General features: G+C 57.0%; 11 protein-coding genes across 19 annotated transcripts in view; 4 read left to right on the top strand and 7 right to left on the bottom strand.

Moving 5' to 3' along the window:
- Nucleotides 1-29,098, bottom strand: part of NRF1 (nuclear respiratory factor 1) — a 53,226-nt gene extending 24,128 nt beyond the window's left edge. For both annotated transcript variants that reach the window (XM_069882304.1, XM_069882305.1), the window contains exons 1-10: nt 29,009-29,098; nt 19,649-19,880; nt 18,564-18,678; nt 14,678-14,804; nt 13,816-13,956; nt 8,778-8,936; nt 7,909-8,106; nt 5,619-5,720; nt 2,871-3,028; nt 1,080-1,204 (exon numbers count right to left, since the gene is read on the bottom strand). In XM_069882304.1, coding sequence (XP_069738405.1) covers nt 1,080-1,204; nt 2,871-3,028; nt 5,619-5,720; nt 7,909-8,106; nt 8,778-8,936; nt 13,816-13,956; nt 14,678-14,804; nt 18,564-18,678; nt 19,649-19,871 — 1,348 coding nt within the window. In that variant the 5' untranslated portion in view covers nt 19,872-19,880; nt 29,009-29,098. The remainder of the gene's footprint in view (nt 1-1,079; nt 1,205-2,870; nt 3,029-5,618; nt 5,721-7,908; nt 8,107-8,777; nt 8,937-13,815; nt 13,957-14,677; nt 14,805-18,563; nt 18,679-19,648; nt 19,881-29,008) is intronic.
- Nucleotides 29,099-36,610: 7,512 nt separating this feature from the next.
- On the bottom strand, nt 36,611-63,626 carry STRIP2 (striatin interacting protein 2). The gene is made up of 21 exons (XM_069882303.1): nt 63,488-63,626; nt 61,508-61,577; nt 60,527-60,601; nt 60,308-60,442; nt 59,991-60,111; nt 58,861-58,929; nt 58,648-58,754; nt 58,403-58,530; nt 57,613-57,798; nt 53,930-54,153; nt 51,496-51,561; nt 50,782-50,845; nt 49,989-50,060; nt 49,474-49,548; nt 48,303-48,400; nt 47,109-47,235; nt 45,067-45,167; nt 42,658-42,724; nt 40,277-40,381; nt 39,148-39,352; nt 36,611-37,765 (listed from the first exon to the last, which is right to left on the bottom strand). The coding sequence occupies exons 1-21, from the start codon at nt 63,617-63,619 to the stop codon at nt 37,515-37,517; spliced, it is 2,478 nt and encodes an 825-aa protein (XP_069738404.1). The 5' UTR covers nt 63,620-63,626; the 3' UTR covers nt 36,611-37,514.
- Nucleotides 63,627-64,610: 984 nt separating this feature from the next.
- Nucleotides 64,611-127,412, bottom strand: AHCYL2 (adenosylhomocysteinase like 2). Of its 2 annotated transcripts, XM_069882312.1 has the most exons (17): nt 127,056-127,412; nt 87,889-87,997; nt 85,657-85,800; nt 84,868-84,968; nt 84,222-84,324; nt 83,265-83,359; nt 78,301-78,407; nt 76,822-76,938; nt 75,558-75,621; nt 73,466-73,554; nt 72,314-72,384; nt 72,090-72,184; nt 71,205-71,303; nt 70,745-70,813; nt 70,581-70,659; nt 69,147-69,267; nt 64,611-67,263 (listed from the first exon to the last, which is right to left on the bottom strand). In XM_069882312.1, the coding sequence occupies exons 1-17, from the start codon at nt 127,368-127,370 to the stop codon at nt 67,257-67,259; spliced, it is 1,785 nt and encodes a 594-aa protein (XP_069738413.1). In that variant the 5' UTR covers nt 127,371-127,412; the 3' UTR covers nt 64,611-67,256. The 2 variants fall into 2 exon arrangements, with proteins under 2 accessions (XP_069738413.1, XP_069738411.1); XM_069882310.1 differs by lacking the exons at nt 64,611-67,263; nt 127,056-127,412 and adding an exon at nt 89,663-89,820 and having other exon boundaries at nt 70,581-70,813.
- A 7,163-nt stretch (nt 127,413-134,575) lies between these two features.
- Nucleotides 134,576-141,405, bottom strand: SMO (smoothened, frizzled class receptor). The gene is made up of 12 exons (XM_069882318.1): nt 141,150-141,405; nt 139,162-139,367; nt 138,828-139,037; nt 138,578-138,750; nt 138,184-138,403; nt 137,956-138,079; nt 137,782-137,874; nt 137,531-137,639; nt 137,163-137,348; nt 136,708-136,856; nt 136,485-136,619; nt 134,576-136,362 (listed from the first exon to the last, which is right to left on the bottom strand). The coding sequence occupies exons 1-12, from the start codon at nt 141,385-141,387 to the stop codon at nt 135,821-135,823; spliced, it is 2,385 nt and encodes a 794-aa protein (XP_069738419.1). The 5' UTR covers nt 141,388-141,405; the 3' UTR covers nt 134,576-135,820.
- Nucleotides 141,406-145,129: 3,724 nt separating this feature from the next.
- TSPAN33 (tetraspanin 33) lies at nt 145,130-149,807 on the bottom strand. Its single transcript, XM_069882315.1, has 9 exons — nt 149,804-149,807; nt 149,627-149,744; nt 148,677-148,734; nt 148,448-148,575; nt 148,269-148,343; nt 148,092-148,187; nt 147,331-147,459; nt 146,789-146,950; nt 145,130-146,053 (listed from the first exon to the last, which is right to left on the bottom strand). Exons 2-9 carry the CDS (start codon nt 149,729-149,731, stop codon nt 145,952-145,954), a joined length of 855 nt encoding a protein of 284 aa, XP_069738416.1. The 5' UTR covers nt 149,732-149,744; nt 149,804-149,807; the 3' UTR covers nt 145,130-145,951.
- A 5,911-nt stretch (nt 149,808-155,718) lies between these two features.
- On the top strand, nt 155,719-191,046 carry TNPO3 (transportin 3). Its single transcript, XM_069882301.1, has 23 exons — nt 155,719-155,937; nt 164,296-164,496; nt 165,313-165,386; nt 168,156-168,312; nt 170,769-170,912; nt 171,671-171,846; nt 175,933-176,071; nt 178,117-178,263; nt 178,756-178,863; nt 179,236-179,327; nt 181,783-181,922; nt 182,024-182,215; nt 183,432-183,523; nt 184,405-184,481; nt 184,780-184,840; nt 185,277-185,417; nt 186,596-186,712; nt 187,595-187,689; nt 187,850-188,006; nt 188,616-188,783; nt 188,944-189,056; nt 189,930-190,021; nt 190,324-191,046. The coding sequence occupies exons 1-22, from the start codon at nt 155,815-155,817 to the stop codon at nt 189,988-189,990; spliced, it is 2,775 nt and encodes a 924-aa protein (XP_069738402.1). The 5' UTR covers nt 155,719-155,814; the 3' UTR covers nt 189,991-190,021; nt 190,324-191,046.
- Nucleotides 190,865-195,497, bottom strand: IRF5 (interferon regulatory factor 5). 4 transcript variants are annotated; one of them, XM_069882306.1, is made up of 8 exons: nt 195,273-195,497; nt 193,599-193,779; nt 193,384-193,436; nt 193,256-193,286; nt 192,871-193,137; nt 192,139-192,528; nt 191,778-191,896; nt 190,865-191,203 (listed from the first exon to the last, which is right to left on the bottom strand). In XM_069882306.1, exons 1-8 carry the CDS (start codon nt 195,444-195,446, stop codon nt 190,880-190,882), a joined length of 1,539 nt encoding a protein of 512 aa, XP_069738407.1. In that variant the 5' UTR covers nt 195,447-195,497; the 3' UTR covers nt 190,865-190,879. The 4 variants fall into 4 exon arrangements, with proteins under 4 accessions (XP_069738407.1, XP_069738409.1, XP_069738408.1 ...); XM_069882307.1 differs by having other exon boundaries at nt 191,061-191,700; XM_069882308.1 differs by lacking the exon at nt 192,871-193,137.
- Nucleotides 195,498-211,792: 16,295 nt separating this feature from the next.
- CALU (calumenin) lies at nt 211,793-230,363 on the top strand. The gene is made up of 7 exons (XM_069882325.1): nt 211,793-211,845; nt 218,734-218,970; nt 223,020-223,213; nt 226,820-226,986; nt 227,097-227,157; nt 228,322-228,521; nt 229,856-230,363. The coding sequence occupies exons 2-7, from the start codon at nt 218,750-218,752 to the stop codon at nt 229,958-229,960; spliced, it is 948 nt and encodes a 315-aa protein (XP_069738426.1). The 5' UTR covers nt 211,793-211,845; nt 218,734-218,749; the 3' UTR covers nt 229,961-230,363.
- Nucleotides 230,364-231,888: 1,525 nt separating this feature from the next.
- Nucleotides 231,889-234,853, bottom strand: OPN1SW (opsin 1, short wave sensitive). Its single transcript, XM_069882298.1, has 5 exons — nt 234,497-234,853; nt 233,802-233,970; nt 233,366-233,531; nt 232,515-232,754; nt 231,889-232,109 (listed from the first exon to the last, which is right to left on the bottom strand). The coding sequence occupies exons 1-5, from the start codon at nt 234,840-234,842 to the stop codon at nt 231,987-231,989; spliced, it is 1,044 nt and encodes a 347-aa protein (XP_069738399.1). The 5' UTR covers nt 234,843-234,853; the 3' UTR covers nt 231,889-231,986.
- Nucleotides 234,854-241,591: 6,738 nt separating this feature from the next.
- Nucleotides 241,592-273,209, top strand: FLNC (filamin C). Of its 4 annotated transcripts, XM_069882320.1 has the most exons (47): nt 241,593-242,520; nt 244,505-244,753; nt 245,211-245,308; nt 245,772-245,922; nt 246,379-246,497; nt 246,589-246,666; nt 246,865-247,027; nt 247,432-247,632; nt 248,185-248,322; nt 249,376-249,502; nt 250,196-250,332; nt 250,845-251,038; nt 251,121-251,234; nt 251,779-251,922; nt 252,270-252,393; nt 252,570-252,730; nt 253,363-253,453; nt 253,550-253,719; nt 254,266-254,383; nt 254,658-254,920; nt 255,601-256,198; nt 256,768-256,941; nt 257,447-257,609; nt 258,278-258,438; nt 258,689-258,856; nt 259,349-259,472; nt 259,561-259,717; nt 260,141-260,330; nt 261,070-261,093; nt 261,173-261,420; nt 261,887-261,974; nt 262,070-262,210; nt 262,374-262,502; nt 262,635-262,808; nt 263,259-263,420; nt 263,712-263,915; nt 264,535-264,687; nt 264,802-264,924; nt 265,572-265,814; nt 267,886-268,155; nt 268,479-268,616; nt 269,078-269,193; nt 270,031-270,160; nt 270,803-270,979; nt 271,736-271,954; nt 272,320-272,547; nt 272,945-273,209. In XM_069882320.1, exons 1-47 carry the CDS (start codon nt 242,184-242,186, stop codon nt 273,130-273,132), a joined length of 8,067 nt encoding a protein of 2,688 aa, XP_069738421.1. In that variant the 5' UTR covers nt 241,593-242,183; the 3' UTR covers nt 273,133-273,209. The 4 variants fall into 4 exon arrangements, with proteins under 4 accessions (XP_069738422.1, XP_069738421.1, XP_069738423.1 ...); XM_069882321.1 differs by lacking the exon at nt 261,070-261,093 and having other exon boundaries at nt 241,592-242,520; XM_069882322.1 differs by lacking the exon at nt 248,185-248,322.
- A 1,105-nt stretch (nt 273,210-274,314) lies between these two features.
- On the top strand, nt 274,315-275,511 carry ATP6V1F (ATPase H+ transporting V1 subunit F). Its single transcript, XM_069882300.1, has 2 exons — nt 274,315-274,568; nt 275,002-275,511. Exons 1-2 carry the CDS (start codon nt 274,411-274,413, stop codon nt 275,201-275,203), a joined length of 360 nt encoding a protein of 119 aa, XP_069738401.1. The 5' UTR covers nt 274,315-274,410; the 3' UTR covers nt 275,204-275,511.
- Nucleotides 275,512-275,522: the final 11 nt, after the last annotated feature.

Below are 275,522 nucleotides of genomic sequence, written 5' to 3'. Positions count from 1 at the left end.
TGCCCGTTTTCACTGCAAACTAAATGCTGAAGCTTTAAAGTGAGATGTTTAAAACAAGAATGTTTTCCCTAAGAGATAAGGATTTTGTTGGGAGGCCAACTCGAGGTCTCATCTGGCCACGTTTCTGTTTCAGGCGCAGAGTAACAAGGCAAGAAGTCCCCGTTCCGCCACCTGCCTGCACGTTCCTGTTGTTCCCCAGTGACAAGAAATGTCCAAACAGCCCCATACCCAAGGCGTCTCTTCCTTACAGTTTCACACTCTGCACCCACTTCGAGGTTCTTTCGACACCTCCTTCCATTTCATAAATGGAACCAGTGAGTTTGATCTCCGAATGGGGAGAGCATGGTAAAGGCACTGGGCAAACGCAGCAGGTGAGCACCAACTCAACACATTCACACGTTCCAGTGTTGCCTCTTGAACTAGTTTCTATGAACTCCCTGCTTAGTTTGAGTAACTGCTGAGGTCACCAGCCTTGGCAGAAGAGACACCCAGATAGGTGAGGAACACTAGAGAATCCCCAGAACCAAGAGATTGGCTACGGTGGAGAGATGGAAAATAAAGCAGGAGGCCAAGAATCCAAGGCTGATGGCCAAGGGAGGACTGGAAGGTGGCACCCAAGCAGCAGTCACTCCAGAGCTGTCACCAAGCATGACAAAACAGTCTAGAGAAGGGAAGGTAACGAGTGGGTAACGAAGCATTGGTTGGACTTCCTGCCACGTCCCAGGGATGCATTTTGGAGATGAGTTCGTTACAGCACTGACAAGTCATGTCAGCTGCCCCAGCCTAGTCCTGCTGGCACGAGGCACTGTACAGATAGAGTGTGGGGAGCTGTTTTCCCCGCAAAACCTAAGGCTAAAGAGTGGGCGGGCAGGAGGAGGAAAAGAGCGGAGCCACCAGCTCTCTGGAAATAAACAGGTTGGTGCTACCACTTTGTTCTGAGATTTGAAGTCACAACATGGCTCACAACCACCAGCAGTCAGTGAAAACTTGATATTTTACCAGTGAAAACTTGATATTTCAAGTAAAAGAGAGGTAAAATCCCCTAGGTGAAAGCAAAGAAATAAAACAGGCAGTCTTACCGTTGGCATCTTGGACTCCGGTAAGCGCTCCTACTGCCGCTGCAGTTTCACCGGACAGGACGATTTGTCCTCCACCTTGAAGAGTGGCTTCGGCAAGCGTGGCGACTGCGTGGGCAGCTGCTTCACTGCGGGCACAGGACAGAAGAAGGATTAGGGAGATGACTGAAAAACCAAACAACTCCCCACTGGTGGCATTCATTTCAACCAGGTATTGCACATCAAGGGAACAAATCCAGACAGGAGGGGTCCTTGCTGGGCCCAGATGAAGTCATCCAGAGCAGAAAACCTACCATGGACAAAAAAAAACATAGGGAGAAGCTGCTTCCGCTTGGCTCTTTCCAGCTTGTGGATCTCCTGGAACATCCCTGCCCTCTTACCTCCACAACTTTCTGCCTGGGACTTCACTAAAAGCTTTCAGACAATCCGAGTAAGTTTCTGGTTCAAAACTCTTACTTTTGGCACTGCCACATTCTTGATCTCTATGGATTTGAGAGCTCCACCCCACCTCACCGACCCAGATGGTTCACTTTGCACTGAACCAGGCCCAGAGGTCACCACGACCAGGATCTCAGCCAGTCAGTACCTCACAAATACATGTTCTTCCTTAGCAAAGAGAGCTTCTCCCCAGACAAGTGGTTTAATAATTCCTTTTAACGAGTGATCAGTAGCTGAGCACCATATTCTTCCCTTTGCTCACACAAATGTGGTCAGACCAAAGGTCCTTCTTGTGCAGCCGCCCCGCTGTGAGAACAGCCAGGAGCTGATATTTAGGAAGGAGTGAGTATGACTCTTCCCTTTCTATACCCTCTTTGGAGCACCTCCCATAGGACAGGCTGGGAGAGTTGGGGTTGTCGAGCCTGGAGAAGAGAAGGCTGCAGGGAGACCTTAGAGAACCTTCCAGAATGGAAAGGGGCTCCAGGAAAGCTGAGGAGGGACTTTTTCCAAGAGCCTAGAGTGACAGGATGAGGGGGAATGGCTTTAAATTGGAAGAGAGAAGATTTAGATTGGATATTAGGAAGAAATTCTTCACGATGAGGATGGGGAGGCCCTGGCCCAGGTTGCCCAGAGAAGCCGTGGCTGCCCCATCCCTGGAGGTGTTCAAGGCCAGGCTGGATGGGGCTTGGAGCCCCTGATCCAGTGGGAGGTGTCCCTGCCCATGGCAGGAGTGGGACTGGATGGGCTCGGAGGTCCCTTCCCACCCAAACCATTCAACAATTCTATGAGCTGCGCAAAGACACTGCCTCCTGCTGCACAAACCTGCAGAGAACTACGCTGCACATCTTGGTAACGTGAGCACAACCAAAAATCTAACCAACAGGGGAAGTTTAGGTTGGATATCAGGAGGAATTTCTTTACTGAAAGGGTTCTCAGGCACTGGCAGAGGCTGCCCAGGGAGGTGGTTAAGTCCTCATCCCTGGAGGGGTTTACAAGGCTAGTAGATTTCATACTTGGGGACACGGTCTGGTGGCGGACTTAGCAGGCCTGGATCAATAGTTGGACTCGATGATCTTAAAGGTCTTTTCAAACCAGACCATTCTGTGATTCTGCCTTTGCTGCCCAAACAGGACCGTTAGGGTACAGTTACCACCCATATCTTCCTCTTTCAGGAAGCTTCCGTGTCAGTGCTCTTACAGCAGAGACCAGGAACTGTCCTGCAGACACCTGGACACAGGCTGAAGTAGGAATTTGCTAAGGAAAAGCCTGTACACAGCAGGTTTTGCACCGTCAGGGTGATAACACAGAGGGAAATGTCATAGACGCGTGCTTCGAGCCTCCTCCTCTCACCCCTACCTGTTGAGTGCCATGGTAACAGTTGCTCCTTGTTGCATCTCCTGAGATGCAGCCACCGCTGCTTCTGCTAACGATGCCACCGCCTGCGTGGCCTCTGATGCCTGCGTCGTCTGGATGGTCATCTCACCCCCCTGTAGCGTGGCCCAGTTCTGCTCCACCTGTGGAGAAAACCAAAATGAAAGGCCATAGGATGAATGTTGTGCCACAAGCGCGCAATTGCTTCCTAAAATTAAAGATCTAGACAGTTTCAAGAGGTCTTTGCAGAATCTTGCACACATCTTGACTCTGAGATACAGGGGAAAAAAAGGGACAAAGCCTGGGATCCACCTGAGAACACTGCCAGACCCTACAACCCTCTGTCAGCCACGAGTCTCTGTCCAGCCCACGATTTCAGTTGCTGTCCCTGTATGTTCAGTCTTGAAGCCAGAACTTCAATTCCCTCAGCGCACATGGAAAGCGCACCCCACAAACATCTGCAAAGCCCCTCAACCTCCCACAACCCCTCATGTCCAGCCACATCCACAACAAAACAAGTCAGATGAGATCTTATGAAGGAATCTTTCCCTGTGAGGGTGGGGAGGCTCTGGCCCAGGTTGCTCAGAGAGGCCATGGCTGCCCCATCCCTGGAGGGGTTCAAGGCCAGGTTGGATGGAGCTTAGAGCCCCTGATCCAGTGGGAGGTGTCCCTGCCCATGGCAGGGGTGGAACTGGATGGGCTTGGAGGTCCCTTCCAGCTCAAACTGTTCTACGATTTGATGATTGTCCAATCGCATTGATTTACTCAGAGCTCACTCAGATCTTCACACAGTGAGAGACAGGGCAGAAGCATCCCTGGAGAGGCTGCCAGCGTGCTGGGAATTTGTCTGTGCAGAAAATTAGCACCCACTCCCAGAACAGGGTCACTTCTGTATCCTTATTTTGTCCAAGATATCACTCAGACGTTCTGGTCATGTTAGGAATTGGATGCCTGTGCTCCCCTACTTCTCTTGGTGCCTTTGAGAAATGGCTTTCCAACCTCACGAGCTACAACTGCTCCTTGAAAACCCTCAAAGCAGCTGCCAAGAACCTCGAGGTGAGGCCCCAGCGCCGGGAGCTGCAGCGGGTCAGGGATGGACACAGTGCAGAGCTGATCTGTGCTGCCATCTGTCGCTGCGCAGCGTGTCCGGCCAGCAGTCCTGGCACGTAAAGGGGCACGGAGCACCTGGAGCCTTGCTTAAAGGTGAGTTTGGGGTAGAAAAGAGAGTAAAAAAAAATATCTTTGTAGTCTTAAAGGAACGTTTCCTAAACAGACAGAAAAGGAGTTTGTTACTTGGTTTAAAAGAAGGTGAAAAATACACATATGCAAATTGTGTGCAGATTTAAGGGCTGAAATGGCCCAACCAGATCCTCAAGAGGAAAAGCCAAACCAACCAGCCAAAGTGTGGAGCAGCTGAAGAAACTTTCACAGATTCAGAATTGCTTGGTTGGAAAAGACCTTGGAGATCATCGACTCCAACCATCCCTGTCCACTACTGAACCATCCCTGAGCACCTCATCTGCCCAGCTTTTAAACCCCTCCAGGGATGGGGACTCCACCACCGCCCTGGGCAGCCTCTGCCAGGGCCTGAGAACCTTTTCCGTGGAGAGATTCTTCCTGATGTCCAATCTGAACCGCCCCTAGCAGAACTTGAGGCTGTTTCCTCTCATCCCATCCCCTGTCACTTGGGAGAAGAGCCAAGCACCCACCTCTCCACAACCTCCTGTCAGGCAGTTGCAGACAGCGATGCAGGCTCAGCTATCCCAGGCATTGCTCCCAACCCTGAGCTGGCAAACAGGAACCCAGGAGCCACAGCTCACAACAAACAGCTTTTCAGTACAAACCCACAAACAGGCACTTCTGCGAGTCATGTGGCTACGGGAGGGGATCCTGCCCCTCTGCTCTGCTCTGCTCTGCTCTGCTCTGGTGAGACCCCACCTGGACTCTGTGTCCAGTTCTGGAATCCCCAACACAAGAAGGAGATGGAACTGCTGGAATGGGTCCAGAGGAGGCCACGGAGATGATGAGAGGGCTGGAGCCCCTCTGCTCTGAGGACAGGCTGGGAGAGTTGGGGTTGTTCAGTCTGGAGAAGAGAAGGCTGTGGGGAGACCTCAGAGCAGCTTCCAGTACGGAAAGGGGCTCCAGGAAAGCTGGGGAGAGGTTTTTCCCAAGGGCCTGGAGTGACAGGATGAGGGGAAATGGCTTTAAATTGGAAGAGGGAAGATTTAGATGAAATATTGTGAAGAAATTCTTCAGGATGAGGGTGAAGAGGCCCTGGCCCAGGTTGCCCAGAGAAGCTGTGGCTGCCCCATCACTGGAGGGGTTCAAGGCCAGGTTGGATGGGGCTCGGAGCCCCTGATCCAGTGGGAGGTGTCCCTGCCCAGGGCCGGGGTGGGACTGGGTAAGATTTGAGGTCTCTTCCAACACAAACCATTTCAGGATCTATGATTAAGTCCCTATGTGCTACATCAATAAAGTGTATGAAATTCAGAACTGAGGCTTCCCCCACAACTGCATCTGTGCTGTCGTGAGGCAGTGACAGCAGTTCAAGGCTTTCTGTACCAAATCATACAGAATTGCACTCACATGTACATTAAGGTCTAAGGCTGCGGGGTGGTGAAGCCAAGCCTGGTATTTTCTTTGAGTACTAAGTTCTACAGAACTTTTAGCTTCATTCAAGCTCAGACTGGATAATTCTGGCATGGGCATCACAAACACGGCCCAGACCCTCACCTCTCCATCGGTCACTGCAGAATAATTGACTTGTGCGACGGTCACAGTGGTGGGCAGCTCCGAGGCATCGGCCAGCGTGGCAACTGTGGCACCGGTGCCAACCTACAGAAGACACCAAAACACAGGTGAAGGGCTTTGTTATTGCAAGGCAACATCCGTGCAGTTTAGGCAAAGGGAAACTCAAATGCTCTCACGTTACAAAGCGTCACAAGCACAGAGAAAATCAGTAAGTGCAGCACTCGAAGAGAACACAGAGCTGACTCGGAGGGATGGGGGAGGAAACTGCATGCTACGGCCACATTGAAAAACCCCATGAGGTTCAACCAGGCCACGTGTAAGGTCCTGCACCTGGGTTGGGACAATCCACGATTTCACTACTGGATGGGGGACAACGCCCTTTCAGGCAGTTGCAGACAGCAATGAGATCCCTCAGCCTCCTCTTCTCCAGGATAAACAGCCCCAGGGCCCTCAGACGCCTCTCAGAACCCTTGTTCTCCAGCCCCTTCCCCAGCTCCGTTCCCTTCTCCAGACACACTCCAGCCCCTCAAGGTCCTTCTTGGAGCGAGGGGCCCAGAACTGAGCCCAGCAGTCGAGGGGCGGCCTCCCCAGCACCGAGTCCAGGGGCACAATCCCTGCCCTGCTCCTGCTGGCCACGCTGGTTCTGGAACAGTTCAGGATGCCACTGGCCTTCTTGGCCACCAGAAGGGCAGCCCCACGAGCTCTGCCCCCATCACTCCACCCCATTGCAACCACAAGCCTTGGTAGCCATGTGTAGCCACATCATAGAATCATAGAATCATAGAATCACCAGGTTGGAAAAGACCCACCGGATCATCGAGTCCAACCATTCCCATCAAACACTAACCCATGCCCCTTAGCACCTCGTCCACCCGTGCCTTAAACCCCTCCAGGGAAGGGGACTCAACCCCCTCCCTGGGCAGCCTCTGCCAGTGCCCAATGACCCTTTCCGTGAAAAATTTTTTCCTAATGTCCAGCCTAAATCTCCCCTGGTGGAGCTTGAGGCCATTCCCTCTTGTCCTGTCCCTCGTCACTTGGGAGAAGAGCCCAGCTCCCTCCTCTCCACAACCTCCTCTCAGGGAGTTGGAGAGAGCAATGAGGTCTCCCCTCAGCCTCCTCTTCTCCAGCCTAAACACCCCCAGGGCCCTCAGGCCTGTTCTCCAGCCCCTTCCCCAGCTCCGTTGCTCTTCTCTGGACTCGCTCCAGAGCCTCAACATCCTTCTTGTGGGGAGGGACCCAGAACTGAACACAGGATTTGAGGAGCGGTCTCCCCAGGGCCGAGTCCAGAGGGAGAAGAACCTCCCTGGCCCTGCTGGTCACGCCGTTCCTGATCCAAGCCAAGATGCCATTGGCCTTCTTGGCCACCTGGGCCACTGCTGGATCACGTTCAGTCGCTGTCAACCAACACCCCCAGGTCCCTCTCCTCCAGGCAGCTTTCCAGCCAGACTTCTCCTAGTCTGGAGCTGCTCAGGGTTGTTGTGCCCCAAGTGCAGGACCCGGCATTTGGCCTTGTTAACCTCACGCCGTTGGTCTCAGCCCATGGATCCAGCCTGTTCAGATCCCTTTGGAGCCTCCCTGCCCTCCAGCAGATCGACACTTCCACCCAGCTTAGTGTCATCCACAAACTTGCTAAGGGTGTGCTCAATGCCTTCATCCAGGTCATTGATAAAGACATTGAACAGGGCTGGACCCAGCATGGAGCCCTGGGGACACCACTTGTCACTGGCCTCCAACTGGAGTTAACTCCATTTCCCACCACTCTCTGGGCCCTCCAGCCAACCAGTTTTCCACCCAGGAGAGTGTGCGCCTGTCCAGGCCAGAGGTGACAGCTTTTGAAGCAGAATGCTGGGAGAAACTGTGTCAAAGGCTTTACTGAAGTCCAGGAAGATCCATCCACAGCCTTTCCCTCATCCAGCAGCCGAGTCACTTTGTCATAGAAGGCGATCAGGTTAGTTTGACTAAATACATGAACTGTATTTGCTCGTAAACAGGTTCTTTAAACTCGGGTCAGAGCCCTGGATCCCTTGACCAAAGAGCTGTGGAAACCTATGTGCGGCCAGAACAGGAGAACAAGGGATGGGAGCAGGGAAGAGGGTTGACAAGGCTGCTTCTCTGGTGGAAGTGTTCGGTTAACGAGCCCGCAGGCTACGATACCAATAAAGACACAGTCAAGTTACTAAAAGGAGTTTGTTCTAAAGCACCTCCCTGACGCAGGCAACTCAATCCTGAGTCTGCTGTGCTGGAAGCAGCAAAGCCAGCAGGTTCCACTCACCTGGATGAGGGAGACGGTGCCGTCGGGGTTGCTGAAGGTCTGTACCACCGTCTGCGAGGGCACCAGGTGCGCTATACTGTGTGTGGTCGTGGTCTGCTGCTGTGTCTGCTGATCCTCGAAGGCATAGAGCAGGTCTTCGCGCCCGTGCTGCTTGTAGCAGTTCTTCACGATGGTTCGCAGCGCTTGGGTCCACGACACCTGCCAGCGGAACAAAAGAGTGGAGAGTTGGCAAACAGAAACCTTCTGGACCACTGCGGGGCTGCTGCTGCTGGGATGTGCAGGGCTGTCTTTGCTGGTTGTTTTTCAACGCACTGCCAAACAAACAAAGGCCCCCAACAGAACGACGGAACGGTTTGGGTCAGAAGGGACCTCAAAGCCCAGTCCCACCCCCTGCCATTTCTTCCTTATGTTCAATCTAAATCTTCCCCGTTCCAATTTAAAGCCATTCCTCCTCGTCCTGTCACTCCAGACCCTTGGAAAAAGCTTTCCTGGAGCCCCGTTCCATATCGGAAGCTGCTCTAAGGTCTCCCCGCAGTCTTCTCCAGACTGAACAACCCCAACTCCCAGCCTGTCCTCAGAGCAGGGGGGCTCCAGCCCTTGTATCATCCCTGTGGCCTCCTCTGGACCCGTTCCAACAGTTACAGGTTTTCCTTATGTTGGTGTCTCGCAAGAAAGGAATAGAGGGGGAGAACCCCTCCCTTGCTCTGCTGGCCACGCTGTTTGGATGCAGCCCAGGATATTCTTGGCAAACATTTGACATGAATTCAAGGAGAGGCCCATGTCGTGGTTACTTCTGCCTCTCGAGGGGAAATCTATTCCCACGAAAACCATTTGCAAGCCCTGTGCTCAGACAGACACGAAATACGCACCCGCTGCTTCTGCTCTTCCGTGCGGACGTCACTGCGAACGTTGGCCCACGGGATGTCCTCGGGCCACCAGACCGGCTTGCAGCTCTCTTTGCCCCAGCCTGGTTTCCCACGACCTGTGGAATACTTCAGCATCTCGGGGATGAAAGCTCGCAGCTGGGCCTGGAACAAAAAGGGTTGAGAGCTTTTCAGGAACTCACATCTCTGGTAGCTTTGGGGTGCAGTGTACAGAGTTATTGCTTTTAATTTCTAGCCTGTTGCAACCATCAGCTGGAAGAGGCCTCAGTGTCTCAGGAAGGTGGACAAACACTTCGTCGTCCTCTCCCAGGACTCGGCTGAGAACAGCTCAGTCACATGTGGAAAAGCAGAAACAAAATCAAGTCAGTGATGACACCAACAAGGCCCAAACGCTGTATGAACACAGCCCATGGTTCAAACACCACCACGAAGAGAGCTGCGAACCCAAAAGGGAAAGGAATAAAGAATAACACAGAGAAAGCCCCCAGCCAAAGCTCCCCCAGCAACAGCGACGCAGACGAGAGCTGATGAACTCTGTGCAAAGAGGATGGAGCTCCAGCGAGCGGCTCGAGTGCAGAACACAGTCGCACCCACACACACCCCAGCCCCGCAGAACACAATGCACACCGGACTGATTTTCTCAATCTATTTTTTCACTCTTCACCCTGATTTTACTTCTTGGCATCCACAAGAACTGCTCAGCCAGTGATCGCCTTTCCAGCAGGAGATGATACCCTGGAAAGGGGCTGGGAAAGCAAATCGAGCAGGTACGTATCTGAGAGCAAGTCACATCCTTAGAGTTACCAAAGTGAACATCAAACTCACCCAGGGACTTACGACCCCTTTGTTTTTTGTACCAGGAACTGCCTGGAGTCTCGGGAAAAGGCTGGATCAGCTGCAGGGACAGAGTGGGATGAGCAGAGCTCACGGCCGCCAGTGTCAGAGAAGACCACGTTAACCGAAAGCTAAATGGCTGCATCTAAGAACATCTCCCTGCATCCCTTCACAGCTTTAACAGCAAGTTGAGCTTGTGATGGTAGAGTCATGGAATTGAATGGGTTGGGTTGGAAGGGGCCTTCAAGATCATCCAGTTCCAACCCCTGCTGTGGGCAGTGACACCTCCCATAGGATCAAGCCACTTGTTCTCCAGCCCCTTCCCCAGCTCCGTTCCCTTCTCCAGACGCACTCAAGCCCCTCAAGGTCCTTCTTGGAGTGAGGGGCCCTGAACTGAGCCCAGGAGTCGAGGGGCGGCCTCCCCAGCACCGAGTCCAGGGGCACAATCCCTGCCCTGCTCCTGCTGGCCACGCTCTTTCTGATACAAGTCAAGATGCCATTGGCTCCCTTGACAACCTGGGCCACTGCTGGCTTGCATTCAGCTGCTGTCGACCAACACCCCCAGGTCCTTCTCTGACAGGCATCTTTCCAGGAACTTCTTCATACAGGTGATTTACTACTTTGCTCAGGACTTCAAAGGCAATAAAAACCTGATCTGCTCGTGGGTCCATGAAGAGTGCATGTGCTGCACACCCTAAACCCATCACCCCCCTCAGAGAAGCTGTGGCAGTTCAGGTCCTCCACTCTATAGACACCTGAACCGCAGCAGACCCTGAATCATACAGAGGCACAAACCCTGGTGGTGCCCTTTGCCCAAGCCTGTCCGTGACGTGGTCACCCTGACAAGGTCCCCCTGTCAAGGCCCCGTGTGCTCGAATAAACCAGGCGATGGCATCGCCTGGTGCAAAACCAGTTAAAAGCTGCTTCCCAGAGCTGCTCCCTGCAACCAGGGCCCTTGTTACCAGATGGATTAATTACTGGTCCTAGGGAGTTCGGTGTCTCAAGCTACTCCAGGCACTTGTTAAGGAGGGTTTGCTTTAATCCGCCAGGGAGACAATCAGCAGCGGCACAACCTTCTCTAATTAGTGCCATAATGAGAGCTCAGCCGGGCAGCTCACAGGGCTCTGACGGAGGCACCGAGACAAAGACCCCAAGTCCCTTGGGATGCGGTTGGGAGGAACCTGTGCAGCCGCTTCCTCCATGGGAGCCACGGCTCTGCTGACACTGTCGATGAAAACAGAGTCAGCTCTGTAAACAGAGCAGCCAAAACCCACCCCAAAACCAACCCCCTCTGAAAACAGAGTAGCACACATGGGTCTGCACGGTTCTTGGCTCTGGGAAGGGCTCAGATGATCTCTGGTACAAAGGGCTCACCTGTTGGGATCACCACATCCCTCTTGGGGTCACCACATCCCTCTCAAGATCACCACGTCCCTCTCAACACATCCCTCTCAAGATCACCACATCCCTCTCGGGATCACAACCTCCTAGCAGGGTACAGAGATCCAAGTGCTGGATGTGACGGCGTGTTCCTGCTGGAAGGCAGGCAGGATGCGGGCTGTATGACCAGGCAGCTGCAAATCCCTGGAGGTGTCCAAGGCCAGGTTGGATGGAGCTTGGAGCCCCTGATTCCGTGGGAGGTGTCCCTGCCCTTGGCAGGGGGTGGAACTGGATGTTCTTTGAGGTCCCTTCTACCTCAAACCATTCCAGGATTCCATGATCCCATGATATTAAGTTTAAAAGAAGGCAGATTAGAGGCCAAATCACCTGCTCAGAAAAGCGTAAGGTGAATTTCACAACCTCAGTGAGAGGCGACTGAGGCACCGACCTCGGCATTGCCCAACCCTACTCCTCGACCACATCAACTGAGAACAAGTTTCAGGGCAAACTGGGCTCTGACAGCACCACTGCAGCCACCACCCCAAGAGCAGTGGGATTTCTCATGTGACAGAGGCAGGGTCAGAGCCCACCACAACGCAGGGCATCCTGGCGATGCTCTCCATTCCAAGATCATGGAAGCATTTCTGCTCTGGGCAGAAGAGGCTTCATTTCCCTCAGGGCCCCCAGGGAAGCAGAGCAATTAAAAGGCAAGTTATTGTCATCTCCTGGTTGAGAAGCTGCCGCCTCGCCCACCTCTGCTGATGCCCAGAGCTCCTGGATGAAGAGGTTTTTCCACTCCCTGTGACGCAGCTCTTGTGCTGCCCAATTTGGACCCACAAAGACTTGGGTTTTCCATGGGGCTTTGTGCCACGTGGCTGAGAAAGCTCATTTATTGTTACCAAATATCAAGAACCACATTGGCACCTCCAGGAACCAGGTTTCCTATACAAAAACAATGGCAATTGAATAGAACCATGGAATGCTTTGAGTTGGAAGGGACCTCAAAGCCCATCCAGTCCCACCCCCTGCCCTGACACAGGTGTAGGACCTTGTCTTGGGCCTGGTTGAACCTCGTGAGGTTCTCACAGCCCCATTTCTCCAGCCTGTCCGAGTCCCTCTTGATGCCATCCCATCCTTCCGGTGTGACACCTGCACCACTCATCTGGTGTCATCTGCAAACTCATAGAATCACCAGGTTGGAAAAGACCTCCTGGATCACCAAGTCCAACCATTCCTATCTGCCACTAAACCGTGTCCCTGAGCACCTCCTCTCTACACATCTTTTAAACAACTCCAGGGATGGTGACTCAACCCCCTCCCTGGGCAGCCTGTTCCACTGCCCGATGACCCTTTCTGTGAAAAATTTTTTCCTGGTATCCAGTCTGAACCTCCCCTGGTGCGGCTTGAGGCCATTCCCCCTTGTCCTGTCCCCTGTCACTTTGGAGAAGAGAAGAGGGTGCTGAGGGTGGCCTCGATCTCGCTGTCGATGCCATTGATGGAGACATTCTACAGCACTGGTCCCAGTACGAACCCCCGAGAACACCACTCAACACTGATCTCCACCTGGACACTGATCCATTGACCGCTGCCTTCTGGATGCAACCATCTCTTATCCACCGAACAGTCCACTCCACCCACCAAATCTGTATCTCTCCAGTTTAGAGAGAAGGACGTTGTGGGGGCCACGTCAAAGGTTTTACAGGCTTTACAGGTCACAGTGATGTGGGAGGCAGATTTCTCAGCCGCGCTCTCAAACCCAAGTGTTTCAAGCTGCGATTCCAGCAAAAGAATTCAGCACGGTGTTCTCATCATGTTCAGCTTCTCTGTGTTTTGTTCCTGTTTAAAGTTCGTCCCCAAGTCCAGCAAAGGCTGGATGCTCTCAGCCACCAACTCACCTTTGAAGCACCACGCACCCCACTCAAATCCCTGGGAATTCTCCAGGACCTGCAGGGGTGGGGAAACCCCCCCCAGGAGCCCAAAGTCCTGTCCATTAAATCCAGGGCTCCATCCTCCAGAGGCCCACAACTGGACAAGGATCTCAAAACAACAGTCAGGACTCTCAGAGAACCATCCCTGTATGCAATGTGGGGAAACCGAGGCAGCGCAGCACTGGGTCCCCAACCTGCACGCACCACAGCAGCACCAGTTAGCAGCTGGGCTCACTGGGACAGTGATGGTTGGCCAAGCAGGGCTCAAAGAGTGGGGACTCTGCCCACAGCTCAGAAGAAACCTTCACAAAGCTGTTTTGAGTTACCACGGCCCAAGAGACCAATGAGATCCTGTTCCTAATGAGATCCTGGTTTTACCATCATGCAGTGCGAGAGGACATGAAATAAGAGGCTTGTAACAGGATGAGGTTCAACAAGGCCAAGTGCCGGGTCCTGCACTGGGGACAAAACAGCTCCATGCAGCTCCAGGATTGGGGAAGAGCAGCTGGGAAGCTGCCCAGCAGGACATTCTGTGATTCTACGATTCTGAGAGTTCTGCACAAGTGACGTTCCTGAAATCAAAGCTTAAAACCCACTGCAAAGAGCAGAACAAACATCCTCCCTGTTCACAGTTTACGGGAGGTGACAAAAAAAGCCTAAAGGAGGACACTGCCTGCAGTCTGAGCTCCGATCCTCACCAGCATCTCTGCTGTTCCCTACACCAAAACCAAGGCAGCACTTTCAACCACCTGAGCTGCTGCAGTCCCACGGGGAAGAAAAGATCCAACCCCAGAGATTGGCTACAGTGCAGAATAACAGGATGTGACTGCAAGATGCCAGATTCCTCTCTCTTTCTGGTTCTGCCACGGCTGGTTGCTTACCTGGGTCATCTTGTCCACAGAGACAGGGATGCCATCGATGGTGAGGGGTGGCAACTCTGAGTTAACCTCCTGAGGTGCAGGAGCGTGCTCTGCTAGCGCGGACTCCAGGTCTTCCAGAATCATGCTCTTGTATTTGCGTACCTGTGGGGAATTGTTAGGCTCAGGTAAACAAGGGTAAGGAGCACCAGAAGAGGCGAGGACAAGGGCACAGGGCCAGCTGCCTTCCCCAGGGCACAGCAGAGCAGAAGGAACAAACAATGCCACAGCTGGCGAGAAGAAATAACCGCTGGCCCCAGGGACGTGGCTGTATCGAAGAGCTGCTGATGAAACATCAAGCAACACCGGCAAGCGGAAGTGTTTATGGAGTTAAGAGTAAAGTTGTGAAACAAGATATGATAACACAGTCAGGATCTGCTCCATCCACTGTCTGGTCTGCAACAGGGGGCTGGCAGAGGCTGCCCAGGGCAGTGGTGGAGTCCCCATCCCTGGAGGGGTTTAAAAGCCAGGCAGACGAGGTGCTCAGGGATGGTTCAGTAGTGGACTGGGATGGTTAGACTCCATCTCAAATGTCTTTTCCAACCAAACGACTCCATGATTCTAAGGTGCACACACTGACAGCAGAGCTGAGCTCAAACACCTCATCACTCCCTGCTCACTCTGATTTCTAAGCTGGAACATCCAGCCCTGGTGAGATGCACCAGGCACTCACCCATGCAGGGAAGACAGGACTTCAAGTCCACACAAGCTGAGCTCCTGTCTCCAGGGTTTTAAACCCAACCGGGCCTGTGAGGCTGCCTGGAGCAGGAGGAAACCCACCGAGATGGCGAGCGGTCATGTCACAGCTCTTCCTACAGGTACCTACCACGTTCTCCAAGGGTGCTGCGCCGAAAACTTTGAAGACGGGGTTGGGTTTGGAGGGCGAGATGCAGAGGACGATGGCCTGCTGCCCCACGCGGGTCGTGTACTCATCCAGGGTGGCTCGGAGCTTCCTGCAACAGAGGCAGGAAACAGTGAACAAGTGCCAGCTGAAAGCCCTGCGGAAACACAACCCTTCGCATTGTAAACTCCTTTCTTAGTGCAACCCATTCACAAACCAGGTGAGGAACGGACCCAGCTGGCCGGGTAGGCCAATCCATGGCTGCTTCCTCCACTCCCGCAGACCGGCTGTGCTCCCTCGGCCACCCAGCAGCTCAAATATCCATTATTCTCCCTTCTTTCCATTTTGCATTAATGTAAAAGGAGAAACCACCGGAGTAGCAACACTGAGACAGCAAGAGCCTGCCTGGCTGCTCCCTAACTGCCTGAGTGAGAGCGAGACAGAACTCACAGGGCAGAGAACTCGAATGTTTCAACAAGAGAGGGCTGCAAACAGAGGTTATTTTACACTCAGCTTCATAAGAGCACATGGTGATTCTCTAGAACCAAAGTCCTGCTCCAACCAGAGCATTCGACCGACAGTGACACAGCAGCAAGAACCAGAAACACTGCAGCAGCTCGGCACAGCACGCGCAGGGACAAAGACACCTGCACACCAGCAGGTCCCTTCGGAGCGCTCCCTCTGCCGGAGGAGAATGTTCCATAAACACTTTCCCCCTTTTCTTCACTTCTAAGCAATGCAGGAGAACTTGGCAGAAACGTTGGCAGTGCCGGGTCCTGTCCTTGGGACACAACAACCCCGAGCAGCTCCAGGCCTGGGGAGGAGCCGCTGGAAAGCTGCCTGGAGGAGAAGGACCTGGGGTGTTGGTCGAAAGCAGCTGAAAACAAGCTAGCAGCGGCCCAGGTGGCCAAGAAGGCCAGTGGCATCCTGGCCTGTTCCAGAAACAGCGTGGCCAGCAGAAGCAGGGCAGGGATTGTGCCCCTGGACTCGGTGCTGGGGAGGCCGCCCCTCGACTCCTGGGCTCAGTTCTGGGCCCCTCGCTCCAAGAAGGACCTTGAGGGGCTGGAGCGCGTCTGGAGAAGGGAACGGAGCTGGGGAAGGGGCTGGAGAACAAGGGTTCTGAGAGGCGTCTGAGGGCCCTGGGGGTGTTTATCCTGGAGAAGAGGAGGCTGAGGGGAGACCTCATCACTGTCTGCAACTGCCTGGAAGGAGGTTGGAGCCAGGCGGGGGTCAGGCTCTTCTCCCAAGAACAAGGCATGGGACAGAGAAAACAGCCTCAAGTTGTGCCAGGGGAAGTTTAGATTGGACATCAAGATTCTCAGGTCCTGACAGAGGCTGCCCAGGGTGGTGGTGGAGTCCCCATCCCTGGAGGAGTTTAAAAAACATGTGGCCATGGCACTTCAGGACAGGGTTTGTCCAGTACAGTGAGGTTGGGTTGAGGTTGGACTGGGTGAGCTTGAAGGGCTTTTCCAACCTCAACGATTCCATGATTCTCTAAAGCAAGAGAAGCAGTGGTTGTCCCAGACAGCCTGAGCACTCCATAAGGTGGCAGTTTGGCAGCCCTGGTCATTTCGGAACCTGCTGTCAGCAGCGGACACGTTGTCATCACCAGCAGCGGAGAGTCCAGAATCAGAAACCGCAGCTTCCCACCCAGTTCACAGTGGTGTAAAAACCAAGCACAAACATCTCAAAATGATCAGAGTGCAAAAAGCCCAAGCATTCTGCCAGAGCCTTGGAAAACAAAGTAGTCGTGTGAAGGGAAAAGAAAGAATTCCTTTAAATGGGAATTTCTTTCAAAATCCATCATTCACAGTTCAATAGAGAAAAGAACTTGCTCTTTAGGGACATCACAATAAACAGGGCTGGGGCAGCAGAGTTGGGAGAGGAGGGAAAACCAGAACAAAGCTATAGAAGAAGGGAGTTCATGCCCAGGGATCAGTATTTAACACCAACCCTGGTCCATGTTGTTCCAGTATGACCACATGTAAAGGGTGTCATGGAACTCAGAAGTGAGCAGAATACAAGGAAATCAACTTAATTTCTCACCAGCTTTATAGGAGAAGGAGAAGAGAAGGAGAGGGGAAGGAGAAGGGAAGGAGAAAAGACAGAACTTCATCCCTATTTCCATGCATTAATGTGCACACAGGAGGAAGCCATCAGGTAATGGGGTGATAAATACTGCAGCCCCTGTGAGAGAATCCAATTAAACCCAAAACAGTTTAAAAAAGCAGGAATTGCCTTGTTCCAAAGCCTAGGAAACTGTGCCAGCCACTGTTTATGAAGGCTTCCTGCACACAGGCGTGGGCAGCAGCTCTGTCAGCGCGCTTCAAGGTGGCCACCAGGTGGGCAGGCAGGCTCAGAGCACCTGGAAGGCAACACCTGAAAGGCTGCGCAAGTTTCCTGCCTGCAGAGCAAGTTCCTATAAACAAAGGAAGCGTTTGGGCTCCCGTAGTCATTCACCCCAGCACCAGGCGCTACAGGTTGGGTCGGTCTCCAGCGTGGAGCTTGCACGGGCTCTGCTGGCAGAGGATGCTCAACCACGCACACACTGGGTTTGTTCACATTTCACACTGCAGAAAAGACTTTTTTTGTTGGCTAGAGAAGTCCTTGGAGCTGCTGCAGAGCTGGGATACGGCTGCAGCCCCAGACACTCAGGCCAGCAGCTGCTAAGATGACACTAAGCGGGGTGGAAGGGTCGATCTGCTGGAGGGTGGGGAGGCTTTGAAGAAGGACCCGGCCAGGCTGGATCCATGGCTGGAGGGCAGGAGGATCTGCAGAGGGACCTGGCCAGGCTGGATCCATGGGCTGAGACCAACAGGATAAGGTTCATCAAGGCCAAGTGCCAGTTCCTGCACTTGGACACAACAACCCGGAGCAGCTCTAGACATGGGGAAGAGCAGCTGGAAAGCTGCCTGGAGGAGAAGGACCTGGGGGTGTTGTCGACAGTGGCTGAACATGATCCAGCAGTGGCCCAGGTGGCCAAGAATGCCAGTGACACCCTGAACTGTTCCAGAAACAGCGTGGCCAGCAGGAGCAGGGCAGGGATTGTGACCCTGGACTCGGTGCTGGGGAGGCCGCCCCTCGACTCCTGGGCTCAGTTCTGGGCCCCTCGCTCCAAGAAGGACCTTGAGGGGCTGGAGCGTGTCTGGAGAAGGGAACGAAGCTGGGGAAGGGGCTGGAGAACAAGGGTTCTGAGAGGCGTCCGAGGGCCCTGGGGCTGTTTATCCTGGAGAAGAGGAGGCTGAGGGGAGACCTCATTGCTGTCTGCAACTGCCTGACAGGAGGTTGTGGAGAGGTGGGTGCTGGTCTCTTCTCCCAAGGGACAGGGGATGGGATGAGAGAAAATAGCCTCAAGTTCTGCCAAGGGAGGTTCAGATTGGACATCAGGAAGAATCTCTCCACGGAAAGGATCCTTAGGCCCTGGCCGAGGCTGCCCAGGCCGGTGGTGAAGTCCCCATCCCAGGAGGGGTTTAGAAGCCGGGCAGATGAGGTGCTCAGGAGTGGACAGGACGGTTGGATTCAATCTCAAAGATCTTTTCTAATCAAGCATTTCTATTATTCTGAAGCCCCTGTGAACACCTTGCAGGACAGTGTCAACCTGACAGCTTTCACTTTTGACCCAGGTGGGGGCCGAGCAGGACAGCAGATCCCACTGGAAGGGTAATGCCAGTCCCAGCGATCCCAGTATCACATCAAGGATGCAACTTAACCCATTTCTGCGAACCAAAGCACAGCTCTCGGGTTCCAGACAAGATGCCCCAAACACCCTCGAGCCAAGCAGCTTCAGGGCAGCGTGCGGGCTCACCACGCAAGGCTCTGGGACCGGATTGCGGCTGCAGATCGAGGTGCGAGGGCAGGCAGGAGTCCTTACCGTAGCAAACGTGTCTGCTGCCTCTTGCGGATGGACGGGTTGGATTCAAAGACATGTGGTCGTTTCCGTTTTTTACCCGTTGCCACGGCAGCAGCTGCTGCCATCCCCACAGGGCCTAGAAATCAAACCACAAAGGGTGAATCAGCACGGGTGTCTCCTAAGGGCTCGGCTCCAGGGCTTCCCCACCAGACTGGGGGAACCCGAACTCCATGCTGAGCTCCCTGCAGCCAAGTTCCTTCCTCTCTGGCATCGGAGAACTTCTGGACAGCACATGGTCTCACTCCGAATGGCACTGGGAACACCATGGAGAGGTGAATCAAAATGCTCCATTCTCCAGACTAGTAAATCCCAGCACAGGCCCAGGTGGAAGTCACATATTTGAGGTTCAACTAGGCCATTCCACTTGTCCTGTCACTCCAGTTCCCTTTAAAAAGCCCCTCCCCACCTTCCTGGAGCCCCTTTCTGTACTGGAAGCTCTAAGTTCTCCCCACAGCCTTCTCTTCTCCAGGCTGGACAACCCCATCTCCCCCAGCCTGTCCTCAGAGCAGAGGTTCTCCAGCCCTCATGTCATCTCCGTGGCCTCCTCTGGACCTGTCCCAACAGCTCCATCTCCTTCTTATGTTAGGGATTCCAGAGCTGGACGCAGAATCCAGGCTGGGTCTCACCAGAGTGGAGCAGAGCAGCAGAATTCCCTCTCTCCCTGCTGGCTTTGGATGCAGCCCAGGACACGGTTGGTTTCTGGGCTGTGAGTGCACGTTGCCAGCTCACGGGGAGTTTCTCCTCCTCCAGCCCCCCAAATCCTTCTCCCCAGGGCTGCTCCCATTCCCGTTGTTCCCCAGCCTAGAGTGAAACCATGGATTGCCCCGACCCAGGTGTAGGACCTGGTCCTTGGCCTGTTGAACCTCAGGAGGTTCACAGAGGTCCCAGCACCCCTATGTTACACAGACATGAAGTGACGCAGGGTTGGAGCAGCCAGCAGACCTTGCGAAGCAGCGTGCTCAAAGCCAGGCAGTGAGGAAGCATCCAGAGCATCCCACGGGGCGACCGGACTCCCCAGCACCTCGAGCGCTGCCCACGGGCTTTACCTGCCGCAGCCAGGTGGGCTGTGACCTCGTCAGTAGCTGTGGAGTTGAGGATGTCGGAGTCATCATAGGAGGTGTCCTCCGGTGAAGATGGTGAATCCTCATCCGCGCTTAACATGCTGTGCTCTGTGTAGGTGGCCACATGGACCTGCTGCACCTGCTGGGCCACCGCATGGGCCTCGATGGTAGCCATGTGCTCCGTTTGGGTCACTTCGTGTTCTTCCATCAATAGCTACTGTTGGGGGAAGACAAAAACCACAGGCAGAGGTTACTGACACCACTGTGGGTCAACGCAGGGCAGCCAAAGGCTTCTGAGCCGGCGGTGACCAAGAGGAACCAAGGATTACCTCCCCTGGTAGCACGAGCCTCCCACAAGAGGGAAAGGACCTTGCCAGGAGCCAGAGGAGGAAGCTCAAGTTTAAGAGTTCTGAAAGATCCCTACTTCACACAACACGGCACCCCGAGGTGGTCAGCTTTGCTGGAGAAAGGGTCTCCAAGTATCCTGTAGCCCCAAGGCAACATACCCTGCACACACAGCACCTCCAGAGCTCCAACCAAAGCTGGATCCTACATTGGCCACTGCAGCACCCAGCTCTCAGGGAGGACGCTCCAGGGCGATACACAATCTCCCTCCTCTGACCTCAACAGCTCAGGACACAAGTGAGGACGCCAGGACAGAAGTCTTCTGGCAGCAGGCTGTGTTCTACCAACCCCTTCTGAGGCATTCACAGACTCATAAAACATACCATGTTGGAAGGGACATACAAGAACCATCAAGTCCAGCTCCTGTCCCTGCACAGCACAACCCAGCGTCCACACTGTGGGGCTGAGGGCCTTGGCCAAACACTTCTGGAACATTGTCAGGCTCAGTGCTGTGATGGCTTCCCTGGGAGCTGTTCCAGGGCTCCACCACTCTCAAGGGGAAGAACCTTCTCCTGATGTCCAACCTAACCCTCCCCTGGGATCCTCCTGCCACTCCCTCGGGTCAGAGAGAAGAGCTCAGCGCCTGCTCCTCCTCCTCCCCGTGTGAGGAAGCTGCAGAGCACCATAAGGTCTCCCTCAGCCTCCTCTTCTCCAGGCTGAACAGACCCGGGGACTTCAGACACTCCTCACACGCTTCCCCTCTAAACACTTTCCCAGCTCCATGCCCTCCTCTGGATGCTCTCCAGGAGCTTTGGGGCATCCAAACCGCCCCCAATGCTCAAGGTGGGGCCGCCCCAGTGCGGAGCAGAGCAGGACAATCCCCTCCCTCGCCCGGCTGGTGATGCCGTGCTGGATGCACCCAGGACATGGTTGCTCTCTTGGCTACCAGGGCTCATAGTCAACTCACCATCAACCAGGACCCCCAGATCTCCTTCCTTCAGGGCCTGGCCACTGGTAAAATCATGGCACCCCAAGCACAAACATCACATAAGTGCATTTATCTGATGTGCCTCATGGTGAAGCCCTGAGCAAAGCAGCCGCCGGCGCAGTCAGCAGGGACTGGACCACATGCCAGGGACACAAATCCATGTAGAAGGAACAAGACGGGAGGGATGCGGGTTGTTCCAGTCCGTGCCGACCGTCCAGCAGTGGAGAAGGAACTGCTCATACTTAAGGGATTTTCCAGCTGCATTAGAAGAACCAGGAAATCAAAAATAGATTCCCCAGGCCACTCAGGGCAAAGAGCAGGAGGAGAGAGATGAGTAGCTGTGGGGGACAACAAAATACACCCAGCAAGTTCTGAGCCCATAAGCAGAGACATGGAGTTCAGAGTTCTGGATGGACACCTTCTTCATGGAAACCTGTTCAGCTCCTCAGGAGGAGAGAGCCAGGAGCACAGAGACAGACAAAAGGGTAGGACATGGCTCCAAGAGCTCAGACAAGCAGAGTCATCACGCACGGCTTTCACAGAACTGCACAATCATGGAATGGTTTGGGTTGGAAGGGACTTTAAAGTCCAACCAGTCCCACCCCTGCCCTGGGCAGGGACACCTCCCACTGGATCAGGGGCTCCAAGCCCCGTCCAACCTGGCCTTGAACCCCTCCAGGGATGGGGCAGCCACCGCTTCTCGGGGCAACCTGGACCAGGGCCTCCCCACCCTCACAGCAAAACTTTTCTCTCTAAGATCTCATCTCAATCTCCCCTCTTGCAGATAAAAAACATTCCCCTCGTCCTGCCCCTGCACGCCCTGACCAAGAGCCCCTCCCCAGCTTTCCTGGAGCCCTTTTCAGCACTGGAAGCTGCTCTGAGGTCTCCCCACAGCCTTCTCTTCTCCAGGTTGAACAACCCCAACTCTCCCAGCCTGTCCTCAGAGCAGAGGGGCTCCAGCCCTCGCACCATCTCTGTGGCCTCCTCTGGACCCGTCCCAACAGTTCCAGGTCCTTCTTACATTGGGGATTCCAGAGCTGGACACGGGGTCCAGGTGGGGTCTCACCAGAGCGAAGCAGAGGAGCAGAATCCCCTCCCTCCCTGCTGGTCCCACGGTTCTGGATGCAGCCCAGGACACGGGTGGTTTCTGGGCTGCGAGATTATACTGCCGGCTCACATCGAGCTTCTCATCCACCAAAGATCCCACATGGATTAAAAGGAAGGCCTCATCTGCTCAGCGTGCTCTGCAGTGCGAATACAGAGACGTAACCCAATCGGTACAGAACCACACAGGTTGTCCTGTTGGGGAAGCTGCCCTCTGCCACCACCTCCTGGTTTAACACTTCTTCATGGCTGCTTTGAGCTGAGCCAAAAATAAATCGTTCAAACCATAAGAGAAACGACTGGAAAAACACTTGCACAGCCCGGGCTTATTTTTATCACTCCAGCCTCCGAAGCGGTTCCACCTCGGCTGCTGTGGAAGCGCAGGAACCGCCCTCTGGGACAGCCTGGACTTGGAGATGAGCACGGTGGGGTTGGGATGGATGCTCAGGGAGGTCTTTTCCAACCTTAATGATTCCATGATTCCACGATCTCTCTGCTGGCATTTTAAATTCCGTGGCCAGCCTGGAATAATTCTGACATGAAAACTGACTCGGCGAGAAATAATCATTTGCATTCACCAGTAAAATCAAATCCTATTTGGGATAATTAACACTTTGGACCTGACTGGTACCACTTGCCACTCTGCTGGCACAAAGGCCCCTACGCACTCTTTGAAAAGATGCAGAATCATGGAATTGTTTGGGTTGGAAAAGACCTTTCAGATCATCGAGTCCAACCATAAACCTGGCCCTGCCAGCTCCTGCTGGAGCTGGTTCCTCAGCAGGGATTATGATGGTTCCACTAACCACAAAGTGCTGACCTTGTTGAGAAACAACGGCAACATGAACCCAGAAATCACAGGATCATGGAATTGTTCAGCTTGGAAAAGACCATCAAGTTCAACCATAAACCTGACACTGCTAACCCCACCACTAACTCCTGACCTTCAGCACCACATCCACACAGGTTTTGAACCCTTCTAGTGATGGAGACTCCACTGCTGCCCTGGGAAGCCTCTGCTAGGGGCTGAAAACCCTTTCCATGAAGGGATATTTCCCAATACCCAGTCTAACCCTTCCCTGGCACAACTTGAGGCCATTTCCTCTCATCCCACCCCTCGTTCCTCAGGAGCAGAGCCCAACACTCCCCTGGCTCCAACCTCCTTTCCAGGAGCTGTGGAGAGCGATGAGGTCTCCCCTCAGCCTCCTCTTCTCCAGACTAAACAGCCTCAGGTTCCTCAGCCATTCCCAGAACCCCTGGGCTCCAGACCCTTCCCCAGCTCCGTTCCCTTCTCCAGACGCACTCTAGACCCCATGATTTTCATGACTGGGATCACCAGTGCTGAAACCTCATCAGTCCCGTGAGAGCAGTCTCCGAGAACTGCTCTGGCTTTGATCTCCTGAGACGGTCTGGATTAGAGGAACTGCAGCCTCCAGCCCAGAGGAGGAGAGACCTGGAGGGACAGAGGGAGGGCAACCCCTAACGAAGGACAGCGAGCAACCTCCAGCAGGGGAAGGGAAGGCCAGTCCCAGCTTGGTTCTGTCCCAGCTCCGTTTCTTCATCCAGGAACAACCCTGTCCAGTATCTGGAAGCCACATCTCGTGCAGAGCTGTCCACTTCCCAGCCAGTTTGGACCCGCACGGGCGCAGGGCTCGCTCGCAGCGTTTCCTGACTGGTTGAGAAACCACTTCCAGGTCAAATCCGAGATGGCAGGAAGTCTGCACCAGCCCATTATAACCGCACGGGCTTCTGCACGTGCCACTTGCGACCAAACGCAGAGGAGAAAGCCCTCACCTCCCATTGCTACACACCAAAGAGCCAGACTTCAACCTTCTCCTGGTCTCTCTTCCATGGAAAGCAAGGAAAGGCTGCTCACATCTGCCTCAGCTGGTGGTTTTGGATCCCAAGAGCAGAGATTCAGCTCTTTCCATGATGTCCACCCATCACACTGCTCTGGTGTATCTCACTCATTAAACATTATTTGTTAATTCATAAAACTGACACTGTTCTTGTATAAAATGGTGCCCAGAGGGAATTGGTGCTGCAGGTTTGACATGGAAACAATCACAGAATGGGTTTGGTTGGAAAAGACCTTTAAGATCATCGAGTCCAACCATCGACCCAGTCTTGCTAAGCCCACCACCAGACCCTGCCCCCAGTGCTCCTCACCGGGGACAAACCTGATTAATGCCTTAATTATCACCACAACTCATGTAAAATCCACATTTAAATCCCCAAATCCTATTTTCCCCTGACTGTGAAAAATGCCTTCCCTTGTTCACGGGGAGCGTTTGCTGGCCTGCACGTCAAAAATTCATCTTTATCCCAGTGAAGCGCCTGTCACTCTGGAAGCGGCGCGTGGTTTCGGGTGGGACGGCTGCGCTAGAATTTAGGATGCCGCCTCCCGTCAGCAGCGACACCGGATCCTCTGCACAGGGGCGAGATAAGACGTGCTCATCTACATCAAGTCCGAAGCAAACACCTCACGTCATGCTGGCTCCCAGCGGCACGCGGACGCGCGGAGCAGAGACACGGAGACTCCAGCACTAAGAGGAACAAGAGAGACCAGCCCTCGTTCCACAGCGTCCTCCCGTGGTGCAGTATCAGCTTAATGATCCTTTAATTAGGATGAAGACAAATTCCCTACGCTACCCAGCTCAGCATGAAAAGACCTAAAATAACCTCAAACTCTTTTTATTAACGTGCTCTTCCTACCAGCACCTCGCGGCAAGGAGCAAACCCCTCACACTGCAGGAAAAACATCACGGAGTCTGCAAAAGCAACAAATGGGATTTTACACATTTATCGGGCACAGCCCCTCCTCTTCACTGCCAAGGGTCCTGCTGGAAGCAGCCGTTTGGCACCACGACAGGACATTTATCCCACGATGGGCAACGCGATTTGCAATGAGCCCTTTTCACAGCCAACATCACGTGTTTAGCGCCAGCAGGAGGCGATGAGCAGAACGCGGAGATGAGGTGGTTTCCACCCAAAGACTCGGAATGTGGGGATGAGATGGTTTCCACCTGAAGACTTGGAAGGCAAGGATGAGGTGGTTTCCATCCAAAGACGTGGAACACGAGTATTAAGTCCCATCCAACCTGGCCATGAACCCCTCCAGGGATGGGGCAGCCACCCCTGCTCTGGGCAACCTGGGCCAGGGCCTCCCCACCCTCACTGTGAAGAATTTCTTCCCCATGTCTAATATAAATCATCCCCGCTTGATTACTTCAATTAGATGGTTATGTAATGAACAGTGGGAGGGACTAGGTTCCTATCAGACTGCGTTTCTTATTGATGAGCAAGAAGCACGCGTCTTGGCCTGTTCCAGAAACAGCGTGGCCAGCAGGAGCAGGGCAGGGATTGTGCCCCTGGACTCGGTGCTGGGGAGGCCGCCCCTCGACTCCTGGGCTCAGCTCTGGGCCCCTCGCTCCAAGAAGGACCTTGAGGGGCTGGAGCGTGTCTGGAGAAGGGAACGGAGCTGGGAAAGGGGCTGGAGAACAAGGGTTCTGAGAGGCGGCTGAGGGCCCTGGGGCTGTTTATCCCGGAGAAGAGGAGGCTGAGCGGAGACCTCATCGCTGTCTGCAATTGCCTGACAGGAGGTTGTGGAGAGGTGGGTGCTGGGCTCTTCTCCCAAGTGACACAGAATGGCCTCAAGTTGTGCCAGGGCAGGTTTAGGTTGGACACCAGGAAGAATCTCTCCACGGAAAGGGTTCTCAGGCCCTGGCAGAGGCTGCCCAGGGGAGGTGGTGGAGTCCCTATCCCTGGAGGGGTTTAAAAGTCAAACAGATGAGGTGCTCAAGGATGGTTCAGTAGTGGACAGGGATGGTTGGACTCGATGATCTCAGAGGTTTGTTCCAATCCAACGATTCTATAATTCTATGCTCGTATGATGCTCTGTCCATGAGAACAGCCCTTCATGTTCTCCTGCTCCTGTGATGTCAGATCAGTTCTGTCGCTGCTGAAGGAGCAGTTACCCTGTGTATCACTATCAGCCTGCAGCGCCCAAGCAATCCATCCATTATTGATAGGAACCACGGGGAACAGATCCAATGCATACAATAATGCTCTGGTGAGACCCCACCTGGACCCTGTGTCCAGTTCTGGGGTCCCCAACATAAGAAGCCGTGGCTGCCCCATCCCTGGAGGGGTTCAAGGCCAGGTTGGATGGGGCTTGGAGCCCCTGATCCCATGGGAGGTGTCCCTGCCCGTGGCAGGGGTGGGACTGGGTGGGCTTGGAGGTCCCTTCCAGCTCAAACCATTCCAGGATTCTACTCGGGCTCCCAGCACTGGGGACAAACAACAGCCACGCTCCACTTCTCGGACACAACATGAGCACACGCTGGGTCTCACCCTGCGGAGGTGACGCTATCACAGAACATTGTAATAGGGGTCCCAGCTCTACTTATGGCCTGGGTGTAAGAGCCCGCAGGTCGCTCACAGAATCATAGAATCACCAGGTTGGAAAAGACCCACCAGATCATCGAGTCCAAATCATCATAGAGCCCGTACAAAAATCATGTGAGATTGCTGAGAAACAGCCAAGATGTGGCAAAAAACACCCAGGAAGCAAGATAAAAAACAGCAAATGCTGGCAGAAAACCAGACGAGCACATGACGTTAATTAATTACTCTTCATTTTAACACTCACCCATGATGGAGAAGAGTAAAACCCTGATGAAAGGGTTAAAACACAGATAGATTTCCTCTTTTGCTGCAAAAGCGCGGGTGAACGCCACAGGCAGGCACCACAACAGTGACAACGCTCCTGGGGTGTGGGAAGAGCCCAAAACGTGTCTGGGGTCAAGAAAGAGCACAGACCACGTATCAGACACGGCGTGGCCAGCAGGGCCAGGGAGGTTCTTCTCCCTCTGGCCTTGGCCCTGGGGAGACCGCTCCTCGAATCCTGGGGTCAGTGCTGGGCCCCTCCCCACCAGAAGGATGTTGAGGCTCTGGAGCGAGTCCAGAGAAGAGCAACGGAGCTGGGGAAGGGGCTGGAGAAGAAGCCTGAGGGCCCTGGGGGTGTTTAGCCTGGAGAAGAGGAGGCTGAGGGGAGACCTCATTGCTCTCTGCAACTCCCTGAGAGGAGGTTGTGGAGAGGAGGGAGCTGGGCTCTTCTCCCAAGGGACAGGGGACAGGACGAGAGGGAATGGCCTCAAGCTCCACCAGGGGAGGGTCAGGCTGGACATCAGGATGAAATCTTTCCCAGAAAGGGTGATTGGTCCCTGTCCGAGGCTGCCCAGGGAGGGGGTTGAGTCCCCTTCCCTGGAGGGGTTTAAGGGCCGGGTGGACGAGGTGCTGAGGGACATGGGTTAGTGATTGATGGGGATGGTTGGACTCGATGGTCCAGTGGGTCTTTTCCAACCTGGTGATTCTATGATTCTATGACCATGCCTAGAAAGAGCCCAAACCATGCTTGGGATCAAGGAAGAGCCCCAACCGTGCTCAGAACTTAAGATCTCAAATCGTGACTGGGATCCAGGAAGACCCCAAGGCTTGTCTGGGGCCCAGGAAGAGCCCAAAGCGTTCCCGGATCACAGCAGGGACAAAACCCAAAGCAGCAAAGCCCTTCCAAAGCTACAAAGTCCTGAACTCTGGAAAAGAGAAGGACGGCGCCATCATAGAGGAAACACACACAGCAGAGACTCAAATCCTGAAGGGTCAGACATCATCTCCCCACGCCATGGGAAGCGTCTGTGCTGCAAGGGCCACAGCTCCGTAACCCCCGCGTCCGAAGGCCCCGGAGCCCTGAATTCACCCCACAGGTCCCAGCCCCTCGGACACAAGCCCCGTCCTGCGCCGGGGCTGGGACACAGAGACGGATCCTGAGAGGGGGCGAGGGTGGCGCGTGCGATGAGAGGTCCCCACGCTCCCTGCCCACCCACAGCCCCCCCGGCCCAGGGAGAGGAATAAATACAGGGAGGAAAACAGAAGGGAAGGGGAAAAGGAAACTGAGAGGTAAGGATGAAGGCAAGGGGGAAAGAGGAAACCAGAAGGGAAGAGGAAAATGGAAAGGAAAGGAAGGAGGGAAGAAAAAGAGGGGGGAAAGGAGGAAAGAAAATAGAAGGGGAGGAAGGAAATAAAAACAAGGGAAGGACAGGAAAATAGAGAAGGGAAGAAAACAGAACGGAAGGGTAAAATGGGAGAGAAAAAAACAGAGGGGAAGGGAAGAAAAAGAGGGAAAGGAAAAAGAAGGTAAGAAAACAGGAAAGAAGGAATAAAACACGAGGGAAAGGAAGGAGAAAGCGGGAGGGAGGAAAAGGGGAAAATGGAAGGGGTGAAAATGGGAGGGAAAAAAACAGAAGTGGAAGGAAGGGGAGAATAGGAGGGAAAGGAAGGGGGAAATGGGAGGAGAAAAAAACAGGAGGGAAAAGAACAGGAAGGAAGGAGTAATGAGAAGGGAAACAGAAAGGAAAAAGGGAAGGGAAACAGGGAAGGGAAACAGGGAAGGGAAGGAAAGGGAAGGGAAGGGAAGGGAAGGGAAACAGGGAAGGGGAAAACAGAAGGAGGGAAGGGAAGAAAGAAGGAGGGGGAAGGGAAGAAGAAAACAGAGGGAGGGAAGGGGAGAAAGAAGGAGAGGGAAGGAAGAAGAAAACAGAGGGAGGGAAGGGGAGAAAGAAGGAGAGGGAAGGAAGAAGAAAACAGGAGGAGGGCAGGGAAGAAAGCAGCAGGGCCGGAGGGAAGAAAGGGCCGCGGAGCAGGAGGGGGAAGGCGGCGGGCAGGGACACGGAGGGCAGCGGCGGGGCCCGGGCAGGGCCCGCAGGCCGGAGGGGCCCCGTCCCCCGCCCCGAGGCCGTTCCCGCAGGCTCGGGCCGGCGCGGCGGGTCCGGGGCGGCCGGCGGGGCCCCGCGTTGCTGCGGCTGCGCCGGGGCCGGCGGGGCTGGGAGATTGCGCGGTAGGGCGCTCACCTCAGAGCGGCTGCGCTGCGGCGCCGGGCGGCGGCGGGGCCGGGCGGGGCCGCGGGCGGGCGGGGGGGGGAGCGGGCGCGGGGCCGCGCGCGGCGGCGGCGGGAGAGGCGGCGGCGGCGGCGGCGGCGGCGGCGGAGGAGGCCGGGGCGGGGGAGCGGGGGGGGGAGGGGGGAGCGACGCACGGCGTCACAGCCCGGCGCCGCCGCCATCTTGGGGAGGGCGAGGGGCGCGGCGCCATCTTGGGGAGGTCGGGGGGGGCGCTTGCGGGGCAGGGGGGCTCTTCTCCGCTGGGGCGCGATATGGAGTGAGGAGGAGCGGGGTGGGGGGAGCAGAGGGGCGCAGGCACCATCTTGGGAAGGTCGGAGGGGATCTGCCCTGCGTGGGCGCCATGGGGGCGGGGGAGGGGAGGGACGCCGCGGGCGCCATCTTGGGGAGGGCGAGGGCCGCGCGGTCTGGCGCCATCTTAGAGAGGTCGCGGCGGGCGCGATGTAAGGGGGCGACATCTTGGAGGGGGTGAAGGCCGCGCGCGGTCGCGCGAAGGGTGCAGGGGGACTCTCCCTGTCGGGGCGCAATAGGGTGGTAGGAGGGGACGCAGGTACCATCTCGGGAGGGTCGGATCTGTCCTGTGTGGGCGCAATGGGGATGGGGGCGGGAAAACCCACGGTCGCCATCTTGGTGAGGGCCGTGCTGCCGGGCGCCATCTTGGAGAGGTCGTGGCGACTCAGCCCTCTGGGAGCGCCTGAAGGCGCAGGCGCCGGGTCGGGAGGGTGAGGGCCGCGGTGCTGGGCGCCATCTTGGGGAGGTCGCGGCGCCTTTGCCCTGCGGGGCGCGGAGGGGGCGCCATCTTGGGGAGGTCGCGCCTGTTGTACCCCACCTCAGCTCGGGGGGCTCGGGGCTGGGAGCCAAAACACGGGATTCTAGACAAAAAAAACCACCCAAAAACCAGTTTAAACCATCCCAGCCTGCTGTGGGGTGACGGCTTCCCCACCCTGGTGGCTTTGTGGTGGGAGAAACAGGATGGCTGAGCTGATCATCACAGAAACACGGGATGGTTTGGGCTGGAAGGGACCTCCAAGCCCACCCAGTTCCACACCCCTGCCATGGGCAGGGACACCTCCCGCTAGATCCAGTTGTTCCAAGCCCCATCCAACCAGGCCTTGAACCCCTCCAGGGATGGGGCAGCCACCACTGCTCTGGGCAGCCTGGGCCAGGGCCTCCCCACCCTCACAGGAGAACATTTCTCCCAAGATCTCATCTCAATCTCCCCTCTTTTGGCTCAAACTGGTTCCCCTCGTCCTCTCCCTGCCCTCCCTGACCAAAAGCCCCTCTCCAGCTTTCCTGGAGCCCCTTTCCATACTGGAAGCTGCTCTAAGGTCTCCCTGCAGCCTTCTCTTCTCCAGGCTGAACAACCCCAACTCTTAGAGCCTGTCCTCAGAGCAGAGGTGCTCCAGCCCTCGCATCATCTCCATGGCCTCCTCTGGACTTGCTCCAACTGATCCAGGTCCATCCTAGCCCTAAGGCTGGATGTGCCCTGCAGGTACAGGCAGGGGCGCCCAGAGGAGCCCCTCGGCCCCCGTTGTCTCTGCCGCGGTGCCCCTGCACTCCTCCAGGCTCTTTGCTACGAGGTGAACACTCTCACAGTGTGTTGTGAGGGACGTAACACCTCTGCTTTCCGTGAGCATCGTCTTAGCCCATAGAATCAGTCGGTCCAAGGTTTGGATGCTCAGGATTTCTGTTGTTGGCCTGACATGGGTTATGGAACGAGGTTCCCTGTTGGGATGGGTCCTGAGGAGGCCACGGAGATGATGTGAGGGCTGGAGCCCCTCTGCTGTCAGGACAGGCTGGGAGAGTTGGGGTTGTTCATCCTGGAGAAGAGAAGGCTGTGGGGAGACCTTAGAGCAGCTTCCAGTGCTGAAAGGGGCTCCAGGAAAGCTGGAGAGGGGCTCTTGGTCAGGGAGTGCAGGGACAGGATGAGGTGGAAGGGCTTTAAATCGGAAGGGGGAAGATTTAGATTAGATCTGAGGGAGAAATTCTTCACAGTGAGGGTGGGGAGGCCCTGGCCCAGGTTGCCCAGAGCAGGGGTGGCTGCCCTGTCCCTGGAGGGGTTCAAGGCCAGGCTGGATGGGGCTTGGAGCCCCTGATCCAGTGGGAGGTGTCCCTGCCCATGGCAGGGGTGGGACTGGATGGGTTTTGAGGTCCCTTTCAAGCCAAACCATTCTGTGATTCCACGCTCTGAGCCGAGGGATGGTTTAGGGCAGTGGTGGAGATGAATGTAGGTTCTGTGGTAGAGCCATGAAGGTGTTTTTCCTCTGGGTCTCGCTGCTCCGTGAAGACAAGGGAGCACCTTGCCCACACTGGCAGGCGTGGCGGCAGCTGATGCGGCTGTAGCCGCAGTGGGGACCCCGTGTGCTAATCGACAGCTTTGGATCCAGGCCTCGAGCACCGGGAGCTGCGTCTGTGCCACCCAACAGGCCTGGTTCAACCCACAGACTCTGCAGGTGGAAGGTCACCTCTTGCTTTGTCACAGATTTAGAAGAGCCTCCAAGAATATTCCATTACAGAAGATGTGATAATGCTGGAAGACCTTTGTGACGCTCTAGAGTCTCCACGGTCAGAGGCTTTAAGAACAGGTTAGACAAAACACCGCTCAGGAATGCTGCAGCTGGAGTTGCTCCTGCCCCAGGGGGAGGGATGGATGACAGGAGCATGAACATTCCTTTAGGATGTACCAGAAAGATCCACCAGAGAAACCACATTTCCCAGTATGAACGAACTCACTCCTTGTTGGAAACACCAGCACACGTCTCCCCAGGTTCTCGTGGAGATCCAGACTGTGCTGACTCGTAATCCTATGTGAGAAAGGTTGGGAAAAGACTAATTGTGAGCAGGAATGTGCATTTGGCCAGCCAAAGGGTGGGGAGCCTGGCTCACACGTGAAAATGCCAGGGGCGGGTTAGGAGATGCCATATCCAGCGTCTGAGAAAGATGCACAGTGGGGAGAGGGAGCTCTGGAAAACCAGAAAGGTTTTCCTGTCCCCATCCTGAGAGTGGGAAGAGAAAATGCCAGAGGGATAATGTGAGGACAAAGTTATTGAGCTACCAGCTGGAGGTGTGGGCTCACGCGCTGTGAGGCTGCGTGAGAAAGGGCAGGAGACGATGTACAGGCTGGTTTAGCCGGTCACCTCATCCTTGGTTGGTGTCTTCTGGGACAGAGCAGGAAAACAGATGAGTAATGCGGAAGGATTGCCTAGGAAAAGAGGCACAGGGAAGCAGAAGGGGAATGCGAGCGCCTGGGTCAATCAGCTGGCGCCACTCTGTAACGCGGGTGCCTTATTACCAGCAGCGCAAGCGGCTTCTGGGCTTTGGCCAACAGCCTCGGACAGGTCTGGCCTGAAAGTACCACCAGCCTCAGGCATGGATTTTTGGTGTTTTCAGGTGCTATGGAAGGGTCCATGCACAAGTAAGAGGCCTGGATGAAGACCCCAAGCTCCCATGATGACTTGTCTTCTGTGGGAGCATGGTTACACCTCAACCAGAGGGTCTGCATGTGTGAAAAGGTGCTGTGGACTTCTAGGGACCGCAAAGAGCAGTCACACCTTTGTGAAGAGAGGAGACACGTGCCCTTGGTAGCTCATCTTGCAGACCAGGTGAGCCCAGCATGTTGTTCCTGTCCACTGAGCAAACATGGGCAGGAGGGAGATGTCTCCAAAAAGGGTTTCAGAGACATCAGCTTAGCTTTAGAACTTCCCGAATGCACCGGCTCGTGCTTGTTTTATGACAACAGGCACTGCAACAGACAAGAATCTGTTACCTTCCCAGGATTATATGGGAAGGTGGATCTCTCGCATGCTGGAGGTAAAGGATGTGGTTGTGCAGCAGAGGACAGGTTCTTGGCAGGATTCTTCTCAGGATCTGCTTGCCACAAAATGTCTGAACTGTCTCAGAGTTAGAGTGTCTGCTACCTGGGGCACATCCAGCACAGCATCACCAGCAGGGCGAGGGAGGGGGCGGCTTGGGCGCTGCAGGATAAACAGGATCCAAAGCTCCTGGAGAGCATCCAGAGGAGGGCACAGAGCTGGGGAAAGGTTTAGAGGGGAAGCGTGTGAGGATCAGCTGAAGTCCCCGGGTCTGTTCAGCCTGGAGAAGAGAAGGCTGAGGGGAGACCTCATCATGCTCTGCAGCTTTCTTGCACGGGGAGGAGGAGGAGCAGGTGCTGAGCTCTTCTCTCTGACCTGAGGGAATGGCAGGAAGATGCTGGGAGAGGGTTAGGTTGGACATCAGGAGAAGGTTCTCCCCCGCGAAGGTGATGGAGCACTGGAACAGCTCCCAGGGAAGCCGTCACGGCACGGAGCCTGACAATGTTCCAGAAGCGTTTGGCCAAGGCCCTCAGCCCCACAGCATGGACACTGGGTTGTGCTGTGCAGGGACAGGAGCTGGACTCGATGGTCTTTGTGAGTCCATTCAACCGGAGGACATTCTATGAGTCTATGATTCAAACAAGGTGCTGCCTCAATGCCTTTTGTACCAGACTGTGCATCCACTCGTCACGAGATGCTTCTCCAGGTCCAATCTGCTTTTCTTAGGGAAACAAACTCCCCAAGCTGTCTCTGCAGACTGGTTTCACTGAAGTGGATATTTTCATTTCACTGATCTGCGGGGCAGGCAGGGCGACGTTCCCCTGCCTGGGCTGTCTGAGCGCAGCCACGCCTGGTTATTATTAGGGGGAGCGAGCAGGGCCGAGTTCACAGCTGCGCGCGACTGATAAGCTCAAAGCAACTGAGCTTCCCCTCCACGGCGCTGTCTGGCTCTGCTCCACTCCCCCGCGCCGAGGCTTCGCCGCGCTGCAGCCAGGAGGATTTTCTCTTCTCTGAGCAGGGATGCCCAAGCACACGGGCTGGCTGTTTTCCTTTTAACGGGAGGTTAGACGGATGGGATGTCCCACACAAGTTTACCTTCTTCAACCTGGCCTTGAACCCCTCCAGGGATGGGGCAGTCACGGCTTCTCTGGGCAACCTCGGCCAGGGCCTCCCCACCCTCACAGCAAAACATTTCTTCCTGAGGTCTCATCTCAGTCTCCTCTCTTCCAGCCTTACACTTGGCCTTTATGAACTTCATGAGGTTTGTGCAGACGCAGCCTGTCCAGGTCCCTCCGGATGGCATCTACACGTCAAGCAGAACACGGTGGGTACCCTGCTCCCTCGCCAGTTTGCCTGCGGTCGGTGCATTCTGCTGAATCAGAGGTGTGGTTCGCAGGACCAGTTTGTTCTGGGTTTGCATCGCTCTGTCTTCCTCAGCACTTACTGATGTTCTTGCTTCCCCATCACCCACCAGGAAGTCTCTGGTCACAGCACGGACCTGCAGCTTTTTCCTCCATTCACAAGAGACCTCTTGTGATCTCTGTATTTAGCATCTCAAGCCAATTGCTTAAAAATCATTTTTGTGTGATACCTTTGCTACATGGAGCTTTAAGGGACACATGTTTCCAAGCACTGAGGCAAGAGCCACTTGGCGTCATGGGGCAGCTCCCACTGTCACTGTCAGTTTGGGTCCCAGGGTCTGTTTGCAGGAGAAGATGAAGAGCCAAGATGAAGAACCCAGTGATTCTTCATGGGCTGCACCTGAAGCCGTGGGACCAGCAGGGAGGGAGGGGATTCTGCCCCTCTGCTCCCCTCCAGTGAGACCCAACCTGGGGCCCTGTGTCCAGTTCTGGAGTCCTCAGCACAGGAAGGATGTGGATCTGTTGGAGCGAGTCCAGAGGAGGCCACGGAGATGATCTGAGGTCCCTTCCAGCCCAAACCACTCCATAATGATTCAATGGAAGAGAGGCAGAGCAGCATCTCAAAACCCTGATCTTACCTGGTCAACATCTCTTCTCAGAAGGAACATTTTAAGCTGCAGAAACAGCACAAGGATTTACAGGACTTGATTGGTTTGAGACGATCACATCATTGACTGTTCTGTCATCAGAACGGAGCTGCAGCCCCTCCTGCAGTTGAGCAGCCAGAAGTGGCTCTGAGAGCCAGGCTTGTGCTCCGCAAGGTTGGCACGGCAGATGTTCAGCCCCAAAAAACCAACTGAAACTCCAACGTGTTATTTCCTGCGCACGCTGGTGCCACTCCAAGTAGAGAGCAGCCTTGCACGCTCACAGCTGCTCAGGTGTCATAGAATGGATCACAGGATGGTTTCGGTTGGAAGGGACCTCAAAGCCCATCTTGTTCCATCCCCTGCCATCGTCAGGGACACCTCCCATGGATCAGGGGCTCCAAGCTCCATCCAGCCTGGCCTTGAGCCCCTCCAGGGATGGGGCAGCCACCACTGCTCTGGGCAACCTGGGCCAGGGCCTCCCCTCCCTCCCAGGAGAACATTTCTCCCCAAGATCTCATCTCAGTCTCCTCCCATCCCGGCCTCCAAGGACACAGGTGGGTCCCCATCCCCTCCTCCCTCCCCATCCCAGGTGCCGTCGCTCCTCCCGCGCTTCCCTTCCGCGTCCCGTTGCCATGGCAGCCGCGTCTGTCAATCACCCCGGGGCGTGGGGCGGGGCTTGTGGTTGAGGCCACGCCCCCAGCCAATCAGCGCGAGGCGGGGAGGAGCCCGCGCCTGCAACGGTCGCGGCGGGAAAAGCCTGTGCGGGGCTGAGGGAAATGGCGGGAAAAGCCCGTGCGGGGCTGAGGGAAATGGCGGGAAAAGCCCGTGCGGGGCTGAGGGAAATGGCGGGAAAAGCCCGTGCGGGGCTGAGGGAAATGGCGGGAAAAGCCCGTGCGGGGCTGAGGCGGCCTCCACCTCGGGGCACAACAACCCCGAGCGGTGAGGAGACCGGGAGGAGTCTGGCTGGAAACTGCCTGGAGGAGAAGGACCTGGGGGGGTTGGTGGAACAGGAGCCAGCAGGGGCCCAGGGGGCCAAGAAGGCCAAGGGCATCTTGGCTTGGAGCAGACCCGGCGTGGCCAGCAGGGCCAGGGAGGTTCTTCTCCCTCTGGACTCGGCCCTGGGGAGACCGCTCCTCGAATCCTGGGGTCAGTTCTGGGCCCCTCCCCACCAGAAAGATGTTGAGGCTCTGGAGCGAGTGTAGAGAAGAGCAACGGAGCTGGGGAAGGGGCTGGAGAAGAAGCCTGAGGGCCCTGGGGGTGTTTAGCCTGGAGAAGAGGAGGCTGAGGGGAGACCTCATTGCTCTCTCCAACTCCCTGAGAGGAGGTTGTGGAGAGGAGGGAGCTGGGCTCTTCTCCCAAGGGCCAGGGGACAGGACGAGAGGGAATGGCCTCAAGCTCCACCAGGGGAGGGTCAGGATGGACATCAGGATGAAATATTTCATGGAAAGGGTGATTGGTCCCTGTCCAAGGCTGCCCAGGGAGGGGGTTGAGTCCCCTTCCCTGGAGGGGTTTAAGGGCCGGGTGGCCGAGGTGCTGAGGGACACGGGTTAGTGATCGATGGGGACGGTTGGACTCGATGGTCCTGGAGGTCCCCTTTCCTCAGCACAGGGAGAGAGGAGGTGGCAGGGGTCTGAGCTGAGTTCATGGGTTTATTTGTGGAGGGCGATTTTGTCCCTTTAAACAGCAGAAGAAGTATTGAAATTAACATGCAGGAAGGAAACAGCTTAGGTAAATGCATGCAGTTTAAAAGTTGCTCTGGTTTATTTCGAACAAAAGGAGATTTAAAACTGTGAGTGGGTTCGCTAATGCTATTTCTCTGAAAAATGCCTTTTACAAACCACAATAAGGAAACATTCTCAGTTTAATTCCACAGCAATGAGCACAAATCCTGTCATGACAAATACTTGTGGGTTTATCACTCAATAAATCAATAACAGTACAACCTAAGTAAGTTGTCACCTGGAGCACCTCCTCTCCCTGCTTTAATGCTTGGCATAAATATTCCTCCAGATAAGGAAACATCCGTGTAAATATTAAGTTATTTAAAGTGCTGCTTTCTGTCTCCTCCAGGCTTAGAAGGGCTAAGGAGCAGGGAAGGGAGCTATCTGGACATCAACCATTGCAGTAATTATCCTTCAAAAGCAATTAGGTGGAGAGAAACGTAGCACTCGCCTCCTCCACAGCTCCGAACACCACAGAGCGATTCAACCATCCTACTCTCATGCCAGGGGTAAGTGAAGGGAGCGGTAGAGGAAAGCGGCGCGGCGGAAAGGAAAAGGATTATGATCCTTGTCAGTTGTGAACCCAGCCGGGAGACAGCTCTGAGCTCTCTGACGCTGGTGTCGATCTGCAGGATGGACCAGACAAGCTCACTCCTCATGCTGCCGCTGGTGACGCTGGAGCCTGCTCGGTGGTCTCCGTGCGGGTCTGTTGGCACCGCGTGGGCTCCAAGGAGTTATGGGGAAGGGGTGACCACCAGAAAAACACACTCGGGGGTGTCTGGGGAGACATAATGAGGTCTGGTCTCTTTGGGAAGACTCTGATGCTTTTCCAGCTGTGCTTACGAACCCCCAGGTCCAAGATAATCCTTTCCTCATTCCACAGCACCCAGAGTGGGACAGAGGCAGAGGAGGCATCGCTCTCACTGGCACTGCAGCAGCTCCTCCCAGCGAATGGGCTGGGAAAACACCTCCCGCTCCAGCCAGAGCTCGTAGGAGCAGTGGAAATCCTCGGGGAGCTCCAGCCGCTGCCCCAGCACGCTCTGCAGGCAGTTGTCCACCGGCGCAAACTCCGAGTCCTGAGGTTTGTCGTAGCGCCGGCTGTTGAAGGCTTCGATGTTGGCTCTCAGGGTGCATTCTTCAGCCTGGAAATCCCACGGTCTCGCATCGATATCTGCATCAGGAAACAAAACCAAAGCATTGGGGAAAAACAGCTCTGGTGAGGTCTGGGCAGCAGGAAGGATGAAGGTTTTACAGCAACCGCATGTCCAAATTGAAGAGATATTAGCCAGTCAGTTATTCCTAATAATCATTCCTAATCAATTCCCATTCTGTGTGCATTGTAATTTAAGTTATTTGAGTGAAATGCATTAAAATCACTTGTAAATAGAAATGCTTACAAAAGAAATGCCATCATTTCTGCTTCGCTGTGTGCTTTAAGGACACTGCAATTCCTGAGCTCCTGTTTTACTGATGTCTGAAGAGGAGATCAAGGTGAAATGCATGTTGCTAAAACCTGGAATGCTATTATGGGCTGCTGAAAGCAAAGTTCTCTAAAACATGGACAAATTTAACTATGAATGATGCTGAAATGCTAACGACTGGCTGTGACAACCATGGGATTTCCATCTCATAGAGTCCCGGAATGGTTTGTGTTGGAAGGGACCTCTCTCCCTGATGGCCACAATGAAGTATAATACATATATTATGTAAACATATAATGTGTTAAAAAAATGCAGTGCTTGGGTTTTTACAGGCTTTAACTGTCTGAAATACTTATTTACTCCATAAAGGTTTGGTAAATTCATCGGCAAAGCTCAGCTGTGCTTAAGGGAGAGAAAGACCTGAGCTGATATCAATCCAGATACACAAAGATAAAAATAAGTGCTCCAGGAAAAAACATTTAGATTATACTGGGAAAGATTCCTCCAGGGAAAGGGTTGTCAGGCACAGGCAGAGCCTGCTTAGAGCAGCAGTGGAGTCCTCATCCCTGGAGGCGTTCAAAAGCCTTGTGGATGCGGAGCTTAGGGACAGGGTTCCATGGTGGGGTTGGCAGTGCTGGGCTTATGGTTAGACTCCATGATTTTAAAGGTCTTTTTCAGCCCAAATAATTCTGTGATTCATTTACTCCGTGATTTGTTTCCTCCTGATGGTGCTGAAAGGAGCCTTAAGGCTTCTGAAAATATCCCCATACTGACCCAAACGAGTTTACGGGATCCTAAGTGACAGGGGACAGGACGAGAGGGAATGGCCTCAAGCTCCGCCAGGGGAGGTTTAGGCTGGACATTAGGAGAAAATTCTTCACAGAAAGGGTCCTTGGGCACTGGCAGAGGCTGCCCAGGGAGGGGGTTGAGTCCCCTTCCCTGGAGGGGTTTAAGGCATGGGTGGACGAGGTGCTAAGGGACGTGGTTTAGTGTTTGATAGGAAAGGTTGGACTCGATCCGGTGGGTCTCTTCCAACCTGGTTATTCTATGATTCTATGATTCTATGATAATGGATCACATCCAACCTCCTGCGTGCTGACTTGAACTCAGAAGCACCCCTGGCAGCACTCACCGTTGCCGTAAGCCCAGTCGTCGTTCATGCGGTGCCGCACCTTCTGGTAGATGGCAGACATGGTTTTCATGTTGCTCTTCCTCCACTGGCGCCCCAGGTACTTGGTCTGGATTTTCAGCAGCTTGAGGACGTACAGCTGCATCATGGCCTGCTTCACCTTCAGGGCTCGCTTCAGGATCGGGGCCGACTTGAAGACCACCAGCATCTGCCAAGGAATCAGCACAAACCAATGAACTCTTGAATCAGAAACAGCGTGGCCAGCAGGAGCAGGGCAGGGATTGTGCCCCTGGACTCGGTGCTGGGGAGGCCGCCCCTCGACTCCTGGGCTCAGTTCTGGGCCCCTCGCTCCAAGAAGGACCTTGAGGGGCTGGAGCGCATCCGGAGAAGGGACCGGAGCTGGGGAAGGGGCTGGAGAACAAGGGTTCTGAGAGGCAGCTGAGGGCCGTAGGGCTGTTTATCCTGAAGAAGAGGAGGCTGAGGGGAGAGCTCATCGCTGTCTGCAACTGCCTGACAGGAGGTTGTGGAGAGGTGGGTGCTGGGCTCTTCTCCCAAGGGACAGGGGATGGGATGAGAGGAAATGGCTTCAAGTTGCACCTGAGGAGGCTTAGATTGGATATTGGGAAAAACTTCCTTACAGAAAGACTGGTGAAGCCCTGGCTGAGGCTGCCCAAGGGCAGTGCTGGAGCCCCCGTCCCTGGAGGGATTCAAACACCGTGTGGCTGTGGCACTTGGGGACAGGGTTCAGTCAGCACAGTGGGTTGGGCTGATGTTGTCCTGGATGAGCTGAGAGGGCTTTTCCAACCTTAACAATTCTGTGATGATTCCTTTCTCTGATTCCAGCACAAGTGCTCTCTGTGCAGCTTTGGGCTGTAACACCCGGGGCACGTGCGATACCGACCCCAAGCAGGCAGAGCAGGAGTGTTCAGCACAGCCAGCAGTGGCCACAGGGAGCCGGGGGTCACAGAAATAAGTATTTTTCATAGAAGAAAAGGTATTTTTGCATTTAAGGCTCAATCTGTGACAGAAAATTGGGCGACTTATGAAGGAGCAGAGGCCTAGCACTGCCAGAAGCAGCTCCCAGCAGGAAGGTTGAGCTGAAGCCAGGCAGGGAGGTGGGACATCACCTTACCATGGTCCTTGAGTGCTTCCACTTGGTCAGCTTGTTGAGGATCCTCAGCAGGTTGATGCAGGAGAATAGATTCCTCCAGCAGAACTGGTTGTTGTCTCCCGCTTCCTGGAAAACAAAGAAACAACTTCTGCTTGATCCATAAATCCCTCAAAGCCAGCTGGAGGGTGGAACAACTCACAGAATCAATTGGTTGGAAAAGACCTTGGAGATCATCGAGTCCAACCATCTGTGTCCACTACTGAACCGTCCCTGAGCACCTCATCTGCCTGGCTTTTAAACCCCTCTCAGCCTCTGCCACGGCCTGAGAACACTTCCCATGAAGAGGTTCTTCCTGATGTCCAGTCTGAACCTGCCCTGGCACAACTCAAGGCTGTTGCCTCTCGTTCCGTCACCTGTCACTTGGGAGAAGAGCCCAGCACCCACCTCGCTCCAACCTCCTTTCAGGTAGTTGCAGACAGCGATGAGCTCTCCCCTCAGCCTCCTCTTCTCCAGGATAAACAGCCCCAGGGCCCTCAGCCGCCTCTCAGAACCCTTGTTCTCCAGCCCCTTTCCCAGCTTTATTCACCTCTGGATGCTCTCCAGCACTTTATCCTGTTGGTCTCAGCCCATGGATCCAGCCTGGCCAAGTCCCTCTGCACATCCTCCTACCCTCCATCCATGGATCCAGATCCCTCTGCAGAACCTTCCTCCCCTCCATCCATGGATCCAGCCTGGCCAGGTCTCTCTGCAGATCCTCCTGCCCTCCAGCCATGGATCCAGATCCCTCTGCAGATCCTCCTGCCCTCCAGCCATGGATCCAGGTCCCTCTGCAGATCCTCCTGCCCTCCAGCCATGGATCCAGATCCCTCTGCAGATCCTCCTGCCCTCCAGCCATGGATCCAGATCCCTCTGCGGATCCTCCTGCCCTCCAGCCATGGATCCAGGTCCCTCTGCAGAGCCTCCTGCCCTCCAGCCATGGATCCAGATCCCTCTGCAGATCCTCCTGCCCTCCATCCATGGATCCAGAGCCCTCTGCAGATCCTCCTGCCCTCCAGCCATGGATCCAGATCCCTCTGCAGAGCCTTCCTCCCCTCCATCCATGGATCCAGCCTGGCCAGGTCCCTGTGCAGATCCTCCTGCCATCCAGCAGATCGACCCTTCTGCCCAGCTCCGTGTCACCCATGAACTCACTAAGGGAGCACTCAATCCCTCCCTGCAGATCATGGATATGGAACAGAACTGGAGCCAGCGCTCCTGGCCAGCCCTGCAGCTCGCTGCATGATCCAGGCTTAGGGCATCAGCAGGAGGACACCGGGGACACCCTCGGAGCCTCTTTGTCGGGCGTCCAATCCAGCTTTGAAACCAGACTTACTCAAAAAAATCTCACTAGCATTGCCTTCACTCCTAAAACCCAGCACCAAACCTGTCATTCCTTTAAGCTGACAGAACTACTGGTGTATCTGTAACTTCTAGAGGCCAAAACGGAGATGCAGCTGACTGATTTCTTCTGGGATCTGGTAAAAGCCCCACTGAACAAATGTATTTTTCTGCCAGGAGAGGTGATGTCTGTGCTGGAGGCTCCTGCGCACGCGGCAGCTGCTTTCCTGCCAGGACCGCAGCCGCTCCTGATTTACACCCGCAGCCAACAGGTCCCTCCTCTGCAGGCAGCACTGCTGAACCCATCCACGTTTTCCACAGGGGTAACTCGAGGGCTCTCCTGCGTTCAGGCCCATGGAAAGCGTAATTGTCTGTTATATCCACTAAGAAATGTGTTACGGCTGGGATGCTAAAATCTACAGCAACACATAAGATGCTGGCTGAAGAAACACAAATGTGTGCACAAAGTGCACCTCCGAAGCACCCAGGCGTGCTCGATTCCTACAAAATCCTTTCAATCACAGGAATTGCCCCTAGTATGAACACACGTGGTGGAATTCAAGTTGGTTTCTGTGTATTTTCTAGCTAAACTGGTCACCTGCGAGGCTGACGTCGTGTCCGCTGGAGGGAGGCGACAAGGCACGTCTTCAACACAACAACCCCCAAACTGGGGAGCAGATCCCGCTGGGAAAGTGTAACTGGGAATATTGGCCCTAAACAAGTTCTGCCTGCTCCTACAGACATAAAGCTCAGTGTGAGCGTGAGGATAAGCAGGAGCCATCGGAGCACTCAGCAACGTGAGGGGCCCTGAGGTGCCTGATGCCAGCAGTGCCTCCTCCTCACCTCCCCACAGCTGACAGGGAGTCCCAACAGCGGTGCGAGGAATTTTCAAGTCTGGAGTGGGAAATAAATCTAATTTTGGAAAGGCTGAGTGTACAGAAAAAGAAACAGGAGAAAGATAACACAAATTTTTCTTTTGCACAAAGCAAAAAAGTGGTTACAGGGACCCTTTCGGTGTGTCTTACCAGGCTTTCTGCGGTGAGCTCGGGCAAATCACAGACTGTGCAGTGTGGGTAATCCAGGACGGAGATGCTGCAGAGGACAGGGAACAGGGGACTCGTAAGAACCAGGTAAACCAGAAAGAAAGTTTTTAAGCCAAGCTCTGTGATTACACCCAGTGATCTGCAATGTCTTCCCTGTGCTGGGGAGGAGTTGAGAAGCAGCAGCAGCAGCAGTGCTGCCTTCTGCAGCATGGAGTTTGAATCACAAAATGGTTTGGGTTGGAAGGGACCTCAAAGGTTCCGGTCCCTCCCACGGGATCAGGTGCTCGAAGCCCCATCCAACCTGGCCTTGAGTGGCGCCAGGAATGAGGCAGCCACGGCTTTTCTGGGCAACCTGGGCCAGGGCCTCCCCATCCTCATTCTGAAGAATTTCTTCCCAATGTTCAATCTGAACCTTCCCCCTCCCAATTTAAATCTAATCTTAATTTCCCCCCTTGTCCTGTCCCTGCACTCCCTGATCAAGAAACTGTCCCAGCTTTCCTGGAGCCCCTTTCCATACTGGAAGCTGCTCTAATGTTTCCCCACAGCCTTCTCTTCTCCAGGCTGAACAGCCCCAGCTCTCCCAGCCTGTCCCCAGAGCAGAGGGGCTCCAGTCCTCACATCATCTCCGTGGCCTTCTCTGGACTTGGTCCATCCTAACCCTAAAGCTGGATCTGCCCTGTGGATACAGGCAGGATCGCTCAGAGGGAGCCCAGCTCGGGACCAGGAGCCCCTCAGCTCATTTCCCACTGATCCTCCCTGGGCACCACTTGATATTTCCCATTTTGTCATCACTGGACTCGGGACCATAAATTGGAACACGACCAAATCCCTCAATCCTTTCTGCAGGGCACTCCCTGGATCAGAGCTCCCTGCTGCAACCCCACCTTCTGCAGAGCATCCTGCCCGTGGAACCTCCAGCAGATGGCAGAGGGAGCCCAGTGCTCCTGGGCTGTTTCCTCATCCCTTATGTGCCTCTCAAGGACAGGATCCGAAGTGGAAATGTTTATCAATAAGAGAATTAATACGTTGCTTTCTATTGGGAGCAGCCCAGGGGAGAAGGACTTTGGATGCAGGAGAAGGAGAAGCTCGACAGGAGCCGGCAACGTGCGCTCCCAGCCCAGAAACCTCCCGTGTCCTGGGCTGCATCCAAAGCTGTGGGACCAGCAGGGAGGGAGGGGATTCTGCCCCTCTGCTCCACTTCTGGAATCCCAAATGTAAGAAGGAGATGGAAGCGTTGGAGCAGGTCCAGAGGAGGCCACAGAGATGATGTGAGGGCTGGAGCCCCTCTGCTCTGAGGACAGGCTGGGAGAGTTGGGATTGTCCAGCCTGGAGAAGAGAAGGCTGCAGGGAGACCTTAGAGCAGCTTCCAGTATGGAAAGGGGCTCCAGGAAAGCTGGGGAGCGGCTTTCTCCAAGGACCTGGAGTGACAGGACAAGGGGGAATGGCTTTAAATTGGAAAGGAGAAGAGTTAGATTGGACATTGGGAAGAAATTCTTCACAGTGAGGGTTGGAAGGCCCTGGCCCAGGTTGCCCAGAGCAGGGGTGGCTGCCCCATCCCTGGAGGGGTTCCAAGGCAGGTTGGATGGGGCTTGGAGCCCCTGATCCAGAGGGAGGTGTCCCTGCCCATGGCAGGGGTGGGACTGGATGGGTTTCGAGTTCCCTTACAGCCCAAACCATTCCACGATGTCTCCACGTGTTCCTTCTCACACGCGCACACCCGCAGGGGCAGGAAAAGGACCAGCCTGCACCCACGGCTCATGAGCAGCAGAATGAGCAACAAACATCAACAGAAAGGATCTTTCCATCATTCCAACAGCAACATCCCCTGCGGAGCTCTCTGCTGAACGGGGAACTCCTTCCCCATCCTGCTGAGCTGTGAAGCTGTTGTGCTTTTCTAGTTTCGACGCTGAGTCGCGGCAGCCCAGCCTGCCCCTCTGCGGACTCAGAATGGGGCCCGTGCCCTCAAATCAGAAGTGAAGGGCAGTGGCAGCTACGCAGAAAAGTCAAGACAGCTGCATTACAGCAATAAAAAGTGGAAAAGCCCTAAAAAGACCCTCCCCCACCTAACGTGTTTGAAGCATGGCCCACAGATGCCTGGTGGCACCAGATCACCTTCCAAGAGTTCATGGAAAGATGAAAAGAATTCCACTGCCAACCAAGGGGACAGGTCTACGCGTGCTTGAGTGGCCTAGTGAGATTGGAACCCCCCACTCCAGTCTTCCTCGTAAACAGAAGGGATCTGCTCCCCTCCAGGGTGTTCCTGCAGGGAGAGCCCCAAAGCCGTGCTAGGACCAGGAGTCACTTAGTTCCACCACATATTCAAGCGTTGGGTTCCTCACGCACAAAACCTCTCTGCCCCAACATCTCTCTCCTCCCCAGAGGCAGCTGTACCTGTTTTTGGCCGTGATGTAAGACAAGATGTTTTGATTGAAGAACTTGAGGATCAGCGGGATGCAGTTGGCAAACACCAAATGCTGGGACACGTACTCGAACTGAGGAAGAGAAGGGAAACGGGTCAACGTCAGCTGGAATGACTGGGAGTGGAGGCTCATCTTCAGCCAGGAGCAAAGCAGCCTTGACGGTTTGCTCTGAGCATCTTCCCATCGTGTGTCAGGCTGGCATCACCTACAGCAACTCCCGCCCGCTGGGAAACTGCTAGAGAGCAGGGACACAACCTTCGAGGTGGCAGTTTAGGAACAGCTGCACTTAAGGAACGCAGCGTAGCTTTGGAGGATAAAAACCTGTGGCAAAGAGTTTTTGGGGAAGAGGGAAGGAGGAGACGTTGCTCTTACAAGAGAACCTACCCTAATTTCAGGATGAGAGGGAATGGCCTCAAGCTCCATCAGGGGAGGTTTAGGCTGAACATTAGGAAAAAATTTTGCATGGAAGGGGTCACTGGGCACTGGCAGAGGCTGCCCAGGGAGGGGGTTGAGTCCCCTTCCCTGGAGGGGTTTGAGGGACGGGTGGACGAGGTGCTGAGAGACATGGGTTAGTGATTGATGGGAATGGTTGGACTCAATGATCCTGTGGGTCTTTTCCAATCTGGTGATTCTATGATTCTATGATTCTAATTCCCACAGCTGCCACACACTGATCCTAGTCCCTGTTAGGAATCTGAGAAAAGGACTCCTATCTCCACACCTGCTTTTAAATCATCTTCTTTCTAAGTGTTAAATAGTCTGGGTATGTGCGGCTGCGTAACCCAATGAAACTCTTCTGGGCTCCAAAGGGACAAACAAACAGCAGCGATATCCTAGCCCATCCTCTCCTCTCCTTCCCTATCCCAGCCTATCCCATCCCACCCCACCCCACTCCCAAGCTTCCCCCTAACCTGCAGTCATAGAGTCCTGGAATGGTTTGGGCTGGAAGGGACCTCCAAGCCCATCCAGTCCCACCCCTGCCATGGGTTTTCGCACTAGTGGCTTTTTCCTAGTGACCAGCACTAGAAAAAATGATGATGGGTCACCCAAACTCAGACACAAAAGCAGAATCAGGAGAGGAAACCCTGCAGCTTTCTCCACGTGTGGCACCAGGCTGCGAGGGTCCTGCTGTCACGGAGGAAGAAGTGAGGGGAGGTGTTTCAGGGATGAAGCAAGAAAAATCAGTGAAGGGATGTGGAGCAAAACCAGGGTTGTGAAAATATGAGGGGGGCATGGGGTTGGGTTTTTATTCATTTTATCCAATCCAGTATATGGGTTTGTAGAATCACAGCATCAATCACGTTGGAAAAGACCTCTAAGGTCACGTCCAACCGTCAACACAACACAAAAATATTTATATCTATCTTCAGATAAATACCGGGGGCTTCACAACAAATGGATTTGTACCATGCTGAAGCCTTTAAATGAAGAAAACAATCACAGAATGCTAATTGATTGCAGAATGGGTGGAGAATGGGGCCCAGGCCACAGCCCACACCAGTCCCCACAGGTTTTTGAAGCAAGGAGAGCCCTCCTGCGAGTCCAGAAACCAGACTGCACCTACGACCCAGGCCTCCAGGCTCTGCTGAAGCTGGAGCCCCAAGAACCCGATCACACCACAGGGACACGGGCTGAATTAGCTGACCTCAAGAGGTCCTACCCTGCACTATTTCTGGCCACTGGAGAAGAGACAGAGCAAAGAGAGTCTTGTCTGACCATCCTTGCCTTGCTCGTGATGTCTCCTGGACTTTAACCTGATCAACCACAGTGTTCATTGCTCCAGAAGACTGAAAACTTCTGTGTGAGCGGGAACATCCATCAAACCATGGTCAGAGGTACAGGCTGTCCCTGCCTGAGGGCCCCTGTGCAGATCCTGCCCTGGACCTGGGCTTCACTGCTGCGGAAAAGTGACCTGCATGGAGCCCCTTCCTGAGGCCTCTTAGGGGAGGGTCTGTCAGGACAGACCAGCCTCAGGACCAGTGTGGTGGCAGCCAACCCCTTCTCTGCGCTCACCTGGTAGATGTGGTTCAGCTTGAAGTGCTTGAGGAGCAGCAGCAGCGAAGCTGAGATGCTCTTCACGATGATCTCCTTGTGCCTGTTCACGTCGATCCCCAGCTTCATGCTCTGGAGAACGGTGATGCTGGTGGGAGGAAGGCAACAGCACCGTGGGACGGGAGCAAGGAGGACATAGGGACTGTTGAGTTCATGTCCATCTGGACAGGCTCTACAGACAGAGGGATCCTTGCTCCTTCCTGGGCCCCCCATTTCCATCTACTCCTGCCTGATGGCAACAAAATGCATTAAAAAAGGGGAAAGAAAAGCTGATTGTGCTCTGCCAGCAATCCTGGGGGGAGCGGTATGAAGGAGACCTGCCACATGTTGTGGAATCATGGAGTCCTGGAATGGTTTGGGTTGGAAGAGACCTCCAAGCCCATCCAGTCCCACCCCTGCCATGGGCAGGGACACCTCCCACTGGATCAGGGGCTCCAAGCCCCATCCAACCTGGCCTTGAACCCCTCCAGGGATGGGGCAGCCACCGCTTCTCCGGGCAACCAGGGCCAGGGCCTCCCCACCCTCACAGCAAAACATTTCTCCCTAAGATCTCATCTCAATTTCCCCTCTTGCAGATCAAAACCATTCCTCTCATCCTGTCCCTGCCCCCCCTGATCAAGAGCCCCTCCCCAGCTTTCCTGGAGCCCCTTTCTGCACTGGAAGCCGTTCTAAGGTCTCCCCGCAGCCTTCTCTTCTCCAGGCTCAACAACCCCACCTCTCCCAGCCTGAATTCGTACGGACGTGTCTTTATGATCTGTGTGAGTCCGCTGGGTTTCATGACACGTGTCACCATGCCAGCAGAGCACAGCAGCTGCCGATAGCCCTGAAAAACCAGCACCACTTCCTTGGCTTTCACCCCTCTGCCCTGGTGGCAACAGCAGCTCACACCTATCCAAAGAGACGAAGCCAAATCTGGAGCCCCTCAAACCCATCAGGCACTGGAAGAAGCTGCCCAGAGAAGTGGTGGAGTCCCCATCCCTGGAGGGGTTTAAAAACCAAGCAGGTGAGGTTCTCGGGGATGGTTCAGTAGGGGACTCGATGATCTCAAAAGTCTTTTCCAGCCAGGTGATTCTATGATTCTGCTGGCAAAGCCCGGCTCCCGCTCGGGCCGTGGCAAGGCTGGGATGGCCGGTTGCCACCTTGGCAGGGACTTACGGCATCTCTTCAGGCAACACGTCTGCCAGGATGTTGATGGAGTCTGTCTTGGCTTTGGAGGTGGGGGCTGCAGCCAGGAGGATCTTCAGCAAAGCAATCTGCGGGGAGAACAGGCATGGAGCGATGCTCCTGGGAACAGAAATTCCTTCCTTCTCCTTCACCTGCTGGAACTAGACAACTCCAAGCCAAGCAACCAGGGTTTCACCAGCCACCCATCGTGTTGGAGTGCGTGTGCCAAGGCTTGGCCTCTCCTTTCTCACCCTGGACAGAGAGGAGCGTGGCAGCTCTGCTGTGGCCTTCGCTTAAGGCATCGTGAGCACGGGAGCTCCAGGAGCACGGATAAACCCATGCAAGGTCCCCCAGGAGCTCAATGCAGCTAAATCTGTGTTTGTGTCTCCCTGTGGACGCAGCGCATGTGACCCAGTGAGCGCCTTAATGCAGCTGAGTTCTAGGACACTCATTGCATTCCTCTGCAAAACTCCTGAGGCCACGGGAAGGCTGCAAAGAAGGTCTTGATGTACATACAGGCTCTCCACGGTTTGGAAGCTGTTGAGAGCACAGCCAGGGTGACAGAGACCTGGGGGTGTTCCCTCCTCCCCTGCTGAGCTATATAGTGTCCCCGTGGCTTCACTTGCTTCCTGTCCCAGCAAGCCACCTCGCTTGGACATCAATGAGAAATCGTAATGGAAGGTTCATCCCAGCAAGAAGGATAAACGTTCAGGGGAACCATGAAGCCCACAGGTTCCTTCCTGATGGCAGAAGTGAAGGTGCCCGCATCAGTGTGTGACTGGTTGCTAATTACTACAGATTAAGAGACAACATGGGGCTGCCCCAACTGGCTCCTCTCAATGTCTGGAGGGCAGGAGCCAGTTTTGAGCTCCCACCGATGCGGAGGACGTTGTTCCTTGTTCCCAGTCCTCCACACACTTCAGTCTTCCAACCACTGACTCGTCTCCGTTTGGTGCCCCTGGGTATCCGCACCCCTTGATCCTCTGAATCCCTCCTCTTGGACTGTACTTTCTCCTCAACTCTGCTCCAGATTCCCACCAAAATCTCACCATTCAAGCCACGAACCATTCACCATTCAAGCCCCATGTCGAGCTCTGCAGCTCACAGGTCGGTGCCAGCCCCCCTCAAAGGCTCTTCTTCAAATTGAGGAATGCGGACTTACCATGTACTGGGGAAGATTGTACAACATTGCTCGGTACAAGACCTCACATGGTGTTTCTTGGACTTCCTCTTCCCCCTGACACAGAGAAACATTAGAAACAAGACAAAATTAAGCATTTCCAGTCCACACACTTGCCCAGAGAAGTCCTGGCTGCCCCATTCCTGGTTGGATGGGGCTTGGAGCCCCTGATCCAGCGGGAGGTGTCCCTGCCCATAGCAGGGACTGGAATTGGATGGGCTTTGAGGTCCCTTCCAACCCAAACCATGCCAGGGGTCTGCGATATGTCCATCATCTCCATATAACCCAGCCTGAGGACCCAGTGACGGGCACAGCTGTCTGCTGACTGCAGGATGCTCCAGGCCTTTCCCCACTGTCTCATTTCATTAAGACATGGTGGTGTAGAAAGAAGAGCATCCAAGGTGTGTCCTAAGGGTCACGGAGAATGTATGAATTTCTATGACACCCTGGAAACCCTCCCCACATCTCCCTAGTGATGGGGAGTGTCCACTTCTTACCAGAGACATGGGGCACTTCTCCAGCTCTTCCTCGTTCTTGATCTGGACATCTGAGATGGAAACGTACTTGTGCTGGCAAAACACAGAGAGACAGAGCAACCAGAGCTGGAGGATGAAACACAGTCAGCAACAACAACGCTTGCTGATTCCAGTAATATCTGAGTTAGGTGTCTGGGCCACCGCAGATACGTGGGGAACTCATCCTTGTGTGGGACACTCCTCCGTCCCTGAAGTGCCCCACGCATCATGCAATCCTTATCACTGATCTGGATGAGATCCCTCAGTAAGTTTGCAGATGACACCAAAATGAGAGGGAGTGTTGATCTGCTGGAGGGCAGGAATGCTCTGCAGAGGGACCTGGCCAGGCTGGATCTGTGGATGGAGGGCAGGAAGGCTCTGCAGAGGGATCTGGATCCATGGATGGACGGCAGGAAGGCTCTGCAGAGGGATCTGGATCATGGATGGAGGGCAGGAGGATCTGCAGAGGGACCTGGCCAGGCTGGATCCATGGATGGAGCCAGGAAGGCTCTGCAGAGGGACTGGGATGGGCTGGATTGATGGAATGAGGCCAACAGGACGGGATTCCACAAGGTCAAGCACTGGGTCTTGCAGGCCAGGTCAGGGGGGGCTGTTTAGCCCCCTGAATCAGCAGGAGGTGGAACTGGATGGGCTTTGAAGTCCCTTCCAACCCAAACCATTCCATGATTCTATGAGGTCAGACAAGCTGACTGCTACTCAGCAAACCTTCCTGAGGTGTTTCACACAAGCACAGTGCATGAAGCCACCACCTTACCTGCTTCAGCGTCTTCACGCTTTCATGGATCGGCCGTGGCAGCCCTATGAGGGTCTCGGTGTCTCTGTCAGGGAGGAAAGCAGGTGACCATGGGGCTGGGAGGGAGATCTCTGCTCGGATACTTCCACATCATACAAGGTAAAAGTGAGAGCCTGTCACCTACTGAGTGTACGGAATGCATCCCAGGTGGGTCAGGAACCAAGAGAGATGTTGGTTCGAGCTGCCCGCCCTCCCACCTCCTCCCTAGCAAAGCCTGAACGAGAGAGGAGCGACACGGGGGCAAATTGGGGTGAAATCAGGTCTTTGCATGGAGCCAGCAAGAGCCCAGCACAAACACCCTGCTGGGTCCCTGCCAGGAGGACCCTGCACCTGCAGCCTGGTTTATTATCAAAGTGAGCAATTTTCTGTGGACACTCTGCTCCCCACTCCCTCCAGTGTCCAGACGATCTCTGGCTTGGGCCAGGAGTCGCTTATTCTGGGCTAGGTTGGATCTTTAATTGAAAGAGGTCCTAGGAGACCACCACCTCCAAGAAAATGTTTTTATAAGAACAAGCAGCCCTGGCAAAATCCCGCACTGCACCACATCATCCCGAGCACCTCTCAGACCAGCAGAGCTCAGAGAACCTCAGCTCCACAGACACCTCTGACCAGTTCGGGTGCGCTAATGGGAGCTACGGGATGGACTTGCTGGACCCACACACACAAAACACTCACTGTCCCAGCGTGAATCCGATGAACTTGTTCCGGCTTGCTTCCAAGAAATGCTCGATGTCCTTTTGTCTGATGGAGCAGAGAGAAACAAACACAAGGAGAAGGGTGGGGAAAGCGCTTTGGTCACAACAACCCCAAGCAGCTCCAGGACTGGGAAAGAGCGTCTGGAAAGCTGCCTGGAGGAGAAGGACCTGGGGGTGTTGGTTGACCATGATCCAGCAGTGGCCCAGGTGGCCAAGAAGGCCAGTGGCATCCTGGCCTGTTCCAGAACCAGCGTGGCCAGCAGGAGCAGGGCAGGGATTGTGCCCCTGGACTCGGTGCTGGGGAGGCCGCCCCTCGACTCCTGGGCTCAGTTCTGGGACCCTCGCTCCAAGAAGGACCTTGAGGGGCTGGAGCGTGTCTGGAGAAGGGAACGGAGCTGAGGAAGGGGCTGGGGAACAAGGGTTCTGAGAGGCGTCTGAGGGCCCTGGGGCTGTTTATCCTGGAGAAGAGGAGGCTGAGGGGAGAGCTCATCGTTGTCTGCAACTGCCTGACAGGAGGTTGGAGCAAGGTGGGTGCTGGGCTCTTCCCCCAGGTGACAGGGGATGGGATGAGGTGAAATGGCCTCAAGTTGTGCCAGGGGAGGTTCAGACTGGACATTGGGAAACTTTTCTTTACTGACAGTGGTGAAGCCCTGGCAGAGGCTGCACTTCAGGTCAGGGTTTGGTCGGCATGGCAGGACTGGGCTAACGGTTGGACTGGATGAGCTTGGAGGGCTTTTCCGTTGCTGTTTGCCGTGCAGCTCCGTGGGAGCATGTGAACCTTCTCATCCACCTTCTGTGCACCCAGCACATGCATCTGCTCACTCTGAGCGAACAAATGTTGTCTCTGTGGTGTGGTGGAGCATGTGCTGCTCTGAGAGAGCAAGCTGACAGCTCATTTACCACGGGCATCCTTTACAAGAACAGGTCAGGGTCTCGGCACCACAGTGAGGACGTTAACCATGAGCCAAGGCTCCCACAGGCAGAAGGAAACCCAGCTGGATTTCCAGGCACGAGCCCAGAATAAACGACAGCCGTTTGATTCCGAAGCCAAGGGCCTTGAGTTATGTGGGGTTCAATGGCACCACGGGTACGGACACCAACGTGGGAAACCGGTTCTCGCTGTGAGGAAAGCTCTCCCCAGTGAGGAAAGCTCTGTAGAGACACATATAACCCTGCTCCACCATGTCCTGGGCTGCATCCAAAGCCGTGGGACAAGCAGGGAGGGAGGGGATTCTGCCCCTCTGCTTTGCTCTGGTGAGACCTACACTGGATCCTGTGTCCAGCTCTGGAATCCCTAATATAAGGACAAGGAACTGTTGGAACAAGCCCAGAGGAGGCCATGGAGATGATGTGAGGACTGGAGCCCCTCTGCTCTGAGGACAGGCTGGGAGAGTTGGGGTTGTTCAGCCTGGAGAAGAGAAGGCTGAGGGGAGACCTTAGAGAACCTTCCAGAATGGAAAGGGGCTCCAGGAAAGCTGGGGAGGGGCTTTTTCCAAGAGCCTAGAGTGACAGGATGAGGGGAAACAGCTTTAAATTGGAAGGGAGAAGATTTAGATTGGATATTAGGAAGAAATTCTTCACGATGAGGATGGGGAGGCCCTGGCCCAGGTTGCCCAGAGAAGCCGTGGCTGCCCCATCCCTGGACGGGTTCAAGGCCAGGCTGGATGGGGCTTGGAGCCCCTGATCCAGTGGGAGGTGTCCCTGCCCAGGGCCGGGGTGGGACTGGGTGGGCTTGGAGGTCCCTTCCCACCCAAACCATTCCAGGATTCTATGATTCACTCCTTTGTTTCAAAGACACTGAATTAAACCCAGGCTTCAAGTGAGCAGCAAAACATCCACATGGATTAGAGTGGGGGAGAGGATTTCAACTCTTCCTGACCACATCGCTCCACATCGCTTCCACATCGCTCGCAGCAGAACTGGTCTGAGGATGGGAGGGCACCAACTCTTTTATCCTCAGATGTTCTCACCTTAGAGCAAGGCCACCAAAGAAGGCTTCACAGGTAACACGAGTCCCACTTGGGAAGCAAGGGGCGATGTCGTTACCCAGCGCTCAGGACAATTGATCTGGGACTTTGCCCTACTCAGCTCCACTGGTGCTGGATGGGAAAGCTGGTCCTGCTCCCATGGCGCTCCAGCAGGAGCCTCCTTCCCAGTAAGACCTGGGATTTCCAAAGTGGGATCACCACACATTGGCCAAGCTTGGCCACACCTGGTTTGTGAAGCTTGGGGAGAGGCTCAGCGCAACCTAGTCCAGAAAGGACCAACCCAGACCAAAAAAGAAGTGACGTGACTGTGGTTTAACTGCGCAGGGACAACCAACTTGCCCCAAACTGACGTTCAGCCTGTGGTGAGGTCCAGGACAAGCAGCTGGGAGGACCAGGGAGGACAGCAATGAAACCAGAGAGGCTTACCTGACTTTGGGTGCCCAGGGGAGCCCTTTGGGGAATGACACCCTTTCAATAGGTGGGCGCTGAGCAGGCATGGTGGGGATGATCACCTCCCGCTCCATCAGGTCCAGTTCCCCCTCGATCCCGCTGTCCACATCATCGTTCTCCTCTTCGTCAACTCCAGCTTCGTCATTCTTGAAGGGGTCTCTCTCGTTGTAGATATCCAGACTGTCTTGCTTCACCAGGGGCTGCAGCGAAGGGAAAGGAGAAGTTAAGGTCACTCTATGGATTGTATTTCCCTCCCCACTGCTGGCACCAAACCTCTCTCTCCTGGAAGGATCAAGGTCCCAGATGTTCCTCAGGTGAGAACTTCCTAGCTGTGGCCACCAAAGCCTGGACAAGGAACAAACCCCTCTGCACCTCTAACCTTGCTGCTCTAGGAGGTGTGACCCCATTTTCTATCTTACCTTTTGGAGCTACTATCCAACATTGCTCCGCTGCCAAAAGGAGCATTTCCCTCCTTGGATGATAACACAGCAAATCCAAGAGCAGAGCCAGAAAAGAAAACAAAAGAAAAAGAGGAGCTTGCTGTGAGCATTTTGCTACTTGGTGCTTTTCAGCCTCTTGCCACAGGGCCAGGATGTCTGCTCGCTTCCTCTGCATGAAGTGTGTTGTGGGGCTGAGGTGCCACAACTGGAACTCGTGGATGAAAAGCTGAGCGTGAGCTAGAAATGGGCGCCTGCAGCCCAGAAAGTCAACCATGCACTGGATTGCACCAAAACCAGCATGGGCAGCAGAACATAGACTCATAGAATGTCCCAAGGTGGAAGGGACTCATAAAGACCATCGAGTCCAGCTCCTGTCCCTGCACAGAACAACCCAACGTTCACACCGTGGGGCTGAGGGCCTTGGCTTCTGGAACATTGTCAGGCTCGGGGCTGTGACTGCTGCCCTGGGAGCTGTCCCAGGGCTCCACCACCTTCTGGGGGAAGAACCTTCTCCTGATGTCCAACCTAACCCTCCCCTGGAATCTTCCTGCCACTCCCTCAGGTCAGAGAGAAGAGCTCAGTGCCTGCTCCTCCTCCTCCCCGTGTGAGGAAGCTGCAGAGCGCCAAGAGGTCTCCCCTCAACCTCCTCTTCTCCAGGATGAACAGACCCAGCGATTTCAGCCACTCCTCACATAGTTTCCCTCTAAACCTTTCCCCAATTCTATGTCCTCCTCTGGATGCTCTCCAGGAGCTTTAGATCCTTGTCAAAATAGGGTCAAGGGAGGGGATTCTGCCCCTCTGCTCTGGGGAGACTCAACCTGGACCCTGTGTCCAGTTCTGGAATCCCCAACACAAGAAGGAAATGGAACTGCTGGAACAGGCCCGTAAGAGGCCACAGAGATGGTGCGAGGGCTGGAGCCCCTCTGCTCTGAGGGCAGACTGGGAGAGTTGAGGTTGTCCAGTCTGGAAAAGAGAAGGCTGTGGGGAGACCTTAGAGCAGCTTCCAGCGCTGAAAGGGGCTCCAGGAAAGCTGGGGAGGGGCTCTGGATCAGGGAGGGCAGGGACAGGATGAGGGGAACAGATTTGAGATACAAGAAGGGAGATTGAAATGAGATCTTGGGGAGAAATGTTCTCCTGGGAGGGTGGGGAGGCCCTGGCCCAGGTTGCCCAGAGAAGCCGTGGCTGCCCCATCCCTGAAGGGATTCAAGGCCAGGTTGGATGGGGCTTGGAGCCCCTGATCCAGTGGGAGGTGTCCCTGTCCATGGCAGGGGTGGGACTGGAGGGGCTTTGAGATCCCTTCAAACCCATCCAACCCAAACTGTTCTGTGTTTCCTCCTGTACTCAGAATCACAGAATCACAGAATAACCAGGTTGGAAGAGACCCACCGGATCACCGAGTCCAACCGTTCCTACCAAACACTAAACCATATCCCTCAGCACCTCGTCCACCCGTGCCTTAAACGCCTCCAGGGAAGGTGACTCAACCACCTCCCTGGGCAGCCTGTTCCAGTGCCCAATGACCCTTTCTGTAAAGAATTTTTTCCTAACGTCTAGCCTAAACCTCCCCTGTCGGAGCTTGAGGCCATTCCCTCTTGTCCTGTCCCCTGTCACTTGGGAGAAGAGGCCAGCACCCTCCTCTCTACAACGTCCTTTCAGGTAGTTGTAGAGAGCAATGAGGTCACCCCTCAGCCTCCTCCTCTCCAGGCTAAACAACCCCAGCTTTCTCAGCCGTTCCTCATAAGGCCTGTTCTCCAGCCCTTTCACCAGCTTTGTTGCTCTTCTCTGGACTCTCTCCAGAGCCTCAACATCCTTCTTGTGGTGAGGGGCCCAGAACTGAACACAGTATTCGAGGAGCGGTCTCACCAGTGCCGAGTACAGAGGGAGGATAACCTCCCTGGACCTGCTGGTCACGCCGTTTCTGATCCAAGCCAAGATGCCATTGGCCTTCTTGGCCACCTGGGCACACTGCTGGCTCATGTTCAGTCGCTGTCAACCAACACCCCCAGGTCCCTCTCCTCCAGGCAGCTTTCTAGACAGACTTCTCCCAGTCTGTAGCACTGCATAGGGTTGTTGTGCCCCAAGTGCAGGACCCGGCATTTGGCCTTGTTAAACCTCATGCCATTGGACTCTGCCCAGCGGTCCAGCCTGTTCAGATCCCTTTGCAGAGCCTCCCGACCCTCCAGCAGATCGACACTTCCACCCAGCTTAGTGTCGTCCGCAAACTTGCTCAGGGTGCATTCGATGCCTTCATCCAGGTCATTGATGAAGACATTGAACAGGGCTGGACCCAGCACTGAGCCCTGGGGAACCCCACTTGTCACTGGCCTCCAGCTGGATTTCACACCATTTACCACCACTCTCTGGGCCCGGCCATCCAACCAGTTTTCCACCCAGGAGAGTGTGCGCCTGTCCAGCCCAGAGGCTGACAGTTTCTCAAGCAGAACGCTGTGAGAAACTGTGTCAAAGGCTTTGCTGAAGTCCAGGAAGACCACATCCACAGCCTTTCCCTCATCCAGTAGCCGGGTCACTTTGTCATAGAAGGCGATCAGGTTAGTCTGGCAAGACCTGCCTTTTGTGAACCCATGTTCACATGTACTCGGCCCTGGGGAGACCGCTCCTCGAATCCTGGGGTCAGTTCTGGGCCCCTCCCCACCAGAAGGATGTTGAGGCTCTGGAGCGAGTCCAGAGAAGAGCAAAGGAGCTGGGGAAGGGGCTGGAGAAGAAGCCTGAGGGCCCTGGGGGTGTTTAGCCTGGAGAAGAGGAGGCTGAGGGGAGACCTCATTGCTCTCTCCAACTCCCTGAGAGGAGGTTGTGGAGAGGAGGGAGCTGGGCTCTTCTCCCAAGGGCCAGGGGACAGGACGAGAGGGAATGGCCTCAAGCTCCACCAGGGGAGGGTCAGGCTGGACAGCAGGATGAAATGTTTTGTGGAAAGGGTGATTGGTCCCTGTCCGAGGCTGCCCAGGGAGGGGGTTGAGTTCCCTTCCCTGGAGGGGTTTAAGGGCCGGGTGGACGAGGTGCTGAGGGACATGGGTTAGTGATTGATGGGAATGGTTGGACTCAATGATCCTGGAGATCTTTTCCAACCTGGTGATTCTGTGATTCCGTGACACTGGAAAATGCATGGACATTCCGGGTAGAAGGCTGCCTTCTTGAATGGATGATGGTCCCCACTGGAAAAGCATCCCAGGGTACACGCCAGGGGGACGCGCCCACTCTTACCCGCCGGCTGCGGTGTCCCCGCTTCTGCTGCTGCTGCTCCATGAGCTCGATGCTGTAGGTGGGGGGCGAGGCGGCACGCATGCTGCGCATCACCTGGATGCTGTCCTCCGGCAAGGGCGGCAGCCCCAGCTCCTCCCGCTTCCGCACCTTCATCTCCTGCAGGGCTTCAAATCCACCCAGCGTGAGCTAGGGACCAAGAAAAAAGGAGGTTGTGGAGAGGAGGGTGCTGGCATCTTCTCCCAAGTGACAGGGGACAGGACAAGAGAGAATGGCCTCAAGCTCCACCAGGGGAAGTTTAGGCTGAACGTTAGGAAAAAAATTTTCCCAGAAAGGGTCATTGGTCCCTGTCCGAGGCTGCCCAGGGAGGGGGTTGAGTCCCCTTTCCTGGAGGGGTTTAAGGGATGGGTGGACGAGGTGCTGAGGGACATGGGTTAGTGATTGATGGGAATGGTTGGACTCCATGATCCCGTGGGTCCTTTCCAACCTGGTGATTCTATGATTCTATGACTATATGAAGAGAGATAAGAGAGCGGGGAGCAGACTGGGCTTCCAGGGCCACCAGACTGGAGAGATGAGGATGAAGAAGCCACACCACTGTTTCATTCTCCAAACTTCTTCCCCACCCCGTCCTCTCCAGGGCTCGGCCCATCCTCTTCCTAGAAGAGCCTGCCTTTTGTCAGCCTCTGGTGCCACCCTGAATAACCTTGTTATGGTTGGAGTGGACAGTGGAGAACATCCTGGCTGCATCAGCACTATGCCCAAAATGACCTTTTTCTTCTGGTGCACCCACCAGAAGCACCTTCCAGAGCAGGAGCAGGACCTTCTTCATGGGGAAGTGTGGAGCGTGGCCGCTGCAGAACTTGGTCACCATCGTGAAGAGCAGAAGAGCGAAGGGCTCTTCAGTGTGCACCGGGAAGCCTGGTGGAGAGAGGGACCAGGAGCAGGTTCAGAGCAGACCCCTTGTCTCCGAGGTCTCCCCGCTGGTCCAGCACAACAAAGGGACCTCATTAGGGCACAAGGAGCTTTGTGGCTCACTCAGCTCCATCCTGAACGTCTCGCGACAGGTTTTCCACTCGGGGGGATCCGCCTCCTGCTCCACACGGATGTTCTCCACCATCAGGTACATGACACTGAGCAGCACCCTGCCAGGACAGCAGGGCAGGGAGGTGACGCCGCCAGCCAGAGGCCGCCGCGTCCCCAAGGCTGCCGCAGAGCCTCCACCCGGTGTGACGGAGGGAGCGGCGATACCTGAGCTCGGTGCTGTCGGCCAGCGAGATGGCCGGCTTCCTCAGGGCACTGCTGCAGGCCTGGCTGTTGCTGCACGGGAGGGAAGGAGCTCAGCGCTGGCCACCGGCCACAGGCTGCTCCTCGCCCTGGGCCCCAGCGGTGGAAACACTGCGCTGGGGCTCCTCCCTGGAGAGGAGGACGACGAGGGAGAGGACGACGACGAGGGAGAGGACGACGACGAGGGAGAGGACGACGACGAGGGAGAGGACGACGACGAGGGAGAGGACGACGACGAGGGAGAGGACGACGACGAGGGAGAGGACGACGAGGATGGGTACAAAGATGAGGAGGAGGAAGGCAAGGAGGATGCAAAAAGAGTGCGAGGAGGAGGGGGAGAAAGAAGGCGAAGAGGAGGGTGAGGACAGCGAGGATGATGGAAGAACAGGACAAGAAGGAGGGGAAGAAAGAAGAGGAGGAAGGCAAGGAGGATGGAAAACAGCGAGGAAGAAGAGGAGAATGAAGATGAAGAGGAAGGTGAGGACAGTGAGGATGGAAGAAGAGGATGAAGAGGAGGAGGGAAAAAAGATGAAGAGGAGGAGGGGTAGGAGGGCAATGAGGATGGAAGAAGAGGGCGAAGAAGGAGAGAGGAAAGATGAAAATGAGGGTAAGAAGAATGAAAAGAGAGTGAGGAGCAGACAGAGAAGGAAGATGAAGAGAAAAAGGGTGAGGAGGGCAACGAGGATGGAAGAAGAGAGGGAGAAAGAAGAAGAAGAAGGTGAGGTGGATGAAAAAAGAGTGCGAGCAGGAGGGCAAAGAAGATGAAGAGGAGGGTGAGGACTGTGAGTATGATGGAAGGAGACAGTGAAGAGGAGGGGGAAAAAGAAGACAAGGAAGGTGAGGAGGGCAAGGAGTATGGAGGAAGATAGGGAGAAGGGTAAGAAAGAAAGAGAGAAAGGCAAGGAGGATAAAAGAGAAAAGCAAGAAGCGAGGGAGAAAGAAGATGAAGAGGAGGGTGAGGAGAACGGAAGAAGAGGACAAGGAGGAGGGCAGAAAGAAGATGAAGAGGAAGCTGAGGAGGGCAAGAAGAAAGAATAAGATGAAGAAGAGGACAAAGAGGGTAAGGAGGCCGAGGGCGGTGTTGGTCCTCTCACTCGATTTCCATGTTGAGGAGCTCCAGGAAGGCAGTGAAGGTTCCCAGCTGGTACAGGAGGAAGCTGTTGTGCCGAGACCAGTGCAGGACATCACCTTCATTATCACAGTCTCCAAAGACACCTGGAGAGGCCCAGCAGGAGGCACTGGTTAGGTTGGAGCTGCCTTTGAACACCTGGAGCACACAGGACCATCTCAGGATGGAGCTTCACTGCTCCAGCCTGGTGTGACCCCACAAGAAGGCTTCTCCCGAACTCCTGTGATGAGGCCAGGCCGCGGGTACGTGGCCACATCCAGACGTGGGGTGTGTGGTCCTTACCCTGTGCCAGGTAGAGGATGGCCCGTGCTACTTTGAGCCGCTTGTCCCTGTTGACCACCTCCAGTCCATCCAGCAGGCGCATGACGTAGGCTTTTTGCCGAGCCCCGTCCAGCTCCAGCCACCTTCTGCCTGGCACTGGAACGGGGACACGACCACCAGCCGGGTGCCTCCCAGGGGTCCCGCTCCCACCCCGGGGGCTGCCAAGCCCAGAGTCGGTACCTTGAGCGTGAAAGTCCTCCTCGAAGCATCTCCTGTTGGTGCTGAGCTCAGGCTCTTCGGTGTAGCTGTACAGCTCTGATGGAGAACAGAGTCAGCAGGGACCCGGAGGGGTTTCACCCTCCTCCTCATGGCCAGATTCCCTGTGGGGCGCTGAAATGTCCCCACGGACCCGAGGAGACGCAAAGTAGGGACCTAAATTCATCCCTGAGCCCTTCTGCTGCTCCAAATGTCACCTTGGAGACACCCAGTGCCACCAAACCCATCACGTTCATCCCCATGTTCGGGCTGGGCTCTTCCCACACTCCTGCTCACAATGATGCTGCCTGAGCAGCTTTTGCAGCTTCACAGGGGTCTTGGGGGGGATTTTCTGTCCCAGTTAACCCAGTTTGCAAAGGGAGGGAAGGCAGGAGCGCCCAGGTAAGACCTGCACCCACGCAGCTCAGATGTTTTGGGGCCAGGATTGAGGGGGATAACGCCGTGCCTGCTCCTCTATGATCCCTGCCCGCTCCCACGCAATCCCGGTGGGACTCGTGGTGCCACGGAGGCCTGACCCGACCCCGCGAGGCAGCAGGAAGGATCCCTGGCACAGAACATGTGCTTTAGCCAGGCCGGCTCGTGCAGCTGAGACACGTGGCTAAAAATAACCCCTGTGCCGGTGGAAACACACCTGGACCCAGCGCGTTACGGAGCAGACGCAGCCGGAGCCGCTGCCAGGCAGAAGATACGGGACAAGGACTCGACCCACGGTGACACCCACGATAACGGGTGACGCGTCCCAGCTCAGGCGCTGCCCATCCTCCCACCTGGATAACGGAGCGCGGGGACATCCCGTGCCCCGACGTGTCCCTTCTGCTCGTCCCCAGGGAGCGAGAGGCTCTCTATTAATAACTCCCTCTTGCTCCATTACCACTGGGATGATTCCACCCCCATCCTGCTCGCCCCAGGGATGGTTTTCCCCTCCCCTATAAACAGCAACGCTACCTGCCAGCTCGGCACCGTGGCTGTCGGCGTCCCCGTACTCGAACTCCAGGGTGGGACAATCCACTGAGCCCTGTGGAGAGTGGGACGGGGGTCAGCGGGACGGGGGTCAGCGGGACGGGGGGTCAGCGGGACGGGGGGTCAGCGGGACGGGGGGTCAGCTATGTTGATGCCTGCATGAAGCTGCTTAAAATCCTGCACAAATGTGGGAGGCGAGGGTAAAAACAGTGCTTCTCCAGCGCTGGGGAAAGCAGAGGCAGGACGCAAGGTGCCAGCGAACATTTGATGCATCTCAGATCCCTGCGTGCACTTAAAATCCAAACCCCGGGGCTGGTTTGGAGCGAAAGTAGTTTGGAGCCAGCAGTGGCCCAGAGGGCCAAGGAGGCCAAGGGCATCTTGGCTTGGATCAGAGCCGGCGTGGCCAGCAGGGCCAGGGAGGTTCTTCTCCCTCTGGACTCGGCCCTGGGGAGACCGCTCCTCGAATCCTGGGGTCAGTGCTGGGCCCCTCCCCACCAGAAGGATGTTGAGGCTCTGGAGCGAGTGCAGAGAAGAGCAACGGAGCTGGGGAAGGGGCTGGAGAAGAAGCCTGAGGGCCCTGGGGGTGTTTAGGCTGGAGAAGAGGAGGCTGAGGGGAGACCTCATTGCTCTCTCCAACTCCCTGAGAGGAGGTTGTGGAGAGGAGGGAGCTGGGCTCTTCTCCCAAGGGCCAGGGGACAGGACGAGAGGGAATGGCCTCAAGCTCCACCAGGGGAGGGTCAGGATAGACAGCAGGAGGAAATCTTTCCCGGAAAGGGTGATTGGTCCCTGTCCGAGGCTGCCCAGGGAGGGGGTTGAGTCCCCTTCCCTGAAGGGGTTTAAGGGCCGGGTGGCCGAGGTGCTGAGGGACATGGGTTAGTGATCGATGGGGATGGTTGGACTCGATGGTCCAGTGGGTCTCTTCCAACCTGGTGACTCTGTGATTCTATGAAAGCTCCCAGGAGGACCCGGAGCCCTCAGTGACCCCAGAACCACCCCAGATCCATCAGGGCTGCAGGGCCCCCTCCTCCCACCAAGGAGCAACTGGAGCATGAAACTTCTCCGACGAGGAATAACGCATCTCGGAGCCCGGGGAGGCGACACGCGAGCGGATGATCGACTCAACATAATTTCTCCTCCCGAGCCGCAGCTTCGCCCGCGGCAGCCGGGCTGGAATATTGGTATTAATATCGCTGACCTGGCTCGCTCAGAAACGCTGTTTTCTCACCCAATTTCGGCAGCGGAGCCGGGAGAGCGAAGCAAACCCCGAATTCTTGGCTGGGGCGGCGGTTCGGGCTCCGTCCCCGGGAGGGGGGACCCCGCTCGGCCCCGGGGGGGCTGGGGGAGCCCCGGGCCCGTCCGGCACCCCGGATCCCTCCGGCCCGGGGCGGGGGGCTCAGCCTCCCGGGGGCCCCACGGCAGAACGGGCCCCCCCTGCAGGACCCCACAGACCCCTGGGGCGGGGGGACGGGGTAGGGGCGCCCCCAGGACCGGGGATCCCCCTCCCAACTCTCCATCCTCCAATCGCAGCCTCGAAAGAGCCGCAGCACCCGGGACCCTGACCCCTAAGGGGGGACCCCAGACCCACGGGGAGGGACCCTGACCCCTAAGGGGGGACCCCAGACCCACGGGGAGAGACCCTGACCCCTAAGGAGGGACCCCAGACCTACGGGGAGGGACCCTGACCCCACAGGGAGGGACCCCAGACCCACGAGGAGGGACCCTGACCCCTAAGGAGGGACCCCAGACCCACAGGGAGGGACCCCAGCCCCACAGGGAGGGACCCCAGACCCACAGGGAGGGACCCTGAACCCTAAGGGGGGTCCCCAGACCCACAAGGAGGGACCCTGACCCCTAAGGAGGGACCCCAGACCCACAGGGAGGGACCCTGAACCCTAAGGGGGGTCCCCAGCCCCCCGGGGAGGGCCCCCCAGCCCCACCGGCGGCTCCCGCCGGCCCCTCCGCTACCTCGGACTCCTTGCGCTGGCTCCTGAAGAGCTCCCTGCCCTTGTTTGGGGTCTGTCCGGGCCGAGCCCTGCCGGGCGCGGGGGGTCCGGGGGGTCCCGGGGGTCCCGTGTCCGCGCCGCCCGCCGCCTCCATGCGCCGCGCCCCCCGCCCCGCAGCGCACGTGGGGCCGCGCGCCCCCCCGCCATTGGCCCGAGGGGGGCGGGGGGCGGGGCCTCGGACACGCCCTCCGCGCTCCGATTGGCCAGCGGGGAGGGGGCGGGGCCTGGAGACAGAGCCCTCCGCGCTGCCATTGGTCAGTGGAGGAAGGGGCGGGGCCTGAGGCCTGAGGCCACGCCCCCTCCCTTAGGCGAGGGGCGGGGCAGGAGGGACCCCAGGGGACGGTGAGGGCGGCCTGGGGGGCAGGGAGCGGGGGTTTGGGGGGGTCCTGGGGAGGGGGATGCAGAGACTGAGGGGTTTGGGGGGGTCCTGGGGAGGGGGGGACGCAGGGACCGGGGGTTTGGGGGTCCCCGAGGGGCTGGGAGGGGGTGCAGGATGCGGGGGGTTGGGGTAACCCAGAGGGGCTGAGGGGGTCCGGGGGGGGACGCGGGGGTCCTTGGGGGGGATCCCTGGGGGATGATCGGGGGGGAGGGTCGGGGTGATCCCAGGGGGCCTGGGGGTGCTGAGACACGGGGTTCCCTTGGGGAGGGGGTTGCTGGGAGGGGGTGGAGCTGGGAGAGCTCTGGGGGTGCTGGGAGCACCGAATGAGGGGGGTTATGGGGTGTCGGCGGGGTCCTTGAGGGGGCTGGGGGGCTCTGGCAGGGTGGCCGTGGGGGTCCCCATCCAGCCCCCAGGGTCACCCCCAATCCGGGCTCCCCCAGCCCCTGGAGCTCCAGCTTCGGTTCAAAGCGGCTCCCGGGGCCCCAGGATGGGGGAGATGTGGAATTCTCCCCACTCTGCTCCTCCCAGTGGGGGGGGGGCAGTTGTTTTTGGGGTGACTCCACAGGGAGGCAATGACACCTCCCCATCCTGGTGCTGCTTGTGTCCCGCATCATTCCCAGCTGCTGGAAAAGCGAAGCCTTTGGGTTGGTGTTTCTATCCTTGCAACCCCCCAGTCCCCATTGGCCCAAAAAAGCTCCAGAGAAGCTGAGTTTTCCGCTGTTTTATTTGTGTTTGGGATTACAGAGTCGTTATTGCTGCTCTAATACAATCACTCAGACATTAATAATTAAAACAGCCTTTTGAAAAGGTTCCAATTGTGAAGGTTCCGTCTCCTCGCTGCAGGCTGACGGCCACTTCTGCTCGTTATTCCTAAAGTTCGGAACGGAATTCACCTCCTTGTACAATTCTGCTGGTGTCGCCTACATCTCCGGTATCCTAATGCTTTAAAAATGCGTTACGTTAATTAAAAAAAACCCAAACCCAACCTATTCCGCATTGAATTTCAAGCTGATCGCGGAACAGGAGTCCAGATCAATCAGGAGAAGCCAAGCGAGCGCAACAGCTTACGGCAAAGCGGAGCGACGTGGAGAGGAGCCTCAGGAATCGAGGTGGGAAAAGCCAGGTGGGGGCTTATTATTGATTTTTGTTTTCTTCTTCTTCTCCTGTCTGCCTGGAAGAGAAAACGGGGACAAAACCCAGCGGGAGGGCTTTGGGGCAAGGGCAGCAGCACTGACGCTGCACAAGGACGGGGCAGGGGAGCGGCTGCTGAAGCTGAACCGGGATCGTGCGGATGGAGAGGGATGGGCCCGAGTTCCAACGCTGCCGAGCTCAACGTGACCCCACAGCCGCGCTGCCCCTTGAACGGGAACAGGATTTGATGCTGCGCGTCTGCAGAGAACAGGAACTCGGGGGTTTGTTGGCTGATGCAGACCAAGGGCCTCCAAGAGTTGACCACAACGTCTCAAATAGCTCAGGGGACTCTTCCCAAAATCTCAGGATCTGGACACAATTCATAAGTGAAGATGATTAGAGTTTGCGGTTAGTGATCAGGCTACGAGAAAGCTTTCTCCAAGGCCTAAGGTATCCTAAGGTCTTCGGAACCTTCTCAAAGCCCTAAGGTCTTCTTAAAGTTTTCTCCAAAGCCTTTGGTCTTCTCAGAGTCTTCTCCAAGGCCTAAGGTCTCCTCAAAGGCCTAACCCCAAGGTCTCTTCAAAGCCTTACGTCTAAGGGTTCGAGGAATTTCAGAGAGGGACCCTGAATAAGCAAGAATACAAGAACATCTGCTCCGAAGACAAGCAGCTCGTGGTCAAGCTGACTTCAGACCTTGGTGTCAAGAGAAATGAGAAGTACTTGGCTGCTGTTACCCTTTCTTGTGTGTGAACAAGCTGCCACAGAAGAGTTTTTCCATGATGGCGAAGAGGTCTGTGAGGGTCAAACAAGAATCTGCAGCTGATGAGGGGCTCGGGTACCAAAGCAGCAACCGCAGGGTGAAGGCTTTTGAGATGATAGGGTTGGGCAAGGACCATGTTCTCTATGTGAACCCTAAAAGTGACTCCAATGAGACATGGAGACGTGGAAAGCCACCTTGGTGAACGTACTGAGCTGTTGCAGCATCCAGATGAGACACCCAAGGCTGAAAAGTGTAATTGTGGCAAAGCTGTTCTTCATCAGCTCCAATGCCTTGAGATTTGGGGCAACTGAAGGGTTTTAGTGATGCTGAACTCTTCCCCGCACACAGGATTGGGGTGGGGATCACTCTGGCGTGTCTCTCATGCCCAAGGAGGATTTTAAAGCTCCAGAGGTTTCCAATGAGGACTGAAATTCAGCTGGAGAAAGCCCTCGCGTGGACGGGGTTCTCCCAGCCGGGATGGCCGCTGAGCTCCACTGTGGTGTGGAAGAGCTCCTGGACACGTGAGCAGCATTTGTTGGCGAGGTCGCAAGGCTCTTCCGCCAGCGAGGGCTGCGGCCCCACCGGTAACACGACTTTGGTTGAACCGCAGGAGGTTGGCACTCGTGATGTCAGCAGCAGGGAACGCTGCGGAGCGGTGGCAGAGGGCGCGGCGGTGGGTCCTACCCCACCACCTCCACACAGGCACCGTGCGCTGCCCCCCGGCTCCTGCCGCGCACTCGGGGCCGTCCCTGGCTGACTCTAACGACCGGACCCTTCGTTACAGCTTCCGGCAGTGCTAAGGCGAAGGTCACAGACCTGCTGGCAGAACCGTCCCTTGGGAAGTTCTCCAGGACGACGGGAGGTTTCTCCAGTGGTTGCTGGTGGGATTCACCGCTTTGCTGCCGAGGTGGCACCTGGTGGTCGGCAGCGCCCAGAGCAAACGAGGCTTTAATTACGTCGTCAAAGGGCGTCAGAAACGCAAACCCAGGTGTCCTCGGGCCGGCTCTTTCGGCTGCTGGGATCCTGCTCCACTGAGATGCAAAGGGAAGCAAACGCGACACGGAACCTCGATGTCGGACCCCGCGGCTCCTGTCACGCGTGTCGGATCGATGGTGATGATGGACCAGACCACTCCAGCCACATCGCAGCAATTCGGTTCCACCAGCTTCTTCCTCGCCTCCCCCCATCCTCCCAGCCCCAAGAAAGAACAACCCAAAGAGAAAACCGAAACCAGCGAAAGGAATCCAGCGTCTCCCAGTCCTGCGGCAGCACGGACACCACTGGCAGAGGCCGCATGAACAGTACCCTAATTTAATAAATAAATAACCTACACACACTGTCTACTACGCGAGCAAGCCCAGCTCTAACTTAGAAGCTTGCGCTGTTTCATCCTGTACAGCAGTTTGAGAAAAGACTTGGGATCTCGTTCCTTGTGATTCTCCGGGATGCAGCGGCAGGAACTTAGTATCTGAGGAAAAGAAGAGAAAACAGGGTTTTGAGTGAGCTGCAAGGGGAGAAACATGGAGTTCTCCCAGTGTCAGCACTACGCATTTAGGGAGGGGGGACACCAAGAAAAGAAAGAGACTCGGTCCTCGTCTTCAGCCCACAAACATCACTTTGGAATCATAGTATCACTTGGTTGGAAAAAACCTTGGAGATCATCGAGTCCAACCGTCCCTGTCCATGACTAAACCAACCCTGAGCACCTTGTGTCCCCATCTTTTAAACTCCTACAGGGACGGAGACTCCACCACCTCCCTGGGCAGCCTCTGCCAGGGCTGAGAAACCTTTCCATAAAGAAGTTCTTCCTGATGCCCAATCTAAACCTGCTTGGAAGAAGAGCCCAGCACCCACCTCTCCACAACCTCCTGTCAGGCAGTTGCAGACAGTGATGAGGTCTCCCCTCAGCCTCCTCTTCTCCAGGATAAACAGCCCCAGGGCCCTCAGACGCCTCTCAGAACCCTTGTTCTCCAGCCCCTTCCCCAGCTCCGGTCCCTTCTCCAGACACGCTCCAGCCCCTCAAGGTCCTTCTTGGAGCGAGGGGCCCAGAACTGAGCCCAGGAGTTGAGGGGCGGCCTCCCCAGCACCGAGTCCAGGGTCACAATCCCTGCCCTGCTCCTGCTGGCCACGCTGTTTCTGGAACAGGCCAGGATGCCACTGGCCTTCTTGGCCACCTGGGCCACTGCTGGATCGTGTTCAGACACTCTCGACAACACCCCCAGGTCCTTCTCTGACAGGCATCTTTCCAGACGCTCTTCCCCAAGCCTGGAACCGCACAGGAATGGAGTCCAACTGCCTCTTACACCCAGAAAAAAGAGGCTCCCTGCACTTCGAGATCTCCTCCACCTCCCACACATCAAAACAATGAGCTTTGCCTTTTATGACTGGAGGCTTAAATTCCTGCCAGACACCAAGGCCAAGCTGCCCGAGCACATCTCGACCCCACGGAGCACAGGGGATGTTTGGGTTGGCACAGCTCTCCCTCATTTCTCCCTAAGATCTCTTCTCAATCTCCCCTCTTGCAGATCAAAACTGTTCCCCTCATCCTGTCCCTGCACCCCCTGATCAAGAGCCCCTCCCCAGCTTTCCTGGAGCCCCTTTCCCTACTGGAAGCTGCTCTAAGGTCTCCTCAGAGCTTTCTCCTCTCCAGGCTGAACAACCCCAACTCTCCCAGCCTGTCCTCAGAGCAGAGCTGATCCAGCCCTCACATCATCGGGAGGGAATTCCTCCGTGGGAGGGCACGGCCAGGTGGCAGCACTGCGGTTTCACACGTAACATGTGGCAGGAAAAAAACCCTGAGGATCTGGCAAAGCCAACTAACTGGTCCCCAAACCGGAGCACTGGGGTACAGCGTTGCTCTCTGCAGGCCAAGAAAATACCTTTTCCTGCAAGACAAGGACCTGAGCCTCAACCCCTCTGTGTTTGTTCAAAGCCATCTCAGTTCTGCAGTAACAAACGTGCCGCAGCGCTGCCCACGATGCTCAGCCCAGGGCTGGCACAAGCGGTGCTGGGGCAGCAGAGCGATCAGGACAAGCCTGCGGAGGAGCCCCAGCGCGAAGGGCAAACCCTGCTCCGCATCTCATCCTTCATCAAACGTTAAAAATAGAGCTGGCACCGCTCGCTGGCACCGCTCGCCGGGCGCTGGCCTGGGCGGCAGCTGCTGCCACAAACACAGGGCTCGTGACCTGCTGAGCGCTCTACCCCACAGCTCCAACCCCTTCCAGCTACAACCCTTTCTCCATGGCCATGGGAATGATCAGAAAGCCCCTGCTACCACTTTTGAGGACCGGTGGGTTAAGCCCCATCCCCCCGTGTTTCTGCATGTTTGAGCGAGCGGCTGGGGAGCAGCACCTGTAGTAGTTGGGTTTGAAAGGTCCGTTCTTGTTCAGCCCAAGGTATTTCGCTTGCTCATCTGTTAGCTCCGTCAGGTGGGCATCGAACGTCGGGAGGTGAAGGCTTGCCACGTACTCGTCTGAAACGATTTCAGGCCTCATTAGTACGGGAAGGGGAGGGCATTGCCTCCCCTCCTGCCACGCACCAGGTCCCTGCAGCCCCAGCTGGAAAAGGCTTTGCTCCTTGCACCTTTGCAGCTGCTTTTTGCCCTGAATGGAGGAAACTAAGGCTCCCATCTAGTTCACAGACTCATGGAACATCCTGACCTACAAGAACCATTGAGTTCAACTCCTGTCCCTGCACAGCACAACCCAATGTCCATGGGGCTGAGGACCTTGGCCAAACATTTCTGGAACATTTTCAGACTCAGGGCTATGGCTGCTTCCCTGGGAGCTGTTCCAGTGCTCCATCACCCTCAGGGGGAAGAACCTTCTCTAAATGTCCAACCTAACCCTTCCCTGGCATCTTCCTGCCGTTTCCTCGGGTCAGAGAGAAGAGCTCAGCGCCTGCTCCTCCTCCTCCCCGCATGAGGAAGCTGCAGAGCGCCGGGAGGTCTCCCCTTAGCCTCCTCTTCTCCAGGCTGAACAGTCCCGGGGACTTCAGCCGCTCCTCACACGCTTCCCCTCTAAACCCTTCCCCTCTGTGCCCTCCTCTGGATGCTCTCCAGCAGCTTTGGATCCTATTTCATCCTGCAACACCCAATCCACCCCCAGTGCTCGAGGTGGGGCCGCCCCAGAGCGAAGCAGAGCAGGACAATCCCCTCCCTCGCTTGGCTGGCGATGCCGTGCTGGATGTGCCCAGGACACGGTTGCCCTCAATTTTGTGTTAGAGGAGAAAACCTTCCTCTGAAACACCCTCCTAGGTTCTGCTGCTGTGTTCCCATTCCCTCAGCAAACCTGGAGGCTCTACTGACGCAGAAGCCACTGGACGTGCCTGATGGGTGACCCCTACCACCCACACCAGGGACAAGCTGCACCCAGTCTCAAAAAACACAAGACAAAAGTCCCATTTTGCAGCAAAGGTGTGGTCAGCGTGGCTCGTGGCCTCAGGAAGGGGACCTGTTGGCAGAGCTGTGTTGTCGGGGTCCGCGGAGCCAGGCAGCTCGGCTGGCAGAAGCTCTGCATGGAACCCCCTGCACCAGCACAAATGTGCTCCGTGCCTCACAAATGCATCAGCTGCTTCTCCCCAGGTGGGACACGGAAGGAACACGGCCAAGTTAGCAAAGAGCCCAGACCCAGTGGGAAGAACTCGCTAGAAGACCCTCAGCTTGGCAGGGAAGCAAACGAGAGCCCAGGAGGCTGCGATGTCCCTCATCCTCAGCCCAGCTGAGCAGAACCTCCCATCTGTTCAACCCCAAAACCAGAAAAGAGAGGGCAATGAGCACGTCTTTACCCATTTTCTTCGGCAGCAAGTACACATCTTGCTTGTAGCGGCCCTCAGGAGCATTGTAGAGCTCTATCAAAGCCAGAGCCTGGGTGGAGAAGACACTTGGGTAAGTGACTGCTGCTTGCTACGGCACGAGACGCTGCTCCCGGCTCAGCCCAACCCCTACTCGCCTGCGTGGTGGCAGTGATGGACAGGACGAAGGTGGGGACAGTGGAGCAGCTCAGGTTCAGCAGGCGGCCCTGGAAAAGAAGAACTGGTTGTTACCTCAGCACAGCACCAAAACCAGGTTGCAGCCCCGCAGACAGCACAAGAACCACAGGGAAAGGTGTCCTTTCTGGTGTGAAAACACCATTTATCACATGCACTGGAAACCCAAGATGCTGGTTGCCCTCATAATGCAGTAAAGCTATTTAGAAGGGAAAATCTGCTCAAATCCCCTGGGTGAGGCAAACTGGAGTGGGGCGAAAGAAAACACAGGAGCTTCTCTGGGTTCCAGTAATTCATGGGCCAAGACAGGGTGACACCAAGCCTCTCAAGGGCAATTTCTGGCTGCGCTTTGGCTCAGCGGCTCACCCAGCCCTCATCTGCCTCCTCCTCAAGCTGCACTCCCTCCCCGGTGCCCCAGCTCACCTCTGCCAGCAGGACTATTCTCTTCCCATCTGGCCAGATGACGTGGTCCACCTGGGACCTCACACGCTCCCAGGTCAGCTCAGGCGTGCGCAGGCTTGCCTGAAACACAGTGTTAAAGTTGTTAAAGAACCCCAAAAGATCAAAACCCAGACACTACCTAATAGGAACAAGAAGAGGAAGCAGCTTGGTGCCATTGTCCTGCGTTTATAGCTTCCGTTGGGCCCAGTCGCCATCCCAGACCAATGGAACCTTTGTGAATCATAAGCTGGAGCTATTTTTGTGATCACAATACATCAAAGCTCCAGCAACAACTATAACAAGCTCTTCAGGCTGAAGAGGACTCATGGTCACCAACTGAACTGTGCCTGGCTGCAATTCCCTCTTCCCAGCATGGAAAATGGCTTTAAACCCAGGGGTTTGGCCAAGTAGTTCCTCAGGGACCTTCAGACCAGACCCTCCTGCTTTTCCACTCATCTCCAAGAACAGATGAGCAGATTTCCATGCTGTTTGGTAAATCACAGTGGGGCTGAGTGTGCTGCGTTGCACCGAGCTGAGCTCTTGGTTTGGTCTTAATGGTGTAAAAGCAGAAGGACTGGGCTGGAGAAGGGGATTCGCTGCCTTTGGGGCAGGATTGGGGCTGGTGGGTACCAGCCATCACGCTGGAAGCCGCAGCAATTTGTCTGGCTTGCTGGCATCCCTTGGGATCGCAGGAATGACCACAACATCTCTGGCAGCATCTGCTGAGACGCAGGGAGCGGTGGATGGTTTTATGTCCTCACGGGCACCTGCTCGAGCAGCACAGGTTGGAGGTGGTGGTCAAAGGGTCCCAAAAGCATCATCACCCCCTGTGCCATCCCAGCTCCCGACACACATCCCGGCACTCACCACATCGATCTCGGTGTTGGAGTGTCCCATGTTGCAGACAATGCAGCTGTTCTTCATCCGATCCAGGTGCTCCCTGGTCACCACGTTCTTGTTTCCTGCCAGATAGCAACATCCCCAATAAAAACCCACGCTCACTTTCCCCATTTTTTACCTTTTCCCTTGGGAGAAAGAGAGACTCGATTACGGGGCAGCATCCCTGACATCCCGTCCTCAGGACCGCGTACCTGTGCAGGTGATGACGATGTCAACTTGTCGAATGACTTCATTGAGCTTCACAAGCCGGAATCCGTCCATGCTAAAGGAAGAGGGGGGAAAAACAGCCTGAGAAGAAGCAAAAATATGCCAAAAATAGGAAAAAAAGCCCATCAATTGATTCCAAGATGCTCATTTTAACTTTCCAATGCCAGAGACTGGGAAGAGCAAGGCAGTGAACCAAGGGCCATGCACCCCAGGCCTTCAGGAGCATTTCTGGAGGATCTGGGGCTCTTGGGGAGAAGTGAAGAGATTTGGGGGGCTGTCATGTTTTATGCCAAGGCTTCTGCATCGGCAAATCTCTATTGTCAACTGAGATGGCTCTGCTAAAGCTGCTGCTCCTGCATCCAGAAGATGCCAATGCTCCTCTGGCTGCAGAACCCTTTCCAGTGTGGTTTTAGATCAACTTAAAAACACCCCAAACCCACAGAAGTCAATCATCGGCTTTGCAATCCTTATTTAGACACCTATGTGATCATCAGAAGTGCTGAGCACCGAGCAAGGTGTACTCGGCACTGTGGAAAATGAGGGCAGGATGGGTTTTAGGATTTGCTGACAGCTATTTCTGTGCCTCACAAGCCAAAATTGTGATGACTATAAAAAAATAACTTTTTTATCCTGGATGTCCCAGTTACCGGTGCTTTTCCACACCGCGAGCTCCTCAGGCCAGGGGCTGCACGTCATCGCCTCGAGCAGAGCCAGGGAAGGAGCTGCTGCAAACGACCATGCTCCCAGGTAAGGATGTGGGTGTGGATGTGCCACTTGTGGAGGCCATAAAGCAAACCCAAAGGTGATCAGCTTAATTAGCAGAGCTCATTAGCTTTCTCACTGCAATAGCCCTTGGCAGGCTCGCTGTTGGGAAGAGGCTGAGGATTTAATGAGGCTCCAGGTGTTGTGAAGACTCTGCTTCCACAGCCACGTCCCCTGTCACACCTAGGGATGCAGACGCAGCATCTCCGCACTACAGGAGCCTTTCCTGGAGGAAACGAGGCTGGGTGGGACGGGTGGGACCATATCGCGCCACAAACCCCTCCCAGCTTCCTCTCGGGGTGCTGAGCAGGCTCTGGTCCTGTTTCTCCTGGGAAAAGACTAAAGGAGAAGCTGGGCTCGGTGCGGCTGCTTACCAGGCCTGGAGGGCACAGATGGGATCGATCTCTGTCACGTAGACAATGGAGCCCATGGCCTTCAGAGCGGCACAGCAGCCCTTGCCCACCTGGGAGGGAGAAGAGCACAGGGGCAGAGTGAGACACAAAGAGCTCAGGAGATGCCAAGAGCTCAGGAGACATCCAGAGCTTTGGAGACATCGGGAGCTCAGGACATGCCAAGAGCTCGGGAGATGCTGAGAACTCAGTAAACACTGAGAGCTTTGGAGATGCTGAAATCTCAGGAGACACTGAGTGCTTGGGAGATCACAGAATCATAGAATGGTTTGGGTTGAAAGGGACCATACAGCCCATCCAGTCCCAACCCCTCTGCCATGGGCAGGGACACCTCCCACTGGATCAGGGGCTCCAAGACCCATCCAACCTGGCCTTGAACACCTTCAGGGAGATGCTAAGAGCTCAGGAGACACCAGGAGCTTGGGAGATGCTGGGAACTTGGGAAACACTGAGAACTTGGAAGATGCTGAGAGCTTGGGAACTACCGAAAGATCGGGAAATGCTGAGAGCTTGGGAGCTGCACAGCACTGACACGGCTGTGGGAAGCACAGAGGGGATGTACAGCTCCAGATGTCTCCTCTGCAGCCCCAGGGGCCCTCTGCACCCTCTCAGTAGCCCCGGTCCATGCACTTAGCTTTGGGGTGCATGAAATTCCTGGATTTGGGTTAATCCAGGACATGAGTCAGGCCCAGCTTAGCGAGGAGAAGCACTAAAAGCCATATAAGCACCACTGATTCTGGTTCCAGGGAGCCCTTTTCCCCCAGAAGATCCTGGAAAGCGATTCTGGTCATCCTGGGGAAAGTCTGAGGCTCTCATAACCCTTATTCCATTTGGGCTGCTGAATGATTAAGTGCTGCTGGACAATGGGCTTTAACCTTCGCACAGCCCATACGACACAGCTCACAGGAATTCAGGGAAATGGGGAAATGGCCAAGGGGCCCTAAAAATGCAATCACACAGGAGAAAATGGTCCAATTACAGGTCTTCAGGGGGAAGAAGCCACAGCAGAGCACCCCCAGCACAGCCCATTGTAACTGGTGTTAACTGGTCCCAGTGAGAACTGCCAGAGGACTCCTCTGTTGGGGGTGAAAGCGCTGGAGGGAGGCAGGACTAACCCATCCTGACCAGGCTCTGGCAGCAACGCTGCTGCTGTGTATCTGCAACCCCAGCTCGGAGTGCTGGAATATTGGATTAAATAGAATCACGAAGTGCTTTGGGTGGGAAGGGACCTCAAAGTCCACCCAGGCCCACCCCTGCCATGGGCAGGGACACCTCCCACTGGATCAGGGGCTCCAAGCCCCATCCAGCCTGTCCCTCAACCCCTCCAGGGATGGGGCAGCCACCACTGCTCTGGGCAACCTGGGCCAGGGCCTCCCCACCCTCACAGAACATTTCTCCCTAAGATCTCATCTCAATCTCCCCTCTTGCAGATCAAAACCTTTCCCCTCGTCCTGTCCCTGCACTCCCTGATCCAGAGCCCCTCCCCAGCTTTCCTGGAGCCCCTTTCCATACTGGAACCTGCTCTAAGATCTCCCCACAGCCTTCTCTTCTCCAGGCTCAACAACCCCAGCTCTCCCATCCTGTCCTCGAGCAGAGGTGCTCCAGCCCTCGCATCATCTCCATGGCCTCCTCTGGACTTGTTCCAACAGTTCCAAGTCCTTCTTCTGTTGCGTATTCCAGAACTGGACACAGAGTCCAGTTGGGGTCTTCCCAGAGCAGAGCAGAGGGGCAGAATCCCCTCCCTCCCTGCTGCTCCCACGGCTTTGGATGAAGCCCAGGACATGGGGGTTTCTGGACGGCAAGTGCACTTTGCTGGCTCATGTTGAGCTTCTCCTTCCCCAGCCCCCCAAGTCCTTCTCCTCAGGGCCGCTCCCAATCACGTCGACCCCAGCCTGGAGTGACACCACGGGCTGTATGTTTTGGCACAGCCGTGGGTTTGGAGGAACCTGCCAATGCAGCAAACAGTCCCGAGGGTGGAGAAGCCTCCCCAGCCAAGGCTGGGCTCAGGATGCGCTGGTTCACACGCAGCACCTGCACGTATGCTGTGAGCCCTCACCTCTCCGTAGCCACACACCACCACTTGCTTTCCTCCAAACATCATGTCTGTGGTCCTCTTCAGGCTAAGAAAAGAGAAAAAGCCAATTAAAGACCAGAAGTAAGACCTGTTCCCCTGAGGATACCAGAAGGGACAGTGGTCCCTCTCTGCTCCTCCCAACACTACGGCTGTGCCTGCATCCCTGAGGACACGCACTGACTCGCGTGCCAGGAGGACCCAAGGGGCACCTAAAACATGACTTTTTCCTTTGTAAGGGCAGGTGCTGCCACTGAAATGCAGCAAAGAGGGAATATCTGGAGTCCAGATGCCTTGTTTTGGGTTGTCTGGCTTTTCTTTGTTGGATCCTTTTTTTCTGTTTCTGCAGAAATATACAAAATCTTTGCCAAAAATACCTTTTTTCTTAGTTTTGTTTATTTTAAGTCAAAATCCCCCTCCCCCAAATAACCACAGGAGGAGCAGGGAAGTGGGAATTCCTTGCCAGAACCCCAGTGCTTTCCACAAACAACACTCTCCCCTCCACCCTGGTTCTTCCCTACGAGTGTCCTACATTGCCAGCTATTTTTAGCACCTGAGTAAATGGGTTGGGAGTGCGGGGACGGTGAAATTCCCTTGCATTCCAAGAGAATCCAGATAAAACCCATTTCATTGCTCCTCTGCTCACATTTGCCCTGGCCCAGTTTTAGATGCCAGGGCCAGACTCAAATCCCAGTTTACTATGAGGTCCATGGTCAACTCCCTCACCTGCTGATAATGTCTTAGAATCATAGAATCACCAGGTTGGAAAAGATCTCCAGGATCATCGAGCCCAATCATTCCTATCTGACCCTAAACCATGTCCCTGAGCACCTTGTTTACCTGTCTTTTAAACCCCTCCAGGGAAGGGGACTCAACCCCCTCCCTGGGCAGCCTCTGCCACTGCCCAATCACCCTTTTTGTGAATTTTTTTTTCGAGATATTGGCTGAACCTCCCCTGGTGGAGCTTGAGGCCATTCCCTCTCGTCCTGTCCCTTGGGAGAAGAGCCCAACTCCCTCCTCTCCACAACCTCCTCTCAGGGAGTTGGAGAGAGCAATGAGCTCTCCCCTCAGCCTCCTCTTCTCCAGGCTAAACACCCCCAGGGCCCTCAGGCTTCTTCTCCAGCCCCTTCCCCAGCTTTGTTGCTCTTCTCTGCACTCGCTCCAGAGCCTCAACATCCTTCTTGTGGTGAGGGGCCCAGAACTGACCCCAGGATTTGAGGATCAGCCCCGTTGGTAGACGCATACGTACCCATCCAGGATGGACTCTCTGCAGCAGTAGAGGTTGTCAAACTTCTGCTTTGTGACCGAGTCATTGACGTTCATGGCTGGGACGCAGAGCTTCCCTGCTTTGGACAACTGGTACAGCCTGGTGGGAACATCGGGAGAAACAGATGATCAGTGGACAAATGGACCCTGCAAGGGCAGGAGCTGCGGCTGGACTACAGACGCATTTGGGAACTGAATCGATAGGAGTAGCAGGTTTCCAAGATGCGTTATTCCTTCAAGGAAGAAGGAATAAACTTGATAGAAGGAGAAAGTTGCATTGCCATTTACAACACCACCACCTCCACTGAAGAAAAAGGAAGGAGATCACCAGCCAAACAGGACGTGCCTTGGTCCACACAACCAAGTAATCCCCAGGACTGTCAGGGTGAGAACGTGGTTAATGTGAATCCGAGTAATGATGAGGGCACAGACCCATGTGTTATCCTTATTGAACCAGCACCCTTTTGCTGTCCCACTCAGCATAAATATGAGAAATTCCTGGAGTGGTTTGGGTTGGAAGGGACCTCCAAGCCCATCCAGTCCCACCCCTGCCATGGGCAGGGACACCTCCCACTGGATCAGGTTCCTCAAAGCCACATCCAGCCTGGCCTTGAACCCCTCCAGGGATGGGGCAGCCACCCCTGCTCTGGGCAATATGGACCAGGGGGAGGAACCAGATGGGCTTTGAGGTCCCTTCCAACCCAAACCATTCTATGATTCCTGATCCTAAACATAAGACCAGGTCCTTCTGACTCTGCTGGCCGCAATCCCGCACTGGTCTCCTCCCTATTTCAAACACTTTGTTTCCCTGTCTCAGGGGCTGCTCACAGCTCTGCCCAACTCCCAGCCGGCCCCAAGAGCTGCGGCCAAGTCCTTCTCCCTGCAAAGACAAAGCAGAGGCTGCTGCTCTTCTCCTCAGTCCCTTGTGTTCTGTCACCTGTGACACATGAAATCCACTGGAGAAGCACCTCTGAATCCCCTCCCAACCCTGGGAGCTGCCTCTCGCACCACAATCCTGCTTCTGCCGCAGACCCAGGGATGTCCCTCACACGCGGTTCTACCCTTCAAGGCTGCCACCCCAACCAGAGACTTGTTTCCTCTTCCCAAATTTCACTTTCTGCGACTGATTTGAGGTGACACAACTACCGCCCCCTTTCACAAGAGGAAACCCAAGACCTCGTGCACTTTCTTCCCTTGCACCATGGTCAGCAGGCACTTCTGCTCCTTGACCGAAACCAGAGCAGCATTCCAAGCTCCTTTTGCCCTATGAGACTTAAAACAGCTCTTACAGAAAAGACAAGCCCAAGCTGAAGGAAAACCAATGACCATGTATGAGAAGGTTCAACATTCAGCTGAGTCTGTGGCATCTTGCAGCCTGGGGATCTCTTGCTGAGGCCTGAGGCAGAAGATGCTTTGTTTCGTGCAAACACCTCTGTGACAACAGCCCAGCCAATCCTGTTACCTGTGGACGCCAGTCACGCTCTCCTCCACGATCCCCTTGATCTTCTTAAACATGTTGGGGTACTTCTTGTAGATCCAGTGAGTCAGATCTCCTCCATCATCCAAGATCTGTAATGGAAATAGCCACAAAGTCACAGCTCCAAAGATCCAGCAAGGCCTCCTGACCCTAAAACGGTGCAAGGGATGAATCACACGCTCCGATCACTCCTAGTGGGGCCTGTGTTTGGCATATCAAACACCACATCTTGACAGCTTCAGCGAGACTGCTCGGAGCAGGAGAGCTGCTTTGTTGACACTGGGCTGGAGAAGCAACGGGTCAGGCAAACAGGACAAACCTGGATGCTTATAATGAGAAATCATGGAAAATTGCCACAGAAATCCCTCTCTCCTCATCTCCCAGAAGCCTTTGAACCATACAGAGTCATTAGCTTCTCTAATGAATGCTAATGGAGGAGGGGAGAGAAGGGAGAAGGAGGAGGTGGAGGAAAAAGGAAGATGGAGAAGGAGCAGGGAAGAAGATGGAGAAGGAGGAATATGGAGGGACATGATGGAGGAGGAGGAGGATGGAGGAGGAGGATGGAGGAGGATGATGGAGGAGGAAGATGGAGGAGGAGGATGGAGAAGCAGCATGGAGGAGGAGAATGGAGGAGAAGTAGAACGGAGGTGGAAGATAGAGGAGAAGGAGCATAGAGAAGGAGGATGAAGAAGGAAGACAGAGGTGGAGGAGGATGCTGCAGAGCCATTAGTGCCAATTATAACATTACTGCGTCATGAAACGCTGCATATCAAAGGTACTGAACCTCTTTTAGACACCAGCTCTGGGCCTCTGTCCATTTCATCTGGCTTTGAATCTCAGTCTCAGAAGCACAAAATTCTTCCGCATCGGATCTCGCTTCTCCTGATCACCTGCCTCCTCCCAGTAACATTTCAGGGCAGCCGAGAAAGCCAGAGACGGCTTCAATAACAGCATTGAACATGAGCAAGTAAAGGTGCCCTTTGCAAACAGGCTTGGGAAAGGACAAGACGTGAGAACAAGTCGGACACAGAGATCGAAAAACTGCAGTTAAAGAGATGTCTGAGAGCTCCTCCATTCCCTGCCAGTGAGGACCCACATCTGAATCCCAACACATGGAATAACATGGCTTTGGACGTGAAGGTCGTAGCACTGCTGTGAGTCTAAGTTTGTGGATGACACAAAACTGGGGGGAGCTGCTGACACATTTGAGGGCAAAGAGGGATTGGGACGAACTGTAGAGCTGGGCAGCTGCCACTGTGATGAAGTTCAACACTGGCGAGCGCTGGCTCTTGCCCCCGGGACACAGCAGCCCTGGATGCAGAGGCGGCCTGGGGAGCAGGGGCTGGAGAGCAGCCCCAGGGAAAGGGCTCGGGGGTCCTGGTCAGTGGTGAGTCGACCGTGAGCCAGCAGGGAGCCCTGGTAGCCAAGAGAGCAACCGTGTCCTGGGTGCATCCAGCACGGCATCACCCGCCGGGCGAGGGAGGGGATTGTCCTGCTCTGCTCCGCACTGGGGCGGCCCCACCTTGAGCATTGGGGGCAGTTTGGATGCCACAGGACAAACAGGATCCAAAGCTCCTGGAGAGCATCCAGAGGAGGGCATGGAGCTGGGAAAGGATTTAGAGGGGAAGCGCGTGAGGAGTGGCTGAAGTCCCCGGGTCTGTTCAGCCTGGAGAAGAGGAGGCTGAGGCAGACCTCATGGTGCTCTGCAGCTTCCTCACATGGGGAGGAGGAGGAGCAGGAGCTGAGCTCTTCTCTCTGACCTGAGGGAATGGCAGAAGATCCCAGGGGAGGGTTAGGTTGGACATCAGAAAGTTTTTCCCCCCCGAGGGTGATGGAGCACTGGAATAGCTCCCGTGGAAGCAGTCACAGCACCAAACCTGACAATGTTCCAGAAGCATCTGGCCAAGGCCCTCAGCCCCACGGTGTGGACGTTGTGCTGTGCAGGGACAGGAGCTGGACTCAATGGTCCTTGTGGGTCCCTTCTGACTCAGGTCATCCTGTGAGTCTAACACCTACATCCAGCTCAGCCTTCACATGGGCCAATTCAGGAATTGTCAGGAATTTCCTTGATGGGCTGTAGTGCCACCAGGACAATGAAAGCCAAGACTCGTTTTCCACTTCTGTAACTTCTGATAATTGCAGAAAATCCCACCGCCAGTGATGGGCCGTGGCGTTTATGAAGAGCTGCGCTCTTTGTGCCCTACATGCCTTCTGACTGCAACTGCATCCTCCTCTTTCATATTCCCTTCACCAACATCAAAGATTCCTGACTGCATCGCCACCATCTTCTTCCTCTTTGAATGTTCCTGACTGCAACTGCATTCTCCACCTTGTTTTCCTCCTCCTCCTGTTTGCATATTCCCTACACCAACATCAAAGACTTCTGACTGCATCATCATCATCATCATCATCATCATCATCATCATCATCATCATCATCACCATCATCATCATCACCATCATCCTCTTTGAATGTTCCCTATCATCCTCATTGCATGCTCACTACACCAACATCAAAGACTTATGACTGCGTCCTCCTCCTCCTCTTCTTTAAATTGCAGAACCATGGAATGGTTTGGGCTGGAAGCAACCTCAAGGCCCATCCAGTCCCACCCCTGCCATGGGCAGGGACACCTCCCACTGGATCAGGGGCTCCAAGCCCCATCCAACCTGGCCCTCAACCCCTCCAGGGATGGGGCAGCCACCACTGCTCTGGGCAACCTGGGCCAGGGCCTCCCCACCCTCGCAGCAAAACATTTCTCCCCAAGATCTCTTGCAGATCAAAACCATTCCCCTCGTCCTGTCCCTGCACTCCCTGATCAAGAGCCCCTCCCCAGCTTTCCTGAAGCCCCTTTCTGTACTGGAATCTGCTCTAAGGTCCCCAGAGCCTTCTCTTCTCCAGGCTCAACAACCCCAACTCTCCCAGCCTGTCCTCAGAGCTCCAGCCCTCACATCGTCAGCTTAGGACCTGTCCCAACAGCTCCATTTCCTTCTTACGTTGGGGAATCCAGAACTGGACACAGGATCCAGGTGGGGATCTCCCCAGAGCGGAGCAGAGGGGACAACCCCCTTCCTCCCTGCTGGTCCCATGGCTCTGGGTGCAGCCCAGGACATGGCTTCTGGGCTCATGTGGAGCTTCTCCTCCCCCAGCACCCCAAGTCCTTCTCCCCAGGGCTGCTCTCAATCCCATTGTCTCCCAGCCTGCAGAGACACCATGGATTGCCCTGACCCAGGTGTAGGACCTTGATCTTGGCCTGGTTGAACTTCTTGAGGTTCTCGCAGCCCCACTTCTCCAGCCGGTCCAGGTCCCTCTGGATGCCATCCCGTCCTTGTCGGGTGACACCTGCACCACTCAGGTGGAGGCAAGGAAGGGTTAAGTGGGCTGAGAAGCTCTCCTGGGCCAGTGAGGTAGGAATTCAGCAGACCAGCTCCCAGGACGTCTTGGTTTCATTAATCCCCATTTAATAGGGCACATAATCCTCTTTCAAAGAGAGAATTCTGTGGGCTGGCGGTTGCCTAGGAGGGCAAGAGATGAAAAAACCCAACCCAAATCCATGGAAGAACTGGTTTTTGAGGGAAGGTCAACTTTGTGGAGCAGCCGCCAACAGCCAAGGGCAAAGCCTGGGGTCTGTGCCCCTGTCTCTGTGGTTTCTCAGTGTCTCCCAGATCTTCTCTAACCTCCCCAGGCAGATTTTTTTCAGGGAAAAAAAGTCTTTATTTGATGTGTAAAGAACTTTTCTTAAAGAAACCCTTTCTACAAGGGCCTGGAGTGACAGGACAAGGGGAAATGGCTTCAAATTGGAAGATTTAGAAGATTTAGATTGGACATCAGGAAGAAATTCTCCACAATGAGGGTGAGGAGGCCCTGGCCCAGGTTGCCCAGAGAAGCTGTGGTTGCCCCACCCCTGGAGGGGTTCAAGGCCAGGCTGGATGTGGCTTTGAGGGACCTGACCCAGTGGGAGGTGCCCCTGCCCATGGCACGGGGTGGGATTGGATGGGCTTGGAGGTCCCTTCCAACCCAAACCATTCCAGGATTCTATGGTTCCCTCAAAAATAAGAAGAGAAGCCACTGTCGTATCTGGACTCGTAGCTCGGGGGTGGATGTTTTGACGTTCATTCATCTCTGAAGGTGACAGCGAGGAAGCGGAGGCTGGAAGGGACACAAACTCACCTCAAAGAGACTGGTGCTGGCAAACAAACAACGCAGACACACGCCTACCTCGCAGCCTTGATTACTTCGTATCTGATCTGAGCTCCAGGGCTCAGAACCTGTCGGGAAGCACGATGAAAGCAGCGCATCTGACAGCTATAAATTATTCCGCTCGCCTACCTCAGGGCTCTGTTTTCCCTCAAAACAAGGGCAGAACAAACCCGCAAGGGTGGAGCTGGGTTATCCTCAGTTCTGTGCAATAGGAGCAGGCAGAAAGTGTGGAAATCACCTAAAAATCTCTTCTTTTTTTTCCTGAAATGGAGACCTTGCCCAGAGAAAAAAACTCTCTCATCAGCCAGAGCTGTGAATTTAACCAAATATGGTAAAATGGATGCGACCCCTTTTCAGAACACGCTGATTTTGAGTCATTTTTTTGCTGCCTAGGTTAAACGAATTTGGTTTAAACCATACCAAGTGGGAGCAAACTAAGCACCCACTCAACTTTGCACTTAACGCAGCTGTTTGATTTAGACAACAGCTGACCAAAACCTTGCTGGGTAGGCAAGACCCATGCACAGACATCGTTGAATCCACCCAGTCCCTGAGTTCACTGAGTTGATTTCCCACTGTGCAGTGGATTGTGCAGCTCTCTGATGGGCTGTGCTGGGTCATCACCCAGCCTGAACTGCTATGCGAGATCTGAACTGAGGAGGAAACCACAGACCAGCAGCAACCCCCCTTCCTTCTCGCTAGATGAGACCTGCCTGTGCTTCAACATCTTACAGTTGCCCCCGTCTCACCATGTTGGGCTGCCATCCTTCGACATTGACGCAGCGATCGATGCACCACCAGAAGTCATCCTCGGATTCTCCCTTCCAGGCGAAGACGGGGAACCCTGGCACAGAGAGGAAGACGGGTTCTAACACAGCTTCAGCAAACTGCGTGGGGATTGGCTCTCCCCACATCCATGGGATTCCCGACACAACTGTGGTCTTGCTTGCAGCCTGATTTTTCAACATCTACCATCTAGAAGAAGCTTCAGAGACCTATCTTGAGGATACAGGCTAACAGCAGCAGAGAGGAGTCAGTGTTAACTTTCCCAATGCCTCCCTCTCCCCTAAGAAGAAGCTCTGGCCACCAGACAAGCGGATGACATGCTCTCAACAATGACATTTATTCTGCTGTGAGTTAGACCTCTGCCTTCCCATGAGCCACAAATTTACCAGAACACATTCTGACTCATGAGCAATTATTGCTCAGCTCCAGTGAGGCAGAGCAGGTGACAGACAAGCTGGTGGCTTCAGCTTCTTCTGGGTCTCCCAGCCCTCATGCTAAAATCCCTGGCCTTGCCCAGGTAACACAGGATGGGACTCAAGGCATCTCCCAGCTGGGTGGCAACATGGACAGCTTCCGTTTAGCAAATCACATCCCTAAAGTTCTCTCTCTCGCCCAAGTTATGACTCAGATTGATAGAACTGAAATGAAATTTAGTTCGGTTTCTTTTAGCAAAAGAACTTTCAGGTTCGCACAGCCCTGATGGCTGAAAACGTGCATCACCCATTGTGCTTTGGGCTTCCAAACTCCAGAGAAAGCTAACATTTTCAGGCAAATGGAAGGGATGTTTTACCCCTAGGTTTACTCTGAATTAAGAGAATGAAAGAAAAAATCTATGAGCAGCTCTAAGTGAGCAAAACATGATAGGACAGTGAGAAACCTTTCTGGAACCAGACAGAAACAAGAGGGAGAAGTTTCCATACCGCTCTCAGCCAGGGCAGCAGCCACTTCATTCAGAGTCGAGTAGATGTTGCAGGCAGCCCATCGGCACTGAGCGCCCAGCGCTCCGAGGGTCTCCATCAGGACCTGGATTGAAACACAAAGAAATCTTAGAATCATGGAATGGTTTGGGCTGGAAGGGACCTCAAAGCCCATCCAGTCCCACCCCTGCCATGGGCAGGGACACCTCCCACTGGATCAGAGGCTCCAAGCCCCATCCAGCCTGGCCTTGAACCCCTCCAGGGATGGGGCAGCCACCACTGCTCTGAGCAACCTGGGCCAGGGCCTCCCCACCCTCACAGCGAAACATTTCTCCCCAAAATCTCATCTCAATCTCCCCTCTTGCAGATCAAAACTGTTCCCCTCATCCTGTCCCTGCACTCCCTGACCAAGTGCCCCTCCCCAGTTTTCCTGGAGCCCCCTTCCATACTGGAATCTGCTCTAAGGTCTCCCTGCCGCCTTCTCTTCTCCAGGCTCAACAACCCCAATGCTCTCAGTCTGTCCTGAGAGCAGAGGTCCAGTCCCTGGATCACATTTGTGGCCTCCTCTATGCCCGCTCTAAGAGATCCATGTCCCTCCTGTGCTGAGGGCTCTGGAGAAGCCCTGTCTAGTTTATGGACAGGGTCTTACAGCTGTCTGTGCTGTGATGTGCGTGCAGCCCACGATCTTGGCCCCAGCCAGTGGCTTCTCTCCCTGCGCTCTCTTCCTCAAAGCCATCAGTGCAGGCATTTCTGAAATGCAAAATAAAGAGGAAATCCATCAATGCAACGGGAAGAGGGATGAGCACAAAAGGAAGAGCCAGCACCACTTCTCACCCTGCTCTCTGCAACATTTATGGATTTGGGCAGCCATGGCAGCTGCAAAAACCTTGACAGCCACCACCAAAAAGACACGGCTCAGCTGAAAGGACCCAACAACTCTCTTTTTTCTCCATTATTCAGGATGCAGTACCCTCATATTTTCCAATTTCTACCTGCGAACATCCAAGTGGGAATGGAGAAATATCTGCTTCAGACTAAGGAGGACCTGGACTTGCTGTGCTGATCAGAACTCCAATATCAGCCTCTCCGATGTCCCTCCAGCTATCCCAGTGCTGCACAACTACGGGTTTCTGGAGGCAATTACACTCTAACAAAGCTGTCTCATTTATTTGATGGATTTAATCCTTTCTACTGATTCAACAAAGTAGATTTGACCACAGGGTGGTCCTTCCGTAGTTGGTGGGCTGGAGCTCCATGGAAAAACCCAATAATCCCCTTCCACCCCTCAACACCCCAGGAAAGCTTTCCCCTCTCTAACAGGAACGGTGTTGAGAAACCACCAATCTGCTGAGCCTCGCAAGAAGAGGATGTGGGGGAAGGAGGAACCACACACGGCAGCCCAGGACAATGTGGAGCTCGAGGCACGTGCCCCGTTTACCTTGTTCAGCAATTTCAATCTCCCGGCGCCCAAATTCCGCCTGCTTTATGTTTTTCACGCAGAAATCACTGCTGCCTTTGGAGTTCTTCTGCTGCTTGTCCCGCGGGGAGGTCTCGTCATCGGAGCTGTCAGTATAGGAGGCAGCTGAAGGAGGAAAAGGAGGTCAGAGACACAACAAAACATTCCCTAAAGCCAATCCACCTGCAGGAGAAGGGTGAGAGGATCTGCTGAACGTGTCCACGGATGGGCTTCTCCATGGGCACATGGCAGCTCTCTCCAGCTGCAGCTTGGATCTCCATTTCTTACAACGATCACAGCAGACTGGGCTTGGAACCAGCTCTCTGGCTCCTTCTCAGCCTCCTCACCGCCTCCTGCACCACAGCCACCAGCTGCAGGATCCTCCACCCTCACACACCTTCTGCTCCTGCCCCAGGGATGGGGCATCCACAACTTCCCTTGGCAACCTGTTCCAGTGCCTCATCACTCTCATAATGAAGAAATTCTTCCTTATATCAAGCCAAAATCTGCCCCTATCCAGTTTATGTCCATTCCCCCTCGTCCTATCACCACAAGCCTTTATGAATAGTCCCTCTCCAGCTTTCTTGTAGGCCCCTTTCAGGTACTGGAAGGAAGTTCTCTCCAGCTCACACAAAGTGTCTGAGTGACCCCAAAGCAAACAAGCTTAGTGCCTCTGCTGTCGGCGTTCCAGGCTCCCCGAGACCCGCATGGGGCTTAATCTGCTTACGGAGAAGAATTATGCATTGCTGGAATTTCTCAGCACAGACTTTACCTCAGCAGGGAGCAAAAGGCAAGTCCAACCCTGCAAACAATCCACCGCTGGCGACGGATTCCTGAGTTTGTGTGAACAACCCCACCACAGCTCCCAAAGAAGCAAGAGTCTGGCTGGAGGACAGGAGGACCTCATACAGCACCAAGCTCTTGTGCACCTCAAGCTCTTGAGATGTTCAAACCCCATGCACATGGGGCGCTTTGGGACGTGGTTTAGGAGGGGTGTTTGTGTTGTTGATGGTTGAACTGGATGATCTTAGAGGTCTTTCCCAACCTTAATGATTCTGTGTACCACAGCTTCCAGAAGGATTAATTAGCTAAAGGAAGATTAATTCATAGAATCATTTGGTTGGAAAAGACCTTCGAGATCATCAAGTCCAACCGTCCCTGTCCAGTACTGAACCATTCCTGAGCACTTCATCTCCCCGGTTTTAAAGCCTTCCAGGGAACAGGACTCCACCACTGCCCTGGGCAGCCTCTGCCAGGGCCTGAGAACCTTTTCCGTGAAGAGATTCTTCCTGATGTCCAATCTGAACCTGCCGTGGTGTGACTTGAGGTTGTTTCCTCTCGTCTAGCAGCTTTCCAGCTGCTCTTCCCCAAGCCCGGCGCCGCTCAGGGTTGTTGTGTCCCCAGTGCAGGATCTGGAGCAGAGAGGTAGAATCTCCTCAAAGATTCTGCTTCCAGAAAAAACACGTCTCCAGAACTAATCTTCGTAAAAACATCTGGGACTTCAGAATAGCCCAGAAATGTAAAACTTAACAAAAACAACCAATAAACCTAACCTCCCTCTTCAGCAACTTCCATGAGTGCAGCTGCCAGACTGAACAGCAAGTCCACTGCTCACTGAAGGTTTCATTTCCCAGATTCCAGCAGGAAAAGCACAGGAGACCCAGGCATGGCCATCCAAGGTCACCTCTGCTCTTCCAAAGACTCCAATTCATGAGCCTACAGCCAGAGGGGAAGATGACATGCAAGCATGACCACAATGGAAACACTGCTTTGCAGAGCCTGGTTGGAAGAGGAAAAGAAGAGAAAAGCCAGCAACAACTGCCCATGAGGGTCACCAGGAAGGATCAGAAGTGTTCAGAGCAGCAGAGAAACTTCATTTTTCACCATAGAAGAAAATGAAACAAAAAGCAACAAGATTCTTCCCACGCCTTCCCTGTGATGCTGCCGACCACATGGCAGAGCTGGGAGATCCTGGAACTGCTGTGAAGCACGGGACAAGCTCTGGCTTCTGTAGGGATGTTATGAGGGGATGCAGTGGACCATAGAATCATAGAACATTTCATGTTGGAAAGGACCCATAAGGACCATTGAGTTCAATGCCCAGCTCCTTGCAGGAGCAGAACTGGACAGACCTCCAGAAGATTCTAGTTTGCTTTTAAATAACCTTAAACTCTTAATTAAGACAATGAACAGGAGCAGCCAAGCTGGACACACCTGAGCTGTAGCTGTCAGTCGAGGACTGCGAGATGGAGCGCGACAGCGAGCGGCGGCCGATCTTCGTTGGGCGCTTGTTGAATTCTTGTTTTTGGTCAGCAAACTGGATCTGTGAGAAGAAATCAATAGTTAAGTCATGTAAAAACCCAACAACCTGGCAAGGCAGATGGAGCTCAGGAACCCAGAGCCCTCAGCAGACACCGACACAATCACAGGTCCTGGTATCTGATGAACCATAGAATCATAGAATTGCTTGGTTGGAAAAGACCGTTGAGATCATCGAGTCCAACCGTCCCTGTCCACTACTGAACCATTCCCAAGCACCTTGTCTGCCCAGATTTTAAACCTCCCCACCCTCACAGGAGAATATTTCTGCCTAAGATCTCTTCTCAATCTCCCTTCTTGCAGATCAAAACCACTCCCCTCGTCCTGTCCCTGCATGCCCTGACCAAGAGCCCCTCCCCAGCTTTCCTGGAGCCCCTTTCAGCACTGGAAGCTGCTCTAAGGTCTCCCCACAGCCTTCTCTTCTCCAGGTTGAACAACCTCAACTCTCCCAGCCTGTCCTCAGAGCAAAGGTGCTCCAGCCCTCGCATCATCTTCATGGCCTCCTCTGAACCCGTTCCAACAGCTCCATCTCCTTCTTATGCTGGGGATTCCAGAACTGGACAGGCTCCAGGTGGGGTCTCCCTAGAGTGGAGCAGAGGGGCAGAATCCCCTCCCTCCCTGCTGGTCCCACGGCTTTGGATGCAGCCCAGGACATGGGTGGTTTCTGGGCTGGAAGCCCACATTGCCGGTTCACACTGAGGATCCACCTGTAAGCCAGGATCTACAACACGTCTGTATTTTAGAGTTGGAATCTCGGCAGCACACACTCGATCCATTCAGAAGGAGAACACCAGACCTTGCCCACAATGACCAAAACCCTGTTTTAAATCCCTACCCAACAGCTGAAGGCGACGGATGGCGTGACATTGTTTTTTCCAGTCTGGCTGGAAAGATGACAGCAGTGAGGTTGGGGATGAGAGCAGAGATTTGGTTCCAGGCAGAACTCAATCTGCTCACACTGAGGTAAGACCCAACCTGGCACGGGCTAAAGCTCAAAGTGGACGTCAGGTAGGTTTTGGGAGCTGCAGGCACTCAGATTTATGAGCCCCACCTGCCCTGCAGCCACACCAGCACCACCGCTTCCAGCTTCCAGCAGGGAAAAACCAACTGAAGCTGAAACTGCTCACCTCCAGCAGCACAAGGGGTTAATGCTTCCTCAGCGCAGGTGTGTCCTCATCATGTTTCAGAGGAGCCACAGAGGAGCCAAGTCTTGCTTCCACCTAGAGTTCCCACCATGAAGAGCCGCTTTGAGCTACCTCACCGAGCAAAGGGAGTTTCAGCATCCCAGGGTTTCCTGGGCACGCACAGAACGTCTTGAGCTGGAAGGGACCCACAAGGACCATCGAGTCCAACTCCCGTCCCTGCACAGAACAACCCCAAAGTTTACACCGATCTCTCTGCTCACAGCCCCATTGACTCCTCCACCACGGCGCTGCCAGGAACAACCCCGGAGCTCTGTGCTCACTGCTTCATCAGTTCCAACCTCGTGTTCCCAAGAGAAAATGAGAAGACCTTCAGAGACTGGGATTTTCCCAAAGCAGGGGCTGCTGTCAGCTCCAGAAATGAGCAATCGGAGGGGAACAGCCAGGAAAGGAGGGGAAAAAGGGGGGCAGAGAGAAACAAATGTGCATTTTAAGGGAAAAATGATGGTGCTAAAGGCTGCCCTCACCTGGGCTTTCATCCCCGAATCCCCATTCACGCTGTACTTCTTCTTGTTCGGCATCACGGCACCCCTGCCAGCCCCTCCGCGGCGTCTCCAGCCGGGGCAGGGGCTGACGCCCCATTTATACGTCCCAGCCCCGCGATCCCGATCCTGCCCGCTCTGGTTTCAGCCGCAGAGGGAGAGGGAGGGAGGGAATGGAAACACTTGGATTTTCAGCCTCCCTGCTTTTGGCAGGGAAGGACCCCGGGATTTAATGAGGCGTCGCGCGCCCAACAAGCCCCGCTCCTGTTTTAGGCTGAATTACAGCGTTTGCACCCCTAACGTCGCCTGACCTGCGTGTGCATAACAACGGCGTGTTCAGAGAACCAGAACCTCTCCCTGCTCACTATAATTAACTTGCTAATTAGGCTGAGTAACATGGGTTCTCCCCCACACACTTTCTTGTTCCCAAAGGTCCGATGATTGCATTAACAGAGCCTCATTAGAAGGAAATTAACTAATGAGCAACTAAAACAACAGAGGCAATTGTTCAATGGCGAAGTGGGGTTTGACTGCGCTGTCTCTGCTCTGTCCCGCACGGAAGCAAGGGCAGAGTCCATCCTTGGAAGGGTCCAGACTCTGCACCCATCCCACTATTCCCGTATCGGACCATTCTTCTCAGTGGTTTTGGTGGGAAGGGATCTCCAAGCCCATCCAGACCCACTCCCTGCCATGGGCAGCGACACCTCCCACTGGATCAGGGGCTCCAAGCCCCATCCAGCCTCACCTTGAACCCCTCCAGGGATGGGGCAGCCACCCCTGCTCTGGGCAACCTGGGCCAGGGCCTCCCCACCCTGATCATAAACAAATCCTTCCGTATTCCCAGTCTCGCCCCACCTCTGGCAGTGGCCACAGCAGGAGTGGGGATGTGGGAGACCCCAGATGGATGCTGGTGCAGCAGCAACACTAGGGAGCATGATGCTTTGCTGCCAGCGATGGAGCAGACCCAACACAGCGACTTCCACTTTTACGGAGCGGTTGGAGCTGTTATCCAAAGAGTTTTGTCCCTGACAACGTACCGAAGACCACGGAGAACCTCAACATCTGCTCCTGAACAAGAGGGAGCTGGGAAACAATGGGGCATCATTGACTGACCTCAATACGGGCTCTCACTAAATAAATAATAGAATCACAGAAGGTCCTGTGTTGGAAGGGACCCACAAGGACCATCAAGTCCAGCTCCTGTCCCTGCACAGCACAACCCAGCGTCCACGCTGTGGGGCTGAGGGCCTTGGCCAAACACTTCTGGAACACTGTCAGGCTCCGTGCCGTGACTGCTGCCCTGGGAGCTGTTCCAGGGCTCCACCACCCTCGGGGTGAAGAACCTTCTCCTGATGTCCAACCTAACCCTCCCCTGGGATCCTCCTGCCACTCCCTTGGGTCAGAGAGAAGAGCTCAGCGCCTGCTCCTCCTCCTCCCCGTGTGAGGAAGCTGCAGAGCGCTATGGGGTCTCCCCTCAGCCGTCTCCTCAGCGATTGTCACTATTATCCAGTGGATAGGACAGATGGGAAACACTACTTGGGAAACAGCCTGATGCAGCTCAGGATTTTGATGCAGCTCAGGATAAAAAAACGTGGAAAACCTCATCCATCTTTCATCCAGCGATAAAACGGATTTACTCTTTAGATAAAAAAGGTGAAAGATCACCAGAATAATTTTGCGGCTGTGACCAGAACAGAAGGGCCCAACGACTGGAGGGGCTGGAGAACAGGTCGTATGAGGAAAAGCTGAGGGCCCTGGGGGTGTTTAGGCTGGAGAAGAGGAGGCTGAGGGGAGACCTCATTGCTCTCTCCAACTCCCTGAGAGGAGGTTGTGGAGAGGAGGGACCTGGGCTCTTCTCCCAAGGGACAGGGGACAGGTCGAGAGGGAATGGCCTCAAGCTCCACCAGGGCAGGGTTATGCTGGACATTAGGAAAAGATTTTTCACAGAAATGGTCATTGGTCCCTGTCCGAGGCTGCCCAGGGAGGGGGTTGAATCCCCTGCCCTGGAGGGGTTTGAGGGCCGGGTGGACGAGGTGCTGAGGGACATGGGTTAGTGATTGATGGGAATGGTTGGACTCGATGATCCGGTGGGTCTCTTCCAACCTGGTGATTCTGTGATTCTATGACTGTTCTGATGTTCCACCAGAACCCGGTGCTTGCAGCTCCTGGACCAAAACTCCTCCTCTCGTCCCTATTCATGAAGGAAAATCTAGTTTCCTCCAGCTCCCCACGCGCCCAGCCCGATACCTCATCTCTTGCTCCACTTCACCCTGTGAAACAGGAGACGTGCATGGAGACACCAGGTGTTGGCATCTGAAAGGCAGCTGAGGATAAACCTGCTCCCCTTCCGTGGTATCAGTGACACCATCCCTTCCACCACCACGTCAGCTCATTCCCTGTTTAGAAGGATCTGCAGCCCGCAGTCTCAGCAATCCAGGCAGCTCCTTTTCTCCCAAGCCTGGATCCCATTGCTTCCATCAAGGGATTCTCCAAATCCGTTTATTCCATAGGTTTGTGTACCTGGAATTAATGCCTAAACCCAGCAGTACTGCTCACCCAGACAGAACTTCAACTGGAGCCCAAAGTGGTTGAGATTCCAGTTCTCCAGATAAAAAGTCACAGGGAGACCAACCCTGGGATTAACACGTGTGTTTACCGTTCAGCATGTCCCTTCTGAGAGAAAAGCCTGAGAAGGTGCAGATCAAGGCCGGCTCATCTGCAGGACTAGGGGCAGAAGGGGTGGGAATGAGAGGTCACCTAACAGGCCAAAGCAGTTCCAAGCGCTTTAGAAGATCAAGCCAATGACTCCTGAAGAGCACCCACCAGTGCTGGCTGCACCACACCGCACACACTCTGAGCTCAGGGTATTTCAAGGTCCCTTCCAACCCAAACCATTCTTTGATTTCTATGATTTCTACCTCACGTTCAGCACGGGGCTGAAGTTCCGCACAGTGCAAACACCAGACCACAGCCCAGACACATCTGCTTGTTCTGTTTTACTAGGACTGAGACTGACTACAGTCCTCAGACCTCCAAGATGACTGCTAACGAGGACAGAATCATGGTCCATGTCTATCCTGAGGTACTCAGGAATGGCTTAGTCATGGACATGTATAGTTGGACTCAACGATCTCAAAGGTCTTTTCCAACCAAACAATTCTATGATGCTATTGAGCCATTGCTCTCACTGAAGTGGCCAAGATGTACTCTTAGGTTACCTGGTTTTTAGAAGATGAAACTTCATGGCCAACAGCAGTGAAGCTGTAGGTGGAAAACCTAGAAATAAAACTGGAATCAGAGAACCATGCAATCAGTCAGGTTGGAAAAGACCTCTAAGATCATCCAGCCCAGCTGCCCACCCAGCACCACCACGCCTGCTAAGCCACAGAATCACAGAATCCTGGAATGGTTTAGGTTGGAAAGAACCTCAAAGCCCATCCAGTCCCACCCCTGCCGTGGGCAAAGACACCTCCCACTAGATCCAGTTGTTCCAAGCCCCATCCAACCTGTCTTTGAACCCCTCCAGGGATGGGGCAGCCACCACTGCTCTGGGCAACCTGGGCCAGGGCCTCCCCGCCCTCACAGGAGAACATTTCTCCCTAAGATCTCTTCTCAATCTCCCCTCTTGCAGATCAAAACTGTTCCACTCATCCTGTCCCTGCCCTCCCTGATCCAGAGCCCCTCCCCAGCTTTCCTGGAGCCCCTGTCAGAATTAGAAGCTGCTCTAAGGCCTCCCTGCAGCCTTCTCTTCTCCAGGCTCAACAATCCCAACTCTCCCAGCCTGTCCTGAGAGAAGAGGGGCTCCAGCCCTCGCACCATCTCCATGGTCTCCTCTGGACCCATCCCAACAGTTCCAGGTCCTTCTTGTGTTGGGGATTCCAGAACTGGACGCAGGATCCAGGTTGGGTTTCCCCAGAGCGGAGCAGAGGGGACAATCCCCTCCCTCCCTGCTGGTCCCACGGCTTTGGATGCAGCCCAGGACACGGGCGGTTTCTGGGCTGCGAGTGCATGTTGCTGGCTCCTGCCGAGCTTCTAGTTCCCCCAGCACCCAAGCCCTTCTCTTCAGGTGGCTCCCCATCCATTCTCTGCCCAGCCTGGGCTTATGCTTGAGACTTCCCTGATCCTGGTGCAAGACCTTGCACTTGGCCTAGTTGAATCTCATGAGATCCACACAGTCCCAGCTCTTCCAGCCTCTCTGGGCCATCTGGCTGCTCTGGAAGGCAATGCAGTAGGGGTTGTCGTCAGTCCCTCACATGTCCAATGTGTGGTCATTTGGTAAATAATAAGAGCTGTTCTGCAGTAAATGGACCTTGGTAAGAACGCTGACATAAAAGATTACTTGAAATAATGACCTGAAGGATAACAAGCATTTAACAGCTTTGGTTAATTATTAAGTGAATCGTGGTTGTTCAACCCCACGGTGACCCAAGAAACCACTCAAAATGCAAATCTGTCAAATTAAAAAGATCGCTGGAGGACCTGGTCTTGAACCCTCTGAGATGGGGGTTGATGTCACAGCAGCTTCAAACTGGCCACGAATGCTCGTGCTGTGACAGAAACTGCAGCGACCACGGTGACAAAGGAACGTTCAACTAAACCTGTTGTCATCTGGTCCCAATCCCCGTGGCACCGGAATCCCAAAGGAGAAATCAGGGAGGGGGCGGATCTGCAGGGAGGGGTTGGTCATTGGTTTTAAGCCAAACCAAGGTTTCATTACAGCGATCCAAGTGTTTTCACAGCTACTAAGAGGGACAACTTCAAAAACAGAACTGGGAGAGATCACCAGAAACTTTGGAAGATCATGCCCAGATGCAGAATTCCAGCATTTCTGAAGTACTGAGAACATTCGTGGCCCACGAGAGGCTGCAGGATGTCTTGGGGACAGGGAAGCCACCTTCCAGCTCGCAATCTTCTGTCCTCCACACGTTGCTGCATTCTAGGGTAAAGTCACCCATTCCCAGCTGCTTGGGGAATTCTTTCCTCTGGAGAAGCAGCACTGGGAGAAACGAGGTTCAATGTTTGGTGCCCTGACCTCCTTAACCACCAACTATGCTGAGCAGCACATGGTGCCCTGAGTAGCGTCTGGGGATTTCATAGAATCATAGAATCGTAGAATAACCAGGTTGGAAGAGACCCACCAGATCATCGAGTCCAACCATTCCTATCAAACACTAAACCGTGCCCCTTAACACCTCATCCACCTGTGCCTTAAACACCTCCAGGGACCCTTTCTGTGAAAAATTTTTTCCCAATGTTCAGCCTAAACCTCCCCGGCGGAGCTTAGATTTAGAGGTCTTAGATTTAGAGGTCTTAGTCCAAGAACAGACTATAAAGTGAGGATTAAAATGAAAACAGTGGAAAATTCGTATCTGCTGGGCAGATCCTGGTGGAAGCCAGAGCCTCCTGGAATGCACCATGAAGCTTCTCCCACTGCTCCTCCCCGCTGGACCCAAAAAAACAGTTCTTAACGTGGAACCTCTGCAAGATGAGGTGGCTCAGGGGACCCTTCCCTCCCCACTGACCCTTCCCCTCCCCACTGACCGTTCCCCCTCCACTGCCCATTCACTCCTCACTGACTGTTCCACCTTGGTAGTTCCCACCAAAGAACAGTGCTGTGCTAATGTCTAACCATCCTCATTAACATCGGACCTTAACGACCCTTGTTCCAGGAAACGGCCATCGTATCCCGACACGGAGCAGCAAGATCCACAACTCCCTCCAGACACCACCAGAGATCTGCTGGCCATGAGAAGCCAGAACACTCACCATCCACCCAGGCACGTGGAATGCAGAGGCGCTGGCATCGCCGTCCCACTTCTCCATGGGGAAACCCTCCACGCTCACATTTTTTTCGCAGAGTGGATAAAGTGAGATACAAAAGTACACAGCGGGAAGCACATGGATGCAGTGGGACTCAGAGGGATGCAGTGGGATCAGAGGGATGCAGTGGGACGCAACAGGACGCAGTGGGACGCAGAGCGATGCAGTGCGACGCAGAGCAAGGCAGTGGGATGAAGAGGGATGCAGTGGGATGCGACAGGACACAATGGGACGCAGAGGAATGCAGTGCGACGCGGAGCAAGGCAGTGGGATGAAGAGGGATGCTGTGGGATGAAGAGGGATGCAGTGGGACGCAGGGCGATGCGCAGGGATGCACCAGCCCAGCAGCCAACCCCCAGCTCCTTGAGCTGCTCGACGGGTCTCCAATGGACAGATCTTCTCCCAGCTGAGGTTTGTTACAAACCAGCCTCGTTAGCCAAGCACTCAGGGACGAGACGAGCAGCTCGGTTCCTCACTTCTGTTTCAAGTCCTGCACTGGCTGAAGCGCTCAGACCCAGCCCATTTGTGCAGCTACGATTTCTCGCTGATACCAGCTCTGCTCAACATTTGAGCCAAAACCAAACAAGAGGAACCTCTCCGTGGTGCAGAGGAGGCATCCATACGCTGCCCACCTGCGTCCCCACCGGAACGCCAATTCCTTGGTCGATATGACGTGAGGTCGGAGAGGCACCCCTGGATCAGAGCTCTCCTGCAGCGAGGACGACGCTTGGCACTATCTGAAATCCTTGAACTTCAAACAGAGCAGCCTACGGATACCACTAATGCTGAAGGGCTTCACTTCCCAACCCCAAACAGTTAGGAAGGAACTCCAGCATCCTGTGCCGTGCGGAGGAGCAGATCCATATTTTCAGGTGATTTGCATTCAGCTCGACCCGAGGGAAAGTGAGGATGGAGCCGGTTGTGAGGCTGCAGCTCCCTCTGCTGTGCGCGCTCAGGGCCGGCTCTGCAGAGGGCAAGGACAGAAACGAGGATTCCTGCGGACAGAGTGATCGCAAAGGAACCTCGGGCACCTTCTTTTGACCTCCTGCTCCTGCCAGGGCACCTTTCCACCTCCTGCTCCTGCCACGACCCCTTTCCACCAGCAGCAGCTCCACAATCGCCTGCACCAGGATGCAAACAGAATTCTGCCACTTGGCAGCACTGGAGACTTGAGCTGAGGTTTCAACCTCTCTGGTCCCCTCGAAATAACAAAGAGTTCCACTCTCCGGAGTTAATGAAGCATTGGTGGCTGCCTCCTGGACCCACTCAGGTATTTCCACCCGCAAAGCAAACGAGGCCAATTGAAGCTGGGGCTGGCAGCATCTTGCTGGAGACGCTCAAGGAGTCCCCCTTCTCTGCGGGGATGGTCTGGCAGCTCAGCAGCCCCTACAAACACCTCCTGCTTCTACTCGCATTTCACTCAAAGAGTTTAGTCGGGGCAAGAGCTGACACAAACCTCCCTTCACCGATCTTCTCCTCCTGTTCTGGCAGCTGGGTGAGGAACTTGGCTAGTGGGCCACCAGCCTGTGAGCCAGCAGCTTGTGAGCCACCAGCCTGTGAGCCAGCAGCTTGTGAGCCACCAGCTTGTGAATTTCTGGTTTGAGAGGCACCAGCTTGTGAGCCACCAGTCTGAGTCACCAGCTTAAGAGTCACCAGCCTGAGAGCCACCAGCCTGTGACCTACCACCTTGAGAGCCACCAGCTTGCCCACCACAGGCAGACACATCCCGTCAGGCAGCCAACACACCCAGATAGACAGAAGCTTCCAAGTTCCCTTCCTTGCTCCGTTCTCCCATCAAGTGAAGAATTCTAATGCTGGAAAGTTTGGCCTCTGCTGTTTCTGCCTACGACAGGGAGGCAGGAGGCTGCGGGCGAACACAGGTCACAAGGGGTAATTCCAACCTGCAGTGTCAATGCCACATAACCTGAGTCGAGGAGACACATTTTGTCTTCATCCCCACCCAAGTAAATCAGCAGAAATGGGAGAAGTGCGTTATCTGGGGTGAAAATTTCCCACTACTGGCAAGCTCGCTCTTCCAGATAGGAAGGAGCTTCTGTTCAGCGCTGCCTTCAAGCCTTCAGTCTGTTCCATAACCATCTCCAAGCAACATGAAGCTTAATTTGAGCCAGAAACCCTCTCTTCATGCAGGCTCTACCTTAAGCAGCAATTCAAGAGCCGTGGAGGCTGGTGATGTCCAGGATGACAGAGGAGGGACGGCAGAACACCGCGGTCCCTCCTCATACATCTCAGACATCCCCACTGGATCCCACACACAACCAAGCACTGCACACAGGAGTTTGGTGCTGCTCAGATGATCCCGCAGAGCAGGTAAAGTGTGTCCTGGAGCACGAGCCACCCCTGCACGTGGGGTATCCCTGACCCAGCACTAAACAGCCTCCAGGCTTCCCAGGACGGGATTCTGCCCCTCTGCTCCGCTCTGGTGAGACCCAAACTGGATCCTGAGTCCAGTTCTGGAATCCCCAACATGAGGAGGACCAGGAACTGTTCGAATGAGTCCAGAGGAGGCCACAGAGATGATGTGAGGGCTGGAGCACCTCTGCTCTCAGGACAGGCTGGAAGAGTTGGGGTTGTTGAGCCTGAAGAAGAGAAGGCTGGAATGTTAGAGCAGCTTCCAGTACAGAAAAGGGCTCCAGGAAAGCTGAGGACGGGCTCTTGATCAGGGAGTGCAGGGATAGGATGAAAGGAATGGTTTTGAGCTGAAAGAGGGGAGATTGAGAAGACATCTTAGGGAAAAATGTTCTCCTGCGAGGGTGGAGAGGCCCTGGCCCAGGTTGCCCAGAGCAGTGGTGGCTGCCCCATCCCTGGAGGGGTTCAAGGCCAGGCTGGATGGGGCTTGGAGCCCCTGATCCAGTGGGAGATGTCCCTGCCCCTGGCTGGGGATGGGACTGGATGGGTTTGAGGTCCCTTCCAACCCAAACCATTCCAACGCTTCATGATCCTATAAGATCAAGAGTTCAATGCACCCTCCTCCCAGCACCCACACAACAATCCCTGTTGTCAGTCTCCTGTAGCAGAAGAAACGGCTCCGGTGTACAAGGAAGCTGTGAACTGTATCAAAACAAGGGAAAACTGGTCATTTTTTGCACCTATCTCTGCACCTGTGGGAATGCCAACATCACAAACCCACAAGTTAACCAAAACCAAGGTTTTTTTCATTTGCTCTGAACTAGGAGAAGGTGAGGGTGCTTGGATCAGCGCATGCTTGGACAGCGAGTTCGTCCCAGAACGCAGGCGACAAAAGGCTTGCTGTTGCCATGAGCAGAAAAAAGGTTAACAAGGAGGTCTGCAGAGAACAGGCATTTGCAGATCTCTGAAGTCAACAACCTCGTAGGGAAACAGAGAAACCAAACAATTCAAGTCCATACGTGCCTGGCACTGGTAACTCCGGAACCCCAGCTGCGGGGGCATCCCAGCCCTCCATCCGCTTCTGAACTCCACGTGTGTTGTGTCACATGAGGACGTCCACCCGTGTCCTGGGCTGCATCCAAAGCTGCACGACCAGCAGGGAGGGAGGGGGTTCTGCCCCTCTGCTCCGCTCTGGTGAGACCCCACCTGGATCCTGCGTCCAGTTCTGCAATCCCCAACACAAGAAGGACCTGAAACTGTTGGAATGAGTCCAGAGGAGGCAACAGAGATGATGTGAGGGCAGGAGCACCTCTGCTCTGAGGACAGGCTGAGAGAGATGGGATTGTTGAGCCTGGAGAAGAGAAGGCTGCAAGGAGACCTTAGAGCAGCTTCCAGTATGGAAAGGGGCTCCAGGAAAGCTGGGGAGGGGTTCTTGATCAGGGAGTGCAGGGACAGGATGAGTGGAACAGTTTTGATCTGCAAGAGGGGAGATTGAGAAGAGATCTTAGGGAGAAATGTTCTTCTGTGAGGGTGGGGAGGCCCTGGCCCAGGTTGCCCAGAGCAGTGGTGGCTGCCCCATCCCTGGAGGGGTTCAAGGCCAGGTGGGATGGAGCCCCTGATCCAGTGGGAGGTGTCCCTGCCCATGGCAGGGGGTGGGAACTGGATGGGCTTTGAGGTCCTTTCCAACTCAAAGCATTCCAGGATTGTACGACTCTCTCATTAAAACAAATTAACCCCTGTGACTCCAGGCTCTCCATCGCTACCACACCTGATCGCCTCAGGGCTAAGGAAGAGGAGCTGAACTGGTGATGACATTCAGAGATGGTGAGCTCTGTGTTTGAAAACAAATCCGGCACACACAGAGCCAATAAGCTCAGGGGAAACATCTTGGAACGTGAATGTTGGGAAAGGACCCCAGCTTGATAAACCGTGCCCAGATCCAACACCACACCCAGAACTCCGGCATCTGAGATGCAAAAGCTTTCCCGCCACCACTCTAGGAGCCACCAGGTTCATGAGCCTCATGAATTCCTGCCTCCATGGGCTGATGCTGCTGTAAAACAAAGCCTCTCTCGCATCAGCGGTGCACGCAGCCGAGCCCAGCCATGCCAGCAGCGAGACGGCAGCAGCAGACGGACGAGGCTGTCTGCCCGCACGCAGCACTCCCGAGCCATCCCACCTCCCACGCACGGTACCCATGGCACCAGAGCTGCTGGGGGAGCTGCCAACGCGCCGATCTGGCACTGGGAACACCGCTCCTCGCTGCGCGAGCCGCTCGGCTCTCAGCCAGCTGGGGAAAATGAAGTTAATGAGCAAAGCTTTAATCAGCGGACCTTGGCGTGATCGGGAACAGAGCCCCGCGAACATGTAAGGACAGCCCGGCTCTCACTGACCTCCCTTTTCCCATGGGAAGAAAGTTCCAGCATCTCAGACAGAGGAAAAAGAGCCTTCAAGTCAGCGATCAGAAGCAGCCACATGACAGCAGCATTCCCAGACACTTCTCCAAGCACCGGCTCGTCCTGCACATCCATGCACATCCACGCCGGGGCAGGAAGCAATGGCACTACAGGATCCAGGGGAGGCTCAGCAACAGCTGGAGCATGGAGAGAACACACATCTGCTCACACAAAATTGCTGTGGTGCTACCAAACCTACAAGTAAACAGCCCTCATTAATGGAGGAGCAGCTCCATTGTGGTGAACAGTCCTGCCCTTGGTATACAACAACCCCGAGCAGCTCCAGGCTTGGGGAAGAGCGGCTGGAAAGCTGCCTGGAGGAGAAGGACCTGGGGGTGTTGTCGACGGTGTCTGAACACGAGCCAGCAGTGGCCCAGGGGGCCAAGAAGGCCAGTGGCATCCTGGCCTGTTCCAGAAACAGCGTGGCCAGCAGGAGCAGGACAGGGATTGTGCCCCTGGACTCGGTGCTGGGGAGGCCGCCCCTCGACTCCTGGGCTCAGTTCTGGGCCCCTCGCTCCAAGAAGGACCTTGAGGGGCTGGAGCACGTCTGGAGAAGGGAACGGAGCTGGGGAAGGGGCTGGAGAACAAGGGTTCTGAGAGGCAGCTAAGGGCCCTGGGGCTGTTTATCCTGGAGAAGAGGAGGCTGAGGGGAGACCTCATCGCTGTCTGCAACTGCTTGGAAGGAGGTTGTGGAGAGGTCCAAATATGGTTCTGAAAACACAAATGCCAACGGTTCATCCCTGTGTCCTGACTCAACCTGTGTGCATTGAGGATTCCTTAGAGCAGGAACTTTTTCCAGACAGAATTCTCCCTGGCTTCTCTCCCCTGAGTCTCTGCACCCCAGCTCTGGAGCCGTTCCCAACCCTCATTAAGAGGCTGCTACAGGTCCCTGGTCCCACGGAGATTACAGCGCTGAGCCGGCCCCAGCTGAGGGGTGCAAGATCCATGCTTTCCCATGGGCAAAGCACAAGGACTGGAACAATCACAACACAGGAGACCTTAGAGCAGCTTTCAGTGCTGAAAGGGGCTCCAGGAAAGCTGGGGAGGGGCTCTTGATCAGGGAGTGCAGGGATAGGGCAAGTGGGACGGTTTTGATCTGCAAGAGGGGAGATTGAGATGAGATCTTGGGGAGAAATGTTCTCCTGTGAGGGTGGGGAGAGCTGGGGCTGCCCCATCCCTGGAGGCCAGGCTGGATGGGGCTTGGAACCCCTGATCCAGCGGGAGGTGTCCCTGCCTGTGGCAAGGCTGGGACTGGATGGGCTTGGAGGTTCCTTTCCAACCCAAACCATTCCATGATTCTATGATTTAGACTCCCCCAGCCCACCCCTCACCACTATTTGATGCCTTTAGTGGATATTAAACCCAGACCGATGCCAAGCCCAATCTCCATTCAGCCACTGACGCTGAGCCTACCCGTTCACCCTCCCTGTGCTGGAAGCAAAGTTCCAGTTCAGCCAGGAGTTGAACCCAGCTGCACTCAGCACCGATGCTGCAACATCCAAATCCCAACCTGTCTGGAATGCAGCTTCATCGACTGCACTGGAAACGTGGCTGCGACCACAAATGAGTCACCGCAATAACCAGATTTGCACTCCTCTGTTTCAGGATTGCTCTAGGAATCAAATCCAGCAGTGTGTTTCAAACATGTTTCTAGTGGTTTTTTACTCCATTTTGTTGCCTTGCTTTGTTCCCTCCCGAGAACCATTAAATTGCAGAACCTGAGGTTAGAAAAGCCCTCCAAGCTCACCCAGTGCAACCATCAGCCCAGCTGACTAAAACACATCCTTAAGTGCCACATCCACACACGTTTTAAACCCCACCAGGCACGGGCACTCCACCACCACCCTGGGCAGCCTCTGCCAGGTCCTGAGAACCCTTTCCATGAAGAGATTCTTCCTGATGTCCAACCTGAACCTGCTCTGCCACAACTTGAGGCTGTTTCCCTCCCATCAAGCTCCTTCTTGGAGCGAGGGGCTCTCATGGTCTGGGATTGCACCACAGCAGATTCAGCCCCTCCTGCCCCGTCCCTGAGTAAAACAGAGCAGCCCACGTGCTGTGAGAGATTTCACAACATCCAGCTGGAGCCAAACTGCAAACCAGGGTGCTCGTTAGACTCAAAATTATCAAGGAGCCATTATCAACAACTCTGCTGCCGAGAGCACCGTTAGCGCTGACTCACGCTCCAAGGGGATGGAGAACCCGGCATCACCAGCACAACAGGAGCCGGCAGCGCAGGTGAATCAATGAGGTGTCCTTCACCAGCACGAAAGGACATGTAAACACACTCGAGATGCTTACAATTAGACTAACACGGAGCGCTCTGACAGTTTGAAAGGCGAGTGCTTTATTCCCTTCTTCGTGGGCTCGGATTCACTCCCACACTTGGGAATGGGTGCACGGAGGTGACCGGCATTCTGAACACGTGGAATTCACCACATGCAGACTGAGAAGGCTCAAGGAAGCACGGGAATCCAACACAGAAACCATCCTTCATCAGTATTTAGAGGATAAATTGACTTATATATATATGTAAAATAAAAATCCCATGGATATTTTTGCTCTTCCATAGCAAAGTCTCAAAAACTTTGGCCTTACCATTAACAAAGCCAATGTGCTCTTCTCTGTCCCAAGGGGAAACTGCAGACCCACTCTCACAGCCCCCTTGATCCCTTCCCAGCTGCCCTCGCCCCACACACAATCACAGAATCATAGAATAACCAGGTTGGAAGAGACCCACCAGATCATCGAGTCCAACCATTCCTATCAAACACTAAACCATGTCCCTCAGCGCTTCATCCACCCGTCCCTTAAACCCCTCCAGGGAAGGGGACTCTCCTCTCGTCCTGTCCCCTGTCCCTTGGGAGAAGAGCCCAGCTCCCTCCTCTCCACAACCTCCTCTCAGGGAGTTGCAGAGAGCAATGAGGTCTCCCCTCAGCCTCCTCTTCTCCAGGATAAACACCCCCAGGGCCCTCAGGCTTCTTCTCCAGCCCCTTCCCCAGCTCCGTTGCTCTTCTCTGCACTCGCTCCAGAGCCTCAACATCCTTCTGGTGGGGAGGGGCCCAGCACTGACCCCAGGATTCGAGGAGCGGTCTCCCCAGGGCCGAGGCCAGAGGGAGAAGAACCTCCCTGGCCCTGCTGGCCACGCCGGCTCTGATCCAAGCCAAGATGCCCTTGGCCTTCTTGGCCCCCTGGGCCCCTGCTGGCTCCTGTTCAACCAATCCCCCCAGGTCCTCCTCCTCCAGGCAGTTTCCAGCCAGACTTCTCCTAGTCTGTAGCTGCTCAGGGTTGTTGTGCCCCAAGGGCAGGACCCGGCACTTGGCCTTGTTAAACCTCATCCCGTTGGACTCTGCCCAGCCCAACCCCACCACGCCAACCAAACCACCCAGGGCAGGCGGTGGAACCAGATGGGATTTGAGGTCCCTTCCAACCCAAACCATTCCATGGTTTGACACCATGCACTGTCTGTGATGACATCAGCCTTCAACTCAGCTCATGACTCTCTAGATGTTCCTCCACCTCCATCAGGGATGAGCAGGAGCACCCCAGCACGCATGGGTCCATCAGCCTGGCACAGCACGTTGCTCTCAGGAGCCCAGGAACACTGCAGCGTGCAGCAAGGCCTGGAAGATCTCTCCTGGGACAAGAATCCAGGTAGCGGACAAGCATGGGGATGAGGGTGTCTTCTCGTCATCCCTCCCTCTACAATATCCCAGCCTGTATGGCAAGGAGATCCTTTGGGTTGTTCCATGTACCAAGGTACCTACTTAGTGATGAGACCCTCAATTCTGAAACAACGGAGGGTGCGGAATTGCGTGCTTGTTTTAAATACCCACTGAAAGACCAGGATCCAGATGGTTTTGGCCAGATCCAGCAGCAGCTGCGCATAGATTCAGCTCCAAAAGATGTCAAGTTGATGGCCCCAAGATGAGCAGGGAATGAGTAACGCTGCAGCTCCTGCCATGCGTGTTCCTGTGCAGTGTTCGCGTGTGCTGCTCCCCAACTGCTGCTCCTTACTCCAGCTTACTCCAGCTCCATCAGGGGCTGCAGTTGGCTCCACAGATGGCTCAGGGTCCAATATGTCATCCAGGGACACTGGTATGTTCTTCTGGTCATGCTGGTGTCTGTCAGGATGAACTAGTTCAGCAATAAACCTCCACAGGAATCACTTCAGCACATGTTGTCCAAATTGTACAAACTGGGTTCAGTTCTGGGCCCCTCGCTCCAAGAAGGACCTTGAGGGGCTGGAGCGCGTCTGGAGAAGGGAACAGAGCTGGAGAAGGGGCTGGAGAACAAGGGTTCTGAGAGGCGGCTTGAGGGCCCTGGAGAAGGCTGAGAGGACACCTCATCACTGTCTGCAGCTCCCAGAAAGGAGCTTGAAGCCAGGTATCGATCTGACTCTGCTCTGAAAGGGTTGAGAGGAAACGGCCTCAAATTGTGCCAGGGCAGGTTTAGATTGAATATTGGGAAAGATTCCTTCATGGAAAGGGTGGTGAAGCCCTGACAGAGGCTGCCTAGGGCAGGGGTGAGGTCCCCATCCCTGGAGGGGTTCAAAACACCTGTGGCCATGGCACTTCAGGACAGGGTTCAGTTGGCACAGTGGGGTTGGGCTGATGTAGGACTGGATGAGTTTGGAGGGCTTCTCCAACCTCAGTGATTCCATGATTCTATGATTCAATTGCTCCTTTTCATAAAGAAACAGCGAAGAAGCAGAAAATTGGGAACACCCCTTAAAAAAGACTTTTTTTTCCAGACTCCTAAAGCAGCAGAGTCCATGCTGGGATCCGTTTGTCACGTTCTGGAGGTGTTTGGGCTCACCTGGCTGAGGGGACAGGGCAGGGTGGATTCCTGGTTTGATCCTTCCCAAAGGAACACCACACCATCCCGTCCTCAGAGCACACCTTCATGTAGGACCTGAGGGAGGTTGGATTTCCAAGGGAAGTGTCCGTGTGCATCGGTGTTAATCCAAGTTACAGGTTCAGAGAATCAATCGAGCACTTGCACTGTGCCAAGGCATTGGGTGAGGGGGTTCCCACAGCCCTACGGAGCAGGATGCGCCCCGGTCCTGGGGAGCAAGGCAGCACGGTGCCAATCACCGCTGCCTGCACATGAGCAGCTCTGTCGGCTCCGTTTGCTGCCGGCTTTTACCGCGTGTTAAATTCATAGAGTCAAAGAATCACAGCATCATGAAAGGGCTCTGACAACCCAAGCCCTTTCAAACATGGATGCAACCGATCTCACCACAGAGGAACTTCAGACCAGCAACCGTGTTTCGCAGCGTCCTGAGAGCTGACTTGGAGGTGGGATTTAATGAGTGCTCCCCAGAATGGGAAGGAGCAACTGAACCAACACCAGCCTCTGAGCTGTGCAGCTTCTAACAAAGAACATCCACGTGTTTCATAGCAGCCTGCTGAGATAATGGGGGAACAAGCCTTAGGAACCAAATGTGGGTGGCCTTCAAAGAAAGGGAAGCCTCGTGAGGAGTCCATGCTAATGGAGAATGTGGGAAGAGCGGCAATCGGGGCTGCCTTCAGCGCTGCCGCACTAAAGCACCGGGGGCTGAGCCGCTTGGAAGCTCCGTGAGATCCTGTCTGTAATTTCCATAACAGAAGAGAAAGCATCTGACATTCGTGAGCTTGATGAACGCTTACACTTGTGACAGAGACACTTGAATCACACAGAATCACAGAATAACCAGGTTGGAAGAGACCCACCGGATCATCGAGTCCAACCGTTCCTATCAAACACTAACCCATGTCCCTCAGCACCTCATCCACCCGTGCCTTAAACACCTCCAGGGAAGGTGACTCAACCACCTCCCTGGGCAGCCTCTGCCAGTGCCCAATGACCCTTTCTGTAAAGAATTTTTTCCTAACGTCCAGCCTAAACCTCCCCTGGTGGAGCTTGAGGCCATTCCCTCTTGTCCTGTCCCCTGTCACTTGGGAGAAGAGGCCAGCACCCTCCTCTCCACAACCTCCTTTCAGGTAGTTGTAGAGAGCAATGAGGTCTCCCCTCAGCCTCCTCTTCTCCAGGCTAAACACCCCCAGCTCTCTCAGCCGCTCCTCATAAGGCCTGTTCTCCAGCCCATTCCCCAGCTTTGTTGCTCTTCTCTGGACTCGCTCCAGAGCCTCAACATCCTTCTTGTGGTGAGGGGCCCAGAACTGAACACAGGATTCGAGGAGCGGTCTCACCAGTGCCGAGTACAGAGGGAGGATAACCTCCCTGGACCTGAGTGAAGGTCTCCCTTGAGCCTGAGTGAAGGTCTCCCTTGAGCCTGAGTGAAGGTCTTAGAGTTCAAAAAACAGAGAATCACAGGATCCTTAAGGCTGGAGAAGCCCTCTCAGCTCATTCAGTCCAATATCAGCCCAGCCCCACTGTGCCAAATGAAACCCATCTCCAAATGCCAGCACAAACACAAGGTGTTTGGACCCCTCCAGGGATGGGGACTCCACCACCACCCTGGGCAGCCTCTGCCAGGGCTTCACCACTCTTTCCACAAAGGATTTTTTCCTGATGTCCAACCTAAACCTCCCTTGGTGCAACTTGAGGCTGTTTCTTCTCGTCCCATCACCTACCACTTGGGAGAAGAGACCAGCACCCACTTCACTCCAACCTCCTTTCAGGTAGTAATGAAATGAGGTCTCCCCTCAGCCACCTTTCCTCCAGGCTAAAGAGCCCCAGGGTTCCCCAGCAGCTCCTCTGGTGTGAGCTGTGAGTATCACACACGACAAAGCAATGGTGAGACACAAATAATGGCACAACATGACCATGTGGCACAATATCCACTGCACAATATCGTTAAACACTGCTTGTAGCCCTCTGAATGTTCCTCCATCTCCAGCAGGGATGAGCAGAAGCATCCCAGCATGGAGGGATCCATCAGCCCCACACTGCGTGTTGCTCTCAGCAGCTCAGGAACAATGCAACTCGCAGCAAGGGCTGGAAGATCTCTGCCAGGAGCAGCGTAATGAGATGTTTGAGATAAGCCAAGATCACACCAGAGGTCACAGAATCCTGGAACAGTTTGGATTGGAAGGGACCTCAAAGCCCATCCAGTTCCAACCCCCTGGCATGGGCAGGGACACCTCTCACTAGATCAGGGTGCTCAAAGCACCATCCAACCTGGACCTGAGATCTCCGATGAGGCACCCGGAGCGCTGGACAAGGCAGCCATGCTTCCATCACCTCAAATCACCTGGGAAGTAAATAAACAGTCCCACCGGGAAGCAATTCTGTTTGTGCAGTTTGAAGCTAAATTTAAACGCAGCGAATCGAGACGTCACAAACCCACATCTGGTTAACCACAGCGAGACAGACCAGAAATAGGAATACGGACGTCATTCCCAGCAGATCCGAGACACTGCACCTCGGCGCCAGAGGTGTAGTCAGGTCTCATCCAGTGCTGATGGAGAATGGGAAGCTCAAACAAGCCGTCAGTCCCACACCCAGGGGAGAGATTGGGGTCCACGGATGCCAGCGTCTGCCCAGCGCATTGCTCCTCATAGAACCATGGAATGGTTTGGGCTGGAAGGGACCTCAAAGTCCATCCAGCTCCACCCCCTGACATGGGCAGGGACACCTCCCACTGGATCAGAGGCTCCAAGATCCATCCAACCTGGCCTTGAACCCCTCCAGGGATGGGGCAGCCACCACTGCTCTGGGCAGCCTGGGCCAGGGCCTCCCCACCCTCACAGCAAAACATTTCTCCCTAAGGTCTCTTCTCAGTCACCCCTCTTGCAGATCAAAACCGTTCCACTCATCCTGTCCCTGCACTCGCTGATCAAGAGCCCCTCCCCAGCTTTCCTGGAGCCCCTTTCCATACTGGAAGCTGCTCTAAGGTCTCCCCAGAGCCTTCCCTTCTCCAGGCTGAACAATCCCAACTCTCCCAGCCTGTCCTCAGGCCATCTCTGTGGCCTCCCTTTCCCACTTGTGGATTTGCACAGAACCACAAAGCAGCTGAAACAGCGGAAACAAAGGCAGGTTGTCGTATCCTGGTCTTGTAGCCAAGGACTATACCCAGCTGCAGCACTGGTTTATTGTCTCAGAGCTGTGAATACAGGCAAGCTTGGAGAAGTCATTCCAGATTTTATCTGAATGTTAGAACAATAACGAGGCACGAAAGCGCCTTTTTTTTTCCATTCAATAAAGATCAAATCAGCAGCACTCAACAGTTTCCTTTGATTAAAAACAGCAACTTCCCTAATTACATCTTTGTCTTAATTGCAGTCCACTCCTGAACTCCTTCACTCGACAAGGACTGCAGCGATACCTCTGCAATTCCCTTTCCGACCGGAGTGGGTGAGGTTTGGTGCAAAGGCTTCACTTCTTGGTTTTCAGCCCAGAAAACCCAGACCAGGCTCAGGATGTGTCAGAGTCCTGGAATGGATTGGTTAGAAGGGGCCTCCAAGCCCATCCAGTCCCACCCCTGCCATGGGCAGGGACACCTCCCCCTGGATCCGGGTGTTCCAAGCCCCATCCAACCTGGCCTTGGACACCCCCAGGGATGGCGTCCTGGGACATCCCTTCAGTGCCACCCAACCCCGGTCTGTGTTTCCATTTAGGTCTTTAGGATCCAACACAAGATAAAAACACAACTTCTGGATGGGGAAGCACAACAAAAATGGCCAAATCCTTTAAGAAAACACAAAAACATTTTAAAAACTCATTTACAATTCATCCAAGGTACCCAAATGACAGGAACGGGCCCCAGACTCCCAACAAGCACACACGTGGAATACCCAAAGCCGGCTGTGACAATTTAGCCTCTCTGGATGCTTTCTTCTTTCCCTCTTCCAGAGCCACACTTCCCTTATTACTGCTCCACATTTCTGTGGAAAAATATGATCTGAGGGGCTTTGACCCCCGACCTCCACCCGAGCATGCCACGCTGCAGCACCCCCTCCCTCTGCTAAAGCAGCCTCTGAAAAAAGCTTCTCAGAGGGCAGCATTCCCTCCGGATTCCCAGCTCACATCTAAGCCAGGGCGGATCAATGTTCCCTCCAAGCAAGGGAACCCCGTTTCTCCAGATCCTACAGACGGGACTTGCTGGAAGTGACACTTCAGACCTGGTCAGGGTCTGGAACACCTTCTGAAATCCTTCAAAAGGAGGAAAGGAGGAAACCAAAAAAGTCAAAGGATCACAGAACCATTCAGGCTGGAGAAGACCTTTCAGATCATGGAGTCCAACCACAAACCCAGCACTGCCAACCCTGAACCCTGTCCCTGAGCACCACATCCACTCAGATTTCAACCCCTTCAGGGATGGGGACTCCACCATTGCCCTGGGCAGCCTCCACCAGGGCCTGAGAACCCTTTCCGTGAAGAGATTCTTCCTGATGTCCAATCTGAACCTGCACAACTGGAGGCTGTTTCCTCTTGTCCCACCCCTTGTTCCTCGGGAGTGGAGCCAAACCCTGACCTGGCTCCAACCTCCTTTCCAGGACTGGCTCTCAATGTCCTTCTTGAAGCGAGGGGCCCAGAACTGAGCCCAGGAGTCGAGGGGCGGCCTCCCCAGCACCGAGTCCAGGGGCACAATCCCTGCCCTGCTCCTGCTGGCCACGCTCTTTCTGGAACAGCCCAGGATGCCACTGGCCTTCTTGGCCACCTGGGCCACTGCTGGATCATGTTCAGCCACTGTCAACCAACACCCCAGGTCCCTCTCCTCCAGGCATCTTTCCAGACGCTCTTCCCCAAGCCTGGAGCTGCTCAGGGTTGTTGTGTCCAAGTGCAGGACCCAGTACTTAACTTTGTTGAACCCCATCCCGTCAGCCTCAGCCCATGGATCCAGCCTGGCCAGGTCCCTCTGCAGAGCCTCCTGCCCTCCAGCAGATCAACCCTTCTGCCCAGCTTTGTGTCATCCACAAACTCACTAAGGCTGCACTTGAACCCCTCATCCAGGTTGATAAAGACATTGAACAGGACTGGACACAGCACTGAGCCCTGGGGACACCACTTGTGACCTGCCTCTGGATGGAGCTAGGATGCGGGTGGATTGCTAGAATGCTTCATTAGTGATCCGCACGCGTCTCTGCCACCACCACACCTCAAGACCAGTCCCATTTGCTCCAAGATTTCCAGTCTGGCTCACCTGTACCATTCCAAACAGGCTGGGGAAAAAAGCTGCTCTCAGGATGCGAGTCCCATGAAAAGGCAAAGCAAAGTTGTGTTCCCAGCACTCACATGGAATGAGAAACGGCTGATTGCGCTGAGTGTGAACGCACGTGGCTTTAGAGGAAAGCAAAGGAAGATGAACATGAGCTACAGTGAACACACATCCCGACCCTGCAAAGGGTTAACCCTGTTTAATTGCGCACTTTCAGAATGGAGCAATTAATACTCAGGCATTTCAAACCCAACTGTAATTCCTGGCCGGATTTGTGTGCTAGACGGAGAATCTGTGCAACCACCCCGAAAGGGTCAGGAACTGCTTCAAAGCGATCCCATCCCCTTACGCACGACTCAAGCTCTGACCCAGGTGACATCAACCATCGCCATCACACAGTGCGCAGGATCCAGGGCATCTTGTGATGGAAGAAACATCCAGGACGATGACACGCTGGGAGGGAAGCTGAACTCTGCTCCGAATGTGGTCAGATACCGATCTCAGCATTCTACAAACACACTAAACCCTGTCATTAGGGGCAGATCTTGCCCACATGCCTTTCATCAATGTGAGAGCCAAGCAGCAACACCATGTGTTGCGACACGAACAAATGCAAACGTCAGCTTGCAGTGAAGAACTAGTGCGTGCGTCATGAAAATCCAATGCTCAACACAAGAAACCTCCAAGAAATGAAGCATCTGTGAGAGGGTGATTAAACAGAAATCACTCCTTAACCCAAATCATAGAAACATAGAATAACCAGGTTGGAAGAGACCCACCAGATCACCGAGTCCAACCATTCCCTTCCCCAGCTTCGTTGCTCTTCTCTGCACTCGCTCCAGAGCCTCAACATCCTTCTTGTGGGGAGGGGCCCAGAACTGACCCCAGGATTCGAGGAGCGGTCTCCCCAGGGCCGAGGCCAGAGGGAGAAGAACCTCCCTGGCCCTGCTGGCCACGCCGGCTCTGATCCAAGCCAAGATGCCATTGGCCTTCTTGGCCACCTGGGCCCCTGCTGGCTCCTGTTCAGTTGGCTGTCAACCAACACCCCCAGGTCCCTAACCAGCCTCTCAAGTTCTGTCTCCTCCCTGTAAGTGCCACTGATTCTTCCCAGAATCAGGGAATCATAGAATTGCTTAGTTGGAAAAGACCTTGGAGATCATCGAGTCAACCATCCCTGAGCATCTCATCTGCCTGGCTTTTAAACCCCTCCAGGGATGGGGACTCCACCACCGCCCTGGGCAGCCTCTGCCAGGGCCTGAGAACCCTTTCCGTGAAGAGATTCTTCCTGATGTCCAATCTGAACCTCCCTTGGTGTAAATTGAGGCTGTTTCCTCTAGTCCCACCACCTGTCACTTGGGAGAAGAGTCCAGCACCCACCTCTCCACAATCTCCTGTCAAGCAGTTGCAGACAGCGATGAGCTCTCCCCGCAGCCTCCTCTTCTCCAGGATAAACACCCCCAGGGCCCTCATCCGCCTCTCAGAACCCTTGTTCTCCAGCCCCTTCCCTAGCTCTGTTCCCTTCTTCAGACGCACTCCAGCCCCTCAAGTTCCTTTTCGGAGTAAGGGGCCCAGAGCTGAGCCCAGGAGTCGAGGGGCGGCCTCCGCACTGCTCCTGCTGGCCTGGGAGCGCCACTCTGGAGACCGGAGTTCCTAACGCCAAGGGGTGCAGCATTACCCATAATAATGCAGTTTGTAACCAAAATATTCAACAGTTTAAAATGCATTTTAGACATTTACATGTCACTCCCATCTTCAGCCAAACATCAAACCCAAATTTTCCTCACAATAGGCTAATAACGATAATAACAAATGCATCACTCTTGCCCTGGCTGCCAACAACCCAAACATCACCACTTTGGTTTCTTTTAATGTTCAAGAAATCCCAAGCCAAGGGATTCTACTTGCACAGGAATAATAAAATCATGCAATAGGCTGGGCTGGAAGGGACCTCAAAGCCCATCCAGTCCCACCCCTGCCCTGGGCAGGGACACCTCCCACTGGATCAGGGGCTCCAAGCCCCATCCAACCTGGCCGTGAACCCCTCCAGGGATGGGGCAGCCACAACTTCTTTGGGGAACCCGGGTCAGGGCTTCCTCACCCTCACAGGAAAACACGTTAAGACCTTCTGCAGGGCTCTCATTTCAAGTTGTTTGGGGAGGGTCTGAGCTGCATGGGACGCAGGTTGGTGGCCGCCCGTGTGCACCTCCTGCCAGGCGGCACCTACAGCTCCGTGAGGAGAACAAAGCTCCCCTTCCATCAATGCCACCAGCACTCACCGTGCCTCTAGACAAGCGACAAAGAGCAGGAAACAAAGAGCAAATAAACACGAGAGAAAGCAGCTCAGAGTCCCTGAAGCACGGAAAGGCCATTGTCTGGGATGGGTTTGGCCAGGACGCTCAGCAGGTCTGTGCACACCTACTCAGTTTTGCCACGGGGTTACTTGAGGAGGAGTATCCAAAAATCACGCCCCAAACCCATTTGACAGGTCAGCCAGACTGTTACTGTCTGAACTCGAGACATGCAAGGTCCTACAACTCATTTCTATCGCACTTTCCATGTGACCGACCAGAGAAGCAGCTTTTCCTGTGGTTTACAACCACTGGCAGGGAATTTGTCTCTGAGGTCAGACAGGAGAACAGCAAATGCAGCCCAGAGTCGTGTCGCAAAGAGCATTGACTGAAAACGCTTTACATGTTCAGGCACTGGAACAACCCCAGCTCTCCCAGCCTGTCCTCACACCAGAGATGCTCCAGCCCTCACATCATCTCCATGGCCTCCTCTGGTCCCATTCCCACAGTTCTAGGTCCTTCTTATGTTGGTGATTCCAGAACCAGACACGGGTCCAGCTGGGGTCCCACCAGAGCAGAGCAGAGCAGAGGGGCAGAATCCCCTCCCTCACCCTGTTGGTTATGCTTCTGAGGCAGAACCCTCTTCCTACCCCACACTCTGATGGAAGGTTTCCACCCTGAGTTCACATCTCTCATGTCTTTCTCTGCCATCAGGGTGAGAACCCGTGCTTGTACATCTCATCCTGACCCACAGGGGAGCTCAGGCCCCAGCAAAACCTTGCCTGCACAGCATTTCCCAAACCAACCGAACAGCACAGGAACAAGGGGCTTTCAGTGCCGCACTCACGGCTCCGGAACCAGCCAGGAGAACAGCAATGGAAGTGCTTTTCACTGACACTCCAGCTCCTCTGTAATGAGGATCAGACAATCCCGAGCAGCTCCTGGGAGCAGCTCCCTTCACAGAGATGATTCTGGTTTGCTTTTGCCTTGTGGGGTCAGGGAGCAACTTCTGCTTCCCAGCTCCTTCTGGGCCTGAAGGTACCTGAGGTCTCCAAACCCACGGCCACGCACAAGCTCTTCCCCCACCTCGCCACCAGCGAGCCGCCCGGCCCTCACATGCGCAGCCTTTGTCTGCTCTTGTTTGTTCGGTATCCACAGAAACCGCTTTAAAACTCGGTGGCAGAGACACAACCTTCTGAGACCGAAGCTTGGGGCTTTGTTTCCCTCTAGAAGGACCCACTTGCCACCCACTCAGCTGCTCCTCTTTTTGTCAGCGCAGCCGGATGAAGGACACGCTCACGTCAAGATGCTTCTCTTGTATGCGTTCCACACAGACCAGCTCCAAGGGAAAATGCCTCTGGTTTTCCTGCTTCCCAGCTCCTTCTGGAGGCTCCTGCCCTCCTGGGGATCTCAGTGCTGGACACAGCACAGCTTCAGACACAACCTCTCACTATTTTACAGTGGAGTTTGGTTACTAGTGGTCACGCAGGCAACATAAAAGCGAAGCTGGGACATGAAAACTGCAGTGCATCACAGAAGAAATGCCATTAAGAGCTCACTCCACTTTAGCCTTGGCTCCCCCTGCATCCAAGCGCTCTCGGCACCCAGGACGATCCCAGTGTGGGTAACAAAGCAGCCTGCAACCACAAACACATCTATCAACAAAACATCGCTCGTTCATTTATTACTTTTCAGTTCAAAACCATTCTCAGCGCTGAAGGCTCCCCCAAGACCCATCCCAGGCTCCTCCTCTTCCTCAACTGTGGAACTGTTAAATCCTGCCAACAGGGAGCTGGCAGGGGGTCTTGATCAAGGAGAGCATTGGGGTTGTCCTGCCTGGAGAAGAGAAGGCTCCGGGGAGACCTTACAGCAGGTTCCAGTACAGAAAGGGGCTCCAGGAAAGCTGGGGAGGGGCTCTTGACCAGGGAGCACAGGGACAGGATGAGGTTTTATGGCTTTAAATTAGGAGAGGGAAGACTTAAATCAGATATTGGGAAGAAATTCTTCACTGGAAGGGTGAGGAGGCCCTGTCCCAGGCTGCCCAGAGAAGCCGTGGCTGCCTCATCCCTGGAGGGGTTCAAGGCCAGGTTGGATGGGGCTTGGAGCCCCTGATCCAGTGGGAGGTGTCCCTGCCCGTGGCAGGGGTGGAACAGGATGGGCTTGGAGGTCCCTTCCAACCCAACCCATTCCAGGATTAACTGCTGCAGAAGGGAATGTGTAGGAACATAACGTGCGGGAGCCGACAGTGTTTATTTTTCTGAGAGGAAGCGGCTGCCGAGCACACACTGGTGGAGCCTAAAGCTCACAAAAGCTGCCCTCGGACACCGGCGCGGTCACCGCGAGTGCCAGGGCTCCGGACACTTTACGTAACCGTGCTGGTGCCCAGGGCAGGCCTGGATGCAGCACCCGTGCCCAGGGACACGGCCTCACCTCCCAGGAGGCTGATTTCCATTACAATGGTTGCCACGGTTACTTTAATTCCATCCCAGCTCCAAGTAGTCTCCCAACTCGGGCTCCACACCACTAATCAGGCATCTTGCGTAACGTTAGCGTTGAATAACCCAGTTTAAACCAACCTAAAACCAGAGGATGTTGACGAAACAAGAAAAAAAGGAAAGAAAACCAACCCAAAGTGCTTTGTTACGGGAACAGCGCCTTCTGGCTTGGTCTCTGGTGAGCACTCGCCACTCTTTTCCTTCTGGAGGAGCTGGGTGAGCTCAAGCTGGAGCACAACCAAAGGTAAATACAGTTGTTCAGCCAAGCATGGTCCCCTCGATTTTCTTATAGAGGGAAAATAAAGAAATTACAATGACATCCCATCTCTCAGTGCCGAGAGAATTCCTCCTTGTTCTTGAGAGAACACATCGATGTGGCAATCCCGGAGCAGCAAACAGGGAAGTTTGGCGTCAGCTCTGCTACAGGAAGAGGTCCCAGATTGCAGCTTCTCAGTTCCTTCTCTACCCACCACCCATGGGACAGCTGGTAGCGTGCGGTGGGAACATCCCTGTGATTTAAACGCAGCCGTAAGGAGCCAAGCTGAGCTCAGCCTGGATGAGGGGACTCCCTGGATGCTGCTCCAGACTCTCTTTGGGCTCCAGGTCTGTAAAACAAGGCACAGAGCATGGGCGCAGCCAGTTCAGAGGACGAGACTGACCCTACGCTGCTCCAGCTCCGTAACAAATTCAAACACTGACACCTTGGTGCAGAACAAGTCAGGTTCCCAGCCTGCTAGAACTGAATAGTTAAAGGGAATCTCCTCCCGCTGCACAAAGCCAGCCTGAATCCTCTCTCCAGGGATCTGGGAGGCAGGACTCCTCGAGCCAGCGGCTTTGCACAGGTGCCTGGCTCTGGGTCAACTACCAGAACAGCAAAGAAATGACCATTTCTCTCCCCGTTTAGACACAAACTGTTACCTTCTTCATTTCTTGCTCCATCATCACCATCTCCAGAACCTCTCCCAGACCACCAAGACTAGTGTCTGCAGTGTTCCTCACCCTGAGCCAGTGCAGCATAGGAAACATCGCGCTTCTCCAACCTCCAATGTCCCAATCCCAGAGTTTTTCCTCAAGGCAAAACCTGATCATTAGGATCTACCCTGTGGCCAATTTTCCATAAGGGAACACGCAAACCCATGTTCACTTTAGGAGGGGCAGCAGAAGGAGAAACATTTCTACTCTGTGGTATATATGAGATCAGATGGGCACAGAAATTATGCATGAGGTTATGGAATTATTTGGGTTAGAAGGGCCCTCCAAGCCCATCCAGTCCCACCCCTGCCATGGGCAGGGACACCTCCCACGGGATCAGGGGCTCAAAGAGCCTGGCCATGAACCCCTCCAGGGATGGGGCAGCCACCCCTGCTCTGGGCAACCTGGGCCAGGGCCTCCCCACCCTCACAGCAAAACATTTCTCCCTAAGATCTCATCTCAATCTCCCCTCTTGCAGATCAAAACCGTTCCACTCATCCTGTCCCTGCACACCCTGATCAAGAGCCCCTCCCCAGGTTTCCTGGAGCCCCTGTCAGCACTGGAAGCTGCTCTAAGATCTCCCCACAGCCTTCTCTTCTTCAGGCTCAACAACCCCAACTCTCCCAGCCTGTCCTCAGAGCAGAGGTGCTCCAGCCCTTGCATCATCTCCGTGGCCACCTCTAGACCCGTTCCAACAGTTTCAGGTCCTTCTTGTGTTGGGGATTCCAGAACTGGACACAGGGTCCAGTGTGGGTCTCTCCAGAGCAGAGGGGCAGAACCCCCTCCCTCCCTGCTGGTCCCACGGCTTTGGATGCAGCCCAGGACATAGGTGGTTTCTGGACTGTAAGCTCATGTTGCCGGCTCATGTCAAGCTTCTAGTTACAAAACAAAACAAAAAAAAAAGAGGGGAAAAAAAAAAAGAAAAAAAAAAAGATGTGGAATACATGGCCACAACTGCTCTGAGGTGACCATGAGCACTGATAGCACGAGGAGGTCACCCAGCAAAATCAGAAGCCGCTCCAGCAGCAGCAGTTCAACTTCCTTCCCCTCCCACACTTCTCGTACCAGAGCCTAACTCATTCTGCACGCACCGTGCTCATCTCTGCGTTATTTAAATGCATTGAAGTCAGACAGAAAATCCAGCGCCGTGCTGGTATTCAGCATTTCTTCCACAATTTACCCGGTTGCTTGGTTATTCTCCCCTGCAGATTTTTTTCCCTCCAGCTGAAATCCACACTTATGTAGGAAACAACAATTATGACAGGAAAGCCAGGGTGGTGACAAACTGAGCTGGGAGTGTTGATCAGCCTGAGGGCAGGAGGCTCTGCAGAGGGACCTGGCCAGGCTGGATCCATGGGCTGAGGCCAACAGGATAAGGTTCAACAAGGCCAAGTGGCAGGTCCTGCACTGGGGACAAAACAACCCCGAGCAGCTCCAGGCGTGGGGAGGAGCGTCTGGAAAGATGCCTGGAGCAGAACGACCTGAGGATTGAACATGATCTAGCAGTGGCCCAGGGGGCCAAGAAGGCCAGTGGCATCCTGGCCTGTTCCAGGAACAGCGTGGCCAGCAGGAGCAGGGCAGGGATTGTGTCCCTGGACTCGGTGCTGGGGAGGCCGCCCCTCGACTCCTGGGCTCAGTTCTGGGCCCCTCGCTCCAAGAAGGACCTTGAGGGGCTGGAGCGCGTCTGGAGAAGGGAACGGAGCTGGGGAAGGGGCTGGAGAACAAGGGTTCTGAGAGGCGGCTGAGGGCCCTGGGGCTGTTTATCCTGGAGAAGAGGAGGCTGAGGGGAGAGCTCATCACTGTCTGCAACTGCCTGACAGGAGGTTGTGGAGAGGTGGGTGCTGGGCTCTTCTCCCAAGGGACGGGGGATGGAAGGACACAGCCTCAAGTTGTGCCAGGGCAGGTTCAGATTGGATATTGGGAAAGATTCCTTCATGGAAAGAGTGGTGAAGCCCTGGCAGAGGCTGCCCAGGGTGGTGGTGGAGTCCCCGTCCCTGGAGGGCAGGGGTTCAAAACACATGTAGATGTGGTGGTTCAGAAAATGGTTTAGGAGGCAGAGTGGGCTTGCAAGATGTCCATCACTTCAACTCCATGAATCACATCACAAGCAAAGCTTCCTACTCGTCAGGTGAAGGCATGTTTGTATTTCTTCTATTATTAAATATTCACTGTTGGAATAAGATTTGCAGTCGTGTGGCTCAGCAGTTCATCATATCCTGGAATGGGCTGGGTTGGAAGGGACCTCAAAGCCCATCCAGTGCCACCCCTGCCATGGGCAGGGACACCTCCCACTGGATCAGGGGCTCCAAGCCCCATCCAACCTGGTCTTCAACACCTCCAGGGATGGGGCAGCCACCACTGCTCTGGGCAACCTGGGCCAGGGCTTCCCCACCCTCCCAGAAAAACATTTCTCCCCAAGATTTCATCTCAATTTCCCCTCTTGCAGATCAAAATCACTCCCCTCATCCTATCCCTGCACTCCCTAATCAAAAGCCCCTCCCCAGCTTTCCTGGAGCCCCCTTCTGTTCTGGAAGCTGCTCTAAGGTCTCCTTGCAGCTTTCTCTTCCCCAGGCTGAACAACCCCAACTCTCTCAGCCTCTCCTCACAGCAGAGGTGCTCCAGCCCTCATATTATCTCTATGGCCTCCTCCGGGCCCGTTCCAACAGATCCACATGCTTCCATTGCTGAGAACTCCAGATCTGGATGCAGTTCTGGGCAGCAAATTAATGTTTAAACCGATCTTCCTCTACTTTCTGACACGTGCAAATGCAACCAGCTGCCTGTTTAAGGCTCTGCATGAGAAAATCACACCTGGAGTTCCTGCACTGCCGCCCCGGCAACTGAAAGCAAGGTCGGCACTGTTCAGCATTCCGATATTTCACATTGTGTTTCACTATCAGTAGGACATCAAGGCTGGAAAGCTGAGCAGAAATACAGAACCCCAGAATGAAGGTCATTTGCTCAGCCTGACATCATGCACGCTGCAAGCCAGCGCTCACAGTGCTGCCTGCAGGAGAGCCCAGCGGACAGAACAAGACGCAAAGCTGGATTGTGCTGATGCTTTGCTTCCCATGTTGGGAAGCGGCAAAGCATCCAGAGCAGGAGCAGGAGGCTTCCAGAAGCACGAGGGCTTTTGGCTGGGCTATTAAACACCGCCCGCCGTAATTAAACTCTGCATTTCCCTTTGCCAAGGCTGCTCCAGGGGAGTCCACGTGGGCAGGCACAGACAGACAGAGCTTACGGGGACGGACAGACGCCAGCACCGGTCCAGAGGCTGCAGAGCGGCAGCGCTGGCTCTCGCACAGTCCTGCGCCGCTGCATCCCACCAAGAACACGGCATCGACTGACTCACGCCCGGCCAACTCGGTGCACGCAGAGCAGACGCTGGTCTGCCCGTGCCCGTCGAGGCACGTCAGCAGCAGCTCTCGGCAAGGCGCCCGCAGCACATCTGGCCGTTAACCGCCTGATCACCCCTTTCTGTATCCTGTGATCCAGACTTGGAGAAGTGCTGAGCGCACACAGTTCCAGCTGAAGGCGGTGGGAGCCACGCTTCAGTGAACACAACCCCGTACAGCGCTCCAGGCTTGGTGGCTGGATCGCATGCAGAGAAGGGAACGGAGCTGGGGAAGGGGCTGGAGAACAAGGGTTCTGAGATGCAGCTGAGGGCCCTGGGGCTGTTTATCCTGGTGAAGAGGAGGCTGAGGGGAGACCTCATTGCTGTCTGCAACTGCCTGAGAGGAGGTTGGAGCGAGGTGGGTGCTGATCTCTTCCCCTGAGAGACTAGAGGAAACAGCCTCAAGTTGTGCCAAGGCAGGTTCAGGCTGGACATCAGGAAGAATCTCTTCACGGAAAAGGTTCTCAGGCCCTGGCAGAGGCTGCCCAGGGCGGTGGTGGAGTCCCCATCAATAGAGGGGTTTAAAAGCCGGGCAGATGAGGTGCTCAAAGGTGGTTCGGCAGTGGACAGGGACTGTTGGACTTGATGATCTCAAAGGTCTTTTCCAAACGAGTGATTCTATGATTCCATGACAGTAAGACAGACCCACGCATCACTCATCATAAAGGAACACGTCCTCAGTGATGAGATTGCACCAAACAGGAATCAAACCGCACTCATTATGCGCAGAGCCTGGGAATTCAGCCTCAGGGGAACAATTACTTCCCAGCATAAGTGATCGCCGGGGGCTGGAACAGCACTGAGAAATAACAGAGCACAAAAATTCCCTCTGATGCTATGGGAGCAGCACAAGGAGTCTGCACCCATTTACAAAGGGAAAGCTTTGCTTCCATGGCAGGCTACGGCAGTCAAGGTCAGAGCCATCATTTTGTGGAGCCACATGAGAGTCATTTACAGCCTCAGTGGAGCGAAACCTCCCCGCACGGCTCGGCAGGCGGGTGCTGCGCCAGCCCAGTGAGCACCGCGCACACATCGGCATGAAATCGTTTCTCCAGGGAGTGCACAGCGAGTGCACACTCCAACAGTGACATTATCATACAATCACAGAATGCTTTGGGGTGGAAGGGACCTCAAAGCCCACCCAGTCCCACCCCTGCCATGGGCAGGGACACCTCCCACTGGATCAGGGGCTCCCAGGTGTTCAGGGGCTCAAACCCCTCCAGGGATGGGGCAGCCACCACTGCTCTGGGCAACCTGGGCCAGGGCCTCCCCACCCTCACAGCAAAACATTTCTCCCTAAGATCTCTTCTCAGTCTCCCCTCTTGCAGATCAAAACCTTTCCCCTCGTCCTGCCCCTGCACTCCCTGATCAAGAGCCCCTCCCCAGCTTTCCTGGAGCCCCTTTCAGCACTGGAAGCTGCTTTAAGTTCTCCCACAGCCTTCTCTTCTCCAGGCTCAACAACCCCAACTCTCCCAGTCTGTCCTCAGAGCAGAGGGGCTCCAGGCCTCACATCATCTCCATGGCCTCCTCTGGACCTGTCCCAACAGTTCCAGGTCCTTCTTATGTTGGAGATTCCAGAACTGGACACACGGTCCAGTTGGGGTCTTCCTAGAACGGAGCAGAGGGGCAGAATCCCCTCCCTCCCTGCTGGTCCCACGGCTTTGGATGCAGCTCGGGACAAGGGTGGTGTCTGGGCTGTGAGCGCACGTTGCTGGCTCACATGGAGCTTCTCATCAACATCACACAGTGGTTCCCCTGCACCCTGCTGCCCCTGCCCTGCTGCCCTGCTCACAAACAACAGCCACTGCGATCCACAGCCGGTGGAGCTCGGGAACAGGGAGCTGTGCTCTGCTCCAGCCACGGAATGAATTGTCAGCACCGCACACCAGCCAATCTACTGCTGCCAGCTCCAACCTCTGCGTTAACAACGCTAAGGAGCCAAAGGACACGGCATAAAATGCGATGAGGCGATGGGACAAAATAAACCACCTTTCACACTGGCAATTGCTCGGTGTCCCACACAAAACCTCGTGGCTATGCAGCCACCACTGTTTCGTGTCTCCAGGATGGGAGCAGGCACTGACCAAGCCCAACTCGCCAGGGAGCCGAGAACCATCGCTCTGGGCAGCGCGTATGTCTGAGCACACGTTCTCTCCTCAGCTAGAGGGGCACAGAGTCCTCATTACAGGGCTAAGATCACCCGGTTAATCACTTTAGGAGTCTTAATTACAGCTCCTGACCCCGTGCACACTAAGGGCAGCATTTCCAGGAGCTCTGCACCTCCCGGCCGCTTTGATCCAGGAATGCTGTAAGGAACAGCCCAGCCGCTCCCCAGGGCAGCGAGCGAACACCCAAACACCTCTACGCATCCAGACCTGGAGCCGTAAGCAACTCCTGTGACTCAGGGCCCTGACTCACATCCATGGATAAAGGTAGCCTGGGACAACTAAAACTGTTCCTTAGCCACACGGCTCGCCCAGTCCAGGAGCGGCAGGACAGGGCACGCGCCTCCTGAGTCACGCTGCCTATTCAGCATCCCGCTGCCGCCAGAGAGGCCTTTCCACCCCTTCCATCCCCACCAACCTGCTCTTGCTGCTACTCCTGCACCGTTCCCAGCTCCTCCATGACCCCACACTGGAGGGAATCACATCAATGGAAAACCAACCCAACTCAAAGCAAGGGGTTTATGCAGTTGGAGGTCACTGAGCTGTCTCACCTCAGAGCTGCAGGAGGACCTGGCAGGAGGGGAAGAGCAGCAGGTTGGAGCTCCGTCATCCCAGAACCATGGGAAGACCTGGCAGGAGGGGAAGGGGAGCAGGTCCTGCTGCACAGCCAGGGCTGGGAGAAGATCCAAAGCAGCCCTGAAGCCCAGGCCACCATCCCCCACCTCAGACAGAGACCCACTTTCCAGCCCTTCCTCGAGGCCACCAGCTCGTACACTGTGCCAGATGAGGAGGGCTAGTCAAACCTACCTGTGCAGCCACACACAAAGGTCACAGCCACATCCATAGCCAGAGCTGCCAATATAAGTCCAATGCCCTCTCAGAAATGAGGTCTTCCAACCTTCTCCTGAGAACACAGATTTCCAGCAAGAATTCAAAGAGAACAGAACATGATTATAGAGCTCTCTACCCAGGTCTGATGGGAGATACCTCTGCAGGTACCACAAAGGGAAGGGGCTGGAGCCCAGGGGTTCCAGGAGCGGCTGAGGGACCTGAGAATGGAGAACAGGAGGCTGAGGGGAGACCTCATCACTCTCCACAGCTCCCAGAAAGCAGGTTAGAGCCAGGCTGGGGTCCAGCTCTGCTCCCAAGGAACAAGGGATGGGACAAGAGGAAATGGCCTCAAGTTGCACCAGGAGAGGTTTAGGTTGGATATTGGGAAAGATTCCTTCATGGAAAGAGTGGTGAAGCCCTGGCAGAGGCTGCCCAGGGCAGTGGCAGAGCCCTCATGCCTGGAGGGTTTCAAAACGTGTGGATGTGGCATTTAGGGACAGGGTTTGGTTGGCACAGTGCGGTTGGACTGGATGGGTTTGGAGGGCTCTTCCAACCTTAACGATTCTATGATAAAAGCAGCTCTAAAACAAGAGCGGCATCAGATGGAAGAGCAGCCACGGCTGCTCACCAGGAACTCTGGGCTGCCAGAACCATCAGCACTTAACGTACTTTAAAATTTCAAGGAAAGGAAAAACCCCACAGAAAAAACAGCACTTTTAGTCCACAAACTGGTCAAGAGACCCGCAGAGAGCTTTTTACCCAGCAAACACCGCAGGAACAACTTTTTGCTTGGCTTCACCACGAATCCGAGAGGATTCCACGTACAGAGTTTTACTCCAGGTACAAAATTCCTGTTGCATTCGACTACAATTCCATCTGCTGCTTTCAGCCTTGTTTTTGTGCCGCACCTCCAATCAGCAGATGCTGCGGCTCCGCGTGCCCAGTTTTCCAGGCACAGGAACAGGAACAGTTTTACAGCTACCGAATCCGGTGTTTTGTTCAACCTGACTTCCCAAGAGACAGCAAAGAGGACTCTGGATTGAGAAATCTGGTGGCTGGGATGCTCAACAACCCCACCAGTCTTGAACACACACAGTGGAGTTACTGGAACACGACAGCACGGGGGGAAAGGAGGAGAGAGAACAGAACAGGACGTACTCCCAGATCCCTCCATGCGCACATCCCGCTCCTTGCAGCATCCAGACAGCTTGGCAGCTCCCAAAGAAACCCGGCGCCAAGCGAGCCAGCTGGGAGTGTGGCCGCTCCCTCAACTCACTGCCTGCTCCTCCCGCAACCAGGTTTCTCCTGGAAGCCTGGTGTCCTTCACTGCCCTCCTGCTCCTTTCCAGGTATCCAGGGCGAGCAGCACAAGTTCCTTCAGGCTTCAACCTCATCGTCCACCATGGGTGCTTCCATTCCCCTCTGGACACAAACGTATCCACCAACACCACGCTCTGCTCGCCAGACAGGAGCTGGGTGCAAGGAGGATCCCTTCTCCATTAGCAAAAAAAGGGAAGGAGAGGGATAAGGGAAGAGTCCGGAAGCATTAAGACCCCTTGAGGAGAAACACAGATACCCTGAGAGTCTCTCCAAATAGAGATGAGATTGGGATATCAGAGAGGGCTCCGGATGCTGGGGATGAAAGCCACAATTTTAGTGGGAAAGCATCCTTTACCGAGGAACCGAGCACCCAGCAGGGATTCCCAAGGGATGGAGGAGCCTTTGATGCAGACCCTCTTCACAGGCAGACCTCGCTGTACTGGGATGTGCTCCTTCCACACAGAGGCTCCAATTCCAGGGAAGGAGATCATGGACACAGAGTAAAAATCCCTCCTCCTGGGGTTCAGAAGGGAGAGGAAATATCAGAGCAACAGCGGAAGAGAGCGGAAGCGCGGCACAGAGCAGGTGGAGTCTTCCCAAGCTTCATAAGGTCTCTCGGGACAGGGATACTTCCTTCCCTGCACTCCCAAAGGCTTTTGCACCAGAGGAAAAGCTCTTCCTCCTGACATTCCCAATGGGAAGGGTGCCAGGTACCAGCAACTCGGGCTGCTCCCATGCAGGAATCCCTGCAGAAAACGTGTGTTTCTGTACAGCGATCCGTGGAGTGGCCGGGTCCATAGGAGGCCAAGTCCAGCAGGGAGCACACATCCCCCTTCCCCGGGAGCATCCACGTCCGTGGGTGCATCTGGAGGGACGCAGATAACACATGCAGGTGTCTACATGACGGGGTCACGGAGCAGACTCGGATCCACGTATGCAGCAGCACAGGGACAGCTGCACGTGACACATGGGGCTGTGTGTCCGCTTGATCACATCCACGCCTGTGATGGGGCCGGCATCCACGTGGATTCACGCGCACACCTGAACACGTGGCAAATGTGTGTCTACCTGTGCCACGGTGCTTCACATCCACCTGCAATGTCTGTGCAGTGAGAGACACGCGTATGCACGCCTGTATTCTGTGTGAGCACCAACAGGAACACACGTGTGTGCCGGTTCACATCCAACCACTCAAACCTGCGGGTGTAGCTCCTGCCACAGCAACAGCACAGACACCTGCATGTTTGATGTGTGTGTACGGTGACAGCACAGACACCTGCACGCATGTGCCACATCTCCCTCTGCACTGGGGAGACCGCTCCTCGAATCCTGGGGTCAGGTCTGGGCCCCTCACCACAAGAAGGATGTTGAGGCTCTGGAGCGAGTGCAGAGAAGAGCAACGAAGCTGGGGAAGGGGCTGGAGAAGAAGCCTGAGGGCCCTGGGGGTGTTTAGCCTGGAGAAGAGGAGGCTGAGGGGAGACCTCATTGCTCTCTGCAACTCCCTGAGAGGAGGTTGTGGAGAGGAGGGAGCTGGGCTCTTCTCCCAAGGGCCAGGGGACAGGACGAGAAGGAATGGCCTCAAGCTCCACCAGGGGAAGCTCAGGCTGGACATTAGGAAAACATTTTTCACAGAAAGGGTCATTAGGCACTGGCAGAGGCTGCCCAGGGAGGGGGTTGAGTCCCCTTCCCTGGAGGTGTTTAAGGGCCGGGTGGACGAGGTGCTGAGGGACATGAGTTAGTGTCTGACAGCAATGGCTGGACTCGACGATCTGGTGGGTGTCTTCCAACCTGGTGATTCTATGATTCTATGTGTATGGTGACAGCATCAACACCTGCGTGTGCCGCACACGTGCACAGCAACAGCACACATACCTCATGCCCTGGCACATGAGGCCGAGGAGCAGCGTCATGCACTCAACACGCTTCCAAGGGGGATACCATGAGCCCCGGCATGGCCACATCACACGCCCAACACACCCCAGTCAGACTGTTACCCCAGTATTCCCAGCGTGTTCGGCAGCCCAGGCATTCCCAGCACACACACAGACACGTCAACAGCCCGGGGCACCCAGTGATATCCCGGGGACACGCAATTCAGCGTGGACACTAGGCACAGCCGACTGCCCCTCCTATTCCGATGGGATGGGCACCTCTCCGTACACTTTGATCGGCACGTATCCGCGTTCCCCAGTGAGCCAATAACCCCGGTGCCAGGGTGAACCCGCAGGCACCCAGGAGCTCACGTATCTGGCACCCATGTTTCCCACAAATCCCCTTGTGTCCAGGTGTCTCATGGCAGGCCTGCACGCACCTGGCGTGTCCCGCGCTCCGTGGCAGATGGGAGTGGGTAAGCAGGCACGGATCCAGCGCAGCTGACATGGAGCCACCAGGCAGGACCACGCTGCTCACACCCATCCGCATCCACACCATGTGCAGCCACTGACCCACCAGGAAGAGGCACACGAGGAGCAGGCAGGTCCCCACCATCCTGAAGGAGCACAGCCCCACAGGCAGCCCCACGGCCCAGGAGCAGCCCCACAGGCAGCACAACGGCCCCAGAAGCTGCTCCACAGGCACGGGAGCTGCTCCAGGAGCTGGCCCATGGCCCTGGGAGCTGGCACAGGAGCTGCCCCACGGCCCCAGGAGTGGGCACACAGGCAGCCCCATGGATATGGGAGCCACTCCACAACCAGTGGAAGCAGCCCCATGGCCGCAGTACCACAGCCTCAGGTTCTGCCACAACAGCTGCCCCACAGGCACAGCAGCTGCCCCATGGCCTCAGGAGCTGCCCCACCACTGTCTCACGGGTGCAGCAGCTGCCCCACAGGCACGTGAGCTGCTCCACAGCCCCAGGAGCTGCCTCACAGGCACAGAAGCTGGCCCAGCAGCTGCCCCACGGCCCCAGAAGCTGCTTCATAGGCACGGAAGCTGGCACAGGAGCTGCCCCACAGCCACCAGGGCAGCCCCACAGGCAGCTCCACGGACACAGGAGCTGCCCCGCGGCCCCAGGCGCTACCCAGCAGGCACAGAAGGTGGCACAAGAGCTGCCCCACGGCCACAAGACCGGCCCCAGCGGTGCCCGCCGGGCCCAGCGGCTGCTCCTCACCCCCCGGAGCCGCCCCACAGGCACAGAAGGCGGCACGGGCGCTGCCCCCCCCCCCCCCCCCCTCACCTTCTTGACGGTGCGCGGCGCCTCGGTGACGGAGCCGTCGGGGCTGACGATGGGCTCGGGCGCGGCGCCGCCGTCGCCGCCGTCGCGGAGCCGGTGCTGGGGGTGGTGGGGGTCGCTGCGCTTCATGGCCGAGGCCTGCGGCGCCTTGGCCGGGGCGCCCAGCGCGGGGCAGCCGCTCAGCGCCGGCGCCGCCTCGCGCTCGGGCAGCGGGCAGGGCGCGGGCGCGGCCTCGCACGGCTTCTCCATGGCCCCGCTCAGCTCCTTCAGCTCCTTCAGCTCCACCGCCGGCGCCGGCGCCGCCACCTGCACCGACATCGCCGCCGCCTCCGGGCCGCCCGCCCCCGCGCCGCCGCGGGGCGCGCCGGGAAACGCAGTCCGGCCGCCCCCGCCCCGCCCCGCGCACCGCCCCCTAGGGACTACGGATCCCAGAAGGCACCGCGCCAGCCTCCTCCCGCCGCGGGGCGCGCCGGCAAGTGTAGTCCCGCTCCCACGGCTGCCGCCCCGCCGCTGCCGCTAGTGAACTACGAGTCCCGCCAGCCCCCGCGCCGCCGCGGGGCGCGTCGGGAAGTGTAGTCTTTCCCTACGACCGGCCGCAGCGCCGCGGCAGCAGCTCAACTACAACTCCCGTCATCCCCCGCGGCGCCCCCTCCCCCGCCCGCTTGTTAGGAGGGTGATTTAGAGGCAACTTTGCAGGGAGTTGGGGGGTGATTTAGGGGCAGATTTTGTATATTTAGGGTAAATTGAGGCGACGTTGTGCGATTTGGGATGACTTAGGATGATTTCCCGACAATATTGTGTGATTTTAGGCGATTTTGTGGACATTTTGTGTTAATACTGAGTGATTCTTTTTATTTTGAGGTGATTTGGGTCAATTTAAGGCAATTTTCTGGTATTTTTATGGGTGATTTGGGTTCTTTTGGTGATTTTGCACGACTTGTGGTAACGTGGGCGGTGGGTGGGGTTTTTGAGTCATTCCTCATGATTTTGGGGTGATTTTGTGTCTACTTCAGTCACTTTCCAGTGATTTTAGGTTATTTTGGAGGCAAATTTGGAATATTTTGGGGCTGACTTTTGGGGGTTGTGGTGCTTTTGGGTCTATTTGGAGCAATTATGGGATTAAGTGCAGTCCCCCTGTGCCACCCCCCCAAGGGGCACTTTTTTTTGTTTTTGTTTGAAGGGGGGTGGGGGATTTGGGGGGATTTGGAACAATTTTGCAGTGATTTGGAGAATGATTTGGCAGAAGTTTTTTTTTTTTATTTGGGGTGTCTTGGACTCGATGATCCTGAAGGTCTTTTCGAACTTAGTGATTCTGTGAGATATTTTGCTTTGGGTTTTTGAGGGTTTGGGACGAGCGGCAAGAGGAGGCGCAGCAGGAGGAGCCCCAAAACCGGGAAGCGGAGGAGCGACCGAGGCAGCAGAGCGTGAGGAGGCAAAGGATCTCCTGAAGCGTCCGGGCAGCAGAGGCCGATTCGCTGGAGAAAACGCAGGGGACAGGAGGAAAACGGTTTCATTATGTGCAAGGCAGCAGGACAGGAAGAATCACAAAATCCTGGAATGGTTTGAGCTGGAAGGGACCTCCAAGCCCACCCAGTCCCACCCCTGCCTTGGGCAGGGACACCTCCCACTGGATCAGGGGCTCCAAGCCCCATCCAGCCTGGCCTTGAACCCCTCCAGGGATGGGGCAGCCACCCCTGCTCTGGGCAACCTGGGTCAGGGCCTCCCCACCCTCACAGTAAAACATTTCTCCCTAAGATCTCATCTCAATCTCCCCTCTTGCAGATCAAAACAGTTCCCCTCATCCTGTCCCTGCCCTCCCTGACCAAGAGACCCTCCCCAGCTTTCCTGGAGACCCTCTTCGTATTGGAAGCTGCTCTAAGGTCTCTGCAGCCTTCTCCAGGCTCAACAGCCCCAACTCTCTCAGCCTGTCCTCAGGGCAGAGGGGCTCCAGCCCTCGCATCATCTCCGTGGCCTCCTCTGGACCCATTCCAGCAGTTCCAGGTCTTTCTTATGTTGGCAACTCCAGAACTGGACACAAGTCCAGGTGGAGTCTCCCCAGAGCAGAGGGGCAGGATCCCCTCCCTCCCTGCTGCTCCCGTGGCTTTGGATGCAGCCCAGTGTGCTTGTCGGCTCCTGTGGAGCTTCTCCTTCCCCAGCCCCCCAAGTCCTTTTCCTCAAGCTGCTCCCAATCCTTTCTCCACCCAGCCGGGATCTGTGCTCGGGATTGCCCCGACCCAGGTGTAGAATCTTGCCCTTGGCCTGGTTGAACCTCAAGAGCTCCACGCAGCCCAACTCCTCCAGCTGGTCTGGGCCCGGTGGAGGCCAGGAGAGGACAGAAAATATTTAAGGGGCTGGGAAGGCCACGACAGCACGGGGGAGGCCGGAGGAATGTGCAAGGGGGGTGAAGTTAAAGGGAAAGCAGCACATTCTGCCGTGTGTGGGAAATGCTGGGAGAAGCCAGGACTCCGCTGAACCAACGCTTTTCCTTCCTGAAGTTAGATTAGAGCCAGCACGCAGGTTCCACCACTCGGTTCAGCTGCTCGCTGGGGTGGGAAAGCTCAATCCCAGGGCAGATTTCAGTCCCAGAAGGGGCCATGGAAAACAAACCCCAACAGACGCTGCTGTGGAAGTTGTAGCTCGTGAATATCCCTCCCCTCCAACAGATGCCACGTGATTTTTGCTGCTGTAAGACGAAAGGAGGCTCCAGGCGATGCCTCCACTCCGGCTACACCGCGGTTCTTCTGCAGAATGGGGCTTGTCCCAACCTGGAGCTGCTCAGCAGCACCAGAATCCTCCAAACGTCATCGTCTCCTGGTGCCACCGATTCCACAGCCAATCTATGAGGTTGTTCTCCACTCAGAATGTGCTCATCAGGCAAAATCCAGACCTGGAGTTTGGTCCTTGGCACTGCCTGGAGCAATTGCCCCGCTCGCCGTTGGGAGAGCGCAGCCCTCGAGCAGCAGTGACAACAGGGACAGCTTCTCCCTGGAAAGAGAGGTCACGTACACATCCAAACACGCCCAAACACCCCGTGTGGCTCCATCACATCCTGGCACTGACAAAGCTTGCCAGAGACCCAAACGGAGCAAGGAATGTGGAAAACCAACAGCTATCAGAGAGGAAGGGGACGCCCTCAGGTCAGGGAGGAACAACCGGGGCCCTCCAAGAGCAGCACTGGTGGGATTGGCTCAGGTTAGGATGAGAGATGGCAGCGAGGCCGAATAAAGCTGTCAGAGCCAGCAGCCTCAGGAAGACAGGAACCTTTCCCTGGAGAGCCACGGCGCACGTGGATCTGCAGAGGAGACAGCATGGCTTCTCCTGCCAACAATGACCACGGACAACACGATCAAGCCAGAAAATAAGCCAGGTGGCCAAGAAGGCCAATGGCATCTTGGCTTGGATCAGAAACAGCATGGCCAGCAGGGCCAGGGAGGTTCTTCTCCCTCTGGACTCGGCCCTGGGGAGACCGCTCCTCGAATCCTGGGGTCAGTTCTGGGCCCCTCCCCACCAGAAGGATGTTGAGGCTCTGGAGCGAGTCCAGAGAAGAGCAACGGAGCTGGGGAAGGGGCTGGAGAACAGGCCTGAGGGCCCTGGGGGTGTTTATCCTGGAGAAGAGGAGGCTGAGGGGAGACCTCATTGCTCTCTCCAACTCCCTGAGAGGAGGCTGTGGAGAGGAGGGAGCTGGGCTCTTCTCCCAAGGGACAGGGGACAGGACGGGAGGGAATGGCCTCAAGCTCCACCAGGGGAAGTTTAGGCTGGACATTAGGAAAAAAATTTTCCCAGAAAGGGTCACTGGGCACTGGCAGAGGCTGCCCAGGGAGGGGTTTAAGGGACAGTTGGACAAGGTGCTCAGGGACATGGTTTAGTGATTGATAGGAATGGTTGGACTCGATCCAGTGGGTCTTTTCCAACCTGGTGATTCTATGATTCTATGAAAAGGAGTGAAGGAGCCTCTCCCAGCACCATCAGGGCAGGCAGAGCTGTACGCTCCAGCCCGCTCCACCTGGCCAGACCTGCTGCTGTGGGAAAAACTCCTTCCCCGACAGACCGAGGATGGGCACCTGTGCCAGGTGGAACAGGGTTACACCCGGGCCACCCTGCACCACCCATGGTGCTGCTGGCTGGATGCAGCTGTGAAGGGAGAGCACGGAACGGAGCAGGTGTCGATACCTGCGCTGCACAGAAACCAGTGGATATAAACCCTGAATGGATCATACAGTTCAAAGGTTTGAGAAGAGCGAGACTGGACACCAAGGGCAGATGTTCCATAGTTATCTCCATCCTCTCTGCTTCCCTCGTGTGTGAGAACCGGGGAGGGAAGGATGGAAGGAGCCCCAGGGTGGACAGAGTGCACTCCAGTGCGGCCCCCCATGCTTTGATCTTGCACAAACAAAGAAAGTCTATTTTTTCCACCACCTAAACAGCTGCAAAGCCCAGTGTGCCCGAGCCATTTGGATCTGGAATTGCCATATTGCCCTGAAATCCTCCATCCAACCACATCTCAGGAACTGCTGGTGGTGCTGGCTGCCTGCAGGGGAGGAGACCAGGTCTGGGATTGCCTGTTCCCGAGATGTACAGTCCTAAAAAAAAGTGCATTCTCCACTCAGCCTGGATTTTTGCTTGGGATTGCCCCAACCCAAAGCACTTGGCCTGGATGGGTTCCATGAGATTTGTGGGGTTCCACTTCTCCAGCCTGTCCAGGTCCCTCTAGATGTATCTCTTCCCTCTGGATGCATCTCATCCCTCCAGATGCATCCCTTCCCTCCAGCATGTCAACCATGCCACACAGCTCCGTGTCACCAGCAAACTTGCTGAGGTTGCCTTCAATCCCGTCCATGTCTGGAAAACGATGTTAAACAAGAAGTTTCTTCGAGGCTCTTGCACCCTGGCATAAGCCAACAGACAGAGCAGTCATTGTGCCAAGCGGTACTTGATCCTAAACTCAACGCTGACGCCACCCTACGACATCAGCTCTTCCACTCACAGCTCCCGTTCTGTGGAGGGGCGTTCAAGGTGACCCAGCCCATCCCTGCCCCGTGGCATTTGGATGTTGGATCCGTGCGGTCCCACTTTACCGCAGCCATTGATTCACTCTGGTGCCACCGCCTGTGCTGTTGGAGTTTGCATTCATTTGATTACAGCAAAGACAGCAGGATGGCCAGAGAGTGACAACACACGTTCCTGGGGCAAGTGGTTCCATGTATTCCTAGGGAATTTTCCTTGGCATCTCCCTGCCTTGCCCTGAATGCCCTTGGGGTGATGTGTGACCTCCGCATTTTGACCTCCTGCGCCTCCCAAGCCCCCTCCCACGCAGAGCAGCGGGACAGGGCTGCTGGTGTCCGTAGGATTCCCCTCCTCTTCCTCCACCTGCCAGTCTGCAGGTGCCAAGCACATCCAAGTCCTGTGCCAGCAGGATGCCCGACAGACGGACACATCCATAGGCATGGAATCACATCAGCCTCATTTCCTTAGGAAATCGGCTTAGAATAATAACTGAAAGACATTAAAGCTATCACAGTGGGAGGGCAGGGGGAAAAGGAAGGGCCCTTTGCTCCAAAGCCTGGAATATCGCTCCTCATTGAGAAGGAAAGAGTAATAAATAGTAATAAATAGTAATAGTAAAAATAGTAATAAGCGGATGCTATTCCTGTGTGCCTGTCCGAGCCCTTCGCTCTCTTTCCTGAGGACACTCAGTGTGCAGCTGGGGGAATCCACTGGGATTTGGCAGCCAAGAAGCAGAGCAGGCAAGACCTGGGTTGCCCAAGAGAGGAATTTGTCCCTCAGGTCCTTGAAGTCATCTATAACTGTTGGAAGAATCTTGGGAAAGGTTCAGGGGATGAAGAGCAGGAACATCGTGAACCCCAGCACAAGGATACTGAAGACAGAGGGGATCCAGCCACGTCCCTGTCCTTAATAAAGCCACAGCAGAGGAAATGCCTCCTCTGTTGGAACCGGCTCGGCCCCCCTCGGGGTGTCCGGTCCCTTCTCCTCTCCCACAGTGTGGGGAACCACTTGGTTTCCATGGCTCTCATCAGTGGTTTCCTGGCTGTGGTTTCCCTACAAGCAGCATCAGGCGGGGAAACCCACAGCAGTGGCTGCGTTACCTGTCCCCATCATAGAATCACAGAATCATAGAACCACCAAGTTGGAAAAGACCTCCAGGATCATCAAGTCCAACCATTCCTATCAAATACTAAACCATGTCCCTCAGCATCTCATCCACCTGTCCTTTAAACCCCTCCAGGGAAGGGGACTCAACCCCCTCCCTGGGCAGCCTCGGACAGGGACCAATGACACTCTCCATGAAAATTTTTTTCCTAATGTCCAGCCTGACCCTCCCCTGGAGGAGCCTGAGGCCATTCCCTCTCGTCCTGTCCCCTGGCCCTTGGGAGAAGAGCCCAGCTCCCTCCTCTCCACAACCTCCTCTCAGGGAGTTGCAGAGAGCAATGAGGTCTCCCCTCAGCCTCCTCTTCTCCAGGATAAACACCCCCAGCGCCCTCAGGCTTCTTCTCCAGCCCCTTCCCCAGCTCCGTTGCTCTTCTCTGCACTCGCTCCAGAGCCTCAACATCCTTCTGGTGGGGAGGGGCCCAGAACTGACCCCAGGATTCAAGGCCTCCCCAGGGCCGAGGCCAGAGGGAGAAGAACCCCCCTGGCCCTGCTGGCCATGCTGTTTCTGATCCAAGCCAAGATGCCACTGGCCTTCTTGGCCACCTGGGCCCCTGCTGGCATGTGTGGGAATTAGTCCCATGGGTGTCCCATGAGGGACATTCCACCCCTTTAGACCAGGATGATTTAACCACAACCCTGCTTGGACAATGGGGTTTGACATTGCCTCTCATTTTTCCCACTAGAGCAAAGACCTGGCTCCACCTTCGAGCCCTTTATGAGCAAAATGCGACATTTCCTAGGATAAATGCTTTTTTCTTACTAACAAAACCAACTTTTTCATCCCTGTACGTGAAACCAAGGGGTTTTTGTTGCCTGGAGGCAAGTGCAGAGGGGATGGGACAGGGCCAGGATGGCTCCTGTTGTTCCTAACATTTGATATTCAACTTTTTACTTCAAAACCAGGCACCGCTGAGGAATGGCTGCTCCAATCTTACGTTTTTTTAAAAACAGAAATCCACAAAAATAAAACATAGAGCAAAAATGAGAAAAAAACTCTCACAAAAATGAAATAAAGGCAGGTAAAGAGAACGTTTTGTTTCATCACAGATGAAGCAGCTTTTGCACCAGCTTCCGGCTGCACACCCGCCCCAGCGCAGCCCTCGCTGGCACATCCTGCTCACCAAAAACCACTGGGAAAACTCCATTTCCACAGGCCAATTGCACCCAAATTTCAGGTGGGCGCCCACTCCCAGGGAAGACTGAGCTCCCAGCTGCCTCGCTCCCAAGCGGAATACAGAAGGACACTTTCCAAATACTCTGTTCCCAAAAGCCCTGTCCGCCCAGCCCATGGAGCCTAAGGAACCCCAGAGCGGGGTGTGTCCCCCGCCACCCCTGTGCGCACTGGGGACGTTTGAGCCTGTGGTGCCATCTGCTGGCAAAGGGGACCCCGGACCCCAAGTGTCTGTCTAGGAGCCCCCAAAACGGCACCTAGAGCACTCGCAGATGATCCCAGCCCCACACACTGGCCTTCCAGGTGGGAAACAGCCAGAATCCAATGTTAAAGCTGTTTCAGGAGAACAGCCAAAGCCCTGCACCGTTTCCCCGCACCCAACCCCTCCCCAAGGAGCCTGGGAAGCCACTGGAAACAGAAACTTGGCAAATTTAATACTGATACAGGCAGGCTTTCCTTTACACAGCAAAAACCAAACCCATGGAGGTCACCGGGATACCAAGAAAGCCGGGAGCCTACCGGGATTTAATAAAGATGCATGTGGGGATAACGGACGGACGGACACAGAACCCCAGCAGGGACCAGAATGCTTCCACCCTGGGGCTTGGCCAGGTTTTCCAAAACCTACGGGTTTTACTGTTAAAAAAGGGAATAAAAAAACACCCGGATAGCACAGGTGGCCCCACTCACCCTGAGGTTTTAACCTGTCCTCGTTTTTTTTGCATCGTGGCTCAGGGAGCATCCACATACCCCACCACAGCTCCCCGTCTCCCATGGGCAGGAAGCAACCGTCCCACTGAGCCTCCGGCTTGGATCTGGCCCAGCTCTCCAAGGAGCTGGAAGGCACTTTCAAAGCCCTGCAGGAATATGGGTTCACCTAGAAACACAGGAGCACCCTGGGGACGCTGCTGCTGCCCCACAAAGGAGGGATCAGCTCGGAGGCCGAGCCTGGCCACCGTGTCTCCGTGTGTTACACAACGAGTGAGAACTAAAACCCTACTGGCACCAGCAAGCGCCCCGGGATGCAGGACAAAGCTCACCAATACTTCTTGCTCTGCCCTGTGCTCACCCACTCCTGGGTCCCGTTGTCCTGGGGGGGCCACCAGGCAGTGCCCCCCTTGACCTTAAATTCCTGCAGGACCTGGGTGGGGTTTGTTCCCGTTTCTTTTCTCCCAGGGATGCTGGGGGACCCCAAAACCCTTCTGCCGGTGCTGGCCTGCTGCGCTGGGATGTACATCAAGTCTGTCTGGGCGGTGTGGGGAGAAACATCATGTTCTGATGGGAGAAATCAGCCCTGTGTGGGCCAGAGGGATGCTTGGCCTCAGCAGGTCAGAGTGCGCTGCAGTGTCCCCTCGCAGGCTGCACGTGCTGGATGACGCTTCGGGTCTCACCTCGGGCATCCTCATCCCCTCACAACGTCCCACCAGGCTCAGAAGTCCGAATCAGGGTCCAGCAGCTCCGCGTCCACCAGGTTGGTCCGAGAGTGGATGGGGGCCAGGCCAGCGCGTCGGCCCTGAGTCCAGGGTGCCCGGCCGTGGGGCAGGGGGCCGGGGTTGGGGGGCCAGAGCGAGCCCCCGTTGTGCTGCCAGCGCCCACGGCTGAGCCCGGGGCTCTCCTGCTCCACGTTCCCGCTCTCAGGACAGAAGGGGCTGCTGACAAGGTGGAAGACGTTGGCTCTGCGGCAGCCATCCCAGGGCACCCTGGCAAAGGCAGCTTCGGGCTGGCCTGGCGAGAGCCCTGGAAGGACGTCGGGAGCAAAGGTGACTAGGCAGGGCTGGGGGGGCAGCCGAGGCAGGCGGGGAACGGTGCTGGGTGCCAGGGGGGCTGTGGGCCCCCCAGGGCAGTGCTCGGGATCCGGGGACACCTCCCTCTTCTTCTTCCTGCGCTTCTTCTTGTGGCCGCTGCGCTTCTGCAGCTCCGGGGAGATGTCGGCCTCCACCACCCAGAGGTTGGCCCTCTCCTCTGGTGGCACTACAGGATGGGACAGGTGAGAGCGGCCGCATCCTGCCCTATCTGCCTCCCAGCTCTGCCTCTCCGCGCCCCCCAACTCCCCTCAGCCCAGCTCATCCCCTCCAGATTCCCCAGGGACTTGCCAGGTGTCGCCACAGGTGTCACGGAGACGTCCTGGGGCAGGATGGCCCCTCTCCTGGCCACCATCTTGGTGACGTGCTGGGCCCAGGCCGAGGACACGTCGGCCGACGGCTCATTGATGTCGAACGCTAAACCGGCTGCAAGGACAACAGGGAAGCACGATGAAGGGGGGACGCTGGGCACCCCAGAGAGCTGTCACAACGGCTCCCTCGTGCGAGCACGTACCCACGGGTCCATCGTGCGAGACGGTGTGCATGCTGAAGGACAACTCTCGGCCTGGGTCACGCAGCAGCTCCTTGCGCTTGGAGAAGGCCTTGGCAATCATCTTGCTCTTCTTGATCCTTTTGGGTTGGTCGTCGCTCTGTCCTGTCAATCTGTGGACACAGCTGGTCAGAGCAGGGACAACCCTGAGCTTCGCAGCTTGGGGCATGGGGACCCTCCCCGTCTCCCTCTCCCACTCTGGACAAGGACACCGAGGGCTGGGCACCACACTGGATGGGTTCCCCAGGATGGAGGTGTCACACAAATGGGACATGAGACATTTGTGGAGTGGGAGAGGCCACCCATTCCTGAAACACTGTCTGCTGTGAGCCCACAACCCACAGAGCTGATGGACAAAAGGACGTTGGATGGGGCAGGAAGGGTCACATGGAGCTGGGGTGACATCCTGGGGGTCCCACCTGCACCAGGTGCGCTTCCAGATGAGCAGGGTGGCCTTGGTCCAGACCCAGGTGCTCATGGAGACACCAGTGCCAAACATGGCAAAGAGGTTGATCTTCTCCACCAGCAGGCTCGGACGGTTCTTGATCTCACAGTCCGGGATGGGCTTGTTGGTCTGTGTGGCAATGGTCACGTTGGCCTCACACCTGCAGGGACAGAGCAGGACAGTGGCTGTGAGGATGGGAACATCGAGCAATGCCCTGCAGCAGTAGAGATGCGGTAGCAGCACTGGTGAGGATGTGGGGCTCTTCTCTATAACGTTCCCCTCTAGACAGAAGGTGCTGGGATGCCACCAGCGTCCTCCTGTCCCCATCCCATCCCCACTCACAGGACGTATTCCCGAAAGCTGCGCTCCCACTCTGCCTGGTTGAAGAAGTCATAGAAGTGGCAGCCAAAGGTAATGAAGACGAAACCAAAGGCTAAGAAGCCAAAGATGCCTGGAAGAGAAGTGGGACATCCCCGATGTACCTGGACTGAAGCGACACCATCTCAACAGTGTTGTCGTCCTCACCGTAGGACAAAACGCCCCCATTCCCACCCAAATTCCAAAGGAAATGGTGCTGGGGCAGCCATTCTTACCCAGACGCAGCATGGTCTCATTGATCTTGCTGGCCGCCTTCTCGCTCAGCAGCCCGGGGTGTTTGCTCTTGATGGAGAAGAGAGTCATGACCCCTGTGGAGGAGGAATGAGGTGGTCAGGGTAGGTAGACAGCCACGGGGCCCCTGTCCCCGCACCAGGAGAGCCCACACCTACCCCGGATGAGGAAGTAGCCCCCCACGATGAGGACGAGCCCGATGGGTGCCAGGACGAAGCCGGCCCGGTAGCGATAGTTCTTGTAGCCCACAAAGCAGATGCCACTGACGGAGTCACCATCCACCTGGCAGAGCCAGGAACACGGGGTTCAGTCGGCTGCAGCCACCCCTCCCGGCACATACCGCCCTGGCAGGGAACCACCGGGAGATGGGACCACGGTGCCATTACCTGCGCCACAGCCAGGATGGCGACAGTGAGGACGAAGGGGATGGACCAGGTGATGAGGTGGAAGTAGGAGGTCTTGCCCAGCAGCGGCTGGTGCGTGGTGCCCAGCGCCCGGAAAGAGGTGTGCCAGGCGTAGGTCAGCATCACAAACCAGATGACACCCGACATCAGTGAGTAGTAAACAATGACGAAGATGATGACACAGGACAGCGTCTCATTGGAGCTACAGAGAGAGGGGAGACAGCACCATCATCAACATCCGTGAAGAGGAATGGGGTCTCTACCCCAAGCTCGGAGCATCCTCCAAGCTCCCCAGAGGACAGGAAACCCCTCCTTGGTCCTGGAGACACCCCATAGCATGTGGCTGTGTTGGGATTGGGATGAGGGTGACACATACGTGGGCTCCCCTAGCCGCATGGTGCCATCGGCCCGGCAGACAATCTCATTGCGGGCACCGTCCATGAACTGCGCCAACCACCCAATGCTGCCCACGAAGAAGCAGGCGTTGACGTAGAAGAGGATTACGGCAGGATAGCGGTTGGAGTTCTTCCAGTCAGCAAGGAACGTGGCCTGGTGGGAGAAAGGAAGAGACAGCTTGGTCCCCAGTCCCTTTTTGGGGACACCTCCCTGCACCCCTCGTCCCTCACCAGGGTGAAGAAGGTGCAGAAGATGGTGACAGAGCTGAAGGCGGCAATGTAGACGTGCATCTCACGGTGCTCAGTCTCGGTGAAAAGTGGGTTCTGGCACTGGATGCCGCAGCCCTCCACATCCTCATACCAGCTCTTGGGGTTGTCCGTGCGCACCAGCGGCGCCTCGCACTGCCCGGAGCTGTTGAACTTGATGTTCTGCACCTCATTCTGCAGAGAGAGGGGCCATGAGGACAAGGTGGCACCCACAGGTCAGCATCAGCTGGAGGCAGCTGGTGTCTGTGGGGATCTGGAGCCTGGCAATGCAGCAGGGTGGTCTCCTGCACCCCCATACCGGGCATCCCTCGGGGAAGCGGTCGAGCGTGCATTTGAGGAAGTCGGGCCAGCCGCGCTCACGCTCCACGATGGTGCATGGTGCGCGGGTGGCCTGGCAGAGGCTCTGGCTGGGCAGCTCCACGTGCCCGTCCTCACACTTGGGCATGTAGACGGCGCAGAGCAGCGGCTGGATGGCGTCCCAGCACCGCGGGGCATTGCGCAGGCCTGCAGGGCACCAACATCACCACAAACCCCGGCTCCACGAGACCCCAGACCTTGCATCGCAGAACCCTGGACACTGTCACACCTTGAGCCCCCACTCCACAACACCCCAGCCCCCTCCTCACTGCACCTCACCATGCCACTCCTCAGACCAGCCCCCCAGGACACCCAGACCCTTACCCTGTGGAACCCAAGATCTCACCCTACAGAACCCAGGACCCGGTCACAACCCAAGCCCCTGCCTTGCAGAGCCCTGGACTCCCACACCACACCTCATGAGATCCTGGCCCGCTCCTCATTGCGCCCCACTGTGCTGTGCCCTGGACCCAGGCACACCAGGCCCAAGGCCCCACACAGAACCCCAGCTCCCCCGGGACCCCAGCCCCTGCTCTGCAGGACCCTGGACCTCTGCCCTGCAAGACCTGGAACCCCATCCCATAGAACCCTGGACCCATCACACCTCAGACCACCAACTCGCAGAATCCTGGACCCCCCCAAGCCCAACTCCACACTCTGCAGGACCCCAGACCCCCACAGCCCTGGGCCCCACAACCTTGGCTTCCCACCCTGCGGGACCCTGGACCACAACTCCGGACCCTGCACTGTGGATTCCCGGACCCCCACAACCTCGGCCCCTGGCCTGACAAACCCCAGACCCCTGGCAGAACACCAACCCCCACCCCAGCGTGCCCCAGACCCCCACCTCACCAAACCTGGGCTCCCATGCCGCACCCCAGGCTCCCACCCCACTGCCCCCCTGCCCCACGGAATCTCACCCCACTGTGCCTGCCCCCCAGAAAACCCTGGAGCCCCCAGCAGAACCAGTGCCCCCAAACAACCAAACCCCAGGTGCCTCACACCGCCCTGGACCCAGACCCCTGCTCCCCTCTGTACTTCACCCGCCCCATACCACGTTTCCCCTAACTCCAGATCGCGCCCCCCACTCTTCTGTGCTGCCACCCCCTCCAGACGGCTCCCGCTCTGTGTACCGCACGTCCCCCCCCCGTGGATCACCCTGCCCCCCGCTGTACCGTGCCCCCCCAACACCGTGCTGTGTGTCCCCCCCGTGCTCCCCATTGCACTGCCCCTCCCTCCAGACTGTGCTCCCCTTCATTCCTTAGTCCTCCATGTGGCTCTGACCCCATAGCGCTGCCCCCCAAACCCAGACTCCTCCCCCCCACACAAACCCTCCCCACACACCTACCACTGCCCCCCAGCCCCAGCCTCTCCCCTCCCCACCTCTCTGCCCCCAACCCCACAGTCCCCTCCATACTTACCTGCCCCCCAACCCCACACTCCTCCCTCCTCTACCCCCAACCCGTCTCCCCATTTAGACCCCAACCCCAGTCTCTCCCCACATAGCGCTGCCCCCCAAGCCCCACTCTCCTCCCAACCTGTCTCTCCCCCCCCACCTCTCTGCCCCCAAACCCCACTCCCTCCCCCCCCCAGCGCTGCCCCCAAACCCCACTCTCCCCCTCACACCCTTCTCACCCCCAACCCCACTCCCCCACCATAACTCTGACCCTCAGTCCCAATCCCACTCTCTCCCCCCACAGCGCTGCCCCCCAACCCCATTCTTCCCCCCACACCTTTCTGCCCCCAACCCCACTGTCTCTCCCACCATAGCTCTGCCCCCAACCCCACTCCCAACCCCCCCCACCTCTCTGCCCCCAACCCCACTTTCCCCACAGGCCCCTTTCTAGCCCCCAACCCCACTCTCCTCCCCATAACTCTGCCCCCCAGCCCCACTCTCTCCCCCCCCAGGGCTCCCCCCCAGCCCCGTACCGGACCAGAGCAGCAGTTTCCCGTGCGCCTCCTCCTGGGACGCGGAGTCGGCCGCCAGCAGCGTGGAGGTGGCGGCGTAGGGCAGCGCCGAGCCCAGGCAGGCTCCGCGCCGCAGCCGCTCGCAGGGCGCGGGCCGGCGGCAGCGCTCGGGCACGGCCGAGCCGTTCAGGGGGGCCCCGGGCAGCGCCAGCAGCGCGGGCAGCGCCAGCAGCGCCGGCAGCGCCCGCCGCGCCGCCATCCCGGGCACCGACCCCCCCCCCGCTCAGCGCGCCCGCCGCGCCGCCATCCCGGGCACCGACCCCCCCCCCCCACCCCTCAGCGCGGCCGCCCCGCCGCCATCCCGCTCCGCGCGCCGCCCGCGCCCTTTGTTGCGAGCGCGGAGCCTCCGCCTCGCGGGGCGGGCGGGGAGCCCGGGGCAGGGCGGGGGCGGCGAGGGGTCCCGCTCCGAGGGGAAAAGGGACTCCAGCAGCCGCGGTTCGGGGAGGAAAAGGTCCTCCTTGTGAGGGAAAAGTTAAGGCAGATGAGGTTTTGGGAGGAAAAGTTTCTTTTTGTGAGGGAAAAGTTAAGGCAGATGGGATTTTGGGCAGGAAAAGTTCCTCTTTGTGAGGGAAAAGTTTCTTTTTGTGAGGGAAAAGTTGAGGCAGATGAGATTTTGGGGAGAAAAGGTTCCTTCCTGTGAGGGAAAAGTTACTTTTACTAGAGCAGATATCATTTTGTGGAAGAAATTTCCTTCTTGTGAGGGAAAAGTTAAGGCAGATGAGATTTTGAGGAGGAAAAGTTCCTTCTTGTGAGGGAAAAGTTAAGGAAGATGGGATTTGGGGGAGGAAATGTTCCTTTTTGTGAGGGAAAAGTTGAGGCAGATGAGATTTTGGGGAGGAAAAGTTCCTCTTTGTGAGGGGAAAAAGTTACTTTTACTAGAGCAGACATGATTTTGGGGAGGGAAAGTTCCTTTCTGTGGGGGAAAATGTACTTTTGCTATAGCAAACAAGATTTTGGGGAGGAAAAGTTCCTCTTTGTGAAAGAAAAGTCAATTTTTGCTACTGCAGACATGATTTGGGCGAGGAAAAGTTCCTTCTTGTGAAAGGAAGGTTAAGTCTTCTCACAGCAGTCGAGTTTTGGAGAGGAAAAGGTCCTTCTTGTGAGGGAAAAGTTACTTTTTTTCTCAAAGTGGGCAGGAAGGGCCATGTTTTTGCCTTTTTATGAGGGAAAAGCTACTTTTTCTACAGCAGTTGCAATTTTTTGTGAGAAAAGTGCCTTTTTCAGTTTAAAAACTTACTTTTTTTTACAGCAGGGAGGAAGGGAGTGTGCTTCTGAGAAGGAAAGTGCGTTTTTATGAAGAAAAAATGTTTTTTTTACAGGAGGCAAGGAGGAGGCATGCTTTGGGGGAGGAAAAGTGCCTTTTTGTGAGAAAAAAAGTAATGTTTTTTTACAGGAGGCAGGAGGGGGCGCTCTTTGGGGAAGAAAAAGTGGCCTTTTTGTGAGGAAAAAGTTTTTTTTTACTGCAGCTGTGCTTTTGAGAAGGGAAGTTTTTTTTGTGAGGGAAAAGTTACTTTTTCTACAGGAGACACTGAAGGGTCGCGCTTTTGAGGAGAAAAGTGCTTTTCGGGGAGGCAAAAAAAGTCACTTTTTTACAGCAGCTGTGTTTTTGAGGAGGAAAGTGCCTTTTTTTTGAGGAAAAGTTACTCTTTTTACAGTGGGCAGGGAGGGGGAAAGAAAGTGAGATGTTAAGGAGGGGGATGGCGCTCAGGGAAGACAGTTCTGAGGGAAGGAAAGTTGTTTGGGGGAGTGAAATGTTGGGTTTTGTGAGAGGAAGGTTGGTCTTGGGGAGGGAAAATGCGCCTTTGGAAGGAGGAGGAGTCGAGGTTTTGGAGAAGGGTTGTTTTTGTCGGAGAGAAGTTGCATGTGGGAGGGAGAAGAGAGAGGGTTTTGAGGGGGAAAGTCACTTTTCGACTAGGAAAGTTACTTATTGAGAGGAGTCAGGTTTGGAGAGATTGAAAGGCATTTTAGGGAGCAAAAAGTTACTTTTGAGGGGTCAAGTTGCCTTTTGGGCAGAGAAGTCATTTTTGGGGGGCAGAAAAGTTGTTTTTTTCAGAGAGGAATTGGATTTGGGAAGGAGATATTTTTGAGGGGGAAGCAGTTTTTTGAGGAGGAAAGCCTCTTTGAGGGAGAGGAGTTGGGTTTGGGGAGGATGACAGGTGTTTGGGGGAGTGAAAAGTTACTTGTGAAATGTAAAGTTGTTTTTGGGTGGGTGAGTTGTTTAGGGAGAGGAAAGTTGGATTCAGAGGAGCAAATTTACTTCTTGGGGTGGAAAATCACTTTTTGGAGGAGGAAAGTTGTTTTGGGGCAGGAGAAACCTCTTTTCAGGGGAGAAAAGCCACTTTGCGGAACAAAAGTTGGATTTGGTGACAAAAAGGACTTTATTGAGAGATAAGTTTCTTGTGGGAGCAAAAAGTCTTTTGGGAACAGGGAAGTTACTTTTACGGGAGGAGAAGTTACTTTTACGGGAGGAGAAGTCACTTTTCGGACCAGAAAATTGTCTTTGAGAAAGATAAAGCCACTTTTGGGGGACAAAAGTTGCTTTTCAGGGACAGAAGTCACTTTATTGGGAAAGAAAAGCTGCTTTTGGGAGAGAAAAGTAACTTTTTTTGATGGTGAAGTCACTTTCGAGGAGCAAAAGTTACTTTTAGGGGAAGAAAAGTTGTTTCTGAGGGACAAAAGGCACTTTATTGGGAGACAAAAGCTTCTATTGGGGGAAAAAAGTAACTTTTTGGAGGGAGAAGTCACTTTTAGGGAGGAAAACTTGCTTTAGTGGGACAAAAGTTACTTTTTAAGGAAGGAAGTTGTTTTGGGGGACAAAAGGTGCTTTGTTGGGAGACGAGTGGCTTGGGGGGGGGAGAAGAATGATAAGCTGTTTTATGGGGACAAGAGTCACTTTTTGGGGTAGAAAAGTTACTTTTTTTGAGGTGGAAGTTACTTTCTGGGAAGGGAAGGTTGCTTTTAGGGGACAAAAGCCACTTTTGAAAGAAGAAAAGTTGCTTTTTGTTCACCTGGGGTGAGAAGCCACTCTTTTGGAGAGCAGCCGCCTTTGGGAGAAAACTTGCTTTTTGTGGGGGAAGCAGCAGCTCTTTGGAGGTGAAGTTTTTGGGAGAAAAGTAATTTTTTGGGAAGGGAAGTCGCTTTTCAGTGACAGGTGTGATTTTGGGGGGAAGTGATGACTTTTGGGGTGAGAAATTGCTCTTTTGGGTAAGCCATCATATTTAAGGGGGGGGATGAAGTTTCTTTTTGGGAACGAGAAACTGCTTTTTGGGGAAGTTGCTTTTTTTTTGTAAGGAAAATCACCCTTTGGGGCACAGAGGAGGCAGGTTTGGGGTAGTCTTCCTGGAACACCCAGCCGGGAAGGGACTGGGAGCAGCTGGAAGCCAGCCCGTGGCCCATGCTGGAGCAGGATTGGGCCAGCGCGGCCACCACAGCCCGGTGCCACCCTGGCCAAAACCTGAGAGGGGCCGGAGGAGCCTGAACCAACAGAGGGGCACGGAGCGGGTGATGGGGCCCAGTCCCGGCCTGTCGGTGTCTCCCAGCTGCACACAAAGAGTGCTCGGCTGCATCCCGACTCGCTCCGCGGCACAGGGGGACCACCCAGCCTGAGGAGAAGGGAAAATTAGAAAAACAACCCTAAAAACTCCACCCACACTTTGCAACGGCTCCAAAAAGCGGCAGCAAGGCTGTGGCCTGCAATGCTGGGGGGGATTTGTGTCCCCCTGGAGCAGGGCAGCGAGTGCCTCCTCAGATATTCCTGGCTGAGAGACTCCCTGCTGCCTTCTTGCTGACTGTGCTGCCTCTCCCTCCTCCACCCTTTTGTGGGACTCCACAGCCGCCCCTCAACAGCAGAACATTGGGATAACGGGAACACTGCGCCCCTCGAGCCATCGGCCGGAGCTGCACTGGTGTCCCCGCAGCATCGCAGGGTCTTCATCGTGGGGTCTGGCCTCATCTTTTTATTCTCCAGAACAGCAAAGGGGAATGTCGCATCCATCACCAGCCCCATGGAGAGGGGACCCAGGACTGCGCCCGACCCCTCCACACCCCACAAGAGGGCACAGGACCCTCCTTGGCTCCGGCGGCGCCCGCAGGAAACCCCGAGCAGGACGTCCTCCTGTCCCTGTGCCCTACAAGGTGGCTTCCTGCTCCCGACCAGCAAGCAAATCCCAGCACCAGGATGGAGCCGATGGGGCATGGGCACAGGGAATGTAACAGAGCTTAGTGCATGGATCAGGAGAAGCCGGATGGATGGACAGACACCCAGCTGCAGCATGAGAAGAGGTGGGAAGCACGGCCGAGCACAGATGTGCTTCATGCATGACCTGAACACCAGCTCTCAGTGCCCAGAACAGGCAAACAGCCAGCCAGCCATTCACCAGGGCTGGTCCAGTCCCCCAGGACAGCCAGCCAGCCGCTCACTGGGGTGGTTAAATCCCTGAGGATGGATGGATGGACAGACAGACAGCTGTTGACCAGGGCTGGTTCAGTTCCCCAGGATGGATGGAAGGATGGACAGACAGCTGTTCACTGGGGCTGGTTCAGTCTCAGACAAGCCTGGCAGCGGCTCCGGCAGCTGCACAGTGCCTGTGTCCCTGTGTTTCCCGCTCCATATCCCAGTGGTCTCTGTGCAGATCCAGCAACTGCCACTCCAACCTCCCTGCTCCCAGCAAAGCTCCTTTGGCTCCTCCAGCTGATCCGGAGTGTGGAAGCCCCAGCTGAGGTCCCATCCACCGCGGCACAGCCAGACGCCCACTCCGCCAGGGTCAGTACCAGGGGTCGGCACGGTGCTGCTGGGTGTAGAGCTGGAGCCGGATCTGGTCCCGGATCTGGCTGACCAGGATCTGCGCCAGCAGGATCCCCACCAGCTGCAGGAGAGGAAGAGGAGGAGAAGGGAGGAGGGGGAGAGGGGAGGAGGGGGAGAGGGGAGAGAGGAGAAAGGAGGGGGAGAAGGGAGAAAGGAGGGGGAGAGGGGAGAAGAGGGGAGAAGGGAGAGGGGAGAGAGGAGAAGGGAGGGAGAGGGGAGAGAGGAGAAGGGAGGGAGAGGGGAGAGAGGAGAAGGGAGGGAGAGGGGAGAGAGGAGAAGGGAGGGAGAGGGGAGAGAGGAGAAGGGAGGGAGAGGGGAGAGAGGAGAAGGGAGGGAGAGGGAGAGAAAGGAGAGAGGGGGAGGGGGGAGAAGGGAGAAGGGAGGGGGAGAATTGAGAGGGAAAGGGGAGAAGGGAGAGAGGAGAAGGAAGGGAGGGGGGAGAGGGGGAGAAGGGAGAGGGGGAAGAGGGGGAAAAGGGAGAGGGGGAAGAGGGGGAGAAGGGGGGGAGAAGGGTGGGGTAGAGGGGGAGAATTGAGAGGGAAAGGGGAGAAGGGAGAGGGGAGAAGGTGGGGAGAAGGGAGGGGGGAGGAAGGAAGAGGGGAGAGGGAAGAAGGGGATGGTGCTGAGGGATGCCAGCAGTGAGGCCCCAGTGTCCTACGAGTGGGCCCCATGGCTTCAGGACAGGACATTTCCAAGCTTTGCCCTGCTCCCCCACCCCAGATCCTGCCCCACGCCCAGAGCTGCAATCAGACTCATCCTCAAGGCAACTGTGAAGCAGACAGCCCCACTCCAGTACCTGGGGGACCGCCAGCCCCAGTGCAACGCCGCCTAGCAGGAAGAGGTTGCTGTGGACCCAGTTGACCAGCGTGTCGATGCAGCCATTGGTGTTGATGAAGGCACTGGCTTCCAGGTAGCTCCGAGCCTGCATTCCCTGCCCGCACATGGTGTTGACGACAGCCTAGGAGGGAGACATGGACAAAACACAGAGGGATGGAGGGCAGGGACAGCTGAGGGCTCTGTGCTCGGGGCATCCCCTTTCCAATGTGTCCCCAGCCCCACACATCCTGTCAGTGATGGGTTCCATCCACACCCCAAAACGGGACAACTCTGGAGTGAATCCACCTCGATCCCGTCTTCCATGTGCTGCCAGTGGTGGAATCACTCTCCTGGGGCAGAGGGATCTCCAGGCTCAGCACAGTCCCAAGGGATGGGAGTAGAGGGGGAAGAGGGAGAGAGGGAAAGAAGGGTAGAGGCGGAGGTATAGCAGGAGAGGGAGGGGAAGAGAGGAAGAGAGGAAGAGAGAGGGATGCCCAGAATCTCCTGAGGATGCATCCTCACCTCACTGGGATCCTGCAGGCAGCAGGAGAAGGGTACGGAGCAGCGCTCACGGCTGGGGTTGGCAGCTGTGCAGTTGAAGTACATGTTCTGAGACCAGTCTTTGTAGGAGACGCCCCCGCAACAGCTGAACTGCAGGGAGAGAATGGGAATGATGGGATAACAGGGCATGGGACTGCAGACAGCACAGCAGAGAGTGGTGGGGCTCCCAAACCCATCTACATCCAGGCAGCACCGTCACCCCTGGCTTTAGGGATGAGCAATCTGCTCCTGGTTTTAATAAACACAGGCTCTGACAGAGACACTGAGAGAAATTTCTCCCCACCTTTTCATCCAGCTCTTCCCAATGTGCTCTTCAAATCCTTGTGGAGGAGCCACCCAACATCCTCAGCCTGGGGGACCCCGTGAATTCAGGCAAGATCCCAGACCCCCAGGGCTGACCCACATATCCTCCTTTATCAGAGAATTGTGGAATGGTTTGAGTCGGAAGGGACTTCAAAGCCCATCCAGTTCCACCCCTGCCATGGCCAGGGACACCTCCCACTGGATCAGGGGCCCCAAGACCCATCCAACCTGGCCTCGAACCCCTCCAGGGATGGGGCAGCCACCCCTGCTCTGGGCAACCTGGGCCAGGGCCTCCAAACCCTCACAGAACATTTCTCCCTAAGATCTCATCTCAGTTTCCTCTCTTTCAGCTCAAAACCATTCCCCTCATCCTATCCCTGTGCTCCCTGAGTGAGAGGATGATCCCAGCATCCTCCCACCTCCTTCTGCCCGAAGTCGATGAGGTTCTGCAGGTCCAGGTCATCCCGGTAGTGCACGATGGCACCGTTGATGATCTCGCTGACCTTCCCACGCGCCTGCAGGACAACAGGGACATTCGGAAGGTCATCACCCAGCGGCACAGGCTGGGAGCCATCCTATCCCCTCGCCATCCATACCTTATCGGAGAAGATGAAGCCCAGGACACCAGCCGCCAGCTGCAGGAGGAAGACGACGGTCAGGCAGGTGGAGAACTGTGAGCAAGAGGAGAGTGACGGTGGAGGAACCACGGCAGAGATGACAGAGGAACCATGGCAGAGCCACCAAGGTCCCGCAGAGCAGGGCTCGGGGCACTCACCGCCTGCAGCAGGCAGATATTCTCCCGCAGGGAGCCCACGCAGCCGCAGAAGGTGATGAGGAAGGTGAGGACGCCAACCACGATGAGCAGGACGGCAGGGTCCACCGCCAGGCAGGCCATCGCCGCCTCTGCCACAGCGAGCCGTCACCGGCAGCCCCTGGCACCGCAACCGCCCCCGGCACAGCGCAGCCGGCTCCCTCGCTGCATCCCCCGGAGCCCTCAACCTCACCTGCGTGCTTCAGCAGCCGCGCATAGACCCCCACCGCCACCATCACCATCGAGATCACCTGCAGAGCAGGATGGGGGTGAGTTCCCCTGGCACCGCATCCCCCTGCCCTGGGGGTCCGTACCCCCTCGGCACCATATCCCCCTGCTCCAGAAGGTCATTAAAAATGGGATTTCAGACACAGAAACAGCCCTCCAAAAAATCCTGGCCCTCAAAAAAACCCTAAAAGTATAAACAACTCCCCAACCATAAAAAAAACAAACTAAAACAATAAAATCCACCTAAAATCATTTTAAAATCCCCTAAAATATTAAAAAAACCCCAAACATTAAAAAATCCCCCAAAATGAAGGAAAATCCCTAAAGAGCCCAAAACGTGGAACCTGTGTGGCTCCCCTGGTGGCAGTGGCCCAGGGGGGTGGGACAGAAGCCCCCCCTGCATCCATTGCCTCCGCAGGGCCAGGATTTGGCCCCAAAGCCACAGCTTTGGGGGTGATGGAACCAGGAGGGGTCCCAAACTCCCCGTGGGTGTCACCCCCTGCTCAAGGGGGGCCAGGGGACCCTTGGGGATGGGATGGGGGTCTCAGTGGGGTTCAGGGATAGGGACAGCGCCAGGGTCCGATGGTCCCAGTGGTGGGGTGACTTGGGGATGAAAATGGGGGACCTTGGGGATGCAGGGAGACGGTGAGCCCCAGGATGGGGGGGTCCGGGAATGGCAGGGAGAGACCCAGGGATGGGGCTGACCCTGGGCCTGGGGATGGGGGGATCCTGGGGATGAAAATGGGGGTCCCCGGGGACGGGGGTGACCCTGGGGACAGGGGGCACCTGGGGATGAAACTAGGTGTCCCTGGGAATGGGGGTAACCCTGGAGATGAGGGGGGTCCTGGGGATAAGAATGGGGGTCCCCAGGGATGGTGGGGTCTCAGCGGGGTCCCGGGGAGCCCCCACACTCACCCAGAAGAGCGTGTTGAAGAAGAACAGCACGTATTTCACTGCAGGGCTCACGAAGGAGAAACTGTCCCCCTGCACCCTGGCGCTGCCTGCCGCCCGCCGCGCCATGGCCGGGACCAGCTGAGCGGAACCGAGCCGAACCGAGTAGAACCGAGCACAACCCGGCTGGGGCAGCCGAGCCGAACCGAGCCAAGCAGAACCGAACACAACCCGGCCACGACCAGCCGAGGCGAACCGAGCCGAGCCGAACCAAACACAACCTGGCCGGGACCAGCGGACCCAAACCAAGCCGAGTAGAACCGAACACAACCGAGCCGAGCCCAGCTGAGCAGAGCCAAGCGGAGCGGAACCGAGTAGAACCGAACACAACCCGACCGAGCCGAGCCCAGCTGAGCAGAGCGAAACCGAGTATACCCGAACACAACCCGGCAGGGACCAACCAAGCCGAGCTCAGCTGAGCAGGGCCGAACCGAGCCGAACTGAACACAACCCGGCCGAGCCGAGTAGAGCGGAGCCGACCCGGTGACGGAGCGGCCGGACCCGCGGGCAGCCGCGCCCCCCGCCGCCCATTGGCCCCGCGGCCGCTCCGCCTCCCCCGGCGGCTCGGGGCGTCAGTCAAACCGGGACCGAGAGCGCGGCCTCCCGGGCACCTGCTCGGCCCCCCCCCAGGGCCAGCGCTTCCCGTTTTTCCAGGTTGCTCCAAATCCCTCCTGGCTGTCTCGCAGCTGCCGCGCGGCGCTGTTCCTGCCCGCAGAGCCCACCATGGCGTGGGGGCAGTTTATAATGTAATTAATCATTGATGCCTGCCTGCGGTGACACTGCCTGGGGGCGTGAGGGGACACACGGGGTGACATGAGACATGGGAAAGACATCAGCCCTGCTGGGGAGACTGGGGATTATGGGCGTACGGAAAGGGGCTCCAGGAAAGCTTGGGAGGGGCTCCTGATCAGGGAGGGCAGGGACAGGACAAGGGGAACCAGTTTGAGCCGAAAGACGGGAGATTGAGATGAGATCTTGGGGAGAAATGTTTTGCTGTGAGGGTGGGGAGGCCCTGGCCCAGGTCGCTCAGAGAAGCCGTGGCTGCCCCATCCCTGGAGGGGTTCAAGGCCAGGTTGGATGGGGTTGGAGCCCCTGATCCTGGGGGAGGTGTCCCTGCCCATGGCAGGGGTGGGACTGGGTGGGCTTTCAGGTCCCTTCCAACCCAACCCATTCCATAATTCTGTGATTCCAGAGGTTTCCGTGAAAGGCTGTGGCTGAAGGACCCCAAATTTGCAGGAATCACCCCAGAATGGTCAGAGCCCATGCTCTGTCCCCAGCTCCGTCACCACCATCAGGAAGCAGAAACCCAAAATGCAACAATTCTGCTCTGTGCTGCTCACACCCAGGAACTGTAAAAAATGGAAACTTTTTTCTGCACATTTCCCTTTATTTCTGGGTGCCTGGAATGACCTCCCTGGTGCCAGCGAGGAGGAGGATGGACAGACCCTTCCTCCATCCTCATCCTCTGCTCCATCCCCTCCACACTGGCCTCGCTCCCCTTGTTTCCATTAACCCCCAGTCAGCCCAGTGCACGAGGAGCCAGAGGGCCCCTTCCCAAACCAGCTCTGAGACCCAAATCCCAGGTTTTTTTGCTTAATTTTTGCACCTTCTTTTTTTCCACCACACTTCGAGCTTTCACTGCTGGTGTGGGCAGAGGGAAGGGCCATGACCTCATCCCATCACTGTGGTGTCACCGTGGCACCAGAGGGACAGGGCTTGGAGGAGCCCCTCCCCAATGTTATTATTGTATTTATTATTATATTTACTTATTATTACATTTATTGTTCTTTCTCAGGGGTCACCAAGGCTCGAAAACCCCAAGGAGCAGCTGCTGTCGCCAGCACAGCCCTTCCTGGAGGAAGGCAAGAGCTTCCACAGAGGAACTGAAACCAAAAAGCCCCTTCTTGCTTTTAGGGTCACCAAGGTTCCACCCAGCCTGTGTCACCAAGGAGCCACCACCCAGCCCCGGCTGCAGAAGACACCTCAAACACACATCATACATCCAGCCATCGGATCTCCGTTTCCATCCACCATATCTATGTGTCTACTCAACAGGTCTGTGTCCAAACATCAGATCTACATGTCCACTCAAAAGATCTGCATGTCCATCCACCAGATCATGTCCATCCCTCAGATTTACGTGTCCACCCATCACATTAGCGTGCCCATCCAGAACGTCTGCATGTCTCCCAGCAGATTCATATGCAGTGCTACAGACTAGGAGAAGTCTGGCTGGAAAGCTGCCTGGAGGAGAGGGACCTGGGGGTGTTTGTTGACGGCGACTGAACAGGAGCCAGCAGTGGCCCAGGGGGCCAAGAAGGCCGATGGCATCTTGGCTTGGATCAGAAACGGTGTGACCAGCAGGGCCAGGGAGGTTCTTCTCCCTCTGGCCTGGGCCCTGGGGAGACCGCTCCTCGAATCCTGGGGTCAGTGCTGGGCCCCTCCCCACAAGAAGGATGTTGAGGCTCTGGAGCGAGTCCAGAGAAGAGCAATGGAGCTGGGGAAGGGGCTGGAGAAGAAGCCTGAGGGCCCTGGGGGTGTTTAGCCTGGAGAAGAGGAGGCTGAGGGGAGACCTCATTGCTCTCTCCAACTCCCTGAGAGGAGGTTGTGGAGAGGAGGGAGTTGGGCTCTTCTCCCAAGGGACAGGGGACAGGACGAGAGGGAATGGCCTCAAGCTCCACCAGGGGAGGGTCAGGCTGGACATTAGGAAAAAAAAATTCCCAGAAAGGGTGATTGGTCCCTGTCCGAGGCTGCCCAGGGAGGGGGTTGAGTCCCCTTCCCTGGAGGGGTTTAAAGGCCGGGTGGACGAGGTGCTGAGGGACACGGGTTAGTGATTGATAGGAATGGTTGGACTCAATGATCCTGGGGGTCTCTTCCAACCTGATGATTCTGTGTTTTGTCCAGCCATCAGATTGATCCATGCACCCGTCAGACCCGTGCATCCACCCCGTGGTTTTAGATGTCCCCATGCGAGGTCTGTGTCCACTGTGAGGTCCGTACGTGCATCCATCCCATCTCTTTGTCCACCCATGAGGTCTGTGCCCACCATGAGTCTCCATGTGTGCCCGTCCCATCTACACATCCACCACCAGATCCATGTGTCTCCCCACCACATCCGCAGCCCAGGGGGGAGGGGGTGGGATGGAATGGGAATGTGATTGGATGGGGACGGGGATGGGACAGGGTTGGGGTGAGAATAGGGGCACGGATGGTGTCAGGATGGTGACAGGGACCCTTGGACGCACTGATGGGACTGGGCAGGTTATGGGAGCCCAGTGGGATGGGACTGGAGTGAGATGGGATCCCAGTAGGATGGGACTGGGGTGAGATGGGATCCCAGCAGGATGGACTGTGGGGTAATGGGATCCCAGTGGGGTAGGGCTGGGGGCAGTGGGGGGTGATAGGCTCCCAGTGGGATGGGACTGGCAATACTGGGGGGGTGATGGAATCCCAGTGGGATGGGGTTGAGGGCACTGGGGAGTGATGGGATCCCAGTGAGACAGGACTGGGAGCACTGGGATCCCTGTAGGATAGGACTGGGAAGGCACTTGGGGGATGCTGATATCCCTGTGGGATGGGATATGGGGTGTTGGGATCCCAGTAAGACGGGACTGGGGGCACTGGGAGGGCACTGGGATCCCGGTGAGATGGGACTAGGGGCACCGGGGGCGTTCGGATCCCGGTGGGACGGGACTGGGGGCACTGGGATCCCGGTGGGACGGAACTGGGGGCACTGGGAGGGTGCTGGGATCCCGGTGGGGTGGGACTGAGGGCACTGGGGGTGCTGGGATCCCGGTGGGGGGGGGACTGGGGGCACTGGGGGCGCTGGGACCCCAGCGCCACTCGCGGCGCCACCTCACCCCGCCCCGCCGACACGCGCTCCGCGTGGGGCCGTGCGCACCCGGGCCCCATTTCCCCTCACCCACCGCGTCCCGGCACGATGGTTCCGGGTGTTTTGGGATCCGGCCTGGGGCTGGAGGCGACGAACAGGGGTAAAACGGGGCTGAATGGAGCCAAATGGAGCAGAGGTGTCCTGGGTGGGCTTTGAGGTCCCTTCCAACCCAAACCACTCCGGAATTCGGTGATTCTGGGTTTCTTCAATCTCTTTTATGGTCAAACCCCCCAGTTCAACAAACTCTACGGCTGTGGTTGTTGCAGTGTACCTGCCGCATCCCTGCGGGTGCAGGGTTGCTCACCTCCCCCCTACAGCAGGTGAAGGCTTCGTGGCGTGCAAAGATCCTGGATCCCGAGGAATCAGTGATGTTTCCCCACCTGGAGCCCTGTGGCCAGTTCTGGGGTCCCCAACATAAGAACGAGATGGAACTGTTGGAACGAGCCCAGAGGAGGCCACAGAGACGATGCGAGGGCTGGAGCCTGCTCTTAGGGCAGGCTGGGAGAGTTGGGGTTGTTCAGCCTGGAGAAGAGAAGGCCGTGGGGAGACCTTAAAGCAGCTTCCAGTGCTGAAAGGGGCTCCAGGAAAGCTGGGGAGGGGCTCTGGATCAGGGAGGGCAGGGACAGGACAAGGGGAATGGTTTTGATCTGCAAGAGGGGAGATTGAGAAGAGATCTTAGGGAGAAATGTTTGGCTGTGAGGGTGGGGAGGCCCTGGCTCAGGTTGCCCAGAGAAGCTGTGGCTGCCCCGTCCCTGGAGGGGTTCAAGGCCAGGTTGGATGGGTCTTGGGGCCCCTGATCCAGTGGGAGGTGTCCCTGCCCATGGCAGGGGGTGGAGTTAGTACAAAAAATTCTGGCAGATAAGCTCTATACGACTTATTTTGGAGTTTTAGAAAGCAAGCATCCTTTATCCAGCCTGGACACCATGAGGCAGTGATCTCCATCAATGATGAGCAGCAAGGCAAGAGCTGGGACAGAAGAGATTTCCCACTTACACATGTGTGTAAATTTTCCTAGAAAACTTATGTATGTTCTATTACTTTCCAAGGGCTCATTGTAATGTCGTTGTGAACTTCACAGCAGTGAAATTTCTTGCTCATCGGAGCTTTGGAGCCAGCTCTGTCTGACATTGCATTTGAGATAGGGAAAGGCTGCAAACAGAGGGCATTGCAGAGGAAGACACGTCTGTTCAGCACAGATCACACTGAACACAAGACGTTTTCACCTCCAAAGAATGAACAGTGTCTAGAAAAGCACTATTTGAAAAAACACGCTAAAAAAAAATTGGTATTAAAAAAAATGCTACAAAATCTACCAGAGGGACCATCTTTTTAACTTTAAAAAAATAGAGTTACCTCGATGAAAACTTAACTCTACCTTGGCTTAAATCAAAATATTCCACTTTTTCTAACAGTAACTCCCCTCTTGTATTGGGACTGGACGGGCTTTGAGGCCCCTCCCCACCCAAACCACCTGAGCCAGCAGTGGCCCAGGTGGCCAAGAAGGCCAGTGGCATCCTGGCCTGTTCCAGAAACAGCGTGGCCAGCAGGAGCAGGACAGGGATTGTGCCCCTGGACTCGGTGCTGGGGAGGCCGCCCCTCGACTCCTGGGCTCAGTTCTGGGCCCCTCGCTCCAAGAAGGACCTTGAGGGGCTGGAGAAGGGAACGGAGCTGGGGAAGGGGCTGGAGAACAAGGGTTCTGAGAGGCGGCTGAGGGCCCTGGGGCTGTTTATCCCTGAGAAGAGGAGGCTGAGGGGAGAGCTCATTGCTGTCTGCAACTGCCTGACAGGAGGTTGTGGGGAGGTGGGTGCTGGGCTCTTCTCCCAAGGGACAGGGGATGGATGAGAGGAAACAGCCTCAAGTTGTGCCAGGCCAGGTTCAGATTGGACACCAGGAAGAATCTCTCCACGGAAAAGGTTCTCAGGCCCTGGCCGAGGCTGCCCAGGGTGCTGGTGGAGCCCCGTGCCTGGAGGGGTTTCAAAGCCGGGCAGACGAGGCGCTCAGCGATGGTTCAGTCGTGGACGGTTGGCCTCGATGATCTCCAAGCTCTTTTCCAACCAAGCGATCCCCTGATCCCATTTCCAGAGGCGCCCGAGGCGGAACGTTTGGCGCGCGGAACGCCGTGTGTCGGGCGGCGCGCTCGGCGGGCGCTGTTTCCGGGGGGGCCGCTGCGCGGTGGCGCCGGCGGGGCCGGGGCGAGGGAGGAGATGGCGGCGGCGCGGGGCGGCGCGGGGCGGCGCTGAGGCCGCGGGGACGGGCGGCCATGGAGGCCGGCGGCAAGCCCAGCCTGCAGGTGGTTTACCAGGCCGTGCAGGCGCTCTACCACGACCCGGACCCCAGCGGGAAGGAGCGCGCGAGCTGCTGGCTGGGCGAGCTGCAGCGATCGGTGAGGCGGGGGATGGGGGGGAAGAGCCCGGGGGCAGCGACACCGCCCGGCGGCCACGGCGCCTCCAGCCCGGCCTGGAGCGCCTCCCGGGCAGCCTGGGCCGGGGCCTCCCCGCCCTCGCAGGGAGGAATTTCCTCCCAGGGTCCGACCAAAATGTTCCCCCTTCCAATTCGAATCCTTTCCCCCTCGTCCTGTCTCCGCGCTCCCTGAGCTAAGGGGCCCTCCCCAGCCTTCCGGGAGACCTTTCCCTGCTGGAAGTTGCTTTAAGGCCTCCCTGGTCTTATGGAACCCATTTCGTAAAGTAAAGCGGACAGCGCTGTGCAGAGGGACCTGGCCTGGCTGGATCCGTGGATGGAGGGCAGGGAGGATCTTCAAAGGGATTTGGCCAGGCTGGATCCGTGGATGGAGGGCAGGGAGGATCTTCAAAGGGATTTGGCCAGGCTGGATCCGTGGATGGAGGGCAGGGAGGGTCTGCAGAGGGATTGAGCCAGGATAGGGTTCAACAAGGCCAATTGCTCAGTCCTGCACTTGGACACAATAACCCTGAGCAGCTCCAGGCTTGGGGAGGAGTGAGTGGGAAGCTGCCTGGAGGAGAAGGACCTGGGGGTGTTGGTCAGCAGTGTCTGAACACGATCCAGCAGTGGCCCAGGTGGCCAAGAAGGCCAGTGGCATCCTGGCCTGTTCCAGAAACAGAGTGACCAGCAGGAGCAGGGCAGGGATTGTGCCCCTGGACTCGGTGCTGGGGAGGCCGCCCCTCGACTCCTGGGCTCAGTTCTGGGCCCCTCGCTCCCAGGAGGACATTGAGGACTCATCACTGTCTGCCACTCCTGGAAAGGAAGTTGGAGCCAGGCGGGGGTTTGATTCCACTTCTAAGGAACAAGGGATGGGATGAGAGGGAACAGCCTCAAGTTGTGCAAGGGCAGGTTCAGTTTGGACATCAGGAAGGCTCTCTCCAGGGAAAGGGTTCTCAGGCCCTGGCAGAGGCTGCCCAGGGCAGTGATGGAATCCCCACCCCTGGAGGGGTTCAAAAACCGGGCAGATGAGGTGCTCAGGGATGGTTCAGTGGTGGACAGAGGTGGTTGGACTTGATGATCTCAGAGGTCTTTTCCAACAAAATGATTCTATGATTCTAAACTTCAGCCTTGGGACTAAATGTTGGAGCCAGCATCTGTTTTTCGGCCTCACATTGTCTGGGTGGAAGCAGATGTGTCCTTTGTCTGTTGCAAAGCCCAGGATGAGTCTGTTTTCTCTCTTCTCTTAAGTTTGTCGTTCCTCCCTGTTGCCTTTCGTGCTGGTGTCTCACTGCCTGTGTGGCTCCCGTTCTGTTTGTGTGCTGTTTCCCTGCTCTGTTCTTCCCCCAAACACTTCCCTGGCCTGGTCTGGTCTGTGAAGGGGCTCATCGTGGTGAATCTGAGCCCCCAGTGGCTCTTTGGCAGCTAAGAGTGCTACCAGCCACAGTTCTGCCCGTACGAAGATCTTGTTACAGTCGATAGAGTGAGATGATGATTTCAGAGCTGATTCCTATGCCAGAAACGACTCAAATCTGTTTGGTGGATAAGGAGTCCCTGCCTGAGGGGGCCAGGAGCAGCCGGAGGGCTCTGGCTGCTGCACCGTGCCTGCACCTGGGACAAACCGTGCCTCAAAAGGAGAGCCTGAGGTACTGGGGACTCATTTCTTATGTTTAACACCCCTGCACCCCTGAGGACGGGGTCTCCTGGCTCAGGAAAGCCTTGGGGTGTGGATTGCTTGGCTGCTGTTCCACTGGGCTCTTCTCTGTGTCATCCTGGTTGGTTTTGGTACAAATCACACACCAGGCAGCGCGTGTGCAGCACCTCAGCTCCTGCACTCGCAATCATGGGGAATCCCTCTGGTCTCCCAGAGAAACGCCTCCAGAAATTGCTTCCCAGTTCAGAACCGGCTCCGTTGTGCACAAGGGGGTTTCATACACAAGCGATGAGCAGGCTCAACTCCAGCTCATCAGTGCTTCTGCTCCTTGCGTCTTGTTTGGCCTGATCCTTCCTGGGATTCATTTCCTGGATCTAAGGATTAATTCCCGTTATTTTCCAGCCCTTTGGGTGCCCTGGGACACCGCGTGGGTGCCTTCAGCACATTCAGCTTGCTTAAATGCTCAGTTTGTTTCACCTTTTAGGTGCGAACTGGGGGAAGGTGAGCACTTTTGATGTCATTAACTCTGTAGCAGATAAGGAACCTGGCTTGCCCAATTCCTGGGAGCTGTTGGGTCCCTCATTCATGAGAGAAGATAATTACTATTCCAGGTTAATGAGGCAGCCTGGTATTGTGCAGGATTGTGACCCGTGGTCAGTGGAGCCTGCAGCTGCGAGTGCGCCCCGGCCGTAGTAAAACAGCTGCTTCTCAGCTCTGTGGGTCCGAGGTGCCCGATCCCTGTGCCTAAACAGGAGCTCAGGATAAACCTGATCTGTGCAATTGTGGGTTTAGTGCTGCGGGGCTGAGGCCGAGGTCTCCTTTAATGTGAATTTTTCATTAACTAGGTAACGGCAGCTCTGGATGCTGCTCTGTGCCAAGCGGTGCTGGCTCCATCCCTGGCAGTGGCGCTGTCGGCTCCGCACTGTGGGATCAGTGCTCCCCTGGCAAAGTGGAGTGTCTGGAGTGTCCAGGACTGAGGGGGGCTGGTAGGAAGGAAGGGCACAAAGCCTGTTGTGACAGGACAAGGGGGAATGATTTTAAACTGAGAGAGGGTGATTTAGACTGGGTATCGGGAATAAATTCTTCACAGTGAGGGTGGGGAGGCCCTGGCCCAGCTTACCCAGCGAAGCTGTGGCTGCCCCATCCCTGGAGGTGATCAGGGATGATCAGGCTGGATGGGGCTTGGAGCCCCTGATCCAGTGGGAGGTGTCCCTGCCCCTGGCAGGGGTGGAACTGGATGGGCTTTAAGGTCCCTTCCAGCCCAACCCATTCCATGATTCTATAAAGACAGGGAATTCTGCACATGCCATTGGGTCCAAGGGGAGGGTTTGGGAGAGGTTCGCTCATCAGTGGCTGCAGGACTTTCACTGGAGTGAACATCTGGGAGGGAAGGGTCTTTCTGCATCATATTTTGTTCAGAGAGACCAAATCTAGGTGTTTCAGTGGCTGCGTTCCTCTGACCCATGAAGGGAAACAAGAATTCCTGCCATAGCTGTGGCAGGAGCCGCCTGGCCGGCTGTTAAGTTGGAAGGCAATCCCTGAAATTAAGGCCTTTCCTCCTAACCTCGTTAGCCACTGTGGCAGGTGCTGCTGAAGGCACAGGTATTTGTATATCGAGGTATAAACAGAGGTATGACGTATATAGGGGCTGTAAATGTGTAACAGGGAGGTTATTGGCTATTAACACAGCGCTGCTGTGCTGCGGTGTGCGAGGCACCGGCTTTCCGGAAGGCGCAGCCGCAACACTGAGCTTCCCAGCAGGAATTTGTGTCCAGTGGGTGATGAGGGTGAAAGCAGAGGGGGTGTTGGGGTTTGATGCCCGACTTCTCTAGGTGGGTCTGTAGGGAAGGAGCCGATTCTCCATTTCAGCTGTGTGACTGTCACATCAACCAGGGAGGGATCCCCTCCCAGTCCCCGAAACTGGGATGCACCCATCTCTGCACGGGTTGCGCCTGTTTGGCATCCAAGTGTCTCCTCCGTTGGCTCCATGCTGTTTGCCTCTGCTGGGATGGGCTGTTGGGGTTGGGTTGCGCCTGTTTTTTTCCGTTTCTGGAGCTGTGACTTAGAGGTCCCTTCCCTGACCACGGCGATGGTGGGGTCCTCATCCCTGGAGGGGCTTAAATCCATATGGATGTTTGGACATGGTTCAGTGGTGGGGCTGGCCACACTGGGTTTATGGTCGGACTCCATGATCTTAGAAGTCTTTTCCTACCTAAATGCCTCTGTGATTCTGTCCATGATCTCGTGTTTGCCAGAGTGGTCATCATGTGCTAGAGCCATTGTGGGGGACAGGAGCCAAAGCCGTGATGTCTGCGTGTGCCGGAACGGCTCTGCGGTGCTGCCAGCGCGTGTTTAGGAGGTGTTGGTGAGGCCACTGGTGGTGGTCAGCCTGGGTGGTTCAGGCTTGTCCATCTGCTTCCCTGTGCATTGTTCCTTGCCTTTTCACTGCTCGTTATTGCAGGGGAGCGAGGTGTGCGGGTGGAGCAGTCATGACCTCACTTGTGCCTTTTGCAGCGCTGAAAGCTCAGCTCTGAGTAAAAGTTTACCCAAACCACACAATTCCAGGACCTTCAAAGCTGTGTTGGGAGTTGCAGAAAGGCTCCTTGCGGAGCAGCTGGAGTTTCTCTGATGCAGAAGAGCCGGACTGAGTGCAGGGATGACCCTGGTTTCAGGTGTGCTCACCTCTCCGATCCTGATTTCTCCTCCGTTCGCTGGGCTGTGGAGCAGAGCGGTGCGAACATACACAGTGTGGGTGCACAGCTGTGAGCTGGTGTCTGGGGTTTGTTCAGTGCGGACCAAGTGCAGGTTGGTTTGTGATTTAATGTCGATTCATAAAGTGCTTTCTAGGAGGTGGAAGTTGTCCGTGGCTGGCAGCCAGGTAGGGCTTATGGAAGTGACTGATTCCGATATGGATTTCCCATGGTCTGTCTGTAAAATTAATGTATTGATAATATTGGGTAGAATTAGAACTTATAATTAGATTAAAAAATCCAAACCAAGCAGCTTTTACCAGTTGAAACACGCTGGAAATGGTTGTTGGAATCCTTTCCCAAGGGAAACACAATTTTGCTGCTTTCATGGCTGTGATCGGGGCGTATGTGGAGAGGGGTCCACCAAGCGCATGAGGAACCGATCCGTCTCCATAAGGAGATCCTGGGATCCTCCAAAGGCAGGTGCTTGCTGGTTGCCCTTCTGTTCACCAACACCATTCAGAGATTCCTCATTTTAGGGTGATGAGGAGAGAATTCAGAATCGCAGAATCACTAGGTTGGAAAAGGCCTCCAGGATCATCAAGTCCAACCATTTCTATCAGCCACTAAACCATGTCCCTGAGCAGTCCTGCACCGTGAGGACAAGTCCTACCACATTCCCCCTTCCTTGTCCAAAATGACATCGCAGGATAATGGGAAGGGTCACCTCAGAGGGTCTCCAATCCACCAGCTCAGAGCTGGTCCCACGGCAACAATGGTGGGACCACGGCTCAAATCATACTGGGCAAGAAGGTTTCAGCCTGACCCAGAATTCATGATTCAGGCCACTGGAAAGCCCTGTGTAAATGAGGAATCCCTGGATTCACAAGGATGCTTGGTACAGGCTATCCCAGGTGCCTGAGTGTGGGGCTACTGGCCTTGATCTCACAGGGATTTTTGTCTTTTGGGGTGTTCATCCACTTGTGCTGAGCATACGTGTGTGAGGGGTTGCTGTGAGGGTGTGCCTGAAGCTTCCTGTGGCACGCAGAATGATGGAATCGTTGAGGTTGGAGAAGACCTCCAGCTCACCCAGTCTAACCTCAGCCCAGTCCCACATGCTGACCAGACCCTGTCCCCAAGTGCCACATCTACACATTTAATGAACCCCTCTGGGGATGGGGAACTGCACCACCACCCTGGGCAGCCTCAGCCAGGGCTTCACCGCTCTTCCCATGAAGAAATTGTTCCCAGTACCTATTCGAACCTCCCCTGGTGCAACCTGAGGCCATTTCCTCTTGTCCCATCACCTTTCACTTGGGAGCAGAGCTGGACCCCCGCCTGGCTCCCACCTCCTTCCAGGCAGTTGCAGACAGCGATGAGCTCTCCCCTCAGCCTCCTCTTCTCCAGGATAAACAACCCCAGGGCCCTCAGCCGCCTCTCAGAACCCTTGTTCTCCAGCCCCTTCCCCAGCTCCGTTCCCTTCTCTGGATGCGCTCCAGCCCCTCAAGGTCCTTCTTGGTGTGAGGGACCCGGAACTGAACTCAGGATTCAAGGGGCGTCCCCCGAGCGCTCAGTCCAGGAGCGCAATCTCTGCCCTGCTCCTGCTGGCCACCCCATGGCTGATCCAAGCCAGGACGCTGGTGACCACTTCTGGCTTGTGTTCAACATGTTCTGTATTCCAGCCTTGAACCCCTCCAGGGATGGGGCAGCCACCACTTCTCTGGGAAACCTGGGCCAGGGCCTCCCCGCCCTCACAGGAGAACATTTCTCCCTAAGATCTCATCTCAATCTCCCCTCTTTCAGTTCAAAACCATTCTCCTCCTCAGTTTTCCTGGAGCCCCTTTCCGTACTGGAATCTTCTCAGTCTTCTGGTATCTTTTCCATTCTGATTCTCCAGGGTTCTGATGCACTGAGTTGTGTCTAGTGAACCCTCTGTTTTGTCCCTGTTGGTTAAAATGGAAAGAAACACTGCTTTTCCTGCTGGGAGGGTTTATTCTGTGTGAAGAAGGTCCCGAGGCCTTGTTTCCATCATGTCCCTTGGTAGAGCTGTGTGAACACTGAGCTCGGGTTTCACATCAGCGTTAAATGTCACCTTGCAGTTCTGCTGCACTTCAGTGCTGGGTTTGCGTTTTTATCCACCGGGATTGGGCTGATGATCAGATCTCAGCGACGGTTGGGGCTGGAGCTGCTGGCCTGGTCTGTGCTCCTGCTCCTCCTGCTCAGCTCTTACATTTTTCCCGTGAGGGTGGGGAGGCCCTGGCAGAGGTTACGCTGGAAGCAGGTCTGCTCAGTCAGTGCCCGTCTGGGTGTCCTGGCCCTGGCATCTTTGTCATAGAATCGTAGAATCACTAGGTTGGAAAAGATCTCTAGGATCATTGAGTCCAACCATTCCTATCAATCACTAAACCATGTCCCTGAGCACCTCATCCAACCGTATTTTAAGCACCTCCAGGGAAGGTGACTCAACCCCCTCCCTGGGCAGCCTCTGCCAGTGCCCAGTGACCCTTTCTGTGAAAAATTTTTTTCTGATGTCCAGACTGAACCTCCCCTGGTGGAGCTTGAGGCCATTCCCTCTCGTCCTGTCCCCCGTCACTTGGGAGAAGAGCCCAGCTCCCTCCTCTCCACAACCTCCTCTCAGGGAGTTGGAGAGAGCAATGAGGTCTCCCCTCAGCCTCCTCTTCTCCAGGCTAAACACCCCCAGGGCCCTCTGGCTTCTTCTCCAGCCCCTTCCCCAGCTCCGTTGCTCTTCTCTGGACTCGCTCCAGAGCCTCAACATCCTTCTTGTGGGGAGGGGCCCAGAACTGACCCCAGGATTCGAGGAGCGGTCTCCCCAGGGCTGAGTCCAGAGGGAGAAGAACCTCCCTGGCCCTGCTGGCCATGCCGTGTCTGCTCCAAGCCAAGATGCCACTGGCCTTCTTGGCCCCCTGGGCCACTGCTGGCTCCTGTTCAACCAACCCCCCCCAGGTCCTTCTCCTCCAGGCAGTTTCCAGCCAGACTTCTCCTAGTCTGGAGCTGCACAGGGTTGTTGTGCCCCAAGTGCAGGATCTGGCACTTGGCCTTGTTAAACCTCATGCCGTTGGTCTCAGCCCATGGATCCAGCCTGTTTAGATCCCTTTGGAGCCTCCCGACCCTCCAGTAGATCCACACTTCCACCCAGCTTAGTGTCATCCGCAAACTTACTTACTTAGGGTGCATTCAATCCCCTCATCAAGGTGATTGATAAAGACATTGAACAGGGCTGGACCCAGCGCTGAGCTCTGGGAGACACCGCTTGGAACTGGCCTCCAGCTGGAGTTAACTCCATCTCCCACCACTCTCTGGGCCTGGCCATACAACCGGTTAGCGAGCTCTACTGTGTGAGCTGAGACTGATGTGCTGGGGAGGCTGCCCCTTGAATCCTGGGCTCAGTTCTGGGTCCTTCACTCCAAGAAGGACCTTGAGGGGCTGGAGCATGTCCGGAGAAGGGAACAGAGCTGGGGAAGGGGCTGGAGAACAAGGTTTATGAGAGGCAGCTGAGAGCCTTGGTTTGTTTATCCTGGAGAAGAGGAGGCTGAGAGGAGACCTAATCGCTGTCTACAGCTGCGTGAAAGGAGGTTGTGGAGAGGTGGGTGCTGGTCTCTCCTCCCAGGTGACAGCGATGGGACAAGAGGAAGCAGCCTGAAGTTGTTCCAGGGCAGGTTCAGACTGGACATCAGGAAGGATTCCTTTATGGGAAGGTTCTCAGGCCCTGGCAGAGTCCCCATCCCTGGAGGGGTTTAAAAGCCGGGCAGACGAGGTGCTCAGGGGTGGTTCCGTCTTGGACAGGGATGGTTGGACTTGATGATCTCAAAGGTCTTTACCATCCAAGCTATTCTATGATTCCATGAATTTGGGGTTGTTTGAGAGCAGAGGATGTGTTTTCACCTGGGGGAATCGGTGCTTTCTCTGAAGCCCACCTAGAGGCTGCTGGCTCCTCCTCAGTGCGCTCCGTGTTCCCTCGCTGACCTTGCTGTGCTCTCTGCAGGTCCACGCCTGGGAGATCTCTGACCAGTTGCTGCAGATCCGTCAGGATGTGGAGTCGTGCTACTTTGCGGCGCAGACCATGAAGATGAAGATACAGACTTCCTTCTATGAACTCCCCACAGACTCCCATGCTTCTTTACGGGACTCTCTGCTGTCCCACATCCAGAACTTGAAGGACCTGTCGCCGGTCATCGTCACCCAGGTATGTGCTGAGCACAGGGGTGGAGGGAGCTGCTCCATGAGGGTCAGTGAGCAGGGGAGGCTGCTCCTTGCTTGCCATTTGGAGCAGGCCAGTAGCCAGGCTCGTGGCACAACCCTACCAGAGCCATTCCTTAAGGCAATCACCTCCTTGGGGGGGTGGAAGAGAGAGTGCTGCAGGTGATGCCGATGGTGGCCAGCCCCAGTGTTTGTCACTTCTGACCTTTTCCAAGGCAAAGCCCTTGGTTTCCCTCAGTTGTTTTTCCTCCAGGATGGAAAACAGAGAAGGGTGATGCCTGCAGGCACTCTGGTGTCTTCAGTATGGAGTAGTTGCCCTCCTTTTGTTAAATCATTGATGTGATCCTCTTGGTCGCTGTTTGCAGAGGCGGAGAGGAGGAATGGCTTCTCCAGGGCTTTTCCCTGTGCTCTGTAATGGAGACAAAGCATTGATCTGCCCAGCGGTGCCGTGGCTGGCCGAGGGGCTTTCTCCCAAGGCACTGGCATTCTTGGAAACCCCTTCCCCCTCCGTACAGCATTCCTGTTACCCACACATTTCTGCGGCACGGGGCTGTCTGACACCGCACAGAGGAAGGAGCTGGTTGAGCCCTGTAACTGCCCCGTTGGGACAGGCTGTGGTTAAGCACTAGGGATTGCACACACAACAGGGATGGAGTGAATGAACACCTTGCATCTGTGTGCTCGAGTTCCCTGCACCCTGCCGAGCTCGGGCTGATGGCAGCAGCACCCACTAGCTGCGCCTGTGGGCAGATCTCCTCCCTCACCAAGCTGAGCTGTGTTTTCTCCCCTCTTCCCCTTTCAGCTTGCTTTAGCAATAGCCGACCTGGCCCTGCAGATGGCTTCCTGGAAGGGCTGCGTGCAAACATTGGTGGAAAAGTAAGTGATTGTTTATATCCTTAAACTCTAAATTGGTCCTTGTGTGACTGTAGAGTGGGTGGGCCTGCACGGGGTGCCCAGCAGCCCAGCAATGGGGAATGATTTTCCTTCCTTTCCAACTGTGTCCTGGGCTGCGTCCAAAGCTGTGGGACCAGCAGGGCCAGGGAGGGGATTCTGCCCTTCTGCTCTGGGGAGACCCCACCCGGACCCACATGTCCAGTTCTGGAATCCTCAACATAAGGAAATGGAACTGTTGGAGCAGGTTTAGAGGAGGCCATGGAGATGATGTGAGGGCTGGAGCACCTCTGGTGTGAGGACAGGCTGGGAGAGTTGGGTTGTTCAGCCTAGAGAAGAGAAGGCTGTGGGGAGACCTCAGAGCAGCTTCCAGTACGGAAAGGGGCTCCAGGAAAGCTGGGGAGGGGCTCTTGATCAGGACATGCAGGGACAGGACAAGGGGAACGGTTTTGAGCTGAAAGAGCAGAGATTGAGAAGAGATCTTAGGGAGAAGTGTCCTCCTGTTAGGGTGGGGAGGCCCTGGCCCAGGTTGCCCAGAGCAGTGGTGGCTGCCCCATCCCTGGAGGGGTTCAAGGCCAGGTTGGATGGGTCTTGGAGCCCTTGATCCAGTGGCAGGGATGAAACTGGAGGGGCTTTGAGGTCATAGAATCATAGAATAGTTAAGGTTGGAAGGGACCTTAAGGATCATCTAGTTCCAACCCCCTTGCCATGGGCAGGGGCACCTCCCACTAGACCAGATTACCCAAGGCCCATCCAACCTGGCCTTGAACACCTCCAGGGATGGAGCATCCACAACTTCCCTCGGCAATCTCTTCCAGTGTCTCACCACTCTTGTGGTGAAGAAATTCTTCCTAATGTCTAGTCTAAATCTGCCCTTCTCCAGTTTATACCCGTTCCCCCTCATCCTATCACCACAAGCCTTTATGAATAATCCCTCTCCAGCTTTCTTGTAGGCCTCTTTCAGGTACTGGAAGGTCGCTGTAAGATCTCGGAGCCTTCTCTTCTCCAGGCTCCCCAAGCCCAACTCTCTCAGCCTGTCCTCACAGGGAATGTGCTCCAGCCCTCAGATCGTCCTTGTAGCCCTCCTCTGGACTCATTCCAACAGTTCTAAATCCTTCTTACGCTGAGAATTCCAGACCTGGACACAATACTCCAGATGAAGTCTCACAAGAGAGGAACAGAGGGACAGAATCACCTCCCCTGACCTGCTGGCCACACTTCTTTTGTTGCAGCCCAGGACATGGTTGGCCTTCTGGGCTGCAGGCACACATTGCCGGCTTGTGTTGAGCTTCTTATTGACCAGCACCCCCAACTGCTTCTCCTCAGGGCTGCTCTCAATCACGTCATCCGCCATCGTGTACTGAAAATGGGGATTGCCCTGACCCAGATGTAGGACCTTGCGCTTGCCTCTGTTGAACCTCATGGTTCTCACAGCCCCACTTCTCCAGTCTGTCCAGGTCCCCCTGGATGCCATCCTGTCCTTCTGGGGTGATACCTGCACCAGTCATCTTGGTGTCATCTGCAAACTTGCTGAGGGTGCACTCAATCTTTCTGTCTATATCACTGATGAAGATATTAAACAGCATCAGTCCCAGTACAGACCCCTGAGGGACACCACTTGTCACGGATCTCCATCTGGACTTTGAGCCATTGACCACTACTCTTTGAATACGACCATCCAACCAGTTTCTTATCCACTGTACCGTCCACCCTCAAATCCGTATCTCTCCAATTTAGAGAGAAGGATGTTGTGGGGGACCATGTCAAAGGCTTTACAGAAGTCTAGATAGATCACATCTGTCGGTTTACCTTTGTCCACTGCTGTGGTTTCCCCATCATAGAAAGCCACTAAGTTGGTCATACAGGACTTGCCCCTGGTGAAGCCACACTGGCTGCGATTAATCACCTCCATGTCCTCCATGTGCTTTAGCAGAGCTTCTAGAAGGATCTGTGCCATGATCTTCCCAGGCACAGAGGTGAGGCTGACAGGTCGGTAGTTCTCAGGGTCGTCTTTTATACCCTTTTTAAAAATGGGCATGTTACTCTTCTTCCAGTCACCAGGGACTTCTCCTGATTGCCAGGTCCCTTCCAACCAAAGCCATTCCAGGATTCCAATAATTTGAAGTGGTTTGGGTCAGGGCAGGGAGCTGGGCTGGAGGGGGAGGTGGGGCACTGTAATGCCAAGACCGTGCTCACTGCTGTGGCTCTGAGAGTCAGCGGTTTTCCTGATCCCTGTTTTTGTTCTGTGCCAATCCCTCATCCTGCTCGGCTCCAGCCGTAGCGCAGGATTGAGCAACGAGGCCGAGTCAGCAGCTGCTGCTTTCGTGTCCCATGGCCAGTGCATTGATGCCCAGTTTCTGCAGGGCAGCATTTCTGGTACCCGGTATTTGCCGACACCGGATGCCGTGTGCCGAGAGGGCCCTGTTTGGGCAGATCATGTAGGGAATGGTCCCTGGCTCTGCAGAGCCTTCCTGCCCTCCAGCCATGGATCCAGCCTCACCCGGTCCCTCTGCAGAGCCTTCCTGCTCTCCAGCCATGGATCCAGCCTCACCAGGTCCCTCTGCAGAGCCTTCCTGCCCTCCAGCCCATGGATCCAGCCTCACCAGGTCCCTCTGCAGAACCTTCCTGCTCTCCAGCCCATGGATCCAGCCCATGACCCTCCATCTCTCACTGCACTGTTAACTGGTTTCCCAGGTGTTCTGTGTGTGGCTGTCACCTTCCCTCATTCACTCTCCTTCCTTACTGCTCTCCCAGGTACAGCAATGATGTCACGTCACTGCCCTTTCTGCTGGAGATCCTCACGGTGCTGCCAGAAGAGGTCCACAGCCGATCCTTGCGCATCGGAGCCAACCGCCGGACTGAAATCATTGAGGATCTGGCGTACTATTCCAGCACGGTCGTCTCTCTGCTGGTAAGGAGACTGAGCAGCAGCTGACACCTGATCAGCTACTGCAGGAGTTCAGGCAGCTTCTTCTCCTCCCTCCACACCACTGATCCAGGTTATTCCAGCTTGGATGTGGTTAAAAAGCTGATTTTATACATTTTTGTTCCAAGCAGATGAAAATTGCAAAATCGCAGTGGGGTTCCTGTTGTAGGCACTGGATTGAATGTGGAGTTGGTTATGGAACCTTAACAATGTTCTCATCCCTTCAGCCAGACTGTCAAGTGCAGACGGCGTTGTTTTAGGGGTGGTAGGTTGTCTTCTGGGGCCGAGCACTCGAAGTTCAGGAAAGGCCTTTGGTCTCCGAGGCTGTTGGATCAGCATTTGCTTGAGACTGGATCCCTGCCAGGCTGTGCAGTTTGGGGTTTGTGGGGGTGCAGTGAGAAATTACTTCAGCCCTTTATGGGAGTGTGTATATAGATCAGAGAATCATGGAATGATTGAGGTTGGAAAAGCCCTCTGAGCTCTTCCAGTCCAAACTCAGCCCAATCCCACCGTGCTGGCCAAACCACGTCCCCATGTTCCGTGGCCACAGGGTGTTTGAACCCCTCCAGTAATGGGGGCTCCCCCAGTGGGCAGCCTCTCCCAGGGCTTCACCACTCTTTCTGTGAGGGAATCTTTCCCAACATCCAGTCTAAACCTCCCCTGGCACAACTTGAGACCGTTTCCTCTCATCCTGTTCCTTGGGAGCAGAGCCGGACTCCCACCTGGCTTCAGCCTCCTTTCTGGGAACTGCAGAGATCGATGAGGTCTCCCCTCAGCCTCCTTTTCTCCAGGCTAAACAGCCCCGTACCAACCTTTCACACCATCGAATCCAACCATAAACATGACACTGCTAATGCTGCCACTGAACTGTGTCCCTCAGCACCACATCCACATGGCTTTTAAACCCCTCCAGGGACAAGGACTCCACCACAGCCCTGGGCAGCCTCTGCCAGGGCTTGAGAACCCTTTCCCTGAAGGAATCTTTCCCAATATCCAATCTGAACCTCCCCAGGTGCAACCTGAGGCCATTTCCTTTCCTTCCTCTGCTCGGCAGCAGCTCAGTCTCGCTTGAGCAGGTCTCTCTTCCCCTCCCGCTGTGTTTGTCACAGCAGAGCTCCGTGCTATCACCACCACCGCCGTTAGGGGAGCCCCATTCCACATTATTAGGCTTGGTTGGCTTTGAATGAGTCCTCGCTTACTTCTGAAACTCTTTCCACCTTCCTCGAATCCCTGTGCTGTGCTGTCCCTCCTGGCTGCCTCCATCCCCCAACTCCCTTCCAAGGACATCTCAGAGAAGTATGGCTCTCACATCGGTGAGACAGGTGATGTCACCTCACCCCAGGGGCTCGTGGCCTCACTGGAGACGCTGTCACGCACCAATGTTGGATCACCAAGGGTCGTAGCCTTGTTGTAAGGCTCTGTTCAGACTCCTGTGCTCTGCCTGGAGCTGGCGTGGTAGATCCCAGCATGGGCATTTTAACCACTTGCCTGAAGGAAGGATTTTAACCTTCTTTTGAGTCAGAAGGGACCTCAGAGCCCACCCAGTTCCACCCTGTGCCACACGTCTCACTGGATCGTGGCGCACTTTTACCACTTGACTTTCCCTGCAGGATTTAAATACTAAGTTCACTTTCTTGAGTTACAAGACTGGGTTTGAAGGAATTGTTCAGAGAAGGACCTAAGATCTTCCGAAGATCTAATCTAAATCTTCACTCTCCCAATTTAAAGTCTTTTCCCCTTGTCCTATCCCTGCACTCCCTGATCAAGAGCCCCTCCCCAGCTTTCCTGGAGCCCCTTTCCATAGTGGAAGCTGCTCTAAGGTCTCCCTGGAACCTTCTCTTCTCTAAGCTCAACAACCCTAACACTCCCAGCCAGGTGCTCCAGCCCTCACATCATCTCTGTGGCCTCCTCTGGACCTGTTCCAACAGTTCCAGGTCCTTCTTATGTTGGGAATTCCAAAATTGGACTCAGGGTCTAGGTGGGGTCTCCCAAGAGCAGAGCAGAGGGACAGAATCCCCTCCCTCCCTGCTGGCTTTGGATGCAGCCCAGGACACGGGTGGTTTCTGGGCTGCGACCGCATGTTCCTGGCTCCTGTCGAGCTTCTTGTCAATCAGCAAAACCCTGTGCCCATGAGAGGATGCAGAACTGTTGTTTTCTCGGTTACAAAACTAGTGTGGGGAGAGGGTCACCGTGGGCAGAGGCCAGATTTCTCTCTGCTGGGGGTTTCCATGGGTGTTTTCTGCTCCAAGTGCTGCTTCTGGCTGGGGGAGCAGTGCTGCTGCCTCAGTGCCTCTTGCAGGGGTTGCTGTGGCCTCTCCCAGCCCTGGTGTCTCACTGAGGTTCACAGGGGAGCTCTTTGATGCCAATTGTGGAGGCTCTAGGCTGGCTTTCCAGGAGTTTGGAGTTGGGGTCCTGAGCAGTTCTTCCTGGTTCTGTTGTAGATGACGTGTGTGGACAAAGCGGGCAACGATGAGAAGATGCTCATCAAAATCTTCCGGTGCTTGGGGAGCTGGTTCAACCTGGGCGTCCTGGACAGCACCTTCATGGCAAACAGCAAACTGCTGTCGCTCCTCTTCGAGGTGCTGGTGAGTGCTCTTTGAGTTCCTTCCTTTCAGTGGTAGGGGTGGGGATTGGTACCAGGATGGTGTGGGTATGGAATCCAGGAGAGACTGAGGACCAACGCTGCTTTTCCATGTGCGCTCTGGGAGGTGAATTCCATCCTTCCTGTCCCGCTTAGGAACCTTCTGGTAGTTGCTGTGATCGGCTCTCCCTTTCCGCTAGCCATGAGGGAGAGCAAGTGCTCTGTGCATGGCAATGGGTCTTCCATTTGTACTGGTTTTCTGCTGTGGAGGGCAGTTGGAGAGTGGCAGCACAGAGCAAGCGTCCTCTTCTGGCTGTCCCTGCAAGTTCCTACGTGCCTTCCCTGCCTCCTGTTTGCCCTGGGAAGCTTAGAAGATGGCATGTAAGGAATGCCTGATGTGGCTGCTCTTTCCAGGGTAAAACCAGGAGTGCATGAGAGTTTCCTCCCCCTGTGTGCTGAGTCCTTAGTCTGGGGTTTGTGATGTGGGGACAAGTGCAATGACCTGCACCTGGGGAAGAGCAGCCCCATGGACAAGGACAGGTTGGGGCTGAAAGGCTGTGGGGCTGAAAGGCTGTGGGGCTGCTCTGTGGAGAAGGACCCGGGGTCCTGGTGAAAACCAAGCCAACCAGGAGCCAGGAGTGTGCCCTGCTGGCCAAGGAGGCCCAGGAGATCCTGGGGTGGTGGAGATTGCCCATGGAGATTTTAATTTCTGTCTCATTTCATGTATCATCCCTGGGCAATTCTGCTTCTCGTTCCTTGCAGCAACAAGACAAGACATCATCCAACCTCCATGAAGCAGCCTCGGACTGTGTGTGCTCAGCTCTCTATGCCATTGAGAATGTGGAGACAAACCTTCCCCTGGCTCTGCAGCTCTTCCAGGGCGTCCTCACACTCGAGAGTGCCTATCACATGGCTGTAGCACGCGAGGACCTGGACAAGTAAGTGAGCTCGCAGCCGTTTCTGTGCCCTGAGAGGTGCGTTAACGAGCTGTCACCGTGTCCATCCACCGTTATTTTTGGAATATGGTGTTTGCTTGCAGCACTCTGAACTCTCTTATGCAAATAAGGGATTGTCAGACAAAGACAAGTGAGTGGATGACTTCCTTGCCTTTGGCGCATTGCTTTGTGCTCTGGGTGTGAGTGCTCAGCTCGGGCTTGGACAGAATTGGATTGTCCTCTGCCTCAGCTTGCTGGGATGCTTGGCCTCCTGGCAGTGGGCAGAGCCCCTGAGGGGCTGCTGACTGCCAGCCTCCAGAGTTCAGAGCAACCTTTTGCTCCTATTGCTTCCCCTCTACATGTGTCTGTACTTGGCTCAGCTGTCCTGATGGAAAGAGGACTGGATGAGCCGGCTGGGTCAACAGTTCTTGACTTAGAAGAAGCAGTAACCTTTGTCTCTTGACCAAGCATGCTGAATCCTGTGCTTCATGCACGCTGGTTGCTACAAAAGCTGGGTGCTCTGACCAGAGACCCTCTGCTCCCCAGCCTCAGCTGATCCTAGGTCACTTCATCCCTGTTCTTTTTTCTCTTGGATACCTCCCAGCTGGTGGTTATTCCTTGATGCATTTGTGGGCAGGAAGCAGCCAAGCCCATCTCTTTATGTCCCGAGACGGCTTTCTTCTCCCTGGGTCATCTGAGTGCTCCTGTCCTGAATTCACCTTCCTTGAGCACGAGGGCTCAGAGGTGCTGCTCCAGGAGAGACCTCACTCCTGTCTCTTGGCATTGTGGTATCTCCAGTTGCAGGGAAAACCTCGCCTGGTGTCTCTCGCCTTTCCCATGGCCTCACGGTGCCGGTATTTTGGTCACCATTTAGGTGACTGCTGAGTCCGTCCACAGCTGTCTGAGTGGACAACTCTTCCTGTTAAAACATGAATGATTCTCATTCTTTTGCATGGATCCTGCATCCGAGCTCCATCAGGGAGCACCGTTAGCACTCGCTCTTCCTTTTTACATGGCTGTCACTGATGAGATCAGTTGTGGGATTGATTGGGAACCTCCTGAGCACCCAGCTGTGTTTCCTCCTCCTCACAACCTGCTCTCTGTCCCATAGCCAGCTGTTCCACACAGAATCGTGGAATCGTTTAGGTTGGAAAAGACCTTTCTGATTATCCAGTCCAGCTGCAAACCCACCCAGCTCTGCCAACCACACCACTGAACCCTGCCCTGTGCCGCACCCACACGTTTTGAACCCCTCCAGGGATGGTGACTCCACCCCCATTCCCAGGTAGCCTCTGCCAGGGCTTCACCACTCTTTCCATGAAGGAATATTTCCCAATATCCAATCTGAGCCTCCCCTGGTGCAACTCATGGCTGTTTCCTTTTGTCTGTTGGTGTCACGGTAACCTGACTGAGGAATCACTTGATCCCCTTGTCCCAGCCATTGCCAACATCTCTGTGACACCATGACTTGCTCTGCTCCTTTTCTCCTGTTTTCGAACATTCCTGATAGCAGTAAGGTGGGCCCAGGTTTACAGGAAATGCCAGTTGCCTGCAGCTCATTCCCCATTACTTTCCATGCATTTGGAAATCATGTAGGCCCTTGCTCGTGCTGCTGAGGGCAGATTTGTTGCCCTGGGTGTGCCCCATTGCCAAATGCCAGTGCGTTTTGTGGGTGCACAAGGTGTTGCCCCCGATGGAAACCTCTCAGCCAGTGATGGAGCTGTAGGATGGTGTCCCATGTCCATTTTTGGACTCTTGGGATGGCAGTTAGCCCGTGCCCGCTGGAGGTAAGCAAATCCTCATGTCCAAAGAGCCTCTTCAACGTGCAGCAGTTCCAACGGCTCTTTATTCCAGCTGGAAAATCCCGTGCCGTGTTTGTGAGTGGCTTTGGCAGGTCTGGCACTGCTTTAGCTTCTGGCAGTTCTCACTTGATCTCTTCTCATCTTGCCTTGCAGAACCCACTGCCTGCTTTTCCCTCCTCTCAGACAGCCCCCTGGCTCCTCGCAAGCACGTGGCTTCGTGGATGCTCCAGGGCTCAACAGGCATCTCCCTCCCCTCAACCATCCCCTTCTTTCCTGTCAGCTTGGGGTGCAAAGCCAAGGGAATGTCTGTGCTTTTGACTTAAGGGAATTCTGAGCCTCTGCCCCATTAAATGAAATTCGTACAATCATGGAATGGTTTGAGCTGGAAGGGACCTCAAAGCCCATCCAGTCCCACCCCCTGCCCTGGGCAGGGACACCTCCCATGGGATCAGGGGTTCCAACCTGGCCTCAAACACCTCCAGGGGTGGAGCAGCCACAGCTTCTCTGGGCAACCTGGGCCAGGGCCTCCTCACCCTCACACAAAATTTCTCCCCAAGATTTCATCTCAATCTCTGCTCTTTCAGCTGAAAACCATCCCCCTGTCCTGTCCTTGCACTCCCTGATCAAGAGCCCCTCCCCAGCTTTCCTGGAGCCCCTTTCAGCACTGGAAGCTGCTCTAAGGTCTCCCTGGAACCTTCTCTTCTCCAATCTGAACAACCCCAACTCTCCCAGCCTGTCCTGAGAGCAGAGGGGCTCCAGCCCTCGCATCATCTCCGTGGCCTCCTCTGGACCCGTCCCAACAGTTCCATCTCCTCGTTCCGTTGGGGTCTCCAGGTGGGGTCTCCCCAGATCAGAGCAGAGGGGCAGAATCCCCTCCCTCCCTGTTGGTCCCACAGCTTTGGATGCAGCCCAGGACACGGGTGGTTTCTGGGCTGTGAGTGCACTTTGCTGGCTCATGTGGAGCTTCTCCTGCCCAGCCCCGCCAGCCCTTCTCCCCAGGGCTGCTCGCAATCACATCATCTCCCAGCCTGCAGCTGAGTTCCTGGTAAGAACCCAGAGTTCCCATGAGACTAATGAGCAGTTACTCCTCAGATTTAGCTGTTTTGAAAACAGCAGTAGCGTCTGTCCCTATTTATCCATCTGTTTCACACAAACAGAGTTAGTCTTCAGTTGTTGGGCATGTGGAAGTTCATTGTAGCATTCTCTCTGTGATTGACTCCACGCTTGCATCCCCTTAGCCTGTGGCTTTCTGACAAACCTGGAAATTTTCCCCTTCAGGAGCTGCTGGGGCACGGTACAACCTGTAGTACCTTTTCCCTAGTCTCTGTAGGAGAAGTTGGCTCTCCAAATGTTTCCAGCTCATGTCAGAGACCCTGCCAAGAGCGCTGATGACATCTCATTGAGCCTGATCTGCTCCTGGGAGCTGCTGGGTTGTGTGACAGGAGAAGCCTTTTGGGATCAATACAGAACCTCCCATGGGGAACGTGCCTCTGCCTCGAGGTTCTGCCAGGCTCTAGGGTGTCTGCAGCACATCCGTGCGTGCCTGTTCCTCTCCAGAACAGGAATACTGGCATCCAAACCCAGGATTAATGCCTTCTCTTGTGCCTCTCCCCGCAAATCCCTGATTTGATGGTGTTTTGTTTTGTGAGGAGCAGTCCTTGGTTTGAAGCCGTGCCAGCTCTGTGCTGTGGTTCCAAGATGCTCCGTCTCCTCCCTCTCCTCCCTCTCCTCCCTCTCCTCCCTCTCCTCCCTCTCCTCCCTCTCCTCCCTCTCCTCCCTCTCCTCCCTCTCCTCCCTCTCCTCCGTCAAAGTGGAGTAAATCTCAGCTTGGCCGCTGAGCTGTTTTTGCCTCAAGAGCGGCTGTTTCTCTGCAGTGCTGTCCCCGGGGTGGCAGTGGGATGTCCTGGGTTTCCGTTAGAACTGGGTATGTCTGTTTGCTTTCTGAACCCACGTGCATTCCAGGTGCTGAGCTGGGCTGGTTGGCAGCAGACATGCTGAGCCCTGCGCCCAGAGCTGCAGGTTTGGGGAAGGTTTCTCTGATGCTGTGGGCTGGTGCGTTCATCATATTTGCTTATTGGAACCCAGGGGTTTCACCTCCGTTGGAACAAAGCCGAGTTCCTCTGTTTCAGTGTTGCTGACGGAAAACCAAAGCAGAAGTGGGGTTTTCTCAGTCTAAGCCGAGGCTCTGGCGCACAGTGCCTGCATGGACCAACCCTCCCCTGGGCTGGGATATCTGGCCCCGTGCGGAAGGTCTTTCTGATGTGTTTCCTGTTCTTTCCTTCGCCAGGGTGCTCAATTATTGCCGTGTTTTCACTGAGCTGTGCGAGACCTTCCTAGATAAAATTGTTTGCACGCCTGGCCAGGGGCTGGGTGACCTGCGGACACTGGAGCTGCTGCTGATCTGTGCCGGTCACCCGCAGTACGAGGTGAGTGGGGTTCGCCTGTTCCTCTCCTTCCCTATGGCACCAAACCTCGCTTGTCCAGAGTTGAGTCAGTGGAAAAACCTTTCTCTGACATTGCCACGTGGCTGAGAGGCTTCAGTTCCTGTGAGCTGCCTGCCTTGCAACACCCACTCAGCGTTCATGATGCAGAAATCCGGCTCAACTTCCCCTTCCCACCATCCTGGGTGGGTGGGACTGTGAGGACGGCTCTGAAACACAGAATGTCGTGTTTAAGGTGCAGGTTCTCCCTTTAGCCCTGCTTTTTGTTCTTCTAAACCTGTTATGGGGATCCTGGCTGACTGTTGCCACGTTCAGTGGGCAGAGTTGCCTTGATTGTCCTGAATCCGACACAGGGAACGCGGAGCTGCCTGCTGGGGTTTGCTGGGTGCGCTCCCTTCATGCCCTCCGTCCCACTGTAGGAGGGATGCAGTTCCTGAAGTGATGGATGGGAGGTTGGTCTGGATGAGCTGATGGCCTCTCCAGGACAAGGGTTTCTAGAAGCTTTCAGAGGCTGGAAGTGCATTGGACCTGAGAACTGGCAAGCGCATTAGCTACGAAACAAGGGCTGCAACCTGTCTGGGCTTGTTTGCCATGGAAGTTGTGGAGTAGCTGCAATTTGTCAGGTCTCTGTGGTACTCACTTGGGACTCAAGGACTCTTTTAGTCCCCTTTCCAGGTCTGTTGGGCTCCATCACCTTGTCCGCGACCTTGTCCTATGCCAGTGATGTTCAGGGGGAATGGAAGCTCTGCAGCTGCTTCTGAAAAAGAATCTGCACTTGTTATTTTTCTGCAATAACTGCACTTAGAAACAGGCTGCATGGTTCAGAGTGACATCCCTGTCCAGCTTGGGCTGCTTTCTTGGAGGTGTTTGCTCCTGTCTGGGTCTCGTCCTTGGCCCAAGCCCATGTGCACCCTGCGCCGGCCATCAGGATAGTTGGACATGGGCACAGGCAGTGGGGACGGCTCTGGGTGGGCAAAATCCCACTGGTGGGGCTCTCTGGTCATGCCAGTCCACCTGGAAGCAGCAAAACGCCCTGGAGATTCTCCAGGAAGGCTGGGAATTCAGCGCCTGCTGCTGTGAGGGCCAGGGCAGAGCACGGGCACGAATTGGATCAGTGTCAGGGAGGTGAAAGCATGTCGCTGGCAGATTTGCCTGGTGTGAACGAGGTGGTGGCCATGCTTTAATGTGAGAGGTGTTACAGAATCAGTGAGTGGTTGTAGCGGAAGGGAACTCAAAGCCCATCCCGTTCCACCCCCTGCCCTGGGCAGGGACACCTCCCACTGGATCAGGGGCTCCAAGCCCCATCCAACCTGGCCTTGAACCCCTCCAGGGATGGGGCAGCCACGGCTTCTCTGGGCAGCCTGGGCCAGGGCCTCCCTACCCTCACAGCAAAATATTTCTCCCTACGATTTCATCTCAATCTCCCCTTTAAGCTCAAAACCGTTCCTTCCATCCTGTCTCTGCCCTCCCTGATCAACAGCCCCTCCCCAGCTTTCCTTGAGCCCTCTTCCTTACTGGAAGCTGCTCTAAGGTCTCCCTGCAGCCTTCTGTTCTCCAGGCTGAACAACCCCAACTCTCCCAGCCTGTCCTGAGAGCAGAGGTGCTCCAGCCCTTATGTCATCTCTGTGGTTCTTGTGCTTCAACGTTAATTTTGTAGAGAAGAAGCTTCACTTCTGAGGGCTGGTGGCAGGTTTCCAGATTAACTCCATAGATTTAAAGTCAGTAAGAGAGCAGCAGCAGAGGAGATTGTGAAGCTGAGCAAACTGATCCAGATCATTGCATGATAGCTGCAGAGCCCCACCACGCTGCAAGCGCTCCAGAGAAGATTTCTCTGTCAGGAGCACCAGCAGAGAGGAGAAAAAGATCATAGAATCATAGAATAACCAGGTTGGAAGAGACCCACTGGATCATCGAGTCCAACCATTCCTATAAAACACTAAACCATGCCCCTTAGCACCTCGTCCACCCGTGCCTTAAACACCTAAAGACGTTCTGGTGATAACAAGAATGGAATTTTTCTTTCCAAACAGGTGGTAGAAATTTCATTTAACTTCTGGTACCGGCTCGGGGAGCACCTGTACAAGACAGATGATGCCGTCATCCACAGCATCTTCAAAGCCTACATCCAACGCCTTCTCCACGCTCTGGCCAGACACTGCCAGCTGGACTCGGACCACGTAAGGCCATGTTTGCCATGCGTCCTCTGGAGGCAGCAAGGCGATAGGATGGGCCAGAGTAATTAGAAGTGCTGCATTAAACCTCTTCTCATTAAGTCAGTTCTTGTTCTAACAGTGTTCTAGTGTCTTGCTGCTGCAGAGTGACCCTCTCCCGCCTCCCCTGGTAGGTTCCGGCTCAGAGCGCAGCACAGAGATGTGTTCTTCCCTACTCAGGGCAGTTTTGTTAAAACAAAGCTTTCATGGCTTGCAAGTCCCAGTGCTGTCCCCTTGATTTCCATCCCATCATCTGTGTAGAAGAGCAGGAATACACCATGTCTGTCCAGTGCCATTAGTGCAGGGTTCTCCTTCAGATGCCCTTCACTAGCCTGATCTGGGAAGAGGAGGGTGGGAACAATGGATTCCTCCTCTGAAAGGGGATCTCTTGTCTCGTCTGAGCTGCGGGTCAATGGGGATCCAGCCATTCTCAGCCTTTTGCCCTCCCTGCTCTCTTAGGAGGGTGTCCCAGAGGAGACAGACGACTTTGGGGAGTTCCGGATGCGGGTCTCGGACCTGGTGAAAGACTTGATCTTCCTGGTGGGATCGGTGGAGTGTTTTGCTCAGGTGGGTCTGCGGGAGCATTGGGAGGCGCACTTGGATCTGTCGCGGTGTGGAACTAAGTCGAGCCCTGGTGGCCTTAGGGGTGGGAAGGAGGTTACACATGTCATCTCTTCATGCACAAGGGAGCAACCATGGTTCTAGGAGAAGCAGGAGGCCTCACATGGGGGTTACTTGTTGAGGAACATTGCTTGGGTCTCAAAATAGCAGGGTGACCTGTGGAATGTGAGGATCTGTGCAGGTCCACGCCTGGATCCTGGTATCTTGGGGGTGTGGGAAGAGGTGAGGAGCAGTTGGCAATCTTACTGGGTGGCATTCTTGACTGCACGCCCCCGAGCTGTGTTCATAGTCTCTTTGGTGACTGGTTCTCTCTCACAGCTTTATGCGACTCTGAAGGATGGGAATCCACCCTGGGAGGTGACAGAAGCTGTCCTCTTCATCATGGCCTCCATAGCGAAGAGTGTTGACCAGTGAGTGTTGACCGTCCTGCTCCTATCTGTGAGGGCTGGGAGGGTGGGTCAGGTGTTGCAGAGATGCTGAGGACACCCCGAGGTTACTCCTAGGAACATGCTTTCCCACGCAGGAATGTTTAAACCCACACGGTATTTCAGGTAGTCCTCACCGTACCCAGTCTGCCCTGCAGCAGGGCAGCACCCCTCACTGGTGGGGGAGTCCTGTAGCCCAAGGATTGAGGGCTTCCTCTCTTCCTGGCCAGGAATACAGGTCCCAAATGGAGCTGGGACTGCATGAAGGAGTTGGACCTTCTGAGCTCTTTTCTGCCTGCCTGGAGATCTCACAGTTTTGTAGGTTGGGTTGGGTGGGAAGAGACCATTGAAGCCAATCCAGTCCAATTCCTGCAGTGAGCAGGGACATCTTCAACTAGATCAGAGTGCTCCAAGCTCCATCCAACCTGACCTGGAATGTTTCCAGGGATGGGGCAGCCACAACTTCTCTGGGCAGCCTGTGCCGCTGCCTCCCCACCCTCACAGGACGTTTCTTCCTTCTATCCAGTCTCACCAGACTCTGATGCCACAGGCTTGAATTCAGCCCTAGTAAAACAGGGTAAGGGCTTGTTTCCTCTGACTTCATCTCCTGAAAGCAAACCAGTTTTGCCCAGGCTGGTCATGTGGGGATCCTTCTGCTCCCAGATCCTTTGAGCTCCAGGCAGAGTTTTCCCAGACACCCTTAGGGAAGGTTAAATTGCTTTCTGGCAGCGCCTTTCCTCTCCGGTTAGGGAGTGGAAGAGGCAGCAGCTGCTGGCCAGGGCAGTGTGAGTACAGCGAGTCCTCCTGGTGTTGGTGGTGGTGGGACAGTCTGGCTGGCATTAGCTGGCCTGGGAGCGCCATTCCTGCCTTCCCAGAAGGCTGGGGGAGTCACTGTGTTTGCCCTGCCTTCACTGGCTCCTGTTATCTCTGTCACAGCTGCTTTTGCTGGGGTTTATCTTCAGTTTCTGGTTCTGCTTTGTTTCCGAGAGCACTGGCCTCTCGTGGCCTCGCACAGGGGAGTCCACTCCCACCAGCGTGTCCCATGGGGCTCTTCGTCGCCACAGGGCTGTGCCAAGCTCGGCTCCGCTCATCCCACAGGAGTGCAGGTGGTGAGCCAGAGCCCGGCCACCAACACGGGCAGCCAGGGACTCGCTCGGTGGCACCGTCCCATGCTGCGAACAGGATCCTCTGGCTCTCTGGAGGTTGATTGGCTTTGTTCTTGTGCCACTAGCGCTCATGATGGATCTGTTTTGTTTTCTCTGCTCTCCTCGGTAAAGCCAGAGGCTGCTGTGCATCAGATCCAGCTCCAGCAGCCCTGAGTCCCCCGCTAGCCCCCTTCTCCATTACCCAGTGCAGCTTGGCTCTGGGCTTTGCCTGGGGGATTCTGGGCAATGGAGGAGTCGATCAGGTTCAGTAACCATGGCTGAGACCAACGCTGTTGAACATCTTTGTCCAGACAAGGACAGGGGTATTGAGGGCACCCTCAGCAAGTTTGTTGATGACACCAAGCTATGTGGCGTGGTTGACTCGCTGGAGGGATGGGAGGCCATCCAAAGGGAAGGGAAGAATCCAGGAGCTGCATGAGCTGGAGAGGTGGCACCTTGCAAAGCTCATGGAGTCCAACCAGGCCAAGGATGAGATCCTGCACCGGGGTCAGGGGAATCCCAAGCACAGATACAGGCTGGTTGGAGAATGGATTTGGAGCAGCCCTGAGAAGGACATGGGATGCTGAAGGAGGGGAGACTTCACACGAGCTGGCAACATGCGCTCCAGCTCAGAAACCATCCGTGTCCTGGGCTGCATCCAAAACTGTGGGACCAGCAGGGTCGGGGAGGGGATTCTGCCCCTCTGCTCTGGTGAGACCGCCAGCTGGACCCTGTGTCCGGTTCTGGAATCACCAACATAAGAAGGAGATGGATCTGTTGGAATGAGTCCAGAGGAGGCTACAAAGATGATCTGAGGGCTGGAGCACCTGCCATAGGAGGATAGGCTGAGAGTGTTGAGGTTGTTCAGCCTGGGGAAGAGAAGGCTGTGGGGAGACCCTAGAGCAGTTTCCAGTATGGAAAGGGGCTCCAGGAAAGCTGGGGAGGGGCTCTTGATCAGGGAGGGCAGGGACAGGACAAGGGGGATGGTTTTGACCTGAAAGAGGTGAGATGGAGATGAGATCTTGGGGAGAAATAGTTTGCTGTGAGGGTGGTGAGGCCCTGGCCCAGGCTGCCCAGGGAAGTTGTGGCTGCCCCATCCCTGGAGGGGTTCAAGGTGAGGCTGGATGGGGCTTGGAGCCCCCTGATCCAGTGGGAGGTGTCCCTGCCCATGGCAGGGGTTGGAACTGGTTGGGTTTTGAGGTCCCTTCTGGCTCAAACCACTCCAGGATTCCAAGTGCTCTGTGGAAATGGTCCAGAGCCACCTTGGAGCTGAGCTGGCTGCCTCTTCCCTGCAGGGAGAACAACCCGACGCTGGTGGAGGTGCTGGAGGGAGTGGTTCGCCTCCCCGAGACGGTGCACACTGCCGTCCGCTACACCAGCATCGAGCTGGTGGGAGAGATGAGCGAGGTGGTGGACAGAAACCCCCAGTTCCTGGGTGAGTCTGCCCTGCTGCAGCAGCACCGGTCGTGCTGCTGCTCTGCCCTGCAGCTGCCTGGCCCCCAGGCCTTCTCCTCACCTTGGCTTTCTCCTCCGCAGATCCCGTGCTGGGTTACTTGATGAAAGGTCTGTGTGACAGGCGGCTGGCATCAGCCGCGGCCAAGGCCATCCACAACATCTGCTCCGTGTGCCGGGACCACATGGCTCAGCACTTTAACGGGCTGCTGGAGATAGCCCGCTCCCTCGACTCCTTCATGCTCTCCCCAGAGGCGGCTGTGGGACTCCTGAAAGGTACGTATGGAAAAGCTATCCGGCTGTTTGGCGGGCTACTCGCCTGTTTTCCTTAGACAGGAGTCAGTTTGCCCTAAGGACTCCACGTGTTTACATTCCAAGTCCTCTTGAGCTCACACAGAGCAGGAGGTCGAAGATCCCTCCTGGGTTTATGAGCTGTCTCCATGCTCTGGATTTGAAATGCAGGAAGGAACCATGTGAAATGCCTGCGGCTGAGCCATCAGTGCGTTACTGCTCTGTCCCAGCGCTCGGAAACTGTCTGTGTACACACAGGGTGGAAAACTGCGAGCATTTATGATTTCAGAGACAGTCTGGGCTCAAGAATGTGGTTTTACAGCTCCAGCCTGTGCTTGGAGCTCTTCACTGAGGAATTGTTGGGCACCATGTGCCTCCAACCTGGCTGGTTTCAGGGAGGTGCAGGACTCCTGCTAGGACCTCAGATTCCCAATAGATTCTAATGCTTCTGAAACCTTTAAAGCCAAAGCAGCTCTGGAGCTCATGCAGAGGTAGCTTTGTGTGGTCAGGGCATGTGACTGCAGAGACAAACCTCATTTGTCCTCACATCATGCTGGCAGCAGCAGCCGTGCCTCTGACCTGCTCCTTTCTCTGCTACAGTGTCTTCTCCTACTTTATAAAATAACAATGAATAAATGATCCAGGGAGCGTTTCCCCCAGTGTTCTCCCCAGCCCTGTGCTCTGACACAGCTCCATCGTGGGGCAGGTGCTCCTCGTGCCTCGGGGTGGGATGTTGTGATGTGGCAGCGGGGAGTGGCTCAAGTGCTTCTCGTGTTTCGTTTCTGTGGGATCCCTGAAACGCCTTAGTTGTGGGTTGAAAGAAGCTCCCTCAGGCCTGGTGGTGCTGCTGGGCAGGGGCGAAGACACAGTGGGGACACGCCAGGGTGCCTAGGTGTGCTTGCCAGGTCCGTCTGCCTTTAGATCGTCCCTGTGCTCCCACATGCCGGCATTCCTTCCTCCTCCCTGCCTCACAGAAAGCATTTTGGTAGTTGGTTTAATCAAGGAGTCAGGTTCGAGCTGGAGAGAGCCCTCTCCCAGCCTTGGGGAGGCTGCCTTTGCCCCAGAGCCGTGCCCCCTCTGTGCCAGCATGCAGGCAGTGCTGGTGACAGGGCCTCTTTGGGAGCCTCGCTTTGCTGAGTGTCACCGAGCACACTCCTATGCTGCATTTCTGCCCTGAGCCTTGTCTCCTCTTGCCTTTCAGGAACAGCCTTGGTCCTCGCCAGGCTCCCCTTGGAGAAGATAGCGGAATGCCTCAGCGAGCTCTGTGCCGTACAAGTGATGGCGCTGAGGAAGGTATGTCCTGATCAGAGCTGCCTCAACGTGCTCCTCGTCTGTCACTGGTTTGGATGGGACAGATCGGAGGCCTTCGAGCTGCTGCGGCTCCATCTTTGTCTGGTGGCTTGATCAGCCATGGTAACTGTGTGCCCTCGAAGCCAGAGGTGTGTGAGGAATCCAGGACTGAGACCAGACTTGACCTTGAGTCTCACCTGGCTGAGAAATACCCAGCTGGTAGAGCATGTAATGGGTTAAATGGGAGGAAAACAGTCTCCAGAAATCAGTTCATGTGCCAGGAGCCAAAAAGCATTCCTGAACCTCCCTTGAACACAGCAGGCAGCCTTCATCCTGCAGGTCCAGGATAAAGAACATGGGAACTTGACTTCCCTGTGGGGCACATGGCCCCATAAGGTCACATTCTGTCTGTCCTGACACCATGGTGACCCTAGTGGCCTCTTCGTGGAGAACCAGGATAATGCAGAGTAGAAGTCTCGGGGTGGGGGGGGTGGCAGGAAGAGGAGGGCAGTCTGGAGAAGGGGCTGTGCATGTCCTCTGTTGCCTCTGGATGACCTGTAGCTGCTCAGGAGTGGTTTGTGAGAGTTCGTCATTCCAGTGCTGCCTGCTCCTTACTGCTCTCACCTCTTGGCAGCTTCTTTTCCACCTCGCCCCCTGCTCCCTTGTTCGGAGACCTCTTTGAGCGGAGGAGGCAAAAGACGAAGGCCGTCTGAGCTTTTGCTCGAACTTGTGTGCATGTAGCTGAGGCAGGAGCTGCTCAGGTCCAAGGCAGGGTTGGAGGAGGTTCCTGTTCTGGGACAGTGCTGCTGGAGGGGTCTGGGCTGGGTGGTGTTTATTGGAGCTGCCTGGACTCCTGAAATCCGGCCTTTCCTCTTGTTTTCTAGCTGCTCTCTCAGGAGCCAAGCAATGGCCTCTCTTCCGACCCTACCGTGCCCCTGGATCGACTTGCTGTCATATTCCGGTGAGGAAGGAGGCTGAGACAGCATGGGCAGGGGGTTGTGAGTGCCTGTGTCCAAGCTCTTCTCCCAGACACTTAGAACCAAATTAGTCTCAACTCATTTTCCCCTGGCCCCAAGAGGAATGGGCTGGAAGCTGCTGCTTCTCCAAGGCCAGGACTCCTCAGCCCTTCTGAGCCAGTTCCTGGTCCCCTTCCTGGTTTCCCAGCGAGCGCTTGAGGCTCCAAGCCATCTCCTTGGCTTTAAACACAACACTCGACTGCTCAGTAAAACCCAGCATTAACGCTCTGCTGCTTTTCACAGACACACCAACCCCATTGTAGAAAATGGACAGATCCATCCGTGCCAAAAAGTCATTCAGGAAGTAAGAGCGGGATTTGGGGAGGGGATTTGTGCAGGGGGATGGACTGGGGGGTTGTTGTGGGGTTGGCTTAGTGGCAATTCCAGCTATCAGGCTGGGTCCAGCACCTCTGCCCAGATCTGCATGCTGTGGCGGAGAGGAGCTGCTGGAGAGCACCTTCTCGCCTGGAACAGGATTGTTGAGGAGGTGGCAATTGGCTTTTCAGCCCCTGGAAGTGGACCTGGCATCCCAGGCACTTTAATTTCCCTGCCCTTGCAATGATGGCACCGCTGCACGGAGGCTTCTGAGCACCTCTGAGCACTTCATTCATTTCCCATCCCATAGTGCAGGTGCCTGTGGTTTGTGGCGCCCTGGGAGCTTTTGGGATAGGAAGGGGGGGGCTTTGTGGTGGGATGCACCGTGTCCTGGGTCAAGCCCTAATCTCTCTCTCGGTGCTCAGATCTGGCCCGTGCTGTCGGAGACCCTGAACAAACACAGTGCCGATAACCGCATCGTGGAGCGGTGCTGCCGGTGCCTGCGCTTCGCCGTGCGCTGCGTGGGCAAAGGTTCTGCCGCCCTGCTGCAGCCGCTTGTCACCCAGGTACGGAGCTCCCACACGGAATCCCCGCTCCCGGAGCCTTTGTGGGGATGCTGGGCTTGGAGCTGCTGCCAGGAATCCTTGCTTCCAGCACCTTTGTGAGGATACTGCCATCCTGAGCTCGGAGCTGCCATCCAGAATCCCTGCTCCCAGTGCCTTTGTGGGAATGCTGGGCTCGGAGCTGTCATCAGGAAGCGCTGTGTTGGCATGGACAGGCCAACACGCCCCGCGGGCAGCTGCCAGGCAGCAGCCAGAGCTGGGAATGCTGCGGTGAATGCTGGCAGCCTCAGGAGTTTCCAGTAGACCTGTGCAGAGCAGAGGGCGCTTTGGGCCGGAGGGAAGCGCTGAGCTCTGCCTGGTCCTTCCTCTGTGGGTTGCGAGAGCCCTGCGGTTGTGCCTGTGATTTCAAAGGGATGCATGAAGCTCTTTGAGAAGCGGGCTCTCGGCCTGATGCGAGGTGTCCCCTGCATAGCTCGGTGCTTGCGCTGAGCTATGGCGATACCAGACCAAGGGGAAGACACCTCAGCTTGTGGAGAGGCTCCCAAATGGGAGATCAGCCCTGAGCCAATACTTCAGGGGGTCTCCTGCCCGGTGAGGGGCTGAGGAAGGTCCTGCAGGCTGGGAAATCATCTCAGCCTGCTAGAGGAGCAGAGAGAAGGCTGGACTGTTGGGCAGATCCAGCAGGAAGTGTTCCTGGCCAGGATGGTGGGAGGCAGGGATTCACCTGCGGAGTGGAGCCGGGGCAGCAGGGAGCCAAAAGGACCGTGGAGCAGAGCTGCTCTTGGGGGGATTCAGTAGGTCCAGCCCTTAGGAAAGCAGGTGGCTGGCCCAGGACATCCCTGGCCGGGGCAGGAGAGCTGCCAGGATCTCAGCCGGATCCTGCAGCTGATGGGCCCCAGCGAGCAGCACAAAGGAACCTGTCTGGTGGCAATGGCGCAGCAGTTTCTGTGCTGGAGGTGCTGCTGCCTACGGTGTTTGTGGTGGGCAGGCAGGGGTCGCAGTGGCCGGAGTGTTTGGGGTGGCAAGCAGCGTTCATGGTGGGCGGCAGCGTTTGTGGTGGACAGGAGCATTCGCGGTGGGCAGGTGGGAGTCGCTGTCAGCAGGAGTGTTCATGGTGGACAGGGAGCGTTCGCAGTGGGCAGCAGCGTTCGCGATGCCGTGCCATCCGTGTCTCCCTGCAGATGGTGAACGTGTACCGGGCACACCAGCACTCCTGCTTCCTCTACCTGGGCAGCATCCTGGTGGATGAGTACGGCATTGAGGAGGGCTGCCGGCAGGGTCTGCTCGACATGCTGCAGGTGGGCACCAAGAGGGGCGAGTTTGGTTCCCACTCTCTAATTCTAAGTTACTGAGGCTGGAACAGACCTTTCAGATCATGGTGTCCGACTGCAAACCCAGCACTGCCACCCTTCACCTCTGAACCGTGTCCCTCAGCACCATATCCACATGGTTTTTGAACCCCTCCAGGGATGGAGACTCCACCACTGCCCTGGGCAGCCTCTGCCAGGGCCTGAGAACCCTTTCCCTGAAGGAATGTTTTCTAATATCCAATCTAAACCTCCCCTGGTGCAACTTAGGGCCATTTCCTCTCATCTCGTGCCTTGTTCTTAGGAGCAGAGCCCAACCCCCACCAGGCTCCAACCTACTTTCCAGGAGCTGCAGAGAGCAACGAGGTCTCCCCTCAGCCTCCTTTTCTCCAGGCTGAACAGCCCCAGGTTCCTCAGCCATTCCCAGAACCCCTGGGCTCCAAATGCCTCTCAGTCTCTGTTCCTCTTCTTCTTTCCGTGTGCCAGTGCAGTAACTGCCTCTCTGTGCATGTGGGGAAGGCTGTGCTGTGGGTGCCCAGGTGTGAAGCTGAGCGGATTCCACAGGGTGCTGGTGCCAATCTCGGTGATCCCAGTGCCTCTCTGCTCTTACATCCATTGGCAGCTAAGGAAGAGAAGGATTTGGTTAAAGGAAAACTGGAGGATGGCTGGAGGAACTGGTCCTTGAGGAAGGCACTGCTGCCTCAGGGCACGGATCACACAGGGAGGAGAGACCCAGACCTGGCCTTTCAGCTGTGACATGGCTGTTGGCAGGAGAAGCCGGGCTCTCTGTGCTGGAAATCTCCCTGCAGAGTGAAGGGCAGTTTGGGATGTGATCACAGCTCGGTGCTAATGGTCCCCCAACTCCTCTCCTAGGCACTCTGCATCCCCACCTTCCAGCTGCTGGAGCAGCCCAATGGCCTTCAGAACCACCCAGACACCGTGGATGACCTCTTCCGACTCGCAACCAGGTATCCATGTGCCCCTTGCTGTGCAAGGACACCCCAGCCCCTCTCCCCTTGCCGAGGAGACCCTCTGGGCTCCTGATTTTGTGGGCAGGCGGGAGAGGGCAGGCTCCTGCCTTGGGATAGGCTGGGAAGCGCCAGTAATGTCCGTCTGTCCTGTGTCCAGGTTTATCCAGCGCAGCCCCGTCACCCTGCTGCGCAGCCAGGTGATGATCCCCATCCTGCAGTGGGCGATCGCCGCCACCACCCTGGATCACCGGGACGCCAACTGCAGCGTCATGAAGTTCCTGCGCGATCTCATCCACACTGGAGTGGCCAACGATGTGAGTGAGGGGGTTGTTTTGCACAGAGGGGGCCATAGAATCATGGAATGGTTTGGGTTGGAAGGACCTCCAAGCCCATCCAGTTCCACCCCTGCCATGGGCAGGGACACCTCCCACTGGATCAGGGGCTCCAAGCCCCATCCAACCTGGCCTTGAACCCCTCCAGGGATGGGGCAGCCACCACTGCTCTGTGAAACCTGGGACAGGGCCTCCCCACCCTCACAGGAGAACATTTCTCCCTGAGATCTCATCTCAATCTCCCCTGTTTCAGCTGAAAACCATTCCCTTCATCTTGTCCCTGCACTCCCTGATCAGGAGCCCCTCCCCAGTTTTCCTGGAGCCTCTTTCCATACTGGAAGCTGCTCTAAGGTCTCCCTGGAACCTTCTCTTCTCCGGGCTGGACAACCCCAACTCTCCCAGCCTGTCCTCAGAGCAGAGGTGCTCCAGCCCTCGCATCATCTCCGTGGCCTCCTCTGGGAACGCCATCCTCATCTGCCGTAGCCAGGCTGGCTGTACTTACTCCACCTTTGCCAGCAGAGATGCTCTGGAGTTGCTTCTGTGTCCTTGTCTCTAGGTGCTGCTCACCTATTTTTCTTCTTCCTCCTGCAGCACGAGGAGGATTTTGAAGTGCGGAAGGACCTGATCAACCAAGTGATGAACCAGCTGGGCCAGCAGCTTGTCAACCAGCTGCTGCACACATGCTGCTTCTGCCTGCCCCCCTACACCCTGCCTGACGTCGCCGAGGTGCTCTGGGAGATCATGCAGATCGACCGGCCGGTAAGAGGGCCAGGATGCGCCCCAGTAGGATCCAGGATTCAGTCCCGAGCTGTCCTGGTGTCCACATGGACTCACAGAGTCAGAGCCTCCCCCATGCTGGGACACAGTAGCTGGGTTTGTCTCTGTCTCCTGAGCTTCTGCCTTCTTGTCCTTCCTGCAGACGTTTTGTCGCTGGCTAGAGAACTCGCTGAAGGGTTTACCAAAGGAAACGACGGGAGGAGCCATCCAAGTCACACACAAACAGCTGACCGACTTCCACAAGCAGGTCACGAGGTGAGCAGGGCAGGGTGCGATGCCGAGAGCCGGGATGGTGTCCCCTTCTCCGGGACATGGGCTTTGCACCCTTTTGCACCCTGGGGTCTAGGACAACTCTCTGTGGGGACAACTCTGCCCTGATCCTAAGCATAATCCTAACTCTAATGGCTCCCCTACAGATAGCTCTCCCTTCCCACCCTGGGTACATCCTGCATCCCCTGGGTTGTCCTCCAGCATCTCCCCAAGAGCCGAGCCCGCTGGGACCTTGCCTCCTGCCCCTGTGCACAAATCCACTTGGATGCCTCATCCAGGGTGTTCCCAGGCTGTGGAAAGCCTTGCTTTGGAGGGCAGGTGTTGCCTTTTTCGTCATGAAACAGGTTTTTCTGCTCCTGCCTGAGCCCTGCAGAGCCACATCCCTCCCTTCCGGGGCACAGGCAGCTTTTACCAGCCCTCCATCTCCTTGGCTTTGTGTCACCGGCCTCTGTCTGTGCTGCTCCGATGGCTGGATCCTGCTGGGCTCCCAGCGCGAGAGCAGAGCCATCGCAGCAAACCACAGGCTGTTCTGGGTGGCCACTGCTGCCACCAACCAGCTTCCCGGCCACCTCAGGGGTGTCAGGGACAAAACACTCGCCCAAAATGCTGTCCCTCACCTAAACGACCCCAAAATGCTCCTTTGCCCTGTGCCCAGCTTGGTCTTGGCTGGCCATGAAAAATCCCCGAGCCCAAGTCTCTTGTGGGACCTCGTGGGTCCCCTCCATCCCAGTTGCTCCCCCATCTTCCACAACATCTTGGCACTGAGCTGCTGAGCTCCCGGTCCCCACCCCCACAGCAAAGGACACCTTCCCTGCTTCCCAAGCATCCCCTTGATGTCCTCCCTGCTGTCACCCACAGCGCTGAGGAATGTAAACAAGTCTGCTGGGCTCTGAGGGACTTCACCCGCTTGTTCCGATAGCTCCCGCTCCGGCACAGCGCCCGTCTCCCAGGTAAGAGCCCCCAACAGGGACCGCAGCCTGTGGGCTTTGCCACCACAGCTGCACCAGCTCCTGCAGGCTGGGAGCGGCCAGAGAGGTGGAGAACCCATCCCTCACTCTTATGGAACGGTTTGGGTTGGAAGGGCCCTCAAAACCATCCAGTCCCACCCCTGCCATGGGCAGGGACACCTCCCACGGGATCAGGGGCTCCAAGCTCCATCCAACCTGGCCTTGAACCCCTCCAGGGATGGTCCAGCCACGGCTTCTCTGGACAACCGGGGCCAGGGCCTCCCCACCCTCTCTCCCTCTCCCAGGAATGTCTTTTAATTAGAAGACAGGAAACGAAGAAAACCAAGAATGTGTCCCACAATCAGCAGCGTTCATTGTGGCCAAGGGCTTCCACTCGCTCCAGCCCGAGAGCCGGGCCCGGTGCCACCTGCGTGCGCGGGAGGACGGCTCGAGGATCCTGCTCTCCTGGCGGCTTCGCTTCCTCACCATCAGCTGCCGAAACAAGAAAACAAACCAAATGGGGGAGAAAAAACCCAACCCAGACCCAATGCCGGCTGAAAACGGATTTGCCCAGCGGCGAAAAACGAGCGCCAAGGAGAAAACTTTCTGTGAAATGGAGAGAAAAAAACCGAGAAATACAATAAATACAATGACGGGGTTTGAAATCGATTTGGGAAAAACCACACAGCTGCCGGCTCTGCCCACCCTCCCGGCACAGGCAGGAGCAGGAACGCCGGGCACTGCCCTCCCCAGGCCCCTCCGGCGGCGCCACAGGTGGGACGGACTCTTGATATATAAATATTCTATTTTTTTTCTTCTTTTTTTAGTTTGTTTTTTTGTTTTGGGGGGGTTTTATTTGGTTTATTTGAAGGTTGGAGCGTGCGGGGAGGAGACAGCTTGAGCGAGTGTGGGGACGGGGCTGGGAGAGGCCAGCGTGGGGCTGGAGCGCGTGCTGTTCCCTCCAGGGTCAGAGCCACCGCGAGAACGAGAGAAAACAAAACTGAAAAAAAAATAAATTAAAAACCCGAGTCCTGGCCTGGTTCTTCTCGTTTTGCTCCTTGGGGGCCCTGAGCTGCATCCCCACCATTGGCTCCACCAGTGCCGGGTGCCCCATCGCTGGGAGGAGGGGTCCAGATCCAGTGCAGCCCCATCCTGTCTCCATTTTCGTGCTGTTTCCCCCCAAAACTGGGGTAGGGGGTGGGTGTGTGTCACAGCCCCCAGTTTTGCAGTGTTGGGGCTCCAGCAGGGGGTGTCCGGCTTCTCCTCTGCTCCAGTCCCAGTGAAGCTTCCAGGGGTGGGCGAGCATGACCCCGTCCTCCCCTGGAGCCCCCAGGGGGATGGAGACGGTGCTGGGTGGCCCCGGTACCACCAGCCTGGGTGGCCACAGGCTGATGGAACAGGGGTGACGGAGCAGGGAAGGCCGCCGCGCAGCCCTCGGCAGTGGCCATGCTGGGTGCCCCTCATCACTGCGGCAGCGCCCAGGGGCCAGCGGTGGGGCTGGGCTCCAGCTGTGCCGGCGGCAGCCGCTGCTGGTTCTGCCACAGCTGGTGGAGCTCCTTGAACTGCTCCACCATCTTGTCCTTGAGGTCGGGGTGGGAGATCTGCAGCGGGATGCTGTCAGCCGACCAGGACAGCTCGCCCGAGAACATCTCCAACAGCAGCCGTGCTGCCACCGGCACCACCTGCAAGAGGCCCTGCGGTGTCAGCCACCCGTGTCCCTCTGCCCTGGGGACAGCCTGGGGTGTCCCTGTCCCCTCACCTGCACTGTGATGAGCTTCTTCTCCTTGGGCTTCTGGTCCGGCCACTCCTCACCGAAGCAGAAAAAGATCTCAAAGGGAGGAGGGGTGGTGGTCTGGCCCTTCTGGAACAGGATGAGGCCTGCAGGGCCGGACACCATGATGAGGGTCACAATGGGGCCTCGCATCAGCCTGTCCCACCTGGCTGGTGTTCTCCATGCCAGCTGACAGGCTGTGGGCTGCCTGGTGTCTCCCCATCCCAGTGTGGTGCCCCCAATCCCATCAGGTCCCCACGTGCTGCCTGGTGTGGCCCCATCCCAGCCAACCCCTTTATCCCATCCAGCATCCCCAAGGGGTGCAGGGACCACCCCACCCTCCTCTCACCGTTGAGAAACCCCTCCAGGCTGAAGAGCTTGGTCTTCTTCTCCCTTTCGATGGGGTTAGGGCCAGCGTGGTGGGAGGCGCAGGGCCCCGTCCAGAAGACTTTGCACTGGCAGAGGCGGATGGCGTAGAGGTCCTGGCCCTGCAGCTCCAGGATGAGCCCGCGGTCCAGTACGTCCAGGAGCTGGTGGGTGTAGAACCGCTGCTTCTCGTTGGGGATGGCGTCGGTGGCGGGGAAGCGGACCTGCTCCAGCGTCAGCGGCCCGAAGAGCTCCACCTGCTCCTGCGTGGGCTCCAGGCTGCTGTGGAAGAGGCGGCAGCCGTGGGGGTTGCTGATGGTGAGGGCACAGACCTGGCGGCCCCGGTACTGGAACTTGAGCTCCAGGTCGGTCACTGCCGGAGGGACGGGGTGTAAGCGGCTCGCCAGGGACCACGCCACAGTCCCCCCTGTCCAGCCACCCCGTGACCACCCCACAGCCACGGCCACCCCCATTACCCCATGGCCACCTCCATCCAGCCACCCCATGGCCACCCCCATCTACCCTACGGCCACCTCCATCCAGCCACCCCACAGTCGTGGCCAACTCCATGGCCACCGCGTGACCTCCCCACACCTACAGCCACCCCCATCCAGCCACCCCATGTCCAACCACCCCACACCAGTGCCCACCCCTCACGCTTCCCCGCTGCCCAGGACCCCCACACCCCCACCAGTGCCCCCGCCCCAGTCCTTACGCGGCAGCATGTGGGGGCTGATGAGCAGGTTTGGGATCACTTGCTCCGTGGGTACCAGCGGGCAGGCAGCCGGGGGAGCCAGGGAGGGCCCTGGCTTGGTGAGGGCTGTGGAGGGCAGCTCGGGGGGGCCGTGGGTGCCCCCCACCTCCCCAGGGAGCAGCACCGGAGGGGGCGGCGCGAAGGGTGCCAGGGGGCAGCCGCCGCTGAAGGGGGGCTCCTCCTTGGGCCAGGGGTAGGGGGGCAGCAGGTCCCCTCCGTGCTGGGTGTCTGAGGCACAGCGAGAGGTCAGAGGGTGGCCACGGCCTCCCAGCTGCCCCCCAAAACCACCGTGTGGGTGCAGCCCACGCCCTCTATCCACCCAAACCCCCCAACACCCCTCACTCACCATTGATGCTCAGAGATATCATCTTCTGGAGCTGGGGAGTGGAGAGCAGTGGTTACCGGGGCAGGGACCTTCCCCCAGCCCCCCGAGGTGCCCCCGGTTTGGGGTTCTCCCCAACCCCTCTCAGGTACCTGGCTGACATCCTCCTCCTCACCGCAGTCGTAGTCGTCCTCGGCTGCCTCATCTGCAGAGAGAGACGAGCTGGGGTGCTGGGGACTTTGTGGGGTGCTGGTACCTCGTAGGGTGCTGGGGTGGTGCAGGTGCTGTGCTTTGCGGTCCCCCGTACCTGTCCCCCCCCCAGCACAGCTCATACACCCGGTAGGGCTGGGTTTTGGGGTGCCCGTACCTGTCGCCCCCTGGCACAGCTCGTACACCCGGTAGGGCACGGGGGGTGCCGCACGGGGCCCGTCCAGGATGAGTCGGAACTCGCGGCTCTTGTTGAGGGCGCAGCGCAGCGTCGCCTTCCATCGCGCAGGGTCTGGTGCGTCCCGGCCCTCACGGAACCGACCCGTATCCCGCGCCCAGGCCTGCGGAGACACTTGTGGGAGCCTGCACGGAACCCACAGACCCCGAGACCCCCAGCACCCCAAGGCACCAGAACCCCCAGATCCTCTGCACCTTGAGACCTCCAATACCCCTAGACCCACAGAACCCATGGGAGCTGCCACCCGGCACCCCCAGTCCCCCCACACCCCAGCACCCACAGGAGCCAGCACCCTGCACCCCCAGATCCCCTGCATCCACAGACTCCCAGCATCCAGCATCCCAAGACCCTCAGCACCCATGGGAGCCGGCATCCAACCCCCACAGGCTCCCAGCACCCCCAGATCCTCAGCACCCAGCATCCCCAGACTCCCAGCACCTGTGGGAGTAGGCACCCAGCACCCCCATATACCCAGCATCCCCAGACCCTCAGCATCCAGCACCCCAAGGCACACAGCACCCCTAGACCCCCAGCACCCAGCATCCCAAGATCCCCAGTACCCACAGGAGCCAGCATCCAGCACCCCTAGACACCCCGCATCCCAAACCCCCAGCACCCTCAGACCTTCAGCACCCCAAGGCACTCAGCGCCCCCCGATCCCCAAGGCATGCAGCACCCAAGGGAGCCAACACCCTGCATGCTCAGACCCCCAGCACTCAGCATCCCGATCCCCACGATCCTTCCTGTCCCATGTTTCCCCATCACCCCACATCCCCAATTATCCACCTCCCATCTCTCTCCCATGTCCCTCCATCACCGCACCCCACATCCCCATGTTCCCCCACCTCTCTTGCCCCTTGTCCCCCGTCACCCCATCCCCTCCATCCCCCATCCCCCCATCACCCTGTCTCCTACTTGTCCCCCCATCCCATGTGTCCCCATCACCCCATCCCACTCCCCCACGCCCCCTGCCCCAAGTCTCCCCATTACCCCACCCCATGCTCCCCAATCATCCCTGTCCCCTCCTTGTCCCCCAATCCCATGTGACCCCATCACCCCCATCCCACGTCCTCCTTGTCACTCCACCCTCATCCCCAGGTTCCTCTGGCACTCCCACCCCCGTGTCCCCACCACCCTCATCCCATATCCCTGTGTCCCCCATGTTCCCTACCCCATGACCCCCTTGTCACCCTCTCATCTCCATCCCATGTCCCTCCATCAACCCACCCATCATCTCTATGTCTCCCCACCCCGTCTCCCTCGTCACCCCACTGACCCATCCCATGTCCCCCTTGTCACCCTGTGGTCCCCATCCCATTTTCCCCACTCCGTGTTCCCCTCGTACCCTGTTCCATGTCCCCCCCATCACCTCAACCCTTGACTCAATGTCCTCCAGGTCCCCCCATCACCCCACCCCCATGTCCCCCTATCCCCCCTTTGTCCCTGACAAACCTCATCACCCTGTGTTCCCCCTTCCCATGTCCCCCACCACTCCTGTCCCCCACGGCTCATCCCCATGTCCCTCGCTGTGTCCCTCATTGTCTTCATCACTCTTGTCACTCACATGTGTCCCTCTTGTCCCCACGTCCCCCTCACCTTGAAGATGGTGTCGGTGTCGGGGGGTGTTCCGGGGTGCCTGGTGGCGTGGAGCCAGGGGATGGCGAAGCGGCGCCGCTCGGGGTCCAACCAGTGCAGCCCCGGGAAGCGCCCGCTGCTCACCTGGGCCACGAGCCAGGGCCGCAGGCGCACGCGGCGCGACGGGGGGTCCATGGGCTGGGGACGAGGGGCTGAGCGTGAGCAGCTCGTCACACGGGTGAGTGTGGGACACGCAGGGACAAGCTCTCGCAGCTCGTCACACGGGTGAGCGTGGGACACGCAGGGCTGAGCCCTCACAGCTCGTCACATGGGTGAGTGTGTGACACGCAGGGCTGAGCCCTCGCAGCTCGTCACACGGGTGAGTGTGCGACACGCAGGGCTGAGCCCTCACAGCTCGTCACACGGGTGAGTGTGTGACACGCAGGGCTGAGCCCTCGCAGCTCGTCACACGGGTGAGTGTGCGACACGCAGGGCTGAGCCCTCGCAGCTCGTCACACGGGTGAGTGGCCGTGCTGGAGCACCCATGGGTGCCCCCCCTGCTCTGTGCTTCCCCCCCGGGGTGTCGTCCCTCCTCCCCCCCGAAAGCAGAAGCTGCGGCAGCTTTGGGGAAACAAAACCAACTGAGGGCAGTGGGGAGGGGACACGTGGGACACAGGGAGGGGGACAAGGCGGGGGCTTGGGGAAGGGGGGGAAGCCGAGTGGACACGGGGGACGTGTGAGAGGGACACGGGGGGGGGATACAGAGGGGGCATGGGGGGACACGGGGCATGGGGAGGGGTCACAGGGGGGACATGGGACACAGGGTGAGGACACGAGGGGAATGTGGGGAAGGGAGGGAAGCGGAGTGGACGTAGCAGACGTGAGATGACACGAGGGGACACGGTGGGGGACACACGGGTGGGACACATGCAGGGACGGGGACATGGGGACACGGGGGACACACGATGGACGCGGGGAGGGGAAAGCGGGGGGATACAGGGAGGGGACACGGAGGGGGACACGGGTGACAGTGCGGGGAACACAGGGAGGGGGACACGAGGGGGACACGGGAGATGTGAGGGGGCGGGAGAGGGACTCGGGACACGGGGAGGGGACACGGGGGGACACGGACACGCGAGACGGAGGGGAAAGGGGGACACTGAGGGGTGAAGGGGACACGGGGGGGTGACGCGCGGGACACGGGGAGCGGGAGGGGGACTCGTGGGAGACGGGGAAGGGGACACAGGGGGGACACAGGGGGGACAGGCTGGGGGACACCCCCTCCATCCCTCCCCCGGGCACCCAACCCCGCCGAGCACCCACCCCCCGGCCCCGCTCGCACCTGCGCTCGGCGCCGCCCGCCGCTCCCGCGCCTGAGGCCGCGCCCCAATGACCACGCCCACTATGACCACGCCCCCTGTGACCACGCCCCCTCTACGAACACGCCCCTCTCTGGCCACGCCCCCTCTGTGGCCACGCCCCCCTGCCGTCCGCGGCTTCCTGACCATCCCACCAGGCCACGCCCACCTGCCCACGTGACCCAGCCCTTCTGACCCCCTCTATCCCCGGCCACGCCCTTCTGACCACGCCTCCCTACGGCCACCGCGCCCCACCCGGACACGCCCATCGCCCCGTGGCCACGCCCCCTTCAGACCACTCCCCCCCACACGTGCTTCATCCCTTCTGGCCACGCCTCCTGGTGCTCCCCACGCCCCCTCCGGCCAGAGCCCCCCTCAGGCCACGCCCCCTCAGGACCCTCATGCTCTCCTGGCCACGCCCCCAACGTGGACACGCCCCAACCCCTCTGGCCACGCCCCCTTCACCCCGCCCCCGGGTCCCCCCCCGTGCTCCCCCCGTGTCCCTGCTTGTCCCCACCCCTGTGCTTTCTCCCACCCCGTGTCCCCACCCGTGTTCCTCACCCCTCACTTCCACACCCAAGTCTCCACTCGTGACCCCCAGACCGTGTCTCCTCATGTCCCCACCTGCGTGCCCACCCTGCATCCCCACCCACGTCCCTCTGTGTCCCCCACCTGTGACCCCGATGTCCACTCTCCCATGTCCATCTCTGTCCCCACCTGTGTCCCCCCACTCGGTGTCTCCTCCCATGGCTCCTGCTGGTCCTTCCTCCCAGGTGACAGGGATGAGAGGACACCGGCTCAAGCCGCACCGAGGCCGGTTCAGATGCGACATCAAGAAGAATCTCTCCGCGGGAAGGACGCAGCCCCGCGTGTGACACTCACACGTGTGACGAGCTGCATGGACTCAGAGGCTGCCCCGGCAATGGTGGAGTCCCCATCCCTGGAGGGGTTTAAAAGCCAGGCAGACAACGTGCTTAGGGGTGGCTCGGTCACGGGCAGGGATGGTTGGACTCGATGAGCTCAAAGTTCTTTCCCAATCAAGCAATTCTGTGATGATTCCACGATTCTTGTTTTCCTGGTTTGAGCTCCTGGGAAAGCCTCGTTCTCGGCCACCGTGAGAGGGAGCGCGCAGCCCTGCCAGCGCAGCGGGGATGCTGGATGGGTTTCCCAGAGCTGGGCTCTTGGAATCTCAGTCACTGCTTCCCGGCCCCCTGGCCAGCAGCCCCATCTGGACACCGGCCCCACGGAGCTCTGGGCTGCTCCAGCCAGGATTTGGCCATGGGTGCAGGGAGAGCCTGCCTGGAAACACGGGGGGCAGGGAATCTGCATGCCCACCTCTGCTTGCAGCTGCCTCAGATCCCATAATTAGTTGCTCATTAGTTAATCATAGAATCAGAGAATCACCGGGTTGGAAAAGACCCACTGGACCATCAAGTCCAACCATTCCCATCAATCACTAACCCATGTCCCTCAGCACCTCGTCCACCCGTGCCTTAAACCCCTCCAGGGAAGGGGACTCAATCCCCTCCCTGGGCAGCCTCCGACAGGGACCAATCACCCTTTCCGGGAAAGATTTCATCCTAATGTCCAGCCTGAGCCTCCCCTGGTGGAGCTTGAGGCCATTCCCTCTCGTCCTGTCCCCTGTCCCTTGGGAGAAGAGCCCAGCTCCCTTCTCTCCACAACCTCCTCTCAGGGAGTTGGAGAGAGCAATGAGGTCTCCCCTCAGCCTCCTCTTCTCCAGGCTAAACACCCCCAGGGCCCTCAGCTGCTCCTCATAAGGCCTGTTCAATTAATTAGGGGGGTGAAATCAAACCTGGGTAGTGCAGTGACCCCAGATCCATCTCATCAATCACCTGTTGGCCTCCTCCAAGGAGCTGTTGAGGAGCTAAGCTGGTGCACCCGAGTGGGGCTGGAGCAGTGCCGGAGCAGAGCCAGATCCATGTCAGGCCAGTCCTCTGCCATGCTCCCAGCCTGCTGGGAAGGGGCTGGACGTGAGGACATCCCATTTCCATGGGCTTTCCTTTGTGGCTGGAGTGCAGCCGAGCCCTGCTGTGCCACGGACTCCCGGCCATCACTCTCCCATTTTGATGTGTCCATCTCTCCACAGCTGCTCTGAGTGGATGGTTCAGGGAATGCTGAGGGAATCCTTCCCCATCCCATGGCTCCTGGTCTTCCTCATCCAGCTGGTTCCTTGGTGAGTCCACGGTCCAGGGGAGCCATCCTGGTTTCCCTGTCACCAAGAGGAGACGTGGCACAAGCTGTTGGTCTCACTGACCTTGAACTGGGAATTTCCCATTGGATTTTTTAATCCACATTGCTATTCTCCATGCCCGTTTACCATGAGGAACTCTGGCTGGTTAAAGTTATCCCACCAGGCTCCTTCTCCAAAAGAAAATCCTTACCTGGAAGGTTTGTGCTCCAAAACCCATGATTCCATCCCAGATACACCACCAGGAACCCTTCTGCCACCAAAATGTTTGGGCTGGGATCATCGGATGGGGCCGAGGTGGAAGAAGAGGGAACTGTAGAGAGCTGATGTGCTGACAACCCTGGCCACAGACCTTCTGCTTCCCTTGCTCTGAGTGTTTCCATGACAGAACTTCAGCACTGGGGGGAGAAACTCCAGGTTCTCCACTATCTCAAACTTTTCCCACGGTGGAATTTTGTCATCTTGCCCGTGTTTTTGGCATTTCTATAAGAAGTGGGGAGATCCTTGTGAGTCACTTGGGTCCCCACCACACCTCAGACGGTAAATATTCACCCAAACCAAGCACTTTAATGCAGATCTGCCTCCTCCTCCAGGAGCTGGGGTCAGATTGCTGAATGTGATCGTGTTTTGAAGCCTTGGTGGTGACATCCAGCAGCCTCCTGTGTCCTATGCTGCTGTTCCAGCAGGAGATCCTCTGCAGCATCTGGCACCTGACAGACCAGCTCCAGGACCTCCTGGCCTTGATGGACCCACTCCAGGACCTCCTGGCCCTGATGGACCCACTCCAGGACCTCCAGGCCCTGACAGACCTGCTCAGGACATCCTGGCTGGCATCTGCTCGCCATCAGATGAGTAGAGATCAACCTCCAGCCAGACAGAAGGACAGATTTTGGGGATATTTGCAGTGGCTGAGGCTGGATCTTGGTTAGCAAAGGAAGAAGGGGAGGTGGAAAAAGCTGATTCCTGCAAGGAGTGATTGGAATGGAGGAGAGTGAGGCTGCCTGAGACACAGGGAGGCTGGCGCTGAGAGGGTGCAGAGAACGGTGTCACCGTGTGTTTCCATGCGGGGCATAGGCACACGGCGCCAGTGGGATTGGGTTAATGTGTTTATGCAAACATCTCCTTGGCCAACACATGGAATGCCACATCTGGGCTGTGTCCATAGTGAGGTGCTGTCCCTCTTCCTGTCTGGAAGACTTGGCTTTCTGCTGGGAAGGGCTGCCCGGTGCAGCCGGCCAGGCTCCTCCGGGGGGCTTGGCAGCCTATGGAGGGGGTGGTTTGGTGTGGGGAACCCGATTCCCTCAGCCAGGTGGGGACAGGTTCTCCCTGGAGACCTGATGGGCGTGCTCAGTGTTCTCTGTGCCTCGGCTGGAACGGGATAGCCAGGAACGTGGGACCCATCTGAAAAACAAGTGACGGCCACCGCTTCCCAAAAACTGGCATGGGATGTGTTCCAGGTAGCATGAGAGTATTCCTGCAGCGACCAGGAAGAATGGCAGGCAGGGAAGCTTTGGATGTGTTTTATGGATCCTTTGGGAGGATGTGGGCTGGGACCAAGACATGTTTTGGGGCTCTGGCCTGCACCCCGGAGGCCAGCTCCCCTCTCCAACAGCCTCCTGGGAGCGTTTCCCACTGCCTGCACGCGCTGCCAGATCCCGCTGGCCTCGATGATTCCACACTGAGAGCCCTTTGCTTTTTATGGGCAGAGAGCAGCTTGTTTGGAACTTCCCAGCCTGTAAGATCATCTGAAGGATCACGGCGGCCGGCAGCGATGTGACGGATGTGCTTGGTGCCGAGTCACTGTCGGTGTCTTCTGCTGTGGCCAAGCTGTGGCGTGCGCCCGCTGCCCTGACGTGCTGCGCTATTTGAGGGCTGCTGAGTTCACGGAGCCACAGCGGTAACGGGATGTTCCCCTGTGGAGCTGCTAAGGGACAAGCTGGAAGCCACCAAGGCAAGAAGAGCTCCCCAGGGTCGGATGACTGCGAGCAGCATGTGATTGAGAGCCAGAGAGGAGCCGAAACCTGCTGGGCAGTGGGAATTGGGCTGGGTTTCCAGGAAAGGGAGACCTGAGTGGCTTGGCCATTGCTCCCAGGGAAGAATACCAGGGCTGGAAGAGCCACACACGGACATGAGCGGGACGTGGCCTCATGATTGGGTCCAGGCTGTCCTGCAGCAAAGCCACTGGTGCCAGGACAGCCACACATGGTGTCCAAGAGCCCTACAGACACTGGGGAACACGCGGAAACAGTTCACCATCACGGAAAGGGTTCTCAGCCCTGGCAGAGGCTGCCCAGGGTGGTGGTCGAGTCCCCGTCCCTGGAGGGGTTTCAAAGCCGGGCAGACGAGGTGCTCGAGGATGGTTCAGTCATGGACAGGGATGGTTGGACTCCATGATCTCAAAGGTCTTTTCCAACCAAATGATTCTATGATTCTATGACTTTTGAGTTGACCTTTGAGATCATTGAGTCAAATCAAATGATTCTATGGTTGTCCTCTGGGAATTCCCATCCCCATAAAGTGCTCACGCTGGGGCACATCCGTGTCCTGGTGGCTGCTCCCCAATAATAGCGGAAAACGGTTAAAATGAACAAAAACAAACCCCAGTGAAGAAGATGGAATTAGTTTGAGGTTCCACATTTTGTTGGTTTGGCTCAGGGTCCACTTTAATGATTTAAAGGGCTTTAATTAAACCAATCTGCTCCAGGAACGGGAATCCCCTGTTTTATTTTTACCATTTTTTTTTTTTGGCTAAAGCTCTCTGAATCCACAGAGATCTGGGAGAGCTGGGAAAATTCAACACCCAGGCATGAAAAGAGGAGCTTACGTCACACTCCAACAGCATTGGGACCGCATCCTGCCCCGGGCAGGAACCTTCCATCCCATGCTGGGAAGGTTGTGTCCACGTTCTCCTGGAGCCCTGGCTCCTGGCAGGCACCTCCAGAGCTGGGTACCAGGTGCAGAGCTGCCATCTTCCTCTCACAACACCTGCTCCGACATGGGAGCTGCAGGTTCTGGAGGGTCTGTGAATGGCATAAGAGCTGGTTGGAGTCAGACACCACTGAGAGACCGTGGTTCAGAAAGGCACTGATGGGTCTGGGGGCCCAAAGGGGTGACGGGAGCTCTGGGCTGCTGGCCACACACAACATGAACACGATCCAGCAGTGGCCCAGGTGACCAAGAAGGCCAGTGGCATCCTGGCCTGTTCCAGAAACAGCGTGGCCAGCAGGAGCAGGGCAGGGATTGTGACCCTGGACTCGGTGCTGGGGAGGCCGCCCCTCGACTCCTGGGCTCAGTTCTGGGACCCTCGCTCCAAGAAGGACCTTGAGGGGCTGGGGCATGTCTGGAGAAGGGACCGGAGCTGGGGAAGGGTCTGGAGAACAAGGGTTCTGAGAGGCGGCTGAGGGCCCTGGGGCTGTTTATCCTGGAGAAGAGGAGGCTGAGGGGAGACCTCATCACTCTGTAACTGCCTGAAAGGGGGTGGATGCTGGTCTCTTCTGCCAAGGGACAGGTGGCGAGACCAGGGGAAATGGCCTCAAGTTGCACATGGGGAGGCTTAGATTGGATATTGGGAAACATTCCATTACGGAAGAAGTGGTAAAGCCCTGGCAGGGTGGTGGAGCCCCCATCCCTGGAGGGGTTCAAACACCGTGTGGCCATGCACACTGGGACAGGGTTCAGTCGGTACAGTGGAGTTGGGCTGATGTTGGACTGGGTGAGCTTGGGGGGTTTCTCCAATTTCAATGATTCCTTGATTCCACAATTCTATTGTATGATCTCCTTGGTGCATTTGAGAGTAGAAACCACTTTTCTTCCTCAAAACACAAGCAACCAGACTCCAGCCCACACTCCTGGCACCCGATGCTCCCAACCTGCGCCTTCCCTCCGCTGGCAGCCCCAGACCCTGGCAGGACTGGGCAGCCCAAGCCACTCCAGGGCGGCCGTGCCCCTCTGGCATGTGCTCACTTCCCCGTGGTAGCGTGTGTGTGTCCGAGATGGGGCCTCAAGGCCACTGTCCCATCCTCAGCCACCTGCCACATGCCCCCCGCACTGGGCTGTGGCTGCCCGCTGGCTCTCGCGACGGTGCCAGGTTACAGCGCCGTGCTCGGACAAGGACATTTCTCACTGTCCGCGCCGGCTGGCAGTGGCCGCACTCACGGGTCTTATGCTCCCCAGCAGCCTGGCTTGGCAGCTTCAGCGCGTTGCTGCTCCCTGAGATCACTGCTCCGAATGCCTTCCCTGCGGCTCATCCCTCCACTCCCAGCTCCGCGGCCAAGCCCGTGAAGACAGCCCAGTGCACGGCACAAGGGCAGAGGAGCAGCAATGTATTCTCCTGGCTGGCAATGGATTTTCGCCAGCTCTGGGGACCTCAAGGGGGGTGCCGTGCCCGCCAGATGGGGGCACAGCTCTGTCTGTCCCTTCCCAACACCATCCAGGGCAGATTTGCCGACGGCTGCCCCAGAGCAGCTGGGGAGGAGCGGGTGCAGGGCCGGGAGAGCAGGCAGCTGGGCCGTGGAGGAATGCCAGGACGCTGAGTGCAGGGCCTCCTTTGGCTCTGCGCGGCCCTCGCTTCCCTAAATAGCCGGCCGTGGGGTGGAAGGATTAGCTGGGGGCATTCCTCTGCCCCTGGCCACCGACCCCAGGACGTGCTGCTCATCCTGACACGAATCCCTGCACCCAACATGCTGTTCTTCACCACAAGTCCTTCGCACCAGGGGTCGGTATTCCTGCTCCTCCCTCCACCTCGTGCTTCCAAACCCTGTGGGGATTCATATACACTGAGTCCATTGGGGTTGTTCCGCTGGGATGTGGAGGACAGGTTTGTGCTCTTTCCTTCCCACGCCTCCTGGCAGCGCTGGCGGAGCGCAGGGGTATTTATAGTGCCCAGTGAGGTGAAGACGTTCCCGAATGCTCTGGGCCAGTGTGATGACGGGGCTTTTCCCTTTCCATGCCTCCTGGCAGAGCTGATGGAGCGAGAGGGTATTTATAGTGCCCAGCGAGGTGAAGAGTTGTTCCTGAACGACAGCGCAATGACGGGGTTGGTTGGAGTACAGTCACATCCACGTGATGTCCTGGGAAGAGCTGAGGGCCCGGCTATGGGTCTAGGTTCCATCAGATGTGCTCCATGGGAAGGGGTTGGTGCTGATGTTTGGCCCTGGTTGGGAGCGGCCATAGGAACCAGGCTGTGTGGGACTCACCGGGCTGTGCTGCCTGTTTGGGTCCCAGGAGGCCACAGCTGGGGGTCAGAACATGGCACGGAAGTGCTGAAATAAATCAGGAATGAGGTGTGGGAATAAGGATGGAAAGGCTCAGTGTTCTGGTTTCTTAACACCATCTTCCCCTAAGCAGAAGTTAACTGAGTCAGGGAGCAAGCTGGTTGTTCCCACCAGGACACTTGATGTCAAACCTCCAAAGCAGCCTCCTGATAGTCTGGTCAGGGCTGGTTGTCTTGCCTATGGAACTGGACTCCAGCTTCTGCTGCTCCTTCTTGGGATCCTCTGGCCTCCTATGCCATTCCTCATGCTCCGCCTTTGCTTGCACCCTGTTGAAGGTCCACAACCTCATCCATGGCCTGGATGCACAGAGGGATGCTGCTGCCCTGCTACCAGCAGGAGACTTTGTGCACTTTGCCTTGGTTACACTTGGTGGGGTTACAGCTCCTAGGAAATGACCTGGAAAGAGGGTGGGAAGAAGGGTGTGCTCCCAATGAATGTTAGGGTCTTGCTCTGCTTCCAGGTGTTTGGGTCTCACTCTGCTCCCAGTGAGCATTTGGGTCTCGCTCTGCTCCCAGCGAGTGTTAGGGTCTTGCTCTACTCCTAATGAGCATTAGAGTCTTGCTCTGCTCCCATCAAGCATTTGGGTCTCGCTCTCCTCCCAGCAAGTGTTTGGGTCTTGCTCAGCTCCCAACAATCATTTGGGATGCCTTCATGGCATTGGTTGCTCGCTAGCTCCTTCACAGTGTTAGTTGTTCTCCAGCTCCTTCATGGTGCTGGTTGTTCTCCAGCTCCTTCATGGTGCTGGTTGTTCTCCAGCTCCTTCATGGTGTTGGTTGCTCTCCAGCTGCTTTGTGGTGCTGGTTGCTCTCCAGCTGCTTTGTGGTGCTGGTTGCTCTCCAGATCATCACATATCTTTTTCCAGGGATGTCCTTCCAGGGACTCATAAAAATGAGATTAAGCCAGCACCCAAACAGTGTCTGTGACCTGGCAGCGGCTGCAGCTGTGGATGGGACGATCGATCTGCCAACAGATGAATAAAACACACTCTTCCTTGCCCAGACACCAAGGTAATCTTTCCCTGAGCTCTTCTGCTCAGGGGCATGTGACAGAGGTAAACCAGGCTGCAGCTGGAAATCTGACTAATGAACAACATATTCTCCTAATTCTGTGCATTTGGAGGAATTTGAAGGTGTCATGGATCCGAATCCACCACTTTCACAAACCAGGACAGTGATTTACCACTGTGCAAAGATCTGGTTCTACAGATGAACCGTGGTTGCACTGGTTCTTCGCTCAGGTTCTGAGCAAGATGAGACCTGTGCAGGAAGGAAACACCTCATGAAGTCAAGGGCAATGTCCTGCACAGGGTTTGAGGCAATTGCCAATTTCACCACAGGCTGGAGGAAGATGTGATTTGGAGCAGCCCTGGGGAGAAGGATTTGGGTGCGGGGAGAGGAGAAACTTGACAGGAGCCGGCAACGTGCACTTGCATCCCAGAAACCAACCATGTCCTGGGTTGCATCCAAAGCTGTGGGATCAACAGGGAGAGAGGGGATTCTGCCCCTCTGCTCCGCTCTAGGGAGACCCCATCTAGAGCCTGTGTCCAGTTCTGGAATCCTCACCATAAGAAGGAAATGGAATTGTTGGAACGAGTCCAGAGGAGGCCACGGAGATGATGTGAGGGCTGGAGCACCTCCGCTCTCAGGACAGGCTGGGAGAGCTGGGGTTGTTGAGCTTGGAGAAGAGAAGGCTGTGGGGAGACCTTAGAGCAGCTTCCAGTATGGAAAGGGGCGCCAGGAAAGCTGGGGAGGGGCTTTTTCCAAGTGTCTGGAGTGACAGGACGAAGGGGAATGGATTTTAAATTGGAAGAGGGAAGGCTTAGAGGAGACATTAGGAAGAAATTCTTCATGATGAGGGTGGGGAGGCAGTGTCACAGGAATCATAGAATCACGTGGTTGGAAAAGATCCATCCCTGTCCACTACTGAACCATCCCTGAATACCTCGTCTGCCTGGCTTTTAAAACCCTCCAGGGATGGGGACTCCACCACTGCCCTGGCAGCCTCTGCCAGGGCCTGAGAACCATTTCCATTAAGAGATTCTTCCTGACGTACAATCTGAACCTGCCTTGTGGCACAACTTGAGGCCATTTCTCTCGTCCCATCCCCTGTCACTTGGGAGAAGAGCCCAGCACCCACCTCTCCACAACCTCCTGTCAGGCAGTTGCAGACAGTGATGAGGTCTCCCCTCAGCCTCCTCTTCTCTAGGATAAACAGCCCCAGGGCCCTCAGCCGCCTCTCAGAACCCTTGTTCTCCAGCCCCTTCCCCAGCTCCGGTCCCTTCTCCAGACACGCTCCAGCCCCTCAAGGTCCTTCTTGGAGTGAGGGGCCCAGAACTGAGCCCAGGAGTCGAGGGGCGGCCTCCCCAGCACCGAGTCCAGGGGCACAATCCCTGCCCTGCTCCTGCTGGCCACGCTGTTTCTGGAACAGGCCAGGATGCCACTGGCCTTCTTGGCCACCTGGGCCACTGCTGGATCGTGTTCAGACACTGTCGACAACACCCCCAGGTCCTTCTCCTCCAGGCAGCTTTCCAGCTTCTCTTCCCCAAGCCTGGAGCTGCTCAGGGTTGTTGTGATTAACCCCCCTCCCAAGGCAGCTTCTATTTATCAAGCCCCCAGCCATCCAGTCTGTTCCCAATCCTCTGATAGAGGACAAGCCATGCCACGCATGACCCATCACCAGCGTGGATCTGCACTGGGAACAGGGACGCAGCCTCACACATGTGGTTCTTTTCTTGAGATCTTACAGTCTCAGAGACAAAAGAAGAAAGATCATAGAATCATAGAATCACCAGGTTGGAAGAGACCCACCAGATCATCGAGTCCAACCATTCCTATCAAACACTAAACCATGCCCCTTAGCACCTCGTCCACCTGTGCCTTAAACCCCTCCAGGGAAGCGGACTCAACCACCTCCCTGGGCAGCCTGGGATGAAGCGTTCGTTTTCAAGGAACTTTCCCGTTAGTTTTTTTCAGTTCATGACTCGGTGGTAGGGACAAGTTTTGAAATGTCAGCGCACTGAGGCAGCTCTTCAAATTGTTTATCGTGACCCAGAGGGTGGGAATTATCTCAGCACACCGTAAATATCTTTTGTGAGCATCGGCCACGGATAGCACGGCTCAGCTCCCTTCAGAGACTAGAGAGAAACGTGCTCTGAGGGTCTGACTCCTAATTTAGGCATTTACTTTCAGCTGCAATGAATCACACCCGTTTCTTTCCAGTGACTCTGAGGCAGCCTGCACAGATGTGGACATGCACATCTCATCGGCTGAACTACGGCCAAGGCGGTGAAGGCTTGACCTCAGATGCGCTGCTATTTGGCTGCGACACCTCTGTGTGTCACGGTGCGCTGATGCGGCCTGAAATTAAATAGCAGTGTGATGCTGCTATTGAGGGGATCTAGTAAAATGGGATGGTGGCTGTATAAGACATTCCCTCCTGATGGGGTCACAGGTTGCTGCGAAGCAGTTGTTTTAAATGCAAGTCATTAAAATGCCACGTAGCATTCTAAGCCCAAACTGAAATGTATTTATAAAGCTTGCTGTCAGCTCCCTGGCACAGGATCCCTGTGCTGCTCTGAGTTATTTTGGGATTGATGAGGTCACAACGTGCTTGCTTGGGGCACGTCTGGCAGTGCATCAGGGACCCTCACAACAAGAAGGACATGGAGGGGCTGGAGTCCATCCAAAGAAGGGAACAGAGCTGGGGAAGGGGCTGGAGAACAGGAGTTATGAGAGGCAGCTGAGGGACCTGGGGTTATTTAGCCTGGAGAAGAGGAGGCTGAGAGGAGACCTCATAGCTGCCTGCAGCTCCCAGAAAGGAGGCTGGAGCCAGGCAGGGGTCAGGCTCTGCTCCCATGGAACAAGGAACAGAATGAGAGGAAACACTCTCAAGTTGTGCCAGGGGAGGGTGAGACAGGATATCAGAAAAAAATCCCTCATGGAAAGAGCGCTGAAGCCCTGGCTGAGGCAGCTCAGGGCGGTGGTGGAGTCCCCATCCCTGGAGGGGTTCAAAACAGATGTGCACATGCACTTTGTGTCATGGTTTAGCAGGCACAGTGGGGTTGGAGAAGGCTGAGGAGAGATGCTGTTGGCAGCAGCCGACGTGTTGCAGCTTGATGCCTTAATCAAGTGATGTGGTAAAACGATGAAGGAAACCATTGCTGCACAAACTCTGTGTGGTTGCAATAACTCAGCAGAGACAGACGGAGTAGAGTCTGTGAAGAACAAGTGCCTTAAATGGCTCTTGAATAACCTGATGGCTCATCTGAGTGTTGAACTCTCGTTGCTCTCCACTGCACCCTTAAAGGAGGCTGGAGCCAGGCAGGGGTCACAGAATCATAGAATCATTAATCACAGAATCGTTAAGGCTTGAAAAGCTCTCCAAGCTCATCCAGTCCAATCATCAGCCCAACCCCACTGTGCTGACTGAACTCTGTCCCTGAGCACCTCATCGACATGCATTTTGAACCCCTTCACGGATGGGGATTCCACCACTGTCCTGGGCAGCCTCTGCCAGGGCTTCACCACTCTGTTAGGGAAGGAATTTTTCCCAATATCAAATCTAAACCTCCACTGGTGCAACTTGAAGCCCTTTCCTGTCACCCTATCAATTGTTACATTGGAGAAGAGAGCAGGACCCACCTTGCTCCAACTTCCTTTCCAGGAGCTGTGGAGAGTGATGATGTCTCCTCTCAGTCTCCTCTTCTCCAGGATAAACAGACCCAGGGCCCTCAGCCACCCCTCAAAAACCTTGTTCTCCAGCCCCTTCCCCAGCTCCGTTCCCTTCTCCAGACGTGCCCCAGCCCCTCAAGGTCCTTCTTGGAGCGAGGGGCCCAGAACTGAGCCCAGGAGTCGAGGGGCGGCCTCCCCAGCACCGAGTCCAGGGGCACAATCCCTGCCCTGCTCCTGCTGGCCACGCTGTTTCTGGAACAGGCCAAGATGCCACTGGCCTTCTTGGCCACCTGGGCCACTGCTGGATCATGTTCTGCCACTGTTGACCTACACCCCAGGTCCTTCTCCTCCAGCTTTCCAGCTTCTCTTCCCCAAGCCTGGAGCTGCTTGGGGTTGTTTCCCGAGTGCAGGACCTGGCATTGAGACTGGCTGAATCTCATACAATTGGCTTTGTATTGAGTTGGGCTCTTCTCCCAAGAAACAAATGATGAGAGGAAACCACCTCAAGTTGCACCAGGGGAGGTTTAGATTGGATATTGGGAAATATTACTTCATGGATAGAGGGGTGAAGGCCTGGCAGGGGTTGCCCAGGGCAGCAGTGTGGTCCCCATCCCAGGGAGAGTTTAAATCCACCTGGATGTGGTGGTGCTCAGGGATAGGGTTCAGTGGTGGGGTTGGCACTCTATGACCTGAAAGGTTTTCTCCATCCTAAATGATTCTTCTACTTAGAAACAAGGGAATCAAACCCCTTGGCTCTAAGCATGACCCTGCAGCAGGTCAAACGTCATAGAATCATGGAACGGTTTGGGTTGGAAGAGACCTCAAAGCCCATCCAGTTCCACCCCCTGCCATGGCAGGGGCACCTCCCACTGGATCAGGGGCTCCAAGCCCTATACAACCTGGCCTTGAACACCTCCAGGGATGGGGCAGTCACAGCTTCCCTGGGCAACCTGGGACAGGGCCTCCCCACTCTCACAGCAAAACCCCTCACCACAAGAAGGATGTTGAGGCTCTGGAGCGAGTCCAGCGAAGAGCAACGAAGCTGGGGAAGGGGCTGGAGAACAAGTCTTACAAGGGGCGACTGAGAGAGCTGGGGGTGTTTAGCCTGGAGAAGAGGAGGCTGAGGGGAGACCTCATTGCTCTCTACAACTACCTGAAGGGAGGTTGTGGAGAGGAGGGTGCTGGCCTCTTCTCCCAAGTGACAGGGGACAGGACAAAAGGGAATGGCCTCAAGCTCCGCCAGGAGACGTTCAGGCTCGACATAAGGAAAAAATTCTTCACTGAAAGGGTCATTAGGCAATGGAACGGTCTGCCCAGGGAGGTGGTTGACTCGCCTTCCCTGGAGGTGTTTAAGGTGCGGGTGGACGAGGTACTGAGGGGCCTGGTTTAGAGATTGGTGGGAATGGTTGGACTTAATGATCCGGTGGGTCTCTTCCAACCTGGTGATTCTATGATTTCTCCCGAAGATCTCATTTCAATCTCCCCCATTTCAGCTTAAAACCGCTCCCCTCGTCCTGTCCCTGCACTCCCTGATCCAGAGCCTCCCACCAGCTTCCCTGGAGCCCCTTTCCATACTGGAAGCTGCTCTAAGGTCCCCACAGCCTTCTCTTCTCCACGCTCAACAACCCCAACTCTCCCAGCCTGTCCTCAGACCAGAGGGGCTCCAGCCCTTGCATCATCTTCATTGCCTCCTCTGGACTCACTCCAACAGCTCCAAGTTCATATTACGTTGGGGATTCCAGCAAATACTTAAAATATCAGAAAGGCTCGTCATCGTGCTCTGCAGATTCCTCACACAAAGAGGAAGAGGAGCAGGCACTGAGCTCTTCTCTCTGACCCGAGGGAATGGTAGGAAGATGCCAGAGGAGGGTTATGTTGCACATGAGAAAAAGGTTCTTCCCTCTGAGGGTGGCAAAGCACTAGAACAGCTCCCAGGGAAGCAGTCACAGTGCTGAGCCTGACAATGTTCCAGAAGCGTTTGGCCAGGGCCCTCAGCCCCACGGTGTGAATGTTGGGTTGTGCTGTGCAGGGACAGGAGTTGAACTCGATAGGATCATTGCAACTCAGGACGTTCTATGAGTCTATGATGTGACCTGGTTGGGAATTCTCTTTTGAATGAATCCTCTATTTCTCAAATTGAGAAATCAAGGAAAAATGACTTCTTACATTCTGCTTTCAATAAAATCCATAGGGTTTTATTACTTATTGCTGTGTTCTGTCCGTTCCCATCACCTGTTCAGTGCCTGGGTGCCACATCAACCAGCTTCTTTTCAACCCTGATCTGATCTCACACCATGCCAGCAGCAGGAATTGTTTGAAGAATAACTTCTATAATTTGGCTTTAAACCTGCCAAATTCACAACCTTAGATGCCTGTGAAATTGTCCAAGCAGCCTCTATGCTTTGCCGATTCTGGTGACGCTCCATGGCTGTAACCAATTCCATCCGTGACAATGATGGGATGTGGTTTAGGCATGGGCCTGTCAGTGTTTGGGCTGGGCTCACCAGTCTTGGGCTGCGCGTCTCAGCGTTTGGTGTTGGCCACCCAGTGTCACGTTTATGGTTGGGCTCCACGACCCTAACAATCTTTTCCAACTTCATCTGCTCTGAAGTTCAAAGCGCAGGTTGTTCCCCCTGCTGAGCAAGGGTGAGGTGCCGCAGCACCCCAGCCCCGGCTGCCAAGAGGGGCTGCGGGGACCCCTCACAAAATGGCTCCTCCCCCTCCACCCTCCCCCTCACCTCCCCGTTTCCCGCCTTTTCCCGCCGCCCCCCGGCGCACGCGCAGCGCGGGTGGGCGTGGCCGGGCGCCCGGCGCGCGCATGAGGACGTGGCGCTTTCCCGCCAATCGGCGCGCTCGCTATCACCGGGGAGGGGCGGGGCCTCGCGGGGCGGGGCGGGACGGGGCGGGGCGCGGGTGGGAGCGAGCCAATCAGCGCGCGCTGCGTGGCGGCGCCGGGGCGGGCGGCGCGTCCTGATTGGCCGTCGCGGGGCGCGGGGGGCGGAGCTTGCGGCGTGGCGCGGCCGCGGCTTCCGGTCTGCGCGGCGGTGGCGGGGACGGCGGGACGGAGAGGGACGGAGAGGGACGGTGAGGGACGGGTCACCCGCGAGCTGGGGTGGGGGCGGCGCGGGGGACCCCGGTCTGAGTGGTCGTTGTTGACGTGGCGGGAACGTGGCAGCGGCCGGGCCAGGCCTGGGCAGCGCCGAGCCGGGTTGCCATGGTAACCGGGGGGGCAGCATCCCCACATCCCCCTTTCCCGCTCCTCTGATATCCCAGTATCCCCACATCCCCCTTCCCGCTCCCCTGAGGTCCCAGCATCCCCGCATCCCTCCTTTCCGCTCCCCCGAGGTCCCAGCATCCCCATATCCTCCCTTCCCACTCCCCGGAATTTCCAGCACCCCCACATACTCCCTACTTTCTCTCCTGAATTTCCAGCATCCTGGTGTCCCTTCCCTGCCCCCCTGAGTTCCCAGTATCCCTGTATCCTCCCTTTCAGGTGGGAAATGTGCTTCCAGAGGGCTCCAAATATTGCTGTCAAGCCAAGCCCATCCTGTGTTTCTCCATTTATTTTGATGCCAACATAACTGCAGTCCCTGTGCCTCCACCACCCACATTCCCATGAGACCCTGTTTTGAAGGAATCCCTCCTTCTGCCCTGCTGCTGATCACTGTGTCCGGCTTCCCTCCGGTTTGCGTTCCAAACCCTGTTCTCTTGGAGAGCAGGGAACTCTTGCATATCCCTTCCAGAGTGATTTGTGGTGAACGAGCTGGGGGGAGCAGAAGGGTACATGGAATCCCGCTCAAAACCATACCTTGGGGGTCAGCCCCACTGTTAGAGCAGCAGTGGGCCAGGAAATTGTGTCCCTGCTAGGAATTACTTATGGATAATGGTGGGTGAAGGGTCTGTTTTATCCCAGCGAGTACTGGAGCAGCACCTTTCACAGCTCACTGGCACCCAGCGCGATGCCAGGCTCTGTGTTTGAGGTCGGATTGTCCCTTTTGACCCCCTCTGGCCACTTGGTGTGGGCCCAGTAGATGAAATCGTGGATTTGCACCCATTCCAGGTCACCCTGTGCTTTAGGCTGGTCTGCTCCCGGGATTTGTGGGCAGTTAAGCAGATCCGTTGTGCTGGGATGTGCTCCAAAAGGAGCAAGAGTCCAGTTGCCTGTGTAAATACAAACATGGAGCTCCTCTTAAACAGTGCCTGCGGGGTTGCTCCCACTCTGCTGAGGTCATGGACACGCTAGATTTCATCAGAGGGGGATGGAGGTTGGGAATTGTTCACCTGGATCCAGCTTGGATTGCAAATGGCCCCGGAGGCATCTCTTTTCACCTCATTTCCTTCCCGATCCTCCCGGCCCCAGAAGGATGCAGTTTTCCCACCCCAGCTGCTGGTGCCTCCAGAGCGCCTTCCACGTGGCTGGAAGTTGGTGGGAGTGACAATTAGATCTCGGCAGGAGATGGGGAAAGGATTGAGTCACCAGGGAGATTCCCAGGGAGATTCTGGGTATCCTTGACCTCTCAGAACCCACAAGGCAGCGTTCTTGCTTATAAAGCTTTCCCCAGTGCCCGTTTTATCCCAAACCCGGATGCATTTTTCATTGTGTTAGTGCGGTTCCTTCTGTGGGATATGTAAGTGAGGTTTCCAGGGTGATGCCTCTTAGAGAGTCCTGGAATGGTTTGGGTTGGAAGGGACGTCAAAGCTCATCCAGTCCCACCCCCTTCCATGGGCAGGGACACCTCCGGCTGGATCAGGGGCCCCAAGACCCATCCAACCTGGCCTTGAACCCCTCCAGGGATGGGGCAACCACAGCTTCTCTGAGCAACCTAGGCCAGGGCCTTCCAACCCTCACAAGAAAACATTTCTCACCTCAATCTTCCCTCTTGCAGCTCAACACCATTCCCCTTGTCCTGTCCCTGCCCTCCCTGATCCAGAGCCCCTCCCCAGCTTTCCTGGAGCCCCTTTCAGCACTGGAAGCTGCTTTAAGGTCTCCCCACAGCCTTCTTTCCTCTAGGCTGAACAACCTCAGCTCTTCCAGCCTGTCCTGAGAGCAGAGGTGCTCCAGCCCTCACATCATCTCCGTGACCACCTCTGGACCCGTTCCAACATTTTCAGGTCCTTCTTATGCTGGGAATTCCAGAACTGGACATAGGACTCCAGGTGGGGTCTCCTCGGAGTGGAGCAGAAGGGCAGAATCCCCTCCTTGGCCCTGTTAGTCTCACGGCTTTAGATGCAGACCAGGACACGGTTGGTTTCTGGGTTGCGAGCGCATGTTGCCAGCTTGTGTCAAGCTTGTCCTTCCCCCACCATCCCAAGTGCTTCTCAGGGCTGTTCCCAATTCATTCTTTGTCCAGCCTTGATTTGAGCTTCCGATTGCCCTGATGCAGGTGTAGGACCTTGCTCTTGGCCCGGTTGAACCTCATGAGGTTCACATAGGCACCTCTCTAGCTCCTTCCCATTCTTTTCATAGAATCATAGAATCATAGAATAACCAGGTTGGAAGAGACCCACCGGATCATCGAGTCCAACCATTCCTATCAAACACTAACCCATATCCCTCAGCACCTCGTCCACCTGTCCCTTAAACCCCTCCATGGAAGGTGACTCAACCCCCTCCCTGGGCAGCCTTGGACAGGGACCAATCACCCTTTCTGTGAAGAATTTTTTCCTAATGTCCAGCCTAAATCTCTCCTGGCGGAGCTTGAGGCCATTCCCTCTTGTCCTGTCCCCTGTCACTTGGGAGAAGAGCCCAGCTCCCTCCTCTCTACAACCTCCTTTCAGGTAGTTGTAGAGAGCAATGAGGTCTCCCCTCAGCCTCCTCTTCTCCAGGCTAAACACCCCCAGCTCTCTCAGCCGCTCCTCATAAGGCCTGTTCTCCAGCCCCTTCCCCAGCTTTGTTGCTCTTCTCTGGACTCGCTCCAGAGCCTCAACATCCTTCTTGTGGTGAGGGGCCCAGAACTGAACACAGGATTCGAGGAGCGGTCTCCCCAGGGCTGAGTACGGAGGGAGAAGAACCTCCCTGGACCTGCTGGTCAGGCCGTTCCTGATACAAGCCAAGATGCCCTTGGCCTTCTTGGCCACCTGGGCCTGTGCTGGCTCCTGTTCAGTTGCTGTCAACCAACACCCCCAGGTCCCTCTCCTCCAGGCAGCTTTCTAGCCAGACTTCTAGTCTGGAGCTGCTCAGGGTTGTTGTGCCCCAAGTGCAGGACCCGGCACTTGGCCTTGTTAAACCTCATCCCATTTGACTCAGCCCAGTGGTCCAGCCTGTTCAGATCCCTTTGGACCCTCCCGACCCTCCAGCAGATCCACACTTCCACTCAGCTTAGTGTCATCCGCAAACTTGCTAAGGGTGCACTCAACCCCTTCATCCAGGTCATTGATAAAGACATTGAACAGGGCTGGAATTTCCCGTGGACTAATTTTGGACTAATAAACAGCCAAACTCCTAGGGCATCCCTGTTTCCCATGTGTGACCGGAATGTGCATCCATATTTACTGTGTATGACCAGAACCCACAGCCCAGCTCCCTCTTACCTTCCTGCTGCAGAGCGCTCACTCTTCCTTTGCAATCCCATGGTGGTGGATGCGCTTATGGCAGGGAGGGTTCTCTTTTTTTCCTAGTGGAGTGGTGGTTTCCGGAATTCTCTCCAGGAAAACTGTTGGAGTTCTGGTTTCCGCAAGGTTTGATTCTATTGGTTGCGGGCTGCTGCCTCACTGCAGCCCTGAGGCCCTTCTTCCTGATCCTGAGAGGACAGCTTGAATGTGCTGGCTGAGCTATCCCAGTGCTAAAGGCTTTGCTCTATAGGGATTCCCTGGAGCTGGAAGGGGATTCACCTCGTGCCAGGTAGGGCTTCTGTGTGTGCCAAGCCTGCTGTGTCCTATATCCCACTCCCTCAGGTCTGATGAGCTGGAAACCCTCAGAGAGCTCGGTGTGGCTGGCAAGGGCCTTCCCTTCTGCCGTGTGGGGATGGCTCAGTGCATTAGAGCAGCCTGACCCACTCTGACCCAGCTCTGAAGAGCAGTCTGTTGGACACAGCAGTCACGGGCAGGACCATGCTCAGCTGCTCCAAAATTCCATGATTTTCCCCTTCCTCCCTTGTACAGCCCTGCTCCCGCAGGCACTGCCCAGCCACTCTCATGCTGTTACTGTCCTGCCTTGCATGCCAGTTCTTTTCCCCTCTGACTGCTCCTCTAACCCTGCCAGTGGTTTTAGCTGCAGGAACTCACTCATGTCTGGTTTCTGCAGGGCAAAATGGCATTTTTGGACTTTTCCAGGCAGGAAACACACACACAAGTCTATGGGGCTGGATGGGATCCATCCAGGAGTATTGAGGGAGCTGGAGGATGTGCATGTCAAACCCCTTTCCATCATCTTCCAGCAGTCCTGGCTGACTGGGGAAGTTCCACGGGACTGGAGGCTGGCTGATGTTGTGCTCATCTACAAGAAGGGTCTCAGGGAGGATCCAGGGAACTACAGGCCTGTCAGTCTGACCTCAGTGCCAGGGAAAGTCATGGAACAGGTGATCTTGAGTGCTATCGTGAAGCACATGCAAGAGAACCGGGTGATCAGGCCCAGTTAATGTGGGTTCATGAAAGGCAGGTCTTGCCAAACTCACCTGATCGCCTTCTATGACAAAGTGACTCGGTTGCTGAATGAGGGAAAGGCTGTGGATGTATCTTCCTGGACTTCAGTAAAGCCTTTGTCACGGTTTCTCCCAGCGTTCTGCTTCAGAAACTGTCACCTCTGGCCTGGACAGGCGCACACTCTCCTGGGTGGAAAACTGGCTGGATGGAGGGTCCAGGGAATGGTGGTAAATGGAGTTAACTCCAGCTGGAGGCCAGTGACAAATGGTGTCCCCAGGGCTCAGTGCTGGGTCCAGCCCTGTTCAGTGTCTTTATCAATGACCTGGATGAAGGCATCGAGTGCACCCTGAGCAAGTTTGTGGATGACACTAAGCTGGGTGGAAGTGTCGATCTGCTGGAGGGTAGGGAGGCTCCAAAGGGATCTGAAGAGGCTGGACCGCTGGGCAGAGACCAATGGCATGAGGTTTAACAAGGTCAAATGCTGGGTCCTGCACTTGGGGCACAACAACCCTGGGCAGCTCCAGACTAGGAGAAGTCTGGCTGGTAACTGCCTGGAGGAGAGGGACCTGGGGGTGTTTGTTGACAGCGGCTGAACATGAGAAGAGCAACAAAGCTGGGGAAGGGGCTGGAGAACAAGTCTGAGGGACCTGGAGTTTTTTAGCCTGGAGAAGAGGAGGCTGAGGGGAGACCTTATTGCTCTCTACAACTCCTTGAAAGGAGGTTGTGGAGAGGAGGGAGCTGGGCTCTTCTCCCAGGTGACTTGAGACAGGACGAGAGGGAATGGCCTCAAGCTCCTCCAGGGAAGGTTCAGGCTGGACATCAGAAAAAATTTTTTTACGGAAAGGGTCATTGGGCACTGGCAGAGGCTGCCCAGGGAGGGGGTTGAGTCACCTTCCCTGGAGGGGTTTAAAAGACAGGTGGATGAGGTGCTGAGGGACATGGGTTAGTGATTGATAGGAATGGTTAGACTCGATCCTGTGGGTCTTTTCCAACCTAGTGATTCTGTGTGAATGTGTAGGTGGAGGAGCTCTGCCTGCATGGAGAGGGCAAGGCAGTGTGATCCTGCTGTGCCAAAGAGTGCAGTTGCTTGATTTAAACTTGGGTTAAAGATATGAATATGGGGAGTGCTTCCCGTTCGGTGGCTAAGTGCAGCTCTCATGGTGTGATCCAATGTTTTCTGCCACCCCTGATGCCGCAGAATTCCTGTGAGTGCCAGGCAGGCAATCGGGGTGATAAATGGCTGTGTCCTGAGCATATCCATTATCCAGTGCATCGATCACCTGGAATTAGGCTACTATGGCGCCCAGCGAGCCAAGGGTGACTGGACTCGATGGTGAAAGCTGTGTGGGTGAAACTTCCATCTGCTTCAGGGCAGCTGCAGCCACTGGGGGAGATAAAACACTTTGCCGGGGAAGCGGGGAACTGGGAGGGAACTAGGCAGGAGGATGTGAGAGCAGAGGCCAGCCAGTACGGCTGCGAGCGGCTGCGCACCGGGCGATGCGCCGCGCGTTTGCCACGCATCCTTTACATTCCTTGCTGCGCCGACTCTCCTTCCAGCCAACGCAGTTGTTGCTCTGCACTGTCGGAGGGGCTCAGCTGAGGGGCTGGGAGCAGGGAGCTGCTCCGAGGATGTGCAAGGAAGAGGCTCTGCAGGCGCCGTGGGTCTCAGAGAGCATTTTGGCCACAGAATCTGTCCGAATTCATCACTTTGGACACAAAATCTGTCCCTAACCCTAACTGCTTTCACCACAGAATCTGTGTGAATTGGTCACTTTGGCCACGTAATCTGCGCGCATTCGTCATTTGGCCCTGTAACTTGTGTTTAATTTATTGCTTTGGCTACATAATCCTTTAATTCATCAGTTTGGCCTCAGAATCTGTGTGAATTCATCACTTTGGCCACAAAATCTGTGTGAATTCATCACTTTGGCCACAGAATCCATGCAACTTCATCACTTTGACCACATAATCTGTGTTGATTGGTTACTTTGGCCACGTAATCTGTGTGCATTCATTGCTTTGGCCCTATAACCATGGTTTAATTCATTGCTTTGGCTACGTAATCTTTTAATTCATCACTTTGGCCATGTAGTCTGTCGTAATTCATTGCTTCGTTCACACAGGATCTATGTGAATTCCTCATTTTGGCCGTGTAATCTGTGCAAATCCATAGCTCTGGCCCCATCATCTGTGCACATTCGTGGCTCTGGCCACATTCACGGATCTGGCCACAGAATCTGTGTTATTTTGGCCCATAATCCATATAAATTCATCACTCTCCCCATTTTGGTGTCAGCATTCCTGCTGGTGACCCTGGAATCAGCATGGTACTGCTCCAGCATGCCTGTTGCAGCGCTTGCTCCTCAATCCCTGTTCTCCCACTCTCTGCAGGTGCATCCGAGCCACCATGACCATCGCGCAGCTCCTCCTATGCCTGTCTCTCTCCATGCTCTGCATCTCCAGCAAACCCACGGAGAAGAAGGACCGGGTGCACCATGACCCGCAGCTCAGCGACAAGGTCCATGATGATGCCCAGAGCTTCGACTATGATCATGATGCCTTCCTGGGTGCTGAGGAGGCCAAGACCTTCGATCAGCTCACACCAGAGGAGAGCAAGGAGAGACTTGGGTAAGGAAATAAAAACTGGATTGGGTGGGAATGAGTCCATAGTGGGTTGTGCTGGCCATAAATGTCGCCCCCAGCATTGTGTGTGGCCCGTTGCTCCTCAGGGGGCAGAGGTGGCTTCACCCAGAGCCTTGAAAGGCCATTTTTAAGGCAGCAGTAGCTGAAAATTAGCAACCAACCCAGAAGTGGTGATGCAGCTTGGTTCTTCTTGCTAGGGACGTTGCTCCCAGCCTGCCAGGTCACCTTAGAACCATGGAATGGTTTGGGTTGGAATGGACCTCAAAGCCCATCCAGTCCCACCCTCTGCTATGGGCAGGGACACCTCCCACTGGATCCGGGGGCTCCAAGCCCCATCCAGCCTGGCCTTGAACACCTCTAGGCATGGTGCAGCCATGGCCTCGAGCTGCTCCGGATGCGCACACTTGCTCCTGAGCTCCAAATGATCCACTACCCAAAACGGCAAACTAAACGGAAAGAAGCATCTTCCTCTCTGCCATTCTCCAGCTGTGCCAAAGGGAGCCAGTCTCTGATTCCTGCTGGAGTCTCCAGGCCTGAGAGATCAGTCCTGTTTTCCCACCTCCTTTTCCTTCCCACTAGAGGAGCAGCTAGAACAGTATAGTCACAAGTGGGTGAAACTAGAATTCACCTCTGCGCCAGCGCTGGACCTCCCTGCAGCCCTCAGAACGGGCTATTGGCAGGGATCACTTTGCTCTGGCTCTGGCGATCCCAACAGCGCGTGCCTTTGTGCTCACGGCATCAGCTGCCAGCACAGTTGTTCCTGCTGGGCTAAGCAAGGCTTAAACCTGGGAGGTTCTGCCTGGAGGAGACTTGGTCTGAGACTCCCAAAGGATGTGCTCCCGCCTGGCATCTCCATGGTGTGCTGGGCCTTGTGGCTGGGATGCTCCTTGAGGTGCCAGGCAGAAGGGCTGATTCCAGAGGGTCTAAACTGCCCCTGAACTACCATTTTCCTTGATTTTGAGGGTGGGTGGCTGGTGGAGTGGCATGCTTTCCTCTTCCTGGCACCTTGCTTAGCTTCCTGGCATGGCTGTCCATCTCAAACCCATGTGGAGCAGCGCTTGCTGCCAACCAGGGTGGAAATAGGGGGGTTTTAGGTTTTAGGCTTCCTCAGGGGAAGATAAGGCTGAACCAGGTGTAAGTGCACAGGGAATGCCACCGGAGCAAGGTGAACTGGGCAGATGCAGTCAGATTTGCAGGGCAGGGCGATGTTGGGGTGTTGTCCACATGTTTAACATCCATAGGGACTATCCCAGCTGCTGGCCTCTCTTCGAGTGGTTTGCTCTGATAATATGTCTGCTGTAATGGAGCCGTTGCTGAAGCTTGAAGTGTGAGGTTGATTTCCCTGGGGACTCTTGAAACTGGGAGAAACTCTTTGGATCACAAGCCAACTGCAGCAAGGCCCCTGCGGGTCCGCAGATAGCAGAATAACACGAGCCAGCTGCCTTTTGCCTTTTGCGTTTTGCGAGGGAAATAGCCTGGAGAGATCTTCTGGAGTACCCCGGAGCAGGAGTGAATGCTGAAGGGAATGCCGAGCTGCTGGGGATCCTCCCCCCACACTGTTTTCCTGAGTTGAGGGCTTTGTCACGGCTCTGTGCTTTAATTTCATTGTTCTGCTGAGTTATCTGCTGGAAAAAGCTGGCAGCTGGAGCAGGGCTTGGTAAGAGTTTCCACTTGGATGTTTTAACGAGGCCATTCCGGACTGTGCTCGCCCCTCAACACAATCCAGCTTGTTTTTACAGTCGGAGGCGAATTCCTGGCGCATTCCCCAAGCTCGGACTGGTTTGATGAACCTGTTTTGAGTGCACAGTTATCTAAATGGGTTTTTAATGGATGTTGGGCTGTTCAAAGTAGCTGGGAGACAGCTCTGGCTCCGTGTTTCCCAGGTCCATTCCCCTATGGCTCTTCACATATCCCTGTTTCTTGGGATTTGGGAACAACTTCCTGTGCCCTGCTTTGTTTTTCTTTAAAGGCTCTGCCAGGTTCCTGGCACTGAGCATGCGGGATCCTCTTGCTTCCCGGGATGTCTGCTATGGGAACGCAGCCCAGCAGCTCCAGCTGCCTGCCGGCACAGCACATCTGGTGCTCCCACCACCCTCTCCCCGCGGTGTTGGGTGACAAAATGGGGGGAATTTGAGATTTTGTAGGGGTTTTGTGGGTTTGGCCCTGGGAAAGCAGCCGGCAGAGATCTGGGTTTGGCACGGAGCTGCTGAACTGGCTGCAGGCACGGGTGCAGGAGCTGCCCAAGAGTCCTAGCGGAGCTGAGCTCACTCCAGGTAGGAACAGTTGAACATTCCCTGAAAGCAACTTAAAGGGAAACTGCTCTCTGGTTAAGCCCCTGCTGCCCCTTCTGGAAACCTGCCCTGGAAAAGCCACCCTGATGTGGGCTCTTGTTCTTTATTCTGATGTTTTTTTCCCCCAAAACCTTGATGGGATCCGGTCCTTGGAGGCTGCTTTGGGATGAAGCTGGGATGGATGCTGCTCACCATTCCAGCAATCTTCTGCCAGCCCAGCCCCGAGCTCCTGTTCACAGTTTAACCTGTGCCAGGCCATGTCGCATGAGCGCTGCTGGCTCTCCTGGCAAAATTGCCATCCTGCTCCAGCGAGAAAGCGCAATACAGGAAAGTGGAATTGTTACCCTGGAATAGCAGCTCTTAACATGGTTATAATATGCCTCTGGAATACTGTTCCCGGCCTGGAAGCTGCCCCCTCCTGCAGGTAACATCCAGCATCGAGCTGGAAGGTGCTGCTAGAAGGCAAGCAGCCGTTTTGCTCTGTCTACTCTGCTCTCCATCCTTAGGAATGTTCTTTGTGCCATGGTATAAACTGGATTTGCTTTTTAAAAGCAATTATGGAACAGTAAAACCTGATACCTCAGCACAGGGTGGCTCCGATCTCCAGTTGGTTTGACTGGGCCAAGTTTGCCTTTGATGTTCCACTTTCCATGGATACTCTGGGATTTAAAGAGTCGTGTGGTGGTTCAAAACACCATCTCCTAAAATCCCTCAGTTAAGGAGTTAAGGGTTACGGAGTTTGACAGAACTGGTTTTGGACCGAGCCTTCCTGTTAAAAGGAATTAAATCTGATCCTGGTTGACCAAGCAAAACGTTTTGGGCTGTTGTTCCTGGCATTAAGTGCCTGGAGCTGCCAGGGAGAGCGCAAACCCGCCTGTTCCCAGTGCTGAGCCCACAGTGCAGCCTGTGCGGATGCCACGAGCGCTCCTTAGAGTGAGCTGGGAGGGAACAGCAGGGATTGAACAGCCGGTTCCCCCAAGCCGTGCTGCCTTTCCCCTTCCCAGGGCCTGCATCTGCCCCTGGATCTCAGCATTCTTCCTGGAATTCCTCTCAGCTGCTGCTAAAAATAAAGGCAGCATGGGGCCTCACTCCAGGCTTTCCAAACCACGCGTCTCTAGTTTCTCCCTGGGGACATGGTGGGCATTGTCCTCAGGTGGGATCTGACATCGCCCTCTGTTCCTCACTGCTCTCAGTGGGCTTGGGTGAGCCCAGGCTTGCTCCTTGTATCCCACTTTTACCCTAGGTGTGTCTCCACGCTTGACTTCCCTGGCGGAAAATGCACCGCTTGGTGTTCCCTGAGGTCTAACACCAAAGGCGCATGATTCTTGAAGGATACCAAACCCGAGCATCCCAGGAGTGAGCCAGCTACTGTTTGGCACCTCAGCCCTTCGCTGACTTTGAGGCCATGTGGTTGGATTGCCAGGAACACCGTGCCTCGCTCACTCTGGTGTTGGGATCAGCCTGCTGCCAGTCCCCGTGCTTGCATTCCCTGAGGTCTAACACCAAAACTCTTTCTGCTAAGGCGCATGATTCCTGAAGGATACCAAACCCAAACCTGAGCATTCCAGGAGCAACTGAGCTGGTGTTCTGTCATCTCAGCCCTACGCTGGCTTTGAGCTGTTGGTGTGATCAGATGGCTGGGAACGCCGTGTCCTGCTCAGTCCGGTGTTGGGGTCAGCCATGCTTGGCCCACGAGCCATATCTCCCATAACCTGTTGCTGGATTTCTCTACGTTTCCCACAGAAAGATTGTAAGTAAAATAGACGCCGACAAGGACGGGTTGGTAACGGTGGAGGAGCTGAAGGCCTGGATTAAGTTTGCCCAGAAGCGCTGGATATACGAGGATGTAGAGCGGCAGTGGAAGGGGCACGACCTCAATGAGGACGGCCTCATTTCCTGGGAGGAATATAAAAATGCCACCTACGGCTACATCCTAGGTAGGTCCCGACTCTTGGGATGAAAACCGTGCGGAGCTGGTGCTTGAAACTTGCTGTTTTGTTTTTGTAGAGTGATTGTAGCTAAGATAGACACGGATAAGGATGGGTTTGTGACGGAGGGGGAGCTGAAAGCCTGGATTAAGAAGGCCCAGAAGAAATACGTGTATGACAGTGTGGAGCGGCAGTGGCAGGAGTTTGACATGAACCAAGATGGATTAATCTCCTGGGATGAGTACAGGAACGTGACATATGGCACTTACCTCGGTAAGGGGCAAGCTGTCCCGTCCCGTGCTGGGATCGGATCAATAAAGCAGAGGCGATGTGGAGCGAGAGCTCCTGGCTCAGCCCCAAAGCTGTTGACTGATAACCCCCACCCCGATTCACCTGATCACAACTCAAGGGGGAAAAACATGGAAAACCCCACTGGTGAAGTGTGTGGTCAGCACGCAGCTCTGTTAACTCTGCTTTATTGATGCACCCAATTGTGACAATCAGCTCAGATCTCACTCGTGAGCTGTGATGTGATTAAAGCACTGCGGGTAATGGGATTTTCCCTTCCAGCTTTGAAATTCCAAGCTGCTGGTGGTGTTCAGTACCTACAGGAAGGTGCTGACTGACCGGTGGCTGTGGGCACCGTGGTTTTTGGGTGCGTGCCCCCTTCCTAAACCCCTGCAGATCATAGAATCATAGAATCATGGAATGGTTTGGGCTGGAAGGGACCTCAAAGCCCATCCAGTCCCACCCCCTGCTATGGCCAGGGACACCTCCCACTGAATCAGGGGCTCCAAGCCCCATCTAACCTGGCCTTGAACCCCTCCAGTGGTGGGGCAGCTGGGCAACCTTGACCAGGGCCTCCCCAACCTCACAGGAAAACATTTCTCCCTAAGATCTCATCTCAGTCTGAGATCATTAGCAAAGAATCTTTTAATCCCCTCACGAAGTCCCTTGTGCCCATCCTGACTTCTCCACGTGTCCCAGCTGTAGCTTTAGACCCCAGAACCTGTAGGTTTTGGCCTGTCAGGACCCAGACAACTCGCATAGTAATGTGAGGGGCAGCTCCTGTGGGGTTAAACCACTAGAGAAGCTCCCATTGCCAGCTGCCTCCGCCCCCTGGAACACGTAGGCTGAGCTACAGCCTGAGAGCATGAAATAAAGCTTAATTCACTCAATATTGCCAAAGATAGTCAAATGCTCTGCAGGAGGTGTGGAGGCTCCTGCCTCCTGCTATGAGCTCATCCCTCTTCCTTCCTGGCTTCTCCTAAAAGAGTCAGTTAAAGCTTGAGGGAGACTGGAGTTTGCTGTGCTGGTGGTGGGGGAAATCAACCCCAGGACCCTGTCAGGGACTAATGAGCTTCCCGGAGCCCTGGACAGGTCCTGCGGAGCTACCCTTTTCCCTCAGGAGTGCAGTTATGGAAAGCCTGGCCTGTCTGCCTGTCAGAATCCTCTCTTCCAGGGAGAAAGGCTCCTAAGAGGGCTTGGGTCGCACTTTCTGGAGCTCACTTGGTGGCATGTGTGACTCGCAGGGACAGAGTAGCTAAAAAACCCTTTTAATGAGGAAAAACCTTAACCAGAACCCATTTCTCAAGCCTAATTTTAGGAGAGGGGAGTGCCTGGCTCCTGTGAGGGTTGATCTACAGGGAAGATCCCATCAGCCTGAGCTGGGCATTGGTGCCCAAGGCCAAGCTAATAAAGCTTGTTAGAGCCTGCTCCCCAGGACTTTTGTCCTTTGGGAATGCTAGGAGGGTCCCCACGACTGCTGTGTCCCGGGTTCTTCCCGGCAGTGCCTTGGCTGCCTGCTCTGTTCAGCAGGAATCGCTTTTCCTAGCTCCTTTCTGCTGAAACATTCCTGTCCCTCACACCAGGCTCTTCTCTCCCCTCTCCGGCCAGGGCAGTGCTGGAACTGTTGCTGGAATTGTCTCCGGAGAGCTTGATGCATGGCCAAGAGGCTGGCCGATCCCTTAATCGAGTTAAGCACATCCCTCTCCAGGCACGTGGGAGCCGAGGCCTCGCCCTCTGCTGCTCTGCCCAGCGTTCCAAACCCGCTGTGTTTTGTCATCCCCATGAAATGCCGTTTATTTAAACCCCCCCAGTGCTGCCTGAGTCACTGGCTGCACCCAGCGCTGGGATAAAGCCACTCAGCATGCACCTAAATCCTGCTTTCCATGGGGAGAGCAAGACTATGGAGCGATAAATACCCAAGAGCTCTGTCTTAAAGTAAAAAGTCCATTCAAAACCTCCCTAAAAATGCGAATATCCTAACCACAATGCCAGTTGTTTTGTCCTCCAGCCCTGGTGGCCTCAAGGTCGCCACAGGTGAGCTCCGAGCTCTGAAACCCCAAACGCTCATGGTTCTCCCTCTCCCATCACCTGGGAAGGTGAACAAGTGTTGCTGTGGCTTTGCTGCCTGCAGCTTCCAAGCAGTTCTGAGCTCACTCCCCGCAATCTGCTCTGTGAAATGCTTGACCGAGGTCAGGGACTGAAACACAAAGCATTTTTTGGGTGGGTTTGACCCTTGTTGAGCTGTTGTCCAGCACTCTGCTGCTTAAAGCTGCTTGGCGAGAGAGCGGGATTGCCTGGATTAAAGGAAATTGCCTTTTAACTCGGATTTACTCCGCTTTTCCCATAAGCTGAGGCTGATCCTGAGGCTTTTGGTTGCTCTTGCTGAGCTCTTGGCATACAGTATAAACTTGGGAATAGGAACAGGATCAGGATAGGGAATTTCAGGTTTAATTGTGCCCTGGAGGTGACTTTAAAGAGCTCCTTCCCCTTAAGGCTTGTGTGTCCCTCCCTAATCCCAGCCTTTTGTCCCAGCTGTAAACTGAGATGGCAGGGAGCCTTTTTTTAGACCAGCCTGGCTCTCGCTTAGCTCAACCCCAGAGAGAGGCGGCTGCGTCCTCCTCCATCAATAGTTCTCCGTAGGCTGACGAACAAAGCTGGCCTCGGCATCCCGGAGCTTATCCGGAGCTGTCGGCAGAGCTATATCTAGTGGCCATGTGTGCCCAGATATTCCCACCACGACGGGCGCTGGGGGAGGTTTCGCCAGCTTTGAAGCCGCCCCGGCAGTGGAGAGTGGTGTCCCCTTACACATTCTCCTCCAGAAATAGCTCAGGCTGAGCCACCAGGGCTGCACCAGCCAAAAAAACCCTGAGCCTTGTGTCCTGGGGGCACTGTCCCTGGGTATGCTGGTGTCCCTTGGCAGCTGGCAGCTCCTCCTCCTCTTCCTCCTGGCAGAGGAGGTGGAGAAGGAACACAACAGCCACTGGTATCTAAAAGACAGGCTGCCAGGGCAAAGTTTTGGGAGGTTGAGGAAGTTGGGTTGAGGTTGGATTGAGGAAGTTGAATTTAAGTTGGGTTGAGGTTGGATTGAGGAAGTTGAATTTAAGTTGGGTTGAGGTTGGGTTGAGGAGATTGAATTCAAGTGGGGTTGATGTTGGGGTTGGATTGAGGTTGAGTTGTGGAGGTTGAGGTTGAATTGAAGTTGAGTTGAGGTTGGGTTGAGGTTGAGGAGATTGAGTTGAGGTTGGGTTGGGTTGGTAGGGGACCGTGTGGAATCTCTCCTGCCTGAGCTGACCTGGGGCACTCCCTCTTCTCTCTTCCCACTCCCAGACGACCCAGACCCCGATGATGGATTTAATTACAAACAAATGATGGTGCGAGATGAACGACGCTTCAAGATGGCTGACAAGGATGGAGACCTGACTGCCACCAAGGAGGAGTTCACCGCCTTCCTGCACCCTGAGGAGTACGACTATATGAAGGACATCGTCGTGCAGGTGGGCCCACTGTGGCTGGTGGTGCTCTCGCAGAGAACGCGGTGTTAGTAGTGGATAGGGAGGGTTGGGAATCAGCTCTGAGCCTGGCTAACATCGTCCACTCCTTGCAGGAGACCATGGAGGACATCGACAAGAACGGGGATGGCTTCATCGACCTGGAGGAGTATATAGGTGAGATGCTGCTTCCCCTTCTTGCTGCTGGCCTGCGCTTTCCTGACCCTCCCCGTCATGGAATTCCGTTATCTCCCTCCACTTCCCAACTCTGGGTTACATTCCAAACCCGGGAGCAGGCATTGGAGGCTCAGGGAGGGCAGGGCAGCATCCAGCCCCCCAGAGGGGAGGGCGCATCCAGGAGCGTCCACTCTGTAACATGGCAGGGGCTGCCAGTCCCGACCTCCTCCCTCCGGAGCAGCAGGACGCGGAGCAGCCACCCGTTCTGACACCCTGTATTGAAAACAGGAAGCTTCGGCAAGGGAGATGGGCTGGGAAACATGCCAGGCTCCAAAATGTGTCAGGAGAAACACAGCCTTCTCCCAACAAATCTGGAGCGGCACTGTGGGATTTTGAGGGAGGATTTAGGGAAACAGAGAGGCTCCACATGAGCTGGCAACATGTGCTTGCAGCCCAGAAACCAACCATGTCCCGGACTGCATCCAAAGCCGTGGGACCAGCAGGGAAGGAGGGGATTCTGCCCCTCTGCTCTGCTCTGGGGAGACCCCACCCAGAGTCCTATGCCCAGTTCTGTAATCCCCAATATAAGAAGGACCAGGAACTATTGGAATGAGTCCAGAGGAGGCCACGGAGATGATGCGAGGGCTGGAGCACCTCTGCACTGAGGACAAGCTGGGAGAGTTGGGGTTGTGGAGCCTGGAAAAGAGAAGGCTGTGGGGAGACCATAAAGCAGCTTCCAGTATGGAATGGGGCTCCAGGAAAGCTGGGGAGGGAGTCTTGATCAGAGAGTGCAGGGACAGGATGAGTGGAACAGATTTGATCTGCAAGAGGGGAGATTGAGATTGAGATCTTGGGAAGAAACGTTTTGCTGTGAGGGTGGGGAGGCCCTGGCCTCAGCGGTGGCTGCTCCATCCCTGAAGGCTGGATGGGGCTTGGAACCCCTGATCCAGTGTGGCATGGAGTGGAATTGGATGGGCTTTGAGCCCATTGGATGGGCTTCCAGCCCAAACCATCCCATGGTTCTATGGAAGCAGCAGCCTAGTCACTGATCGTGGCATGATCCGTGCTTCTGCGGGATGGTGAAGACATGATGTGTCCCACTGCTGGGATTCCTCTGGGATGCGTCCAGTGGCATGATGTGCATCCCACCATTGTGCCGTGCAGGTGACATGTACAGCCAGGATGGCGATGCCGATGAGCCCGAGTGGGTGAAGACGGAACGGGAGCAGTTTGTGGAGTTCCGAGACAAGAACCGTGATGGCAGAATGGACAAGGAAGAAACCAAAGATTGGATCCTCCCTTCAGATTACGACCATGCTGAAGCGGAAGCGCGGCATCTTGTCTACGAATCCGACCAGAACAAGGTGGGGATGGGGAGGGTATTGAGGATGGCGGAGCCGGGCCTGCAGCCTTTGGCTTCTTGGCTTGGGAGTCATCCTTTCCCTAAGGATCAGGACAATGCCTTTCAGAATGCCACAGCGAGTGCCTTCGTTAGGCTCTCTCATTAAGAGCTCGGCTCCATGGTCACCATGCTTGGTCCCTCTGAGGGGATGGGATTTGGGAGTCAGGGCGGGAGGAAGGAGTGGCTCCCTGGGTGCTGTGCTCTGTCCCTTTTGAGGGGTTGGGACTTGGGAGCTGGGATAGGAGTGGAGCGGCTCCATGAGTGCCATGCTCTGTCTCTCCAAGGGATTGGGATTTGGGAGCCGGGTGGGAGGAGCAGAGCAACAGTGGGGTCAGTAAATGACCTGGATGAAGGACTTGGAGGTTTACTGACCAAGTTTGCTGATGATGTGAAACTTGGGGGAGCTGCTGATAGTCTTGAGGGCAGAGAGGTCCTGCAGAGGGACCTGGTCAGGCTGGATCCGTGGCTGAAGGACAGGAAGGCTCTGCAGAGGGATTGGGACCAACTGTAGAGCTGGGCAGTTGCCACTGTGATGAAGTTCAACACTGGCGAGCGCTGGCTCTTGCCCCCGGGACACGGCAGCCCTGGATGCACAGGCGGCCTGGGGAGCAGGGGCTGGAGAGCAGCCCCAGGGAAAGGGCTCGGGGGTCCTGGTCAGTGGTGAGTCGACCGTGAGCCAGCAGGGAGCCCTGGTAGCCAAGAGAGCAACCGTGTCCTGGGTGCATCCAGCACGGCATCACCCGCCGGGCAAGGGAGGGGATTGTCCTGCTCTGCTCCGCACTGGGGCGGCCCCACCTTGAGCATTGGGGGCACTTTGGATGCCACAGGATAAACAGGATCCAAAGCTCCTGGAGAGCATCCAGAGGAGGGCACAGAGGGGAAGGGTTTAGAGGGGAAGCGTGTGAGGAGTGTCTGAAGTCCCCGGGTCTGTTCAGCCTGGAGAAGAGGAGGTTGAGGGAGACCTCCTGGCGCTCTGCAGCTTCCTCACGCGGGGAGGAGGAGGAGGAGCAGGCGCTGAGCTCTTCTCTCTGACCCGAGGGAGTGGCAGGAAGATCCCAGGGGAGGGTTAGGTTGGACATCAGGAGAAGGTTCTTCCCCCTGAGGGTGATGGAGCACTGGAACAGCTCCCAGGGCAGCAGTCACAGCCCCGAGCCTGACAATGTTCCAGAAGCGTTTGGCCAAGGCCCTCAGCCCCACGGTGTGAACATGGAGTTGGACTCAATGGTCCTTGTGGGTCCCTTCCAGCTCAGGATGTTCTGTGATCCTGTGGATGATGGGACTTTCCTCTCTGGGCAGGATGGGAAGCTGAGCAAGGAGGAGATCGTGGAGAAGTACGACCTGTTCGTGGGCAGCCAGGCCACGGACTTCGGGGAGGCCCTGGTGCGGCATGACGAGTTCTAGGCGCCGTGCTGCAACGCCGCTCCCCACCTAATTTATTTTTTACCGTTCCTGGGATTATCGGAAGAAAAACGTTTCCCGCTCCCAAGACTGTTGGTGCAGGCGGCGAGGTGAACCACAGCCACGATCTCTTCCCGTCCTTTTCATCCCCCCTTCCCTCTTCTAAAGGGATGGGAGCTGCTGCGCCCGGCGCTGTCTCCCGTCCCAGCACCGCGGGTTGGTTATTTTTTAGATTTCCGCGTTGTTTTACGCTCTGAGTGAGCTCCGTTTATTTTTGTATCTGTTTTGGTCCCAGACGGGGTGGATCCTGGGAAGCAACGGGCAACGACCCCATGCTCCCCCCTCAATTTGTTTGTTTGGACTTGGTTTTAAAATAAAAAAAATCAAGGAAAAATCCAGAACCAAACCCACTGGCCCCGCTCTCCAGACCTGCAAACGTGGTCTGGCTCGGCACATCCTCCTGCTTCCCTCCCACGCAGGGGCTCCAGCACTGGAATCTCCTCCCTATGCCAGCCCAATTAACGAGCCCAATAATCAGCTGGGGTGGGGATGGCATCGGGAGCCAGCATAGTCCATCCTCTTCCCATTCAAACCCTTTCCTGCTCTGGGCATTGCTCAAAGTGCCTTGAATCCACCAAATCGGTGTCGGATTGGCGTGGGGGAAGGGTCGCTTGCTGGAGCCCCCAGAATTCCTCATTTATCGCAATTATTAACCTGATGTATTTTGTTTTTAACTCCGCGTTGCTCGCATGGGTCACACGGGCCCGCAGCACTGCAGATCCTTCTCCAGCGGCAGCGCGCAGGGGTCGGCACTGTGGGAAAGCCCCAGAATGTCCCGGGAATCGGGCTCCGGGGATCCCAAGTGCGGCCAGGGCCACATATAAACCTCATACTCTGTGTACCCATCCTCCTGTGATGCGGTTGATGTAATGCAGTGGTGAATTCTGAATCCGGTGTGTGATCCCCATGAGCCTGTGGCACTCGCTCCCACGTCCGGACAGAGGGGAATGCCAGGATAAGTCGCTGGCATATGGCAAATGCTCTCAGCCCCGGCTGCTTCCCCACACACATCAAACCCCTCGCCAGCTCCAGCACTTGGCCCTAGCTCTGGCGCTTGCCCCCATTCCCAGCTCCGGCTTCGGCACTTGCCTCTATTCCCAGTTCTGTCGTGTTTGGCCCCAGCTCCGGTGCCCTGGCACTTGGACCCATTCCCAGCTCCAGCTTTGGCGCTTGCCCCCATTCCCAGCTCCGGCACACTTGGCCCCAGCTCTAGCGTCCCAGCATTTGACCCATTCCCAGCTCTGCCGCTTGGCTTTCCCCCCTCCAAAGGACTCAGAAGCGGCGCTGTTGCCCTCAGACACTAATTTTGTCCCCTCTCCCCATTTTTATTCCCTTGGGCTGAGTCCGTGTCCGGGTGATTCCGTGTTCTCCGGATGATTCCGTGTTCTCTGGATGATTCTGTGGTGCCTGGAGTGTGGCAGCCATGCCGAGGCCCAAATAAACATGTTTACACCCCAATCCACTGCCTCAGGGCTTCGCTTGTGATGGGATCGCTCCCGCTTCACCCCAAAACAGGGTCCCTGCCCCACCCTAGCCCCACAAATGGGGACCCAGCTCCATCCCAGCCACATAGAAGGGGGCTGAGCCCCAGCCCCACAAATGGAGTCCCAGCCCCACAGAAGGGGGCTCAGCCCCACCCTGGTCCCATGGCTGGAAGCAGCGTCCCCCCTCCCTGCCCCACCGTGGCTTGTGGGTCCAGTGTCTGATGTGGGTCTGGGGTCTGTTGCATCACGCAGCCGTGGGGCGCAGCACCATGGGGCCGAGCCCCCCTCCGCACCCACTCCCCAACCGCACTGCAGGGTCCTCGGCACAGACACGGGCTCGGCATTGCATTCACACCGTGGTGGTGGCGTTTATTGTCCTACCCACACCCACATCCCGGGCCAGCAGAGGGGGAGGCCCTGGACCCCTGGAGTGACCCCAGCCCCACCGCAGGGGTCCTGAGGCCGAGGGGGGCGCTGGTGGCTCCTCAGCTGGGGCTGACCTGGCTGGAGGAGACGGAGGAGACCTCTGTCCTCTGAGCCGAGCTGGAGATGTCCGAGTCATCCGTCATGGGCTTCCCACACACCGTCTCCATGATGCAGGCGCGGAACTGGGGACGAGAACGCGAACGGATCAGCCCTGTGTCCCCTGTCCCCAGCCTGGGACCTTTCTCGTCCCTGGTGCCACCTTGGCCCCAGTTCCTGGTGCTACCACGGCCCCTTCTCCTATCCTTTGGGAGGTGGAACCTCCAAGCCTTGGAGATGGGCACATCTGTGTGTCCCCAGGCATCCCAGTCCCTGGGCATCCCTGGATGGTGCTAGTCCCCATGTTTCCTGTCCCCAGGTGTCCTTGACCACCCCAGGTGTCCTCATCACCCAGTTGTGATCTCCCCATTCTCTGTGTGTCTCAGGTTTTCCCCATTGCCCAGGTTTCTTGGATGTCCCAATTTCCCAGGTGTCCCAGTTTCTCCCCATCACCCAGGTGTCCCAGGATATCCCAGGGTGTCCCAAGGCACCTGTTTGTTCATGAAGCAGTAGATGATGGGATTGTAGACGCAGGCGCTCTTGGAGAAGAAGGCAGGGATGGTGACCAGGCGCAGGTCGATGCCGTGGTCCCGGTTGTTCACCATGTACATGGCCAGGGCGGCGTAGGGCACGTAGCAGAGGCAGAAGGAGCCCACCATCACCACCACCATGCGAGACACCTCCCGTTCCGCCTTCTGTGTCGTGGCCGACTCCTGCTGCTGCGCTGCCACCTGCACACACAGTGGGGTCAGGGCTTGGTGCCTGGCCAGGCCTCCTGCCCTCCATCTCCATCTTTGGTCCCAGTAGCCCTTCCTCCCTTCATCCCACCATCCTGCCATTTCTACTCTTCTAGAAATGCTTCCTTCCATCCTGTCCACACTCCATCCTTCCAGCCCGTCCTCCATCTCTCCATCCCTGTTTCTCTCCCTACATCTCTCCCTCCATTCCTCCATCCCTCTATCTCTCCTTCCATCCCTCTATCTCTCCCTCTATCTCTCCACCCCTCCTCCAACCTTCCATCCTTTCATCCCTCCATCCCTTTTCCTTCCATCCTTTGAATCCTCCATCCCTCTACCCCTCTATCCTTCCATCCCTCTGTCTATCCCTCCAACCCTCCCTCCCTCCCTCCAGCTAACCTTCCATCCTTTCATCCCTTCATCCCTTCTTCCCTCCATCCTTTGAATCCTCCATCTCTCCATCCTCCTATACTCCTTCCCACCATCCTGTGCACCCTCCATCTCTCCACCCCTCCTTCCATCCCTCCACCTATTCCTCCATCCTCCTGCCTTCCTCCCCTCTGCCCACAGGTGACACCAGCGCGGGCGGCACTGCGGGGACTTACGGCACGCAGGGCGCTGAGGAGCTGGGAGTAGGAGAAGATGATGAGGGAGAGGGGGACGATGAAGCAGAAGATGAAGAGGAACCAGGTGTAGTACTCACTCTTGTACTTGGTGCCCACCGTGTACCAGTCGGGGCCACAGGAGCACTGCAGCCCCTCGGGCACGTACCTGTGGGGGCACGTGCTCACCCTCCGCTCCGGAATGGGAGGTACCCAGTGTCACCTCATGGGATCCCATGGCACTCCATGGCTCCCAATGGAACCCTGTGGCACCCCTGTAGCATCCTACGACACCCCATGGCACCCAGTGGCACCCCATGGCTTCCCATGGCACCCCACGGCATCCTATTGCACCCAGTGGTACCCAACGGCACCCATGAAACCCCATGGCACCCCACGGCACCCCACGCCTCCCCGCCTCCCACCCCGTGCCCCCCACCTGCTCCAGCCGAAGAAGGGGGGCACGGCGACGCCGACGCCGATGACCCAGGTGGCAGCCACCACCATGAGGGCGTGCTTGGAGCTGAAGCGGAAGTTGCCGAAGGGTTTGCAGATGACGATGTAGCGCTCGAACGCCAGGAAGGCCAAGGACCACCCTGTCACCAGCCCTGGGGGCACACCAGGACCTCAGCCTGTGGCCCACCGACCCCCACCACCCTACCAGGCATGGTGATCACCACAGCTGCTACAGCCCCACCACAAACCACGATCAGCAGCCCTACCTACAACCCCACCAAACGATGGTGGTGACCCCAACTCCTACTGCCCCACCAGACCACGGCGGTCATCTCAACTCCCACAGCTGTTGGAGATGGAGTTGTTGCAGACCACGGTGCTCACCCCCACCACAAACCATGATGCTCAACCCTACCTACATCCCCACAACAAACCATGATGGTCACCCCAGCTCCTACAGCTCCACGAGAACGTGGTGCTCACCTCAGCTCCTACAGCCCTACCTAAACATGATGATCAACCCTACCTACAGCCCCACCATAAACCATGGTGGTGATCCCAGCTCCTACAGTCCCGCCAATCCATGGGGGCGACTACAGCTCCTACAGCTCCGTCAGGTCATGGTGGTGACCCCAACCCCTACATCCCAACCAGCCCTTGGTGGCTGCCACCGCCTACCTCCGGTGGCCCCCACGAAGCCCTCCAAGGCACACATGTTCTTGCCGAAGATGAAGTAGCCCTGGGAGCTGGAGACGAAGACGGTGAAGACGCTGAAGATGCAGGAGATGAAGCCGCTGAAGGAGATGTTTACTAGGATGTAGTTGAGCGGCTGCCGCAGCTTCTTGTACTTGACCGTGACCACCAGGACGATGGCGTTGAGGGGCGTCCCCACCAGGAAGACGAAGCCCATGAAGGCGGTCTGCAGGTAGAAGGCCCACGGCGGGGCAATGTGGTACTGGGGGCCATCCCAGGGCCCCACCGAGGACCCGTTCTTGAAGAGGTAGAACTCCTCGTCACCCGACATGGTGGTGGGGACGGGGGGGTGGTGGTGGCCCTCACCCTCCCCCTCTGATATAGCCCGTGCCGGCCAAGCCGCTTACAGGGCTGAGGGGGATCAGGGCCCTCATCCCCGGCAAACTCGGGGATTATGGGGGGCTCAGCCAGGATGAGCCCCCTGAGCCCCCTTGAGCCCTCGGAGCCGATTGGTGGGGGGTGGGGCATGAGACCCCCAGGCCTGGGGGGACACTATGGAGCTGGGGGGGAACCCTATGGGGCAGGGGTGAATGGGGTGCCGGGGGGACCCTATGGGACAAGAGGGCATCCCTGTGGAGCAGGGGGGATCCTATGGGGCAGGGGTGAATGGGGTGCTGGGGTAGGACCCCATGGGATAAGAGGGCGCCCCATGGGACGGAGGTGCTGGGGGGTAGGCTCTATGCAGCAGGGTGAGGTTCCTATGGGAATGGAGTGCTGGGGGGGACCCCATGGGGCAGGGGGGGGCACCATGGGGCAGGAGGGGCTGGGGTGCTGGGGGGTGGGCACTATGCTATGGAGCAGGGGGCTCTGGGGAAACCCTATGGGATAGATGGGAATGGGGCACTGGAGAGGGACCCCATGGAACAAGGAAGGGTCCCTATGGGCCAGGAGGAGTTGATGTGCTGGAGGGCACCTCAGGGGGCAGAAGGGGACCCCATGGGGCAGGGGTGCTGGGAAGGCACTTTTTGGGGGTGCAGGGGGCCTGTGTTCACTTTGTAAGGTCTGTTTGGGGGCAGGGGGGACTGTACTCGCTTTGGGGGGGCTGTTTGGGGGCAGGGGGGACTGTGCTCACTTTGTGGGGGCTATTTGGGGGGCCAGGGCGGGCTGTGCTCACTTTGGGGGGGCTGTTTGGGGTTGCGGGGGGCTGTGCTCACTTTGGGGGGGCTGTTTGGCATGCAGGGGGGACTGTGGTCACTTTGGGGGTCTGTTTGGGGGCAGTGGGGACTGCGGTCACTTTGGGGGTCTGTTTGGGGGCAGTGGGGACTGCTCACTTTGGGGGGGCTGTTTGGGGTTGCGGGGGGGCTGTGCTCACTTTGGGGGGCTGTTTGGGGTTTCAGGGGGGATTGTGCTCACTTTGTGGGGTCTGTTTGGGGGCAGGAGGCTGCGCTTACTTTGGGGGAGCTGTTTGGGGGAGCTGTTTGGGGTTGCGGGGGGGGCTGTGCTCACTTTGGGGTCCCCTCTGGCTCCAGCACCCCCACTCCACCCCCTGCTTGCTGGTCTTGGGGCAGGATCCTCGCACGGGGTCTAGGGTTCAAATCCCGGATGAGTCCAAACCTTTCCCTGCCCCCCGCAACCCTGCACCCCCTTTTCCTGCCCCCCCAGTCGCAGGGGCAGGAAGGATGAGCAGAAGCCGCTTAGGGGAGGATTAAGGGCGCTTGGAGCCCCACCCCGGGGCTGGGGGCGCCTATAAAAGGGCAGGTGGAGTGGAGGGGCTGTACTGGGCTGTACTGGATCTACCTGCACTGTTCTGGGCTATACTGGGCTGCGCTGGGCTGTACTGGGTCATACTGGGTCATACTGGGCTGCACTGTGCTGGGTGGGACTGGGCTGTACTGGGTGGTACTGGACTGGGCTGTGCTGGACTGTACTGAGCTGCACAGGGCAGTGCTGGGCTGTTCTGGGCTGTACTGGGCTATAATGGGACATCCCCCAAGGTAGTGGGTGAGAGCAGCAGCACTGGGTGGGCACTGGAGGCCTGGGGGGCACTGGGAGGGGGTGGGGGCACTGGAGGGCTGGGGGGTACTGGGAGGGGGCAGCAGAAATGGGGGGGGCTGGCGAGTGGGCACTGGGAGAGATGGGTGGCACTGGGGGGGTACTGGGAGGTAGCTAGGGGGCACTGGGGGTGCTGTGAGGGAGCTGGGGGCACTGGGAGGGAGCACCGGGGGGCTGGGGGATACTGGGAGGGGGCAGAAGCAATGAGGGGGCTGGCGGGGGGGCACTGGGAGGGAGCTGTGGGGCACTGGGGGCATTGAAGGGTGCACTGGGAGAAAGCAGCAGCACTGGGGGGGGGTTGAGTAGGGTACTGGGAGGGGACACTGGGAAGGGGCACTGGGGAGGTTGGGGGGGCACTGGGAGGGAGTACTAGGGGGTACCAGGAGGGGGCAGCAGCAATGGGAGGGCTGGCGGGGGCACTGGGGGGGGACTGGGGGGCACTGGGGGTGCTGTGAGGGAGCTGGGGGCACTGGGAAGGGAGCACTGGGAGGCAGTGGGGGGGGGGGGGCGGCGGGCAGGGCCCCCCCTCAGCCCGCCATGGCACGGGGGCCGTTTCCACGGCAACCGGCGAGGCCGCCACAGGCCCGGGAGCCTCGGGGCCTTTGGGGTGCGGGACCCCCGGGAGCGGCGCCGCCCCCATGGAGCCGGGCAGGGTCCCCTCCGTGCGCAGTGAGTGGGGTGGGGACCCCAAAAACGGGCACCCACAAACGGGGGGGGCGGGGGATCCCCAAAATGGGCACCCCAGAACCGGGCACCCCCATAACCGGCGACCCCCACAATCGGGGACCCCCAGAAATGGACACCCACATAACTAGAGATCCCCACAAATAAAGGACCCCTATAATCTGGCACCCAAGAAACAGTGACCCCCATAAATGGGGACCCCCAAAACCTGGCACCCCACAAATGGGGGCCTCCCCCCAAACAGGATCCCCAACAAACAGGCACCCCTGAAGTGGGGACCCCCAGGGAGGGGCACCCCCAAAGCCTGGCACCCCACAAGGAGGGGCCCCCATTACCGGGCACTCCCACAACCAGGCACCCTACAAATGGGAACCTCCAGGCTGGGCACCCCAATGGTGAAGGGCACCCCCAGGGATAGTCACCCCAAGAATGGGCACCCCATGAAGATAGGAGTCCCTGAAGTTGGGCACCCCTAAAGGTGGGCACCTCCAGGAACTGGCACCCCATGGGCATGGACACCCCAAGAATGGGCACCCCAGGTATGAACACCCCAGGAATGGGAAACCCCATGGGATCGACACCCCAAGGGCCATGGGCACCTGTAGGTATCGACAGCCTCAGGGATGGGCACTTCATGGACATGGGAACCCAGACACAGACACTCCATAGGGAGGGGCACCTCGTGGAGATGGACAGACCCTGGAATTGGCCCTCAAGGGTGATGGGCACCCCCAGGAACCAGAACCCCATGGGTGATGGGCACCCATGGGCATGGATACCCCTAACAGGGCCAAAGCCTTGGTTACGTTGGTACCCACCGGTGCCCTCTCCCAGAGGACCTGCAGGCGCTGCAGGCTGAGCTGGGGGCACTGCAGGCCGGGCACCGGGCGCAGCTGGGGCAGCTGGAGCAGGCGCTGGCACAGGCGCAGGCGGAGCGGGCGGAGGCGCGGGCGGAGGCTGGGAAGCAGGCGTTGGTGGCCACCCGGCTGCGCCAGGAGCTGGCGGGGCTGCAGGCCGAGCTGCGACGTGGGCAGGAGCTCTGCGCTCAGTACCAACTGGAGGCCAACGCATTGCGCGCCAAGGCCCAACTCGAGGAGACCCAGCACCGCAGCGCCTGCGCCAGGGTGGCACAACTCCAGGGTACCAGCGTGGAGGGGAGGCCGTGGAGCTGGGGGGGGTGGGCATGGAATGGGGCAGGAATGGTGGGCTTGGTGTGGTGCAGCAGTGGGCATCGCGTGGTGGGATGGTCGTGGCCTTGGGGTGGCAGCCATGGTGTGGTGGGATGGGCTGGGATGCTGGGCAGGGCGTGGAGGGTTGGTGGCCGTGGTGTGATAGGATGGACTGGGATAGTGACCATGGCATTGTGGGCATAGTTTGGTGGGATGATGGCCGTGGTGTTGTGGATTTGTGGGCATGGAATAACGGATTGGTAGCCATGGTACGGTGAGATGGCGGCCACGGTGAGGTAGGTTCCTGTGCATGGGTTGGTGGGAATGGCATAGCAGGATGGTAATCATAACGTGGTGGTCTGGGCTGTGCTGGGCTGTGGCCATGGCACGGTGGGTGTGGTGTGGTGGGTTTGTGGCCACGGTGTGGTAGAATGGTGGCCATGGCGTGTTGGGGTGGTGGTGGTCTTGGAATGGAGAAGTGGAATGGTGGCCACGATGTGGTGGGATGGTAGGCTTGGAATGGTGGGATGATGGCCATGGTGTAATGGGATTGGATGGTGGCTGTGGTGTGGTGCGCTGGTGGCCTGGGGCTCGTGGCCATAGCGTGGTGGGATGGGACATGGTGCCGTGGGGCAGGGTTGCTGTGCTGTGGGGCTGAGGTGCTGGTGCCCACAGATGAGGTGGACGGGCTGCGAGCACAGCAGAAGGCACAGAGCGAGGAGCACCGGGAGCACCATCACCATATCTGCTACCACCCCGATGGCCCACAACACTGGTACTTCCCCACGGGGACCCCAGCCCTATGGGACCCCAAGGCTCCCTGGGACCCACGTGTCCCTGCCCTTGTGTCTGCTGGGACCCTGCCCCCCACTCCCCCATCACCCTCTCCCCCTGTCTTCCTCTCCCCCTGTCCCCATGTCCCTCTCTCCCTCTGTCCCCCTGTCCCCCTGTCTCCATGTCCATCCATCCCCCGTCACACTGCCCCCCCCATCCCCACTGTCCCCATGTCCCCATGTTCCCTGTCTCCTTCTCCCCATTTCCCCCCCATCCCCCCCGTCTCCCTGTTTCCTCATTTTCCCCTCTCCCCATGCCCCATGTCACACCCTGTCCCCCTGCCCTCTGTCCCCTTTCCCCGACCCCCCTGTCCCCATGTCCCCTGTACCCTGCAGCCCCCCATCTCCTCCAGGTCCCCCGAGATCCTGGTGGGTCCCTCCGCCGAGGACCCCGATCTGCAGTGGCTGGAGGGGACGCCAAGCCAGGTACAACCAGGGGGGACACGGAGGTCAGAGGTACACTCGGGGGTTCGGGGGGGACACTCAGGGGTGGCCCTGACGCCTGTCCCCCCACAGGACCCCAGTGGCAGCTTTGTGCCCTTCCTGCTCTTCGTCGTGTCTGCCACCATCATCTTCCTCTACCCCCACCTGAGGGACCGCTGAGCCACCGCGCCCCCCAACACCCTGCTGCTCCCCAGCACCTTGAGCCCCCCTGGAGCACCTTGAGTCCCCCAACATCCTGCCCTCCCCACACCTTGATCACCCCGACCCCTCCAATAAAGCTCCCTCCTGCACAGCTGCCATCAGTTTTTTGCGGGGCTGGAGTCTGGGGGCACTGATGGGGATTTCATGGGGGGGCAGGGTTTGGGGTGCTGAGGATTTTGGGGGTGTGTGGAGCCTGGGAGAATGAGGTGTAGGGCTTTGGTGGGGCTGGCACTCTGTCCCCCTCTAGAGCACCCTGACCCTCCCATTTGGCCCCCCGATTCCCCCACACCCTGACGCCCCGACCCCAACCCCCTCTTTGACCCCCTCCTAAATACCTACAGACTCATTCCACCCCCCCATTTCACACACCCCCCCGGCTGCCATCGCTATGAGGGTCCCTGGGGTAGGGGTGCCCCCATGGGTGCCCCCCCAGTGTCGTCCCCCCCCCGACCCGGTATCCCGGTGCCTCTGACTCCCTGGGGTATTTTTAGGCACTGGCGGAGCCCCCCCCACCCCATCCCATATCCGGGGTGGGGGGAAACTGAGTCATGGCAGAGGGAGAGGATCTTGCACCCCCTGACTCTCCCACCCTATGGGATCCCTCCCCAACTCCGGGAATCCCTCACCATGGCAGGGGGGAAACTGAGTCACGGGGTGTGGGGGGGTAGAGGGCATTGCCCCTCTCCAAGGACCCACATCTGCGAGGGTGCCAGTGGGAAGTTGGGGGGCACTAGGGATAGGGGGGCAGCGGGGGTGGGGGGGGTAGGTCGGATGCACCCTCCAACATAAAGGGCCCCCCCCTCCTTGAGATACAGGGATGGGGAAACTGAGGCATCAGGGCCAATGGTGTTGGAGTGCTGGAGTGCCCAGTATTGGGGTACCAAGTATTGGGGTTCCCGACTGCCCAGGATATTGGGGTGCCTGGAGTATCAGGGTGTTGGGGTGCCCTGGTGCCTGGGGTATTGGGGTGCCAGGTTGCCAAGTATTGGGGTGCTGGGGTGCCAGATATTGGGGTACAGATGGTGTTGGGGTGCTGGGATATTGGGGTGCAATGGCACCAGGGTGCCTGGAGTGCTGAGGGTTTGGGTGTTCGGGGGTGCCAGCGCCTGGTGTTTGGGGCTGTGGGGGTTCAGGGGTACTGGTGTTCGAGGGTTTGGGGGTGCAGAGGTTTGGGGGTGCTGGTGTTTGGGGGTGCCAGTGCCCAGGGTTTGTGGGTGTGAGGGTTTGGGAGTGCAGAGTTTTCAGGGTTGCGGGGTGCTGGGGTTTGGAGGTTTCAGGGTGCAGGGGTTTCAGGGTGCCAGGGTTCAGGGGTGCCGGTGCCCAAAGTTTGTGAGTGCGCAGGTTTAGGGGTGCCGGGGTCCAGGGGTGCTGCTGGCCGGTGCTGGGGGGTGCGGGGGTTTGAGGGTGTTGGCATTCAGCAGTTTGTCAGTGCGAAGGTTTTGGGGTGCCCCTGTTTGGGGGCGCGGGGTTTTCGGGTTGCGGAGTTTTCAGGTCCCCGTGCGCCCGTGTTTGGGGTTGTCGGCGCTTGGGGGTTTGTGGGTGCGGAGTTTTCGAGTTCCCGGAGTTTGGGGGTGCCGGGTTGGGGCTATAAATAGCTGCTGCGCTCAGGGCCCCCCCCCGCCTCCGACCCCCCCCGCTCGGGGCGGGACCGGACCGGGAGCGCTTAAAGCGCCGCCGCCCCCGGCACCGCCGAACGCGACCGCTCGGGAGCCGCTCCGGGACCCTCCGCCCCCCGCTCCGCGCCGGGACCCGCTCCGGACCCCCCGGAGCCGCTGCCCCGCACCAGGAACCGACTGGGAACCGACTGGGACCCGCTGGGAATCGACCCGAGGACCGATCCAGACCGCGGGTCCCTCCGGGATCCGCTCCGGGAACCGCTCCGAACCTCGGGAATTCGCACCGGGACTGGTCCAGGGCACCAGGCACGACACCGGGAACTGGGACCTTGTCTTGAGAGCTGGGAGCGAGCCAGGACCCCCACCCCGGGCACCAGGACCCACCGGGACTGACCCGGGACACCAGCACCGGGATTGACGCTGGGAACCGGGACCCTGTCCCCCAGCACCGGCTTTGCCCCCGGGAACTGGGACCCCCACCCCGGGCACCCGCATTGACCCAGGACACCCTCGGGACACCAGGACCCACCCAGGACCCCCGGCGCCGGGATTGACTCGGGACCCCACCCAGGACCCTCGTGGGGACGCCAGGAGTGACCCAGCACCTTCAGCCAGGACACCAAGACCCAGCTTGGTCCACAGCCCCTCCAGCAGGAGCCCACCAGGACCCACCATGAACTCCAACTACGAGGTGCAGACGACGGAGGAGCCGGAGGAGCTACCGGCCACCGAGAAGGACCTTGCGGAGGATGCTCCTTGGAAGAAGATCCAGCAGAACACCTTCACCCGCTGGTGCAACGAGCACCTCAAGTGCGTGCACAAGCGGATCGGGGACCTGCAGCGGGACCTGAGCGATGGGCTGCGCCTCATCGCCCTCTTGGAGGTTCTCAGCCAGAAGAAGATGGGGCGCAAGTACCACCCGCGCCCCAACTTCAGGCAGATGAAGCTGGAGAACGTCTCGGTGGCCTTGGAGTTCCTGGAGAGGGAGCACATCAAGCTGGTGTCCATCGGTGAGTGTGCAAGGGGGTGGGAACGGAGGCTGAGTGTGTAAGGGCAAGGCTGACAGAAAACTGAGAAAGGGGAATGAGTGTGCAAGGATGGGGTGATGGATGAGTTGGAATGGGGAATGAGTGTGTAAGGGCAAGGCTGACAGAAAACTGAGAAAGGGGATTGAGTGTGCAAGGACAGGGTGATGGACGAGTTGGAATGGGGAATGAGTGTGCAAGGAAAGGAGTAATAGACAACTGGGAATGGGGAATGAGTGTGCAAGGACAAAGCTGATGGGCAAATGAGAATGGGGAATGAGTGCGCAAGGGCTGGGGTGACGGAGTGGGAAGGGTAGAGGTGGAGGGGTGAGAAGGGATGGGTGTGTGAGGGTAGGGTGTGGAGGAGTGGGAAGGGGTGAGTGTGCAAGGGCAGAAGTGACAGGATGGGAATGGAGGATGAGCGTCTGAGGGTAGAAGTGATGGAGGGGGGAATGGAGGCTGAGTGTGCAAGGGCAAGACCGACGGACAACTGAGAATGGAAGTGAGTGTGCGGGGGTGTGGGGATGGATAAGTGGGTCTAGGGTTGAGGGTAAGTGTGCTAGGCTAGGGGCGATGGAGTGGGACCGTGGGATGAGTGTGTAAGAACAAGGCCAATGGACAAGAGCGAATGGGGAATGAGTGTGCAAGGGCAGAAGTGATGGAGTGATAGGAATAGAAGCCAAGTGTGCAAGGGCAAGGCTGATAGACAAGTGTGCAAAGAGGGTGATGGGTGAGTGGGGATGGGGCTGAGGGTGAGTGGTGGTGGGGGCAAGTGTGCAAGGACATTGGTTACAGGAGCAGAATGGGAAGGAGTGTGCAAGGTCAGCCCTGAGGACATGTGGGGATGAGACGAGTGTGCGAGGGCCGGGGCCTGGTCCCTGTGCACCGGGCTCAGTGTGTGGGGGCTACGCTGAGCTCACTCTTGGCTTGTGGGCCACGGGCCTGTGAGCTTTGCACGCTTGCCCCTCGCACGCGACCCCAGCTCACACAAGGAGGGGTCTGTGCTGCACGGTGCCCCCCTGCACGCCCCCTCACACACGTGTGCTCATGCCCTTGCACACCTGCTTGCACACTCACCTCCCTCCCCAGCTCACATGTTCCTTGAACTGAGGGGGCTGTTTTCACCCCCTAGAGCCCCTGCACCCCGACTTCCGTGCCCCCCAGGGTGACCCCATGCTCTCCTTGCTCCCCCTCCACCAGGCTTTTGGAGTTCCCTGGATATTGTCCCCCTGCGTGTCCCCATGCTCCCCCAGATGTTGGGGTCATGCAGGTGTTTGGGCCCCCCCAGATGTTGCCCCAATGCCCCCCCACCCCGATGCTGGGGTCCTTGTTACCCCCTGTGCTCTCCCTGTCCCCAGATGTTGGGGTTCCCCAGATGTTGTTGCCTCCATCTCCCACTATGTTCCCTAGCCAGGGACCCCCCCTCTGCGCCCTCATTGATGGGGGGTCAACAACAAGGAGGGCGAGGGTTGGTGGGACCCCAGAATGTTGGGGGGGACAATGCCCTGGGGTTTTGGGGTACCCCAGCCTGATTTGTGAGTGTTGGGGCGCCCCCTCCTGGTGTTAGGGTTTCAGGGTGCCACAACCCAGCTTTAGGATGTCCCATCTCGATTTGGGGGTGTCAGGGGATTGGAGCACCTCAGCCCAGTTTGGGGGTACCAGGGGTAATGGGGTGACCCTCTATTTTGGGGTCCCCCAGCCTGGTGTGGGGGCACCCCCTCTCAGTGTTGGAGTGTCAAGGGTCTTGGGGGCCTCTGCCCATTCCCTCGGGTATTGGGGCACCCCCTACCGGTTTGGGGGTGTCAGGGACCCCCAGTCATGCCCTGAGGTATTGGGGTGCCCTAGTCTGGTTTGGGGATGTCAGAGAGAACTCGGGGAGCTCTGCCCATTCCTTGGGGTCTCAGGGTGTCCCGTACACTTTGGGGGTGCCCCTCTGGTGTTGGGGTTCCCCTTAACCCCCCTCCTGCAGACAGCAAGGCGATTGTGGACGGGAACCTGAAGCTGATCCTGGGGCTGATCTGGACGCTGATCCTGCACTACTCCATCTCCATGCCCATCTGGGAGGAGGAGGAAGAGGATGAGGCACGGCGGCAGACGCCGAAGCAGCGACTGCTGGGCTGGATCCAGAACAAGGTCCCCCAGCTGCCCATCACCAACTTCCACCGTGACTGGCGTGATGGGAAGGCACTGGGAGCACTGGTGGACAACTGTGCCCCAGGTACGGGGCACTGGGAGCACTGGGGATAACTGTGCCCTGGGAACGGAGGGTAATGGGGGGCACTGGGAGCACTGGGGGACAACCGTGCCCCAGGTACGGGGCACTGGGAGCACTGGGGACAACGGTGCCCTGGGAACAGAGGGCAATGGGGGGCACTGGGAGCACTGGGGACAACCGTGCCCCAGGTACAGGGGCACTGGGAGCACTGGGGACATCTGCATCCTGGGTATGGGGGACACTAGGGAGACATGGGGGGCACTGGGGGGAAGCTGTGATGAAACTTGGATATACTGGGGGAGACAATGAAGGATGATGGGGATGGACAACGTGATGGACACTGGGAGATACAGAGTGGGGGGCACTGGAAGATACTGGTGGACACTGGGAGGCTCCAAAGTAAAGAGGGCTAGGAAGGGAGTGCCATCCCCCAGTGTGACACCTTCCCCACCACCCCTAGGCCTGTGCCCGGACTGGGAGAACTGGGACCCCGCGCAGCCGGTGCAGAACGCGCGTGAGGCCATGCAGCAGGCGGACGACTGGCTTGGTGTCCCCCAGGTACTGGGAGCACTGGGGACACTTGGGGACAATGAGGACACTGGGAGTGCTGGGTGTCCCTCAGGCACTGGAGGGAGCAGTGGGGGCACTGGGAGGGGGCCCTGGTCCCAGGCACAGCTGGAAAGGGGGTGTGGGAGGGAATGTGGAGGTGCAGGGGGGTGTCCATGGTGTCCTTGGGCATGGGGGGGGCGTCGCTGGACATAGAGGGGACTCTGGGGGCGTAGGAGGTCCTGGAGGGGCCCTGGGTAGCAGGGAGGGGGATTCTCTGAGCACTGGGAGGACCCTGGGGGTGTCAGGGGGAGTCCCTGGGGGTTTGGGGCTGTCCCTGGAGCACCCCTGGTGAGGACACAGCTGTGGGTGGTGCTAGGTGGGTTTTGAGGGTCCCTGGTGATGATGCAACCATGGGGGGTGCTGGGGGATATGGGAGGTCAGGGTGTAATGGTGTTGGGGTGTTCCTGCCCAGGTGATCGCCCCCGAGGAGATCGTGGACCCCAATGTGGACGAGCACTCGGTGATGACGTACCTGTCCCAGTTCCCCAAGGCCAAGCTCAAGCCGGGGGCTCCCGTGCGTGCCCGGCAGCCCCAGCCTGCGCGCGCCCGCGCCTACGGCCCCGGTACGGGGGTGCGATGGGTACAGGGGACTACAAGTGGTACAGAGGGGTGGGGGACATGGGGACCATGCCTAGGGACACCCCAAGATCTGCTCACATGCCTGGTGACCCCCTTGCACCCTTAGGGCTCCCCCCGTGTCCAGGATCACCCCAAAGTCCCATCTCCCCCCCATGCCTAGGGACCACCATGGACCCCCAGGTTTCCCCTGACCATGCCCAGGGTCACCCTAAGGTCCCCCTCTTGCCCTGGGACCCCCAATCCTAGGGCCCCCCCAAAGTCCCTTCCCATGTCTGGGAGTGCCCCGAGTCCCTCTGCCACCTCTGAGTGCCACCCGAAGGCCCCAAGCTGTGGGAGATGAGGGTGCCCCTGGGACCATCCCCCATGCAGTGCTGGGGGGTCTGTGGGATGTGTGTGATGGGGCTGTGGGGTGCTGCCCCACTGACCCCCGAGTGCTGCAGGAATCGAGCCCCATGGGAACGTGGTGCTGAGGCCGGCGCAGTTCACGGTGGAGACCCTGGAGGCAGGGGTAGGCGAAGTCCTGGTCTACGTGGAGGACCCTGAGGGCCACACCGAGGAGGTAGGGGGTGGCTCCCAGGACCACCAGGACACACTGCAAGGGGCCCAGCTCAGTGTCAGCCCCTTGATTTTTTGGGGGTTCTTCCCTCCAGGCCAAGGTGGTCCCCAACAATGACAAGAAGAGGACATACAGTGTCACCTATGTCCCCAAGGTTGGGGGGCTCCACAAGGTGAGCATCCATGGTGGGGAGCCTGGTTGGGATTTGGGGTCCCTGGTGGGGGCTTGAGGGGATCTAAGAGGGGCTTGGTATCCCTGGTTGGGGTTTGGAGGGGATTTTGAGGCCCTCAAGAGGTTTTGGGGTGCTCTGGGAGAGGGCCACCAGGTGCTGGTGGGGGACATGGTCGCCCTGACCCTGCTGTGTCTACAGGTGACGGTGCTTTTTGCGGGGCAGAACATCGACAAGAGCCCCTTTGGGGTCAATGTGGCCATGGCCTTGGGCGACGCCAGCAAGGTGACAGCTCGCGGGCCTGGCCTGGAGCCCGTGGGCAACGTGGCCAACAAACCCACCTACTTTGACATCTACACCGCAGGTGGGCACCATTGGCTATCACGCATGGGGATGTGGTGTGGCCCAGTGGCACCAAGGTGGGGCATGGCCATGGTGGTGCTGGGTGGCTTTGAGGACACATCTTCATGGTGGGGTGCCCATGGGATGGCTGGTGGAACTGGAACCATGTTCTCACGGCGGCATGGACATGGCGACGCCTGGTGGTGCTGAGGCCATGTTCTCATGGTGGGGTTGCCATGTGATTGCTTGGTGGCACTGAGGCCACATCCTCAGGGTGGCATGGGCATGGCATGGCCTGGTGGCACTGAGGTCATGTTCTCATGGTGATGTGGTCATGGGATGGCCTAGTGGCTTTGAGGTCACGAACTCATGGTGACGTGGCCATGGTGTGGCCTGGTGGCACTGAGCCCATGCCTCTGGTGGTAGGGGCTGGCCCGGGCGATGTGGGGGTGGTGATTGTGGACCCCCAGGGACGTCAGGACACAGTGGAGGTGATGCTGGAGGACAAGGGAGACAACATCTTCCGCTGCACCTACCGGCCCGTGCTGCAGGGGCCACACACCATCTGTGTCACCTACGCTGGCACCCAGATCCCCAAGAGCCCCTTCACCGTCAATGTGGCTGAAGGTGAGACCTGCCCCGGAATCCCCACCAGCTCTCCATGGCGCCCATTGCTGTCTGTGGTGGCCCCATGGCACTCATCAGGGCCTGTGGTGGCCTCATGGTGCCCTGTTGTTTGTCCATGGCCACAGGGTTGTCCCATGAGACCTTACACCCCCATAATGTCCCCAAGGCACCCATCAGGACCTACCAATGCCTGTGGTGGCCCCATGGTGGCTACATAGCACCCATCATTGTCCATAGTGGCCCACGATGCCTGTCAGTTCCCAGGTGTCCCCATGGCACTCATCCATTCCTTGATGTCCCCATGACACCCATCAATGCTCATGGTGGCCCATGACACCCATCAGCACCCGTGGTGGCCCATGACACCCATCATTGTCCATGGTGGCCCCATGATGGCCCGTGCTGCCCATCAGTTCCCAGGTGTCCCCGTGGCACCCACCAATGCCCATGGCACCCCATGACACCCGCCCATGCCCGTGTTGTCCCCGTGGTGGCCCCTCAGTGCCCGTTGCCCCCGTGGTGTGGTGACGTGGTGCTGAGCATCTCGCGCAGCGTGTGCCCCATCGGCGTGCCGGGCCTCGGGCCGGGGGCTGCAGCCCAAGGGCGTGCGGGTGCACGAGGTGGCCGACTTCAAGGTGTTCACCAAGGGCGCTGGCACCGGGGAGCTGCGTGTCAGCGTCAGGGGGCCCGGTGAGAGGGGCAGGGATGGGGGTCGGGGTGGGGGCTGTAAGGGTTGGAAGGCAGAGGGGGAACAAAGGGAGAGGAGGAAGGCATGAGAGGTGCAGGGGGCTGGTGAGTCGGGGGGCAAGAGCAAGAGTTGGAGGATGAGAGTTGGGGGTGCAGCAGCCAAGGGGCAAGAACTGAGGGTGCAGGGGCTGGGGGGCAAGAAGCTGGGGGGCTGTGCATCAGTGTTGGGGGCCTGGTGAGTGGGGGACCAGGAGGCAAGTGTTGGGGGACAAGGGGGTGCAGGGGTTTGGGGGTCAAGGGTCGGGGGACGAGGTGCGGGTAAGGGGAGAGGAGGAAAGAGTAGAGGGTGTGAGGGTGGGGGGCAAGGGTTGGGGGGGAAGGTGAAGGCAAAGGGGGGTGAAAGTGCTGGGGGACAAGGAGAGTGGAGGTGAGTAAGGGTTGGGGGCAAGGGTTGGGGGGTGAAAGGGTTGGAGGTGCGAGGGGGGAGCAAAGGTTGGAGGTTAAGGATGGGTGTGCAAAGTGGGAGTGCAAGGGGTGAGGGAGTGGGGTGCGGGGCCAAGGAGGGGAGTAAGGAGGGGGTGAGGGTAGAGGTGTGTGGAAAGGTGGGGACATGCATGGTTTGGAGGGTCTATGGGGGTCTCGGGGGGGGGTTGGGGGTCTTATTGAGGGGAACATGTTTGGGGGGCACCAGGGGGAGGGTGTGCATGGATGGGGGGCACCATAGTGTTGCCCATAGAGGGGCTTGCATGACTGGGGGGGTGGGTTTCCCATGGGGCACCTATGGGGTGCATGATTTGGAGGGGGGTCCATGGGGGTACCACATGGCTTTGGGGGGTTCATGGGGGAGGTGGCATTGTTTGGAGGGTTTTAGGGGGTCCCAAGGCAGGGGGGGTTGCATTATTTGAGGGAGTCCGTGGGATCCCATGTAGGCGTGCATGGTTTTAGGGGTCCTTGGGGGTTGTGTGTATGGTTGAGGATCCCATAGGGTGGGGGAGACACCCAGTTTAGGGATGCCCCCTCCCCCCAAGTTGACACCCCCCCTCCTTTTTCATGCAGCGGGCACAGAGGAGCCAGTGTCCGTGCGGGATGTGGGGGACGGAGTCTACGAGTGCGAGTACAGCCCCGGAGTCCCGGGCAAATACGTGGTGGCCATCACATGGGGTGGCCACGCCATCCCCCGCAGGTCAGAGCCCCCCCAAAACGCGAGGACACCGCTGTGCCCCCCAACCCGGGAGCCTGGAGGGGTTGGGAGTAGATGCCAGGGAGAACCACTCCCCCCCGGCATCTGTCCCCAGCCCCTCCAGGCTCCCAGGGTGGGAGGCGTGCAAGGGACATGCAAGGCATGGGGAGGGGGTGTAGGGGAGGGAAGGAGGGGAGAGAGGGTGTAAGGAAGTGAGGGGTGTGCAAGGGAGGTGGGAGGCACTTGGAGGGTGTGTAAGGAGTGTGTAAGGGGATGTGAGTGTGGGGGTGTACAAGACACGTGGAGTGTGCATGGGGTAACTGTGCAATAGCTACAAGGGGTGGGCTGGGAGTGTGCAAGGGGCATTTGAGGTGTGCAAGACATGGGGGCACGTAAGGGGTGTGTGAGGGACATGGAAGCCACATGGAGGGTGCGTGCAAGGGTTTGTGCAATGAATGGAGGGGTAAGGTGTGTGTGAGGGGTGTGCAGGGGGCATTTGGGGTGTGTGAGGCACAGGGTGGGTGGACAGGGGGTGTGAGTGGTGGTTGTGCGAGCAGCGTGCAATAGGTACAATGTGGATGCATGGGGTGGGATGGGGGTGTGCAAGGGGCATTTGGGGTGTGCAAGACGGGTGTGCATAAGGGGCATACGAGGACCATGGGTATGTGAGGGTCTGACACACGCGTGTGCCTGCAGCCCATTCGAGGTGCAGGTGGCACCAGCAGCGGGCAGCCAGAAGGTTCGGGCGTGGGGGCCGGGGCTGGAGGGTGGCGTTGTCGGGCGCTCGGCTGACTTCGTGGTGGAGGCCATCGGCACTGAAGTGGGGACCCTGGGTGAGCGCGGGGACGGGGTGTGGGGTGTGGGACTAATGGTGGGGATGTGGGTGTGGGGTCAGGGTCACAGGGTGAGGACATGGGTATGGGGTGGGGGCAGCGTGGTGGGGACATGGGTATGGGATGGGGGACCCATTGTGGGGACATGGATATGAGGTGGGGGGCCTTTGGTAGGGGTGTGGGCATGGGGTGGGGAAACCATTGTGGGGACGAGGGCACAGAGTGAAAGGCATGAAGATGGGGATTTGGGCACAGATTGCCTGTGACCACCATGGGGACAAGGATATGGACTGGGGGACACCATGATGGAGTCATGGGCACAGACTAGAAGCCACCATCATGAAGATGAGTATGGGCTGTGGGCGACCACCGTGGAGCTGTGGGCGACCACCGTGGAGCTGTGGGCTGGGGACACCGTGATGTGGATATGGGCTGAGGGTGACTGTGATGGAGCCATGGGCTGGGGTCCTTTGGGGACACAGGCTGAGGTCCCCTGTGGTGCCTCTGTGCAGGGTTCTCCATTGAGGGCCCCTCGCAGGCCCGCATCGAGTGTGACGACCGTGGGGACGGCTCTTGCGATGTGCGGTACTGGCCCACCGAGCCGGGTGCCTACGCTGTCCACGTGGTCTGCGACGACGAGGACATCAAGGACAGCCCCTTCATCGCCAACATTCTGCCGGCCCCCAATGACTCCTGGCCTGAGAAGGTGCCCCAAAGCACCCCACGGTGCCCATGGGTGCTGGAGGTGCTAGTGCAGCTCTAACCACCCCTCTCTCTCTCTCCCCCAGGTGAAGGCCTTCGGGCCAGGGCTGGAGCCCACCGGCTGCATCGTGGAGCGCCCAGCCGAGTTCACCATCGACACCCGTGGTGCTGGCAAGGGCCCCCTTAAGCTCTATGCTCAGGTAGGGGCTGTTGGGTGATGTTGAGTGCCACTGGGCGCGGGGCGTTGCTGTTGGGTTCTGTTGGGCGCCCTTGGGTGCTGGTGTTTGCCATTGGTTGCCACTGGGTGATTTTGAGTGTCACTGGGTGCCGTTGGGTGCTATTGGGTGGTAGTGGGTGCTGTTGGTTGCCGTTGAGTGCCACTGGGTGCCATGGAGTGGTGTTGAGGACTGTCCATTGCTGGTGGTTGTCATTGGGTCCTGGTGGGTGCTGTTGGATGGCATTGGGTGCCATTGGGTGCTGGTGGCTGTTGTCAGGTGCCATTAGGTGCTGATGGGTGCCGTTGAACACTATTGGGTGCCATTGGTTGGACTCAATGGTCCAGTGGGTCTCTTCCAACCTGGTGGTTCTATGATTGGGTGATGTGGTTGATGTTGAAGGCTATTGGGTGATGTTGAGTGCTGCTGGGTACCAGTAGTTGCTGATGGGTCTTGTTGAGTGCCATTGGTTGCTAGTGGGTGCTGCTGGGTGTCAGTGGGTCCTTTCACACCCTCCCGGTGCCTGCAGGACGCCGAGGGCTTCCCCATCGACATCAAGGTGAAGGACAACGGGGACGGCACCTACAGCTGTGTCTACGTGCCCACCAAGGCCATCAAGCACACTATCATCGTCACCTGGGGGGGCGTCAACACCCCCCGCAGCCCATTCCGGGTGGGTGCCGGGGGGGGCCATGGGGTTCTGGGCATGGAGATGGGGTCCCCAGACTGATGGGGTGGCCATGGGGGGGTCCCATTGGTTGATGGGGTGGGGACAGAGTGGGGATGGGGGTCTCATGTCTCTGTGGTGCTGGGATGGGGATGAGGGTCCCATGGGGTGATGACGATGGACACAGGGTGCTAGGCATGAAGATGGGGGTCCCATGGTTTGGTGGGGTACCAGGCGTGGGGATGGGGTCCATGGGGAGCCAAGGGTGGGGTTAGGGGTCACATGAGGAGCCAGGGTTGGAGATGGGGTTAGTGGCACCCCGGGTACCTGCTGGTGACGTCCCCTGCCTGCAGGTGAACGTGGGTGAGGGCAGCCACCCTGGCAGGGTGAAGGTCTATGGGCCGGGCGTGGAGAAGACAGGGCTGAAGGCCAACCAGCCCACCTACTTCACTGTTGACTGCAGCGAGGCTGGGCAGGGTGAGTACCCACGACGGGGGCACTGTGGAGACCCCTCTGTGGGCACTGCACCTGTGTCCTGTGGTCCAGCATCCCCAGTCCTGGTCCTGCATCCCTGGTCCTAGTGCAGCCCCATCCCCTGGTGCCACCCCAGCAGAGCAGGCTGATGCGGTGCTGATGGTGGGGCCATTTTCCAGGTGACGTCAGCATTGGGATCAAGTGTGCCCCTGGTGTGGTGGGGCCGCTGGAGGCTGACATTGACTTTGACATCATCAAAAATGACAACGACACCTTCACGGTGAAGTACACGCCACCAGGCGCTGGGCTCTACACCATCATGGTCCTCTTCGCCAACCAGGTACTGGGCACCCAGCCCCTGAGCTTCACCCCCAGACCCCAACCAGGGACCTCCAGATCCCCTGAGGCTGCTCCCAGGGTGGCCACCATGGTGCTGAGAGACCACGATGAGTACCACAGGGCAGGCAGTTGGCACCATGGGGTTGGAAGATCATGGTGGGCAGCATTTGGAGAGAGAATTGGGGTCCTGGTGGGCGCTAAGGTGTAGGTAGACCTTGATGAGCGTCGTAGGGCAGAGAGCTGGGACCATGGAGTTGGAAGGCCATGGTAGACACGATGCGGCAGAGAGTTGGGAGAACACATTGGGCACATGGGGTTTGGAGACCACAATGGGCAGAGTTGGAGCCATGGTGGACTCCATGGGGTTTGGGGGGTATCCTGGTTGGGGTTTGGAGGATCTCAGGTGGTTTTGAGATCCCTGGTTAGAATCTGGGGGCATTTCAGGGGATTTGAGGCTCCCTGGCTGGAGGAACTGGGGATGTCTCCACTTGGAAGTGGGTTGGGAGGGGTCCTTCTCTGGGGTCCCCTTGTTGGGGGGTGGATGGCACCTGGCCAGGAAATGGAGTCCATGTGGGGTTGGGAACTGGGTGCCCCCCAGCCATGTCACCATGTCCCTGTGTACCCCCACTCCAGGAGATCCCCAGCAGCCCCTTCCGCATCTCAGTGGAGCCAGACCACGACGCCAGCAAGGTCAAGGCCGAGGGTCCCGGGCTGAGCCGCACTGGTGAGGGAGCGGGGGGTGCCGTGGGGCAGCGCTGTGGGGCGCATTGTGTTGCTATGGGGGCACAGTGGGACACTGTGGTTCTGATGCCCCTTGCAGGCGTGGAGGTGGGGCAGCCCACACACTTCACGGTGCAGACGAGGGGCGCGGGCAAGGCCCCCCTGCGGGTGCAGTTTGGGGGTGCAGGGCCTGGCCCTGCTGTGCGCGACTTCGAGGTCATCGACAACCACGACTATTCCTACACTGTCAAGTACACTCCCCTGCAGCAGGTACTGTCCCCACCGCGCTCCATGAAACCCCAAACCCACAGTGACCCACTGACACCCCACAGTGCCCTGTGGAACCCCCAACCCAGAACATCCCATGGAGGAACCATGGAACCCCTGCCCCATGGAACCCCTGCCCTATAACAGCCCGTGGAATTCCTGCCCCCATGGATCTCCATGACACTGCATAGCACCCCATGGAATCCCCACCCTATGGAGACCCCGTCCCAGAGCACCCCATTCACACCCCATGGAACCCCCACCCCATGGAACCCCCACCCCACAGCACCCCATGGAACCCCTGCCCCAGAGTGCCCCATGGTACCCCACCCCATAGCCCTCCTAGACCCCCAGCTCTCATGGGCCCCCTCAAACCCCCTGGGCACCCCAACCCTCTGTCCCCCCAAAACCCTCTTGGCCCCCCCTGAGCTCCCCCCAGTCCCTCCGTGTGTCCCTCATCCCTTGCACAAGGGTGTGTGTGTGTGAATGGGGGATTTGGGGGGCCTGCCCCCCTGCTGCAACACTCAGATGCTCCCTGCCCCCCTGCAGGGCCCCCTCTCCATTGCTGTCACCTACGGGGGGGACCCCATCCCCAAGAGCCCCTTCCCTGTCACCGTGGCCCCCCCGCTGCAGCTTGGCAAGGTCCTGGTGCAGGGGCTCAGCAACAGTGAGTGGGGGACGTGGGGGGCACTTGGGAGGGAGGGGGACCAGGGTGGGAGGGAGCTGGAGGGGCACCCGGGGATCCAGGGTGGGAGACTCAGGGGTGGGGGCCCCCAGGGGTGAGGGTTTGGGGAATAATCCGGGAGTGGGGATCTGGGGGGGGCATGCAAAGGTGGGGGGTCTTGGGGGGCACCCGGGAGTGGGGGGACCCAGGGGTGGGGGGCACGGGTGGGCGTTGGGGGGCACATAGGGACCACCTGACCCTCACCTTTTTCCCCCAGAGGCAGAGGTGGGGAAGGTGCAGGAGTTTGGGGTGCAGACACAGGGCGCGGGGGGCCAGGGCCGTGTGGGGGTGCAGATCACAGGCCCCTCGCACCGCCCCGTGCCCTGCAGGGTGGGCGCGGCCCCCCCTGGCGCCCCCCACCCTGTGTCCTGGACCCCCCCCGAGGAGGGGCCCTACCGCCTCGATGTCACCTACGACGGCCACCCAGTCCCTGGGAGCCCCTTCACTGTCGAAGCAGCGCTGCCCCCCGACCCCACAAAGGTGAGAACCTTGGGACGCCCTTAGACCTCCCAACCCCCTTAGACCCCCTAACCCTCCACCCTGAGACCCCCTCTAAGACTCCCCAAATCCCCACCCCGAACCCCCCACCCCAGGAACCACCATACCCCCCGCAATCCTGTCCCAGGGTGCCCCTTCACCATTGAGGCATCACTGTCCCCTACCCCAGCAAGGTGAGACACTCCACCCCAATCCCCATGGACCCCCACCCCAAGAATGGCCCCATGGCCCCCTTCTGCTATCCCATCCCCGGGAGCCCCTTTGTTGTCGAGATGTTGCTGCTCCCCAACCCCTCCAAGGTGACACCCACCCCCCGGGCCCCAAGGCCCCTCACATGGCCACCCCTGCCACCCTGTCCCAGGGAGCCTCTTTGTTATCATGGCACTGCTGCCCCCTGACCCCAACAAGGTTATACCCACCCCCCAACCCCCATGGAACCCCCAACCCTGAGACCCCCAGCCTGGGACCACCTCATGACCCCTCCGACACCCATGTCCTCCCTCCCCTCGCACACCCCATTACATGTGTGTCCCTGCTCCCCTGACATGTGTGCCCCCAACCTCCTGACCCGCATGTTCCCCCTGATCCCCCCCTTGCACGTGTGTCCCCTCTCTCCCTGACCCCTGTCCCCTCTCCCCTGCACTGACACGTGTCTCTCACAGGTTCGTGCCTTCGGGCCGGGGCTGCAGGGGGGCCGCGTGGGGGTCCCGGCGCCGTTCACCATTGCCACGAAGGGCGCAGGTGCCGGGGGCCTGGGGCTGACGGTGGAGGGTCCATGTGAGGCCAAGATCGAGTGCCAGGACAATGGCGATGGCTCCTGTGCCGTCTCCTACCTCCCCACTGAGCCCGGCGACTACGCCATCAACATCCTCTTCGCCGACCGCCACATCCCCGGCAGCCCCTTCAAGGCCAAGGTCACCCCGGTCTTCGACCCCACCAAGGTGACGGCCAGTGGGCCTGGGCTGGAGCGCGGCAAAGCCGGTGAGGTGGCCACCTTCATGGTTGACTGCTCGCAAGCGGGCGAGGCCGAGCTCACCATTGAGATCAGCTCAGAGGCGGGCGTCAAGGCCGAGGTGCTCATCCAGAACAACCGTGATGGCACCTATGCCATCACCTACACCCCTGCTTGCCCTGGCGCCTACACCATCACGATCAAGTATGGTGGCCACCCTGTCCCCAAATTCCCCATCCGTGTCACCGTTGACCCCGCAGTTGACACCAGCGGCATCAAGGTCTACGGCCAAGGCGTGGAACCACGAGGTGAGAGCAGGGGCAGATCTGTGGGCATCTCCTCTTCATGGGCACCTCCTCACCATGGGCACCACCATGGTCATCCCATCCCTGTGGGCACCTCTTCCCCATGGGCACCTCCTTGCCATGGGCACCACCATGGTCATCCCATCCCCATGGGCACCTCCTTCCCATTGCCACCTCCACCTTGCATGCGCACTCTCTCGGGCACCTTCCTCCCCATGGGCATCTCCTCTCCATGGGCATCCCCATCCCTGGGAATCTTCTCCCCATGGTCACTTCCTTCCTTTCAATTGCATGAACAACCTCATGGATATCTCTTCCCCATGGGCATCCCATCTCTCCTGGGGAGGTCTCCTGGGCACTCCCGTTGACATCTCCCTATGGACAATCCACTCCTGCACCTCTTCCCCATGGGCACCACCCTGGGCACCTTCTCCCCATGGGCACCTCCTCTTTGGGGGTGCCCCTTCCCCTCTAGCTGTGGGGCACAGTGTGGAGAGTGGGTGGAGCCCTGATGCTGGGGTTCGGGGTGGGGCTGAGGTCCCATCCAGATGGTGCTGAGTGTCCGTGTCCAGGTGTGCTGCGTGAGGTGAGCACGGAATTCGTGGTGGATGCACGGGCGCTGTCCCGGGCTGGAGGCCCCCACGTCGGGGTGCGGGTGCTGAACCCCTCAGGCGGCACCACTGAAACTCGTATCACCGACCGTGGAGATGGCACCTACCGTGTGCAGTACACGCCCTTCGAGGAGGGTGAGCGCCCCGGGGACCCCAACACCCTGAGATCCCCCCAAACCCCACCTTGGGACTTCAAAACCCTTGAGAACCCCCCAAACCCCACCTTGGGACCCCAAACCTTCTGAGATGTCACCAACCCCAAACTTGAGACCCCAAACCCCTTGAGACCCCCCCAAACCCTACCTTGGGACCCCCATACACCCTGAGATGCCATGAAACACCAATTTAGGATCCCAACTCCCCCTAAGAAATCCCCCCCCACACCCAACTAGGGACCCCAACCCCCCTGAGATGCCACCAAATTCAACCAGGGACCCTAACAACCCCCTCACCCCAACAAAACACCTGGTTGCCCCAAACCCCAACCAAGGACCCCACATCCCCTGAGATCCCCCCCAAATCTTTTGAGTTTCCCCCCAAACATCAATCACGGTTCCCAAACCCCTTGAGGTCCCTGCAGAGCCCCTGAGATCCCCCAGTCCCATGGCAAGAGGGGGTGATGCCATGTCCCCTGTTCCAGGCATGCACCAGGTAGAGGTGACCTACGATGACGTGCCCGTCCCCAATAGCCCCTTCCGTGTGGCAGTGGCCGAGGGCTGTGACCCCAGTCGCGTGCGGGCACACGGGCCAGGCCTGGAGGGTGGCCTGGTCGGCAAGGCCAACCGCTTCACTGTGGAGACCAGGTGAGCACTCGGCCACCTCCCACCCCTGCCACCACCCCACCAGCCCCATCCCCTCCCCTGGATCTCAGGGATACATCCTCTTCTATGGGGGTGGCACGGGACAGAGGTGGCCACCAATCCCCAACCTCCATCCCCTCCTATGGATATGCTATCTCTATCCTCTGACATTGGAGATGCCACCAACTCCATCTTCATGTCATGGATGTGGCACCTCCATCCCATGCCATGGATGTTCCACCTCTATCCTCTGACACTGGGCTGTGCCACCACTGTCACTTGCCACCAATCCTTGTCTTCCTGCCATGGATGTGGCAGCAACATGGCACCTCCACCCCCTGCCATCGATGTGCCACCTTCACCCCTCTGCCACCAGCATGGCATCTCCATCCCACTGACATGGAGGTGGCATCTCCATGTGCTTGCCATGGAGGTGGGACCTCAATTCTGATATGACCAGTGTGGCATCTCCATCCCACTGCCATGGAGGAGGCAACTCCCCCTACCTGCTGTGGAGGTGATGCCTCCATCCCCCTTCCACCAATGAGGCATCTCTATCCCGCTGCCAGGGAGGTGGAAACTCCAGCCCCATGCCATGGTGGTGGCATCTCCCACCATGGCCATGCCACCCATACCCCTGGCAGCACCCATGACCGATCTCCTGTCCCCAGGGGTGCGGGCACTGGGGGTCTGGGCTTGGCCATCGAGGGCCCCTCCGAGGCCAAGATGTCCTGCAAGGACAACAAGGATGGAAGCTGCACGGTGGAGTACATCCCCTTCACCCCCGGGGACTATGATGTCAACATCACCTTCGGTGGCCACCCCATCCCTGGTGCGTGGTGGGGCTGGGGGGAGTTGGGGGACTGTGGTACCACCAGGGTGGCTGTGGGGCAGAGATGGGGTCCCTGGTGCTGGCTGATGGAGGGGCTTCTGCTGGCCCCATGTCCCACCCCATGGGGACCCTGTGGCTATGCTGCCCCCATGTCCGTGCTGACACCACGGCCACAATTACCCCCTGGACATGTTGCCTTCATGCTGTGCCCGTGCCCATGTTGACCCCACGCTGATACCTGTTGCTGCAGGGAGCCCCTTCCGGGTGCCAGTGAAGGACGTGGTGGACCCCAGCAAGGTGAAATGCTCGGGGCCAGGGCTGGGACCCACCGTCAGGGCCCGGGTGCCCCAGACCTTCACAGTAGATGCCAGCACTGCGGGGCTGGCGCCCCTCGAAGTCACCCTGCTGGGACCCTCTGGTAGGTGGTGACGTGCCATGGAAAGTTGTTGTTGGGTGTGGGACCCCGTCCTGTGGGGTGCCTTGGCCTGTGGTGCCTTGTCCTGTCCCATAGATGTTCTCCTCCACGGGGTGTCCTATCCCATGGAGTGCCCTGCTCCAAGAGGTGCTCTGGCCATGGCAGGCTCTCCTCTATGGACTGTTCCAATGCATGGGATTGTCCTGCCGGGGCATGTTCTACCCCATTTGGTGTCCAACACTATAGATCCTTTGCCCTGGGGATGTCTTGCTCCAGGGCGTTCCCTGCCCATAGAATGTCCTACTCCATAGAATGTCCTACTCCATAGATCCTGTGCTTCATTGGGTGTCCTGCCCCATGTATCCCATACTCAGTAGGGTGTCCTGCCCCATGGAGTGACCCCACCCCAGGCTGTCCTGCCCCATGGGCAGCTCTGCCCCTCGGGGTTCCTTGCCTCACGGATGTCCCTGCCTCCCTGATGGCTGCTTCCCACAGGCCTGGTGGAGCCAGTGGAGGTGCGTGATAACGGTGATGGCACCCACAAGGTCAACTACACCCCAGCCACCGATGGGCCCTACACCCTGGCCGTCAAATATGCCGATCAGGAGGTGCCACGCAGGTGAGTTCCCAACACCCATGGGGTGAGATGGACACCCCCCTGCAGCTGGGGGGTCCACTGCCCCCCTGAACCCTGTGTCCTCCTGCAGCCCCTTCAAGTTGAAGGTGGTGCCGGGCCATGATGCCAGCAAGGTGCGGGCGAGTGGGCCAGGGCTGAGCGCCAGCGGCATCCCTGCCAGCCTGCCCGTCGAGTTCACCATTGATGCCCGTGAAGCTGGAGAGGGGCTCCTCACAGTCCAGATCCTGGTGAGACCAGGGGAACATGAGGGATGGGGGCCTAAAACCCATAAGTAGTTCTGGCACCCATGGCATTGGGTGCTGAGACCCATAGGTAGCTCTGTCACCTATGGGCACTGGGACCCACATGTTGCGTGGTCACCACCCTGGCACCCATGATGTTAGTCTCTGAGCCCCATACGTGGCCCTGGCACTGATGCCCCCATGGCATTGGGTTCTGGGGCATACACATTGCCCTGTCTCCCATCCATGGGATGCTGAGCCTCACACGGTGAACAGGCACCACCGTGGCATCCCTGCCATGGAGCGCTGAAACCCATAGTTGACCTGGTCCCCGTGGCGTTGGGTGCTGTGACCCGTATCTTGTCCTGTCCCCCTGCCATGGGGCGCTGAGCCCCACAGCGGGTGCTGAGCCCCACATGCTGCCACCAGGACCCCGAAGGGCGCCCCACGGAGACGGTGCTGCGGGACCACGGGGACGGCACCTTCGCGGTGGGCTATGTGCCAGCTGTGCCGGGGCGCTACACCAGCACCATCAAGTACGGCGGCGATGAGATCCCCTGCTCGCCCTTCCGCTGCCTCGCTGTGCCTGCTGGTGATGCCAGCAAGTGCCTCGTCACAGGTGTGTGCCCCACAGCTGCCCCCTAGCATTCCCTGCTCCCCCACGGCTGCCCCATAACATCCCCTGCTGCCACACAGCATCTCCCTGCCGTCCCACCCTGTTCACCAGCGATTCCAGCAAGTGCCTGGTCACATGTGCGACTCACAGCTGCCCCATGGCTGCCCCCCGGCATCACCTCCCTGCCCCATGCTGACCCTCTACTTCTCCATTGCACCCCTACGCTGTCCAACTGCTTCCCTCCACTGCCCCGTGGCATCTCCCTGCTGCCCCACAGCATCCCTGTGCTCCCCTACACTGCCCCATGGCGTTCTGGCGCTGCCCCACAGCATTTCCCCTATTGCCCCATGACATCCCTGTGCTGCCCCACACTGTCCCACACTGCCCCACTGATTCCCTGCTGTCCCACAGCGATCCCTGCTGCCCCATGGCTATCCCATCCTGCCCCACAGCAGCCCCACACTGTCCCATTCCACCCCTGGCACCCCTGCCCCATGGCTGCTCCTGCCCCACTGCTGCCCTCTCAATCCTGCCCCACTGCTGCCTTCCATCCTGCCCCACTGCTGCCGCCCCTTCCCATTGCTGTCACTCCCCTTGCCCCCTGTCCCTGCCCCACGGCGCAGTGAGGTGTGTAGGCACTCGCAGAGCAGAGCAGGACATGTGCCCTCCCGGCCCCCCGGCCCCCTGCCCCACACTGCGCCCCACACCCCATCTCACGGCTCTCCCTGCTCTCTCTCCGCAGTCTCCATTGGGGGTCACGGACTGGGTAAGTGGCGCCAGGGCCGGGACTTGGGGGGCGCTGGGGGGGACCCCGCGACCCTGACTGTGCCCTACGCCTCCCACAGGTGCCTGCTTGGGCCCCACCATCCAGATTGGGGAGGAGACAGTGATCACAGTGGACGCCAAGGCCGCTGGGCAGGGCAAGGTGACCTGCAAGGTGTCCACACCCGACGGGGCCGAGCTGGATGTGGATGTGGTGGAGAACCATGACGGCACCTTTGACATCTACTACACTGCGCCTGAGCCTGGCAAATACGTCATCACCATCCGCTTTGGCGGCGAGCATGTCCCGAACAGCCCTTTCCACGTCCTGGTGGGTCTCCTGGCAGTGGGGTGGGGGCTGTGGTGGAGGTGGTGGGGTCAGGAGGCTGTGGTGGAACTGAGGTGCCAAGGGTTGGGACCATGGTGGGTACCATGAGGCTGGGAGAACATGATGAAAACCAAGAGACAGAGAACTGGGGCCAGGATAGCCACCATGGGGTTTGGAGGCTGTGACGGACAAAATGGGAGAGAGAGTTGGGGCCATGATGGACACCATGAGGCTGGGTGATGGGTACCATGACATCGGGGTCATGGTGGGCACCATTGGGTTGAGAGGCTGTGATGAACACTGAGAGGGAGAAAAGTGGAACCAGGGTGGACGCCATGGAATTTGGAGACCATGCGTCAGAGTTGGGAGACCATGATGGGCCACATGGGGTTTGGAGAGCGTAATGGTCAACATGGAGGGCTGCAATGGGGCTCATGGTTCTGACATCCTCTTTGTCCCATGGTGCCAGGCCACAGACGAGCCCCCTGCCACTGCTGAGAACCTCCGGCCCTTCAACCTGGTCATCCCCTTCACCGTGCAGAAGGGTGAGATCACAGGTATGGGAGCTTTGAGAGGGACATGGACGTGGCCATGGGGCACTGCGGGGTGCGGGCCAGCCCCCCGCAGTGCCTGGCTGACATGGTGGCCCCAGGTGAGGTGCGGATGCCCTCGGGGAAGACGGCGCGACCCAACATCACCGACAACAAGGATGGGACGGTAACAGTGCGCTACGCCCCCACCGAGAAGGGGCTGCATGAGATGGACATCCGCTATGACGGCAACCACATCCCTGGTGAGGGCACTGGGGGCCACTGGGAGGCACCTGGGGGGTGCTGTGAGGTGTTTGAGCAAGGCTGATGCCACCTTGCCCTGTCTGGACACCCATGGGTTGAGCAGGCCACCATGGTGCAAATTGTCTCCATGGGACTCCTGACCATTGTCCCCCATGTCCCCAGGGAGTCCCCTCCAGTTCTATGTGGACGCCATCAACCCCCGGCACGTGAGTGCCTACGGGCCAGGGCTGAGCCATGGCATGGTCAACAAGCCCTGCACCTTCACCATCGTCACCAAGGATGCTGGCGAGGGTGAGTGGTAGCCAAGGGGGCCACCAAGGTGGGTCTAGGCTGGGTTTGGAAACCACTCCAATGCCACCAACAGTGGGTGGGAAGGAGTTGGAGACCCACAATACTTCCTGACCGCCACTGTGCGTCCTCTAGGTGGGCTGTCGTTGGCTGTGGAGGGTCCTTCCAAGGCAGAGATCACCTGCCAGGACAACAAAGACGGGACCTGCACAGTGTCTTACCTGCCTACTGCACCTGGGGACTACAACATCATTGTCCGCTTCGATGACAAGCACATACCAGGCAGCCCCTTCACCGCCAAGATCACTGGTGAGATGGGATGCCCATGGTCCTGGCAATCCCACTGCAGCCCTTGGGACCCCCATATGGCCATGGGGACCCCTGCATGGTCATGGCAACATCTGCATGGCCATTGGGAACAAATCACACAGCCATGGTGTCCCTGTCCAACCTTGACCACCAAGACCTCACCACATGGCCATGGGTACCTTGTGGCAAACCATCACGTTGGTGTGGGGACCCCATCCACTCCCATTCTCCAAGACCCCTTCACATGGCATTGTCCACCTCTGAATGGCCACCAGGACCCCACCACATGGCCCAGGGGACCTCATGGGGACCTTACCATATGGCCTTGAGAACCCTATGGGAATCTTATCCATCCCTGACCCTGGGATGCCTGTCCACGTGGCCGTGGAGGCCCCATCCATCCTTGGCCCTGGAGACTCCATCCATCTCCAGCTGATAACATCTCCATAGGGGATGATTCTATGCGGACGTCCCAGCTCAACGTGGGCACCTCGACGGACGTCTCGCTGAAGATCACAGAGACAGACCTAAGCCTCCTGACCGCTAGCATCCGCGCGCCGTCAGGCAACGAGGAGCCCTGCCTGCTCAAGCGCCTGCCCAACCGCCACATCGGTGCCTGGGGGACACAGGAGGACGTGGGACGTGGGGTGTAGGGTGGTGGGAGTGCAGAGAGGGTGACTTGGGGGATGTGGGATGGAAGACAGCAGCCCTGTTGGGTCATGAGCATAGGTGGTCCCATGGCACTGAGTGCCCAGGGCTTGGTGGCCATAGCCAGGGCACATTGTTGGGTGGTGGTGGCCAGGGCTGGTGGTGGTGACCAAGGGGTGGTGGGGGTGGTGGCCAGGGTCTGGTGGTGAAAACCAAGGCTAGTGGTGGTGGCTGAAAGTGTTCTATCCCCCTCAGGCATCTCCTTCACGCCCAAGGAGGTGGGCGAGCATGTGGTGAGCGTGAAGAAGAATGGGCAGCACGTCACAAACAGTCCCTTCAAGATCCTGGTGGGGCAGTCAGAGATCGGGGATGCCAGCCGGGTGAAGGTGTGGGGCAAGGGGCTGGTGGAAGGACACACCTTCGAGGTGTCGGAATTCATTGTGGACACACGCAGCGCAGGTGAGACTATGGGTGGGGACAGGGCTGTGGGTGCATCATTGCCGTGGAGTGATCATGGCTGGGATGAGATGGTGACCATGGCTGTGGCCAAGATGGGATGGAAGTTATGGGTGGGATGAGGTGGTGGTCATGGTTATGACCAGGATACAATGGAGGCCATGGTTCTGGATGAGGTGGAATAGTGGCCATGGCCAAGTTGAGATGGTTATGGCTGGGGCTGGATGGTGGCCATGGTGGTGGCATGGTCAAGGCTGAGATGAGATGGTGGCCAAGGCCGTGGCCAAAGCCATGCCGTCACTGTGGCCAGCATTGGCTGGTGTGATGGCCACGGTATGGCCGTGGCCAGGAGAGGATGGTCACATGGCTCAGGCTAAATGGTGGCCGTGGTGGTGACATGGTCAAGGCCACAGTGCAGCCATAGCCAAGAGGGTGATGGTGGTTGGGCTGGGTTGGTGGCCATGGTTATGGTTATGGTGTGGCCATGGCCATGGTGCTGCCATAGCCAAGAGGGTGACAGTGGTCATGGCCAGGATGGGATGGTAGCCATGGCATGACCATGGCCAAGATGGGAAGGTGGCCTTGGTGTGGCCACCTCCAAGCATGTCCCCATGGCTTCCAGGCTATGGCGGGCTGGGTCTGTCCATTGAGGGCCCCAGCAAGGTGGACATCAACTGCGAAGACGTGGAGGATGGCACCTGCAAGGTCACCTACTGCCCCACTGAGCCCGGCAACTACATTATCAACATCAAGTTTGCTGACAAACATGTCCCAGGTGAGGACAGAGATGTGTTGGGTGGGAACAGAGACACATAGGGTGGCACTGGGGAGCCCAGACACCTGGGTCTCCTGGTGGTGGCCAGGTTCCTGAGGTGGCTGTCACTTGCAGGAAGCCCATTCACGGTGAAGGTGACGGGTGAGGGGCGGATGAAGGAGAGCATCACACGCCGGCGCCAGGCACCCTCCATCGCCACCATTGGCAGCACCTGTGACCTCAACCTCAAAATCCCAGGTAGAGCCTGACCTTCCTCTCCCTCCATCTCCTCCTCCTGCGTGGGGCTCAGGGATGGGAACATCTCAGCTACTCCAGCTCTGATTTCTGCCTCCTTCTTCCTTCTCTCCCATCCGCCCTCATGTCCGTCTGCATCTGCCTGTGCCTGTCCACATGTCTGTCCGGGTGTGCCTCCATCCACCTGTGCTTCCACCCACGCGTCCATTGCTGTGTCCATCAATCCCCATGTCCAACCATCCCTATGTCTATCTATGCATGCATCCATCCCTGTATCCACCCATCCCTATCTCCATGCATCCTTGTCTCCACATACTCCTGCATCCACCCTCATTTCCACCCCTGCATCTACGCTTACCTCCACCTCTACATCCATCCCTATGTCCATCCATCCATCCATCCATCCATCCCTCCCTATTTCCATGCATCCTTGTCTCCACCTACTCCTGCATCCACCCTTACTTCCATCCCCGTCTCCATCCATCCCCGTCTCCATCCATGATTCCCTCTACCCCTTCCTCCTGGGTCCCCTGTCCATGTGTCTGTCCCGTGTGCTGTGTCCCATGGGTGCTCCTGTCTGTGTGTCTGTCCCACGTGCCGTGTCCCTTGGGTGCCCCTGTCCCTGTGTCCGTGCCGCGTGTGGCTGGCAGGGAACTGGTTCCAGATGGTGTCGGCGCAGGAGCGCCTGACACGCACGTTCACGCGGAGCAGCCACACGTACACGCGCACTGAGCGCACTGAGATCAGCAAGACGCGGGGCGGAGAGACCACGCGCGAGGTGCGGGTGGAGGAGTCCACGCGCGTCGGCGGGGACCCCTTCCCCAGTGTCTTCGGGGGCTTCCTGGCCCGTGAGGGGCTCAGCTCCTTTGGCTCCATCGCCCGTGCCCAGGAGGGTGGGTGTCGCACGGTGGTGCTTGTGCCACGGAGCACGTGTGTGCGGAGCCTGCACTTTCATGGGGATGGGGGTGCATGGGTGTGGCCTTGCAGGGGGCTGCGTGTGCAAGGGAGTGCCTGTGCACCAGGGCTGCACCTGCACAAGGGCTGGGTGTGCAAGGGGAGTGTGCTCACAGGGGGATGTCTGGGCATGCAAGGAAGCACGTGTGCACCAGGGCTGTGCTTGCACCAATACTTTGTGTGCAAGGGGAGCACACTTGCATGGGGATGGGTGTGCATACATGGGGACAGGGCTGCAAGGGAGTGTGTTTGCAGGGGGGCTGCGTGTGCAAGGGAGTGCGTGTGCACCAGGGCTACAATAGCACTGGAGCCACATGTGTGCAGAGGAGTGTGCTTGCACTGTTGGGCAGGGTTGTTCTTGCAACAGGGGCTCTTGTGTGTGCAAGGAAGTGCACTTGCACAAGGTCTGGATGCATTTGCACAGGGGCTGGATGTGCAAGCATGCATGTGCCAGGTCTGTGCTTGCACAAGGGCTGAATGCACAAGGCCATGCACTTGCATGGGGGCCATGTGTGCAAGGGACCGTGTGTGCCCCAGGGTTGGTTGCTCTTGCGTGTAGGAGTGTGCTTGCACCAGGGTGTACTTGCACAGGAGCTGGGTGTGCATTTGCACATGGACTTGTGTTTGCACAGGGCTGCGTGTGCTCTCACAGCACTGTAGGTGTGCTTGCACGAGAGTGTGTGCTTCCCAGGGGCCAGTGGAGCCTCTTGCACACCCCTCACACATGGCCTTGCACAAGGCCAGGACCCGTGCTTGTGTCCCAGAGCTCAGAGACACGCTCCCTCGCACGAGGCTGCTCTTGCATGTGTGTGGTGACAGAGGTGTGTGCTGCTTGCATGGGGACACGCAAGGGGAAGCACCACTGGCCCTTATGGTGTGGGGTCCTTGGCACAAGTGGGTGCAAGGGGTTGTGCTTGCAGGATGCACATGCCCTTAGTGCACGTATGCAATCTCACAGGTGTGTATGCGTGCTTGCAACCGTGTGCACATGACAGCAAGCATGCGTGTCCTTTGTGCAAGTGTGCAAATGCATGTGAGTGCATGTCTGTCCTTGCACAAGTGCGTACACTCGTGGGAGCGCACATGCCCATAGTGTGTGTGCCTGCTCCTGGCTGGCATGGGAGCGTGTGGCTGGGAACCCACGCTTGTGAGCACAGGTGTGTCCTCACATGAGAGTGCACACTCATGGGAGGTGCACATGCCCTTGGCATGTATGTACACTCCCAGCTGTTATTGGGTGCGTGTGCTTGTAGGCCTGTGGTGCAGCACAGGGTACACACTCAAGGGGTGAAGCTGCACCCACTGGGAGGGCGTGTGGGACCTGGTGGCCCCAGGGTGATGCAGGGGGCCTGGTGGGTGCTGGGGTGCCAGGAAAATGGGATGCTCTGGTACTGGGGTCCCATGGTGTCACGGTGATGGGGTGCCCAGCGTGCCCTAGTGCCAGGATAATGGGGTGCTGGGGTGTCATGGTGCTGGGGTGCCCACAGAGCGAGGGAGATGGGGTGCCAGGGTGTCCTGGTGACAAAGTGACAGGGTGCTGAGGTGCCAGGCTGGGATGGTTACACAGGGATGGAGAAATGGGGTACCCTGGTGCTAGGCTGCCCACTGTGCCAGGGAGGTGGAGTGTCCTGATGCTGGGATGCCAGCCTGCCCATGGTGCTGGGGTGCCCTGGTGACAAGGTGCCAGGGTGGTGGGGAGCAGCAATGCCAGGGTGCTGGGGTGCCAGGGTGCCATGGTCTTGAGGTGCTTTGGTGCCCTGGTGACAGGGGCCCATGATGCTGGGGTGCCTTGGTGCCAGAGTGCTTGGTTGCCCTGGCACCGAGGTGTTGGGGTGCTGGAATTCCATGGTGCCTGGCTGTTGGGGTGCCCTGTTGTTGGGGTGCCACAGTTTTGGAGTGCTGGGGTGCCCGGCTGCAGGGGTGTTGGGGTGCTGGGGTGCCCTGGTGCCAGGGTGCTGGGGTGCCTGGCTCCAGGGTGCTGGGGTGACGGGTGCCCCGTGTCTCCCCCAGGTGAGGCGTCAGCGCAGGAGTTGTCGGCGCAGGTGCTCAGCCCCTCGGGGCAGCGCTTCGAGGCGGAGGTGGTGGCAGGAGGCGCAGGAGCATACAGCGTGCGCTTTGTGCCCCAGGAGATGGGGCCTCACACCGTGAGCGTCAAATACCGCGGGCAGCATGTGCCAGGAAGCCCCTTCCAGTTCACTGTGGGGCCCCTGGGCGAGGGGGGCGCCCACAAGGTGCGGGCAGGGGGCACCGGGCTGCAGCGCGCCGTGGCCGGCGTCCCAGGTATGGGGACAGGGTGGGCACCGGGGGGCAATGGGGACATGGGAGGATGGGGGGGCAATGGGGGATGTGGGGGGTGTGGGGACAGTGGGGGATGGGGGGGCAATGAGGGACAATGAGGGTATGTGGGGGCAATGGGGTACAGCGGATGGTGGGGTGTGGAGGCACTGGGGGGGCTGGGGGTGCAGTTGGGGGACAATGGGGAGTGCAGGGGGGCTGTGGATGTGGGGGGATAGGGGGTGCAAGGGGGCTGTGGGTACAGTAGAGGGGCTGTAGGTGAAGTTGGGGGGTGCCAACCCGGTTTTGGGGTGACCCCTGTCTTCCAGCCGAGTTCAGCATCTGGACACGCGAGGCGGGTGCCGGAGGCCTCTCCATCGCAGTTGAGGGGCCCAGCAAGGCTGAGATCGGCTTTGAGGACCACAAGGATGGCTCCTGCGGCGTCTCCTACCTCGTGCAGGAGCCCGGTAATGAGGGACCCCAACTTGAACCCTGAACCCCAAAGCCAAACCCCCTGAACCCCTCTGAAAACCCCTGAACCCCAAACATGAACCCCCACAAATGCCAAACCCTGTTCTAGAACCCCTGAACCTGCATCCTGGACCCCCAACCCTGACTCCCCCCCAACAATCAAACCCTGACCCCCCCTGTACCCCCCAACGCTGAACTCCCAAAACCCTTGAACTCCATGTCTTCCATGCAGCCTCGTGTCAGGTGGGACCCCTGTGCAAGGGTGTCCCCAGACGTGGGTGTCTCTATGTCCCCACCTGAGGGTGCTCCTGTCCCTATCTCTTCATGTCCCTGTGCAAGGGTGTCCCTGTGTACCCATGTCCTCAAGTCCCCATGTGTGGGTGTCCCTGTGTCCTCACATCCCCATGACAGTGGTGTCTCCAAGCCCCAGGGTGACCCCATGTCTCTGTGTCCCCAGGTGACTACGAGGTGTCCATCAAGTTCAATGAGGAGCACATCCCTGACAGCCCCTTCATTGTCCCTGTCGCCTCCCACTCCGATGATGCCCGACGCCTCACGGTCACCAGCCTGCAGGTATGGGGACACGGGAACCCCAGTGACACCTCGTGCAACCCAGGGCCACACCACTACCTTGGGATCCCTGGGACCTCTGCCACATTGTGCCCACGTGGCAGCCTTGGACCCTCCCTCTGATTCCACCCCTGTGCCCCCCATGCTGACTCTGTGCCACCCTTGGTGCCACCCCTGGGTCACCTTGTGTCCCTGTGGCACCAGTGGGACCCCCACCTCATGCCATCCTTGGTGCCACCTGTCTCCCCTGTGTCACCCGAAGCCACCTTGAGCCCCTGTGGCACCTTGAGACCCTTCTCTGATGCCACCCTTGTGCCCCACATGCTGATCCCATGTCACCCATGGGACCCCCATTCTGGCCCCACACTACTCTGTGCCACTCATATCCCGCATGTCACCCTGAGCCACCTCGACCCTACGTGGAATCCTTGGACCCCCCACTGAATGCCATCCCTGGACCCTCCATACTGACCCTGTGCCACCCTTAGTGTCACCCCTGGGTCACCCTGAGCCCATGTGGTGCCCTTGGGACTCCCCATCTGATGCCACCCCTGTTCCCCCCCTTGCTGATCCTGTTCCCCCCATGCCATGCCTGTGCCCCTCATTCTGACCACGTTACCCCTGGGTCCCCGTGTCCCCCTTGGGCCACCTTGAACCTCTGTGGCACTCTTGGAACCCCCTTCTGATGCCACCTCTGTGCCCCGTATGCTGACCCTATGTCACCCCTGGGCAACCTTGAGGCCATGTGGCACCCCTGGGACCCCCACCCCATGCACCCCTCGGTGCCACCCCTGTTTCTTTGATGTCCTCCATGGTGCCAGCGCTGTGGCTTCCCCGTAGGAGACAGTGATGGTGAACCAGCCAGCGTCTTTCGCGGTGCAGCTGAACGGGGCGCGCGGTGTCATCGATGCCAAGGTGCACACGCCTGCTGGCGCCGTCGAGGAGTGCTACGTGTCTGAGCTGGACAGCGGTACGACATGAGACACAGGGCATGGGGCACAGGGACATGGGGACACCAGGACATAAACATATGGGGCATGGGGACATGTGACACAAGGACATGAGGACATTGGGACACCTAGACATGAAGATGTGGGGCATGGGGACACAGGGACATGGGGGCACCAGAACATGGAGACACAGGGATGTGGGGACAGAGGGGATGTGGGGACACCAGGACATGGAGACACAGGGATGTGGGGACATGGGGACACAGGGGATGCAGGGACATGGGGACATAGGAGCTGCAGGGATGTGGGGACACCAGGACATGGAGACACAGGGATGTGGGGACAGAGGGACACAGGGGATACAGGGATATGGGGGCACCAGAACATGGAGACACAGGGAGGTAGGGACAGAGGGGATGTGGGGACACCAGGACATGGGGACACAGGGGATGTGGGGACATGGGGACACAGGAGCTGCAGGGATGTGGGGACACCAGGACATGGGGACAGAGGGACACAGGGACATGGGATGCAGGGACATGGGGACCCAGGGATGTGGAGACAGAGGGACACAAGGACACAGGGGAAGCAGGGACATGGGGACACAGGGATGTGGGGGCATGGGGCTGCAGAGCCCCAGGGTGACACTGTGGTGCCTGCAGACAAGTACTCGATTGGGTTCCTGCCGCGGGAGAACGGGGTCCACTCCATCGACCTGCGCTTCAACGGGCGCCATGTCCCGGGCAGCCCCTTCAACATCCGCGTGGGCGAGCAGAGCCAGGCTGGTGACCCGGGGCTTGTCACTGCCTACGGCCCCGGCCTCGAGGGTGGCCTCACAGGTGACACCACAGGGGACCAAAACTCAGGGGGTGGAGATATGGCCACAGGCAAGGGGACATGGTTATGAGCAAGGCGGTGGCCATGAAAGGGTGCTGATGGGGACGTAGCCATGATGATGAAGCTCTGAGATGGTGCTACTGGCCAAGACCGTGGTCAACACCATGGCTGTGGGAGGGCAGTGTTGGGTATGTGGCCATGGTCATCGGGATGTGGCCATGGGGTGGTAGCACTGGGGACATGGTCATCGGCAACACCATGGCTGTGGGAGGGCAGTGGTGGGGACGTAGCCATTGCCATGGACACCTGGCTGTGGGCAATACCATGGCTGTGGTGGTGACATGGCCATGGGGTAGTGGCACTGGGGATGTGGCCATGGGGATGAAGCTGTGAGGTGGTGGTACTGGACATGGATGCGGTCAGTATTATTGTCCATGGGAGGGTGGTGGTGGGGATGTGGCCATGGGCAATGCCATGGCCATGAGGTGGTGGGGATGTGGCCGTGGGCAATGCCATGGCCATGAGGTGGTGGGCTCGTGGCCATGGACAATGCCATGGCCATGAGAGGGCGGTGGTGGGGACGTGACCATGGCCATGGAGTGGTGCCACTGGGGACGTGGCCATTCCTATGAGGTGGCAGTGGAGATGGGGCCATGGGGAGCTGGCAGTGGGGGCACGGTGATGGCAGTAGAGCTATGGCCATGGGGTCGTGGCAGTGGAGCCATGGGCGCGTTGCCAACCCATGTCCCTCTGCACAGGTGTGTGCTCAGAGTTCCTGGTGAAGACGGCCAATGCAGGGGCAGGCGCACTGGCTGTCACCATCGATGGTCCCTCCAAAGTGAAGCTCGACTGCGTGGAGTGCGCCGAGGGCCACCGCGTCACCTACACCCCCATGGCCCCCGGCAACTACCTCATCTCCATCAAGTATGGCGGCCCCCACCATATCGTTGGCAGCCCCTTCAAGGCCAAGGTCACTGGTATGGACACAGGGGACACTGGGTCTGCAGGGTGGTGGGATGGAGGGGCCCCAAGGTGGATGACAACGGGTCAATGGAGGTGTATGATGGAGATCCCCATGGTAACATGGTGGAGGGTCCCCAAGGTGACATCATGGAGGGTCCTGGGCTGATGTGATGGGGGTCCCCAAGGTGACATGGTGGAGGTTCCTCATGGTGACAAGATGAGGGGTGATGTGATGGGCGTTCCTAAGGTGGCACATGGGGTCCCAGGCTGACGTGTGATGGAGTTCCCCGGGTTGGGTCATTGTAGGGGTCCCCGGGGTCCCCGAGTGCTGGACAGGGTTGAAGTGTTTGGAGGGGCTCATGGGTTTCCCTTGCCCCAGGGCCACGGCTCTCAGGGGGGCACAGCCTGCATGAGACCTCCACGGTAATGGTGGAGACAGTGACACGAGGGACATCAGCCGCATCGGGGGCATCGCGAGGCACCCCTGCTTTTGGGGGGCTCCCCAAGTTCTCATCGGATGCGGGGAAGGTGGTAGCCCGCGGGCCCGGGCTTTCAACCGCCTTCCTGGGCCAGAAGAACCACTTCACCGTTGACTGCAGCAAGGCCGGTGCGTGGGGGGGATCAGGGCCATGGAGAGTCTTGGGGGGCTCTGGGAGGGGACATCATGGGTCATCAGGGGATCTGGGGGGCTGTGACGGGTTACTGGGGGAGTCCTGAGTGTCCTGTCTAGAAGGCAATGGACCATTGGTGGGGTCCTGGGGGGCTCTTGGATGGGAGAGGATGGGTCAACAGGGGTTCCAGGGGGTCTTGGGGACCTCTTGGGAGTTCTGAGCATCCTAGTGGGGTCTGGGTGGTCCTGGGGGTCTGGTGGATTGGGTGATGGGTCACTGGCAGGGGTCTGGTGAGATGGGTGATGGGTAACAGGGGTTCCAGGGAGGGTCCTGGATCTGGGGGGTTCTAGCACGCCAAGGGTGGCGCTGAGGCCCCACATGCCCCCCGCCCAGGCACCAACATGCTGATGGTGGGGGTCCACGGCCCCAAGACCCCCTGCGAGGAGGTGTATGTCAAGCATGTAGGCAACCGCATGTACAACGTCACCTACACCGTCAAGGAGAAGGGTGACTACGTCCTCATCCTGCGCTGGGGCGATGAGAACGTCCCCGGCAGCCCCTTCCGCGTCACTGTCCCCTGAACCCCCCCAAGCTGCCAAACTGGGGCTACAGCGCCTGAAGGGGTGCTGGGCCCACAATAAAGCACTGGGAGACTCTGGAGGCTCTGGTCATTGTGGGGCTGGGGGTTTGGGTGGTCCTGGGGGATCCTGAGGGGTCCAGGTTGGATACTGGGGTCCTAGAAGTCCCAAGGGGGTCTGGGGCCCCACAGTGAAGTACTGGGAGACTTGGGGGACTGGGAGTCCTGAGGGGTCCATGGCACAATACTGAGATCCTGAGGGGGGTAAAGGGGCCCTGGGGGTCCCAAAGGAGTGCTGGGCCCACAATGAAGCACAGGGAGACTTGGGGGGCTGTGGTCATTGTGGGGTTGGGCCTTGGGGGGTCTCAGAAGGATCGGGGGGGGGGAGCTGGGGGGGCTGAAAAGGATCCTTGGGGATCCTGAGCCCCACAGTAAGGCACTGGCAGACTCGGGGGGCTCTAGTCATTGTTGGGTGGGGTTCAGGGAGTCCTAAGGGATGGGGAGGTCAAGGGTCAGCAAGGAGGGGGCAAAGGTGGCGTGTCCCACAGTGAAGCACTGGGAGACTTGGGGGGCTGTGGGCACTGGGAAGAGGCGCTGTGGGTCCTGAGGGTCTCAAACAGGTCCTGGGGCATCCAGGGAAGAGCACCAGAGTTCTGGCGAGGGACAAAGGGGTCCTGGCCCCACAAGCAAAGCTCTGGGAGAATCGGGGGGCTGTGGGCACTGGGAGGGGTCCCTGGGGGCGCTTGAGAAGAACCCCAGGGAGCTGGGGGAGCAGAGTCGGACGCAGAGCCCCAGCGCACCCCAGGGACGTCAAGGTCACGGCGCGCTGCGCATGCGCACAGGGAGGCGCGAGCGGGGGCCCGTGGGCGGGGCCAGCGCAGCAGCAGCGGCTGTGATTGGTGGAGCCGCGGAGGGGGGCGGGGCCACGGCGTCGCGCAGGGAGGGGGAGTGGGCGTGGCTATAGCGGCAGCAGGGTTGGCGATTGGTGGAGCTGGGCCCCGGGGCGGGGCCAGGGCGGGGTGTGTGGCCCGGGGGCGTGACCAGTGTGGCAGACGCGGCGGGGATTGGCGGAGCCGGGGCGGGAGGCGGGGCAAGCGCGGGAACAGCGCTGTGGATTGGTGAGGCGGGGGCGGAGGGGGCGTGGCTATCGCAGCAGCCGCGGCGGCGATTGGCGGAGCCCGGGGGCGGGGCCAGCGCGGGTCCGGACCGGCGGCGGCGGCGCCCGTACCGGTCTGGGTCGGTCCCGCGCGGCCTCTGTCGCGATAGCCAGGTGCCCGTCGCGATGTCGGGCCGCGGGAAGCTCCTGGCGGTGCTGGGGGACGAGGACACGGTGACCGGGTTCCTGCTGGGCGGTGTCGGGGAGCTGGACAAGCACCGCCGGCCCAACTTCCTGGTGGTGGAGAAGGAGACGAGCCTGGCCGAGATCGAGGAGGCCTTCCGGTGGGGGGGGGGGGGCGGGGGGGGCCGAGGGTCTCGGGGGCGAGGAGTGAGCAGGGGGGTCGCGGGGGAGCACGGGGTGACGGATGGATCTCGGGGCGGGGGAGCGAGACCAAGGAAGCCTTCGGGTGATGGGGGAGCAGGGGGTGAGAGGAGGGTCCCGGGGCAGGGGGCGGAGGGGGCGAGGTCACTGAGGATCTCCAGTGAGGGGGGAGAAAGTTGGGGGTCCCTGGGGAGCAGTCCGGAACAAAGTGTTGATGGATTCCCCGGGGAACCCTGTGCCGGGCTGGGGGGCAGTTCCATGGGGTCCCTGTGCGAGTGGTCGGAGGGGATCTGGGGCAAGGTAGGGGGTCCCGAGGGGTCCCTGTGCCGGGGATCCTTGGAGCAGGGTCTCAGGGGTGCCCGAGTCCCCTTATTTCAGCAACCTGTCCCACAGGAGCTTCCTGGCGCGCGAGGACATCGGGATCATCCTGATCAGCCAGTGCTTGGCGGAGCTGATCCGGCACGCCGTGGAGGCACACTCCCGCCCGCTGCCCGCCGTGCTCGAGATCCCCTCCAAGGAGCACCCGTACGACCCCACCAAGGACTCTGTCCTGCGCCGTGCCCGTGGGCTCTTTGCCCCCGATGACCTCCGCTAGGGCCAAAACTGTCCAGGGGTCCCTGGCCCACACAGGGTCCCCATCCCATCCTAGGGATCTCCATCCTGCCCTAGGGTGGTGCTGCAAGATCCCCATCCCATCCTAAAGAGTCCTCATCTCACCCATCCCATCCCATCCCAGGTGGCCACCATCCCACCCCAGGGTAATGCTGCAAGGTCCCCATCCCACCCCAGAGATCGCCATCCCATTGTAGGGGGTCCTTGGGGGTCTGCATACCACTCTGGGGTCATGCTGCAAGGTCCACATACCATTTCACCCTAAGGGGTCCTCATCTGACCCCAGAGATCCCCATCCCAGG

This window comes from Phaenicophaeus curvirostris, unplaced genomic scaffold (assembly GCF_032191515.1).
Source record: "Phaenicophaeus curvirostris isolate KB17595 unplaced genomic scaffold, BPBGC_Pcur_1.0 scaffold_115, whole genome shotgun sequence".
Classification (NCBI taxonomy): domain Eukaryota; kingdom Metazoa; phylum Chordata; class Aves; order Cuculiformes; family Cuculidae; genus Phaenicophaeus; species Phaenicophaeus curvirostris.
The sequence above is the reverse complement of the archived record's forward strand: the minus strand, read 5'-3'. Positions and strand labels throughout refer to the sequence as shown.

What these genes read in the sequence shown, in the direction of transcription:
- STRIP2 (XM_069882303.1), bottom strand. Translation starts at nt 63,619, where the DNA reads ATGGAGGCGGCGGGCGGCGCGGACACGGGACCCCCGGGACCCCCCGGA. An exon ending in GCCAGCGCAAGGAGTCCGAG is followed by an intron (nt 61,578 to 63,487) that starts GTAGCGGAGGGG and finishes CACTCTCCACAG; the next exon opens with GGCTCAGTGGATTGTCCCAC. An exon ending in TGCTCTGGAAGGTGCTTCTG is followed by an intron (nt 57,799 to 58,402) that starts GTGGGTGCACCA and finishes CTTGGTCCCTAG; the next exon opens with CTCACGCTGGGTGGATTTGA.
- AHCYL2 (XM_069882312.1), bottom strand. Translation starts at nt 127,370, where the DNA reads ATGTCGGTGCAGGTGGCGGCGCCGGCGCCGGCGGTGGAGCTGAAGGAG. An exon ending in GACTGACAGCTACAGCTCAG is followed by an intron (nt 85,801 to 87,888) that starts GTGTGTCCAGCT and finishes TTCCTCCTTCAG; the next exon opens with CTGCCTCCTATACTGACAGC. An exon ending in ATCTGTGCCCTCCAGGCCTG is followed by an intron (nt 72,385 to 73,465) that starts GTAAGCAGCCGC and finishes CTCTTCCTTTAG; the next exon opens with CATGGACGGATTCCGGCTTG.
- SMO (XM_069882318.1), bottom strand. Translation starts at nt 141,387, where the DNA reads ATGGCGGCGCGGCGGGCGCTGCCGGCGCTGCTGGCGCTGCCCGCGCTG. An exon ending in TCTGCACCTTCTTCACCCTG is followed by an intron (nt 138,751 to 138,827) that starts GTGAGGGACGAG and finishes TTCTCCCACCAG; the next exon opens with GCCACGTTCCTTGCTGACTG. An exon ending in TGAGACCATGCTGCGTCTGG is followed by an intron (nt 137,640 to 137,781) that starts GTAAGAATGGCT and finishes CTTCTCTTCCAG; the next exon opens with GCATCTTTGGCTTCTTAGCC.
- TSPAN33 (XM_069882315.1), bottom strand. Translation starts at nt 149,731, where the DNA reads ATGGCGCGGCGGGCGGCAGGCAGCGCCAGGGTGCAGGGGGACAGTTTC. An exon ending in GCGGCTGCTGAAGCACGCAG is followed by an intron (nt 148,576 to 148,676) that starts GTGAGGTTGAGG and finishes TCGCTGTGGCAG; the next exon opens with AGGCGGCGATGGCCTGCCTG. An exon ending in ATATCTGCCTGCTGCAGGCG is followed by an intron (nt 148,344 to 148,447) that starts GTGAGTGCCCCG and finishes TCTTGCTCACAG; the next exon opens with TTCTCCACCTGCCTGACCGT.
- TNPO3 (XM_069882301.1), top strand. Translation starts at nt 155,815, where the DNA reads ATGGAGGCCGGCGGCAAGCCCAGCCTGCAGGTGGTTTACCAGGCCGTG. An exon ending in GCCAGCTGGACTCGGACCAC is followed by an intron (nt 178,264 to 178,755) that starts GTAAGGCCATGT and finishes CTGCTCTCTTAG; the next exon opens with GAGGGTGTCCCAGAGGAGAC. An exon ending in TCATGCAGATCGACCGGCCG is followed by an intron (nt 188,784 to 188,943) that starts GTAAGAGGGCCA and finishes TCCTTCCTGCAG; the next exon opens with ACGTTTTGTCGCTGGCTAGA.
- IRF5 (XM_069882306.1), bottom strand. Translation starts at nt 195,446, where the DNA reads ATGGACCCCCCGTCGCGCCGCGTGCGCCTGCGGCCCTGGCTCGTGGCC. An exon ending in AGGAGGAGGATGTCAGCCAG is followed by an intron (nt 193,287 to 193,383) that starts GTACCTGAGAGG and finishes TCCACTCCCCAG; the next exon opens with CTCCAGAAGATGATATCTCT. An exon ending in CAGCCCCCACATGCTGCCGC is followed by an intron (nt 192,529 to 192,870) that starts GTAAGGACTGGG and finishes TCCCTCCGGCAG; the next exon opens with TGACCGACCTGGAGCTCAAG.
- CALU (XM_069882325.1), top strand. Translation starts at nt 218,750, where the DNA reads ATGACCATCGCGCAGCTCCTCCTATGCCTGTCTCTCTCCATGCTCTGC. An exon ending in CGACCTGGAGGAGTATATAG is followed by an intron (nt 227,158 to 228,321) that starts GTGAGATGCTGC and finishes TGTGCCGTGCAG; the next exon opens with GTGACATGTACAGCCAGGAT. An exon ending in ACGAATCCGACCAGAACAAG is followed by an intron (nt 228,522 to 229,855) that starts GTGGGGATGGGG and finishes CTCTCTGGGCAG; the next exon opens with GATGGGAAGCTGAGCAAGGA.
- OPN1SW (XM_069882298.1), bottom strand. Translation starts at nt 234,842, where the DNA reads ATGTCGGGTGACGAGGAGTTCTACCTCTTCAAGAACGGGTCCTCGGTG. An exon ending in CTTCGTGGGGGCCACCGGAG is followed by an intron (nt 233,971 to 234,496) that starts GTAGGCGGTGGC and finishes GTGTGCCCCCAG; the next exon opens with GGCTGGTGACAGGGTGGTCC. An exon ending in CCCTTCTTCGGCTGGAGCAG is followed by an intron (nt 233,532 to 233,801) that starts GTGGGGGGCACG and finishes GTGCCCCCACAG; the next exon opens with GTACGTGCCCGAGGGGCTGC.
- FLNC (XM_069882320.1), top strand. Translation starts at nt 242,184, where the DNA reads ATGAACTCCAACTACGAGGTGCAGACGACGGAGGAGCCGGAGGAGCTA. An exon ending in CCCCCCGCAGCCCATTCCGG is followed by an intron (nt 251,923 to 252,269) that starts GTGGGTGCCGGG and finishes CCCTGCCTGCAG; the next exon opens with GTGAACGTGGGTGAGGGCAG. An exon ending in TGCCCCCCGACCCCACAAAG is followed by an intron (nt 254,921 to 255,600) that starts GTGAGAACCTTG and finishes TGTCTCTCACAG; the next exon opens with GTTCGTGCCTTCGGGCCGGG.
- ATP6V1F (XM_069882300.1), top strand. Translation starts at nt 274,411, where the DNA reads ATGTCGGGCCGCGGGAAGCTCCTGGCGGTGCTGGGGGACGAGGACACG. An exon ending in GAGATCGAGGAGGCCTTCCG is followed by an intron (nt 274,569 to 275,001) that starts GTGGGGGGGGGG and finishes CCTGTCCCACAG; the next exon opens with GAGCTTCCTGGCGCGCGAGG.